The following is a 245,468-nucleotide window of genomic DNA, read 5'->3' on the forward strand; positions in this document are numbered from 1 at the left end:
CGCGAAGTGACGTAATGTTCAAACGTAGCATTAATGCCCCCGCGAGAATCTTGCATGGTTCGAGGAAGAAGGCAGCGAACACGCTGACATTGCGTTAATGCTCCTCTCGAGTCAGTAGAAATAACGAAGAAACTATCAATTACAACGTGATATTAAATCAAAAGACGGTAGTACATGAAATATTCAAATTAAATTGAAAACAGTAGTTAGAAGTTGTGCTACTATTTGATTTTAATTTTCAGCACATAAAATATCATAATTAGGTATCCTTTTTAATGTGATTTGCAAAATAGTATTAGTTCCAATAATATTAAAGGCATTGTGCAATCTTTATTTTTGAACCTCCTCTAAATTTTATATTAACGCGCGTCTTAGAAATGGTAACACTACTGTCATCTAGTGGTTGGCGGGAAAATCAATGAAACATCTTGCTCTTTTTCTTTCAGTATCTCACTTTTACAATCCTTTAAGGCTTCGTAAAGCATATTATTAATACATTATATAAAACATATTATCAATATAGAACGTCTTTTTAAATATAACAGGTCGTCAAATTCGAAAATCTTAAAATTCAATCAGATTTAGTTCGGGGCTTTGACCAGTAGATGACTATAGCATTTCATAATTTGTTCGAAGCAATTTTATCAATTTTCGAATATAACTCTTGAAATATCAATTAATTTCAATTAAGCTTTGGTCATAGAATTATATAAATGCATCAGTAATGTTCAGAAATTGCTTATGTTGAAAAGAAACGTGATTTTCGATTTGACTAATTTTTTCGCGCACCTCCAGATGGTGCTGCTAATATTATTTAAAAAATACGCGCGGATATTGAATCGAAAAACAAGATTTAAACAATATTTTCAGCCTGTTGCATTAAATAATTTAGAGTAGTATGGTGTTTTCTAATATTATTATTGATATAAGCTCTTTTGCTTTATACAAGATTAAAAGCTATTCGAGATAAATATATTTATTAAAAATTGTGCAAAATTAATAGTAGTTTCTCCAATATTGAGTATCACCATATACTTTACGTTTAATAATATAAATACAATCTGTAAAATCCTACATTAGATTCAAATATACATTTAATACAAGCGATATTATTTCATGCAAACATTAAAAATATAGAACGCTATAATATTATACTTAGTGATAAGAAATTAATTAGATTCGTATACATAGAAATATACATTCCTTTCACACTTTTCTATACAGCCCAATCTTGAAAATCTGATTTATTATCTAACTCTAGACACCAGTTCCAAACCCACAGAACTCACTAATAGAATAAATAATATATTATTTAAACCCTATTTCTCTACATGTAATAATACTTTATGGGACTAAAGGAAAGAGTATTGTGCCATTTAAATAATGGATCCTACTATTAGAACAACTTTACCTTACAACTATAACTTTTCCTAGAACTAAAGTCATGTTTTTCTAATTTATTCAAATTTTCAAGATTACACCGTATCATTAATTATAATAGATCGAAGGTCTTCAGGAAATAAAATCCTACTGAGGTATTGCTGATATCGTTGTGCGATAAAATTTAATCAATTGCACTCTTTCCCGGCTGACCTTCTCGAGGCGTCTAAAATTCCGGATAATTCAAGAACGTCCTCGACTTCCGGTTCTTTTCTGGCCACATCAATCGTTTCGATTCGTGGACCAGAAATAACGGACGGGTCATTTGTACATGTCTCTTATTATTACCATAAAATTGCATCAAGCTTATATCTGAATAATATCAATCACGGTAAACATTGTGCAAGGTCGTTGTAATTTTTTCTCACAATTTTTCTTCTTCAACACTGCTCAAAATAATCGATCAACCATAAAAGATGGTCGTTAATTGAATGTTGGAAAAATTGTTTTTTCATTAATGAGAGATTCGAAGGTGTTAAACGTATTTCATGGTCAACATCATCTTAAGTTCAGCAACCTGTTATGGTGAAACGATTTCAAAATACCTGTATATAAATTGGAAAGTTGAATTAATTCATCTTAGAATTGATTAGATCTGCGTTAGATGTTGCATCATCGCGTGTTACGTTTACCTACGATGATCTTGAATAATTTTGCATAATAGGTCTTTGAACTCGTTTCAGAAGCAGACGTTGCATTATTAGGTACATGTAAGTTGAACTTGAAATTTCTTGATACATTATACACCTTATCCTGTGTTATAATACTTTGAGCAATGTTTTTCCAATAAAATTACAACGTCTGTGAGTTAATCTAATTTGCATTGAAATCTACGAACGACATTAGAATGCAAATATTTAAATATCTGAGCTATCGAGGAAAATAGAAAGTCGTAAACCTTTGTAATTCGTTGGTACTTTGTAAAGCTATTAAACCATTGCAAAAGTGGCATTAATTTCAGTTTAAATACGAGATTGGTGGAATTTTCAAACGAAAACTAGAGATGTTTTATAATTAGGAAATTCATTGTTCCATTAGTGCTACTTTTGCAATAATTGAATAGGAAGAATGTCATTATCAATGATATGCAAGAAACGCGAACCTCCTTTTAGTAATATCAGTAAAACCTTCTTTCGTCGCAGTTTGTATAATTGCAATCTTTAAGCATCGTTCTCTTTTCCTTCCTAATCTTTGGTTCATCTTTGCTCACCGGAAGAGAAAAAGATTGCCTTATTTTAAAATCTATAATCAATGCGAACGATATAATATCATTAGAAGATTAAATACCTACACCACTATTATTTAAAGTCGCCTATATGTTAAAGAGTAATATTGAGCAGCAATGGTAACTTTATTTAATTGCACGCATTTTTTTGGAGATTTCCAACAAATCAGCGGTCCAGATAAGATTGTCTTAAGAATGATATAAAGATATAATTCAATTTTTATAAAAGCTCAAAAGAGTACTTTCATAGAGTACTTGAACCATCGTTATTTTTTCTACTATGATTAAAGAATATTAAAATGAGCAATTATAGATGGTTCCATTGCGTTCATTAAGCTTTATAAATAACCTGCTGACGCTGTAAGTAACGTTTAAAAAACTCTTTGTGTTTCGAACGAACCATAATCTTAAACGAAGACAGTCCACGAAGAACATGGCCTTCGCGTGCAATTATCTCGCTCATTGGAACTCTGTTAACTGGCAACTTTTTCAAAGACTGTCTGGTCCGCTCTTCTTGCGTTTTCGCAATAGCTAGTTGATGTTCAACGGCATCAACGGGACGTACTTGTCACTGGGCCGGAATTTGTACTGGGAGCAGAGTCGATTCGACTCAGATTCCGCATAGCCATTTCTGAAATCAAATGGGAAGACCACCATAGAGATATCATGGTTAGATTTTGCAACCCTAATCATCCGATTATGGGGTAAAAATGTTAGTACATGTTATTTGAAAATATTAGTAAACATTAGTTTCAAGCGTATCTAATTAATTTTTCATTTGCACGAATTGAGGATGAGTTGGATCCCATAAGCACCATCACCACCATCGTCACCAACACCCTATGGACCCTAGTTTCAAACAAAATTACATTGGAAAAGTGTTTCTTCTCACGCGTAGCCACGAAGAAATTGTTCTTTCTTCCTGAGAATCTCACGCATCGCCTGCAGAAACATCTTGAAGAAGAGAATCTTGTGGGCATAATAGTCCCGAGGCGATTTGTTGATCTCATACCGCGAAGAATGTTCCCAGTACATGGGACAGCTATGGAGATTCGATAACGCAATCGTTAAAAGCGTCTTTAAGTATTATCATCATTAGTGTAATTGATCATTCCTCTATAACGTTAATCACCCTTTTAAGACTTGTTCGTTTTCCGATGGTTGAACGAACCCTATATCCAAACTAACGTAGAATCTTTTTCAGGTAAAATCCTACCTTTGCCATTGGGAGCAAGGACGTCGTTCTTTGAAGCAAGTCACTTGTATGACGTTGAAGAAGAGGGCACCCAGGGTGTTCGCCACTTCCGTATTAAGATTCTGCAGACATCGACGGAACTTCGCGTCGCAGTCGCAATGGGATCGCGTGAACGGTGAGTTGTTGCATATACCATGGATGCATTCTTGCGGTGATATCACATATGGACAATGGTCGTGTTCTCTGCAACAGGCGTCCTCTGCTGCGTGTTGACCCAGCTCGTCGTACGATTTGGCCAAGGTACCTGGTCCACACCATTTGGTTCCTGGATATATCAGACCACCTCCTGGTGGTTGATTCTAACAAGAAAATTTATCTCTTTTTTTTATTTTTAAACTCGGTAGGCAAAATTATTGAAATGAATTCGTACTTTTCCTTTATCGTAAGAGGCCTTGCAGGTCTTCTCGAGGTCAGTGACGAGTTTGCTGGACACCTGCATCACCTTCCTGGGATCAGCACCTAGGACCATCTTCTGTATGACCCCACGATCGGTGTACAAGGCACAGAATGGAGGCACTGCGTTCAGTTCCACCATTCTGGACATGGTGTTGTCCGCCACGAGAACGCTGGCCTCGGTTTCATCCCCCCACAAGATTGGTATTAATAGCAGAACCACGGCGAGCATCTGTAAGGGAAGGTATAAGACAGAATGAAATTTTCTGGAATTTAGAATAAGAATTTTTGGAAATGAAACTTGATGGCATCTTATGGCTATTTAAAATTCCATTATTCTTGATTTTTTTTGAGAACTCGTTCAGTAGATTAGTGCTTATTGAATGCGTTCGTTGCCACGAAGGTCGCAGATGACATCACTCGTTGAAAGTAAAATCTCATTTCTAATTCTTTATTACTTTACGATACAGCACCCCTGTTTGTCCTTCCTTGTCAAGTTATAAGGTTATCGAACAATTTTATCTAACAAACTAACGTTGACTTTGCGTTAGAAACTCGTTAGCCAAAATCTTGAAAGCTTGGCAAACACTTCGGACAAGCCGACCTCGTGTACGAGGGTCATTGTGATCCTCTATTATGACGACACGAATTTAATGAAAAGTGACTGCGTTACATGACATTTTCTTTCTTAATCGAACATTAATCGTTGCTCGTTAAACGGTCAAACAGATTGGAAGCTAACAGGAATTCCGGTCGGTTTAACGAGCAAGTTGGGGAGTTAGATCGATTAAATGTCGGCGGGTTCGTGAACAGATCGAATCACAGTGATCGGGGATTTACCTTGGCTTTTTCTTCGCCAGACGTTCATGATCAACGGTCACTTTTTTTTTTAATATCCTTGACATAATAAACGACTTGTTTCTTTAGGTCCGAATCGTTTTAGTTGATTTTTCAATGGTACTCGATTTCTTAGGCGCATTGGAACTCTATTCAAATTGGATAAATTTTGATCTAGTATTTGAATAATTTGAAATTTTATAAAATACAGATTTGTATTGATATGAATTGACACGATTACAATAATAACGAGGAAGTTGTTTTGCATTCGTTTAATCTACAAGGCTGCATCGCGATTAATTATTAATCAGAAAAGCAACATTGAGGCGTTTTTCTATTTTCTCGAGGCAGAAATCAAGGTTCCTAGGTTTGTGCAATATTTTGCCATTTAAATAGCATTGCCAAGAAGTTGCAATCAGTTTGCTTCGAGTAATATTTATCTTGCAAACAATGAAATTCAATATTGATCGAGCGGGAAATTGCAAAAGCACTTACTGTTAATTTGTAGAAATTAGCACGTTGCAAGGACTATGTTGCGGCACGGATGAAAGAAGATAAATTAACATTTCACCTTTCTGTACATTCTTCTTCACTTCGATGCACGCATTATACTTCGATTTTATTAAAAAATGAATTTCTGAAAATTCTGCAAAAAATATACAAACGTCGTTCAATCCCTGGAACTTCACAGCACTAAAAAGAAAAGAAATGTTATATCAGAAAGCTATCGATATGAACATCGATACTCGATCCAGGAGCAAAGAAATTCGAAGCTGTGACTTCGAGGAACGTTACACGACTGATGGTGCTTCACCTTTCTCAGCCATCGTTACCAAAGATTCCTCCAAGGACGGTATTACGGTAAGGTCGCAAAGAAGATAAGGAACAAAGACCAAAACGTCGAAGGCTCCTTACCGGTTGTCCTTCCCACTGACGCATCGAAATCGCGAAAGAAATCGGACTCAGTTTCATCGGTTTCACCGACTAGGCGCAACGATACGAGAGCGTTGAACGTCCTTGCTAATCCCTGGCTCTCGTTATCCGCTACCAAATGATTTTCAATGAATCGAAAAGTAACCTTCGTGAATTAATGAAGAATTCGATGGAGGATCGTTTTCGACAATTACCTTGTGCGAATCGTGGAATGCAAAAATACAAGAAATAATTTTTGCAGTTTCGAGAAATAATGAATTCATTCGGAAGTCATTGAAATAATTCGAAATTCAACGTCTAAGAGTAATTAATAGCTGCAAGATGATTGATCGGAACGAACAGGGATGAAGAATCGCAGGTAATAACGCTGCTAGATAATCCAATCAATGAGATCGATGATTATTCAACGGGAAAACTCGTCCAATCGATAGAGATTTAATTCGATTAGCCCGATTAGATCGTCCCAGTTTGGGGAGGCGAGTGATCCATCGAACGTCACACGAATCACCCCACGCTCGGTGAAATTGAGCCAGATATCCGTGAATCTGGGTCAGCAGGCCTCGTTGACGAACTTGTCACTTGAACCTGTGTGCTCTCTATAACCGTGGCGGATCAACAACTTTGACCCACCTTCGTGGATCTGTGAGGGTCAATCCATCGCGTTTAATCAACCCCTTCTCGAGGAACTCTACTATCGAAAGTGAGAAATGATTTACACGATGATTCTACAAATTCTGACAGTGTTGAAACGTTGATTAGCAAGTGACTAATTAATACACGAGAGTGCAAGTCATTGTTAAATGAACTTTTAACGATCGATTGTGAAAAGGAAGAAAAGTAATTTGTCTGAAAGGCTAATTAGTTTTATCCTTCCTACAAATAAACGACTTATTTATTAATTATCAATGGTAAAAACAACACTGAATGATAACACCTGTTCAAAAATCTTCATGCACACCCGTAACAACGATCACAGTCCATTCATAACAAGTTATTAGAATAAGAATAAAAACTCAAGTGTTGAAACGACGAGAAAATCGGTGAATTACTTGCACTGACGTCAAAAGGACAATTCCCGAAGAATCGTCGCTCGTTGCGATAGCAAGCGGTTGCACGCGTCGCTAAATCGATCAATTACCCTGTGGAAAGCTCGTACACGTGTGATGGCGAGCATGTGAATCACAACGTATCACCGACGGTGATCGCAGAAGATCGTCGAATAAATCGTGCCGAAGTATACACCGTTTTCGACGAGGACCCGAAGAGCCGAGGGTTGATCTCGAACAAAGGGTTGAAAGCTCGATTGGACGGAGAAGACGTACGAGCCGGTGGAATAACACGGAACTCACTGAAAGAAGAGAAAAGGTGTGCGAGAACGAGGGGTTGCACGACCGACACTCCCACCCCCAGCTGCGCACCCCCGAAACCGCAACGCGACTCGAGCTGCTGCAGTGCGCAACAACCCCTTGATCAGGTGACTACAACCACTCCGATCCTCTGATATTTCCGAAGGAAATTAGCCAGAAAATAGCTCGATTAGAATGATTTGCCAAAGGGGTGGTTTCTGAGCTGCTGCAGTGTGCAATCCTTGCATACAGATATTAGTTTTCTAATCTTGTGAAAGTTTTGAAGGAAACTACCAAGGAAATTTTTTTTTTATCTGAGTTCAAAGGGGGTGGTTTTTGAGTTAGTGCATTGTGCAACCCTTCTTCATGATTCTGTGAAATTTTTGAAGGATTCTTGTAAGCCCAGTGGAATGTTCTATTGAAGTTGAGTACAAAAGTAGGGTGAAAAAGATAGAATAGGATAGCAGAAACACAATTAGTATCGTCGCGTGATTATCTAATTACTTTAAAAGGTACAGACTATCGTAAAAATAAAATGCACTCCGTTGTTGAAATACGAAAAATATTTTGAAAATATCGTCTATCGATTCGTCGCACGTTCACGTTAAAGGAAATATATTTTGAATAATGTATACGTATGAGACTACGTGTCCAGCATGTTGCTCGATCGTTTTAGGATAAAACAATTGAAACGAAAATTGTTGTAACGATAGGTTTATAGCTTTGACTTTCGCGTAAATTAACGATACGTGTTCCGGGGATTCAATCGTTTCCTGGTCACGTTTGTATGCGATACTCTTGGTTTCAGAATCTTCTCACAGGATCGATCGACGTGAACACATTGAAATTTTAATAATATGGAGACAAAAAAGAATTAGAAATAAGTGATTTAGGAAATTCATTTTTTTAAAAGACTTTTTAACGGAGACTGAAAGTGTCAGAAGGGTTGATTGGTACATACGTCTATTCTATATCAAATCAATATACGTACAATGAAAAATTCTGATCTCGTTTAATTTCCAATGAGAGGGATCGATTGAATCCTTATAACTCCGCAGGATCGAGTTCTTCTAACGAAGGCTCCTTATCGGGATTCTATGGAATTCGTAAGATGTCCTCCGGTTGGTACAAAGATTTACTTTACTCCTCAACGGTTGCCATCAGACTGATCGTTGAAATGGTTCGTCAGGATTACTAATATTCCGTGAGGTATATAGATACACGAATCCACTTGGTCCAGATTACACGGGGGAGATTCCGAATCACGTGATACGCCGTATGTTTATAACGTATATAAGTTGACAATTGTAAATAGATCGGATTAATTTGTTGCGACTGGTCGCAGGACACGTGCAGATGACGTTCTTCCTTCCGCTAGACGGTTATCCTTGGTGCATTCTGATTCAAGGTGAAATGACCATTGTTCTTGAAATATTAATAAAAATCTCGAAACGTATAAATTTTTTAGAAAACAAGGAACTGTTTGTAAATTGATGAAAAGATTAAGTGTAATTAATTAATTAATCGAGAAGGTTAATGCAATCATTTTCATAAAAAATTTTATTACCAAAGCATTTAGCGCTTATTTATTTTAATATGCTGCTGACTGCAGATTACTTATTTACATATTATTAACAGGTATCAAGGAAAAAAAACAAGTCCAATTAGTTTTGAAAATTTTTATTTCATTTGCAATGGCATTTTGCAAAACTTAGTATACAATTTATTCATCGAGTAGTCTTTGGTTTTTCTACTACTGTCTAACCCGTTCACCCTTGATTACAAATCTCAACCCTTTCATAAAATTGAAAAAGAAATTCTCGGTACTAAAATATTTTTGGCAGGAGAAAATTCATCGAGATCGAATCATTCTGAATGACTAACTCCTCTAAGGGATCCATCCAACCTCGTTCGTTTCGAAATCCTTATTCATGTTTGCTCTGGTGTTCCCTTCCGGTTTACTTGTACTCTCCTCGCTTCCTGCCAGTTTATGGTACACCTTGCTTCCTGCATTAGCCACCCATTGAACACCATCGCCTAGTTTCTCACCGGCTTTGCGAACCGCATTACCCAAGTTTTCGCTGGTGAATGTATTAGGATCGACGTTGATGTCTAACGTGTTGTTGCCTTTCGGACATCCGGATTGAGGAATGATGCTCAAATCGAAAGCATCCACGCCAAAGGAGTTTAATTGTTTGCGTATCTGGTCCACGTAGATCTTGTCCAGATCTCGATGTCTGGAGAGGATCGTCGCGCTTTGACGATGGGCGAATGCTAATTTTTGGCAGGAGAAAATAGCTGCGAAATTGTCGTAGTCTGTGTTGAACACCACGTGGGACGCACTTCCGGCTATACCTTGGAACAAAATGGCGCGAGTTAACCCCTTTAGAACGTTAGGTGGATATGGTACATTAAATACTACATTTAAATACATCTTATTATTAAAATTAATAAGTTACGTCATTGCGAAGCAAGGGATTAATGATTATCCTCGATCGTAATTGGGCAATTTGTATCATGGATAGGGGCTGTTTAAATGTTTAATAAGGAGGGGAGGGAATTTGAGGAAAGTCTGATGAACTTGATTTTGATTCGTTAAGTGGTAATGATAGCTGTTCGGATAAATCGATATAGAACATCGATGTTTCTAATAATTTGAAAATTAGTTGAATCCATTAAGGTCAGATTGCTAAAATATACGACTGACGTGAACCAGATCCAAAGGTTACGAGATTATAAGTTTGTCTTCAGATAAGAATTAGTATCGTGATACTTACTTAGAGGAAAGCGAACTTGCATTCGACCTGGTGTACTCGGTTCCGGAACGCTCAATTCACCGGTGTAATGATACTCGTGCTTCAATGGCGTAAGACCTGCGCATAGAGACGTCTCTTCATTACGGATAATTCATCCCACTTGCCAGACAGTTATCCTATTGACATGCTTTTATGAGTCCCGATGGGATCCAACGTTCTCCTTCTTTATTAATTCAAAAGCTTCCAGCAATGTATATAGCGCCACTAGAAGGTGGATATAAAAGGAAATCTCCCCCCCTTTTCCAGTAACCTGCTTGGCTATTGTTCGAATCTCTTCTAATAATACTCTTTCTATCAACATATTTCTTGGAAAAAAATTTCTTTGCGCAAATTTTACCTAACACTGGATGATCAGAATCCTGGGTTACAACGTATTCTCCTGCTTCCTCGCCACGAGTGTAATTGTAAGTGATGCATTTGCTAGCAGTTGCTGTTTTCTGTATCACGTACCACACTCCTAGGAACTACAATGTTGCACATTAGATTTTGTAGAAAATGATAGAAGTGTGTTTCATGTGCTTACTCGGTTCATTTGGAATCCTTGCATCGGTTCCACGATGGGACAAGCGCCCATATGGTACGTGTGTGCTTTAGCGAGAACAAAGCATCCAGCTAGGAATAACAAAGAGTTCAGTGTCTTCATCTGAAATAGAAATATTAGAATGGTTTATTAATAATTCGACTATCAGATTGGAAATTCCAATCTTTTCATTCACATTTTCCTTATACGACTGAAAAATCCACTGGGATAATTGCAACTTTGTTATATCTTCGAATGTTGCATTTAAAAAAAAAAAATGATATTTTTAACTATGTTTTATCCAAGATGGGGATTGGCCTTGATAACTTCTTGAATAACAAGATTTATCGACTCAGATTTTCCGTGTTTACTATAAACAACGAGAAGACGATGCGCTTTGTGCTTCCGAGCCGCTAATTAACAAAGCAGAACACAAAGAGCCACTTAAGCGAGATTGTACGAGCAAGTTACATTTACGTAAGGAAATAACGCGCGGAGTGGTTCAAGATTTCTTTCGAGATCTCTTTTGTCCGGGTGATAATGTTTCTTTCATAAAGTGGTAAAAAATTAATTATGAATACGACTATCTTAATTTCTGAGCAAACGTATTCCCTTGAAAATTTTAATATTAAAAATATTCATTTTGAAAACGTGAATCGACTAATAGTATCCAAAAAAGAGTTGATTATTTATTATATTCTATGAGAATGTTATGAATAATAATTCTATGTGACCTTTTTTGAAAAAAAAAAAATAGTGGAGGAGAATCATTATGGAAACGTGTAAATATTTATCAGTTACTGACCCCTCAGGCGATATTCAAAGTGTAAATGCAAAAATGGATGGCAATACGATTGTGTAAAACATGAAAATTGTCAAAGAGGCATATACTCACTTTGAAGCGATGTTGTCAGTCCCTGAGCTGGTACTGTAAACACTAGATTCATTGGAGAAGGACTTTATGAGGCGTGCCCCACTCTGAATCCAATTATGGGTCACGCACACTTCCAATGGACTATGTGATGGTCAATACGATATACGTAACTTCTTCAGAATTATGTTGCAAATGTATTATCAGAAGAACAGAATATCTTACTAGATGTGCAACATTAACACATTAGCAAGGCAAAAGAGAACCAAATGAAAAAAAATGGCAAATTTTGAAATAAAAATTTAGAAGACGTACTAAGTCTTCTAGAAATTGTTGACGTTAGCAGTTCATTGATGCGACACAATTTTATCAATCTTATTACATTCGAATTAAATTGACTGTCCAGCCAGCTTCATTGTCTTCTATTGGACCACACAAATTCATTTAAGCTCAATGAACACATTTTTCTCACAGTAAAATTTAAGCGAAGGAGCAATAAGGAACGGATTCAATGTCTAATTAAAAAAATACCAACGGCATAATTAAGTCACATGTGTTTATTCATCGTGATACACGTTTTGAAAGTGAACGCGAACGATGTGCTACACCGACCACGTTGCTTCGCTCACTGCCATCGCGTAGACACTTATTCGTACAGATAATAGGATAAATCGAACCTTTGCGGATAAATATATGCGTGTAATGAATTTCACGAACGACGCGACATAATTTCGTATTTAACGAGCTGATGTGTAACACACACACACATGCACACATACATACACGCACAAACATGATAGCACACCGAATGTGTATGGTACTTAATTCGCGTAGTGTATACATATATTATCTGTTTATATAGAAATATCTTATTTTGTATATATATATATATATATCATCTATACGTATGTATACATAGAATTATTTATATAAAGCTTCGTTTATAGAATATATTAAATTTTAATGTTTCCGTGTGTTCGCGATGGAACGACATTGAATTGGCATTTTGTACATACACGAATTTGTGATCCTCTTCTTGAATGAAAAAGATTTTCGAACACGATTTTTCATGGTACACAGTACAACACGAACTGGTCCCTATGATTTTTTTCATTTTTTATTTCTGTTAAACAAACTATCAACAGCACCTTAACTTTTAACGATTTCGTGGAACAAAGGATCTGGTTTGATCAGTTTCGTGCCATGCAAGGTAAATGTAGAATCGAAAATTTGATTTGAATTTTATGGATGAAGATGAAGAGTGAGCTTCATAACACGAACATTTAACGAATTTCGTGTAAAAGCGCTTTTACGTCGCAGAGATTCAGCTTCGAGCTTTAAATAGCAAAGGAAAATATACGGAAAACGCTGGTTCGTTTCCAAAAATACTTGGAGTGATCCTTTATCCGTTGCGTAGTTGTTTCTTTCCCAAAGAATATGTTAGAAAATTTCTGTCTTCCTTGCATGGCATTCGATGCATCGAAATGATTCTCCCAATTAGACCACGGATATTTATGCAAATATATAAATTAGTTAACTTTACTTAAACAATCAGTTTACTTCCGGTATTCTCAATGTTTTATTTTATTCTAGACAGTATATGTTTAGTAAATTCCAATATAATTGCATAAAGATTCGTAATCATCTCGTTGTATAACTTAAATTAAATTAGACGATTTTTCGCAATAATTAAGCCGTTGATCGAATCGATACTCTTTATAGAATAAAATATGAAAAGTTTCATTTCATTTATTATTCGAAGAAGATCAATTGCATTATCCTTAAAATTCTAATGGAACGAGCTTATACAGTAACGAAAGGTGGCTCGACAAACGATATTCGTTTCACAAATACAATGTACAAATCTATTTTCGTCACGAATTAATTATATTCTAATCATTTTCTAAACGTAGTAATATTTCTCTATCGATCACGATCAATCGTGTAATACTCCTAGAATTCACGATCGATCTTGGACGAAAATCGAAGGATTAAACATCAACAATGCAGACCTTTAACGTTCAGTTCAATCTTGTTAAATACTTTAGCGATCGATGATGATTAATTTACCTCGTTTATCGAACTTCGTGGCGAATAATCGTAAGCATATAAAAGAGGGAACAAGAATTCGATCTTCGTTTAATTAATAATAATGTATGCTAATACAGTTTGTTGATTGGTAGGTCATCAATAGTTCTACTCAATGGCGATATCTGCTATTTTATATTGAAATAAAAACGCTAAGAATCTGATTTCTTATTAAATATTTCAAAATTAATGCATTGTATGTTACGGTAGAAAAAGATTTCATTTTTCAATTTGCTACTTTACAAAATTAATATTTAGGATTTTCTTGATTTGTTTCATCGATGACCCCAATTTTTCATATTAAAAAATTCTTCTAAATTGCGTTACAGACTTCCTAAATGACGTCTGTCACGATCTTCCTTAAGCATTCAAAAATAGAAAGTAAAAAATATTAAAAGAGGGAAAGAAAAAAATATTCTAATGGTTATTCACAAGGAAAGAAGCATCGAATCAAGGCACTCCCGGTACTAAAAAACCTTCATCGATTCCTCTGGGAAGACGACGTCGATTCATAGGCAAAGATCGAGCCTTTAAAATACTTACACGATCCATTTTCTCTACGCGAGGAAGACTTTACAGGAATGTAAAGGAATTGCACTGTTCCCTGGAAAATAAGTAACTCGCCTGTAATTAGACGAGCTACAGGACGTCGAATCTGTTCGATAAAACAGTATCGAGGGAAAAGAACAGTTCTAATTTCGACGATCAGGAACACCGTATTACGAACGAGGAGGTCAGAGACTCTTTTAGCCTCCAGTCTTGATCAAACTATCCTCAATTATATTTATCTCTTTCTCTAAGAAACCTTTGGACCACATCGATGTCTCGACATCGAATTTCGATTGATATCGTTGGCATTTTATCGTTTGGCTCGAAGTTTACGAGGGAAAAATAGGAGATCTAAGAGTTCTGCATTTGAAGCAAAGCTTGTAGACGTTGTAGTTCCTTCAGCAACTCGCGATTCGTGTCCTCGAGGGCGGTTAGTCGGTCCCTGTACGAGGAATTCTCGTTGGTCAACATGGTAACCCTTCTTTCTAGGCCGTCCATGTATTCCTTCTTCTTCCGTCGCGATTCCTGCGCTGATATCTGTAACAAGAATCGAACGATCGTGCGTCGAATTTCGTGCTGTCCTCGAGTATATTATCGATCGACCCGATACCCTTATCGAGTCCCTCGGGGTTGATAATTAAAATATCTCAATTAGGGATTCGAAAACAAAAATATCCACCTTGTTCTTGATTTTCCTGCGAACCTTCTTCAGAGACTTCTCTTCCTGTTTGGTTAACGGCAATTTCGTAGGTACTGGATAACCTTCCGCGATCAACGTCCTCTTTTCTTCCTCGGTCAACGTTAGGACTCCGGTAGATCCTTTCTATAAAATCAATTGCATCCGATGTTACGTGCATAATTCAATGATCCCGCGAAACTAGCGTCATCTTCTTTCGTTTATGCTCACCGGCTGACAGGAAATCAAGGGTGTGTGTATGGGCTGTCTGGTTGTGTGTGTACCGTTCGTCACGTACAGCCTGGGCGTGAGCAAACCCCTGAGATTCTGTGCGTGCGCGGAGCTCTGAGAGTCGCGTCGTTCCGGCGAGCAGGAAGCGGAAGCGGTGCCCTCGCTGTCGGAGCTTGCACTGCTGGGCGGTGTTGGCGGTAGACCTTGTCTGGAAGCGTGCAAATTCCCTGGCTTTTCGTCGCAGCTCGCTTCGTTGTACTCTTCCACTTCCATGCTCTTTAAAAATAGAAATTTTCATGTTTGGTAATAAAATTATCAGATATCCTCAATAAGACCACCTAAGTGTGCTAATGGATTAATTACTTTTCTACCGTGCAATCGAGATAAGTCGAAGTACCATAAACAGAAATCTACCTGATAATATTCCTCGTCATCTTCTTCGCTGTCGCTGGTCTGTGCCAGCTGGTTTTTGGAAAAATGTAGACTTTGAGGGAACATCATTGTTATCGTGCCTTTGTCCTCGACTATCGTCGTTTGACAAGATTCCGATGGACTATTGGGTGCGCTGATCGGTTCTCCTTTGATCTCGGTGCACTCCATCTCTTCAGGTACTAGACTGTTGCTTCTCTTTAGAATAATTGTTGAGGTAGACGAGGACGACGTCGAGGACGAGAGTTCACCGCGTCCCGATGCGGTGTTCATCGATATTGCCGGGAAACACTCCTCCTCCATGTCTAAGAAAGAAAGATTCTTTTCGATTCATTTCTAAAAATAAATGCTGTTGATGGATTGCGTCGATGGAAAGAATCCTTGAGAGGCACGGTACTTGTAACACTAAGGACAGTAATCAGATCCAATCATTATACGCTTCTGATATATCACGGCGATCGAAACGGTGTCGTCTTAAGCAGTTAATGGATCCATATCTATAAATCAAACCAGCGACATATTCCGTCTGCATTTCTCTCAGATCATCGCTATTATCGACCGTCCGCCTATCTTGTAATATCATACTTTCCTTATTAGAGATTCTGCGAAGCTGTAACCTTTCAAGGATCCGACTTCATCGTGCATCACCATCATTCTATCATAGTCAGAGTAGTCGTATTTCAAAGTTCACCTAAGGTACATCGAGAACAAGAATCCTTATTGAAAATTATTTCGCTTACCGTCGATTCTGCTACGAATGTCCAACGATTTATGGTGATCCAAATTGCTCGAATCGATAGAGGAAGTGGTACTCGAGAGGGACGCGCCAACCCTATCGGCTGACGATCCGGAGTTAGGGGTGTGAGGGTTGGCACCGGGTGTCGCGGGGCTTGGCGGAGGGCTGGAAGCCAACAGGCTGTAATTGTGTTCCGATTTAATCGGTCGTGGACCTCCGAGGGCGGCGTCCGTCATCAAACGGTCCCTCAACACCACTCCTAGAGAGGACTTGTCTCTTACGCTCAATCCATTACCCCATTCTTCTTCCTTGGCCACCAGTAAAATGTCCTGACCGAGGCCCTATAAAAAAAAAGGAAAACCAATATTCACTGTTCATTTTATAAAATATTCTTTCATTTTTTTCAGATTGGTATCCACATTTTTAGGGTACCATATTTTACTGCCAAGAATAAGCAACCACCCCATAGAAACCACGACACCGTGCTCTCCCGTTTGCCGTTAGAAAGGTTTCTTCTCGTTCACGCTCTCTTGGTTGCTAGGCATAGGTAATAGGCATAGGTATATTCACAAATAGAGGCACATGGGCATAAATAGGCATAAACAGACGAACAGCGCTAATCAATGGACAGGGGAATAACGTTCGAGGTTGTCAATGGCTACCAGTTGTCTCGAGCGAAGGTGTCAAGGACCCTGAGCGTCTAAAACTGTACGCGTACGTATCCCGAAGCGGTCACGGCTCTGACTCGAGGAGAAGGGCGCTCGTCGAGCGGTCAAGTTGAAGGTCGTGCTGGCAGCGCGCGACTCGCGACGACAGCTCGCCCTTCTTCCAGCAGAGCCAATGATCCTTCTCGCCCTTCCCGCACGACACCCTTTAAGCCCGAGCAATGCGGAACTCGAGGACTCAAGGTCGAGGTACCAGATTCTTCCTTCCTTATGATCCCTGATTTTCGTCCAGCTCGATCTTTATCACTTTCGTTAAATTTTCTTCAATTTTATTTTGAAAATGACATTTAGGCTTATTTAGAGAGATACAAGGTTCTTTTAATGGTATCTCCATTTTTATTGTTATTAGTCTATAATAAATCATCTTTGGAACTTTGAACCGTTCAAAGTCCATTTCAAGTATTTTCTTTTTAAAGGATTATGTAGATGATTAAGTAATGTGGAATTTGCAACAAAGGTCAAGGAAAAAGTCTTCTTTTTCTTCTTCTTTGATGAAAGAGCAAACCATCTTTCATCTTTGAAATCTAAGAACGCCTTTAATCATCTGTCCTATTTAAGTTAATGTTACTGAAACGTGTTGAGAACCTCTGCTACGTATTACATCAACGAGGTCGATAAATCCCAACTAACGATATGCCTCCGGACTAGAAAGTATTCTTTTTTTTTTTCTTTTTCAAATACAATCCTGACTTTGCTACCAGAACTCTATACAATCATCCAGTCCGTATCTTCATCAGCTATTTCAGTCGCGTCGCGTCGCATTTCGTTCTTTCCCCTCCTCGTTATGGCTCGTCTCTCTAACGGAGAGAACAAAGCCAGTGATTTTCCAGAGGCAACACGATTATTCTGCCCTAGACAATTAGCAACCAACAACCTGAGACTACTGTTTCAAGCGTCGCGACAATTTTTCCCTCCCTTTGTTCCTCGAGTACGAACGGTTTTATTCAAAAAGACAAAAGGACGGTAAGGAAGAAAGAGAATCGTTTGTTTGAACAATTCAACGAACCGAGTCATACATTTTAACAGATTCCTGTTGCAAGGATCTAAGCTCCAGATCCTAGAGTTAAGTTATATAGAAATCTTGCTGTATGATGGATGTGAAATCATATAAATAACAAGGCAAACGAAGAAAATATGTTTGTCAGTTTTGAAAAATAAGAAAATGACTAGGGTACAACCGGTTGCAAAGCGTTCAACGACTGGATCCGCAGGATCTGTTGCGCTTCAGCAATGCGGAACTCGAATCCAAGGTCGCGACATGGCTCTTCCTTTTTCTCCCTATCTTCTTATTCGCCTTTCCATCCCTCTGCCTTTCCGTTATGCTTCAGTCGCAGCATCGCCACTTATCTAACGCCTTCCACGTCTCGTTTCCGGCGGAAGCCAGCCGGTAACGGGTCATTTTCCTCTTCGTCCTGCGATATAAGGGCGCTTCCACTCGCTAAGGAATTTCCATATTCTCTTTCGATAGGATATCGATATAATTCCAACGCTACATTTTCTGAATAGCTGTTGTGTAAGTTGATGGAAATGCGATGGCGCACGTCTCGAGAAAGTAATTGTTGGTTCGATTGCGATTTCACCATCGATATTAATTTGCCGAGGAGTCATAGGGGAAGGATCGACAGTATCGTGGCTCAGCAATTTTCTCCGACAGTTATTTCGCTTGTTCAGCCGGTTCATGTCAGTGCCTTCGCGAAATCCTAGCAATCTATGGTTACTAACCGACAATTTCCGGTTCGACGTTGCGACAAACCATTTTTCTTTCGCGGTTTAATCCTTTCTTCAATCGTTCTCGCCTAGGTTGCACAAACTTCTTTACTATTACGAGAGAATCGAATAAAAATGTTAGCTTCATCGTCGATTAGACGATTTTTCATTCGATCAAACACGTAAACGGTACTCGAGTTCATTGAGAGAACATTAATTATCGGAAAGAAAAGGTTGAGATCTAAGATAGCTTTTCTCTGTTAATTACGTAAGGGAATCACAGTTACGAAGATTCTTTCTTCCTCTTCGAAGCGTGGAATCCTTCGACGCCGTTGAAAATAAAAATAAAACGCGTCCAAAGTTTCCGTAACCTGTGAATTCTGTAGAAATCACCGAATATTGGAAAACAGGAAAACATTTCAGCTGTTATGCCGAGAATTTAGCCTGACTGACCTTACAGCCAGTTCGCCATTAAACTTGAATGCGTCGAGCGTGTAGAGAAATCGAGTCACGGCCATTGAACAAAATTAACCCTTCTGGCATAGAAGAAATCGAGCTGAAATATAAGTAAAACAATATTTTCTAATGCTGGGAATTTTCTGATTCATCGCTATGTTGAACTTCCTTTTTAGACTCGTGAAATTTATGATCGTAAATCCATTCGCAGGCGAGAGATTATGCAGTCTGATACGATAAAGCGATTTGTTATTAAACGATTACGAGACTGATTGTTGAACCTGACTAATGTTCGTTCATTACCGGGAGAAAAACACTGGTCGTTCGAAGGAAAACACATTGCGCGAGGCTACACGATCAAGCGTTCCTTCGTTACATAAATTCTTCATCTTCTTTCGCCTCTCGACAAACGGGAATTCCAATGTCTAAGATTTATAAGTTCATTAATTCAATTTTCAAATTCAAAATTACCAAATTCTTAGAATTTACTCCAGAGCATCGAAAACCTTGAAATTTCCAAAATTTTTTCAATTCAAAATTACCAAATTCCCAGAATTTACCTTCGAGCATCGAGAATCCTAAAATAACCAAAATTTTTGGATTTAAGAAGTGAAAACGTTCTCCAGTTCTCAGAACGTAAAATCATAACTATTCCCAAAACAGGATTCAGTTGAAAAATTTTCCACTGGACTGCCATAAGATTCCTACGGGCAATAATACAGATAGCCAGCAAGCCATGTCTATGGGATTCTAGCTGGCAGAAGTCACTTTTACCAGCGTGTACCAGCCTCGATGAAGTCACGAAAAAAGGTGAACGTCCTCGAGTCCCATCGAAACCGTCCCGTCACTAATCCCCTCTACATTAAACGGGCTCTTCTACGATCTACGAAGACGAAGAGGAGGACAGATCTTTACCGACACGGTTATACGACTCGTTTCAAAACCTGATCCCTTCCTAAACAGGTACTCCTCCGGCTGACAAGTGTCTCAGGAAAGTCGAGAAACTCTTGGAAATCTTGTAACGACCAGAAATAAGGGAAAATAGATAGAGAGAATATCCGGCCTGGTTGTGCTTGAAATACCGGAAGTACGCTTCATCATGGTGCCTCGATGCTTGTTTACGCTAACGTCTCGCGTTTTTAGTTCAAAGAACTCGACGGACTTGGAATCCTACGACTTTTTACTGCTATTTTCTAGCGTTTGTTTATGTTACTTGGAATTTTTGCCGAGGATTAATGGGGGTGTTGCTTTGGTTTATAGACTTGGCAAGTATCATGAATTTGATAGCTTCAATTTGTGTTTATTAACACAAATTTTCATTTATAATCATTAATTCCTGCTTCGAGAAACTACTCCCATTGAGGAAGAAAATATTTATACCTAAGGGTCCTGTTCCCAGGGCAAGTTAACGTTTTTCTACGAAAAGATTCTAAAGGGCAGGTAGCTAGATGTCCAAAAAGAATCCTAGTCGACTTAAGGAACAGGTCGATCGCTCCAGCTCGTTTCACTTGCTCGCCCTCTGGAATTCTTCGTCGAGTTCTCACGTATATACAGGGTGTCTCAACAAGGTTCTATACATGCCCTGAAAATCGTAGATTCTTGAAATCGAAAGAAATTAAAATTGTCCTTCATCATTTTACAATCAACGAACCTGTTAGAGACTAGTTAGAGATTTGTTATTTGAAATTTTAGAAATTATTCGGGTCTAAAGGTTTGTTTAACAAAGACAAATGGTGTCGAAAGATTTTGAAATATTCTCTGTTTATCTTTTTATTCGGTAATAATAGATTTCGTTCTCATTTTCTCGTTTCCAGCTGTCGAGCACGGTAACGATCGTTTTCGTCTACTATCGCGTTCTATTTTCACGTTTTCAGCCGACTGAATTTATTCCATAGAACGAAACATTGTTTCGTGCCGGTTATATCGGAGGAAACACGACACGGTTTTATAAATGTGCTTCTCTGTGAACGGATTATTAGAATACCATCAACTTCCGTTCACGTGAACATTGTTGATCCAACTGATAGTAACAGACAGTTCTCGAACAGTTCCTTTCATTAATTATTCGGTAACAATAAAATATGTATTTATAAAAATATTCCTCGAAGCTAAAATTGTAAATAACTAACTGGTTGTGTGATCGATAACGGATATTTTCAAGATACTCTTCGGCTAAAATTCAATTGAGCATGATAAACACGACGCAGGTGGTTTTCGATTAATTGAAACATTTCGCATCTAATGATAATGACTATTATCCAAACACACGTGTCTCACAAAACGGACCACGTGCACGATAAAACGAGGCAATACCTCGAATGTATTATTCTTGGTATTGAAAAACACGAAACGGAGTTAATATTAGAAAGCAAAGTAATTTAAAAATGTTTTTATCGAAGAGTATACAATTAGGCAGGCACAGTATCAATGATTAAAAAGTGTATCTTGAAATTCTGCTTATCTACACTACGATATCGTTCGTTTTTTCAATAATACAGAACACCTTGAAACACACTATTAAATCGATCTAGGAACAATACTACGTGTTTCGGTACGAATTCAGGTATTATTATAAAGCACTCGTAACACATCGCGATAACGTACACGTTCGCGCAATTGCTTATCATCGTTGAATTGATAAAAATCATAATTCTCGGAATAATGATATCAAGCAACAAGGTTCGACCCTTAAGCGTTAATCGAGCGGATCTTACGTAATACACCAAGAATCTATGCATTTCGTTGCAAATACATTGCTGGCTGTCAACGCGATAATAATGTCATAAAAAGGAAAAAAGAATCAAGGGTAGTTATTTATGTTCGAACACGACACAGGTGATAAGTATAAACTACACATTGTAAAAATTATCTGGAAACGCATTCCGTGTCTGCCGTTCCGTAGATAACGGGTAATGAATTTTAAAAAGTTATTTCGCACAACGCGCGCGAACTGAATAATGATTGTACCTAGAGTAATAAGCGTTTCTATCATCGCGATGCAATTATAATTTAGTCTATGAAAACTTTCCGACGCCATCGGCTGAAAAGTTATCTCGCGACCGCTTAAACTTCACCTCGTGATTTCTAATCCGTCGATCCGAAACGATCGATCAAAAAATGCTCGAAATTGCAAACGTCCCCATGTGTCAACGACGACGGAAAGGCCAACAGGCTTGAGTAAGAATTAATCGAAAGGAAAATGGAAAAGCGAGCTGGCTCGATGTAAAGCCACGGCCGATAAGTCTGTTATCAACGAGCATGTGAATACGTATACAATACACCGACGTGTAATTTTACAGTGGACCTACATACTTTATCTTGGTTGTATACCTGCACCATTCATTGCTCGTTTCTTCTTCTTTTTTGCACGATAAACACGCCCCTGTTTGGAACAAACACACGGTCGAAACTGTTCTATTTTATCAACACGATAGTAATTAGAGATGATGTTAAAAAGTTGTTGAAAAAATATCCATCTTCTTTGATTACATCACTCGTGTATCTTTAATTACAGATTGGAGAAATAGTTGAGTCATCCTCTGTGTATTTGGTGTTAAAGTATCGAGTTATAAAAATTTTCAGCTGTACAATTTCGGTGGCTGGCTATATTTGATTATATCACTTGTGTCTCTTTGATTAGGGAAATCAAAGGTTGTGGATATTTCATAGAATCGTGTGTACGTCCGGCTTGAAACTAGTCTAAAAATATCAGCGGTGAGATTCCATGACACTGTAGTTATTCTTAAATTCGTAGTATGATGTAATTTATTTCCTTTTTTCCTCGTCAGATTAGCCGGTGTTCTCGCAAAAACAGCAAGACGTTTATGCAAATTATCATACTGGACGTGATTTCACCGCGATTAATGCCTATCGACGTGATTTTCGATCAAGCTTTTCAACATTCAAACACTTTGATCATTGACTGCAAGAATGTATTTAATGAAAGTACGGTAGATGATAATTAATGATATCGTTTTCATGTGTTTATGAACTTCTTTTTAATTATGATTAGATAACTTATTTTCAATGAATTTTTTTTTTATGAAAGAAGTGATTGATAACGAAAGTAAGGAAGATTTGTGAAATTCTGGCAAGAAGAGGATTCATCCTCTGAAAAGAATCGTAATAATTCAGAGAAGCAAGAAATCTCACGGTCCCTTGTACCATCCGTTAAAGGGAAATTAACACCGACCAGCTAGTAATTTACCATGGTAATTTCGCGTCAAAGTGAAAAGCGAGAAAGTAGAGTTTATCATTCAGCTCTTTCAACGAAACTTTCGATTCGCTCCGTAAACGTTTAAAAGGATCGCGTAATTGGATGCAACAATTAATTGCAGACGATGTTTACGTAGAAAGGAAAAAAAAAGAATTGTATATTTTTAAAAGTTGTAAAATTTGAAACCACCCTTGTAAGTAATTCAGTGAAAGTTGGTCTACGACCGTAGATTGCTTTATCTACTTCCTCTGATAATGCTCGCACAATGGGTGATAAAAATAAAAAAAGAATATAACAGAGAGAAATGTTATGGACGTCGGAAACGAAGGGACGTTATTCAATCAAACGCCACCCACGCGTTTCAGAAAAAGCCTGGACAGATTGGACAATGGAATCTATCGTCATGCTTGAATATCTAGTTGAATAGAAATTGAACGAATTAAGTTTAAAATTTGGGGAATGATAAGACAGAAAATTACCGATTTTTGTAAATTTTGCAAACACCAAATGAAGAAAACTTTATAGTTGAGAATTTGAAATCATTTTTTAAAATTCAAAGTTATTGAATTTCCAATTTGCTGGATTCCTAAGAATTGCAATGTAATACATAATTTTACTAATTATTATATTTGCTGATTATTAGAGGAATGATACAGCTGCTTCGCTTACAAACTGGGAAGAATTGCGAACGTTTTGGCACGACAGTTTATCTGCATTGGCAGGCACAGTTATCTTGGCGTCCTTGCAAAAGCGTTCGCGACCAATTATCGCGTCGATAATAGCACCATTTTGCGAAGGAAGCATTTTTATCGATGTACAATAATAACAATGTGTTTGCAATGTGAAAAAACAAAGGATACCTAACAATACTTCGAGTCATCGAATTCGAAACGACTTGAAATTCTAAAATTTCAATTTTATCAAACCTCCTAATGGTACAAGTTTAAAATGGGTAAAGGTTGGAGTTGTTCCTTCAAGTTTTCCCGCTTTCCATGTTCACACGATTGAACGTGTCGCGAGTACACGTGAGTTCGACTTTCTTGATAGAGGAAAAGTGGATTTCGCGACATCCGTAGATCCTAGAAGAAGGTATTCGACATTAAAGGCCACGGTACGGTGAACTCCTCGCGAACAACCTTCATCCTTTCCAATTTGTTCGTACGTGTTGTACTGATGCGTGACAGAGACCACGGAAGCGAGACCAACGTAAGAAACATACCCGTGTGTGCGAAATAACAACCGGTGAATGAATGCTGGTAGCGAGATCTTCTATTGCCATAGCGTATCGTTCAGGATGAGATTGTATTGGAAACTTTGAATGTGTTCGAAAGGATTTCAGCTGGAGAAATTGAAGGGAATTTAAGTGAGCCGTTATGTCTTAGAACATAGAAGGATAATTTAATGCTTCTAAGACGTGAGAAATGAATTTTACAGAGCTGAAGGAATTTGAAATTTTATAATTCAATGGATGGACGATGAAAAAATGTTGCAAATAAAAATTTTCAAATTCGTAGGGTTTCAATATTCAAATACTGAATTACTAAAATTTTTGGTAACTTAAAATTATGAAATTCAGAAACTTTTTATTTCTAGAACTCTGCAACTCAAAATTACCGAGTTCTTAAAGCATGCAAATGAATTATAGGAAATAAATTAGAAGCGAATTGATGAAGGAAGAACTATTTCAGAAAATAAGCTAAAGATCAAGGCTGTTCTAAAAAGTGTATAATTGGTTTATGAATATGAATATTTAGATAAAACAAAACATGTTTGAAAACAAAACATGAATTATGTACGACTTGAATACTATACACGATACAAAAATAGAGGTTCGTTATAATTTCATTGATACGTCATCAGGAAGTATACAAATGATTGGTAATTTTATTACTTCGTAACTTTATTACTTTGCTGATTCGAAAATCAATTCCACTCCCACTGTCTGTTATCGCCTTATCTCACAATTTTTCCGTTTAGAAATAGCCATCCATTAATATCGATTGGAACAACGTTATCAATCAAGTCAGCCATTGAAGATCAACTATAAAAAAAAAAAAAAGGAAACTCGGTGTTACGGATTAGTAGCAAGATCATTCAGCAATTTCTCTCTCCGCGAAATTCATCTCGTTCATTTTCTCGAACATGGCGAACGAACAATTTTGTTGTCAGCATTGGTTCAATTCGCGTGGTACGAGTCCTTGGCGAGTCGTACCCTACTTTTGCTGCAATTTGGTACACACGATACACGTCCCACATCGTTTCAAATCGTTACAGACGTCGAGTGCACAACGATTTAAGCGTTAAAAATAGCGATGCCAGGAAACGAGACTGGTATGGAGAAAATGAAAGAAACGATACTTTGACCCCGTGCAAAACCGACAATTAACAAAACTGACAAATAATTCCGAGTAGAGATTGTTTAAATTTGTTGGTGATGAGTCACGTTTATGGCGAAACATTAGAAACCTATTGTAATTACCTTCGGAAAGGATAATTAACCCTGAACAGTCGAGAGGCTTCGCATTCTGACTATTAATGTTTATTTACACACTTTATTTTTTAATACCAATCAAGATTTCCAATCATGTACATCTTAAACTAAATACGGTTGTGTACGATTGATCATTTTAACATGATAAGCTATTGGATCGGGTATCAATTAATTTGAACAGTTTCATTAATGAAGTCTTATCGATTCTATTGCAGATTCGAGTTCGATGAGCTTACACTTTAAGGTCGCCTTAGTTTCTTCAAAGGGAGCCGTACGTTTTCATTAAACTGCGCTTGTTACTCGTTCCAGGAAGAATTCAACTAGCTAAATAGCACGAGTTTCTAAAAGAAACCTTTGCGGGACATAACCATGAACGATGGCGATAAATTAGCCACAGCTTTCAGCTTGGTTTCATCGTGTCTTTCATAGAGCAGTATGACGTGGACTTGCGAAGTATAAAAAGGAAGGCGACAATGACGAACAAAGCAGCATATGAAAACCGTTGACCTATGATAAAAAAAAAAAAAAAACGATAGAAAATTTAATCAAACGGAAAGGAACATGCGAGTTGAAAAATAAAAAGGAGGTTGAAACTATTCTCTATCTCCTTCTTTCTTCCAAAAGTAAACGATTTTCTCCGAGAAGCTTAAAAACAACCGTGCACGTTCAACCCAGACGTACTTTGTTAAAAATACCGTGAAAATATTTAGTTTGAAAACCCTGGAAATTCAAGGTAAAATAAGGAGCAAGATGGAGACCGTAAGACGGAAGGTAACATTTGATACTCATAAGAATGACCTTACTTGCTTAATCATAAATAATCTTATTAACTACTTCTTGGGATAAGTAAGTCTATACAGAGTATTGTTTTAATCTTTCTTCTTATACGTGTAGAATTTTTCGATCCAACATGGATTTTCGCAAGGGGGTAACGAACCCCCTCATAGACTTTTCCTACCAGCATCACCGTTAAGTTTAACGACTTTGCTGGCTGGAAAGTGCTTGCCTCTATAATACGCTCTAAGAGATGACGTAATTGAGTAAAAGGGGACTAACTCCCTCCCCCAAATATGACGTGCCATCGTTAGTCAGCAAGAGGCACAGATTGCCTTTCAGTTTCTATCACGAACAAACCGAGATTCGCGATGTTAGGCTTCGAAAAACTTGAGGCAAAGTTCAAAACGAAATTATTTATCTTTATTCTATCCACTCTGAAACTTACAAACTGACAATGTTTCGACTTGAAGACTACGATCGTAGAAAATAATATAACAGACGTAGAACGACTTTTATTTTAATTTTAAAAGATACATTTTGTTGAGCACACTTTAACCTTTCCAGATGAAAATATAGCGTTAATGACAATTTAACGATGGCACAGAATGATATGCCGGGTCGAAGATTTTGCACTTGGAAGGAACGAGATCGTGAAGGGAGGTTCGTTAAAGGGGACGACAGGTCAATTGATAAGGAAATTACGCGATGAATATTCGATAAAATAGAATTCCGTCGTGGCTCGCTAAATAGCAATTAGTAAACAATTATGCAACGATTGTGTTAAGAAAAGGGAAATATCAGTGGAAAAACGTAATCGCTGACTAATATAGATGTGGCGAAACTTTTATGAATCATACACGTTTGGTAGGTCTGGGTCGAGGGTTAATCTTCAAAAATACAGTGTTATAGACGATGCCTTCGATAGTGCACTTGTTCTATTTATTTAAAGAATACTCTCATGCCACGTGAGAGAAACGAGGTACATATATGACCGGTGTGTCTGGTGCAACTGTAAAAATGAACAGAGATTATACTCACCGGTTCACAGAGGTAAGACTCCCACAATTCCCTAAGGTCGCTGCTTCCCACGTCGTAGAATTCCATGATCCTAGGCTAGCTCGTTCGTTTTTAATGTTTTCGTTGCCAGTCGATGAATCGTGCTGTTTGCCCATGGGGGATGAAGAATACCAGAAGAGTATAGACACGATCACTCCTCCATTGTTTTTCAAGGATACCGGCAGACCAACCACCACCTTTTAAAAATAACGTGCTATTATTAGGAACGATGTTTAGTTTCTTGTTCTTGCTAAATATTAATCCCACTTAAAATCTTTTCTTTTAATTTGTGGTGCTGGTCACCGATGGTATCCGTACGAACAGCTATGTACTTAAAATACAAATTTGCTGTGTTATCTCAAAGTGGAAACTATTGAAGGTCTTTGACCGTACCTAATTACGAACAATTATGTATTGAAAATTTCCAAAGATAAGTTCCTTTTGTCGTGACAGAAAGAAACGCGATACGGGGAAATGGAAATGGACAATGCGAGCTGGTAGAATGCAAATCTTGCTCCGTTATGGGCGCGCACAGTTTGGCATTTAATACCGTCCTGTTGTTTCACGTTGCAACACGATGTACGACTGCATCGTGGCCGGTTGCATGCTGTAACGAGATCAATGGACCTGTCTCTATGGATTAAGCGAGCTGTTCTCGCGAGCGGAAGGAGAATCGAACGAGTTGCAAAGCGAATTAAAGTAGTATAAGCGTACGTTTGAAAAGAGGACGAGATTCGAAAAAAATTCATTTCCAATTAACGAAATGATAAAGTTAACGCGTTTTATTTTGAAAGAAAAATATATGGAACATTTTCAAATCAAAGCCTCAGGGTAAAAATATAAAGTCGTTTGAAAATATCATTATCGTTAATAAATTCATATTTCATTTCAATCTTAAATCAACACGCCGCGCATAAATCACTGACGCAAACGAAGTATTGTTCATCTTCCGAAAGGAGACGAATTTTTAGGTCGATAAAATGAAATTTTCGACAAGCTACGAAAAGGTCTCGTTACAGCTTAGCGGCTAATGTTTGCGCCCGCTGTTTGCACAGTTCCGATAATTATCAACAGCTGTGAGTATTAGCGAAATCTGTTATTCTTCCTGAAAACACGTCGACGAGTATACGTCTAGACGGGCTCAGACAGCAGGTTGTCACTTCGACTCTAATTTCTCCTTTTCATCCATTAAGTCCACCTCTTTCGTGGAAAATAATCGAACGCGACTTTCGCACAGAGCGACCTTTCGCTGAAGATTCCACGTGATCCTCGGTATCAATCAGAACCGGTATTACAAGGGAAATTCGAGTCAGAAAAATATACTTATCGAATACCAATTGTTCGTGCATGAAGTGTTTTATAAAACGAGCGAATTTTTAAATCAAGTCTTGACTTTTTGTCAAATTTTCAAATTTTTCAAATAAAATTGTAAGCCGAATAAGCTCTTCGTATCTTGCCTGCAAGATTAGGTTCGTAAAAATCTGGCCCTCCGAGTTAACTTCCGTCCTTGAGTCAGTGTTTACATTCAAACGAGTAAGCGATACTAAATCCACGACTGATCAAACATCAATAGAATACTTAGTTATTCGTCATCGATGATTGAGGATATACTGAGGAAAGCATACGAATCAAAAAGTAATGAAGTTAAATTAAAGAATTATATTCTGTTCAATATTTTAATGTACGTATTGTAGAAATTCAGGTGGTGCTAGTAGAGATAACATTTCAAAACCGTGTAACGTTTATCTATGTTAATTCAGTTCCGATCGTGTGAACCGGCCTTAAAACACGAAACAACGCTTTCGAACCGAATGTAACGCGTCTATCCGCCCGCATTTGGTTTCCACATAACGCAGCCGGTATTCTCATTAAAACTATCTTGGTATTAAAAGTCTACGTACACCATGATGACTCTGATATGGAAAAATATTTTCACGAAACTTCTGTTAAATTCGCGCGCTACGTTCAAATTTAAAATAATTTCAAAAAGAAACGCTAACGCGTTAATCTCCGGTCGGCAGCCCGCGGAGAGAGCGATAATTTAAATTTAAGTCTGTATTTTATACTATTTCCATTTTCTAAATTTTATATTACAGCATTGAATATGTTTTTTACAGGTAACTTCGATCGAAATACCGTTGGATCGCCTCGTAAGTCTGCATTACGATTGATCCAGCCTCTACCGCTCGAGGGTTAATCGAAAACATGATTACAAATGGACTGACGCGACACGCGACAAGTGGTTGCCCACCCTTATGTCATCATAGATAAATGAATTTCACAGAAGTACTATGGACGCGCATTGACGCGGTTCTTTTCTGCATTAATCATGAACAGGGACACCTCCCCGCCTGATAACACATCTATTCGATGCGATCGAAATGCACCAGATGGAACGGAGCACCGGCTCAATGTGACCGACTTGTTAAATGCACGCGCGTACACGTGCACTCGATTGCAGTACGCTATATACCGCGATAACGTTATATTCGAGAAAGAAGACAGCCCACGGCCTGTGCTCACCAATAAAAAATCCGTCAGACACGCGTTCTTGTCCGTACGAAAAAGAATCACCCAGTGGTAACGGGAAAAATTGCACAAATATCTTGAGCGTAACAGTAAGGCCACAGCACTGATCGAACGGAGCCCGCACTGTACCATACGACGCACTGTTAGCAACCGAGGCGCCAATGAACATGCAGGAAATCGGGACAGAGGGATCGATAGCCAACACCCGTGCACCTACGAACCGTATAGGGTAGGGCCACCAATAGGGAAGTTTTCGCGCTCACAGAAACAAGCTCTCCTCGAAAGCTCGTCAGCTTTGTCGGCTGACGATCTAACCTTCGATCGGTAAAGTGGGCTTCTCCGAGTAAATGCACGAAACGATACACGCACGTTCACGGCCTCCGCGTAAATGCAGAATGCACGGATCCGTTGCACGTGCTGCCCGCCGGAGCTTTCCTATTCCCGTTTGTTGACCAATCAGCGTAGACCACCTGTTACCAGCGCACTAACTTGCTGCGCATGGCGACGATGGACGGCTGCGCGCGCATCTTGCGCGGTAACTCAGTTCCATGATGGCTGCCGGTAGTTTGAAATCGCGTTCGCGCGTCTAGTCTTTTCGCGTCCGTCTCCGGGTAATGTCTGCTGTTACGAATATATTTCAATCGTAGATAAGCGTACTCGAACGCGGTGTCTATGAATAGTGAACGCTTATGTGCAGCAACTTGAGGAATACAGTGGATGATGGACTTGCATGGGATCTTTCCTGTGGATCGACAATGGACTTGTCCTGCGTTCTTCTACTTCAGCAATTACTGTAAGTAGACTCATTTTATTGATCTATCTTCATTATTTGTGCGTTGTAAGTACTTGGGTATGTGAATTGAACCTATTTAATATCAAACAACGACTAATGGAACATTGACCATGTGTCGAGATCTTGCCATAACATGTGTAAACTTAACTTGAGACTATTGGAATTCTACATTTTGAATTACTTTGGGACATTGCGTTAGCTTGATGCTGTTATAATTCTGTTTAATACGTAATTAATGCTTAAAATATTAGTTGAAAAAAGTTAGTTGTATCCTCGCTGGTATTAAATTCAACATGGCTGCCATACGTAGATCTTTTCAATGGCGGTATTATTCAAAACACTTAAATTTTCAGTTCTTGAAAATAGAACAAATAATTGCTGAAATATTTAAATCTATTTTTATATTTAACTTAGAATAGTAAAGAAAAAGATACTTTTTCCCCAGATACTGTTGTTTTTATTAATAAATCAATTACATACTTTGGGATTTATAATGCATGTTTAATAATACTAATAATAAATTTTTAACGCATGTGTATACAGTATTTCTATAGTTCAAAGTGAAATGAGCAATCAGAAAATAACAATGAATTACGTATAAAGCATAACTTCTAAAAAAATATATTTCATTTTAATATATTATATATTCTACATTTTAATTAATATACTATGCACATTAGTAATCTTATACGTAATAAAAAAAGAATAAGTATCGTTTTTATAAATCTTACTTAAATATTTTTAACTAATTTTAAAAGCTTATTTATTACTTGATAAATTAATAATTTATACGAGGGTTATATTTCATGAGCCTATTAAGTACAAAAATCATTCTTGATAAGTGCATTTGTTTTCATTGTTTAAACAGAGAAAATATATTTGAGATTTACTAGAATGACTAACACTAACTAAAATCAACATAGTTGTGTTCTATTGTTGGTAGAATATTTGATAAGTGTATACGAAGAAACTACGTTAAATTTATGATTCGTTTGTAAACACAGGAATCATTGAATTTAGATAAATGCATTTATTGGTTGTGGTACGATTTTATTCATTTTTTAAAACTTTTCTCTTTTCTATAACAAGGAAAACAAGATTTTTTTCCATAAATTTTGAAGGAATAGCATATCGAATAATCAAGCTAAAAGGTTTACATTCATACAATCAGTTTCTACAAAAATAATTTTCTCTACTAGATGGTAAAAGTTAAAAAGCGTTTTCTTTATTCGAAGATTAATTGTACATCATGCCGCTATTGTGCCCACGCCAGTAAAAAAATTATATTCTTTTCCATTCATAATTTATCTCGTTCCGACCTCTATATTTATCCTTTTCTTATCAGGTACAATACAAGGCTGAACAAAATATGATTATGTAATCTTATTCTCGTTAAACTCTTAAAAGGATACAATTTTTCAAATTTTCCCCAGTCTCCTCCATTCTTTAAAAATACTTCATTTTTCTTTTTTTTTTGCTCATTTCATAACATGAACGATAACATAAAACATTCTATCATATAGACTTTATAAAACATTCGTAAATAAAAATGATCTTTGAAAAACTTAAACACAAACATTGTGCAACAAACATTTACATAAAATAGTTTAACGAATACATATTCTCTCTGAATGATACAATGCTACATATTTATATTAAAAAAAATCCAATAACATTTTTTTTCTGTTTTTGTTTTTCAAACTATACATTGAAAGAAATTATTAATTACACAAGATGTTAAAGATTTGAAATCATTGTTGATATTAATTAATCGTAACGATATGAAACATATAGAAAGTAATGCATGGTGTTTTACGTATATGACGAAACGTAGAACACTCGAAAGAAATAAGGAGAAAAAGAAACGATGAAGAAAAACAAAAAGTTCAATAAGTCATTTGCTTATGTTTGACGCGTAATGAAACGTTTCTTAAAAACCGTAAAAAGGAAACGGTGTTTAGAACTCCTTTTTCAAAGCAGATCTTAACAACGCACTGCGCATGGATGTTACGAGTTTCTCGAGTTCTTCCACTTTCATCTTCAATATCCTGTTGTCTCGTTCCAATTCGATAGCTTTCATCGCCATCTCAGACTCTTTGGCTTTCTTGTTCATACGTGACTTTCTCGAAGCTTCGTTGTTCTTTTCTCTTGATTCACGATAATGCACCACGTACGGTCGTTCATCCGAATCACTTTCAACGTAACGTTTTCGTCCTGTTTTCTCGCGTCTCACCCTGGTGTACGGTTTCTCCACTACCCTACTGGTAACCTGTGTCCTTAATTTTTCTGTCCTTCGGGATGTTATTGGTGTCTCTATAGAAGACGAGGTGATCGTTGATGCTGATGCTGTTGCTCGACCATTTATGCTTTCCGGAACGGTTGTCGTGCCGTTCCTTTCGGTTTTCACTTTCACGTTACCGTATGGAATCGTTACCATAGATTTCGCGGTCGACCATGGTGGTTTCGATATTACCGAAGACGAGTCTGTTGAAACGCTTCCTTCCGACGAACGAACTTCATCCTGTAACAAATAAACATTGTAATTAAATGATCGTTCTGGTACGAGAATTGACTTTAATTTGTTTGTCTCGCATATAAACTCACATCACAAAGATATGATAACAAATCAAATGAATCCGACCCGGTGGTTTCAACTGTACGCAGCGCGTCCCATGTTTCACGTTGATTATCGGTGGAATCGAACGAGGTCGGACAAGCATCATTTACATCAACGTCTCCTATGTGATACCTCGGTTGAATTGGTGTACTAACTTCAGTGTTATTCTGTTTATTCAATGAACTTGTGTTTAGAGTAGCTGTTGATCCTTTCGATAGTTTTAACCACACGTTAGATGGATTTGATACCGCGGTACTATCTTCTTTCTCGTATTTAACACTAGTTATGTCTGATGGAGATTGTATACTTTGAGAATTATTGTTTATGTGCTCGGTTGTCTCAGCAGCATTCATTTTCATGCTCCACTTATCTTCGTCTGCTACACTTATCAAATCTTTCAATACCCCCTCTTCAGAAGACAAGACACTGTTACCCTCGTATTTCGTACCTGAAACAATTCAATTCGATTCTGATGAATAGCAAGAATCTCTTCTTTGAACGTTCCTCTTGGAGGATAACTTAAAATTGAAATACCCACCTGATAGTTTAAACGTAGGTGATTCACCTGTATGAAAATCGCATTGGCCCGGGAACGTCTCCATGCACCAACCGCTTAAATCCTGAAAGTTTTCCTCCCACGTGGAGGATGCTGCTTTCTCCTCTTCTTTTGTTGCATTCGATTTTTGCTGCGGGAATATCCACGGTTCTTTCATCAACTCCGACTCCATCGTCGGTGTCAGCAAAGGAATCGTCGTATCCATTTTTGATGAATCTTCCCCGAGTGGCCTCGATCTCACGCCACGAGAAGCAAATGACAGACGCAGCTGACGGTTGCATGGCTTTGATACCTAGAATTTCATCTCTTTACATTTTTTTTTTTCGCCACGATTTGGTTGATCAACGATTTCCCTCTTGGCTAATTGGGAACTTACGTTAAACACGCCTCCTTTCTCAAATGAAATGTTGCTGGCCGTGGGGCGTTCGTACACAGGAGGGATTTTGGATACCTACAAAGAGAATAATCGATTTATACATAAATTATAACGTTCATAAGGACTATTTTTTATGTACTCTATTTATTTAGTAACAATTCGTATGTTATAACAATTATTTGGTCTGAACCATTCAAAGACATTAAAAATATCTTAATATAACAATTACAGACATACAGATAAAAATTATCAGTAATCCCATCTATCAAAGTTGATTACTGTGTAACAAGACCAATGCTAATTTATCATGATAACAGTATTAGTGTTTCGCAGAAAAGATAATGTTTTACATGCCCCAAGAAAGTGCTATCTATACTATCATGAATGATATCAAAACTTTATTAGCAAAACATAAAGTACAATCGAAAATATAAAATTTACATAGTCTGGAGTAATTTAGTTATCATAACGAGATAAACAATTGATTAAAAAATGAAAAATCTTATCACCTTTGAAACACAGAATAAAACGTTTAAACAAAGTAGTATAATTAAATGTACATGTACGAATATCTATTTTTAATGGAATTGTAAACAAAGATTTTTTTTTTAACATTGTTAACGTGTACATGCAAAATGAACATTTACGTACACAAGGAGCATGCATTTACAATTGGTGGGTTCTTTTTTTTAATACAAAAAGTATCCGTGATCGAAAGAGAACGTCACGGGACAACGTGTACAGTGCTGCGAACAGTGCTCGACTCATTGTCAGACCTGGTACACGCTTGTACCATATCGTCTGGCGACCGTCCAAAACGATCATGTTCGCAGCAGCTACGTTTTATCGAGCCGTCTCGTCTTTCGATATGTTTCTTATCGACCAGCGGAAGAAGTCTGTACATACCGTCGGGAAACGTTAATTTTACGTTGCTATCTAACTAACCTCTTGTTACGTAATGGAGAGCATCAACTGGGCATGTGACTATGAAATTTTCGCAAACCGGCTCACGTTACCGGAGTATTCGTTCGGGTAACGTTGCCGAATTTGCGTAGAAAACGAAGGGGGGAAAAAATGTAACTCGGAAGTTTCTGGAATGATATGTTTGAAATATATAGCCTAAAAGAGTAGCTACGACAGACAGACTCGCACACGTTTCATCGATCCGTAGTACAGTGCGCAGTGTAATATCAAAACGTTCGCAACCACGTCGATTAAACGACAGAATTAACTCGAAGAACGATGGTTATATAATCTAGTACCTACGAACAGAGTCCAACAGACAAGCACCAAGTATACATGAATACACGAAATTTAACGTATCGTCGATTCAAAAAATTCACTCACCCTCCTTGACACGTTCGATCTTGTCGTACTTTCCACCTGCAACGTAAAGAATTCGATTTATTCGGTGATTTGTAACCAGTTCACAGAAATATTCGTTCTACGATCCGGCAATGTCGTGCGCAACTAAATCACTGACTCTTGAAACTACCGAACCCAACCGAATCCTCGCCGCGGAATGCGAGCTGGAACGTCGGTAGTGCGGGATTAAACGCGTCACCGCGCAGTACTTGTCAACACTGTACACGGATTGGACGGTAGTGTACTCTGAGTACGTCACTTTCGACGAATAAGAGCGTGTATAACGTCAGCGTCGACCAATCGGTGCAAAGCACAGCTGCAGTGCTAAAAATTGGACACGTCACGACGGGGAATTTGGGTACTCGTTCAGTCGATAAACGTTTTCTTTTTCGTTTCTCAACGTTTTTAATTTATTTCAAAGATACATTCCTTAAGGAAAATTATTTTATTGTGATGCTACGATAGATATTGATTATTGAATAAAAGCTTTCATGCCGTCGAACGATAAACGCATTGGAGGCGGAAGAAACAAAAAGTCACTAAACGTTCAAATTGGTTTGGTGACACGATGCCGCATGATGCAAAAATCTCGGCTCGTTACAAGGACGTCGGAACAATTAGATATTACGTGACGATGGGTTAATTACAAAAAGATATAATGTATCGTGTTTCTCACGATTACGTCTATTTTCGAGTACCGTCGCCTTACAAATGTAATGTTATCGTTAGAGTACATCAATAGTGTTCGTACTGAATACAACGCGGTTACTAGATGGAGTTAACAGTACCCTGTTGCGTGTATCGCACGTGACATATACGTATTTAGAGATAGAAATCGATCGTAAATGTGGATAGTACATATTTGAAACTGCGCGTCATTTTATTTCGTATCCGAACGTCTTTCGTTTGCTATTTTCTATTCCTTTTTTCAAAAGTGGAAACGAGAAATCGAGTGGACCAACATGAGAGTGACGCATCCGGAAGTCTTGTTTGAATCGGGGGGAAAATGTGTGTTGAAATAACAAGTTTTTTATTTTCATTTGTTATGTTTTAATATTTCCATAAAATTTATGGACACACGTTGAATTCATAAACATTAGAAGGCATAATTTTAATTTATATCTATATCGAAACAATGAGTTGTTTCGACCAAACTTTTCCATCCACCATCATCCATTAACCATATTTCATTTTAATTAATTAACCAAAGAAAAAAGGAACATGTTATCCAACAGATAACCATGTAATTAATTCAAGTCCGTCTGAGGAATCCATAGATTACGAAACAGGATAATCTTAAATACAGAAACTCGTGATGAACAAAACAGATTCCACCGATCTTACGAATCGCATTAAGGTGATAACAATGGTGAATTACAATTACAAAACCGCAACGAAATTAACGAATAGTTGAAATCTTTCAGTCGTTGTTGGAGATAATGACGAATAATTGTTCAGAAGGTAAAATATATTAATAAATGCAGGTCGAATTTAACAGTGTTTTCATCAGTTTTTAAATGATAGATAAAAATTCTGAAGATGAAGAGTATTCTATCAGTTCGGATGAAATGAGCTCGGAAAATGATGATAACGACGATATTCAATCTGATTTAAGCGAAACTGGAGATTTTTCCAACGAAGACTACCATTCCACCGTATTTCGTTTGAATAAATTTTTTCGAGACCACGTAGAGAATACAGAGAAACACCTACCTTCAACCTTGAATAATAATGAACCTAATAATATACAGTTCGAGGAAAAAATGTACAGGGTTATCCCGTTAAAATTGGACGAGAAAGTCTTGAAATCAAAGATCCCGTTCGTTCTAAATAAAAATAAAAATCAAAGGAAATAATGCTAAGGAAAACCACGGTATATTATCGAAATACATTTTATTAATAAAAAAAACAACCGTTTGTTAAAGTTTTTACAATACAAATGGAAAACAGCGTCGTAGGCAATGGTTCAATTGAATTGTGAACTGTTCAAAAAGTCCTAAGAATTCCATATTTATATTTATACATCAAGGGAGATGAGAAAATTCATTATCGAAGATAAATAAAATATACATTAGGGGCAGTATACGGTTTCCTGTCTTTGTTTCTGAGTATTTTCATTTGCAATTAGTCAATTAAGATTAATCGCACATTACAGAGAGCTATATTTCTCTGTAAAAAGTATAAAAAATAAAATTCCTAGAACTTTTTGAGCAGCAGACACTAAGGCGTTCGTGTTGCCTCTTCGATCGATCTGATCGATTTTGATTTTTCCTCAAACTGGGTTCACCATATATTTGGCAACGCTCACAAACGATCCTCGATTTACGGTATTCGAGGTTGAACCGTTTGCCACACGGCATTATATTACAGCGAGTGTGATACATCACCTATAGTAACAAACAAAATATAAATCCGCTTATGTATACGGTGTACTGACATACATGCACACGCTTCCTTCTCTCGTTCGCACCACGTTAAATCCTGCGGGAATTCTCGGGGGTTGAGGGGCTTTTAGTTAATCGATAGAAGATAAAGAGTCCTTAACGCCTAAGTTGGTATTAAATTACAAAAAATTACAATCTCGTACACGTAAGTCTTGTCGACGCTCGATACGCGTCCTATTCATCGATTACCGTGCAATCGACCGGTTGGGTGCCGAAACAACGATCTCGTGGAATCGATAGATCGTCGTTCCAGGACTCGATCGTCTGGTGGTCGATTAACACGCACCGCTTCGTCTCGTACACGTCCGAGGGAGTTGAAACACGACGAAATTTCGCGAACGTCCGCGAACCGTCGGATGGGTACAATTCGTCGTTTCAGAATAATAAATAAAATTGTTCGATGCGGCGTGATGGTTATTTTCTTTGAAATTTCTACATTGGTAGAACGCGGACCGCTCTTCGTGGTCACTGGCCCTCGCTATCACTGTCGCTCTTGTCTGAAAAAAATAATTGTTCGTTTATTATTCTTCTTATCGACGTTTCCACCCATTCGTTCTGCGTAAATAAACGTTGGCCAGGCGTGAACAGAACATGAGTCACTGTGCATCGCAAATAAAAATGTGCGATTAATGTTCGAAAGAAATACCAACCTTTTTTGCCAGGATACGCGTGACGCTTCAGTCTGTCGTAAAGGTCGTCCTTCGTTCCATAAATGCTGGCGTTGGAACGAGCAAGACTGTTCATTTTACCATTGTGCAGGCTCTCTAAAAGTAGCGATAAAAGGACACTCGTGAAACATCATTTTTCTGCAATCGGATGCACTTCCTTCATGTTGGTTATCTATTTTCTTCTTTATACCAACTCTTACCTTTCATGTAGGTCTCGTTGTAGAAGTTGGGCATTTCCCAGCCATCCTCTTCATCGTCGTAGTAATGAGCGTAGGTGCTGTGATGCGAGGGTGCTATGGATTCCGCGTATGGCGTGGGTGCACCATAATAGAAGTTCACCTGTGAACCGTTCTGATCGGTCGCCGGAGTAAGCATCTTCTTGGGTTCCTTCTTTCGCGAAGCTCTATAGATACAAAAATTCGTTACTCCACTATTCGTAACTTTATCTAATTAAAAAGATTAAGGTTAACGAACCTAACGCAAATCATCCATACTAGTAGAACGACAAAGATAATTAGAATGACTCCACCAGCGATGCCACCAGTGATATAAAAGAATTCAGACTTTTCTGTGCATCGTTTGCCAGTAAAGCTTCCGCTGCATCTGCAGGACGGTTGTCCTCGCGAATCCTTCAGACATACGCCTTCGTTGTCACAGTAACCCATGCACACGTCCGTGCACTCTGTACCGGTTCCGTTGTATCCTGGCTTGCACTCGCACTTGAAGTCGCTCGTTTCTGGTATCAACAAGCAGTATGCATTCGCGTCGCAGTGCATCTCTGCGTCACTCGTCTCGCATGGATTCGTGCAGTCCGTTTTGCTTGTCTGATAAGATGAAAAGATGGATATTTAGTAAAATAGAGATACAGCAATGTTAAAATGCCTACTTACAGCTTTTGTTCCTTTGGTGCTGGTATTAGGCGGGCATGGTATACAGAAGGTCTGTTGAGGCTCCGACTGATAGGTTCCCTTCTTGCACTCTATGCACTCGTTCAGCGTTCCATTGAGATAAGTGCCTGGTTCGCATACTGGTAGAGAACACTCTTCGATAGCTGCAGAGCCCATGTTTGGCGTCGTCCTGCCTACAGGACACGCCTGGCATGCAGCCTGAACACCCTGAGTCCTGTAAGTTCCTCTAGGACAAGGCTCGCACTTTCCTTCCACGGCTAACTGCTGTCCAGAACCACACTCGTCTCTGCACTCCTCGCGAGACACCGCCTCGGCTGTCCTGGTAGTTTTACCCAAGCCGCATAACAAGCATGAAAAGCTACCCTCGTTAGGTTGGTAGAAACCATGACCGCAACTTCGGCAGAGACCAGCCATGTCATCGTAGTACTTTCCAGCCGGGCAACGTTCCTTGCAGTCTGCTGCACTTCGGGCACCCGGTCCCACCGTCACGCTAGGACGACCCGCTATCACGGGACAGGAACTGCATTTCAACTGACCCGATTCGCTTTGGTACTTTCCGACGGGACACGACAGGCACTGCTTCGTTTCTTCGTCGTAGTACGTTCCCACGGCACAGGGCACTGTAGTATGAATTTAAGTATCATTTGGAAGTTGATATCACTCAGAAATTACTAATTCGAATTTTTACTCACCGCAATCAGGCGCCATAACGACTTGTCCCACGGGGCAATCGTAATCAGATTCCAGAGTCAAGGATGCTGGATCAGGTACAGTGTTCGGTAATATATCGTGAACGTCGAATTGGTCCTCTTCCAAGATCAATCTCTCCAATAATTGCTGAACAGTTGCTCTCTCGTTCGAGTTAGCGTTCAGAATCGGATCGCTATAAAACACAGAATCTTTGTTAAATCTTCGAATTGACCATCCATTACTTTAGCGATAGGCGAAGGAGAGTATGCGCAAATATGTACAGCCGTTATCTGAAGGTAAACAGGCAGCCTTTCCATTGGTTCCTCGCCAACAGTGTTGTCTATCGACACCTATTAATCGTGTACCTACGTTTAATGCTAAACGTATCCTGGAACTCCGATGCATTACATGTCCGAGTGTCGTTGTAATGTTTAATGTTTTATTACTGTGAACCGAAGCTGTTTGGTACTCGAAATGATCGAAAATTTTTATTTAAAATTATATTCATAGTTCGTTTATCGACATGGGTACATGTACCCAACAACTTGATTCAATGTCCAGTGTTACAAAACCGTTCGAGTTACGTTGTTATTCTACTATCATATCGTTGGTCCCTAGTTAAGTATCCGTATGAGGGAGTCCCATTGATGCTAGTCGTCGTGGGTGAACAGTTAGTAACAACGTGCATGGTCGGTTAGGGTCGACTTGACAAAGTTGTCAGTTTCATTCGTACAGCTACGACAACTTGACAACCCTTTTGGTACAACATGCTAATAGAATCTTTAATTACATTCTAAATATTTTAATTATATTTTGGATACCATCTATGCTTGTTAGATGGTTATAATCATCTCGTCGTACCGAAAGGGTTAAAATCGACCTTGTTCATCATTCTCCTTATACACATTGACACGGAGAATATGGCATTTCAGGTTACTTGTCGAATTAGTTTGAATTTTGTGAGTAACGTTATGCATAGCGTTTCGTTTTCTCCGTGTATGTATCGTTCATGCATCGCGTCGCTTAGAGATGGTACAGTTTTGAATGTCGCTAGTATGAATTTTACACATGATATACAATGATACGTTTTGCGCATGGCGTAAATCGAGCTGTTCTTACTTTATCGCTGGGAACGAGATCTCCACCTCGTAGGTATCGCTGCCTTGCCGCGCCTGTCTCGTTCTACGATGCAACACAAGTAACAAATGCTCAGTACTAAATCTTTTCACTAATTATCAAGCTGAACAAAACTTCATTCTATCTAATTAAACCTCGTCGAAATGAAAATCTTATCAGACGCAAACTCTTTGAAAGGAGATAGTTAATGCAATTTACGAAGAAAGTATAGAAGGATAATTAATACTTACGGTTCTGCTGGTACTACTGCTGAAATGATATAAGTGCCACCATCCTCTTCGCTCGTCTCTCTTGTGGTCCGTGCTCGATGGTCGCATTGGACATCGATGTTTAAGTCCTTGCACTCGCGAGTGCCTGTAAAATACACGTGAGATTCGATGAAGTTGAGGCAAAAAATTTAAATAGTAAAGATGACTTGCCTTCGAAAGAATATGAACAGAAGTTCCAGTCTCTGTTCAGAGAGTTTACAGCATCTCGAACCTTTTTCTTCAGCACTCCTTGTCCAGCTTCGTTACAGAGCACCGAGGTTGGGAAGTTCATTTTAATTCTGAATACTCGTTGAGCGGATGTAGCACCTGGATAATGCAGGAAATGTTATTAACCCTTTCGTTATCTAGGGTGCCAACGTTTTGTGAAACTAAAGCTTACTGGTGCAAGCAGGATAAATCAAAGGTAGAGATGGATCGTTCGTTGGTCTCCAAAAACCTTCCGCTCCACAGGTGTAGAATTTCGGTACTTCTTGAGAGAATCTAAGTCCAGAATTGCAGAAGATTTCGCAAACCTTAAATTGCCCACCTGATCCCCAATCTTTACATTGTTGGGTTCCTCCAATCGGATCAGCCAGTTCCGGACAAAAGTCGGCTAATGAATAAAATAAATGAATTATCAAAGAATAACGAAGTAAAATAACCATGAAAGGTTTACTTACACAAGACGTAGACCTTGAAGTTGCAACTGGCAGAATTACCAGCCTGGTCATAAGCCACGTAACTAATGTCGTAAATGCCCCACATCAAAGTCTGTCCAGATCTGTGTCCGTTCTTCTCTTGAACTCTCACTATGCCCACATTATCGATGAATCGTGGTTCATCCCAAGTGACAATAGACGAACCGTTCTTGGCAATTACCCAAAGATCACCAGGGCAGTGTTCTACTTTCGGTGGAATCTTGTCAGACTCCAATTGTTGGCATTTGCTGCCACCGTATCCGGGTGGGCACACCCTCTGTCCACAGTGGGATGGTACCACTCGTTCTACCCCACCGATAGTCTCGTCGTAACCTGCCCAAGTCAGCACCAAACCTTGATAGAGAACAGGTTCGGTACGACAATCGCGTACTTGTTTCTGGATCTCGTTGGTCACGTGCAAAGCTCGACTCCAGATCTGAACTTTGGTCAAATGGCCCTGGAAACCCGATTCGGTGTAGCCCTTCGCATTTTCACTCTGTGGTTTTCCTAATACTGCCCAAGCACTGGAAAAGTTCAAATTTTAATTTTCTTGATTTTCTTGAGAACATCCCTGCGATCGAGTGTACCTGATGTACGGTATACTTACTAAGCAGGCAGGGATCTACCGCTTCCATATCCTTCAGTCTTGCTAGCAATTAAGCCCTCCGTAATCAAGATCAATTCACCGCCATTCTCCCCGTTCCAAACTACTGCTACGTGATGCCATTGACCGTCGTTAATGGTCGCATACTCTCTGAATGGTAGGTAGACATCTTGAAGATCATGGAACAGAGAAACCTGAACACCGTTGCTGTGTGCTTGGATCATAAGTCTGCGATTCGTTGGGACATGAGGCGAGCTGTGAAAAATTTAACACACAGACATTAGAATATTACTGCTGAACGATTTTCTGGAGCTCTTTTTATGAGAATCTACCTCACGGCATAGAGGGTGAAGAATATTCCAGCTTCGTCCTTCTGGGTATATTGCACCCACATGGCTACCGTTAAGCTTTTCCTTGTTCCGGTGAAGAATGGAATCACTTGAGCCGCGCTGCTGCGGGCTGGATCGCTGAAGTACAAGTCGTAATCCACTTGGATGGCTGTACAAGAATGATTAATTTTACATTGTTTAAAGTTGAATCCTTTGAAGAAAGTCTTCAAGTATACTTACACTTCCTACAATCGTCGCCAGTTAGATTGAAAGGGCACTGGCAGAAGAATTTACCAGTGAGGTCGATGCAAGTCGCCGATGGAGGACAAGAATTCTCTTTGCAATCTACTATATCATCTTCACACGTTTTACCTAAACAACAAATTATATACATGGTTAAATTCCATTGTTATTACAACTGTGAGATAAATTATGTGAATTACCTGTGTATCCTGGTGGACAAATGCAAGTGAACCCAGGACCTTCATCGATGCAAGTAGCTCCATTCTTACATGCGCCAGCTTGGCAAGCATCGTATTCGTACTGGCATCCAATTCCAGTGAAATCATCAGGACAAGTGCAGTTAAGTCCTGATCCAAAGTCCTGGCAACGTCCACTGTGCATGCAAGGGTTTCCGATGCAACGTTCTGGGGCAGTTTCGCACTGTTTCCCATCCGTACCCGATGGACATCTGATTCATAAAAAGATCATAATCAAAGATACATTCAGTTATGTGAACTAATTCAGTCTCCTGATGTTAATGCTACTTACACGCAGAAGTAATCCAAGAATAAATCCACACACGCTGCGTCATTTTGACAAGGATGATTTTGACACATGCCAACATCGACCTCGCAATGGACTCCAGTCCAGCCTTCTGGACACATGCACTTGAAACCACCAACTTCGTCCCTGCATGTGGCGCCATTTAAACAAGGACCAGATACACAGTCGTCGATGTTGATCTCGCAGGCAGCACCAGTGTAACCCTCCCGACAGTGGCACACAAACGTATTATCCAGGTCCACGCAACGGTCAGTTCCGACTGGACTGCAAGGATCACTGAGACACTCGTCCAGTTCTGCCTCGCATTGAAGTCCAACGAATCCTGGTCTGCATTTGCACACGAATCCTTCTAATTGATCCAGGCAAGTGCCTCCATTCTGACACGGTTCAGAAGCACAGTCGTCAATCGTGTGCTGACACTGTTTGCCGGTGTAGCCTGGTTCACAGGTACAGGTGTATCCATCAACCTGATCGATACACTGGCCGTTGTTTCGGCACGGTTTATTGGAACATTCGTTGATGTTGGTCTCGCAAGCTGCCCCAGTCCATCCAGGATAGCAGATGCACTCGTGGCTAAACAAGTTGTCCACGCATATTCCGTTCAGACAAGGATTACCTGAGCACAGGTCTATCTTCTCGTGACACCGTTTACCGGTGAATCCTGGAGGACAGTCGCAAGTAAAGTCAGCCACGAGATCGGTACAGTTGGCTCCCAATAGGCAAGGTTTCTCAGCACAGTCGTCAGTGTTGATCTCGCAGCTCTGACCCTCCCATCCTGGTAGACAGTCGCACTTGTAGCGACCCTGTTGAAGAGCCACGCAAGTTGCACCGTTGTTGCAGGGATTCCCACTCGCGGTGCAGGGATTTATCTGAAATCAAACATTGTAATGAAGAAAATGTAACAATTCGAACATTTCAAAGCATTCAACGATGGAAGTAACTCACAGTGATATCGCAATCCACCCCGGTGTATCCAGATCTGCACAGACACGTGTAGTTGCTGAATCCAGGCTCGTCCTTACACATCGCCCTTTCAGGACAAGTGTCGTTCGAACAATCCGATTTCTCCTCCTGGCAATTGATGCCAGAGTACCCGTTGGCACATTGACACCTGTATCCCTGCGGTAAGTCTATGCAAGTCGCTCCGTTGTAACAAGGTTGAGAAGCGCATTCGTCGATGTCAATTTCGCAGCGCCTTCCAGAGAACCCAGCAGGGCACACGCACTGTACACCGTGCCCCATGGGCACGCACAAGCCCCCATGTTGACAGACACTGTCGGTACACTGTACTGGCTTGCATTCTTCTCGACCAACTGCACCTGGACCATCCGTGTACATGTTCGTCGGACATTCCATGCAGGTGGTAGCTCCGTGTTGCGGTTGGAAGAAGTCTTTTGGACACTGAGCACACGGGGCCAGTCCAGTGTCCGAGTACATGCCCGGAGCACACTTTGCCCTACATCGATCCCGACCTGGAGCAGCTGGTTGATAAGTGAAGGTTCCAGCTGGACAAGTCTGACAGTCTTTGTACCCGCCAACAGGTGGTTCCCCGGTATAGCTGTTCCTGGGGCACTCCAGACATGGTACCAACCCAGTGGGCGAATAAGTGCCGTACCCACAAACTGGAATGCAGTCGTCTATGCTCTTCGAACCTTCTTCTCGAGTGTATGTGCCGAATGGACAACGTAAACAGCTACCCTGACGATCGCTGTTCTGATAGAAGCCCTTGGGACAGGATGTGCACTGCTTTTGTTTTTCTCCTGCGAAGGTTCCAGCTGGACAGTGGACTGCAATGGAAAATATTTAATTAAATGAAAGATATTAAGTGAACTTTGAATATGAGAATTATCTACGTACGACATCGTGGAACATCATTGGTGTCCATGTTCAGAACTTCACCAATGCTGCAGGTAAAACCTCTTGTGATGGAAGATTTCAATGCTCGAAGAGGTGGACATTGATTTCCAATGGCTGACACGTTCAACAAAGGCTCAATAACCGCGCTGGTGGATGGAACAGATAAGTCGAAGATCAAATTCAGTGTCGAACCACAAAGATCGTACAACTGAGGCTGGCGTATAGCTGGGACGATGACGAGTATGAAGTCCATCTGAAAATTAGGGATGCATCATTATTTCATCATAAAGAGGTTCATCTTTCATCTTCTAAGCACAATACTGACCTTCAAGACATTTTCTTCGAGCAAGTAGGGCACAGATCTCACGAACGATACATTCATATTCACGTTAACCGCAGAACAACGTTGGGTTAAAATATTATTTAGATTCATGTAGTACTGAGACATAAGATCTTGATATTGTGGCAGACATGATCTTGAAACTGCACCATTGGCACGATAGGTCACTGCTGCAACTACGTGATAGTTTGCCTGTTGCGTATCTGTAAAATATGATGGCTTAACATATCTGAAATTATAATTGAACAATTAGAAAGACAGAAAGAAGGACTAACTTTCTGAAACACAGTCAGGGACAACAGAAGTAGGAGACCAGTGTTTAGCGACGTCACAGGTGAACGTCTTCACCGGTGCACCATCGGTGAATCGGTAACCATTCTTGCAAGTGGCTATGCATTGCATTCCTTTGTCACCAGGGACGCACTTTAGTCCTCCATTAGCCGGTGTCTTGAGCTCCCAATCAACACAGGGGGTTGCTTGTACAGACACTTGGAAATGGCAAGATGCCCTATTTCCACTCGAGTCTGTTGCATAAACTGTTACATTCTCGAAACCTCCAATTTGTATTAATGCTCTTTCCGGGACAAAGGTGATCTTCACAGGACCTGATGCATCCGTGGCGTTGATTCGTCTTCGAGTCTCATTGAAATTAACTGAATAGCTTTCCTGTTTCTCGACCAGTTCGATCACGTAGCTCTGAGGACAACTTAGTTTCGGTGGTGTCACATCTGAAAAGAGTGCATAAGACATAGACCCAATTATCAAAATATTTATTAAACTGAAAAATAATTGGTATACTGACCAGGCACAGTGATGTTGATCTCGCAGATAGCCACGTTTCCGTCATAATCAAATGCCACGTATTTAACAACCGTGTCCTCGAACACCCGCAACGGGGTTCTAAAACTATGGGGTTTGACTTCGAGCCGGGCTATACTGCCACTGTTGTCGATAGCCGTGGGTTCCGTGAAGTTGACAGGCAACAGACCACCATCAGCTCCCTTCTGTACCACTATCGGTTGTTGAGGGCAGTTCTGGAACACTGGAGGTTCGTTGTCCACGCAAGGAGAGAATCCATAATCGTAACCTAACAGAGGCTCCGCCACAGGCTCCTCGCATCCCATCAACTCGAACTTCAAGCAAGCGTTGTCCATGTAACTAACGATTCCCAGGATCACGAAACGTGCTTGGACGTATTTGGGCAGGGTGATCATCGCTAATTCTCCATAGTTTCCTGGATCCCTCATCGTGAGATTGAAATTCGGGAAATAGACAACGTAGTTCTCGTTTTCAGCTTGTTTGTAGAAGAATCTGATCTCTGTTGGTCTTCCGACCACATCGTTGGTCACTACACCTTTCACCAGGATCGCTTTCACCCTGAACACTTGACCCAAATCGACGCTGACGTAAGTGAACGCCTCCTGCTTGCCACACCAGCCAGTCACAGAGTTCAGACGAACGTTCTTGGCTTCGTAGTTGGGCCTTTCAGAGGTTGCGTTGATCGCAGAGTCTGGAATTCGACCGGAAGCCAATCCTAAAGGTTTAACGACCTTGCATTCTGGCTCTCGGACGCAGACTATGGGTCTAGGGTTGATGAGAATGTATCCTGGCCTGCTGCATCCGAACTGAACTTCTGATCCTTGCTCGTAGCTTCTGGCTACTTGGTAGCCATCGCTTGGTCGACCAGGGTCTTCGCAAACTGGACCTTCGCATCGCAGGTTCCCAAAGTCCCAAATTCCATTAGCCTGACACCTGACCACGTTGTCGTGGCGGTTCGTTTGTCCAGCAAGTTTGAACGTGTCCTGACATCCAAAGAAAAAGGACGACTGATACTTCGTGTCCAGGTACTGTCCGTATTCAGCGCCAGGTGTAGGAAGAGGTTTCCCACAATCGGCTCTGGGACATGCGGGCTGCGATCCTGAGAGCCAATAGTCTGGGAGACCTGATTTTGGATCGTAAACGCATTGACGAAAGCCTGAGGTAGCTGTGTTTCGCAAGTATCGGCCATTACTGCCACATTTGAGGGTGACGTTTTGTTTGAACGGTACCAGGACACTAGCCTCGTCACTGCGGATCACTGACAGACCCTCGTTCTTGTCGTCTGGTAGGGACACACACTTGGCATCTGAAAAATTAGTAATTCCATGTTAATATCAATTATCGATGTTTAATAATTCGTTACTTACATTGACATTCCGGTGTCGTCCCGTTCCAAGCACCACTAGAGGTACAGATCACTGCTGAAGAGCCGGATAAAACGTAGCCAAAGTTGCATTGGAATTTCACGAGGTCACCGAAATGATGCTGTAACTGTAGATGGAGTAAAGACGTTAACATCGTTTCTTTCATTGATTATATATCGATTTCGTACCTTGGTGGATAGAATCTTTCCATTTTCTGGCGCCGATAGAGAGGGGCACATGACAGGCACGCAAGTTTTATTCTTCTGGAACAAATCACCATCCCTGTCGCCAGTTTCGTACTTCTCGATGTGGAAGCCAGCGGTACCGTTGCCCTTGTACAATTCGTATCCAGTATTGCACATGCACGCGTAGCTACCAGGATTGTTGATGCACTTCTGGTAGCAGCCACCGTTGTTCGTGGCACACTCGTTGATGTCGGTGCACTCTAGTCGAGTGCAGCCCATGATTTCGAGCTTCATGCATGGTGCACCAACGTAGTCCTGTATCCTGAACCTCACGTAACGTGCTTCGATGGGGACTGGCAGGTTCAGGACAGACAGAGTGGGTTCTAGTATTCTAAACTCCACTGGTGTTCCATCGGGATTAGTGTAGTCTTTGAAGATGTCCGTTAAATTGTCTGTGTACTGAATTCGAACTGCCGAAGTGTAGGCTATATTGCCATCCACTCTGGAAACGATCTGAGTACGGAAACCACGGATGATAGTTGGGGCTTTCATATCGATCATCACCCAATTTGCACCTGGTTCGATATTGTTTCCACACCATCCATCGCCACTGTTCAATCGAACGCCCTTGAAATCAAATGTTGGAAATAGTTAGGCCAAGTTCGTCCGAAAAGTACATCAGAGAAGAAGGTGTAATTTCTACTCACAGTTTTAGTGTATCCGTTTTCAGAACTCGATACGGTGATGGACTCGTCTGGGATACCACCATTTATTAACCCAAGATCGCCTATGGGTCTGCATTCCATAGTTGGCGCGAAGCCAGGCTTGCACTTGCAGGTGAATGCACCAGGATTGTTAATGCATTCAGTGGAAGCCAAGTCGCATTGGCTCGATGCACACTCGTTTATATCTGATATATGAAACTCATAAGTGAAAACCGGTTCAATTTAAGACTATAAACAATCAGTCGTACCTTCGCAAGTTGGAACGTTGTCGAAATACTGATTAGGCCCACACTGTATGATATTGGACCCAGATAACTTGTAGCCTCTGTTGCATTGGACCCTGGCTTCATCTCCATAAAAGTAGTCCTTGGTCGTGTCGACTATGAAGCCATTCTTGATCGTGGGTAGCAATGGGCATTTCGCACCTACGCAAAGTTATTGTCAATTGAAGACATTTTGCAAGCTGTTGCTAAAGAGACCGAAGCTCGAACTCGGATATCCTGTTTCTAATCTCCTTAACCCAAATTGCTGTCATTATACAAGAAAATAGTGACTCACGTGAACAGGTTGGCACTTGGTCGGACCAGGTACCATTACTCATGCAAAGAATCACGGGATGTCCGCTTCTGACGTAACCTGGCTCACACTCGAATCGAACTATCGTTCCATAACTACGACCACCTCCATTCAGAATGGTTATGTTCGAGTGAGGAGCTTCCGGAAGAGGAGAACACTGAGAGGCTACAGAAAGGACACATTAGTACCATTTAACAGTTATATCCATGTCCTGGATGAAAGTAGGACGACTTGACCTGACTCACCTAAGCAAGATGGCTTCTTTTCCCATCTTCCATCAGCCATACAAGAAATTTTCTCGGTAGGACGACCGGAAGGAAATGCGAATCCTGCGTAACACTGATAAGTAGCCAGTCCACGATAAGTGACATTAGAGGAACCAATGGAGAAACCGTTGTCAATTTGTGGTACAGGACCACAATAGACCTCCTGACAATTGGGGATGTACGTGACGGACCAATTTCCACCTGGCAGACACTCTGTAGTAATCTTAGACTTGCCAGTGGCAAACTCTTGGCCCAGAGGACAGGAGAACGTCACTGCTGTACCAAAAGCAGTGTCCCTGCTAGATGCCAGTGCACCTTCGCCAGATTGAAGATACGGGCAGTCTGTGAAATGGAATGTTGAATGTTGAGAAGAGCTTCTGCATAGGTATTGTTACTTCGGTGCAATCAAGTTACCTGCTGAGAACTCTGCTTGCCATCCAGAACTGCTATGCAGGGCATCAGAGGTGAACCTAACTAGCATTTCTCCACTTTCGGCTGTTAGGGTAATCTTTGGCGTCGTGTTTAACGTGAATCCATTTCCGGGATGCAGACGTAGCCCGTTCGTATTGGGACCATCGTATATCTACGTAACAAAGTTCAGTTCGTTTTAGTATCAGGGTTACTCTGAAAGTTTTAAGAATCGTTCTCAGTTACCTGCACAAAATCAGTCTTGTGCACGTTGAAATTCACAAACTTCAGGGACAATGGTCCTCCCTGAGGATTCTTCACTCTGTAGAGACACTCTTGATTGTTGGGGTAATCGTTCAGACCAAACGAGGGCGACTGAACCGTCCCGTTTCTTGCAATGATGGTGGCTTTGCAGCCTTGCGTGTAACGAATACTGAAACCTCGTCTCGAATCTCCGAGGCTGGTCTTGAAGTACAAATACAAATTACTTCCTGTGGACATGATCACTGTCGGATTATCCTCTGCTTTGCCAGTCAGTCTAGCGATCGGTCTGCTCATCGGCGAGTCTCCGTCTCTGATGAGGATGTAATCTCGATTCATCTCGAGATCCAAGTCTTCGATCTGAAACCACGATGGTATAAAATGATTCGTTTCTTTTATTAATTCAATACCATCGGTTCCTTGAATTACACACCTCCAACGACATGATACGACCAGGCTGAGCCTGCAAGATGTACAGGCATTCTAGACCTCCAGGATAATTCTGTGGATACCCTGGAGAAGTTAACACCTGTCCCTGAGGTGTCGCTCGAAGTATTCCACCACAGGTTTGCGGTTCGGTTTTCCACGAGGCGCGGAATCCTTTCCTCTCTACCGACGAATCTGTGCTAAATTTGATGATCATAAAGTTCGAGGCTGAAACGAACAGCCTGTTGCTCAACTCCTGTTTGCCAGAAAGGGTCGCAAGATTCACTGATTTTTCTTCTGTTCTGCCTCCTACCAGTATCTGTACTATGTCGAAGCTCTTTTCTGTTTCGAATTCTTGAAACTGGAAAAGAATTGGATGATTTTTAAAATTTTTCAAACACACCAGACTAGTTATCTTTTAAGTAAAGTTTTAACTTTCCGCATTCGTGTGCGTTGAGAAACTCTCGGAAATTCTCACGGTTTATCTCGAAAATAGAATATAAAGAACGTGTCGCGACCACATCCTGCGTACCTGTAAAAGGATGTTATGCCCTTGAGGGCCCTCAAGGGTCCACTTGCAGTTACTGAGGGGTGCATATTTGTGCGGATAATTGGGACTCTCCACGACGTCACCGCTGCTCGCCATATAAAACTGGCAATTCGTAGGGCAATCGATCTCGTCCGAGAAATCACCGCAATCATCCTGTTTGTCACACTTGAATGCCGCGTTTACGCACTTGCCATTCGAGCAGTGAAACGAGCCTAAGGAATAAATTAATTTGATAACGTGGCCGATAAACGATGCGTTTGAATGATGATAGTCATCGGGTGTGAAATGATTTACCAGCTGGGCAAGCGTTGGCACGGCACATGAAAGGAAGCAAGGATTCACATGTGGTTAGCTCCCACGTTTGTCGGTCGTCCGTCAACGCGACGTCCACGCATTCACCTGATTGCGGATTCGGTTGCCTCGACGCCCAGAAACCTGAATACCAAAACCTTTTAGCATCTTTTTGTTTGAGGAAATTTTCATGAATACCAATGAAGGTGAAGAGTTATCAGGTTCGAAGCTAATCTTGGCATTTTTAGAAATCGAGTAAACCTGTTTCCAGAACTCGAAATAATAAATTGATGATCCTGAAAAATTGAAAATTGAGGCTACTTCCATAGAAATGGAAATTTTGTCGCTAGATTTGTCGGCCGTACAGGTAGCTAAAGTGAAAGAAATGTTATGCAAATGTACGCGAAACGTAGCAGACTGGTAAATTGCTGCTTGCACCGGTGCAGACGTAAAAGCGACGGTATGCGGGCATTGTTGTGGGAAAAGTGTGTCTTCGTGTCGTATACACGGTGCAGTTCCGCGTTTCCGTGACCCCGATGAAAACCGGCCGGTGTACACAGGTGTACACGAATACGTTCGATCGTTAGGAAAAAGGAACAATTCTTCGAACGATTTCAGAACGAGCTGTTTGAATCGTAATAAAATTCTTCGTAGTCGACGCCGCGAATAGTTCGTTCACCTTAACTACCTGAAAACTTCCCGCCAGACGATCCGTAGCGCCAGTTGAATTTCAAATTCAAAGGAAAAGTGGGCTCGACGAGAATGGTCGGGCTAGTAACCGAAGCGAAACATTGTTGTACAAACCGGCGTATTGAGAGACGAGCATTCCTGCCGCTGATTCGAGCGTGTTGGTTCGTAAATCGTCGAGGGAAGCCAGACCCAGCCAGTAACGATCCAAATGCCGGCCGATCATACTCGCGGACATGTTGTTCTCGCTGTACGACTCCACCACCATCAATTCGCTGCCGTACCTGTAATCGCAAGTCGATCCGTTCGTTCTTTCAATCATTCTAACGTGTACTTAGTATTACACGAAGACGCCCCGCGAACTCTTCTTCGTTCCGCTTCGAGTAAACCCTCGACTTTCCGTAGAATTTTCCAATCGTCTTCGCGACATCGACTTACCGTCGTGTCAAACGTTAAGAATATAGGTTGATCATAAAAAGTATTAAACGAGTGATTCGCATCGATCAGATTTTCTAATTAACAGATAGTAGAGCAGTAAGCTTGATAGAAAGGCTATTGACGATTGATCCACTTACCTCCTGCATAGTTCCGCCGCCTTTTCCCAAGAGTGCCTGATGTTGAAGAATTTGTAACAGTGTATGCCTCTCAGTTCCCATCCTGAACAAAAAAGAACCGTGTTACGTGTTATCTTCATTACGTGTCGATTGAGAGTCATCAGTCTAATTTCTGCAAAATTCTTCTGGAATTATAATCCCCTGTCTTATCGTTAGGGTGTCACTTGCAATCATAATGGAATTATTTAAAATGAACAATTTTTACAGACAATTCATTTGATAATTGTCTAATTGTCATATTATCGATTGTTCATCTCAATGTCGTTTACAGGAAACGCGGTTAACCGGTGACCTGTACAGACAGTGACGGACACATCGACCTCGATCGTTTTCAGTGCGACGCACCATGTGCGCGCAGAGTCAAAGGTAGGTCGCTGGGTAAACGGGTAATGCATTGTAACTGAGAATCGGCGACGAGTGAAACGTCTGCTAATGTTGACCATCCGAACTGAGAAGAATTGTAAGAAGCTAGGTAGCTCTTACGATGGCAAAGAGCAATGTATTTCAATTTTGTTCCTGATGTACGTCTTCATCCGTAATTTCTATCTTACTATATTATTATAGTAAAAATATCGACGAGGATTTTATCACCTGTATGCATCAATGATTTCTTGATGCAGTTTACGACAGCCTTCCTTTCTTTTAAAAGGTCAGATGGTCAGACTGGTACCACGTATGCTTCTTTCTTCACGCCTATTAACATTTCTCGTCCCATAATAACGCGTTATTTTCCACTTCGGAGTTTAGAAAAAGAACTGGTCAGCTACTTACAAATAGCTCCTAGAGATTCCTTACAATCATAAAAAAGGAATTCCAGATTACCTTAGTCGTTGACTTAAAAGTTGAAGAAAACAGTTACATACCACCCAAAGTGTACCCAAGTTATCCCAACCCTTATCAAAAAAAATTCTGAAACTCTGAAAGGTTTAAGGATCGAACCCCTTTGAATTGGATCATCGATGACCACCATAGCCGTCATACTTTGAAGGATCCTGTTCGTTCCGGTTCCCTGATTTCTGTCCCGTCCGATAAGGATCGCTCGTAGATCCTGCGCGGATGATCGACGATGGTCGCGGCGTCGTTACCGGATGCTCCACTTTTTGGAATCCCGTTCGGACATCGGTCGAGTTTCCTGCTCGCGGAAGGTGGATAACCGTGACGCGAATCCACGTGGTGTATTTTTAGGATCGCTTGGGTATATACGACGATGAGTCCACGGCAATGGACGGCCAACAGAAATGGGATGGAAGAGGAAAGGGAGGAGAAGGATTCACGGTTTAGGAATGTTGTCTCGTTTCTTGGCCTGCCTCTCGCCATTCCGCTTTCTTAGCCTACCTGCTCGATCCTCTCTGGCATCGGTATGCCATTATGGTGTAGCAGGTCGAGAATTTTGGGCCAGCTGCCCCGATCAAATTTGCTCGAGATGGAAAAGATTTTGCATCCTCCAGATTCGACCATCCCTTAAGGATAACTGTTTCAAGGGTTTCATTTGTTACAATAATTAGTCACTAATTGGTGGTATTTTCTATTTGATCTTCCACAAGAAATTGAAACATTATTCCAGATTTAATTGCAAGTGATACATAACGAATGAAGGATACGCAGTTTTCTACTACACAATTGAATCTGATTGATTAGGTAGAGATTGCGGATTATTTCATTAGAAAATTCACTGGCAAATTGTGTATCTTCAACAAATCCAATTCAATTTTCGAATTTAATATTAAAACTGAATTGATCAGATTTAACAAGAGGTAATTTATGCAATTTGAGGAGAGAAGACAACCTTGTATCGCGTTACACGCGTTATTTCCTGACCTTCGACAAATTTTTCTACCATCAGATACGCTTACGAGGCAACAAAATATGATTCAGACCTTTGTAGATAAAGTATACGTGAAAGAAAATACTTGGGCTGGAAGTCCTTCGAGGCAAGGGGAATAACAGATTAAAATAAAGCTGTTTTCGATGACTCGTTCGCGAATTCTTCAACTCTTCCGTCTCGAATCGAAATGCACGCGACAGAACACGGTTAACGATCAAGTAGCTTCGTACTGGTACATACGTGCAACCTACTTAATTGCACCGCCAGTAACGAGGAAAAGTGGAGCAACGTTACGAATGGCCGAACTCTTATCCTCATTGTCCCTCGCGTGATTTATTCGTTGCACGCGTCTCGCCTCGATATTTTTCAACGTATTTGGAAATTCGAACGCGTACGGTATTCAGCGTTAATCTCGTTAAACCGAAATTCTCGAATAAACTGTTAAACATTCATGAAATTGCTGAATCTGTCGCGAACTGACCTGGACCAAAGGTCCGCAATATGGATCGACCTTAAGGCTCTTTAAAGCATGACCTCGGTCCACGCGTTTAACAGTCTACCTGGACCAGGTAGATGGACCACCAGGTGCGACCTTTTCAAGGTAATCGATGGCCCATCCTCCAGAAGAGTTACCTGCATCGGTGACTACAAAAAAAAGGTAGAGAAACTTTCCAAGGTACTCACCGTTCGGACAGGTGAAGACATTTGTGGTAGGAACCTGCAACAAAGAGACAGGAAGGTGTTTTAGAAATGGTTTATGGTGTAGTAACTCAAACCAGCTGACCATCTGTGCCATTCTTCTATACTTCTATACCATTTTTTCAAACGAATCTTTCGAGCGTAATGCTATTTGAATAAATTCAGAGAGTTCTGTAGATTCAGGAATAATTTCTTTCAAAAAAGATTCCTAGAATTTTAAATTGAATTTTTCTGTACGTTAATACCAACTGATGGTAATGTTTAATCTTCGGTACCATTCACCCGAGAGTTTTCTCTCATGAACAGGATAATTCCTACGCGTTCGAAAGGCCATGCATGCTCGATCTTGCAATCGTTCTAACTAAATGACGAAACACAAGAGTCTCAAGGAACGTGGGACATAGCTGTGAATTGAAGCCGGAAGAATCGCAGGAAATCTCTAACGCGAGTTACGATGACGATTACATAAAAATAAAAGATGACGACCACGAGGTTACATGGTTCAGACGTTAAGCAAAGCATGAAAAAGAAAGTGACCCGCGTTGTTGTTGCGTTGCTGCTATTTATTTCCAAGTCAGCGTCAAATGGCGCGGATCTATGATGCTCGAAGTGAAACAACCGCACATTGTTATGTTTCCAAGAGAGAAAGTGAAGAAGCGAACTAACAGGATGGATCATGGTCTTGTCGTTCATCTTTCCGGTGAAATGGAAACAGTGTTTCGTACGTGGAAGTTGGCTTCTTGTTGAGAGAACGAAGTATCAGTGACATAACGGTGTATGGATTCCTGAAGGAGAGACGCGAGAAGAAAACGGTCTCTCGAATTCCATACGATCATTCCGAAGAGCCTTGGGTCAAGTTAGATTGTATATTAATTATACATGATGTTCAATCTAACGTTCTGTTGAGTATTAAGAGTATTAGAATATTCGCTAGATTGACGAAACAGGAATTGCAAGCCTTAAGTGGTGGAGTCGCCGATTCTCCGGACGAGTCGAGGAAGGAAAAAATTTCCAAGTCCCTTATCTCTGTATGTAATGTCCAAGAAAAATACAGATATACTATTAAATCTCTCCCATCGAATCAATTTGCATGGATAAAATCTTGCGAAGCCTTTCGCGAACGTTGACACGTTCTATAGCGAAAATGTTGCAACTGTAACCAGCAGGGGTAAGATTGTTTGCGCGTGTACGCGGTCTCGAGTTGAAATTCACTTTCACCTGAAACACGCCATAATCCGAGTCCTCGTGGTAAACGGGCATGCTAACCAATGGTGGCTCCTGTGGAGCCAACATGCCAATTACTTCGTAATCCTCGGTTCAATTTCTCAAGAACGCTAGGCGAACGCTTATCGTCGTACACGTGAACCAGGATTCCCGATGCCCTCCTGGCACACCGATGCTGTTATCCACCTGAGAACCTAAATTACCATCGCGTGACGCATACTCGTTCGCGTGTGAACGGATAATTTGATTAAATTATGACGTGAAAATATTTTTCGCGAGCTCAATACTCGATCTAGCCGTTGATAACCCACGGAAGATCTTGATGTTCTATTTCACATGCTCTGTAATACATGGGTCATCGACGATCTTCTGAAAACAAAACTCTCTCTCTCTCTCTCTGAATATGAAGAAAAAAGAAAATTAAAATGGGAATTGTTTCGAGTAGTGACTTTTCGACCTGGTTCGAAGCATTAAATTGCACAATGTCGTTCGCGATGTCATCGGCGAGCCATAGTGGAATAATAATCGAGTACTCACCTGAGACTCCGTTAGCTGAAGATGGCACAAGAGGACGGCGACCCAAACGGCCGCCAATTCTCTTATCAGCATATTCCTGTAACATAAGGAAACGTTCCGTTTAAAGAAACCGTGTTCATTAGCATGGACCGTTCGATCGGTAGTGGGTCAGAGATGCAGAGAAAACGCGAGGGAGGTGTTTGAACAGCAGTGTTGTCCGAGGAACACCTAAGACCTTGACATTGTTGAAACAACTTGCTAAGTTAATGGCATTCAAAAAATATCCTCAAACAGAAAGTGTTTCTGTTAAACGCAGAGTACGTTTTGCATAAGTAAATATCCTGGCTCGAAATTCGAAGTTTTTAGAAATTTCTCTTCTTTCTTAAAGAGGAAATTAATTTTACTCCTTAGATTAAAATTTCACTCGAATTTTACAAAGCAAGTTTTCTTCAGCCTCGGGATAACTTGTTCTCGGTTAAACGGATCATTTGGCAGGAATCGTTAAAGGCTAAGAAACGAGAGGGTAATTAGAGAAAGTGAAACGATCCCTAGGGTAAGCGAAGATTACCGTGATATCTTCACTAAATTCTCGGAAAAGAAGGATCGACTTTTTTGAACGAAGAAACGTCGAGATTGAAGCTCGTTAACGATTTAGTCGGTAAACGTTGTAAGAATTCAGTCAGCCTTATCGTAGGTAGGTTACAAAACATGCGGAAGATAAGATGGTTTCTACCGCGTATAAGATGTACACCGGTTCCCATAAAATTCCTTACGGTTTCTGCGGCTGAATTGTGGCACACCGGTTGCATACCTTGCCGCGTAACCGAGAACCGTGATAAATCTCCGTGGATGCCGAGTTATTATTTAATCACCTTGCATTCAGCTTGGACATCTTAGTTGATGTTAACAGTTATTAACTTATAGCTTTTCAACCCGATGTCGTAGAAACTTTCTTAGCTGGAAATATCATATCTATCATCGATCATTTTTTGCAATATCTCCACTGCAGTTTCATTCTTTTTCTATCGATATTTTTGATAATGATGTCGTGGAAGTAATAACGAAGTAAACGAGAAGATTGAAAGTCATTGAGAGAGCAAAGGGCTTCAATTTCACCGTTCGATTTAACTTGAAGAGGGGCGTGCATTCACCGAGAAGGAGACACTGTATGGTGGATCCCCATGGGAACCGTTATACCTACAACGGACAAGATTGGGTTAAGATGACCCTTTCGATCAGTGATGCATTTCAGTTTTAGAAACTTACAATCGAGATCACCCTTTCAATTATAAAATTCAATATTTTCAACATAGACGTCTTTATAGAATCTACGAATGTATTATTAGAAAGGGTTATCTAGTTTAGTCGGATTTCCCTCGAGCATAGTTGTAATCTCGACATGGTCAGCTTACACGATGCAGACTTCCTGTCGATTGCGACTAACGGGTCTTCCGGCCTGCTCGACCGATCACAGCCCGTTCGTCGAACGAGTCTATGCACTTTGCAATGCACTTTACGAATGAAAATAGATGAATTAATAAACGGAGTAGAAGCGACCTGATTACAGTTTACAAAAGAGTCGATTAAGGTTGAATTGCTTCTTCTGGACACCGTTATCCTTATTTAGTTGGACTCGTTGTATTGTTCGTTCTTCTTTAATTAACGCTCTAGCAGCGTTACTTTGGAAAATATATAAACTCGATTCGTCTTGCAAAACACTTAATCACGAGCGACCATATAAAAACGAAGCCGTAAAGGCAATCAGTGTGGCACATTTGAAACAATCATCCCGGGGACAAGTATGGTCGGCCGATTATGCTCGCGCCCTGTTGCGTCGCGACGAGAACAATGCCGCGTTGCATAAAAGACGCAGCGACGATGAACTCGTCGTCGTGAAATAATAAACTTTCGCGATCCAACGTGGTTTCCACGAGGCGTGGGTGCACCAGACGTTTCCCACGAGCTCGCTCCTCGGTTCTTCGCGAGCGGAACGCTTGCGTCACCTGGGCTAGCAATTAGCTGCCGCGAGTCGTCGCGTGAACGCACGTGCAATCGGCCCCCCCCCGGTACTTCTTACTTGGCAGAATTGCCGTTGAATTCTCATTGAGATCTGACGTAACCGTTCGTTTTCAATCAACAGACGCTCCAAATATTCAACTACGACGGAAAGGAACGTTGCCCGTGTAAATTGAGGACTACACGCTGCAGGGAGCGTAAATGTTTCATAGCAACAGCGCCGGAGAAGACCGGTGTGCTTAATTTGATATACTCTAATTGCCACGTTCGGATAACGTGTAACACTCGTTTTAAGATCTTTTTTTTCTACTCTACATACAGTCATGTTCTTTTTATAGAAAATTTCAATTGTTCTTGTATTTCGTGACAATTTTAATTTAAAAAGAAGATACGAAAAGAATTATCTGATTTGTAGCTGTTAAAGGGTTAAACGCGTGGAGGTTCGTTAATGGAGAAGACTAATGATAATAATTAGCCAAGGGAAACGACGATTGTCGGATCCTCCGGCTGTAGGTCAGTACTAGAAAGTATTCGGATTTCCTGGTTGCCAGCACGAAACGGTGCGTTGCAAAAAAACCGAGCAACGACTCTCGGCAGCAATCGGACACGTTTCCAGCGTGAAAAGAACGTGAAACGCGAGTTTCCAGGGATCCTCGTTGCATTCGACGTGTTCGCGAAACCAGTTTAACCGAACGTTCGATGCGAAACGGCGTTGTTCACGGACAATTTGACCAGCGAGCAGCTGGAAAATCGGGTAAGAAATTCAGATTAGAGGAATCTTAGTGCCGGGAGACTGGATTCCCTGGTAATTTCCGTGATAATCGGGTAATAAACGCGGAATCGTGGGAGTAACGATATCGACGACCTGAATTTAATTACCGCTGTTACATTTTCCATAAATTCTTAAATAATTGGGCAATAAATAAGGCAAAATTATAGACCAGTTGGAAAGATATTTGACATTTACAGCTTTGAAAAAGTAGGTTTACGAGGCATTGCTTTGATAGGAATCGTGTTAGTTAACCCTCGAACGGCGGACCAGGGAGAGAGCCACAATATTTAATTTTGTTTTTCACCCAGGCTTCGTTGTTCAAGTTATAATAATTAATCTCTCTTAAATTCGATCCACGTATAAAATATTTGAATATAGGTTGAATCTAAAAATCGATTCACCGTAAAGTCCTGTACCGATCGAAACGTTTGTGGTTCTCTGTTAAAGCAGCAATTTGTTGAAGCAACACGTTGCTCTACGGCACTTATCGATTCAACGTGACTGGCGGCGTATCGTATCCACATCCTCTGGGGAAATTTATCTCCCCAGACACTATGCCAAATAACGGTTTCCACGTAACCAGGAAGTGGTGGTAAAACGGTAATTACGATGATACTGGAAACATACTTTCTAACTGGATTCTCAACGATATAGTTTAAACAGCTGTTACATCAGCATGAATTAACATGCCGCGTTAATGAAGCGCACTTCTTGCCTACCCATCAATCCGACAAGATCGTTAGAGATTCTTGTCATTTCTTTTTATCCAATAAAGTTTTTCTCCACTTCCGTTCCAACAATTCTCTCTATTAAATTTTTCAATTTTTTATTCTTATATATCCAACCCATAATGAGGTTAATTTAATTAATCACAATGTCTGTTTTATTCTTCTTTTCTTTTGAAATGTCATCGAACTCGTGATTGTCAGGGGTCAAGTACCGGTTAGTATTGTTCAACGGCCACTTCCGCCGCCTTAGATGGACTCTCTCGGCGACTTCCGGCGCTAAACGAAATTGGTAATCGATACAATATCGTTTTACCATTCGAGACACGAACAAGTCGACCTTCGCAGCAGGCTTTACGTAACCCTTTACGGATAATGACGCTAGGTGCTTTGAAATTTTAATTGCCTCGTTAATAGAGCAATCAATTAAATAATCATTACAGACAAAATTAAGTTTTCTCAGTTGAATCGCGTCCGAAGGAAGACGCTTCGTGCGAATTCTTTACTCAGAATACCAGCGAAATGAAATCCACGGACGTAAAGAAAAATGGCTGCATTGTCGCGTGGAAAGGTCTTTATAGCGTTGAGGGACGCGTTGCACCGGGGGGGATCTTTAACACAAAGCCTTCGTAAACTTCCTTCGCCGTGACATTTCCACGAGAAAACCTTAGCTACACGCCCACCACCATAAAACCACGATTCTCGACTTTGTTCGTTACCTTGCAACTCTTGTTTCTTGAACTTCGAACTTTCCTGGTGAAAGATGAACAGATTTCAGGTGAAAAAAGCGACGTATCATTTTTCTTAAACACCTTACGAAACAATTTCCGAGTAATAGTACTCGAAAGTTTGAAAGTTTCTTCGTCAAAACTTAAGTCACAGAAAAAGAGCAGAAAGGTATTCTAATTGCGCAAACATTAACTCGGAGATGGTACGACTGAGCATGAACGCGGTTTTTATTAAACGCAACCGCAATGTTTTTCCCGTTAGACTGCTTGCAGCAAGAAGTCGAACGAAACGATCGAGAACGCGTCGATGATAACCGGAAATTAGATCACATCCGGAGAGGATCACGAAAGGACACGCGCCTGGGACTTATTACGCTGGTTACGGTAACCACGTGAGGTAATTAGGCCAACTTGTTCCATTCATCGAAAGAAGCTCGTATCACTCACAATGAGCCATTCAAATGCTCCTCCTGTCTTTGAGATTTCCGTTTGCATATTATTAAGTAATATCGAGGTTGCTAGTTGCTCTGAAACGCACGGTAGTCTCACGATTATGCGTTCGCTACGTTTATCTAGATCGAAGGGTGTTCTTTGTGATTCAGCATGATTTCTATGGATTTTTGTGATCTTTCGTTTTTGTACCATCACGCACCTTATGCGTCTTGTAATAAATTTATTAAAAATTCGTGAGATAGGTACAATAATTTGAAACATTTCTTTTTTATTGGAAGGAGGAAGCAAAGTGATTTAGATATGTAATTATTGATATTACGTCGCGTTTAACTGTGATATATAATTTCAAATAAGGCTTTTCTGCGGTTAACTACGACATCGATACGTCCCCGGATGTGTGCATCGATCAGGCTCCGCCAATATCCGCAACGAAAGTGAAGAAACGTCTTCCTTTTGTCGGTTGTTCGTTCAACCGTGAGAGAATGAAATTAAGATCCATTCACCGTTGTACAAACGGTTCTCTAAACACCTCTATTTAACGACTTTAAAGCTCCCGCAGCAATCGTTAAACCTAAGCTATTCAACGTCAACCTCGCCATAGTTATTGATTTCACTAGGCGTTTGAGAAATGATCCGTGCTTTAAATAAACGAAGGAAATAAAAATGAAATTAGATGAAAAATATGCAAAAATATCGTTGGTCATTAATTACAATTATGGATCAATTAATTAATGTCTGCAGTAATTTGAAAGACTATCTCACTAAACTTTCCAATGAACAAATCATACAAATTGCTGTTGAATTGAACCTACGAGTATAAAATTGAATTTCAAATCTCCTTAAAATGGCTGCTTTCATTAAGCCGTAGCCTAAACGACTCCATAGATAGGGAATGAAGAAATGGTACGAGCCAGAATTGAATTCGAACAGTTTTCCCAAGAATCGAACGAGCAACTGTAAAGCATTCGAGTTTGTTTCGTCACGCAGAGACGAGAATTGTGCAAGCGCATTCCTGGTTAGCCGCGAACCAGAGGTTGACCATCGGCTGAGAAACGGTACCAACCGAAGTTTCCATCTTTCGATTGGCTATAACCTCTGCCCGCTTCGGATCATGTTAATTAGATAATCAGAATCGGATGCGACAGATAAATTCACGTTGAATTCCACTCGGCAATTATCCTCGCTCTGACCACGCGTTTCGCGTGCTCGTTGAACGTTGCTTTTGCAACGAACACGAAGCCTTCTTCTCTACCGTTAAGACATTAACATTCAACTCATTAGCCCGACAAGCTGGACGTGATTATTGTCGTGACGTTTTAAGGATGGAGGGTACGATGAACTCCGTTGTTGAACAGCGTTACGATGTTAGAAGAGAAGCGATTCGATGCGCGAAACGTTTTTTTAATTAGATCAGATTAGAATATTCGAATGATTCGAGTATCGTTGAGGGAAATATGGAATTGAAAGGATACAGAAATGGCTACCTGATTGCCCGCGCAACTACTCTACTGTCGCGTTTCCTTCGAGTTCTTTGACGCCGTTATTTCATCAAGCACTAAAAAATGCCCAAATGACATTTATAGTGATAAATAGGTTAATGTAGTGGAATTGCCGGCCAGTTTGAAATTTACCGTTCGCTGGTGAATGTCGAACGCACATGGCGAGATAGATAAATACCCGTTGGGTAATTCAGGGTCGAGGTTTGAAGCGTGTCGCTTTTTATCGCGTAACGACCCGTTTGTTCTCGTTTCACGATCGTCCGCGTTTCCCACGTTCGCTGATCGAACGCGATCGTTCGGTTTTGCATGTTTAGGTAATTTGCATCTGCCTTACGTTGCTCTTTTTTTCTCTCCTGGAATTGTGACAAAGTTCGTTTGGGTCATAGAGGAGCACTCTTCACGGTCCGTCCTTGGTCGTTTAAATATCAAACAAACTTTTTCTATTCAAAGCAGCGATCTGTTCTATTCGAGAAGAACTCTAACGCGTTTAGCAAGCTGAAAAGCTGGTATTTTCTTGAAATTGTAACAACCACTATTCCATCCACGGTTCATCGAGTTTCTCGTGGTTCGTCGACCGATAAAGTCACGACTGGTCCAGCAATGGCCACGTGGGTTGCTGGAAAGAAAGCTGAGTATCGCTGGTTTGCAAGAAACCAGGGAAAGAGGAACGGCTAAGCGAATGCCAGACATATTATACAGGGTGTGTCTGTGTTGTGTCGCGATGCGGTCTGACCGCATTGCAATATTATCTCCATATGATATTTCGTAACTCGAATTTTTGTGTATTACTTTCTGTTACCATTCGATCGAATTCTTTTTGTATCAAGTTATACCCGCGTTTATAGTTAATCGCGTGAAAATCTGTTAACGAGGCTGGAACGAGTCTTGATACCTTTCGAACAGGTGTTACTACTTCGGTTGCAATGTATGTTTCTTGGTTTTTAGAGTTGTTATGGTGTCCTACTTTACTTTAATTCTTGATACTACATAATATGTCACTCAGTTGGTATTTTCATTGCAAAGTGTTAAAATATTGATATCCTGGAATAGTAGTTTCTGTTCAGCCTTTGAACAAGGATTTCAACTACCAGAAGGAAAGAATAATTCCATTCACCGTTTGGCTAATTTTCTCGATTTCTTGCCAATCGCTCGGTGTTTCCTGTTTCCATGAGCAGCAACACCAGCCCGTGAATTTACGATACTGCAACTCGACCGGTGCAGTTAGGTCTGATAGATAGTCTGAATAGCACAGCAGTAGCACGCAGGGCGTGGCCATAGTTGCACGGTTCCTTGGAACAACTTGTATCGCGTTCCGAACCACAGACAATGTTCAACGATCACCTGTAATTTGTTACTATTGCAACGAGAAAATTACACCGATTCTTAAGAAACAAAAAGACAGAGGACAGGTAGAAATTTTCGATTCTTCTAACGTTAACGTTATCTACACAGTGTTGATGTAAGTCTAATTCTAGAAAATATCTCTTAGGAACAGTCTCTTTGCATGCACTGAATACTCCTCCTTTGAGTAAAATTATATATCATTAGTGTTTCTTTTATGTCAAGAGTAGAAGATGTTTGTCGAACTTATTGTGATAGCGTGAAAAGTTTCTTAGGATCTTAAGCTTTGCAAATAATTGGTTCAAAATAATCCTGTGTACAAGGCTAAATGGCAGAAAGGAAATATAATAACGGAACACCTGTTAAGTATTATTAAAATATTTTCAATAAGCAAGTAACAGCTGTGGCCATTGAAGCACCTCGAGGCAGCTTCACCTTGAAACACGATTCCTCGCGTTGAAATTTGTTACGTCTTAGGAGGAGGGTAATTGTCAAATGGTAACGGTACCTTAACCAAGTTACGCTTCATTATCGTTCAGTCACGAAGCCATGAAGTGAAATTTTGTCACGTTCTGCACGTGGGCAAGAATCACATCGAATGAGTTCGATGATCGTGAAGGTTTCCATCGGGTAGACGAGAAATTTTCCTTGATTTTCTTGCCAATTACCGGTTCACGTGGCTATGGAACGCAGAATGCCGGCAGGCGCAAGGATTTCGACGCTCAACGAACGAGCTTTCTCTTCCATAAATCCAACAGCGTAATTCTTGAACGCTCTAACTTGCGAATTTTACGCCACTCGTTTCTATTTTAACGCTGGTTCCTGTGAAAAACGAAAGTCGAACAATCTTGCGTTGTTTCACAGATAATGAACTTTTGCTCAGAAGACTTCAAGAATTTTTTTTCTTTTTCTTATTTTTCGGTGGGAAAATAGAGAGAAGACTGAGATATCTGTAATAAACCTTTGTTAACATTTCCTATATCTATCTTTTTCTCATAGAGCATGAGAATTTGTGGAAATATCATTTCTGGAAATCTATAATCCTTCGATTAACATAAGTAAGATCAGGATGAATTCAATGTACCATCAGGGATTCAATTCACAATGTTTTCTTCTTTTATTTATAAGAATGTATTATAAAGTTGGCACACCATTCGAGGTAATATTTAATTTAATCTACCTACGAAAAGCGGTGAAGCGAAAACTAGGAGTAAAAAATTAAAATTCATCCCACGTGTCACCTTTTTCCCTGGGTTTACAAGAATCCTGGGAAGAAGACCTTGGGCGTCTGGTTCGTGTAAAAAAGATGCAGGCTTAAAGGTTAAAATATAAGAAATGAAGGTACCAAAAGTTAAGAATGGATTGTGAATGTGAAAATAATTGTACAACCTCATCGCGAAGGTTAAAAGATCTAAGGACATGAGAATTTTTTTCCTGTTCTTTAACCAGCAACTATGAAGATCGAAGTAACCGACACGAAGACGAAGAACGTAACGTCAGATGAGATTTAATCTGCGAATCCGAGGCTTCCGTTTCCACGTTTACCATAGCACGCGTCGATGTATGCGACAGCTCACTGAGCAGAACGAAAATCGCGCGAGTTCTGCCGCTGGAAGAAGCCAAAGGGAAGAGAGTACCGTTCGGCATCGTGTGCTTGAACGCTCGAAATAGAACAAAATGAAACGACAGAAAATATATTGTATATATCGCGTTGCTTCTTCCTCTTGCGTTCAACGAAACAACGCAACAATTAACAATTCTTATTTCATCGCATTATTATATAAACAGCATAATCCTTTCCTCGTTTTGCCACGTAATTCTTTTCTTTTTATAGACTGTAGAGAGAGTATCCCATTAATTTTGTGCTTGAATCGACCGGACGCCATTTTTTAAATTAAAATTTACAGCGAATAAAAAGGAAATGGGGTTCTTAGTTTTACGAGGAAAGAATTATTTCAATCTCCTGAGGAAATTGCAATTCCTCCACGAAACGAATTAAAAACATCCTTTGTTCCCTGAAAACGAACCATATTGGAACTAATCTAGCCTCGTTAGAACCTGCTTCTCATTATCGCCTCGATTAAATTTTACTGGAACCAGGCCATCGATTCTTCTCTATCCATTCCCATCGTCGGATCAACGAGAGAAAGATTCTCACAGAAAGTTTCACCGAAAATACCGATTCTCGAGTCTGGTACAAAGCCTGTCTTCAACAACGTCCATACAGCTGTGCCCTATTCTCTTTATACCCAAAAAACCTGCATACTTTCAAAATAATGAGATTACCGTGGGACATATTATAATCTCAATAATTACTAAATTTTAGTCTTTCAATATTATCACTTCATATCATTAGTAATGTTATTCCAAACATTTTTCCCTTTTTCTTTCATCAATTATTAAATTATTTTACACTTGAAGCGTCCGTGTCACCGATTACCTCCACGCCGATCAACGTGTTAAAAATTATTCTTTCCAACTCACGTCTGACTCCTTTTATATTATAAAGAAACTTACGTTTGTTTCTCCTACGATCCACGTCGCGATCCTTGTCCAGGGTACATGTACTCCACAGAAAGTGTCCGCGCGCGAGTCGACAATCTTTCACTGCACAACCGCGTGTTTGGAGATGAGCACAATTAATAAATAACAAGATACGAGTGACGGGTATACGTGGCCACCAAAAGATCAACGAAAATCGGCGGAAAAAGATGAACTGAAACGGAAAATAATAGCAACAGAAAATTTGATTCAGGGTCACGGAGCTCCTTCCCTCCGGCCCACCGTTTCGAGACTGAGGAACCCGGTTCTCTCTCTCTCCAGGTGAACGGAGCTGGTTACCTGAGTAAGAGCCTTCTCCTCGAGGCCTTTGTTAGTGAAAAAGAGAGGCGAGATAGAAGGAAAAGGAAGGAAACGCGAGGAACGTAGGCGCAGCGTGGCGGAGAAGAAAACGATGGAGGTGGAGGGCATTCGGGTTGACTCGTGGCGTGAACGAAAACTGCCGAGCTTGGTTCATTCCTTGTTTGTTTATCGGCGTTGAAAATGCGCCGCCTTTTAACTTCTCGATGCGTTTCGATGTGCTGGCATTTTTAGCGGTGATCGTCGTGTCACTCGGAAATTTAAACTTTAACTTAAACGCCATGCGACTGTGTTGCATAGAAATGGGATCCAGGTATTTTACAGTCAGTCGCTCTAAATAATTCTAAATATTTATAAATACTTAGGGAATTATAAATCGTCTTAAAAATTAGAGGTATTATAATTGTCCTCTCAAGAATTCAAAATTTTATATATATATAGAATGTCATTACTCTGACACTATCAGTTGCATATAATTGAATTAGTTTCAATAAAATATCAATGACGGAGGAATTCAAACAATCGAAGATAGCTCGACTCGCAATCAGTTCGATCGGATCGAGCGAGCGGAGACACCGATGCTTGCATAAGAAAGGTCGCCCGGTGAGTTGAACGCATAGTCACTCGACTATCACCAGATGTCTTCTCCCCGTGTGTAGCAACGAAATAACTAACTAAATTTATATAGTGAGTGACTGCATGTTTTAATTATTAATCAATTCAATCTGTTTTTTCCATTTCCTCCTTCATAAAGTTATGTGTTCAGGTTTCTCCAACTTCAAGCTTCTGTTTTTGAGATATATTCAGATTACAGAGAAATGATATTTCCAGAAATGGAAATTCAATGTAATAAATCGTGAACGTACTTGGTAAATTCTTATAAGAAAGGCTTAACTCTAATTTCGATCTACGAAGTGGGAAAATGATGATTCTTGAATACACATTGAACATTCCTTATTATTCAGTCTTACACGAGAAAACAGAATGAAAGTAGCGATAGGAAAGAAGATTTCGCGATAGAATTTCATAGAAATTCATGTTGGACGATGCAGAATAGGGTGCATCGTTGCACGTATCTGGAAACCACGTCATAAATAGCCCGAGGCGAATGGCTCGTGCACAACTTTAACCTGGCCGATTAATTTCTGGCCTAACAGGATACCTAACAGCCGGTTGCTTGAAATACTGAGATCACTAGATACGTAGTCCACGACTAATTGCATAACGGGCAGAGCGAAATTTTTCAACAACAGGTAATCTATGTGTACCAACGTCTGTAGGACGTCGAGCCGAGTAATCGTGTCCACCTTTTTAACCCTTTCGTCGAGAAGGTCGCGAGTTGTCCCAGTTCAATTCTCGCCGTCTCACTGGAATATGTGAAAGGGAATACTTTGGAACAATCTTAAATTATTTCATTATTCAATCTCAAATATAGGATTTTCCCAGTCTGGAAACACTGTTCGTTTTGCATCGTCGGTTAAGTACTTTCTCAACTTTCTTCTGTTGTATTGATAGGAACGAGACGTATAAATCATTCTCTTGTAATTTCTTCGGAAGATTCGTACAAAATGTTTTAATTCTTCATCGTCCCATTGCGTCACCTGTAAACGTAGGTTTAAATAAAAATTTATGACTAACATTCATTTTTTTTTCAGGTGCGGGCATCACCATGAAGATATCCGGTATGGAATGAACGAGTGGATGACGGTTTGAGTGATTATCCAAGGTATTTGATTCATCTTTGTTACGTTACAATTTTATTTCTGAAATTAAATGTTAATCTCAGCAACCCTTTATTCGAGGGTTAATTATTCGACCATTGACAAAATATCATTTCATTAAAAAATTTCTTCGATCAGAGTGTTCGATCGGGCCCGATTTAGGTCTCCGACATTCTTTGACTGAACGAGGAGGCGCACATTCTCGAGCATGTACTCGAGGATAAAGAGGTCGTCGTAAATGCCCCGACGTTAATTTGCCAGCAGTTTTGTAGGACACGAATGCAAGGTGGGACGAGGGAAAAGAGTAAAAGAGAAAGAAAGAAAGAGACTGAGGAGCGGCTCTCTTGTACAGCCTTGTTCATCAAGGTAGCACACGTTATAGCACGGACGCACGTACACATGTACACCTGTACGCGGGCCGGACAACGCGTTTCGAACGGTTTCTCGCGCGGGTCGACGTCCTGCCAAAACTGCCTAATCGTGTCGCCACGCTTGCACATGCCGTCCAGTTGGGGGACAAATTCAAATCAGCTACTTTTGTCCCATTCGACGAATGGAATCTCGAAAGGCAATCGTCAGCAATTTCAAAAGACACTACTAATCTGTGTAATTTGAAAGCTAACTCACGCTGGAACGCAAGGTTCTTTGTTTATTCTTCACGATAAGTGTGCCCGTCACAGTGACTCAGAACGAACCTGTTGGAATTGGGAACGGAATCACGGAAATTTCAAGGGAAAAGCTTCCGTCTAGGTGTACGCGCCAAGAATGAAGCACGCTCGTTTAATAACTGTATACGTTGAACAGCGATGCATTCGAATAGTGCAGACGGATTTCTACGATTCACGCAGTGCAAACACCTTCGGGCGATTATCATATTTTCTCCTAATCAGTCGAGTGTTTCCTTTTTCCTAACGAACTTCGGTTCTCCGTTTTTCCTTGGTATTGTAACAGTCGAATGCAATTGTAGATGAAATCGTGAAGGAATCAGAGAAGCTCCGGATGCGGAAAAGCTGGCTTACCTATATTCATCGAGCAGGCGAAATCGTTCGCGACGCGTGAACGCTTCACGCATCGGCAGCGAGCGAGCGAGCAGTCAGGCTCCGATACCGTTACACTTGGCAGCTTCCTGCCGCTCGGACTACGGCCTCCATCAGCCTCTGCTCGCCTCGCCTTCTTGCATACTTATAGTGCCTTTTCGGTATCGTCATTGTCACCTACCAATGGCACACGCTCACCTATACCGTAATCCGGACGAACGTTAGCCGTTTCATGCCCGACCGAGGAATTCTTTCATCCATACCTAGCTTCGTAAAGATGGAGAAAGCGTGTATCATAAGATGACGATCAAACGCTTGGGAATGGAACGCTGAAGGCCGATAGCGTTCGATGATAATTAATCGAATGATTTCCTCTTTGACTCTATTCAGAGGAACATTCAATTAAGGTGGAGCTAATTGATTAAATCTAAGTCAGGTTCAGGTACTCAAAGATCCATTTACGTTGCTGATTTCTTTTCGACATTTTTGCCCTCTGCAGTTTCATTTTCTACAGGTAGCCTTTTCTCTTCCCACCCTTTTGCAACGATTAACCACGTTCCGATGTTTCGTGTTTCAAATTACACCCCCCGATAGTTTCTCCTTTAACCCGTCGGAACGTTCAAAAGTCTTCTTGAGATTACTCGAGGAAAAGGTACTGTCCAAACGATTTCGACCTCTATCGATCTTTCTCTCGGAGAGACGTCGATGCAGAAGGAAACGAAACACCTCGGGCGGTGAAGCAAGCAGTCGAACGGTACTTCTTGGAACGAAATTACACGTACTCATAGTAAGCCGCGTTGATTACATAATCGGCGCGTTGCACGAGCCATCCGAAGAAATGTTGCTCGTTGTTGGTTAGCCTGGCGGCCATCTTTGCGGTCTTCTCGAACCTACGCGATCATAGATGCGTCAAGGTTTCTTTGTTCCTCGCCTTTATTCTTGTTTCCTTCTTTTCTCGCGTAATCGACGTTCAGGAAGCATGTAATGCGATTCGAGATCACTGTACTTTGCGTTGTTCCTTGAAAAACGATCACCATCGATGCCTCTTTACATCCTCGGTAAGAAAATTGATCGTAAACTTGCCGGTTTGTCAAATTTTTATCAACTGGAATTTGACCGAGGAATGTTATAACTTTGAAACTATGGGTAACGGTTAATACCGCAACTTGGAATTTCTTTGGAATTTTTTAATTCATGAATTCTAACGAATCCTTTACTCTGTGTTATCAAATCGTAAGAAATCGTGGGCCATCGATTGGCAAATACATCGTGGATCACGTTCGCGACAACCGTACGAATTAGTCAGTCAGAGAATGTGAATGGACGAGTGTTTTCCATCGATTCTCGAGGCGTGAAGGCAGCTCGCCAAGAGGAGCAGGGCGCAGTCGTTTACCTTCAACGGCTGCGACCCCATTTGTAACATTCTTTACTCCCCTTCTCTCCGTAATCAACAGTTGCTTTCCTTTTCTTTCTTCTTTCCTTCTTTTCCTCGTCGAAGACAACGCGAACATTGCGTAATTCAGCTTTTAATTTCGATGGGATTGGTCGAATGAATCAATATGCTGATTCGTTTGATATTATTATGATTTGCAATGTAACTTGACACGATCTTACAAATTTAACCTAATTAGATGATCAAAAAGATCAAAACAGTTTGTAGGGTTTTATTAAAATCACGTAAGAATTATACTTTTTAATGCAAATATTTTTATTGAAAAATATTACAATGTTGTTCTATAATAAATACAAAATAAATTACAAATTATTTGATTCGATGATGATAGAGTTTTAAACGCAATCGACGAACGCACGATGGCAAGTATCATTGGATTCGACTAAAGTGATCATTGATTTGTCGTCTTTTAATGTCATCCACAACCAATTGTTTAGTCTGACCAAGTAAAATTCGTTTCGTCTTGGTAGCATCGGTTCTTCAGTGATCACTGTATCGTTGTTAACATCTCCTGATGTGTATCCCATTGTTTTGCATAAATTTGTTGCCTCTTCCTGTGACGAGATAGGGTTTGGGAAACATTCTGTGTGCCATACACCATAACTTCGACTAATTATTTCTCCAGATCCATCACTGTAATCAATTTACACAAGATTTGGTATTATCACTCCAGTTTCATAATTATTATATCCATTTCTCGAAGTAATATTCTAATTTACCTGTCATTTGAAAATCGTTTTAACATTCTGCATGTTGCTTCGTCTTCACCCTCTATGCAATCTCGATCTCCATCGCAAATAAATTCCTGAGGGATGCAAGTATCGTTGCCAGTGCTCCTGTTAAATATTTTTGTACATTTTATTCGAATTTAAATGACTCTTCAAATTTTTAATGAAATATTGCAATGTAAGCTCTTTCTTACGTTCTACATTTGAGACTGTCGTCTCTGCAAGGACACAATTCTGGAGATTCATCAGTTTTATCGTAACAGTGACGTACACCGTCACATAATCTCCCTGGGTTTGTTAACTTCAGGTACTCTGCACAGGTGCATATCATTGGTTCGTCCGATGCATCGGTGCAATCTGGTATTCCGTCACAGAATGCACTTTTGTCCACGCATGCTCCATTTCTGCATCGTAATTCCGATTTCAAGCAATCTGTCAATTAAAAAATATACAGTTAATCAATTTTTCTATTTCCATATTTAATAATGAAACTTTTCATACTTACTGCAACCTTCTACAGTGTTCTCGCAATTTTTCCGAAATTCTTCGCAGTATTTTGGATTCTCATCTGAGTGATCCCGACAGTCTAGAACTCCGTCACAAATTCGATCTTTCGGAATGCATTCTCCAATGCTGCACCGGAAACCATCGCAAGTTGCCTCGATCGATTGCCTCTTCCCATCTAATTCAACATTTCACGTTAATTAGAATTTCATTTTTCAAATTTTTTTGTGTAATATGAACGTACCCATAGCCTCTACTAAGTAAGGATTTATGTGATCGATGGCTGTTAAAGTTTGAGGATCCCGGAAACTGCAAGGACCCTTGTGATCCTGGAACGTGGCCGCAGGGTACCAACCTTTTCTACCTTGACAAAATACCACTCCACTCCAATCTGACGTTTGATCCTCCTGAAAAACGAGTAGAAATTCTATATTCGAATAATCTTATAAAACTCACAATTAATTGCACATCAATTGAAGGAAATTTACCGAGCATTCGGAGATCTTATTATTAATAAAGCATCGATGACAACTTTTGCAATTTCGCAAAACAGTTTTCAAGAAAATCGACTGAGTTTCGTATTTCTCGTTAGTTCCAACAGCCACACAGGTGTCGTTCATTCCTGGCAAATATATCCTAAAACATGTTCAATAATTAAAATAATTGAAAGGTTAATGAAATTAATCAAAAAGTGTACTCACGTTTTATCGAGGAACAGAGGTTGTACATGACGACTGACATTCACGCGACGTTTTAAGTGCAGTAGGATAGACTGTGAATTATTCACTGGTTGTAGTTCATCGATAATCGACACCTGTTGGTGAGGACCATCCACATGGCGAAATAATGGGCCATAGCCAAACACAGCTGTAACGTAATTTTGATCCAGTCTGCAAATGAACGATTTAATATTTTAATCAAGATTTCATTTACGAAACGAATTTCCAATTTTCTTCTGATTTTTGTCATTCTTTAATAATGACTGATTTGAAAATAAATTAACTTACTTGATGTTCTCGAGGCATTTCGAAGCAGACAGCAGCCAGCTGTGATCCAACAGCAACGCCGGGCAACGATAGTCTCCGTCGACAAAGATGGCGGCAAGCCACGGCCACAGGTGAATGTGGTTTCCGGTGCTGGTATCTATAGTCAAGTATGTGCTTATACTACCACTCAGAACCGGTGTGCAGCGAATGTAAAGTCCTGGACAGGTTTCGTTCTGCTCGTTTACAGAGACGGTTGATGGAATATTTTGTTGCGTTTCGTTTTCCTCCTTCCACCGTATCGTTTCTAATTCTGAGTTTTTCACGGTGATCGAATGGGAAAATTTTAAGCCCCTTTAAGTAAAAAAATTTTCATTAAGAAAAATAAGGTAATTAAGACTATAGGCAAGAATTGCTTTAACAGAGACTCACGCAAATCCGAAATATTCGCACATATTTTGTCCAATAAGTATGGCAGTCGATTGATTTCTATGCATTCTAGGACGATGGCACGTCGGTCGCCATTTACCATCAATGTTTCTTGTAAGAGTGCCCTTTATGTTCAAGAATGGTCGCTCATCAGCGTCCAGGTACACGTGCTTGCCATCGGTCAACGTAACTATCAATAGAAACAATCATTCGGTAAAATAAAATGCTTCCATTTTAGAATCTTACTTCTGAAAATAACTCACAGCAGTCCAGTTCGTCTTCTTTATATTTGCAATCGAATTGTGTATCACATTTTTGGGACATCGAAATGCAAATGCCGCTCTTCTTACAGAAAAATTGATCCGCAGAACAGATCTCTGTAAAATAGGAATCTATGACATTTAAGGAGATTCGGAAAATATTATTAATATTACTTACCACAATCTTGCTCGTCAGTTTTGTCTTCGCAATCCAAATATCCGTCGCAAATCGCGTTTGGTTGAAAGTTTCGCAAATAATCTTTGCAAGTGCAATTCATTTCGTCCGTGCTGTCCTCGCAATCCACCTCTCTGTTGCATCTTTTGTTAATGAAAATACTCTGAAGCAACCTGTCAGATTTATTAGAATTTTCGTCAATTTTCAAAATCCATTAATCATTAATTAGTGTTTCGTTATTCTTCACCTTTCACACGTGAAAGTTATCGGAGCCTCCGTTGTCGTATCGATTTCTACAGAACTAGTTTCTGCATCATTAGAACTATGCGTTGTCAATTCATCAACGTTATCAAATTCCACTTCATTATTTTCCGTTACCGTCGTCAAAGTTCGATCGGTCGTATCAACTTCCTCGGTATCTAAAAAATTTTTCAATTAACTTCATTTATATTAAAAAGAAGAAATCTTATATTTAATAATCTACCATTTTTCAAAATTTGTTGAGATGCAGAATTATCTATGTTATTCTCTAATGGTAAAATAGTTTCGAAATCAGAATCAGAATCGTCGAATTTCCTGTAGAGTGGATGATTCCAATAAACGTTGCAATTAAGTTCATCTTCGCCGTCCAGACAATCGATTATTCGATTGCAACGAGCTTTGATAGGCAAACATTTGCCTAGACCGCCGTTGCAACTGAATCCTGGACACTTTGCCAATGGGGTTCGTTTCAGTGGAGGTATTCCACGACCATCTGAAGATTATAAACACAGTATTATCAGAAATCAAAATTTTATATACTCAGAAACTCACTAGAAATTTCTTGAATCCAACTGAGAAAGTAGCTGACTTTCGTATAAGCACCGGGTTCGGCTGGTCGACCACAGCCTTCTCCGTGGCTAACTATCCCAGCCACGTACCATTGTGATTCTGAATACGGATTTCTGGAAATAAAATCACAATGACCGAAATTAACGGAAGTTACTAATTAAAAAATTTCAAGATCAATATCTACACCATCCATACGAATAATATTTGAAATTAATTAATTTTCACCTGCACATCAAAGGACCGCCACTGTCCCCTTGGCACGCATCGCGACCTCCTTGAGGATATCCGGCGCAGACGACAGCCTCAGTTTGATCAGTCTCATACTTACATTTTTTTAATATCGGCACTTCGACTTCCCTCAAATGATCAGCTATAAAATCACCAAAGAAACATGAATTTCAATCTAATTCTTCTTCCGAATTAATATTCAAATCACTCACGATCTGGTCCATGTTCACTGGTAGCACCCCATCCAATAGCCAAGCAGGAGGTGTATGGTTCCGGTTGCCGCCGCCACATAGGGCCTAGAATATCTTCTTCCGGTAAACATACCGGTCGTACCCATCGATTGAAACGCAGAGGATCGTCCAACATGATCATCCCTATATCATTCGTCATGTCTTTGCTGTTGTAGCGTGGATACTCAATGGCGTACCGTGCTTTTCTGTATTGAGACATCGGGGAGAAAGAGAATCTTCGAAGCATCCCTGCTTGAATCTCGTAATAATGATTCATGTATCCGTCGACGCAATGAGCAGCCGTAAGAATCCACAATTCGTTTAAGATGATACCGCCGCAATGAAAGTTGCCATCCTTGTAAATGGCCACCAGGAATGGCCAAGCTTTCGGTTCACTAGCGCGTCCACCGACGACCCGCAATTGAGAGCCAACCAAATCATCTTCTTTGCTAACATTCCTACCTATTTCATTGGTTTGCAAATCAATATTTTGGTCGTCGTTCTTCGGGGTGGACGATGGTAAAGGATCTTGCGAAAGCATTGTAGTGCCGCAAAGAAAACGAGGACATTGCACGTAGACTGCTGTGTTCATGCAGGAGGGAATTAGTTTAGTTTCACCTTCGACTTCCGCCAGGTAAGAACCCTGATAAGCGTTATCCGGCACCGAGTGAATTTTCACTGTAGGCATTTCTCTGTAATGATTAATTAATTCTGTTGAGATTGTTTGTTCGTGGATTTGGAGTTTAATTTGACGTACTTTAGTGAGGGACCAATCTCAGAGACACATGCATCCTTGGCCCAAGAATCAATTGCTGTGCAGACGGGGTACCATTGACCCTTGTAATTCTTGTGCAGGTACCCTTCGGTGTAACCGATCGTGAATACCTGATTAATTTCAATTTTGATTAATGAGAGATTAGGGACAGTGTTGATAGATTAAATTAAATTGTTACATTTTTGCCCTCGATGTAAGAGGGTGTTAGTATATTGCAGTCTTCTTCATCCTTCCCATTGGCGCATTGTTTTATACCATCGCAGCGTTGGGATAATGGGACACAATTGTCCGCTGTGTATCGCTTGTACCAGTCGTTGCAGCTGAAGGAAGTCTTTGGGCAACCTGAAATTAAAAATTAAGAAAATTTTAATTCAACAATGCGCGCTTTTGAAACAGTAATACTAATGCCATCTGATGGCGAACCTGGAAACTAACAAAATAAAAAATTATATTTTGTTTGCATAAAATAAATTACTATCGTTAGTTGATTCAATTTTTGTGTCCATAATGATTCACTTGTGCCGGTACGAGTTGATTATTATGTTAGGAAAGATAATTTTCTGCTCACCACTAGATGGCAGTAGCAGTACCTTCCTCAAAGCGCTCTTTATTACAAATTAAAAAACATATAAAAATAAGACTTGCGCAATGATTATGAAATTAATTGCTTCTCTCTTATTTCTATGTAAATTATTACGTTTCAATTATGAACATGAGGAGTAAAAGGAAAGTCGCGTAATCAAAGAAGCAGTGTACTTATGAAAGAACTGTAATTTACATTAATTAATCTTCAAAAACGCGCATGGTAAAAGAAAATGACATGAGACTTTAAACATGAGAATCTTTTCACAAACTTTAAGGATCAAAGTAAATGTATTTATATTATTTATTTAACTCATTAATTTTTACATAAATATCTAGTCAGTGTTATAGTGTTAGAGCTAGAAATCTTAGTAGTATTAAAACAGATGTGCATCAACTTACCCAGACAACCCAATTCGTCTTCTCCATGAGGACAATCAAAGTAACCGTCGCAAAGTCGCTCCTGGGATATCCTGTCCCTACAGGAACATGTGATTTCATCACTAGAGTCCATGCAATCCACCTGACCATCGCACCATTGCGACCTCGGTATGCACTTCTGTCCATCTCCGCATCGAATCATGTTGAACGGACATGGCTTTGAATATCCTATTGTTCCAGAAAACACTTAGCATATTAAGTGGTAAATAGGTTTAAATAATAATTATCGCAGTATTCTTACCAGACAGCGAAGACTCCTGACCATCGGTACCCTCTTTCCCATCATCTTCTTTCTCCGATGAAATCGAGGATCTCTGATACTCTGATACTCCAGGAATGGCTGGAAATTGGAAGGTCGGGGCAGGAATATAAGTGCAATAATAGGGAGGCTTTGGATTCGCACCACCACTGGGTGACTGATGTCCAGGGAATATCGGATAACTCTGTGGTCCAGGACCAGTAGGTCCAATCCTCTGACCACCAGGGGTACCGAAATTTCCTGGGAACGATGGCACAGGTAAAACTTGAACATTCTGTGCCTGTACTTGAAAATAGTTAGGAGCTTGATTCATGGGATTTTGAACGTTAGGCCTCTGCTGAGACATGGGGATCGGGTAGGGTGCTCCTGGTGAGGACGCCGGGTACATGGTTTGACCTGGAGCAGACTGTTTCACGGGACCATTCGCTGGTGGTCCGTAGAAGCAGACCTGATAAGGCATCCAAGACATGGTTGGGGTCAGCTGCAGTTGTTGGGTCGATTTCATGGTCTCCGCAGTTGGGATCATGCCTGGACCCGAGTCCATGGTTCCTTTGTTTTGCAGCTGGTCGCTAAAGATGATTCTTTCTTTGATGTTCAGATAGTTCGACTTTCGGGAGCTCTTCGGGGCTAAAAATAAATCACTAGTTACATGGTATAATATCTATTGAACGGTGGTAATAATTCATGATGCCTTTAGAATTCAAACTAGGGGACAACGTAATAAATAATGCATCTACCGTTTTCACCGTCCCTTTCCGAAGCGTTCCAATCACCGCGACCTTGGTCCGAAGGATGCATCGAAGGATGCACTGTGTTATTCGCAATTTCCGTCGCGTTGTCTCTGTCTAGCTCGATCGTCACGTTCATGGTAATCGTAGTCTGCTCCGTGTCATCGATTTGGTTCGTCAGGGCCGTCGCTTCTTCCGTTTTCGACGTCACTGATGCACTTGTTGTTGCATTAATCGGTTCCTTTTCTGGCGATGTCGATTTATGTTCCTTCGAAGGTTCATAAAAAATCGACACTGTTGAATGTTGAACCTCAGGTTCAGTAGATGTCATTGAATTACTACTCAAATCATTATCCAACAAATTATTGACAACGTCAACGTTCTTCTTAATCTGAGCCTGATCAAAGTGCTCTTTCATCGTTTGATTATCATTTTCTTTGGCTGTTTCATTGTTGAACAATGTGGAATCATTTTTACATTGAAGACATTTGACCAATTCTACGAATTTCGACTTGGTCCCGTTCGTTTCTAAGGAAGAGTTCCCTAGGAGAACATGCAAATGAGGCAAGCTGATGTTCACGATGCTGACGATACTCAGCATCGAATTCATGATGGTCTTGCAGTGTTTCATATTCTGGTTACACGGGCTCGTATTAGTGTTACGTTTCAGACGGCTTTGATCTATTTGTAACAAGATCGCGCGCAATTCAGGAGTCATATCCGGTATCTGCTGGCTATAGAAATACTCTTGTAAATCCTGATTATCCGATTTTGTGGTTTGTTCCTCTGGTATCGATTTATTCAAAACAAATTCTTCTCGTGGCTCGTATTGATCATTAGTTGATTCCATTTGAATTTGTTGGATTCGAAAGAAATAACCTGAGGAAAATTAAATTTTATTATTTAACATCCATGAGATCCTTTTCTCTCGTTTCGCAAAATTAACGTACCCGACGTGACAGTTAAATACCCCATGAATACGGCAAAGCAGATAATTAATATCGCGAACAGAAGCTCCTTTAAATGCGAAAATTTACAACGTTTCACGCGTTTGTTGCTGCCGTGTTCCGAGTCGAGCCTCGAATTACCTGAAATTGAAATTGAAATTGAACGAACGTCAACGAAATGCCGTATACATATTTCATGATTGGATCAAAGCGCATAGAAAGGTAGCGAAGATACATGGTCGAACGAATGCGAGCAAGAAATATTAATGAATTTCCGCACCATCGGCTTGAAGAACCTCTCCAGAAATCGGCGCGGTCAGATTCACGTAGCATTGGCCGTCTATTATCGGCAGATGTTCCTGTTTCTTCTGTTTCGAATCCATGACGAATGATTTCCAAAAAAACCTGAATGAAAATGCGATATTTGAATATCTATTTTTATACTCTTCGAGATAGCTTCGGTCGAATATGCTAATATTTCACACGGTAGACGAACGCTTTGGACAGCAAGAAAGTTTCTCTATCATTAACTGCGTCCATCGGATCGTCTGAAGCTTCAGATTTCAGCGCAAAGTTGCATCGTATCGCGATTCCGTTTCCGGTACACTAGCTTCGGTATAGCACGCGTAAGAGATGGTACTCACGTTCGCAAGCTTTTAGAGCACCTTTCCTCGGCGAATCGTTTCCATTCGATGGACCGTGGACAACCCAGATATGTCGTTCGAAAAGTTGTCGCTGCCAATGGTCCGTGCTCTGGATGTCGCGGGCGTGAAATGACCCGTGGGACTCGATCGACTCGCTAAACTTTGTATCGAATGTGTCAGCAATACCTGTGTCGAATATCGTGTCCGTGAAATTTCATCATCGCGAACCGAGTGAACGACCCCTGAGCATTGAACTCCGCCTCCATTTTCAATTCAATTTTTATTTAGCAAAGTTACGAATGTTGCTGTTGTTAGTCAATTTTCTAGGTGTACTTTACAAGCTTTTCTTAAAGAATTGTTATGGGTAGTTTGAAAGTTTTAAATAGAAAAATAATATCTGAAGGAATTGCATAAAATTTGGAACATAAAAATGAAGATTAGTTTAATATTTTCTCCTCGTTAGAACCCTATTTTTCGACGGTTTATATTAATTATTAAAAATGTTCTTCAAAAAGCGATGAAATAGAAGAGTTCGAAATTTCCTCTTTTATTGCGAAATTCATCGATTTGCAAAATAAATGTTGGAACAAAAGAAACGGAACAAATAAACTTGTATTTCTGCTCATTATTTCCGCCATCGCATTTAGAGCGTAATAGGATCCATCCAGTGTCATCAATTTCTGCCAATTATTGCGTACATACACGCGTTTTTACGGGAATGCGCGAAATCAACGAATATTTCACGACAGAACGATTCAGCCATTCTATCGCATCTGTCTTCATGCGTTCCAAGTGAAACACGCGAAAATTTTAATTCCTGCCACGATATATGAAATTTCATTCTCGCCTCGCGTATATGAAATTCCATAAATTTCGGCTGACTGCGGAAAGATTTCTAGGTTGAATATTCAAAACGATATTTAATGGAATATTAAATTTAAGAGATTATCATTTGAAGTTTTTAAATTTTAATTTAGAAAAAATTCGTGAATTTGCACTGACGCAAAGATTAAATTAAATTTATACTCAAAAATTTGAAGAAAAGCATGTCTAGCGATAAGATTTCACACACGGTATGATACGTTCGTGAAATTCAGAGATAATTAAATTGAAAAAATTACGTGTAGACTTTAACTAACTGCACGCTGATTAGACACGTTTAATTTTACACGAAAAATTCTCTTATCCGCATAATTGGATAGTCTTTAAGTGTAAGCAGAATCATTATGGAACGAAAAGAACGGTGCTTCGGAGAAATGTTAATTGGATGAATTAAAACTGACAGCTGCGTTCTCAGTAAAACTATTCGAGCTTCCTGAAATACTTAATCGCAGTAAATAGTTCTTCTTAATGATGTAATAATTATTAAATAAGTATTTTTATAGAAATATCAAAATACAAATTTATGGCATTTGTACTGATATTAATTAAAATCCTTAAGAATGGCCTATCGACAGCAATCAAAGTACCAAAATGGCGATCAATGTCAGTGGTACCAAGGTTGCAGCTAACAATCACCATACAACAGGTTCGATTACGTGGAAATTATTTCAAGTATCGTAACACGAACATGCGTTACGCAATACACGGATGTTATTTTCATACTTTCTCCAAGTAGCGGTCAATAGTGACCGGCTAGATCGTCAAAAGTGACAACAGTCTCCTTTCGAACGTCAGTTCGACTAGCTTCCTACGTGTTTTTTCCTCTACGTCTCTCAATTCCCATAAATCAATGTGGCCTCTGGAAACCAGAGAACGTTCTATGATCTCGTTGTTCCGAGTAATTGTGCCATGCTAATCAAGTGTGACCCAGAAAGGAGACTTTCAAGGCTGTCGATCTAGTATCATAACAGCATTCAGATCAACACTAAAATGATAGCCATAAGCAGATAATTCGATGAAGGTTTCTAATAAAAATTTATTCTGATCATTTTTTAGTGTCTTCTCCATTGATCATTTTGTGTTGTAATTCTGTGTTTAGTGTGACGCAGAAATGGTACGAATTTTGTGAAAGTGAAAAGGAAAATGAAATGAACTGTTTTATTTTCTAATGCAATATGATAAATATAATTGATCTGTAACGATTGGTCATCAAGAATTTGCAATTTTCATTCATGAATTGTTATAAGGTTGACGTAGGTGCAGATATTGAAGTCAAGGTGAACAAGAAGTAGTGAAAAATTTTTTTATTTTTTTGTCTGAAGCCTTTTACTGAATAGCCTCGATTCAAAAGGCTTTCTCGTTTTCATTTACATGATCGAGATAGCGATGTTTTTGTAAAGACGAGAATAATGTTCTGTTACGAAATCTTTCCTACTGGACTTCGGTCAAAGGTGTCATCCGTTGATTAGTTCCATCAAACTCATGAGTTTCTGATGTACATAATTAATCTACAATGATGGATGAATGATGGACGAGGAATTTCCTTATTTTTTATTTTTTATTATTGCAAAACGTCCATCTCAAAAGTGAAGAAAGAAAAGTTTTTGTGATTTCATCACAACGAGCCTTTACAGAATTTCCCGCGATATCGAACGATTTCTGATAAAGTCCACCCGCACAAAGACGGTGTTACGGAATCTTTGAAAAGTTGGAGTCAAAGCGGTGAGACGCTTTGATGACTCTTCGGATAAGAAGAGACGAGGCGCGTAACCGTCTATGAATCCCTGGGCTGAACGAACAGAGTCGTGACGACACGACGAGACATCAGTGTGCACCATGAGAATAGCCGTAGGATCGTTTCCGTTTTCCCCTTCTCGAACGGCTAGCCACGCTAGCCCGAGCGTATTTGATGCTCGAACAACGGAGTCTTCGTGGTGACGGACTGTGCTACTGACCAGCTATTATCGTGCTCTTACTCTTACATTAGTCTTGATCCATCGATCACGATCTCGCGATCCCGCACGCGAATTTCACTAGTATACGGGTGGAACTAGTTGGCATGAGTTGGCTGTTCTAAACAGCGTGAGTACAATTTTCTAATTCATGGATTTCAAATTTTCACTGTGATTTCTTGAGTGACTAGGTCATTAGCACCGGAGAAATGGGTATTGTAATTAATGATTTAAGAAATAAGTATGCTTTCTTGTCAAACAAAGGTGTTAATAAATTAATATCGAATTAATGATCGAATTTAATCAAAACATTATTTCAATTCCAAAATGTACCAATACTTATTACTTCATTCGATAATCGTCGATTGCGTTACCTTATCATTTATCAAATTGATAAGAACATAGGTGTATACCTTATTAAAAGTTGACTCATTTGTATGTTGCGAAACAGTTTGATCGTATTTCTATTTATACTTAAGTGTTCGAGCACCAAGGTGTTTTTACTGCGTATCTGTGTTATTGTTAGTTGATCTGTCGGCTAGATAAGTTCTTTGTTCACGGCGAATATAATGAGTGTACACATTCTTCTTGGCCATTAGAACGTCGTTAGGTGACTCAGTACACGTTTGACAGAGGGAGAAGAATAGTTTCGTTTCAAGAATTGTTAACGTGAGTACCTTGAATTAATTAAGGTACGAGGAATTCGTTAAGGGACTTCTGGTTTCTTCGATAAATCCCTCTGGAATGATCGATATAGTGTTGGAAAGTGAAAGCCACATTCGCCACGCAATCGTTGAGGATCGTCGAAATCTTGCAGCATCCAGCTGCTTGTGCTCGATCTCCTGACTCAGTTCTGAGTCGATCGATCTCGGTGCTGGTTCGATCGGTATCGATCGAAATTTACCGCGATCAATTGGAATTCGTGTGCTATATTAAACGAGGTGAACAAATAAATTCGTGTGTTGTTCAGAAAATTTATTTTGAAAAAAGTAATTGAAATAAAAATATATAAATCTACGCAAAATTCACATGTAAAGTTTGAAACAGCTTATGTAAAAAGGGGTGATTTTATTAAAATATCGAACAGATGTAATTCTCTCTTCGTCATCGACGATGGTGCAGTAGGTCAGTGACAAAGAAAAGTTCATCGATTGGAATTGATTCGAACAGACGAAAGAAAGATCCAGAGAAAGCTGACCAGCAGATGTTTCGCGTCTATAGATGGTACAGAAACGTCAGCCCCTCGGTAATTAATTCGTTTTTAATGATACAAACTGGTCGTGGGAGCCGGATGCAGTTGAAAACCGTTCGAACTAAATGGTAACGATGAATCAGAAGGAAGGAATCGTAACGGAGTTTCTGGATAATCGTGCCAACGAGATTAACATTAATCGTAGTTGATAACAGGAGTCTGTAGAAAGCGATCAGCTGAAACAAACCCGCGTCGAACACTCCTCCAAGATTCCCTCTGCCGAGTGGTCTGTTATCTCGAGCAGTGTTTTTCATTTCTTATAGTCAGCTAAAAATTTCCAGTTGCACGAGGAAGATCTTTCACGGTACGTTTCAGTGGATTTATTTAGTTGTTGTGTGTATCATACATGACGAATTTCGAAACATAGACAGTCTGACGTAATTTCATGACATAAAAGTATCGCAAAATATCAATTATGGCACATTAGTTTGAAGTTTGAAATTCAAGGAAAATTATTATGTTAGCATTTTATTAGTATTCTTAATATAAAATAATTGATTCTTCGAAAACTGAAATTTACAATTAGTATCCTCCATTAGCAAATTTTTAATCTTTCGCTGGCATCGAATAGAATCGTGCAGGATAAAAGAAACGAGTGAAAATCGCGTGACGTTTGCTTGAAATATTTTTACGTAAGCAGACCGTAACGTGATCGAATCACGTGGGGGATTCGTAATACTTGTGTGACCATAATCGTCTACACCTGTAGCTCGGTTTATAGCGTTATCTGTCGTCCAATGGAATGTTCATTGTCTCGGATAGCTGTTTGTGTTAAAAACACCTAAGCTATTGATTTTATAGAGGGGAACAAATTTTGAAGACTATGAGGGTCAGGAACACAGGGGTTGGCGTGGTTAGGGGATGTACGTCGCTAGGGGAGGAATGTTTTTGAGCGTGAACAAGACTAGGGTGAAAGAGATTTTAAAGAGCATGTAATTATACAATAATTTTTGCCAGATCACTCTAAAATTCTAAATCATTTTCTATACATAAATTCATGGAATTCAATGGTGATAAAGGGATTTAATAAAAAAAAAACAACTATGGTTTTATTGTATAATACTTTCTCAATTCTCTCGTCCTCTCGAACATGGAAAAGCAAAGAAAGCGTTTCCAGACGTTTAATAGGCATTCTTACTCTGACACATTCCAAGCGATCGTAACACATGTCGAAAGTGATTTTATAACGTTTTGTGGTAGAATTTCCAAAGGCTTAAAGAAGTTTCTTTCGATACAAAAACTTGCTTCTTCTTTAACTTTCACCTATGCCAAAACTTACCTGATTATGTAAGAAGAAACTCGTCTTTAGTATCTTTTTCGTTTCGGGGCAAATGTGTTAAAGATATAAATCATTTCTATTTGTTATCTTACGCACGTTCGGAAGATAATATCATAGGTAACAACGCGTCGACGTACTTGACATTAACCGTCGCAGTAGTATTTCAATTGGTCTTATCAAACGTGATAGAAGTTTGCTTCTTAGTGGCAAACTTTCCGTTGATCGAAACCGGTGAAAAAAGGAAGTCGAGATACAATATTTTTTCATTTCAGCGCGATCAGATCGGCGGATCGAAGGCTGAATGGATACACCAAAGCTCGGACGGTTCAGGATCATCGCGTTCCTATCGTTATGGCTGCTTCAAGTTGCATTGCCCGGTGCAGTTGCATCGTACAGCATCGGGGTAGGCAGAGCAGACGCCACTGGACCCAGTGCTGAAATCATCTTCGTTAGTATCTTTTCCATCACTTTTCCAGCGCAATAATAAATTATCGAAACTTTTGGAGTGCTTGTGATTTTTAACTCTGAACTTTGATTATTAAATTAATTTACTAAAATTGAAAGAAATTTATTTTTGTGTCGGATTTTATTTCTCTCCAAGCAATAGTGCAATGTAACAGTGTCTTTCATTCGTATGCGAGCCAGTCTAACGGATTGTTTGTTTGTTTTCCAGATGGGCTATGCAAAGATCGATCAGAAGGGATCAGGAATTCATCTTCGAATGTTCTCACGCGCGTTCATCATCGACGATGGGGAGCAGAGGTTCGTCTTCGTCAGTGTGGACAGCGCAATGATAGGAAACGGAGTTCGCCAAGCGGTAATCCTTTCGTTTCAACCCTCTTTCTGCGATCACGATCCTTGATTCCTCAATTTACCGAGGAATTTCACGCGTCGATGGCAAATCTTTCCCGATACTTCTCGATATATACAGGATGTCCCAAAAAGATTGTTCTAAATATAGATTGAAAATAGTCAAAAATTCTTAAGGCACCCAGTAAATAATTAAAATTTTTCTACTTGAATCTCCGCAGGTATTGCAAAAGCTTGAACCACAATTTGGTAAAATGTATACAGAAGAAAATGTGATGATCAGTGGAACGCACTCGCATTCTACACCAGGTGGATTCATGCTGGACATGCTATTCGATCTCACCACTTTCGGTTTCGTTAAAGAATCCTTCAATGCTTTAGTAGAAGGAATAACAAAGGTAATCCATTATTGAACCCTTCGATAAAAAAGAGGTCAGGGTGATTATTTTTCTAGAGTATCGAACGTGCTCATAACGCGATGGTACCGGGTCGGATTTTCATTACTCACGGTGAAGTGCACCAGGCGAACATCAACAGAAACCCTTCGGCATATCTCAACAACCCCAAAGCAGAAAGAGACAGGCGAGTGATTATTATTTCATTTTCTTAACATGTATTACATTAAATTTTTAATTTTCAGGTACAAGTACAACGTTGACAAGATTTTAACTCAGATGCAATTCATCGGTGCCGATGAAAAACCATTGGGTGTCATTAACTGGTTCGCTGTGCATCCAACCAGCATGAACAACACTAATCATCTGGTGTCCAGCGATAACATGGGCTACGCGTCCATTATCTTCGAGAAAGCTATGAACCAGGATTCTTTAGTCGGAAAGGTGAGACGTCCTTTCTCGGTTGGTGACTTTGACAATAGTGTAAGTCGTACGATTTTTGAACCATCTGTCGAAAGTGTCTGTTGTCTGTCTTCCAACGATAGGGAATAATTCATTATTCATTTGGAAAATTTGTAAATGAAAATTGTATGATACTTTGGTTGGTATCAGGGTTCCTTCGTGGCTGCGTTCTCATCCACAAATCTGGGCGACGTTTCGCCGAACATACGAGGCCCAAAATGTAACTTTTCCGGGAAAGATTGTTCCGAACAGTACACCTGTCCTGGGAAAAATGAGGCTTGTTTCGCCTCTGGTCCAGGAAAGGACATGTTCGAGAGTACCAGTATCATCGCCAACAAAATCTTCAGGGAATCGTGGGTGAGTTACTTTTTCTGCATGCTTTTCTTATTTTTTGTTATTTAAAACATTCGTGTATTGTGTCTGATAAGAATGGTATCTAAGAAGTTTATACCTGATACTTGAAACTGATTAAGTCGATCATGATTATTAGTAATCGATTCTATTGCCTCTCTTCTGAATTCCAAGTTAAATTTTAATTCATGAATTACAGAGATAAGAGTATCAAAATGTTTAATTTGTTTCCAATTCCCTGATTTGATATTAACAGATTATTTATCAAATTCATTAATCTATTCCCTAATATCTGTCACTTCAAATCCGATAACTGGTGTGACATATTTGCGAAACTCTATTAGATTAATCTCTAATACCAGCAAATTTGATTTCGACAAGTAGTCAATACTCGCAAAATTGATTATCAAGATAGTTCATTAAGCCAGGAAATAAATTTCAAATAAAACCATAATATCTTAAGATTCTTTTCCTGTCTTCCATTTCACACAATTTTATGGAATTCATAAATAATCGCACAATAGTATAATGATAATTGCATTTAAAACGCCGCTAGTTTTGTACACTTCCAGTCTAAGGAAACGGTAATTAGAATACACTTGTCTGTGAATAATATCGTGGCCGGAGGTGTAGAAAAAAGAAACCCGCTCGTAAACGCATAGAGGAAAAATCATAAGTAGGAGATAATAATCAGAATAGCAAAGAAAATTATGCACAACTTAGAGCAGAGTCTTAAGTATTAATTAAAAGTGGAATAATTCGTTGGGTGGAAGTGGCATCCCGGTCATTTATCTTTTTAGACAGTTTTTCTGCAATTTCCCCTTTTTCTTGCTTCTGCAAATGAGATTTGCTGATTTAATCCAGCAGAAAAATATTGGTATACTTTAATTTTTTTATAATCGTTTTATTTTAAAAAGGTAGTTCAAGTAAAATAATAAATAAATTTAGTAAAATAGTTTTGTTGTTTTCCGGAACTTCCGTAAGTTTATGAAAAGTTGTGTAAGGTCATGGACAAAGGGAACCACTTGTTTTGTATTGAGTTTACGAAAATTGTGTAAGTTAAAGTTGAAGCTTCTGCAATTTCCTGTCCTGCAAAGTTTCTATCTGTTTGAACACCCTTGTATCTGAGAGTAAATGAAAATCGTTTCCAAGTCCAAATGAAGGGAAAACAAGGTTAAACTCCCGCCAATGTGATTATGGAGGGTGTCAATGTGTACAATTTACTTAATTAACAAAAAAAAAAGAAAAGAAAAGGTTTTCATTAAAATCTAGTACCAGGTTATTAATTTACCTATAATTTTCTTATATTTTAACAGTTAAAAATTCTTAATTACCCTTGAAAATTTTACTTCCTTATTAATTACTAAAATAATTAGAATACCTTCAAGTTTGAACTTTCTCAATTTTAGCTATTTAAAATTCTTAATTATTCCCAGGTAATTCGCTTCCCTAATTACGTGGGTGGGTAATTATCACAACTTCGAATTGAAAGGAACACTGTATGCTTTATAAAATCATTTTTTTTTTATTTCTTATTTACATATACAGCATGGTGTTGAGTAATGATACTTTACAAAGGAGAAAGTTATGAAACTAGTTGAATCGTTCTAATTCACGAAAGATTGACTGGTAACAATTTCCTCCGTTATCTTCCGTATCTAAATAGCTCAATTAACTAACAGCTCTATTAAATTATATTTCTATTGTACCGTGTGCGATCTGTAATTCGAGAATAAGCGATAAACGCAACATTTTACTTCCTTTAATTTTCTTACACTTTTAAGCACCAAAATTTTAATAATAATCATCGAATGGAAGGAAATGGAAAGTAGGATCGGTAATACGCAGTTTTTCTCCTCCCCGCCACTTTCTACCGGTTAATGAAGTAGATACTCATTTCCATAATCCCGTTGTTAATCAAAGAATCGCGAATTTGCACATGCATATCGTTTCTTTCGAATCCAAGTTTCTCCGGAGATCAGGTATTTCACACTAGCAGCTGAGTATATCGTACATAACTTCGCAAATAGAACGATCGTATTCTTCAAAGTATCTATATATTCTATAAATATTCAATTAAAAATCGCAGTGGAACGTTGCAAGTCAATTGCAACTCCAAATTCCAACACGCAAATGTTCGACGAATGATCCAATTCCTTGAAATTGAATATCATTTTACAATCATAATTGATATATCGTCATCGATCATCAACGTGTTCGTTTAAATAGACCCTCGATCCTTCACCTTCTACCTCGATCTGACCCTGTATCATTTTCACCCTCTCTCAAAATTAACCCCTTGCCTTAACCATCTTCTCAGTGATCAAACACTATTTACAAGAAATTATAAATTTCTAAATTATATAAAAGAAAAAGTATAGGAACTATTTGTTATCTATTGAAAATTGAAATAAATTGCAAAATATTTGAACGCAGGTAATAATAATTGAAAATTTTCCATCTGATTTGGAGGAATCGTATTTGCACATTCGAACACAAGACAAAGGGTTAATTTTCTCTGTTAATTAGGCATATGTTTAATAGTGTTTCTCGTAGTCCTCGTAACTGTTGTAATACGCTGGCGACACGTACTTCGCGACGGGTACAGGTTTCGGATGAACAGCTGGTCCAACTTTCTTCACCACAGCATTGAACCCATTGTGGTCATCGGCTGTGTATTCGACGATCCTGACAGTTCCGTCAGGTTCGTTGACGCTGTACGAACCGTGGACGACGTCTCCGTCGCGTACCTCGTGTTGGGTCTTCACATCCCCGGTATGGGGATCGTGGACACCATAATTGAACGTGTACTTTGGATGAGCCTATAGAAAAAAAAAGAAAATTATATTTCATCTTTAAAAATTTTGGATAGAAAAATCTTTCCTCCCCCTTTTAAGTGAAAGCTTTGAAATTTTCCATTCAAAAACTGCGTCAGCGGCAATATAACGAGAGTCTACTATAGGCAAAATCAGTGAACCTTAGAAAACACATTTTCAATAATAGAAATTTCTTTAAAGTCACTCGGCATACATTTGGAGCCAGTGGAAATTTCGCAAGCGATTTTCCGCAGTGGAAGCACGTACGCGCCATAATTTAAAGACCAGAGACGTTCAGACGATCTTAGAAAGCGTCGCGGAAACAGTAGCGACAATGAGACACATCGCGAAAGGTGTTCTTATGCCAAGCACCACATTTCACAGCCAGGAATTTCAATTAACATACGGCTGACAGGACTCGAAACGGAGTCACGCTCGTTATTCTATCGCTATAAATGTTTTAGTATCGATCGCGAATGCAAATCGACGACAATTTATATTTAAATTTATTTTCAATCAATTATTATTTGTCGCTAGTAAAATCAATTAAATATCGTGGTGTTTGACACTTTGTTCATTCCCTCTGATAAAAGTCAATTAAAATATCAATGTGATCAATTTTTTATTACTCGTGATAATGACTTGCATCATAAGCTAATTTCCTTTCTTTTTCTCTCTCTTTGAAATTTCATAAAAATAAACTCGGAACGAAGCAAAAACTTAATCTGGTCTCGTCGAATTAATGATAAATAAATTCTTCCTTTTAACCGTTAACCTCTTTCATTAAAATCATTTACTTGGATAAATTTTTTCTTTAAGATTATTTCTTGCCTCTGATGTCAAATTGTTTCACAAGCCAATAAGTTGATTAGTTTTTTTTTAATTTGTAACATTTTAAAGATCCGCATTTACAATTTAATAGAGAGCAATAGAATCGATCACTCACATAATAGTCATGATCATGATCACCATGGTGATCGTAACCCTGAGATCCATGATCAAGAGCTGCGCTCAGGTGTACAGGGGAAGCGGACACCGCGTGAACCGGAACTGCTACCGTTGGTAGCACCGCGTGTCCGTCGTATTCAGCTGATTGCGGGTATCCTTCGTAAGCCTCGTAATCGCTGTACGAAAGTCCATGGCCTCCGTTGTATCCACTTAGGACCACCGCCTTGCAGAATGCAATCGTTGCACAGAAAATGCATAATACCTGAAACTGCAATTAACTATCAATTATTAAAGAATTATTTGTTCCGATGCTATCAGATAATTTGATAATTTGATAATTTGATAATAATTCAATATCTCAATTGGTAGTCAATTGCAAAATTAATATGAATTATTCAGAATTAAAACGAAGGTCATCGGTGATCCCCATAGTAATCAACTTGTTAATTAACAGAAGATAATTCTGATTACGTAGACATACTTATCCATACGTAATAAAACTACATAAGCCTCCGCAGTTATAATATACATCTAATTTAGTGATCGATATTACAAGGCACGAATAAACGATTCCAGCGTAACGAGAAGTTATTAGGCTTCTTTAACAAACTCGATCCGCGGATTTTTCTTTGGTTATTCATCGAGGAGCGATTTAAACGCGTCATCGACTGCTCGTCAAACGTAAGAGAGGAAGGATCGTTATTACAAAAGTTGCCCTTCCATCAATCCGCTGAAATGTTAGCCGTGATCCTGTTCACTTTACGACTATCTGCTATGGTGTTGATATATTGAGCCTGCGTGAGTAGCATGTCGAAAAACTGAATTGGAGTATGGACCGAAGGATACGAGTGAAAATCGTGGTTAATAGGATATCGATTTCGTGTCGATACTTTCGAAAATTCAGGCAAAAGATACGAGAAGTGTCTTGAAAAATATCCTTTCGATGATTGATGGTTTATTGTTCCTAGGAAAACTCGACGCTTCTCCTTTCTTCCCGTTTTTCTCTTCTATGTTTTATCTTCGTATAATTTAAACTGCCTGTGACGCCCGAAGATAGTCAAATTGTTAATAAGATTTATAGAAAAACCCTTCGAAGGGTCGACGAACGGAAATCTTGGAAAGTCATCGAACGCGTCGAGAAAGTTACCCGCGTTTCATCTTTCGCGTCGCTTCGCGGCCTTCGAGACTTCGACGTGTCTCTTCTCCTCGAAGAAAAGTATCCTTTTTCACTTTCTCGTCGACCTTGCTCCGTAAACTAATACCGAGCCGCGGAAGTGGTCGACGATTTCGTCCGTTTCCGTGTCGCGTGGATCCCGGCGATAAACCGCGAAGAAAAGGAAACGTTTTGTTCGTCGGTCACTAGCGGTTGAAATTAATCTCTTAACTCGAAGAATCTTATAATCATTTTTCCTTTAAAATTGTAAAAATTGCGATTGGCCGAATTTTCAACAACCTCTTCCTATCTAACTCACTTTTGAAGTCAGCTAAACTTAGCAGACACAGGAAAGCCCCCAAGAATCATTATATCAAAAGACAATAAGATTAATAAAAGAAGTTCTCGGACGCCTCACGTATTAAACCCCTGGACACGTGTTACGTTCCTGATTATTTATCAAAGAGGAGTTTATTCCATAAGAAGTCGGCATCTATTTGTCGATCCATCCGAAGGATATTCCAATTAAGAAAGAAAAATTCCGTGTTTGGGAACACGGCGAGAAAGGAGACCAAATAACAAAAGTTTATTGATTATAAGATAATCAATATATCAAATAAAAAGTCAACCTTTCCGTATTTGAAATATGCAAAGAAATAATGAAATTATGACAAGATAGGGTGGACCATCAACCCTTAATCGACCCACTCACCTACCATTTAATTCCTGATACTATATCAATGATACCCTATGAATAAAATAAAAAATAAACCAAATTTTGATAAATCTTTATCAAAATACACGTGTTTGGTATAGAAGAAAATGTGCATTATGCAAGTATACCGATGCACTTATGAAGAAAACGATACAATTGCCTATGAATAAAATGAAAAATAAACCGAATTTTGATAATTCTTTATCAAAATGCACGTGTTTGGTATAGAAGAAAATGTGCATTATGCAAGTGTACCGATGCACTTATGAAGAAAACGATACATTTAAATAAAGCTGGTTATACGGTAGAAAATTTGTCAATATCACTTGAAACAGGATTGGAGGTCGAGACCGGAATCAGTCTGTATACACAAGAGGTCAGAGCCTCGCGCACGCACACAGCGATTCAGTGTATCTTTAACCGTCGTACCTTCAGCATGCTGATCGAGTTGTACGGTGTCCCGTGTATTTTAAACTGTGTATGGGAAAACAACGCGATACTCACTGATAGACGTTATTCCGAGACGATGCTCTTTATATCTATCTCCCACCCGAGACGTGTTTCGTTCCCGGGCAAAAGCTCTCTTGTCCTCCTACCATCGCCCATCACCACCATCCACCCCCCCACCTGCATTCGTCTTTCTTCCTGTGAGAAGACAGCCAACAGACCGCACGTTTGTCCACGTGCCGGCTACCAAAGTCGGCGAAAGGATGCTCGTTTTCTTGCCGCCACTTCCGGTCACCATCAAAATGCCAGGTAAACCGTAGACCGGTTGAAAGATGAGGATCTCGATTCGAGATATCCATCTTATACAGTGTATCATAATTTTAATTTTTTGTTTTGTTTAGTAGAAGTTGATTATTGGTGTCTGGTTAGATTAATTATTTTAATAATGAAATAGGTATTAATTGAAATTTCTTTTAATTTTGATTCTTTATTTATTTATCACTCGTGTAATATTTTATAATGAATGTACATATTGCCAAAATTCGTGAAATTGAAAGACAGGAGAAACATTAATTTAGCAAGAAGAGGAGTGTGCTGAAAGGGAGGCGTGGTAGCTGCCACTGTTACGTTAAGTGTCGTAATATTTAGGAGAGTCGGAACAAAGCTTGCTCGGCTGGTCGTGTGCATAAATAATGGAGCGAACCTTCGTCTGTTGCACTAATCTTCGGGTTGATGCAATCTTAGACTAAATAATTATCTCGTCGTTAGTGATACCAGACTCCTTAATCTTGCTTAAGTAGGTGTGAAGTCGAGATACGGTATTACAATTCCCGTGTTCCTTTCCGGTTTCAAAGACGAAAATGGGTCGATCCTGACCCACTTAGGAAATACATTAGACACTTAAAATCTATGTTATAATTATTCTATTTTTCATCCTCGGTTTAATATACTTCTGTGTCCATACTGACTCGCGAAAAATACTGATTACGATTCAAACAACGACCACGTTCAAACGTCTTAGTATTCAGTATCTCGCTCGTGTACTGAAACGATTCGCGAATCGAGATAAAATGAAATAATAATAATAATAATAATATAAAAAAAATTCGCATGAAAACGTAGCGAACAGAAGAACGCGGACGAGATTAGGATCAACCTTTTGCATCCTTCCCGCGATCTGACATAAAGATACCGATCCTTTCCTCCCCGCGTATAATTCACGTGTGTTCGTTTGAAATTCAGATGTTTCGAGATGACCGAACGGCCGGTGACTCGCGACCGGTTTAAAATGATGATATAAAAATATACGAAAAGGAACTTTAGATTTGGAAGTTGTGCTTTTTCTGCTTACAAATCTATCCTGATGAGTCTGATGGAAACTGCTGGTAATGTTAAGCTGGTTTCGCATGATAAAATGTTTATGAACTTTATGAAGCGTGAATTTCAATTTCATACGATGATCTCTTTCTAAGAAGATGATTCAAACGATATTACCTTATTCGGTAAATTTTGGAGATTTTGAATATTCTAACCTGGGCACACGTTTTGCATATTTCAGTATGTTGTGAATACATAAATATTCGTCGTTTAATAATAAAGTATAACTTGAAGAATTACTTCATAGATCAAATGAATTAGCTTGAAGAGAAGAAGCTCTGTTATTTCAGTCGAAAACAGAATTTTAATACGATATTATTAAAATATGAAATATTATTCTAAGAACCGATCTCTCCCATTTTTTTATTCTAAAGCGGAAATCTTAGAAATTGCTCCTGAGCGTGGAGGACCTTGCGCAGCCGAGGACGCGCTTTACGGCCAGTTAAAGTAGATAATGCCCATGGTCAGACGGCGTGAAAGGATCATTAAGGAAGAGTACCTGTTACTCGCGCTATTTTGTCAGCTAAGAATCCGAACAAGCATTCTTTCAACACTTTAAACCAGCATTTTGCAATTTCGTATCCGAAACAAAGCCGCGATTCTTCGTCGTATGATTTGAACTGAAAAAAGATTTGCACTAATCCCTTTCATCTTCGCTGGGTTACGAAATATTACAAGTAAAAAACCGATTAGAATTTGTTTTGACGGTTCAATTTCTAACTCGTCGAGGTAAGAAATTGAAAGTCCTCTCGTACGATCAATCATAAATGGAAAAGTTTTTGTTAGGAGACGCGCGTCTGACACGCGACGACGTTTAAGAGAAGTGAGAGCACGTTCCTCTATTATTTTACTTCCGATTCTAAAGCGGACTCTGACGACCGCTCTGGAACCTGGAAGAGGGCCCAGAACTCGTCGCTGTTACGATTCTAACAGCCGTGAAAGGTTGCCTCGTGACCGTAATGCCAAAACGATCAGATACTTTGCTAATGCCTGTTTTATGCTCGACCGTTCGCTGTGTGCCATCGCGACGATACTCGTTAGTATGACTGGCACACTTTCAAATGCCAGAATGAACGATCACGGAAAAAGATTACACTCCCACCGTGAAACTGAGCCGGTTTTTCGTCGCCAATTTCCGGTCTGCATCGAAGCACAAAGCCTTCCTGCATCGTCCGTGTTTCTTTATCGCTAGATCGATGCTCGAATCGAAGGATTATCTTGTTTTCTGAAAATGCGACTATTCGGAGCAATAAAGTGTCTTCTTAATCCAATGTTCCCCCATGGAAGGTTTTCCCTTCTTTTCTTGTCCCGTTGCTCTCCTCCTGTCACGCCTCTGTCAATCGGATATTCTGTGACGCAACTCATTGTTTACGAGCGGCATTTCAATACAATCGTGTGAGAACTCCGTGAAACGTGGGGAAGAAAATATTCCGGCGTATCCTTGGCACACCCTGATACACGTACCGTTTGCCAGAAACCTCAAAGCAATTTCGACTTTCGACGAACAACGTTCGATCTCGGCTTTCTCTGTCAAGATAAAAATATATTTTTATATAAATTCGACGCTTCAGAACGATAGAATTATTTCGATACGTATACGGTGCGATATGGTGAAAAGGACGAAGGAGTTTAGCTTCCTGATGATAGAAATCAGCAAACAGGGAAGCTCTTGTCATTCCAGAGCAGTAAGGCGACGCGACGGGTCAAAACTTTGAATAGTCTGCTCTCAGTTGCATTTGGATTTCACGCACACGCGTGGCTTTCCGGGCGAACGAGAGTGAAACTCGTTCGATTGAATAACCGTGTCGTAACTCGGGAGGAAGCTGTCTTTTCCAACCATTTTTACCCTCCTTCCTTTTTCCTTGCACCTTCCACGAAATTCCAATTTTTAATCATGTATCACGAACGCTGTTGTAATCAATTAACAGAACTCGTTGGGTTTTTAATTATATCGAAAAGAGTTTTCGGAATTTTGAAAGTGGACATTGTTACGCACATCTCTTCGGCGTATAATTAAAAAAGATAATTGAACGGTTACGCAAAGAGACGGCGAAAGGGGGCCAACGGATACCGGGCGAATTAACGAGCAAAACTAGGAAACAGGATCGCGTACTGGCCTGATAATCTGATTCTGCAACGCCGAATTTACGAGCAATTTTCTGCCCGGCAAGGACTTCGCGCAACATCCGGATGATTCATGAATAAACCACCTTCAATTTCATTATCGTGAACAGGGTAATTTCAGGAAGTCCGAAGGAAATCGACGAATTATTTTCTTCTCCGATGCACCGTTGCATAAAAATTGCATATGATCCAATGCAATTTATATACTTCTTATTTTCTGTAATACTTTCATCTACACCCTCGCGTCAGATATTTTAATAAAAGGAAAGAAACACTCGTATCCACATCCTCGTAACACCGTTACGAGCTGTTGAATAAAAAATTCTTGCACCTAAGCCATCAACAAGCTCGTTCAGCCAACTCGTAAAACACCGTTCGATGTTCTAGCGAGGATAAACCTCCCCTTATCAGTGCTTAACGATGGCTCCTCGGTCTCGACGCACATGACTCTTTCGCGGGCAAAGAATTTTCATGCACGGAAGCAGAATCGTGTCTCGAAAGATTTCAGATAAGCCATATAATGAGAAGAGATAGTAGACGATTGCAAAGTCCTGCCTCAACGGACGTGGGAACAGGAACGTGTAAACACGTGGATTACCGTGCTGCCTTTGCTCGTTCCATTTTTTTCTTCCTCTCCCCTGTTCTCCTCTGCCTTTCCTACGGTACGTCACCCCTTTCGTGATTTCGTATACGTGGGTTTCTGTGGCTCGACAACGCCCGGCTGGGTAATCGAGCTGAACTTGCACAACGAGTTGGTCGTGGGATACGAATTGGTCGGAACGATTACAAGGAACCATGGTGTTCGGATAGAAAAGGACGATGGAAATGATCTTTAACGCTGCTGGGTTTTGCAGGGTACACTGATCGTTTGAATCTAAGTCTACGATCTAGAATCGAAGCGTCGAATAGGTAGGATCGTGTAAAATTGTTCAATTTTATTCGGTATCAGTGTACAAGTATTTAGTGGTAGAAATGTATTCGTGGCCACCGACGTAATCTCTTCGCAAACACATAGACAGGAAATAACAGGAAACGTACTAGTTCCATTTCCTATCAGCGCTATTATTCTTTCCCGCCATTAATTTGACGGTGAAGGCGTAATAGGAGACTGGAGGTGTTGAAATTGAAAACTGGAACGACTGATGCACAGCCCTCGATTAGAATACGCTATCAATTAACAAATTTTCAATGTACAAGTATAAAATAAGTGTATAAATATTAAGATTCATTTTATAAGAATTTACAAATAATTTCAATGCATATGTACATAAATTCACTTATCTTCGAACAAATAGAAATGAAACAGTCGTGTTCGAGTATCAGAAGAGTTACGAGGTACATGAATCGACTCGATGACACGAGGTACACGCTCGACGAAAAGCCATTCGAGACAAGACAGTAGTCTAGTGGGAAAAAGCATTCGAACGAGGTCAGATCGCATGGTTCCTTCGCGATCCTTCCCAGACCACGCCACACCCTGCAAGGACGACGTCGTTTCTTCCTCGAGTTACTCTGTGACTACCTTCTTTTTTTTTCCACCGACAGCTCATGAATCATGCTACTGTGCAACATTTTCACACGTTTCACAGTGAAAGGTGTTAAAAGCCCCTAACTCGCAAAATCTAAAAACTAAAACTCAGAATCCCTCGATTTTCTGACGAAAAATATCCTCCATTATTTATCAATCAGGTAGTTTGAAAATATTTCACTCGATTTCAATCTCTCAGAAACATTGATTACTGCGTTTCCTCGGGATTCACCCTTTCGACCCCTTCGCGAAAGACTCGGCAGTAATTGGAAACGAAATTAACAGAATCCTCGAGAATTAATCGTGATCGAATGAAAAACGAGCGACGTCTTTCCAAGAAACGTGACTGTTCGCGATGGTAAATAGGAAATCGGTAAATGGTTCAATGTCGATCGATCGAAGGCTTGAATCATCGATAATTGCTTGCAAATACGTTGTAATGGAAGTGTAACGCGTGTGAACGTTAGAACCCGTCAGATCCCACCTCGTTACAGATGCGCCGGTATAAAATGTGTAAATAATTAACTAGTCCGCGACAAAGACTGTGCAATCTTATATAGGATTTTATTATAGATAAGGAAAAATTTTATTGAAACGAAACATTTGTTTTACGACAGGCAATCATGGCCGATAGAGGGTATTTGAACATCGACCCTTTCAAACTCAGCGATAAAAGAACATCCCTTATTTTCCTTCTTCCTGGTTCGCTGGACTTCCACGCTATCGCAACATTTACTACCCTTTTCCGGTCCATCTATTATCCTTACCTTTTCAACCCTTTCTCCATCAACCCCTAAAATCACTGCTCCTTTCGATAGCCTGAGGACCCTCGCGGCAATTCTATCTCTCGGTTTCATGCACGTCGTGTCGTTCGATATCTAAGATCTCATCTTCGCGTGTACACGCAACCTTGCCTTCCGCCACTTTCCCTCGGTCAGGGAACGTAGAACGTAGTAATACGTGCGTGCGCGAGGCCGACAAACACGAGCTGCAATCGTGCGCGGTCAAGAACACCGGACCAAGGAAGCTTGGTGTTAATAATGCCGACGATTAACTACACCGCTGATGGAACGTCGAGGAAATGAACGACGATTAACGTCGAGCAACGTGTTCGATCGTCGATCGGCAACGAGAGATTTATCCGTAATTAAATCGCGATTACCTGCTTCGTTACGTGATTGGCCTCGTTTACGACACGTCGAACGAAACGGAGTATGTTTCGTAGAAACCGTCCTAAATAAATTTAGGGTATAATTCGTTCGACGATTTTTCGTCCCCGTCGAATAAGACGGAATAGAGAGAGGCATCCGTGGAGGCTAGAAGACGATAATTAACATACATTCGCATGCTCTTTAGCCGTGACGCGATCGGTTCCGACGGTTTCGAGAGCCCCGTATTTAGCATGATAAAGCGGGAACGGTTTGGAGAACAGATTCTAGCCAGCCAGCCGGATGCGTTTCCATGCGTGCCTGGCTGGCTGCGTTGTTACCCCAGACATCTCGATTCTATATTCATGTTCCGTTGCACCGCGATTGCAGAGGCTATGGCAGTACGGGAACCCGAAGGAAGTGATCGGACCCCTTCGCGTGGTGCATCGATACGTGAACATGGCGGAACAGACGGCCGAATTCTACAACCAGACCACAGGGAAAACCGAGATGGTAACGTGGAATTATTTTCTTTTTCTTTTTTATTGTTAATTTGATACATAGAAAGTCTTACATATACAATTTATACAGATTAATATATCTATTTTGCTGTTGTTTTCATTGTAGTTTGTTGATACGTTAGGTGCACGGCTGTGAACCAGCGATGGGTTACAGTTTCGCGGCAGGTACGATCGATGGACCTGGTTCGTTCGCGTTCGAACAAGGTACAACTACTGGCAATCCCTTGTGGAACACGGTTAGGAACTTGTTAGCAGCCCCTACAGCAGAGGATATTAAGTGCCATGAACCGAAACCAATCCTCCTTGCTACCGGTCGTGTAAGTTGCTTAGGCTGAACCAATATAATCGATGATGTTCGCAACCGGCAAGATTCAAGTTAATTGTAATTGGAATGTAATAGTAATCCATTTCGAATTGACTTGTTAGATGAGGGTACCGTACGAATGGCAACCGAAAATCGTGGCAACGCAAGTGGCACTGGTCGGGAACGTTGTCATTGCCGGCGTACCAGGTGAATTCACAACAATGTCCGGAAGAAGATTGCGAGAGGCTATCAAAACGGTCATGAACGATGCGTCCGACGACGAAACCTCCGTTATAGTCGCCGGTCTCTGTAATACTTACACCGATTACGTCACTACGCCAGAGGAATATCAAGTAAATCATAGATCATCTTTTCGTTCGCCTGTTACTAACTATTTTGAATAATTTATTATCCTTCGCTATAATTCGGCGAAATTAAAATTATCGATCCACCTATTTTTATTCAATTTATTATTTTTTCTTTCTATATGTTAGATTCAAAGGTACGAAGGTGCATCCACGATATTCGGTCCGCATACGTTAACTATTTATTTGAAACAGTATCAAGAACTTGTGACAGCTGCCATTCTTGTGAGTACCCTTATGTGCTCTCAGCTTCAATTTTTCATTGAACTTATTAAATTTGATGCTGTTTCAGAAAAAGAACGTCGAGCACGGACCGACTCCTCCTGATCTAAGGAAGAAAAATCTTCTCAGCTTCGTCACACCGGTTCTGTACGACACCCCGAAATGGGGTCAACATTTTGGCGATTGCATCAAGCAACCGCAGAAAATGGTTTTACCTGGAGACGTCGTTACTGCAGTGTTCGTGAGTAATAAAGAAATGAATTTATAAGGTATCTGGTCGAAGATCTATGACAGTCGTTTATATTAGACACTGAAGGTGTTAGAGAATAAATAATTTAGCGTGCTTCTTGTAATATCGAATAAGGTAATGATGACCGTGACCCAGTTAGATATTGTGGTCGATAGAGAAACGTTATGCAAAATGTTCTATAATGCAATTGGAATAAAGTGATGGCAACATTTTTAAAACGACACCGCAATGAGTTCACGGTCTATTGAGCGCTGCACTTCGCGAAATAAATGATTTCTATTCGCGATACTTGGTAAATTATTCGAATCAATATATTTTTGATCATTTTTTGATAGAATTGAATATGTGGACAGTTCCTGAATTTATTTTGATCAACAAAATTCATTGTTCAATTTATTACAGAAATATTTTTCTATTGTTCTTTGAAGGTTTCTGGCCACCCACGAAACAATCTGATGACGGAAAGCTCGTTTTTGACGATCGAGAGATTAGGGGAGGACGAGATATGGATTCCTGTCGCCACAGACGCCAGTTGGGAGACCAGGTACATAAAATTTCTGCTATTTTTATTTAAAAAATTTAATTCTTTATCTAGGATAACAATAAAGAATTAAGGAGATTATCAGGAATGCAGTGGAAGAAATTCAAACAGAATATGGAGAATATTGATTTGTAATGTTAGAATCGGAATATAGACAGATAATAATGGTGTTCCCTATCCATTGGTTTACTGTTATCGATACAGATTTGAGTGGAAGAGGACGTCCGTGGTTCTCGGCTCGAGTCAGGTGACCATTACGTGGCACGTCCCGGAGGATATCAAGGATGGTGAATATCGCATCAGGCACAACGGTTACTATCGTTATATCCTTGGTGGAGTTTTCCCTTACTACGGAGTATCGAATCACTTCCAGGTAAATTGAAAATCTCTAGAAAAAGGGAAAGAACAAAGTCAGTCTCGCAACTTCATCATCGATTTGTTCTCCACTCGTCTGAGGTATATGGCCATTCATTCGTACCGGGTACTCGAAATATCCGGGTAACTGGGTTTCTCATAACCTAATCAGGCATTAAATATTCTTTTTGATAATTTCGACAGATCGAGGAGGGAATTAAAACTTAATTAATCATCGAATCAACAGTTTCAGATCAGTTTAAATAACTTGAGCTGAGGATGTGTTAGATTTCAGTTTCATGTGATTTACAATTGAATTAGAAATGCCAAAACTAATAACACAAATTTACATCGTTTCAACATACCTCGTTATCACCGCTAAATTTCGTCAATATTCCTGTGAGTCACGTTACCTTTTTTTATATCGATCGTTCCAGGTTGTAACCAGAGGGTGAAGAAATCGTGGGCCACACATCTATTAATAGAACCATCGTTGGTGTTTTTTAATTCCCCGAACGAGAAATATTTACGCTTAAATTCACGACTGAATCACGGATAATTTGATGGTAGATGCCATACGGTAGCACGAGGGGAATAGAAGAGACGTATCAAACGATCTATTTCTCTTCTCCTTCGATCTTTGTACATACGCTTTATTGTTAGGTACGTTTATGTGTGTGCGTGATCTTTTTCGGACGAACAGAATGATATCGAATGAGTCAGTTGTCCACAGTGATATAGAAATAAACGAGGAATTTATACAAATCACTTTTGCTGCCCTTTCCCATAAAGAGGAACTTTCTGTGGAATAGGTACCTAGTCGATCAATGAACTAAGTTTATGTGGTTCCTAATCGGAATTTTTTTTTCTTTGTAACTGTGATAGAGGAAGAATGGGACTTCCGGTGAGATTTGTTTCTAGAATTTATGGAAGCTTAAAATTGAACACTGATGTGATTAAACGGTGTCGTTCCTCGAAAATATTAAGATTGGTAGAATTAATATGGTTAACTTCGATTCGATAAGAGGGAATTGGAAATGACAAAAATTCTTAATTTTATAAATAATAATCCATACTTTCTGGAAGGAAATAGCAATCGGTATGGAGATCGAATGAAAGGAAGAAGAAAAATCCGATTTTCTTTCGATGAATTAATTCAGTTCGTTCGATTGAATCTCAAGTAACGATTCGAGCATTTACTTCGAGCAAAATCAATTCCAGGAAAGGTGGATGTTAATCCCAGGATTGTAAGACTGTTCCTTCGATATTTTTTGTTATGCATACGAAACCGGGGATTGCCTGTTTTTCAAATAAATTGATTCTTTTTACAACAGGCAACTCCTCGAAAGTTATACACTTTTAATAAGATGTGGACATAATTCTATGTTCGTTTTAAAAATTAATTTTCCAGAATTGAATCGAAAGTAGAGGGTTAATATTCTACCGTCTCCTTTTTTTTCTTATGGAAAATCATCCCTTTTTTACGGAATACTTTGTATAATTTTATTCAAAGAAAACGGAACTGAGATGTCCTCTAACCCTTCAGAACTCTGACCCTAAAGCAAATTTTCTCCTTTCCTTTCACGGTCAGCCAATTTCCTTAGTCGTTGTTAAAAATAAGAGTATATTTGGGAATATTTTATTGACGCGGTTCAGAAATATCGAGGAGGAAAATCGAATAATCGTACCGGGAATCCCTGTACAGAAATCTCTAAAATGAATTCTTAAAACAACGATTTAATTTTATCTCCATCTTATTAAAACTGCTGAAAAATTATTCCCTCTCAAATGAATCAATTAAGTCACTGGATATAAGGCAATGATCTTAATAAAAAGTTCATTCATAAAAGAGAAAAAAGAAATGAATCACGAGATATCTCGTGTTTCGCTCTGGCGTCTCGTAAGAAACACAGATAAACCGGCAGGTGATAATGAACGATAAGTTGCGTATAAAAACGACCTTTTCAACTTAAGCCGCCGATTAAAATCTATATTTAAAATGTAAATGTTTTGTAAATGCGTGCAAAACAGTTGGTCCGATCGAAACTTGGTCACGTACGCTGTGATTCCAGGAAAAACCGCTTGTTCGTCAATATATTAAGATGAACTTTCTTGAACTTTCCTTTTTTCCTTACTTTTTCTCAATTTCCTCTGCGACAAAGACGAAAAAAAAAAACGAAGTCTACTGTATACTTTGAAACGTAGTTAGAATCTAAAATATCGTAATATTAGTTGGACGAAGGTTGTACAAGTTTGAAAACTCGGTTTTTTAGAAGTCCCAGAACGACGAAGCTGGACAGAAAATTAGAAAGTTTCGTTCCTTGAAAGAAATTTCTAGTTTGCTACACCCTCCAAGCCTTGGATCGTGGAATTACAAAATTATTAATATAAAGACTGCCTTCACACGTTAAGAGGGTGGAAAGGAATTTAAAAGAGAAATTACAGAATGAAGAATTAAATTGAAAAAAGGATTACTACTTCGAGTTTGCAAGTATAAATTCAACGTTAAAAAAATGTTTTCGATTAAAAAAAATCAAGCTGTGTTTTTGCAATTTTGTTTACAAACGTACTTCTAACTGATCTCTTTGAATACTTTATCAAGAATATCACCCCTATGTAGATATACAGAAAAATAAGAGTGCGTGCGTCATCTGTAAACAAATTCTGTTTTTCAACTTACAAAACAGAAACATCGATATCTGATGTAGTTTCGGAGAAAACAGCTCGTGACACTTTAATCGAGCCATCCGTCGCATACCTTAACAAATAAAGGAGAACCTTAAAACGGTAAGACCTTGTTCGAGCATCGTCAGAGATAATTAGAAATGAACCAACCGACCGAAGAAGCCAGGGTAAAATAGCGAGCACAATTTCGTATCGAGAAACGACCCCAAAGCTCGGTCGGATGTTAGGGTAGAAAAGAACTTGAAAGAAGTAAGCTTTTGAAAGCTGGAAGCCTCGTAAAAATCGACTACGTCATCGACGGGTTAAACGGCACGAACCGAATTCGACACTTCTAAACAGGAGCTCCTCTTCAAGAAATACTTGTTCCTTTCCAGAACGAAAGATAAAGACGGAGAATAGGGGGAGGTTTATTTCTGACGTGAAACGAAGCGACGAGAAGGGGTTGCATCGTTCGCGAATGTCTTGGAGGGTGTCGTTTTCGAGTCCAAGGTCGGGAGGATTGTAGTCGAAGGATCCGTGAACTCGACGAAGGAAATCTCAAGATTTCTCGTGAACCTTGCGCGAACGTTAGGCAATTGGAAGTGGGCGACGTAACAACTCGGAGGGAAAAAGCTGGGAAGTTTCAAACCGGCGGAAAAACGAAATTTAAAAGGTACAGGATGTTGAGAATGGCTCTGTAAATGGGTCTGTGTGGTAAGGTGTTCTGTTTTAGTAAGGATAAGCTAGGTTCGTTTCAGCGATGAAGATGGAGCGGTTTAGAGATATTAAGTGTTTGATCGCGTGACAGTGAAAGATTTGATAAAAATTGTCGTAGGAATGAAAATGGAAGATAGGGTAAAAGGAATTTTATTAATCACGACTGTTTTAGTGAATCTGGAATTTCTACACTTCTGAAAATTTTATCAATCATTCTTCTATTTCAAATAGAATCTGAGATCATTATTTATAGGATGCAATATGAGAGTTTAACTCAGTCGGCCCATTCATAAAGTTATCTACGGAAATTCCACATTACCATACAATAATTCGTCTTGAAATATAATATCAAGCGAATAAAATTCACAGACTCCTCTAGTTATCTTCACCGCACTTGACGATTACGATTATCTATGTTTAATTTATAAGCAACACATTAGTAATTGAATGTAAATTAAATTCGTACGTGCATGTATTAAGGAAAGAAAAATCCTGAATTATAAACAGACAAGACCCATTCATTCATTGATCTTGGTTTATTGATCGAACCAAGGAAGTCGTGATTCCACCAATCTTCGGAATTTTTCTTAATCGCGTACAAACGATACCAGCTGACCTAGAGATTCACTTCAAACCTTCTGAATCGTTTACATCACGCGTTATCGTCGTTAATCGTGAGACGATCACGTGATTATTTGAAGGTAACACGTACACCATTTTTACGCAATTATTTGACTTCGACAAATATACGTTAATCGTCATTAATACTTAATTCCTGTCAAAATTTCACTTTCCATCTCTAAGGTAATCGACTCGATTAGTGTCAAGGTGTGGCTCAGGGACGGGGGCGGACTTTGAGGATTTAGGATAATTCCTGGTAGGAATTTAGGATCTAATTATTTTAAATTTGGGCCCGTCGTGTCATTAATCTCCCGGGAAAAATTTAAATCAGGACCCTGGTCAAAGAAGATCCTCCGTGTCCCACGATCATCAATGGCCCACGTGAGTCAAGAAGCTGAAAGCAAACATAGAAAATTCCGCACAATTAAGTTCGGTAAAAAATGTATTCAATGGAATATAATTCACTAAATTATCCAGAAATTTCATATAACGTACGACTGTATTTTTCGACTAACAAACGAGCCTATCATTGATACGAAGAAAGACGTTCAAAGTTGATCGGTATTCTCATTAAAATTTCAAACGAGATTCATTCAGTTCCTTTCGTAATTCTTTAGCGATTTGTTTCTTCGGATTCTTCAAATTCATTGCATCATAACAACTGGCTAAACGTTTCAAGCGCAGCCTTTGATATGAAAATTTCTTTTCATGTATATTGTGATGTTTGACGACGTTTCGGTAGTAAACAACATATTTGATGAATGAAACCTTCTATTATTCGCGATGCTTAAGCAACTGGAACAAGGAGACCCGTCAGAATGACGAATTTCGCGTTTTAAATTATTGAAATTATCGGTCATTGGACAAATGGACCGATGGAAATATTTTCGTCCACGAATCGAACGTTGGATAATTAAATAACGAACATTATGATTAAATCTAATTTAGTAATTGCATCGACGTACCTCGGTGCTTGAGCTATTTCAATTTACCATTCGTAGCTATATTATTCTCTGTCGTACTAAACACGGTTATTTCTACTGTGGCGGTGAACGCGTTAACACATTGATTATCGCGGTGCAAACGCTCCTGTGCGATAATTAATAATTAATAGTACTCTGATTTTCCAATTTAATATTCTCGCTCGATTACGTGATTGATAAAATATTAATGATATTTAAAATTTTTCTATGGTAATTTATTATTAATTCGTGGTACCCAACACCAGTGACCCTGATTGACCTATTTCTTTAATTAATCTTCAATTTGAAACCTAATGTATGTTCAAGGCTGAATTGTTCCACTGTTAAGCAATTACGAGGCTCCAATAGCAAAACAGGAAACACGAGAGCTATAATTTTGGCTCGGGATATCTAATTGGAACGTTCCGTTTTGTGGTTCTATTTCACGATTTCGCGAATCATTGCACTCCCAAGGGGATTATTCTGAAAATAGAGGCGTCATATAAGCAACGCTTGATCCGTTGGATTAGTTGACTCGTACGGGGAGTCGAACGTGAGACGTCAGTCGATGTTTACAGTGGAAACACAGTGGACAGAAAATGATAAGAAATGGTCAATCTTTCTTCCTATTCTTCTATTTTGAATTTCTAATCGGATGATCACATTACAATGGTTAATTGAATTTCTTGCGACGTATGCAAGCGTTTACAGCAAAACATGTTGACCTTCCATAAAAAAGGAAGAAGAAAAGAAGATGAATAGAAACAACAGAGATTCATAAAGAATTCATATTTGATCTCCCTCTGTGGATCGAATAAATGAAGAATTTCAAATGATGAAGAATTTGAATCAATTTTAATTATCTCCTCTGCTAATTTTGTCTGTGTTCTATTTTTCGTTCACGGTTCAAAAGTGTGTTCGCGTGTTCCGTGTGATAACGAGCAGGAAAAGTCGGACGGGCACGTGCGTTCCGGGTGCAAATGGGTTAAAAAAGAGCGCGCAGCGGGTGATACCCGGTCGGTCGAAAAGAAAAATAGCGGTTCGTTTTTTAGGGGAGGGCTAATAATCGAACGAAATGACCGTGAAACCGGGCCAGGAGGCGAAAAATAAGGAACGAGGGAAGCCACGAGGACGATTCCGGTGATTGAAGGTGCGCAGAAGCGCCGGTGGCCGGCGTCGGACGTCGCGACGAGGGCATCCGCAGTCGTGACTCGCGCGGCGTCCGTGTCGGTTCGTCGATTCCCAAGTTCCTCGCGAGCTTTGTGACATATCCCCAGCTCGGCCGTCTCTTCGATTATTTTTCCATTTCCATTGGGAAAAAGGTCGAATTTGTCAGAGAAGATCAGAACACTTCAGGGTTGATAGAACATAACAGAGCTCAGTTATAAAAAAAAAAAAGAAAGAATAACTGAGAATCTGGTTCTGCTCCTGAATAGCAGATCTTCTTTTTTTAATTTAAAAATTGAGCCTTGTGTAAAAATAAAAGAGAAGATTAAATTTTCTGAGAAATTGAAAATTCGTGTGGGATTAAAAAGGGGGTCGTTTGGTAGAAAATCCAATTGACAATCCAGCTGCAATTCTTCTGCTCCTTCATTTTTATCATTTTTGTGCAAAGTTACTTGGAGGAGACGAGAATCTAGAGGCTTAGAGCGAGAGGAGATCTGGGGTTGATAAGAGAAGAAAGTAGAACTTAGAATCCAGTTTGGTTCCTAGTTACCAGTTTCTCGGAATCTTGAATAAAATTAGCTGGAAAAATTGGAGACCGAATCTGAGATTATTCAGGCAGTCTACTTCGAAAAATCCCATATCGTCTGAAGATTCAAAAGAAGATCCAGTTTCTTTATCGCCAGAAGAATTTAATAAAAACCTGAAAGAGTTTTCTAATCTTCCACAACTGTTCCGAAAAGATATCTCAAATAAACGAAACAAACTCGATCGATCAATTAAGAAAAGTTCAACTGGAAAGAGACCCAAGTGTTTCTTTGCTTTTCAAACTCCACGAAACTTCGTCAAGTGGTATCAGAACCCCCCCCAAAAAAACTGAAACTCAAGCTTCCAATACAAACCAATAACCCATAATCAGTACTCTAAATGCACCAATTAAACTCGCTTCAAAGATTTATCAACCGATCAGAGTGATAAGATAAACGATTCATCAGTGTATCAAATCGAAGCTTATAATGTGCCCTATGCAACCACCAGCAGAGAACCAATCAAAGTGATCAATTGAAAATGGAGGAGCCAATAATATCCAGTCTATCGAACAGTACTTACGCGACCATCCAGGAGTACATCCAAGATATCACGAAATTCTATAACGAAACCGACGATGATTACATCGAGTACCCAGTCAGTTACCCTCGAAGAGACTCGCTCTACATCGTGGTGCCGGTGACGATCATTTACGCGTCGATTTTCGTGACCGGCACCATAGGAAACATCAGCACGTGCATCGTGATCGCACGCAACAAGTCGATGCATACGGCTACCAACTATTATCTCTTCAGTCTAGCCGTGTCAGACCTGTTGCTGCTGGTTTCCGGACTTCCGGCGGAGATATTCTTGGTATGGTGCAAATATCCGTACATATTCGGCGAGGGTTTCTGCGTTCTACGAGGTCTCGCAGCGGAGACATCGACGAACGCCACGGTCCTCACCATCACCGCCTTCACAGTCGAGAGATACGTGGCCATTTGCCATCCGTTTCTTTCTCAGACAATGTCGAAATTGTCGAGGGCAGTGAAATTGATCCTGGTTATCTGGCTGGTAGCATTATCGTCCGCGTTACCTCAAGCACTTCAGTTCGGAGTGATCCAACATCAACTGGATCCTAATTTAGTAATGTGCACCGTGAAGAGGATACTTCTTCAGCATTCTTTCGAACTGTCCACCTTCCTGTTTTTCGTCGTACCAATGAGCCTCATCACTGTGCTTTATGTGCTGATTGGGCTGAAGCTGAGGAAATCGAACATGATGAAGAGGAGTCATGGTAGAGATGGGAGCTGCAGACATCACCCTAGGAGGTCGTCCAGGAGGGTGTTGAAGATGTTGGGTGAGTTGAGAAATATTTCTATTTGTTTTTCTTTTAACAAGTTGCAGTTGATGTTAAACCTTGATAACCGGGTCGTGGCTTTCCAGTAGAATTAGACATTGAAAGAAGGCCAATGTTAATAAAAAAAAGAGATAATTAATCGTAAGTAGATTAAGTTCAATGTTCAGACAAGTTCTCGTTTCCTGAATTCTTCAGATTTATATCATTTCTTTCCACCGAACAAAGGGGCGAGATCTCGTGTTTCTTTTTAATTACGTTACTCTTAATTAACACGGGCTGTGACTTAAGAGTGACAAACACGGGTTTAATTATGAACGAAAGTATATTATTCGAAATATTAAAATGTTTGTATAAAATTATCGAGTGAAAAGTTTCTTAACGAGCTTCTGAATAATAAACTCAGTTGAATAATTGAAACAGTTCTTCGACCTGCGGTAATTAAATTAACAATTGATCGAGTTATCTTTCCGACATCTGAAACACGCTTTTCTCTGCTCTACGTTCAACGCTTTTTCCCTCGCTGCCAAAAACAACATTTCAAACGTTTAATCATGATTATCTATTCTTGCCTGGTCTCTACTCGTCCTCTTCTACTATTACACAGTGTTTTGTGTACACAGCGCATGTGTTTGATATTAATGGACGATTAACTTTAGTGATTTACATGTTCTTCGTACCGTGCCATCATAGTAGGAATTTTGATAAAATTTTCAAGAAGACCAGTTTATTATATTTTTAAATATAATAAATATTCTTGAAATTTGATCCTGTTAGTCCTGGTGAAACATCACCAAATATGAAGAAATTGCACGATTACGTTTGTTATTCATAGGAAGCATTTTTTGCCAGAGACAGTGGAAGAATATTAAATTTATAAATGTAAATTATCACCGGCTGTCTGATTTTCTAGTTTACTGAGTTTGTTGTTTTCTTTTCTCGTCAAAAGTCAACCCGCATTGAAATCACCGATATTAGTTTTACAGTTTACCCTTTACGGACACGACTCAGCTATTATTCCAAATATTAACCCTTTCGCTGCTACGGTGGTCCCATGGGACCGGCGCTTGTCTTTTCATTTGGGGGCCATGGTGGTCAAGAAAATTGTGCTATTGGCAAGATTGTTTTAATATACTTCGCAGTTCTTTGTCTTTATAAAATTTTTAATATGAAATTTGTGGCCCACTGGTGCAAATTCAAAATTTCGTATGGCATCGAAAGGGTTGAAAAAGTATTTTCTCCAGCTCGAAAACACCAACGACAAAATTATTATTCTGCCATCGCAATTATGCTGATCATCGTCGACGATCATTATTGTATGACATATTGAATTGTATAATGATCCAACAAAAATCGCGACGTAATTATGCATAACGTAAGAACATGTCACCTACCATGGCTTTTTTGTAACACCCTGAAAAAAGTCAACTCGATTCTCGCGTTTTTAAGCATTCGTTAATTGAAATTCTCCTTGCAATTTTTATACCAACTTGGACAGATTAATAGGAAATGATCAACTTGCTTTATTAAAAACATCACGTGTCATAAAGCAATCCGTCCTGAAGCGTGTACATAAAATTACATTGCACGTGTTGTTAAATACGCTGAAAATTTGCGTAAATTATTCACAATGAAATGAAAGTAACACGCGATGCTGGGCGATAAAATGATGTTCTGCATTTGACGGATACAATTCTCTGTGAATAATCAAGCTCGATATTAATGTGATCGTGAAACGGAAAATTTATCATTCTACGTTAAATCGATCGGTGAGAAATTGAAATCAAAATTGTGTGTTTACAATCGTGCCACGTGGTCGTCACATGCAACATCGAAAGGTAAATTTTACATTATTTCCATCGACTTCCGGTACGACTTTATAATTCACCAGCTGCAACTGCGATGAATCGTAATCGCTCGATCGACGAATATTTTATTGATATCTTCGGGATGTTAATGTTTGTTTTTGTATAAAAGCTTGAAATTGTTATCTAAGCAAATTTTAGAAAACCTTGGACGATTATAATTGTGAATGATAAATTTATGGAGGTTCGATAAATTGCTTATTTATAGTTGCTGATTCGAATCAGTAATTAATCAGACAGAAAAAGAAACAAATGTATCAGATAAGCCAAACGTTACAGCGCAACGTTAAATCAATTTTCCTGTCATCTATATTTAGTCACAGAGAAATATAATCTTTCTGCATGTCAGATTAGGTGACAGTTGTCATCGAAAATGGTTGGCAGTGACCACGCGTCGCGACGATTAAACATAAACGAGTACACGCGTCGCGTTTTATTATCCCGTTTGTCGCATAATACCACGATCGTGTTTCATGAACACGCCTCGTTAACTTGCTAATTACACGTGTTCGCACATATGTATTTTAGTCGAGTTTCATGACACGGAAACGACGCCACTGCTTGTCCCATCGATCCACGATAATCATCATTTTGACTATTGAATCGAAGCTATTGTTTACAAAATTTAATAAAAATGAACGAATGACCGACTAAGATTCCTTTCTGAGAACAAGTTCAAAAATAAACTTCCTTAAAATTCTTTTGAAATGATTCAGAGAATTTCATGCGTTCGCAAGAATCTCGCTTCGAGGAATCGAATGCTTAATTAAGGAGGATGATCGGTCGATGAGAAAATTCAGAAACCGTTTCTTGCCCGAAATTGCGAGCAACGGGAATTTTGATGATCCTTGTTATAGGCTCTGATATTACGTTGCATCGACTGCCATTGCAATATCTTCGTGATTAAACCTTGCATCTGCCCGATGATCGAAACTGTGCATTCATTAGCAACGACAGTTTATCACTGACGTTCGATGATAAACATCGAGTGGAACTGATAAATGATCATCTTCTACATGATTTGATTAATCTCATGTAGGATGTTTGTAAATATCCTGCGTAATGTTTATTTCAATGATCATAATTAATTAGTTTTCTGATGAATTTTTTGTAAGAATATTTTTGGATAATTAATTAGTTTTCCGATGAATTTTTTGAAAGGATATTTTTGAAATATAAAGAATATTTTCAGATCTTAATCCGGATAATAATTTCGCTAATTAGCCTGGATAACGATTTCGAAAAGCAGACTATAAGTTCGAACAAAGTATCCGGCGCATTTTATCCTGTACCATTCGAAGCAATTACAGAAAAACATCCGGAAATTCAGTTGAAAACCCAGACACTCCATTTAGGGGCACAGGTGCGGCGCCTTTAATATCAAATGCAAGGTAGACCAGCGGTAAACAAAGAAAGCGAAAAATTGTTCGAAGAAGGTGATTTGTGCAAAAGAAACCCAATATCCTTTGTCTCCTCCATTTTTCTTTCGACCTAATGAAAATTCAATCACGTATTCTCTGAACCTCAATAAAAAAAAAGAAACTTTAATTTCGTCTCAGATAATAAAAAACTTGATGAATATTTTTAACTTCGATAATTACTTTTTTACGAGATAAAGTACTAATTAATGAGACGTGTGTCAATCGCGAAAACCGTAATCTTTTTGATTTCTGGGGAATTTATTTCTAGATATAACTTATGCTTCGAGTTTTCCTGGTGACAATGGTCAATAATAAGGGGGATGCAAACTAATTGAGAAAGGTGACAGCTAATTACAACTTTTCTCAACAAGTTGCTACTATGATCTCGGTAGACCTCTAATAACGGCTTATCACCCTTTTTTATCCTCATTTTTTATCACGAGACCGTGGAATAATTAATTTCCTTTATCTCTTCAATGATCCGTTGGAAAAGTGTTTTTTCACATCTGTTTTTATACACACTCGTTGGCCACGACTTTTCCTGTTTCCATGTTTTCTTACATTCTCTCTCTTTATTCTCTCAAAGTATCTGTCTCCATCCCAAAGACGAGAAATCGAGTTGATATGCATATACTTGAATCTAATAACTCTAGGAGTCCCTCGCACGGTTTTTTTCATTTTACCCACCTGTTTACTTAATAAGAATGCGCTGCATTGAGCGCGTGAATCATTTGTCTGGTTGTCATTAAACAATTATTAGAAAGAAAAAAAAGAAGCAGTCTTACACAGCCTTGCCAGTTGTAAGAACTAATTTTATTGGTTTAACAAGAAAGAACTTACTTAGCTATCAAAATACTAAAGCTGTCAATCTTTTAACTTTAAACACCATTTAGTCAACCAGTCTAGCGTGAAAAATATCTTGAAAATAGATGCTAGGAAACACGGCTCGTTATTATAGAAAAAACGCGTTCATTGCGAACACAATTTATATATTTTCCAGCAGAGCGGAAACTTCCTTTCGGAAGAATGAACTTTAAAAGATTCAAAGCGCAACTCTCGCATGGCGCATCTCGCAAACAAGATACCGTCATCTTTTTGAACCCGTCGCCTCGGGACCAATAGTGTTTGCCGTCCAGACTTCGCTTGATTTCTCGTTCTGCTTCGATCATCCAAGTTTGCGAGCCGAGAAAACTTTCTCGCCCCGAAACGAGCAAACGCGAATCCCTTCGATCGAAGTTTCTGTTTGTAAATCCTGTTGCTTCGAGTCGAAACATAAAATAACTCGACGGGGTTGGAAAGATACATAAACGATGGGAGGAATTTGAAATTCTCATTCACGAGTTTGGCGTAGAAAAGGAACGATTCAGCGGGACGAAAGGAGGCGAGGAAGATGAAAGAAAGTAAAATAAAGGGATCCTGTAACCAGTTTCGAAAATGAATTATTCAAGAAAAAAACGCGAGATGGTACGAATTGCGTAGAAATGCCATAACTCGACTGAACTTGACCCTAGCCGCATATCAATTCCAGTCTTTGCATATCTTTCAAAAGCGTTCCGCGTAATACCGTCGCGTAATGGCACAGACTTGTCGGGAATAATGCACCTGCGAAACAATTTCGAGTCCAATTGGAACAAAGGTTTTCGTTCCTGTTGGTCATCTTTATCGTCCTTCTTTTTCCCCTCTTTGGGTTCGTCGGTTAGAATTCTCCAGAACGTGGTATCGAACTTTCGACGGTGTCGCGTGCTCGATTCCTAACGATATTTAAATATTAACATCCATGGAACACCTTAGAATGTTTCCAAACGATAATTAAGAACTTCAAATTTGCAAACGTCTAAATGATTTTTATTCAAAAACTACAGGAAATAATAGAATCGATGTCTGGTGTTTAGCTTCGAGTAACATCGAAGAGAATTATTAAACGTTTGAATTTATAAAAAGAAACATAGCATTAATATTGTATCGATGATGAATCGTCGCTGGTTCGAGCAGACCGGTTTCCCTTGGAATTGCGAAACAAGCAGAACTTCCATACGTTTGCTCGATACAAATCGCCAGGAAAGGGAGAAGTTTCACGGTTCAGACGTAAAAATAGGGGCGATACCTCCCTTGAGACCGAGCTCACCCCATCGGTAGCCCCTTCGAAATGAAAAAGGCACGTTTCAGATGTTAAAGTGTTCCCCGAACTTAGTTTTACGACGCTGAAACCGCGTTATCGTTGAACATTTCAAAGGACCCACTTGTCTTCTCACTTTATTTTGAATTAACAATGATTTTCAGTTTCTTTAATGTCCTATCACTGGACTTCCGCAATGTTCATTTTCACTTTTATTTAATGGATCAATGTAAAAGTAAATACTTAGATCGAGAAGGGGAAAGGTTAGTAATGTATTACATAAGATGTAGGAACTTGAACGAACCAGGAACACGAATACCACTCAAATACAAGTGTGTCCTTAGACCCTCGTTGAAATTATCTCTAACGATGAAAGAACATCTTCGTGGGAGAGTGATTCTTTGAAATTCTAGGAAAATTGCTTCCGAGGAAGCAATTTTGTTGCTATAATATAGGTTGATCGAAAGCATTCGTTCATTAAAAATTTAGACAGTTATGTTTGATGGATCGTGTCTGCAATTTTACAGAAGCTTTAAAAACACCCTTCGATTAAAATAAATAACGATGTATTAAAAATAAATAGCGGCGTGAACCTTGATTAAATACATCATTAGAGATGGTAGACATTTGCAAATAAATCGTCAATTGATTAAAAAGTGTGATTAATGATGGTCGGTGTCAATGGCGTCAACAGATTATTACAAAAAGTACATCAGGAAGTTGGTCATTAAAAGTATATTAATTAAAGATTCTTCAGTAATTCTAAAAAAGTTACTCCGAAAAAAGTATTTCTTCTTTGGAATATTTGCAATATAAAACACTATGTATATATTTTTAGTAAGATTTAGGAAAATGATTACAGAATCGTCGATGTTCTTCATCTTTTACTTCACAGTTTACTTCTGTCAACCCTCGATTATGTTTACCGAAAATTGAATACGTAATTTAAACATCATTTGGGACATCACCGTCCACTTTTCTCCTTGCTTATTTTTTTGTCTCATTTATGATAGATTAGATAGGTAATTAATCAAAAAAAGGCGATTAATGAGCAAGTATCTTTGACACGACGAAAATAACTGGCACGTAGCCGGCTATTATAAGACACCGGGAAGATTATATTTTTAAACATCTGACGAAATTAATATCGATCATACACGCGCAGTAATTAAACGATTGCAATTTTATAGATTTATTTCTTTTTCTGTTTTTATTTCTGACCGGGCGCCAGAATGACTTATCAGTGAACTCGTTGATAACGAAGTATTCCTTGAATTCCTTGCACGAGCCACCATTAATATCATCCAGTTGACGTAGCTTTGACGCATACTTGAAAAATACTCGTTAGATGGCCGATTGTCCCCGTGTTCCGGCCGCTACCGTTCCATTCCGCTCGCGGATCGTTTTAAATTTAGACACGGCTAATAATTCTTCGTTGCCTGTTTACGTCCTTATTCCTCGCGATCATCGAAGCGGTTGATTTACTGCTTTATTTTTCCCTTTTTAGCTTTATAAAGATTCCAGAATTCACTTCCTAGCTTTTGTACAGAATATTAATTTCCCAACGAAAGATCCTTGATACGTTCAAAGAGTATTCATTATGAAAATCATTTTTTATTTTTATATATCGTGTAATAATTAACGCGTTGATTACCAATTTCGAAGGTATTTAATTTAATTAAATTACCATCGCTATGATTCTTATTAATTGAAAATTATAATTATGTTTCCAGTGGCGGTGGTGATCGCGTTCTTCATCTGCTGGGCGCCATTTCACGTGCAACGACTGATCGCCATTTATGGGACAAATTCTGAGGACCACATCACGTCCAACAGCAAGTGGATAGAGTTCCTTTATCTCCTGATGACCTACATATCTGGGGTGCTCTATTACGTGTCCACGACGATTAATCCGATTCTATACAACATCATGTCGAACAAATTTCGCGTTGCGTTCATGGTGAGTAACGACGTCTCATCTCGTTCATATAAACAGACTGTAGCGAATAATTAGAGGATCAGCTGCTTCAATTACGGAAACCTCTCAATTGACATCCAATTACTCCGCCCATCCCTCTTCCCTATCTGCCTACTTCTCTTTCGGGTAAAATCGTTCGAGGAACATGGAATGGGTTAATGGGGAAACATGGTCGAGTTAGAAACGGCTTTCATTGTTTCCGGGTTACTGAATTTCTCCACGTGTTAACGATCTCATTCATTTCCATCCATTAGAAACTATTTCATTTACAGTTCTCTGAAAGGGTTAATAATAATAATTCATTATTGACCATTAAAAAATAAACGAAAACTTGTTTCAATGATTTTAGACTTCAACCCTTATAAAATGGCGATAACTTCGGCACGTGTCACGGTTCATCCCCTTGGTAGAAATCAATTACCAGGAGAACCAGTCCAACCTCCTCGAACAACTTTGATCCATCAACTCAATTCGCGTCTCCGCTCTTCACCCTTCGATCACAAATGTACGTTTGACTTTGTCAGCCACAAGACGTTATTCTGTTTTCACAGGAAACACTGTCGAGGAGTTGCAGGATACCCTTATTGCCGGTTCGCAACGAGCAACGTTCCTACTCGAGTTTGTCCCGATCCCAGCAAAGAGCGATGGGCGCTTACGGGTCGAGGACGGCGGGCACCGGAGGTACCGGGGTTGCCCATGAGAGCACCGATTGTTCCGGAAATTCCGGCCGCGAGGAGAGCCCGAAACAGACGACCTCGTTGGTAGAGCAGGTGGAAACGGGGCCGCGAAACGCGGACAGGAAAAAGGATAATGGTAAGGAGATCAGGAAGCTCGCGAAAGAGGTGAGGTCGATCGGTGGGCAAAGATCGAAAGCCACAGCTAGGTACGCGACCGTCAAGGTCTCCAACGTCGACGAGGCGAGGAAGAAGTGGTGGAGGTTGCTCAAGTGGTTTCCTGGCTTGAAATCCTTCAAGCTGGCCGGAAGGAACACGTACACCGTGCCGGAGAACCATATCCTGAAACAACCAGAACTGAATAGGGAAGAGTTCTCGATGACCATGTGGAATGTACACGAGCCGAATGATCAGCTGCCTGTTTGAACGGGATCGTTTCTTTCCTCTCGATGACCATTGGAGTGATCTCTGTTAAATAATATTAGGGTCACTCTGAAAGTTTTGAGAATCAAAGGAGAATTGATGGACTCGTCTGATGCTGAGTAACTCTAGGCTCACTCTGAAAGTTTTGAGCCGATAAATTGATTTGGTATCGACTGGTATTTATTGCATAGTATTGGGTCAGTCTGAAAGTTTTGAGAATCAAAAGGCTACATTCGCAAACTGATGAACTGATTTGTTGCTGATCGTGAGTGATGTTATTTGAGTAACACGATGGGTTACTCTGAAAGTTTTGATAATCAAAAGAAAACGTTTCGATAGATTTTTTTTCTTTTCGTATAAATCAAAGGGGAACTTGGAAACATCGAGCAGTACGTTGTGCATGAATGTCGTAAGTGGATTGAAGGGGTGTATAAATAAAAGGAGGCGAAGTATAAGGCGAAGCTCGTGGGTTATAAATCGCTTGGAAATGTATATTCCTGTCAGGTTTTTCGATGATCGAGATTCTTCCCGTGTGCTTTGAAAAGCGCGTCGATAATAGACGTTCATCCCCTTTTTCCTGAATCGTACAAACTCGAAATAAGAAAGTTCTCCACGTGTTTTGACGAGGGCATCGAATTTATCAAGGGAGGAGAAACTCGGGTGCTGTGAGAGAGATGAAATGATAAAACTCTCTGTTTTCACGAGACGATAACGAAATGAAAATGAAGGAAATAATTATTAAAATTACTTTGCTTAAGTTTCACTCAAATTTGACTGAAACTTGATTTAAAATAAATCCAAATTACCTCGTATCATCAGATAGATAATTAAATAAAATCTAACGGATAGTTTTATCATTTTCTCCTTGAATGCAAACTATAAATATGGAAAAGTAAGTTGAAGTTGAATTGTTGATATGTTCAAACACAGGATGCGTTGTTATCTATCATAACATTTGAAATGCATTGAATTTTAACGGGAAAATAAATGGAAGAATCTATTATAGGGAACATTGTGCATCTCTGTAAGTTATTAACATAAACACAACTGATGGCAATGAAGGATTATCAACTTTGTTGAAGTCATAGGCGTCATCGCCGTATTAGAATATAGGATTTTACCGTACGAATCGATTGAACACTACACTTGAATCTTGACAATGTGATATTATTTATTGTGTAATTATTATAAAGTGTATATTGAATCGTACGTTATTGACTCGAAATTAATTGAATCGCTTAGGACATACTGTATGTCCTACGTTTATGTTTGTAAGTCGCTGTACTTTACAGTAATAATATTTTTGATAATTATAGAACACCATTGTGATGTTCTTTTCAGTTAATTTTTCTCTCCCTTCTTTTATATAGCTTTAGAACGATACAAGATAGCAAAAAGATGTCATAATAAAAGAGTCTTTTTTAATAGATTCACAAACTTAGGACCGACAATTTTGGTCTTTAATGGGTAATTAAATTTCCTATGTATTGCAGTTTATTCTGAGCCCACCTTGAAATTTCCAGATGAGCAGTATAATGGTAAAAATAAATTAATCTCAATATTTTGACAGATGACCAACGCGTCAGCGTCATTTGGAAGTAATTAATAGTATAAACTTATACATATATTTAGGAGGAAGTATTCCTTTATAACTTCCATCATCAACATTTACATTTACTTTCTAAATAAACTATATGAAAAACCGTTTGTGAAATTGTAAAATTTATCAAAATTTTGAGCTCATGTTGCTGCATAAACGGTTTTCGAAAGAGGATCAGTTAACTTTCCGGAGGGAAGTTATGACCATTGGAAATTTACGTAATTTTTAAGAAAGAAAGAGTTCCTCTAATTTTGCGATGGAATGTATTTTATTACAAAATAGAATTTTAAATTACACGCTATTTATATACATCAGATTATACCTCGTTAGTAAATGGTATATAAAACTTGTATAAAAATGTCGTAGATTCAATGTAAAATATCACGAGGTACTTCATTTATATTACATTTAATAACGATTCACGATATAAATTAACATTTACAAAGAAATACAATGACAATATAAGAAATAGTAAATCTTATTTCATTGAGATTTCTATTTATTTATATAATGATTTGAATACGGTTAAAACTTTGTAGAGGTTCTCGTTTTTCTTGGAGCTCGTGGTTATTGGTTGTACGGTTATTTCTTCGAAATTTGATAATATATCCAGTTGTTTTGTAATACAATTTTTCTTAGCCGGCTCCATTTCAGATTGTGACGCTTTGTCAAAAATGAACGTTTGTTTTATTCGACTCATAGCTTCCTCTGTAAAAAGAAAGATATTACACGTTAATAAAACTACGTATGGGATTTGTGTTTTCTTCTGTTAAAAGTAATTAAAATATTCAATTATTCTCATCGGACTGGAAGTAAATGATGACGAAAATGTCATCGTAAAGTGTGAGTACTTTAACGAAAAGAAATAGTAATAAGAAACAATAGAATGCATTCACACTTACGCTCGTTTTCGTGAAGAACGAAATCATCGAAGGAACTTATGTTCCTTATGAATAAATGAAATGCATCCTCTATATCGGATAATCGAATAACAAAATCGGGATCGCATATCGCCAAGTGAGATAGGAATCTTATCCCGTCTCTTAGCACCTTCGCTTGTTTTTTCTTCAATGTTGCCCAGACATTTTCATCCGAAAATTTATCACGATAGATCTCGCGTATGCACTTCTTATTTCTGTCTGATAGAAACGGAGAATGTTTGCTGCAGATATTTTTCAAATTGCAAGATTCTTCTTGTTGTAAAGGAAAATGATTTAAATTGAAATCCCCAAGAGCGCTCAAATTCGCTTCAGAACATCTGCCCAGGGTTTCAATTGTAAACCTCAATAATTTCATGCAACAATTACAAGAACCTAAGGTATCAGATCTCAGAGGGATAATATTCGTTTGTAATACATATTGTACCAATTGTATCAGTGTATCTGTAATGTCTATTGCTGCTATCAGATCGAAATGATGATCTTCCACTTGTGCTAGGAAAATCTGTAATGGACAAGCATCTGAAACGAAAATATGCAATAAGAAACAGTAATACAGTTAAACTCTCATTTGAAAAATAGAACAGACATCCTTTTGTACCTGGAATAAAATGTAGAGAGCCTTTCCAATTATTCACTGCCATTGATTCTACAGAAGTAATAGTACATTATAAATAAATACACATAAAAATAAGGTAGAAGAAAGAGTAGATCAACATACGTGAATTGATACAAAGTTTTGGCAAGTACGTCACAGATTTAATAAAGATCATTATTAAATTGCTAAGCTGTGTGTAACAATAAGGTAAAGGCCTAGCGAACACTATTTCTTTAAATATCCGGTAAATATAGTCCATTCTGAAACAAGAAACTAGATAAAGGATGAACGATTAATTGAAAAATTATTTTTCACGTACCCCTGCGAACAATATTCAACCTTTTTATGAACATTATATATAAGCATCATAATGGCACACAGAAGGCCACTAAATTGGTGAGCTCGCCTCTGAAAACATTTAAATATAAACTTAAAGTATTCGAAACATTGATGATTACTGAAAAATGAATATTACCGTGAACCCAACTAAGGTAACAAATTGTAATAACATCCTGAGCATCTCAAAGTCTTGATCCTTCTCCGACCACCTGCTGTAGCGAACCATATGAGGCGAGTAACTTTTATAAGATTCGTCTTTTTCTGTGAGTAATTCTGCTTTTCCTGCAATATACTTGCTAAGATAAGTCGATTCCACAGTTATATATGATAACACGCCAAACACTCGTCTGGTTTCAACACCACGCTCGCATTCGTGCCATGCACTCGCGGCGCACACAGATTTTCCATTAAAGTTAGAAGTCGAATACAAGTCAGAAAAGTAAATGTCGTTCATGTCTCGAATATCATCGTTGTTCATAGCTTGAAAAATTGTCTGAAGAATGGTTATTACATTCAAAAGCAATTCTCTTGCAGTAGAAATTAACTGAAACGAAATAATCTATTAATGATTATACTATTTAATCTAGATATTTAGTTTGTATAAAATAAAAGGATTTACTTTATTTATAATAGGGATAGTATTTTCTGACTCAAGCTCCAGGGTCGTTTTTCGTTGAAGAATAGATATTTCTGGTAAAATAAATTCTACAGTAAGCTTTTTATCATCTATCATAGTTGTTACAGGTTTCACTAGTTCTGGATTTTCTACAACAAAAAATATTAAAATATAGCGGAGTTATAGAATGTAAAAAATGTTACAGGAGTAAATTTTACCGAATATTCGGCATGTATTTTCCTCTTGTAAGATAGGCAAATTTCGTCGTCCAGTTTTTTCTATGATTTGAATATCAATTACAGATTTCTCTGAGTGTGATGCATCATATATTAATTTAGGAATTTCTGACAGAGGATAGTCTGCAAGAAAAATATACCCTTATTTAGGTTCACTATTAACAAATTAATGTTTTCTTCTATAATCGACTTACAGGAACTCCAAACCTTAAGGAAGTATAAGTTTTTATTATGCACATTTGTTTGAATACAAGTTTCCTTTACTTTCACTGATTTCATGCTGGAAGAATGTGACCTGAAAATAATAGTATAAAAATATGTTCGATTCTAATAATAATTTATAGGAATATTTCATAAATTTACCGACTGCTTGGTAAACTAAATCTACTTTTACTAGCAGAGACATTTAAATTTATACTGTGTGGCTCTGTCAACTTCACATTTCCACTCTCTAATAATTTAAAACGTTCCATTAAATTTCTGACTTCAAATGTCTACAGAAGAAAACGAAAAATTATTAGAATTTAATATATGAAGCTTCTTTGAAATCAATTATTGTACTAATCAGAACACAAACTTGCAATTCAAGTTGAGTTTTTAAATGTTCTTTTTCTTTACAAATAGCATTAATCTCTGTTCTATGTCTATTTTCTTGCTCTTCAATGAAACGCGTTTTTTCTAATTTATCATTCTCTGCACGTAATTGTGTCTGCTGCAATTGATTTCTTAAAAAGACAGCTTCTCCTTCTTTAGTTATAAAGTCATCTAACAATTTTTTATTCTCAACTTTCAGTTTTTCCAATTCCTTTACATATTCTGATCCTGAAACTATAACTTGTACATTAATTGATATGTATAGAATATAAAGAATCATTTTAATTTTACCTAAGACACCATTATTATCCAACTTAAATGTTGAATTATGTACTCTTCTATTTATTAACTTATTTTCAAAATCTTTGTAATCACCAGACACAATAGTGCTTGTATCCTTTAAAAGTAACGTATCTTTTCTTTGAGTATTATTTTGTGTCATACATATGGAAGATTTTAATATTTTATTTTCATTGCTATTTAAATTGCAATCAAATTTACTAGTAGATGGCATGCTATTGAATCTTTGCACACATGATGTATTTTGTTCTCTGTTTGGTTGACTAAAAACAGTGTGCTCCTGAAACAAATATTAATAATATAATATATAATTCATACGATTTTTTAATGTAATTAATCAATATGAATCATACCTCCAAACAAGCTTGAGATGCCACATAATCCATCTCTTCTATATCTTCTTCTGCAAAATCATCACCCCACACATCATCGGATCTTACAGATTTTTCATTTATTGACTCTCTATTACTTTTAGAAACACCTACCAATGTTTCTTTTTTTATATCATATTTTGCTCGCTTAGCAGGTAGAGAATACTTATTCTCTCTATTACCATTTGTTCGCTTAAACATTTTAAGTGATTGATATTACATGAACAATTACAAAATTACTTCAACATCAGTGTAAATCTTTCTTCAATGTGTTCAACAAACATAATTTACACAATCTGTCAGTATTCATTTATGATATATTTGTTACTGAAAATAACAATGTTTATGAACGTATCATTTTATTGAAGCGGTTGCATCATTTATACATTCGTTTAACAGTGACATTTTATAAAGTTTTATGAGAATAACGTAGATCATCACGTTACATACACATTAAATAACAAAATTTGTTACAATAAAAGGGATGTTAAAAATTTATTACAATTCAATTGAGCGGCAAATCAAACACGTGAAAAAACATAGGCTCATGTCAGACTCATCGACCATCTTCCAGCGGCCGGTCAACTAATGTCATCTATTAAAATATAATAAAAACTACTTGTCCGTAAGTTTCGGCTGTAGAAAGTTTGACTGATAAGTCATCAAAGTAGCAACTCGACAGATAACATTCAACATTTTTATCATTTTTGTAACATCGTTGGAAGTTTTGAAAAATCGGCGGCACCGACGAGGAACAGTATCTCGTCGGTGGCGGCGGTCAAGTTGTCGAGTAGGTTTCGCCGCTTTTGAACAGATGGTGCAGAGGTCGTATTTTTGATCAGTGTACCAACCATTAGTACCATTTATCTTTGTTTGGTGTATGTACATACACTACTATTTATACCGCAGTTCACCAGAGTCCATAATTGCGAAAAGACCAGTTTTTGTTCTTTGCGCTTCTCCAGTACGCATCTTCGCCCTGATTGGCGAACTCCCAAACGAAGTGGAAAGCGATTAGCAGAGAGCTCGCTGCGTTCCCCCACCATCTTCCAACCTGCGCGTCGCAGTTATGGACTCTGGTGAACTGCGGGATACATACGAGAACAAAATGGACATTTCATGAAGTCCCTTTTTATGTCCCTGAATATCGCAATGTTAGGCTGAGGTCACACGGACGTTTAAAATCCTCCAAATTTATACACCCACATTCTCAATAATTCCAATTAGTTCCGTTTATTTCTAACGTATCTTTCTATACTTCTATAATTTAATAATTATTTTTGTTATTTTGAACTTTAAGATAAAAAATCAATCCAAAGATAAAACTTATTCGTATGCAAATGAATAGTTAACGTCAATTATATAGACAAAGTCAAAGTTATTCAATGCACTGAACAAGTATATATATAAATAATTATTTTAATATATTTAATGATAAATATAATATAGCGATAGATACGAAGGTTAATTATAAAATTTACAGAAAAACTTGGAATATTTTGTTAATATTGGAATAAAAATTGCTTGGAAAAAACAAAGTGAAAACTAGAGAAACGGAGAATTTAGCACAGTAGTCCATTTGTACTAACTGCTTGAGTCAAAAGTTGTGGGTAATCGTGGCATTATGAACGAATCGTGGTTCACTGCAAATGTGTAGTGTCAAATTAACCATGTTAAAATATATATTCGGGATTGTAGAAACTAACTGAAAGTAATAGAAAATGGTGTCGATAATAAAAAAGCAACTGTTGAAACATTTGTCCAGGTATTTGTGTGATTCAGTTATTGAATAAGCCTTATCTTTTGTTCGATATGCAATTAAAAATTGCACCACCCTTGGTAAAATTAAAAGCATATTATAAACATTTATATTTAGTTATGATTGATCTTGTTTATCTCGCTAATAAGGATTATTCTTAAGTTACTAATTTCCTTTTGTTCTAATTTGTAACTATTATTTGTATAACAATCCACATATGATCATTTAAGTAAAAACTCCTCCATGTTATTATGTTTGTATTATGTACATTTTGACATGTTATCTAATTTAACATTAAGAAAATAGTTGTGATACTGTATCTTAATTGCAACCTAACTCAATGTTTAACAATGAATTCTTATACATTTATAGGTTTACCAAGAATTTATCAGCTGATAAAATAAATCTGAGTACATTTAAAGGGGAAGGTGAACTAACGAATTTAGAACTTGATGAAATAGTTTTAACAGACTTATTAGAGCTGCCATCGTGGCTTAGGTTAACAAATGCTTGGTGCAATAAAGTTTCTTTTCGTATACAATGGACCAAGCTGAGAAGTGTTCCTATTTTTTTGGTAAATAATATGCACATTTGTATTTATATTTATGTATTCAGATATGTAAATTTGATATTTGGTATCTAACATTTTCAATAGAGTTTGGATGAAGTCCACATAGAAGTGGAAACATGTGAAGATTTAAGAGACTTAACTTCTCCGCAAGGACTATCTTCATACACAGGTCCTGCAAAATATTCTTTTATACATAAAGTAATTGATGGCATAACAGTGACTGTTAATACTGTATCTGTTACATTTAAAAGTCCTGCATTTATTGCTTCAGTTCAGGTATGTAATGTTACTTCATTTGTGTGAAAGATAATAATTATTACAAAATTATAATTTTTGTTATAGATGAATCGTATTGTTGTTGAATCAAAATCTGCAACATGGCAGCGTTGTGATTTAAGAACAACTAGAGTAAAAGATCCTGATCGTGGACAGTTACTTATTTTTAAAGAGCTAGAATGGCAAACAGTTAGAATAGAAGCACAAAGTACTAAGGATAAGAATCTTACACCATTACGTTTACTTACAAATCAAGCAAGATGTCGGATTACTATTAAAAAGAGAATATCAGGTTAAAAATATTTGAATTATGAATGTACGATATAAACTCTCGCTATATTGCCGGTTACCGAGCTGTTTGAGCGGAAAATTCTTGAAATTGGCAATATAGAAAGAGTTCCTTCTACTGTATTGTCTTTTCTTTTAGATTGTTTTGTTATGGGATCAAGACTGATTCTTATATTAGATGACCTTCTATGGGTTTTAACTGATTCACAACTAAAAGCAGCTCTTCATTTTATTGATTCTTTGGGGGGCTTGATAGAAAAAGCTACAATTTTAGAACGTAAAACTAAGGCAGCTAGAAAATTAGAGGTTTGTAAATATTAATATTATTTATGTTTCGTATGTGTTTAATTATACTAAATTATGATATTTGGATTTAAGGTATTGCCAGAATACCAAGCACAAATATCTCAGCAGTCAAGAACAAAAACTCAATGCAATACTGCTATTTCAAAGATATTTACTAGATATGATGTGGTAGAAACATCATATCATTTTCTTTGTCAGAGAATTGATTTACACTTGTGTGATGATGCTGGTAGTAAGTAAATAGAAAACTTCTTATTATTTATTATACAGAATATTTCAATTGTTACCAATACTATTATAATATTATTTATTTTCTATTTAGATGGTAGATCTTCCCACCCTGATTTAAAAGATGGTGGTGCACTGCAAATTTCATTAATTAGATTTCAAATTGATTATTATCCATATCATTTGGCAATGGCTGATAGAAAACATTGGGCCAAATACAAAGAGAATGCTACACCCCACAGCCAATGGTTACAACAATCACTAACGTCATTTAGAAGTCAGTTTATGGATCTCATTGATTCTGGTAGAACACAGCATTCTCCTTTATCTCGAAGTCAAGGAAATGTAACAGGTTTGTAGTTGAAAGAATGACTAAATAAAAGAACGATCGTAAGGAGATAGAACGGAGCACGCTAGCATTAAATAAAATTTCTTTATATTCAGTTAGTAACACAAAGGGTTCAGGAGAAAATTTAGAAAAAGGCAATCAAGCTCAAAACACAAATGCAACCACTAATGAACAAAAAAAGTCGCAACATCCTAGTGGTAATCCCGTGAAAAATTATATCTTGGAACAGCTTGCCAAATTAATGACAACATGTATTATAATTAGAATTGATGACTTTACCTTGTACAAAGTAACTACCACGTCTCGCAATCCTGTACCGAAAGAATTTGTTACAGGTATGTATAATAATATAATTAAATAAATTTATTTATTTACCAGGTTTGTTTCTTAAATTAAGAGATTTGTATGAAATCCTTGCATAAAACCAATAATTATTTCGTTCAATAATTGCACAGCTCAAACAAGGAAGAAACACGCATCAGGTACAAACTGCTACTAGTTGTAGTGTACTTATATTAATATTGCATTAAAATAACTACTTAAACATTGCTTTGTGTTTGAGAAATTCTGTTGCTTTGCGTGTAATGTTATTACTATTATATATCTACTACACAAGCTAGTATTAATTTAAAACTTGATCTAGAAAATTTTTAATGATAGTTATAAATACATAATGAGTTACTATGTATATAACTAGAGGTGTGCGAAAACTCGATGACTAATTGTGCTATATACAACCATGGTTTTGGATTTTAGATCCCAAAATGTGATTCGGGTTCTCAAAATTCCTGAGAATCTCGATATTTTTCGAGTCTCGAAATATATTTATATCGTTTAAATTAAAGAAAGTAATAACAGCATATTTTAGCTTGTTCTATAAGTTTGGAATATTTAATACAAGTGTGTTTACAAATCATTACATTTCATGTAATTTTTATAAATATATGAAACTTCATTGTCATATAGAACATATTCCTAATGCATGTATGTTATTTAAAAAAGTGTATTCGTGTTATTGTTATGTTTTTTGCTGAAATAATTCTATTTTTCTTAGGTGACAAGGACAGATTATGTCTTCCAGAGGATGTAACAATTCTTCATGCTGAATTTACATATTATTATTATCCCGGAGATATCACGTTTCCATGTAGGTAAACATATAACCATTATTACAGTTTGTTAATTATAATTATATTATAGATCTAAATCAATGAGTTAACATATATTTTGTAATTCTTTAGTGCCACCGCCGAAATTTTATGTTCAATTAAATCCTATTCAAGTGAACTTTGATGTTTGTTCCTGTTTGTGGTTTAATTCTTTTGCATTAAATTTATATCATTCTTTAATAAGTAAGGATAATGAAGCAGCGCATACTTCCAATAATTTAATGTACTTTGATGTGAAAATTGAAGCTATACTTCCAAGAGTAAGCAGTGACCTTGTACCATGTTCATATATTTGTAATATTTCATTTTATTGTACTATTCAAAATGTATTTATTATCATTATTAGATAGTTTTTGAAAGTCATCAGGATTATCCTAATCAGAAGGATCGGCCAAAGTCACTGCACATTCAAACTTCAAGAGCATCGATAACAAATGTTCGATCAACAGAAAGGTCTTCGAGAGCGGATTTAGCACAGTGTTTAAATTCTTTCCAAATGGGTCAGATGTTTTTTGGTACAGAATTTCCAAACAAATCGAATGATTTTCAGGTCGTGACAGATAAATTTTTAGCACATTGTGCAGGTAAAAATTGCACACACAAGGTGCTTCTTAATGTGTAGGAAGTGCTACACAAATGGATTCAGAATACAAAAATAATATCTTTGTTTTTTTCAGGTACTGATAATATTCGTTATCCACCACCTAATTTTAGTAGCAATTCTGTAACTGAATTAATTCGGCAATTACACCGAGAACTTTTATGGACAGAAGCTAAAGATGTATGGTGTTGCAACTTAGAGCCCGTTTGGGGAGATTTTCTTGGTGCCCGTGCGGTTGGACAAAATCGCCCGGTACCATTTCTCGATGCATTTCCTTTAACTTTATGGTGCTATATGTCAATGGATTCATCAGATTCGTCAAAAAACAAATTTGCAACTGCTGATATTCATGGTCTTGTGTACATAAGCAATTTAGTTAGCGTTCAGATAAATCATTATCAGTATCTGTTTTTACTAAGATTATCGGAAGTTCTATCAGAGATGGCAACGTATTTGACCATAGATTCAAATAAAATATTAAAAATTGATGCCGGTGGTTCACTTGTTATCGGCGCACTGATACCACAAGTAGAGGTAACTTTTGTGATGCCATCACATACTCCTGGGAAAGAAAATTCTGGAGGAGATTTAGAATCAGTTATGCCAGATTCGTCTAGTATAGCCGATGATATCGCAACTTCATCCACTCCTTGGCAGAATAATACAGATCGAGTTGATTTTAGTAGAAAAAAAACTAACATAAGTACTGATGTATTGACACCACAGAGTGAAGTATCATCAATGTTGTCTATGGATTTGATGCATTCTATTAACCCAACTCAAACTGTTGTAACATTCAAACAGAACGGAACGAATAAACATGATCAACAAATATTAACATATGCAACACATGATAAACAGTATATTGGAATAGAAGAAGAAAGAGTATTACCTACTGTGCGATATGCTGATACTACACATAAACATAGTAAAGGGGATTCTTCTGCAAACACACCGTTTATTCCTAATAATTTCAATGTTGGATTGTCTTCTATGAAAAAAGGATTAAGTAATTTAATGACATCTATTGATTCAGCTTTAAAGGCTTCTCCAGAAGATGGTAGTAGTGATACTGTATCCATAAGAAGCGATGTTAGTTCTGATAGTGAGAATTATGTCTTAATTAGTCTTCAAGATCAAGAGAAAATGGATGCAATGTTTTCTGTTGATAATACACTTAGGGTAACAGCAGTAGAAGAGGCTAGTGAAGTAGTCGAGGAAACTCCCGATACTCAAAGTGAAAAATCCATGGATAGTGTGTGTAAACGAAAAGATATTGTAAGTCTATCATTTATAATGTATAATATAATATAGTTGACAATTTTTACTTCTTTTAATAAAATCACCGTTTTTTCTTCTTAGGTATCTATGGCAACATTCAAATTATCTAAAGTTGAATTCGTTCAACAATCTTGTGGATATGCATCTTCAATTAAAGTTCAAGTTTTAAACATTGGTAACGATGAATGTTCGTCTATTCCATGGGATGAGTTTCAGGTAAAATAAACTTGTATTACTTCCAGTAACAAACATTTGCTAATTACATACAATTATGCTGTTTTTAATCCATTAGATAGATATAAATATTGAGGTTTTAAATATTATTCAAGTCAAAATTGTATTGTTTTTTAGTATTTTTTTTCCTATAATAATTTCATTAGAAAATTTTAAATTTATTTATACACTGTACAGACTGCTTTCTTATTATGCTAAGAATCGACATTTTTAATTGACATAAATTTAATAATTTATAGGAAGCATTGTCTATAAATTTTTATTATAGTTTGTTAAGATATTTCAAATATGAAAACTTCGAAAATATAAAAAAAGTGATGCAGTATATTATTCAATTAACATTTAATTTTCATATACAGTTCTACTTGGAATGTATCAGTGACTGATATTTATTCTTAGTTACATATTTTTGTGTGCCACAGAATTAAAAAATTTTTAAGTTCTAGCTTTATATTACATACATTACAAACATCTTATACTATATATGTATATTTATACAATGTTTGTCTTTTAACTTTTTGCATGCTTCTCCTGCGTCTCTCCTTCTCTTGTGAATGTTTTTATGTGGCACTTGTGGCAGGTCAAAAGGAAGGTATAGGCAAAATCTTTATATATTTATTTGTATATATTCGTACATTTATTTATGCTTTGTACTATGTACATTTTATTGCATGTTTATTTATTTATTAGATTATCTTACTATCAAAAATTTTAATATTAATTCTTAGAATTAAATTGCATAAAATGAAGTAATATATATTCCTTCAGTTTATTTCGATGTGATAAGTAGTAGCTTTCTGATTATTTGATTACTAAGTTGCATAGGTAATAAATAGAATTATATTATTCCTATTTCTTTTTTTATAAACAAACTTCTTTGAAGTATACTTTCAGTTTTATAGTTTCTGAAGCTTTTTAATTTTTAATTTTTGAATACATGTTCTAAAATTGTGATAAGTTCATGTGGCATGGTATAAATATAATGCTTAGCAGGAATGAATTTAGAAAGCTTTCGATTTGCTTAAAATTTTTGCAATTAAAAATATGTATATTAATATATATTTTTGTTAAGATCAAAGCTACTACAACTTTTGTATAAAGTATTGAAAAACCTAAGCAGTTTTTTATGTCTTTGAATAATCTTTTCTTTTGTTAAACTATTAGATATAAATGATATGCAATAAATTTAATTAAATATATAGTGAAAGCAAAATAAAATTTTTAATACCTTTATTAATAGGAGATATTCCATGTAATAACTTTGCATCTAAAATTAGTCTTTTAAATGATATATAATTTTTTTTTTTTGTGTTAATTCTAAATTCATAGATGCATTGAGATTTTATAATTTAAAGAAACAAATCGATTTGTTTTTATAGTATAGCAGTTTAAATATATCAGTAATAGATTTTAAGGAACACCATATGTATTTTCATGTAAATTTATTCTTGAATATTTTTTCTTTGGTAGACAAAATTCAGTGCACGATCTAGAGGGTGGATTGAATTATCTTCAGATTCTAACTGTAGATCACGTATTAAACTACGTTTGGATCATGATTTAAAAAGAAAATCGGATGCTTGGAAGCTGTTTCAAGCTAGTCAAAATATAAGTAACAAGAATACACACTTGCCTCAAAATCAGAATAATATTACTGAACAAGAAGTAGAAACTTGCAATATTGATGTGCATAACAAACAAGGTGTTTTGGATCTTTTTGAAGACAAAGTAGAAGTTAATGTTACCGATGTAACATTAGTCTTGTCAATGAGTTCAATAACTGGGCTTACAGACCTAATTGAAGATGAAATTATACCTAAACCAATACCATTACAGGTGCATAAAATATTATTGTAATAAGCTTGCTATTTGTAATTGAAATTTAAATTTCATGATATTTATTATAGATATACTTAGAGGGTATATCACTGCGCTTAAACGAAGATCGTCCTCCCAATAATATAACTTCTCCAGGACCAATACCCATCGATTTGAATATATCAAAACTAAAGATAATACGAGATGAAAATGGCGTTTTTCATATTGAACCAGTTGGTAAGTAACAGTGTAAAATAATAATTTTATTATTATCTGCCACTTGTAGTTTATATTAATCCTACGTATATATATTACCTGAACAAAGTAAATATAAATTATAGCGAATAACGTAGTATAGTATAAAAGATTATTAAAATATACTTAAGTGGCAAATTTATTTACGACTTTATTAATTTTTTTTTGTAATTAATACTATACTTTATGTAATTGTTTCTGCATTCAGATGGCCTTTCTAATGTGAGCATTAATGACACAATTAGATAATTAGTAGTAGCTTTACTGCTTCAACTATATTGTCTAATGAAACTACATATGATTAGAATCTTAGATGCGCACTTAATTAGGCATGTTTTATTTTTTCAAATTAAAAAGTTTTTGCTTATTATACATGCTTATTGAAATTTTTATAGAGTATGTATAAATTAGCATGAATGAATAATCTACAGAACATAAAATATTCTTATGTTCATATACAAGACTGCTTATTATATTATACATAGTTTAAATAATTAAAAATATTATTAATCCAGAATTAATATTAAATTAAATACAAAATTAGAAGCATATAATTTTTATGCCTTTTATCTATTTTTATTTTATTATATTCCTTTATCATTAATTTAATTAAAATATTCTATTTTTAGTAAACATACTGAACAGAAGTAATTCTCTCATGACAGTATCAGTCAGTGATAATCAAACAGTCCAAAATGTAGATCATGAAGTGGAACTTAACATTCTGAGGCAATCTAGTAAACAGTTAAAAATAGACAATGAAGGACTTCGACGTCGTCTTGATACTTTGGAAAAATTATCTGAAGAAAACGCAAAATTAATGCGTGTAAAAGAAGAATCTGACACAGTAAAATTACATTTAAGTGCAGCACAGGAAGATATACAAATGCTTTTAAGAGAGAAGAAAGCCTTGCAGGAAACAATTACAGAACTTCAAAATCAAATGGTCGGAAGTGGTACCCGTGCATCTTGGTCATCAAAAAGATAGCATACCGGTTGTTTTGATTGTTCTAAATGTTGTAGTTCGTATAAGTCATAATAATAATTTTAATAATTTCATCATAAATGAAAATATATATTGAAATAATTCAGTTGATATACATCAGCGTTTATATTATTTGATTTTTAATTAAATTCTCTGACGCGCTAGAATGCTGAAAGGTTCGTTGATATTCATTTTATGTATTATGTTTATTTTTAACTTATTCATCATTTGATCTACTATAATCATGTGAATTTCTATTCAGATCTGGTTTTATAAAGTACATTCATGCGAAACATACTACATCTTACTATAAACAAGTACAAGGCGATAAATAGCGGCAATAGTAGACAAAGTTTAGTATCTCCATTGATAAAACAAGATAAAATTGACAAAATGAATATTCTGAGTATGTATATGTGTATTTGCGTATGTTTAAAAATGATGTATATACAAATACGTTACAAATGCATAATATATGCATATTTGTTGCATATATAAAAATCAATACGTACATAATATAATTATAGTATGCTAGTCAAAATATTGCAATATATGTTTGGTTTTATAGCAGTGGTTGTTATCTAGTATATGTGGACAAAGAATTGAATATAAATTTTTTACCAATACTTTCGTTTTACATGTCGTAAATGTTTTAACGATTTTCATAAGCAACTTCTGATCTAATGGAAAATTGCAGTATATAATGTAATAAATGTGAGATATTAATGGATATTGAATGATGGTTTGCTGGAGCCTACATGTAGATTGTCTAGCTTGAAACTAATTAAAGTAGGAATGTTCGTATTTATATATAATATTTCGATGTTTCATTTCATGATTTTATAAACCATAAACATAGTAAATATTACTTTAATGTGATATACGGTGATAATATAGAATGTCTCGATAAGACTGTTAAATCAACATTATATTATTTCCTGTATTGCCATTAAATATACCGATGGTCATTTACAATTTTATCTTACAAAAAAAATGGATACTACTGAATTATATTAAAGCAAAATTATAATATATTGATCTACTACATATAATGAACGAATCATTTCATTGTAATGCAACATTGTGATATCTTGATGTTTCATCATTTAGTTTCAACTATGGGTTGCTGGTCAATCTTCTTGTTACAAAACAATAAGGTATTTTTATAGCAGGTATTGAAAGTAATGGCAATTAGATTTTTTTGACAATTGAAAATTCGGTTTGTAGATCAGTCTTTTCTACTAAACATTAACATAATTTGCTTAGAAAACAATTAATACACGATATTAGAAAAAAATCCATTTTTATTTGTTATACAAGGTACACAAATTATCTTGATCATTTTCTGTGATATTTTTTAAAATTTAAGGAATTTATTTACTGTAAGATTACATTTATTTCTCGTCATTTTTTAAATTAAAAGTAATTTTTCTTAATTTTGTGAAGTTTGTACTGAACATTTTATATGGATTTTTTATATTAATCATATATAATTTTTTTTTAATTTTTATCGAATGATAAAATAATAAATTCAGATCTTGTAGAAAATGGCCAAGATAAATGTATTATTATACGTAATTTATTATGTTACAGAAGTATATAAAATGTATATTATAGTGGAATTGACTGTGTACTTATAAGGATATATAGATGAGTTGCATATTTGAGTATGTGATGGAACAAAATTATGTATTGAAGTTTTAGAGATTTTCTCAAATTTGAACAGTGGTAGATTCTTATAGTGTATCTATTACATGGAATATCCAAACTTTGCTTACAGTGCATTTCAATTGTTTCTTCCTTATTCTTTAAGAGAAGACAATATTTCATTTTATTAAATATTATTGACTATTATGTAGTATTATTATATCTTACAATATAACCAAATGATTTTGTTGATAAGAAAAATTTCAGACGTTTTGTTTTTCTTGATTAATATTATATTATCAAGTTAATATTTATATCACATGTAAGGTGTATGTTTATTCTACATATATGTTATTTGAAAATGCTAAGAAGTTAAAGTTTTGTGACTGACTATAAGTTTATAAGGAAATAAAATTGAAAATATAATCTTAATGATCTTTAAAGTATTTATTTAAAATACTAAGTATGTAACCTTTATTGTGCCTTTCTGTATGAAAAGTATACAATGTAATTATGTTTGAATAATATGTGTTAATTATATGAAAAATGTATATCATTTTATTATAGTTATTGTGATACTTCATTCTGTTGAATATAAAGATGATTGAAACTGTATTTTCCAAATTTCATTATAAGGAAAAAATTACTTTGAAGTTTATTATTTTCAATTTACAATTTTGGATGTTTTTGTTATATTATTTACATATGTAGGTACTTAGAGTATAATTATATCATCCTATGCCCCTATATCTAATAGAAGCATCGTAAATGATATTTGAATAGTTGTGTAAATTTGATACAGCTTAAAGGAATTATGTTTGTTAAGTTCCTTTAACTGTTTTTTATATTTATTTTTTTTTTAATGTATATTATAACCAATGTATTGTGATTTATACAAATTTATTATAAAAATGAAAGTGTAAATAACTTAATAAAGTTCAATTTAAATAATCATCTCTATTTAATATAATAATTAAACTTAATGTACAGTAAAGTAGAATTAGAATTGATATATTCTTATTTTTGCAATAAAATCAGAATTTATTTACAAATTTATATTTATTTTTATTAATGTAAATACATATTAGAAATTTTTATTAATAATAAATAAGTGACTACAACTGATTGTAAATTGAAGCACCCGCATACATGATCATATACCCTTTTTTTTAAATTATAATTGTTATAATTTTTATTACAATTATAAAGTATTATAATTGTTTGACAAACTTGTATTTACTTTATGCACTTTGGTAATAAATCATTTGAAAAAAGTAACTGCTATTATTTAATGCACGCAATTTTATTTCTGAGTTATTTATTTAATGCTCGTAATTTCTTTTCTCAGCTATTTATTTAATTGACTTAATTTCTTCTATTATTGTGGTTATTTCAATGTACTTAATTTCGTTTCGGGGCCCCCGACACCCCGGATCCCATAATGTCGGTATGCAGAGTGTCATCGATGTTCAGGGGTCCCAGACACCCCAGAGCCATATCGGTATGAAGAATGTCGCCGGTGCTTCGGGGTCCCAGGTACCCCGAATGCCATGTCGGTATGCAGTATTTCCGATACTTCGGGGTCTCTGACACCCCAAGATGATAGCAGGTCAGTATACAGACAACACCACCGAAGTGTAGGGGTCCCTGACACCCCGGATGCCATAATGTCGGTAAGCAAAGAGCGTAAGTAGTTCTTGGGGTTCCTGACACACCAAGATGTTGTCATGCTGGTATGCAGAGACAGTCACTGGTGCTTCGGGGTCCCAGACACCCCTGGATCGAACCAGGTCATACCCATCACTCTCCTGAACAAGTGAGTTTCACGATTTGTTCGTTTTGCGTTCTTATATTTCGCTAGATCCAGTCAAACCCATCACTACCCCGAACAAGTAAGTTTCACGATTTGTTCGTTTTTAGGTCTTATATTTCGCTAGATTCGGTCAAATCCATCACTATTCCGAACAAGTGAGTTTCGCTATTTGTTCGTTTTTCGTTCTTATATTTCGCTACTTCTTTGGGGTCCTTGACACCCCAGATGCCATAATGTCAGTATGCAGAATCATCGGAGATTTGGGGTTCTTAGAACCCCAAGACAGTATAATTTAGGTATACAGAATCGTCGGTGCTCGGGGTTCTTAGAACCCCTAAGACAATCTACTTTAGGTATACAGAATCGTCGGTGCGCGGGGTTCTTAGAACCCCAAGACAGTATAATTTAGGTATGCAGAATCGTCGGTGCTTGGGGTCTTTCGAACCCCGAGATAATATAATTTAGGTACTCAGGATCGACGGTACACGGGGTTCTCAGAACCCCAAGACAGTATAATTTAGATATGCAGAATCGTCGGTGCTAGGGGTCTTTAGAACCCCGAGATAATATAATTTAGGCACACAGGATCGTCGGTACACGGGGTTCTTAGAACCCCAAGACAGAATAATTTAGATATGCACAATCGTAGGTGCTAGGGGTCTTTAGAACCCCGAGAAATTACAATTTAGGTATACAAGATCGTCGGTACTCGGGGTTCTTAGAACCCCAAGACAGTATAATTTTAGTATTCAGGATCCATGGTTCTTCGGGGTCCTTAGAACCCCGCGGCGATAAGGAATGAAGCTAGCCGGAAGGAATAATAAAATATGATTATTTTTAGTTTTTTTTAGTGTATTTCGTTTGTAAATCATTTGTGATTGATTGTGGGTCTATTTTTAACATTTGTGACAAATTAATTCTTTTGTAATTAGCAATTTTATTTAAATCATGATGTGAGCCGAAACATTTTAATAATTTTTTATAATAAACAGATTTTGTGACAACTAATAACTGTAATTGATTGGAAATCGTTCGTGATTTACAGATTTATCATTTTCATTGTCTGTGAGTGAATAACTTCTTAATTATTTACAAATTTGTTTTATAATAAATAATTGTAGTTCCTTAATACCCCGATATGATATCAGGTCCGTATGAAGAGGGCACAATAAGTATAATTTGTTTCCAGGGTTTATTTAATTTACTTCATTTATCTTTTTTTGCTTATTAAATAACCTCATCGAAGGGGAATAACATTTATGGTTATATCCCTCTTCTGGGTCTCAGTCGAGGACCGCATTTATTTTATTTTCAGTTGTTTATATAATTTTATCCCTCATTATAGGCCAAGGCCATCTCAGTATCACTTACATCACAGCATTCCTTACATCCCTGCATTTGTTACATTCCTGCAACCCTTAAATACGCTTTTGTTTTTTTTTTTTTTTTTTTTTTTAACGTGGTGGAAATCTTCAGAAAGACACCTTCAGCCCCCCTGGGGAGGGGCCGGAGGTAGTGTGGGATTTTTACCCACTAAAACCACCACGGTGGCCTGCACTAGGGCGGTAGGGAGGGTACTTAGACCCTTCGCCATGTGCCAAACTCCGCCGACATCGGGGGCCACACCCCCATGCCGGCATTCCTCGGGTCGCGTGCAGTGGAGACCGGGGCCCCAGCCCCGGACCCCTGCGTAATTCCTTTACATCCCTCGTTTCGTTACATCTCTGCATCCCTTACATCCCTGCATTCTTTTCATCCAAACATTCTTTTCATCCGTACACCCCTTTTATTCCTACATTGTTTTCATCTCTACATTCCTTACATCTCTGCATCCCTTACATCCCTGCATTCATTTTATCCCTACATTCTTTTCATCCCTACACCCTTTTCATCCCTACATTCTTTTCATCCTTACACCCTTTTCATCCCTACATTCCTTACATCTCTGCATCCCTTACATCCCTGCATTCTTTTTATCCAAACATTAGTTTCATCCCTACACCCTTTTCATCCCTACATTGTTTTCATCCCTACATTCCTTACATCCCTACATTCTTTTCATCCCTACACCCTTTTCATCCCTACACCCTTTTCATCCCTACATTGTTTTCATCCCTACATTCCTTACATCTCTGCATCCCTTATAATAAATATATTATTAACACTTCTTCGAGTAAAGGTAAGTAAAGGTAAGTTCGAATTTCGCGAAAATTTCGAAAAAACAGCGCCCCCTAGCGGCAAAAATGTGAACTAAAATTCGATGTTGAATCAGCGCCATCTGGTTTCGGAAAAAGGAACTAAACCATGCACCATTTTTGGCCCTCTGGCGGCAAAAATGTGAACTAAAATTTCGATGTCGAATCAGCGCCATCTGGTTTCGGAAAAAGGAACTAAACCACGCACCATTTTTGGCCCTCTGGCGGCAAAAATGTGAACTAAAATTTCGATGTCGAATCAGCGCCATCTGGTTTCGGAAAAAGGAACTAAACCATGCACCAATTTTGGCCCTCTAGCGGCAAAAATGTGAACTAAAATTTCGATATCGCATCAGCGCCCTCTGGTGGCGAAAAAAGGAACTAAATTTGAATAAAATCGCGGGCCTTATAGCTGCAAAAATTTCAACTCAATGCAGGAATATAAGTGATACAAGGATGTAAAGGAGACAGGCATGTAAGGGATGCAGGGATGTAAGGGATGTTACGATATGAAGAAGGCAGGAATGTGAGGGATGCGGAGATGCAAGGGATGAAGATATGTAAGGAATGTAGGGATGAAAAGAATGCAGGGATGTAAGGGATGAAGAGATGTAAGGAATGTCGGGATGTAAGGGATAAAGACATGTAAGGAATGTAGGGATATAAGGGATGAAGCGATGTAAGGAATGTAGGGATGAAAAGAATGCAGAGATGTAAGGAATGCGGAGATGTAAGGGATGAAGGGATGTAAGGAATGTAGGGATGAAAAGAATGCAGGGATGTAAGGGATGAAGAGATGTAAGGAATGTCGGGATGTAAGGGATAAAGATATGTAAGGAATGTAGGGATATAAGGGATGAAGCGATGTAAGGAATGTAGCGATGAAAAGAATGCAGAAGTGTAAGGGATGCAGAAATGTAAAGGATGCACACGGGAGTAATAAACTGAACACGTTTGCCCTGCTAAGAGTTGATTCAATAAGCTAAGAAGATAAATACAGCAAATTAAATGAACGCAGAAAATAAAATATAGATATATATATGTATGTTTAGCAGGTAGATCTGCACCCCTTGGCGGTCGCTATGCTGGTGCTATGGGCAGGAATGGCGCGGTAAGAGAGGAGCTGTTAAAATAGGCACATCTGCCATACCGACTGTACTCTCTACATGCAGACCTAACTTCACCTAGGGGTGTTTGAAAGCCCCAAAATCATGATCCCTCGGGAATAAAAGCATGTCCTGTCTTTCTGCATCTTTAGTCATTGGGGGCGACAAGTGCCACGGTCGAACTATTTACTTGAATCTGTGTGCGAATCGATTTAGTGTGTGGATCAAAGCGAAGGGGCAAAAAAATAAGTCACCTAAGGAATCGTTATCGTAAGTAATAAATATACAACTAATACAGTTGGGAAAAGGTCATTTAGATCGATATAAATACATGTAGTCATGAAACATTTGTATTTAAATTAATTTCTAATAACATTGAAACTGGCGGTTGGGTACGATACTCGCAAGTTATAATCATGTTTCGTACGAAGTGGTAACACGTTTTATATTTTCTCATTTTCATATTTTTCATTTAACATGTTATGTTTAATCGCGATGAATTAAAATGTTTTCTCTTTTTAGTAAGGAACACGATCACTCTTCTTTCTACCAGTTCTTGCAAATGGAGCACAGTCATAAGAATACTGACTGTTATTTTTTCTACTATTCTACATGCAAAAAGGTAAGTTTGTTTTATGGACAATGTGTGCGGATCGTTAATAATATTTAACTGTTTTGATAGAACTTAAAGTGATTGTATATTTGTTCCATATTGTTTCTGATTCAATGAATTCAGGAGGTTAGATCAGCCATGTTGGAGCGTAGGTTCTACGATATTCGTCTTTTTAAAATAATTGGCAAATTAATCACCTATATATGATAATATTACTTTTCCTTTAATTATTTGAACATTATTTTACTGTTTTAAAGTTACTTTCAAGATTTATTTTATGTGGTGCTGAAAATAATGCATTATATCGTTAATAACTTTAACGTTATTATATTACGATATTTGTCATGAAATATCATTTATTTCCATTTTATAAGATGCTTTTAAAAACATATGAAAAATTATGAAATTTGTAATAAGTTATAGTTTGCAGTATGGAAATTTTCAAATAAGCACTGCAGCTATCTATAATTATAATATATTCTTGTTGTTTTATTCCTTTTGTATTAGGACATTTTTCATTCTTATTAATTTACAACAATTATGTTTCAAGGGTGATAATTGTCCATTCAGACATGAACCGTCTGCTTTGGGTTGTGAAACAATGTGCATATATTGGCAGCAGGGTAAATGTCTAGAGGAGCATTGTAATTTTAGACATATGGAATTAAAAGTAAGTATATTAAGTAATGTTGTAATTACACATTAATTGGATAAGCGAATAAATATTTATTCAATTTTTATCTGTGTCAATTGAACAGAAAAATCGCAAGACAATTCCATGTTATTGGGAAACACAGCCTGGAGGTTGTAGGAAACCTCATTGTTCATTTATGCATAAGAATGCTCGTACAATTTCTAGTGACCCTATTAATCCGGTCAAAAATACTGATTTAACATCAAAGACGTTAAATCAAGAATGGTTAAATCGTCAAGGTAAAAAAACATTTCGATTTATATAAACGTTTTCATGGCTATCGTGTTGTATATGAAAAAGAATGTTCATTTTTTGTTATCGATAGATGACACAAAGTATGATGGTAGTAGCACCGAATCGGATCAAGGTAGAGGAAGCAGCGAAGCAGGCAGTTTTATTGGCAGTCCAGCTGTTGATCCTCTTATCGTCAAATTTGAAGAAGGTATGAGGCTTTACTAGCCCCCCCGTCCATCTTACAGCGTACCTTACCTAGCATCGACTACTCTTTCCCTTCCGCCCAATCTACAGATAGTCATAAATATTCCGAATGCACTCAGTATTCCAAGCAATTTGACGATTCCTAATAACGTTTCTAACAATCTCAACGTATTAAATAATATCAATGTGACAAACAATTTGAACATACCAAAGGCTAATGTACAAAATTCACAAACTTCTCCTTGTCACCATGCATTATCATTTTCTCATCCACAAAATTTACATTCACATTCTCCTGGTCAGTCGTTATCACCACTGCAAAATCAACAAAACTCTCCACTAGTTCAACAACCGTCGTATTCATCGATACATAATAGACAAACGTCTCAGCCTCAAACATCAAGATTTCCCTTCTCGTATCTTGAAATGTCATCATACAGACGATTTTAAAATCACGGGAATTAAAATACAAAAACTTCTGTTGACTAACGATCAGTATGGAAAAGTACATTGATGAAATATTGGGACGAAGGAGAAAGAGTTAACAATGTTACTTGGAACGATTAGATATTATTCTTTGAAAGGTATAAAGTATTGTATAAACGTATATACAACACTTTGTATGAAAGAGTAAGCACATTGTAATCCTCTATTTTACAGTACTGTGCAGATTTTTTTTTTTTCTATTTTAATTAAGTATGTAGGCGTTGGCCGGATCAAGGTCACTGCGAGGCCGGTGTCGGCGCCTGTAAAGGGGGGCGACGTAGGGTCGCCGTCGCGAAAGTCGTTCGTTTAACGGACGAGTTTTGATCGGCGTCCGACGAGAACTACGGCAGTCCGATCGAGATCATTTCATATAAAGATCATTTTCATTGTGAAAACGCCCTACCCCCTATAAGTATCAGAGATTTTAGTACATTTCCGATACTTAATCGATTTTCATTTGACCTATCCAATTATGAAATGAATTGATAGATATATACATATATACATATATATATATATAAAAAAAGAAAGTCAAGCTTCTTACGAAAGAACAGTTTTAGATGGTGCATTGATTTGATAGAAAACTTGTTTCATTTTTTGCTGATAGTAATGGTTTTGTATAGTGGCAGATGCACATCAATGTATTGCAAACTTGTACAGAATATTTCAAGTTTCCTCTTCAATAATAAAGACTGCAATATTTCTAGTTTTGTGAACTTACAAAAAAAATATCTAATTGCCGTTTGATTTACGTAAAAGAAAAATAACATAGAAAATCTATCCAAATATGAGTGTACACCAGAAGATATAGATTTCACTGATTAAGAAAATGGTGATAAGCCAGTAGGTGATCTATATCGTCGTCTTTATTATTGGATAGAATATATGCGAAGGATTTCTTTAAACGTTTCCGTATACATATTGTTTCTTCAAAGTAACAAAGGTGTGCATTGTTGTTTCGATACAATAATCTATTACACATATAATTCTATATACACATGTGGTGTATATTTATGGGGAAGAGGGATAACATGCAACATTTAGATCAATTTGGTAAAACTGTGAAATCAATAACACCTATTAGAAAACACAGTTACACTCGTTCAAAAAAAAAAAAAAAAGAAAAAAACAATAATTGTGTCTTTGAAAAATTATTATAAGCAAAAAAAAAAAAAAAATAAAAAATACCTATAATAAAAAAAAGAAACAAAAAAAAAAACGTAGATTTGAATATCAATTTTTCCAGGGGCTGCTATATCTAAACTTTGCCTGTAGCCCTCTAACTGCCTATGGCTATCTTTCTCCAGCGGCAGACGCGATGAGCCTCGAATTTTCCCGAATGCCGCAATAGAAAAGCAAGATTGATGAAGTATACTATAACGATATCGAAATGAAACTGTACTGGATGAAATAAGAAGATAGCTATGGGTCGCCGCTTTGCTACACCATAATACGTACACCCTCTCAACACACACACACACACACACACACACGATCCGAAAGAACTCGCACAGATTTCTCGACACTAAATTTCACATCCGAGAATGATTAGGGTGAAAAACAGTATGTTTATTTTTATGAAGATTAAATTTTTTATGTAACGTGATGTTTAAAATCTGTTCTTCGTCGAGTATCAAGTGTAATCGGTTTGGAAACAATGAATTTGTTTATAATTTATGATCCGATTACGCTTGAAATTCGATCAACTACGAATTGAAAAAAGAAAATGAGAAAAAGTATAAATTGCTTGAGTCGAATACTGCCTGCTTTTCTTCTCCGTGCAATAATTGCATATATATCGTTTAATGCGATTCAGTCTACCACAATTTTTTCTTCGAAAGATAGAATAAAAGCGAAGGCAAACTCGAGTTTGCATTGAAACGGATATACAAAAGCAGTATCCGATTTAACCGTATCCCAGCCTTGATTTAGTGCATACGCATATAAAACGAACATAATGCCTTCATATGTTTTGGCTTCCCGTAAATATTAGCGACTTTCAAAATGGCATGGGATAAGATATAACAAACACAACGGTGATAGCTGTTCGTACACGGACGAAAATTTGTTACATCAGCGTGATAGAATTGTGCTGGTATTGTGTCAAGTTAAAAAAAAAACAAAAAAAAAAACAACTCTTGTAACTTCTTAATCATATTGTAAATTGTTCAGCGTGAAACGTGAATTATGTCGTTTCGCTTCACTTCAAGCCAGAATCATGTTATATATCAAATTCTCATAGCTTGTTCATTTTTCAATTAATTAAAGGGAAGAGAGAGTGAGAGTGAGAGACAGAGAGAGAGAGAGAGAGAGAGAGCGCGAGAGAGTAAAAAAAGGGAAAGGATATAGAAATTGCACGCATTAAGCAATAAATCATAGAATAAAAACTACAGTACCGATACAAAAATGCTGTGTCTATAAATACACAAATAAACGAATAATTATTTATTTGTGTATTTACAGAGGGTATCAAATAATAAATGCGACTTAATATCACGTATTATATGTATACACACAGGAACATATTTAAGCAAAGAATATAAAAAAGAATAAAAAAAAAAAAAGAAAGAGAGCGGAATTCGGTGGAGTAGTACGTATAAAAAAAAATTGTTTCAGTCGCGCGATATGATATAATATATTGCTTCGTTTTACGTTAGATACAATGGAAAAAAAAAATAGTAGTGTTTTTGAATGTATAACTAATACTAGATTCCAGTGCAAAATAAGAATATATATACATATATATTATTTATTATTTTTATTACGGAATACTATTTGCGTCTATAGGCACCGTGTGAACAAGAGACACGATGGGAAAAAGAAACCGAATATAATCCTCAATTGCGAGAAAGCCGTAAACAGCATGTTCAAGAAAGAAAAAAAAAAAAGAAAAAAAAACTAATCATGTATTTAAAACTATTAACGGTATTTACGATTCAGATAATTGTCGTGTAATTTAAATGTCGAAGTTTGTACGGATAGAATTCTACGTTCTAGTCCTTGCATATTAGATTCTCTTTAACCATTTGTTCCGATGAAAGAAATGGAAACGATAACGTGTCTTATGTAGTTTATCCGCAGCGGAGGATTTCTTTGTAATCATGTACTTATATACATAGCCAGGGGAAGGAAATATTTCAAAGCCGAGTAAAGAATGAAAGAAATTGATAAAAAGAAGAATGATCGTTTGTGTACTTGACGGCCACAAGTATCGGCAGCTATCTGATCGATTAATTCCGTGAATTTATGAAAATATGATAAATAGAATGTAAAATAATGAAGCCGTGGGAGGCGGGACACAGTTTTAGACTCCGTTGTACGGGTTGCGCGGTTGATGGTAGCGAACGATTTACAAAGGAAAATCCGAATTTTCGACTTAAGAAATACCGACGATTAATTGGCTTTCGGCGAATAAGGCTTGTTCGTGCGACGGATCGGTGGCTGTTTACCGACGGCGTTTCACAGCCCCCGACGGTGGACGGCGCGACGGGTGGCCTGCTCCGACGGCGGACGAAAGGGTTGCGCGATATCTCGCTAGCCCTGCGTCCAAGGGACAGAACTCCGGTGACCAGAGTTCTCCAGAGGACGAAATTCTAAAGAATCGACTAGTCTCGCTCGTCGTGGCAGATGTACCGGTCTCGCCTAACCACCGAATTTTCTACGACACCTCGCGACAACCCTTCCGGTTAAGGCGACGGGGTTCACCGACCCATCGTCCGTTACAAGAACGCGGAAGAATAATTAACGCAGAATCAATAATTGCAGGCGTTTGTACGTGGAGGGTATACGATGATTTTGCAAACTCTAAAGTAAAACTGAATATTTGCGATTGTTGCTTTTTACTCTCTTCGGAACAGATGGGCTGTAACGCGAGTCATTTCTTCGCGAGTGCGTGTGTGCGTGATTATAAGATACGAAATAGTGGAAAATTAATGCCGATTTATGAAAGAAAGATCAGCAGCTGGACTCGTGTCGCCGGCGACGACCTGAAACTTTGCTTTTATTCAGCATTCAATCTTTTAGTCGTAAGATCGACGATATTAATTATAAACATCACATTAGTTGTAACGAATCTTTATATCGCTTTTTTTCCCCCGCGTTGTTAGTTCATTCTATTTTTTTTTTTTCTTTTTGTAAGGGCTCCTTTTGTTTGTTTTTTTGTCCTTTTAAAGGGGACCCACGAATGTTGTGTCTCTGATAATATTTTTGTAATTGTTAATTATCGAGTGTGGTCCAGCTGCAATCATTGTTCTTAATTATTGTCCTCCATCCGGGAGATGGTTTTCTATTCGAATTATTATTTTCTTTCGTCGTGTTTTACTTTTTCTTTATTTTTTTTTCCTTTTTCTAATTTATTGTTATTCACTGCCTCGAGGCGGTCGCAAGGATCGTTACTTACTTTATCCGAATTGTAACATCGTGATATTAAGTCATGGAAATCGAATAGAGACCTTTTGTTTAACGACAATTCTCATCGAATCATGTTCATTATTACCTTGTCGAAGCATTTTTTAAAAACGAATCACGAGGAATTGTCGTTGTGTCTTGGTTTAACCATCCGTGTAAATTAATTTTCATGATTAATGGCGAAACAAAAAAAAAAAAAAAAAATAAGAGAGAGTGAGAGAGTGAGGGAAAAGCGAATCCTTTTCTGGATTTCGATAACAAAAGGGACTCGATTTGAAAGAGATTATATGCTGGATATTTGCGATACGTAATTCCGCACTATGTGAATCGATGTAAATGAATGGAAATAATTATTATTATTTATTGAGATGGTACTTGGATTTCAATAAACTTGATGCTATGAAAGGAAAGGAGAAAGCAACGCTAGCGTGACAGAGACGATTTCAAACATTCTTGATCATGTAGTTAAAAAAAAAAAAACTACAAAATATTAATCGTCTCTGTACACTGTTTCTTTGTACTTATTATCAACGTTCTGTCAAATTCATTCACTGGGAGCTAAGCGAAACTATTGCAAATAGTAAAGATCGTCTTTAAAAAGAAAAGTGCATTTTGTTAACGAGCTTAAGAATCGCTTCGATCGATCATTTACTATTTAAATAAGTTCCTTAGCTCGTCAAATTACGTTTCCTCGTGTTCCACTAATTTCTCTTCGACGTTTTTGTAAATCAGCGCTGTCCGAAAGATTGTAAAATATCACCCGTGATTCCATTTCCTCGATTTGAAACTTACTCGACCCATGTAACAATTCAGCGAGGCGGTTTTAATTTTTTGTAACGCATTGTTTATAAACATTGTATCCCAATTAAAAACGTTTTACGACATCTAACGAAACGGACGATAATTTCATTTAAAAATTCGGCTCTCACCGAAGAAACTTGTTTTCTGTTCTTCTTTTTGTTCGCTCGAATATCTGGAGATAAAAACAGCAATGTATTTCAGTAGGGAGGGATTGAAAGAAAAATGCAAGCGACGACGACGATAATGATTCACCTATCGGAAAGATATCTGGAAAAATTTGGGAAATGAAAGTGAAAAGAGGAGAGAAGAAGTGGAGATTGGCTGTCCATAAAACTCTGTCCAAGGTGTATCGATCAAAGTATTGGAACTGTACTTGTACTAAACATCCTCCTTTTGCTGAGTTTCCTAGTTCGATATTATTCTAATCAAAAGAACCAAAAGTAAAAAAAATAAAAAATAAAAAAGAAATAGACGCTGGCAAGAATGACGAAAAACGTGCAGGATTCAAGCTAGTTGCTAACGACTCGAATAAAATCCATTAGACTAAAAAAAAAAAAAACACCACAAAGTAGAATATCATGTTCAAATAAAAAAGAGGCATATAGAAAGACACAGACACAAAAATGATAATGGATTTAGCAACGAGCCTCGACCCAGCGTCAAAAAAGGAGTACTGGCGTTGAAAATCAACACTAACCATAAATTCTTGCAATTTTGCACTGTGTTTCTTACAGAGTCAGACAATGAAAGTGTACCGTCCCCGGTTAAGCCGCAGCCGAGGGTTCCTTACTGTAAAACCTACGAAGAGATACGATTGGAGGAGATCCAAGCTGAGAGCGCAGCCTATTATTCCTACCAGATGGAAGACTGTCAGACCGACGTGGCTGGTGACAAGAGCAAGGCACGTAAGACCCGAAGGACATGCCTGCAACCAAATAACGAGGTGAACGATGAGAACACGAAAAAGGGTTTGGACTTTGAGGTACTGACTTTGGAGGAGATCCGTCGTCGAAAGAGGCGTAAAGCTATGGAGGAAAACGAAACGAAAGAGTCTGACGAGAAGGAAGAATCGAGCAGCGACTTCCTGAAGGATGCTATCAACACGTTGGCTCAACTGAGGGATATCACTTCCGTGAGGGGAGTGAAGAGACCGTTGGAGGAGTCTGAGGAAGACACGGACAGATGTAAAGTCAGGTGCGATACTAATCGTGCTAACTTTGGTAACGTTCCACCGGTTAAACTTCGAAGATCACCGAAGAGGTTCACTTCGGTAGCGAAGAATGATTCGGAGGAGATTAACGAAGGGAGAAAGAGTCCTGTAGATAGATTAGGTAATTCGGAGTCTAGTGTCGCTAGGAGGAAAGAGGTGGAGATCAGACTTTGTGACAGTAGTACGGATGAAACGTTAATGAAAAGCGAGGAGAGAGATTCAGGTGACATTGAGGAAGCAAAGGAAAGTATGATTTCTTGCGACAGTTTGTTGAACGTGAACGAGGACGAGTATCTAACGTTAGATATGGCGTCTGATGATATCCTAAAGGACATCGACGCTTTGCTGAAGGAGAAAAGCTCGGTTTGAAGAGATCAGACAGAGATTCAAAGGGACATGTTACTTATGAAATGATATTTTATTCTCCTTTTTCGTTTCATCGTTTAGCTTGCTTTTTCACGGTGTTTTTAGACGAAGAATTCACTGCTGTGTTCATTCATAGCCGATTGATAGATAAATTGTGTATAGTTTTTCTTCTTTTTTTTTTTAAAATGACAAATTATTGCGAAAGACGAGAACTAAGGGTGTTAATAAATAATGGTCTCGATATTGGTCATAATTTTTGATATTGCAGTGTTTTAAATTAATTGTATCTTTATCATTGCGTTTGACGAAAATTCAGTGCATTTCTTTTAATTTATATGCTTCATTTGCATAGTAATTATATTTCTGTATGTACATAGATTATCGAACGACTCGAACGAATTAGTGACAGAAAATTTCAACTTCATATAATGATTCTTTCGATTACATGAAGGCACTTTATTGGGAAGATCATTTGTTTTCTTGGTGCAATTTGCTTGGTTCTCAATTTTCTTTAGAAATAGTGCACCTTTAGTAAAGTATAAATTGTAATCGAAAGAAATATTGACGCGTTTGAAATTTGAAGATAGAAAATGATATCGAGAAAAAGAAATATTTTCACGTACTCAAAAAACAAGAGAAATGTGTTCTTTAATGATTATTTCATTCCGTACGTTGATAACTAACTAATAAGTATAAAAAAATATTATTGCAATCTAATGGAGAAGAAAATGGTAACCCTTCACGGTCCAATTTTTCCTTACTTTCGAATGGATTATTCAAATTGATGGTGAACAAATTGCCTATACCATAATATGTATTATAGCATTGTAACTTTTAATTCATAATGGTGTTGGGCTTTTAAAATGAAACGTAAGAACAGAACATATCAAAGTATATGTTAGTTAGAGAAAATGGTAAGGAACCTGAAGGGACTCTTTAGTTTTAGTAATAATGTCTTTGAAATAATATTAATATTCATTGAAATATTTATTTGTCAAATATTAGATTTGATTCTCTATTTGATAATGAATCCTTAGAACAAATTAGCACTTTTGCTATTATAATTAAAATTTATAAATTTATCTCAAATACCAGTTTCTAAATACACAGTTTGACTTCTATATTTGACTTCTAACAACACAAGCAATCATGTGTAAAATAAATTAAGAAGATTATTAGTTTCCTTGATACTGGACCGTCAAGGGAAATTTATGTCAAAAAATACAATTTTTCCATTGTTATTTATCGATCAATTTCCACGTTCAAATCTTTGTAAATTAAACAAATTACTTACCGTAACATTATCTATATTAGAACACTAGTTTATAATTTAATTTTACGTGTTTTTTGTATGAAGGGAAAACTAGCAAATTTTAACAATGAACCTATGCAGCGTAGTTAAATTTTTGTTTATATAAATCGAGTAATGGACGTTCGAAATTTTAGTGAAATTGTATTCTTGAATTTGAAAAGCAGTTTGAAAAAAAGTCATTAGTAAAAGGAATTGGTGTAAACTATATAAAACTCTATTTTGTAAATGACTCGGAACTTTTCAAATTTCAGTATTACATTAGTTTTATTTAATTGAATTTCTATCGCGAATATTGATATTTTCCGCGAGGTGTTAATTGTGCTGCCATTTCCGGTAATTATTCTTTCGGAACGAAGATGTTGGATAAATTGAAGTACCTTCTAATTGTATAATAAAACAAAAAATATTCAATTGGAACAAATACACAATTGTTACATTTGCAAACTATTGGACGTTTGTTTTTTTTCTCTCTCTCACTCACATTGAATCATAATAAAAAAAAAGATGCGAAACCTGTCTTAGCTATAATTTTCTGATCTGATTTTAATTGGATCACGAATTGACCCGACTCCACCGATATTTAATAAATGTCTTTATTTCGAATACAACACTGCAGATCTCGATAAGTGCAACTTACAATTGCACGTTTTCTTACAAAAGTGTCTCTTTGTTCTATCAACGATTCAAAGGTGAACATTTGTTCGTCCTACCTGGTCATCAAGGTAAGTTAATTAAAATGGGGTAGGTAGTATGAGATTGTTTAAATGCACACACTATTTATTTCGAATGCATAATCGTACGGCTAAACATACCTGGTTTCGCTTCATTCGGATTTGAATCATTCTTGCACCGGATATACAAATGATGATGAATCGAGCTCTCTTTTTTTTAAATCGGATATTTGGGGGATTAGAATCAACTATATATAAATGTCGATACCTTTACGATGTACACACAACAAACGTTCAATTACTCTTGCTTCGTTTCTCTTCCTTATTACGAATATAAATAATACCGACCTTAAAAACTATTTTACGCTCTTTTTTTTTCTTCTTATTTATTTATTTGCCTATAGAGATTACGTCTAAGAAACTGTGGTTAAAAATCTCTGCGAGACTTTCCTTATTCATTTCTCACTGATGCACATCTTCTTCGCTTCTTTTCGTAAACTGTTTCTCGATTGATCACGCGTGATTCGAATAAATTAAAAGAAATAAAAGATCGTCGCCTGAAAACAAATTCCTTTGCAAGAAGGATTTTTAATCTCTATTCGTTATTCTTAATAAAATAATCGGCAGATACTTTTGCTATCTATATTGCTCGACTACCATCGAGACGAAAATATTGCTAAAATGTTTCTCATGGTGTCGTCATGGATCACCGTAAGAAACGCTAACGTATCTGCAAGTTGAACGCTGTTTCATTGCTAATTTCCTTCGAAACAGAGGAGAGATTTCCTTCGGTGTACCGATAACTATTTGAACAGCTAGTCGATGAAACGATAACAACTAGAAACGTAAAAGAGATCTTTAAGCGATTAAACACTACTGGCGCAGCTGTTACGAAGATTCTTTGTTGCTTGTTTTTCGTTCGACAACGATAACACGGATAAAGAGATTATTAAAAGACGAGTTGTGAACCTATTCATCTCTTTTTCGCTCTTCTTTTAGGCGTGTACGAGTATAAAGAGTACGGTTTGCAATTCACTCAACGTAACTTCGATGAGTACTGAAACAATGATTAAAAAGCATTAACAATGTATGCTGTAACGCGTACACGCCTGTTAATTTACAAAAAAAGAAACGTCCCTTGCGAGCAGAGCTTTCTGTCTCGATGAAAAACGTACGCCATGAAAACAATAGATTCTCTGTGAAAAAAGAAATCGAAAAGTCCTTTACGCTTTTCCAATTCGATGCTAAATGATCGTAGATCGAGCGTCGTGGAGCGCCACCTTTGAAGCTGGCGCGCCTGCGCGGACAGCCAATCACGTGACCCCCACCCCGGAAGTCGAGGATTCAATTTTAATCTTGAAAACTAAACGTCGGATTGGAAAATGGTAAAGGACTTTTCGATTTCTTTCGACTCAAAGAATTCATATTTTTCACGATGTATATTTTCATTTTTTGAGACACCCTGTACATGCGATATCTTGTGTCAAGCTTGACACCCTATCATACGAATGTCTCCTAATATCATCATCATTATCGCCTTCCTTCTTCTTTAAAAGGTTTCGAACTTTATCAAAAACTAACTATCTTTCATCGATTTCGAACGTCTTCTCCTTGCGTTTTCCTGTATCTAACGTTTGTCAACTAACGTAAGTGAAAGAAGCTCAAGTTTATGGAGAGGATGTCGATACCGATGACCACCACGGTCACTGGAGCCTGGGGGACCAATATTGGGCTGCCATGTCTGGTGCTGGTTGTCCTGGTACAGCGATTGGAACGCTGACACCCGGTGATATCAAACCTAGAATCGATATCAAGATTATTTCATAAATTTCCTTATCTGCGAATTGAATTCTCGAGTTAGTCTTAGATTCGGGCTCGACCACCTCTCGTTTGCAAGGATATCCCAATTAAGAAAGTTTCTTAAATAATAACGATTGAAAGTGAAAAATCACCAAAGCGGAGTCGAAGATAGGGTGACAGAAAATTGGAACCATGAAAAGGGGTGTTCTTAACGCAGAAGCGAATATGATCCATTACCAGCAGGCTGGATAGCGTGTTATCCATGGTAGTCCATTGGCTAAAGTGCAAGCAGCGAGTGCAGTGAGTGCGGTAGACACTCACCGGTCGAGCTGGTGTTCTGATTGTACTGATTCAGGCCCGCGGCGTGGTATGGTTGAGTGGGGCTGCAGGTGGGTCGTGCCCCGTACCCAAGATGCAGAGGTTCGTAACTCGGAGGACGAGCAACACCGCAGGAATAACCGTTGTCCCGTTGTTGAAGACAGGCACCGGGACTGGGACCCACTGTCATGCCTACGGTCATACCCATAGGACCCATTCCACCTCCGGTCGACAGAGAGGACATGCTGCTGGTTGTGTGCTGGTTCTGTTGGCTGCTACCGGACATTGTGAAGCTCGGCATGGATGTCATGGGGCTGAAATATTCGAAGTAGAGACTTCTAATTATTTTCTCTTCGTCTATTTCTGGTATCTTCAACTGGACACGAGGGTTCTAAATAATAATTAGCTGTCGAATCAACGAGGATCATGGTAATTCTTACCTGTACGAGTCAGGCATGCTGGGTATCCCAGGATAAACGGCGGTGGGTGCGAAACCATGATGTATCCTAGGGGGAGAGGGCGGTGCTTGTGGTGGTGGTTGACCAGCCAAAATACCCGAGGCTGGTGGTGGAGTCGGATGACCAGCACCGACCAAGCTTACCCCACCGGTGTGTTGTTGCTGCTGCTGCGACTGTTGCTGCTGTTGTTGTTGTTGTTGCTGTTGTTGCTGCTGGTGTTGCGGGTTGTCCCTCCGTTGCGTGCGCAATTTCTCTTCGCGCCGCCACTTCGCTCGCCGATTCGAAAACCAGACCTGAGTTAGTAAACGAGAGGACAGACGAAGATACAGGTCAATCGCTAGGCTACAGTTTTCCGCGGACGAAATAAATTTTCCACTTCGCGAAAACGTCGGCAAAATGCTTCCTATGGATTTGTTTTGAAATTTTAGGACACCAACCTAAAAATCGGATTTCTATCGGTTTCAAACGACAGATTTACGCGGAAAATATAGTCACCTGTATTCGTGCTTCCGGTAGACCGATCTTCCCGGCCAGTCTCTCCCTGGCGAAAACGTCCGGGTAATGGGTTCTCTCGAATTCCTTCTCGAGCGCGTCGATCTGTTCGTTACTGAAACTTGTACGATTCCTTTGAAGCTTCCTTTTTAAACGGAGACGCGCCTGATCGTCGTCCGTACCTCCAGACACACTTCCGGCGTTGCTGTTGTCGCCGCCGCTGTTCGTCTCGTCCGAGTGTGCTCCACCTTCGAGCTCTGCCACTGCAAAACACAAAGAAACATGTTAGAAAAGAATAAAAATAAAAAGCAAATAAATTTCAAAGGATAATCGTGGATTAGAAAAATCCTCTTCTTGATCGAAACAATCCAATTTTTTACTGACTCTATCTTTTTAGTTTTCCTTGATTTTTTTTTTTCAAGGGTTGTCGACAGAACCCTTCGTCAGTTTTCTTATATAAATATCCATGTGCGTAGAGAGGGACGCGCGTGTGTGAGAACAGGCATAGAGAGGGGTGGTAGGCAGGCGTTGCTGGGTGAACCTTATCGTCGGTTTCTGGGTGAACGCGTCGAGGCGTCACTGGGTTTTGGCTCGACGACGAGAACTACGAGAGAGGGATGGGGTTGGAGGGTGGAGAAGCTGGTGGAATGGCTAGAGGAGGGAGAGAGCGAAGGGGGATGTACGATAAGACGCGAAGCGTCCCAACGCCAACGTCCCTGATCTCCCTAGCACGATACGCCTCTGTCATCCACCCCAAACTGCCACCCTTTCTCTCTCTTTTCCTTCCGTTTTCATCCTTTCTATTTCTATTTCTCCTTTTTTTTTTTTCTTTCATTTGCTGCTTCTATCTTCCACCTTCTCCTTTTAATTTCCACCCCCTTCACCGATCTCTCTCTCCTTCCCATGCCGGTAATCTTTGTTCTCTTACCTCTTCGACGCGCTAATGGAAACCTGATAACAACTTCGATAGAGTCTCTTACCCTTGCACCCTTTGCTTCGCGCCTCTACCCTGTCATTTCTCTTGGCTCGCTACTTTTCTACCTTCGCTTACCTCACGAGAGAGTTTCTTGGTTCGTGTCGAAAGAAGACAGGTGTCGAGTACGGTTCTTGACACATTGATCATTGATTATTTTATAATCGTTATCAATATTTTCTGACGAGCCCCATTCTTAGTCTTCGTTGGGTTAGAAGGGTTTCCCTACTATTATAATAATTCTCAGCAAAAGCGTATTAAAAATATGAAAGATTCAGTGATGTCGATAATACCTCCCAAAGTAATCGTATTCATAATTTTTCTGATTTCTCAAAATTTATTTTCCCACTTCCCGTGTTCCGCGCTATTATTACGAGTTATTAAAGCGATAGAAGTAACGCGATTAACGTTACAAAAGTGTTGGTGCGTTAATAGGAAGATGAAAATGAAGTCGGCCATCGCGGTCGAGTTAGCTCGAATCCGGGTTGGTGGATAACACGTTGGAGAAGGATACGAGAGAGATTCGGTTGGGGCGAGAGCAAAGGACGTAGGGCAAAAGCAAAGAGAAACTCCGATTCCCCTCCGCCCGAGTTACATCTTCTTGCTTCCAACATCTGTCGTCGTTCTTTGCTTTTTCCAGACAGCCTGAATCTCTGGCTGCAATTACAATAGCCTTATCCCCGTAATCTCATCAAATATTCAGGATACCGTGTTAAAATATCTTTGTTACAAGATATTATCTTACCGCTATGGAAAAATGTGTTCGGGTTACATTAGGATTTTTCTGCGAAATTTTACACTGGTATCATTAATGAGAATATAGGTAATTATATGAAAAGATTTTTGGATAAATAAAATTTCGAAAACTATCATAGACACTTCTGCACGAATGCACCGTCGCCAAAGTGTCGCTGAAAATCTCTGATTCTGGGTCAACGGACGCCGAGAAGGTAGAAGAATAATGAGGGATCGTAAAAGCGTGAGCTGGCTACGCTCGCGAAACCGTTAAAAACACGGTGGAAAAAAAGAGTGGGAACGCAGGAAAGATGGCGAACTCGTTATGGGGGTTAATGGTTTTGAACACACGAGTGGCGAGCGGTGCATTATTAACGCCGATAATGGCCGCGGCTAAATGCTAAACGTCACCCCTGCGATCCGAATTCGAATATTTCTATCGCACTCCTGTTACAATGAAGATCCCGGATTCAAGCTTACGTCCGATCGTGGTGCTCGAAGAAATCGTCAAGACCAACCCGCGCGGACCACAAAGAAACTCTTAAACTGTTGTACGCGTGCCTTTCTGCCTCCTCGAGAGACCCTCGAGGAAGAGTAGTTTTGTCGCGTAATCGCTCGTTCCTATGCGAACCACTCGACTTTCGATACGAAACAATGGCTACACTTAAACAATAACGCTATTAAAGCGGGGCCACGATGGTGAGTTTAAAACGGTGCGTGGCTCACTCGTGGCCGACTGTTACCATTCAGAAAAGAATCTTTTCGAACGTGAAATGGCGAACGTGCGGTGGCCAAGTACCGTTTTTAATACGCTCGAGTTCACTTTTTCATCTCCGGAAAACTATATCGAATTTCTACCAGTGGTTTTAGAGGGTTTATACGTTGCAAGTTTTAGAAAATTTATCCTACTTACCGGTAATCGACGCTTGGTATATAATTAAAAAGGTCGAAGAAAGAAAATTTGAGATGGTGTGACCGTGTTAAAGGGGGTTGTCAGAGACGGAAAGGGGGGGACCAGATGTACTATTCTCCGCATCGAATGCTAGAATAGCCGTCGATGATACAGATGTTAGCCGGATTATTCGCGGTGTTCAACGAAGCGAAGAGGAAGTCAGGGCCGAAAATTCGGCAAAAACCGGCGCAGCATTAAGGGTCGCCTAATAACGCGTAATACCTCCTCCTATATCCCACCCTGTGTCGCACGTTTTTATTATCCTTCTGGCGTCGGCTGGATGCTTTCCTCGCGAACGAACCCTGCAACGCCATAGGTGAATCGTCGAAGGAGGGGTTCGACCGGGACTGGTTAGGGGGGAAAATGAAAAAGATCACGCACATTGGGCGAACGCGACACCTCGTACCACCCCTGGACGCGACGATTATCATTTTGAAATCGAGTAGAAAAGCCAGTCGGTGACAACAGCCGGGGTCATGGTGCGTTAGTAACGGCCATTCATCGAATGCACCGGGAAAAAAAGAATGGTCGACGCGTATGGGGTGGGGTTGCTGAGGTGTGGGGGTTGAGGGTGAGAGGAACCATTACTCGACCTGTTAACTGGCTAATTTTTACCAATTCCTATCTTTTTGCTAGAAACGTACAATTTAAGAATTAATGTTTAGGGGTTGAATTAGATGAGACAGGGATTACTAGTAACCTATACCCTCAAATATAATGAAATTTTTTCATTACGAGACCCTTCGATAAAATTAGAAATTGTATTCGAACGTAAATGAAATACCCTTTGGAAAATTAAAAATTTTTTAGGATTTTTATATGGACCACCCCCTGCGTAATTTATCAATGGGAAAATGATTAGGATGATAACCAGCAATGGGTGTTGGATATCGAGTGGCTCATAAGCGACTAGTACAAGTTGAGAAGGATCATCCTGGCTACGATACGTTATAGCGTGGCAAGGGGTTGCTCTACTCGATCGGTATCATCCCGCGAGTATAATCCTCTTCGGTCTAATGCCTAATCCTACCGGCAAATTTATTGGATTCTCTTGTCCTTAATGCCGAATATGTGCACCGAGAACTTTCCAGTTTAGTCTCAGGCGAAAATGTATTCTTGGATTAGAGGGGTGACTTTCGTTCAGGCTTAGAGAATTGATAGATCTAACTTGATCTGATAACGATCGTGTTAATTAACGCGGCATGTTGCCGTTAGGAAAGAAGTAGACAAAGTGTAAGGAGTTTGGTAATCGATCAACGGAAGGGGTAGAAGAGACAAGTAAGCGGAAAATGGGCAAAGAGAGGGTGAGAAGAAGGGTGAGCGAACGGAAAGGAAAATATTGGAAACTCCATTAGGAGTGGTGCAAGCAGCGGTGCATCGGAATACATAAGCAGCTTTTCCATAGGGAGTAAACGAAGGGAGAAATCAATTCGGAAAAAAGAAAAGCGAGAGGATACAGAGGTTATTACGCGACTCATTTGAAACCTTTCATTCAACCTCTTCTTCTTTTTCTTTAACGATCGTCTTTTATTCTTATTATTGAACCTGGACGTGATTTTAGATTCTTTCGATGTTGGAACACTTGGAAGTACCTTATTCTTATTTAAAAATAAACGAAGAACACTATTCTGAAGAAATAAAAAGAAGAATAGGACAATAGCTAATATAAAAATATATCCCCATTAGAAAAATTGATAGAAATCCAACGTTTCAGGTGTATCAAAGTTTGAACTAAGTAGAGGTAATTAACGAGGGCAAAGGTTATAAGTTGTAAGTGTTGGTAGGTTGGGTGTAAGCTGGGTAATTCGGTCACAATGTAATTAGAAAGTAACGGTCTCGTGTGTTCCTTCGAAATTCGATAGGTGTGCCAGGGCGAAATCTTCGGCAGCCACTAAATGCAGTGAAATCAGCCGATGATAACGCGGATCCGTGCGGCGCAGAACTCGCGCGATTACTTCCGCCCTCTTGAGTCGCGATGTACTTTTGCAAGTTTCGCCTTGAGACTCCTCTCTCCTTCCGTCCTTCTACCCTCTTCACCACCGCCACCCCCTTACTCTTCCTTCTTCTCCTCTCATTCCATAATTTACGCCACGTCGAGCTGCGGTTAAGCTCCGTTTACGCAGCCGAGTTTCTCCTATCCTCGATTTCCTCGGGGCTTTTGTCGCAATCTAGGGAACCCTAGCCCGTTGCTTTTCGCTAGTTCGCAGACTGGTTCGGTTATAGTTTGCCTGGCTCGTGCAACAGCCGGGACAATCGTCGGTTAAGGAGAAATTAACTGTCGGAATTGTTCGCTGGGAAATAGGAAGAATCGTGCTTTAATACATTGCTTGTTAAATTCCTATTACCACCTTTCCGATTACCCTCTTCGAACGTTCGATAAATTTATTCAAAATTCTAACGCAACTTTAGAAATACAGAGAAGAAAGAAAAGTGAATGTCTAAAGGTGTAACAGTTAATTAGCTAACGAAAACTGTCATTACCACAAATTTGATTGATCAAAGCGAGAAAGTAATTGAGCAAGAACATGAAGCAATTTGTAGCGAGTCCACCAAACAAGGCCACCCCCTATTAAACCGCGATGTAAATCAATGACCAAGGGTGATGGTTCGAGGCTGTTTCCCGTGCTCGGTACATACCCGTTGAAAAGCCCTAATTCGTTTACGACTTGCAAAACGAGCCTTTTGGGAGCGTGCAACTGGTAGCCAAACAATTTCTCTATCGTTATACACTCCCGTCGTTCGTCTCCCAGGGGTAACATTGTCGAAATAAAATCGGCTATCGACCGGTGGTTTCGCTTCGGTTACTTGGAAACGAGGGATCTACCTAGAGTTTGCTTCAATTCGAATTGAAAGAATATATTGTTATGGGGTGTGTACTTCCACTTTGGAGAACGTAAGATGTTTTATTTCTCGAATTTTCTGTGAGTTTCCTGTATATTAAATGAATGAAGTTTTTGGAAAATGCAAAATATATCATTCTAAGGATAAGAAATTAATGTTAGAATTTTTCGAATTATTCGTTCTAGAAAGTTGTACTTTAAAAAAGATCGATGATTATATGAAACGATTGATTTTATAATGAATTTCAGAGGAACGAAGGAGGGAGTAACTCGTGTCATCGATCAAAAGCTAGAATAGTCATTAGAAGTCGCATCAGGTGCGACCAAGTAGCGAATTGTGTTTCAACACGATGTCTCCTCGCTTTGATGGGTCACTTTTATCGATGCTCGTCTCGATAACATTTAACAATTCAAAGTCAGATTTCCCATGGATTAACTAATTCGTCTGCCTCAATTAAATTGCTTATTTCTGTATAAGCGACTAATGAATTTTGATAAAAATTTAAGCATCACCCTCCTATGGATGATATACATAATTAGAGTAGACATTAAAGCTAACTCAAAACTATGAGTATTGCCAATAGGTATGTACTTACATCGATCATTTGAAGACTTTAAGGATATCAGAAGACGATACAAGTATCCGTATCCGAAATCCCATGAGGAAGGATCTCTATAACGCAACAATGAAAAGAAGAAAGGCAGGCAACATAGGCTCGTTGTTTCGAATTCCCCATGGGGGATCTGATTGTAAACGAATGCGGCGTGCTCACAGTCTCTCCCTTCATAGACGATTAATCCAGTTTACTCGCAGACGTAGTCTTGGTATGGGGGTCCCTGTAAGCTGAGAATCCGCACAAACGTCCCTCCCGCGCTTAAATATATTCAATTACGAGTCTCGGCCCTGCTGAAAAAAGAACTCTTCTCTGGCTTTCTTTCCGATTCCCGTTTCTTCTTTTACACCCCGCGACCGTTGCTTTGGTTTTCCATTTCTCGTTTCAACCCCTTCTCGACCGAGAAGGATTCACCGCTAAAATCCTACACGTGTATCCCACCGAGGACAGTGTCGATTCGTTCGTTTCGCCTTTTCTTTTAATTGAAATAGAAGCCATTTCCTCAAACCGGTATCACGCGCGATCAATTACTAATTAATAGACAAAGTGTATCCCAAGATGATCCAAAGACTCGTTAAATGTCACAGCTAAGAATAAACGAAATGATATTTTAAAAGAACCATCCGGTGTCTAGGATAGATTAGAAAAGGTCAAGGGTGCCGTACGACGAAACAGGAAGAATCTTTCTCGTCGACGGTGGTTGCATGTTGGATGTGTTCGTTCGAGTCGGATAGAGCAAGGAATAACGCAAAATCGAGGATAGAGACGAAAGGATGGAAAAATAGAGACGGTGAACGAAGAGGAGGGAGGTTGGAAAGGGGAGGGTTAGATAGAGAGAGAGGGAGGGTAAAAAAAAAAAAAAGGAGAGCTAAGCCTGCAGGCTGCAGGCAAAGGTATCGGAGTGGCGGGTACTGGCAAAGCGAAAGCAGAAGGGAGACAGGCATCTCGCCCTTCTTTTGTCCCTGGGCCTCGGTCCGATATTGAAATGGAGTCGTTTGAGTGTGAATAATTTGCTTTACCCGGACCATCCCTCCTAACCCCTACCACCCAAACGATTCTACGCTATCCTTTCCTTCTCTTCTCTTCTAGCCGCTCTCTCTTACGATCGACATTACCACATTCCGCGAGTCACGGCTACCGATTTCGAACTTTCCGCTGATTTTAACGTTCAATCTTTGAAATCCACGCTCCTCGCGATCGCGCGATGCACGGATTTGTTACAGGGAAAACGTGGATAGGTGTTTCTATTTGCCCTTTCATTCGTTTCTTCTTCCAGAGTTGAGTTTGATTGGAAAATACCTGATTCGTTTCTATCACGGAGATTGAGAATTTTATTATTTACCGGATAAGAAATATTGTGAACGTAGTCCTAAAATAGTTGTTGCACGCACGTGTTTGTACCTTTCGCACAGAAATGTCACAGCGAAAGGGCAAAGTTTGAGATTGTATTTTACGAGTAATTATAAAACTTGAAGGTAAACGAAGAAATTCAACCTTTTACTTTTTCTTTCTTTAAAATTACCTTCCGTTAGGGAACACGTTAAGAATCAACTCATGTTCGAATTTCGTGACTGATTCTTTGACGAGGCGTCAGACGAGGGAAAAATTCGCGAGCGAAAATGTATCGACGATTATAGATTCCATAGGAGTCGATTCGATCCTTTTTCTTTTCATTCCCTGATGCTGCTTCGGATCGAGTCCACCGGTGAATTTATTAGTCGCGAAAATCATAGTCACGCGTGCTGCGTGCGAGGAATCAATTAGCAATTCGTCGGAGTTAAAATTACATCGAGAAACGTCCGATGTAACGTCTGACGATGAAGGGGAATCGGCCATGGACAGTGGATGACAAATTCCCGCTGATTCAGATCACCAGTCGTGGAATGCTAATGCGATACTTAGATATTTAGATTCCCTCCAAATCTTCATTGTTATATCAACGAATCATTACACGATTTTTTATATAGGATTCGATGATTCAATTGTATTCTAATTTTAGTCAAAAGATTCCTTGAATTCTACCTTGAAGAGATTCCAAAATTATCAAAATGATCCTTCATTCGAATGTTGCTGATTTTAATATAAAATCTTTTTCTTGAAAAATTAACGAAAATTAACGAAATTAAAGATCCTGTAATCACAGGTAAGGATGTTGAAGAATAGATAGAACTGAACAATGTCGAAGAGGGAGGATCAACTGATTAAGTACGTGTCTGTCGAATCGACGAAAAAAGCGAAGGTAAGACGCGACCGGATGATGTGCCAACAATGATCGAGAATTCATCAGTGTTTTAGGAGGTCAATGTCACTCGACAGCCGACGAACCGGCATGGATATCTTCTTAATCATGCAGACCGCATACGAGACTCAGTGTATATAATCCAGCTGGTGAACATCGGAAATCAGTCAACTCGAAAACTTGACCGAGTAACTTAGCCTACAGCACAATGAAGGTACCATGGCAGTCTTAAAAAATCATACAATTAATCTTTCGAACAAAATAAATCTAATAAATAATATCAATTCAGTGGTCAAAGTGATTAACTTCGTTCTCTGAATTTTGAAAAGCACTCTTCTTCAATTTCTCTGCTTTTTGCAAAGTGAATTTTCAAGTGAAGAAACACCACTGATTAATTAATTAAACTAATCGATCTATTCCTATACAGGTATTCGCAGCTATCGTTCTTCTGGTTGTCGCGGTATCCGCGGAACCACCAAGATACCGTCAACAACAAAGACAATACTACTTCGCAAGACAACAAGAGGAGGCCACCACAGCTGCGAGTGCTCCTTACCCACCTTCCGGATGGAGACCAGCCGGGCCAGCTTTCAATCTCCCTCAGAGAGAACCTCAGAAGCAATACGGAGCACCTAGCGCACCTCAACAGAATTATGGAGCACCCAGTGCGCCACAACAAAATTACGGAGCACCTAGCGCACCACAACAGCAATACGGAGCTCCGAACGCACCTCAACAGGGCTACGGTGCCCCAGCTGCTCCTCAACAGCAATACGGTGCCCCGAGCGAACCTCAGTCTCAATACGGACCACCAGCGGTTCCTCAGCAACAGTACGGACCACCGGAAGCTACTACCACCGAAGTCTCTACCAACACGGAAGCGGAAGATGTCACTACTGTCTCCAGTGTCACTGAATCTGAGGTGAGATTACACTGAATTCTTTTAGAGTAGTAAAGGGTTAAAAAGAAATAATTTTTCGAAAATTCGAGTTTCATTGAAGATAAATCTCCTTTCGTAAGATCCAAGTCGAAAGAAGCTTAAAAAATTGGAAATTAATCAAGCATCGCTTCAAAGCGATAAAAATTCTTCGAGGAGTATTGGAATGTTCTTTTTAACGAAACGTAGTATCACGTATTATTGGGCTTGTTATCGTGAACGAGAGTGCAGCCTGTTGGCACGAGCTTGCAGGAATCAAAGGTTCCACGGAATTTTAAATCACACCGTTCGCCCACCCTTCTCGCTACCTCTCTCTCTCTGTTTCTCTTTGCTCTCCTTTGACCGTCTTAACGACATTAGTATTCGAGTCGTCGTTTACTTTCGATCGGTGTACAGGCACGCGTGTGCCTCAACCGAATTCAGAGCCGTCGCGTCGGTGACACAATCTGTGATGCAGTCAGCCGTGATTCCACTCCTCAGGATCGTTTACCTTTCCTCTTTCCTCTTGGCACAATTTCGACGAAACTTGGAAACTTTCACACCCGAGTTAAACACGAAATTGGGAACGGTCCAGTTAAACGTTGAATTCTTTATTTTTTCCAGTCCGAGCCCGTCAACTCTGTGAACGAGCTCGAGGACGAAGAAGTGGACGAACAACAGCCCCAACAGACCGGCGAGTACTACGTCGCTCTTCCCGATGGACGTCTTCAACGCGTCCGTTATGTGAGCCGTCAGAATGTCGAAGCTATGAAATATTTCGCCAAGATCCGTGCTGAAAACGTGGAACCTCTTCGCGGACCCATCTACTCGTACGCTCCTCTGCAGAAACTGCAGATACTCCCAGCTGGACTTCAAGTGTCCGTTGCACCGGTTGCACCCATTGCACCTGGATCGACCGAATCGAAACCGCAAAAATTGGAGATCCAACCGGTCGCCACCCAAGTGCAATATCAGTACGATAATCCTGCTGGTGTACTTCCGTTGTCCCCTGCTTACACCAACTATCAGATACCCGCCACCGATTCTAGATACCTTTTAACTTTGCAGTAAATTATGTAATTAGACGTATCTTGACGAGGACCGTGATGGCTCCTAATTTAACCATTGTAAAGTAACTTGTATAATATACATTGTATAGATATTTATGGTGTTGAGGATGTAACTGTAGGCTAAGGTCGAAACGAGAATAAAGATGATTGGAATCTAATACTTGTCTCCTTATCTTTTTAACATTATAATATCCTAAGATTCCATTCGATTCTAACATCCTGGCCCACCTCCAAACTTTTCTTGCCTTAGAAAAAATCTTTAAACTTCTAATTTGAAATAATATTTAAGGGAAATTAAAATTGCCATCGACTCTAAGTGATTATAATCCCATTATTACAGGAAGGTAATGAGAGAAATCCTGTGAAAGAATATTCTTAGCCACGGCACGTGGACCCAGGTATGTGTTTCTGATGTGTACGTGTAGGGTGGGTGTGTTGGTGGCAGACCCGTCGGCATGTAGACGCGCCTAACCGCAAAATTCCAGAAATTTAATATCTCGCTCGACTCTAGCGGGGTTGGTCGTTTCATAAGTTCACTCCGACACAGCCAATCCCTCGTCAGGATCCTCCTGAAATTCTACGGCCACGTTCCAACCCACCAAAATGTTCTCCCTTTCTCCTCGTAGCTTGCTTTTCATCCTGTTCCGCAACTCTGCCGACCACTTTTCCACCTCTTTGTCCCAATCGAATCGCAAACATTCGTATTTTTTCATTGGAATTCTTTAACAGTAACAATATCTTCCTCTGAATTTCAATTCTTCGTTATTTTAAAGACCACGGAGTCGTAAAGTATTCGAGCTCTAGAGGGTTGATTTATTTAATAAATGTAATGGACGCAACATTCTCAAGATCTTCTTCTTTGGTTTTTAACAATCGATGTTGAAAGGAATCGAGCGAAACTGGCCAACTTGCCGGGCAAACTTTCCAAACAGTAAGTAAGTAGGGCCGATTTGCGGAGAACAAAGGAATTTCAACGACGTTAAGTACCTTCGAGATGCAAGAGCGAATTTCGAAATCGAATTTCGGACCAATTACTCCGGTCAAGTGGTCAGGAGCAATTAAACTCTGTCGATCTTAAAATTAGAGAAGGTAGCTTGTAAGTTTGCAAGCGGTTGCTTTGAAAGCTCGACTTTCTTTGGATACTAAGCCTCGCCTCTTCGGATATCTATCTTCTAGATTAACGTTTCGCCAAATTGCTCTTCTCTGATGTGGAATAAAGGGTTCGGTTAAAATCAGAATTGGCTAGCAAGTTTTAACACTTTCAGACCCAAGTGTGTAGTATTACCCATTCGAAACGAATCACTATAATTAATAAATTAAATTTCTAATAAATTATCCTCGAAATTTTTCTTCATACCTAATCTCCTTTATTATCAAATTTCTAATTTTCAAAATATTATATCATGTACTTGAGAAATTGAAAGGCGTGATACACAGCCAAATTAAATGGATTATTCTCAAGAAGAAAGAGGATCGATGGAAGTCAAAGATAGAAAATAATTTACTTTGGAAAACAAAGTTTCCAGCCTGATGTTTCATTGCTCCCAGTTTCGCGAAGTCTGCGCCTAAGCAGCTAACCAGCCGGTGCACTTTGTTTCGCCACGAGATATTAATTTTTCCGGAAGTAACCTCCGCCACTTTTTTTTCTCTCCCCTGCCTCGACCGCCGCGTTTTTCTCTTTCCCTCGTTTTTTCTAAAGAGTTCCTTGTTTTCATCCGGCAGTGTTATTTTTAAAAGAGTAAAGGAGAAAATATTACGCGTTTAGGGGTGCTATTGCGGACGGACTTTAAATAACCCCATACTTTGCTCCGTGCTGCTATTTTTTATGGTTGTCAAGTTTTGACTTTAATAACTTTAATAAATAATCGGTAAACATTTTTCACGCTTGCGAAGGGAAATATATTTTCGAAATTCTCACTCGTATCAAGTTTATTATGTAATTAAGGAAGCATTAATTATTCATATTGTAATAATATATTGTTTCAAGTACGTTGTTCATAGATTAATCGTTAGTTATGCAATATGGGATAAGATAATATTGCAGCTGCATTGTATTCATCGAATGAATTCAATCAGATAAATATACCTTTATTTCATGAACAATGTTTTGCTGTGAAATTTAACACCCGAACATCCGGTCTGTGCAGATGTCTTATCTAAATGCACGTACCATCATAATCTTCCCTATATTTTAACTATAGAAGAATAATTAAAGAAGTGACAAAATTTCTATTAAAATATTAATTTTTATAAATTTGACAACCAATAGTATTTTCAAAATTCCAATTAACCCTCGATAAAATCAATTGAACTCTACAAATAGCCAACGAACGATCCGAAATAAGGTCATCGACACTCGATCTGCTAATCAACCCTCCTCATTGTACCGTCGAAAAAGCAAACATCACGTCAACCTGACGCCATTCGGAAATAAAGGGCTGCTCGTCAGGTAGACGAGCGTGAGACGACGAGGAGCCCTGAGAACCAGACTACGACCACCCGCAAACACGGAAAAGACTAAACTGTGCGTGCAACAAACGAGATGTTGATCGAAGAAAGGGAATAGAAGCGGAGGGGTTTTAAGAACAGAGGTGGTACGAAGTCAGGGGGGTGAGGTTTGCTCGCTGACAGAGTCGATTCGAGCCGAGTCATCGACGGGGGTTACCAGCCACGAGTTCCGGATTCTATAGCGACGGAAAGGAGGAGGGTAGGTCGCGTTCTTCGCGTTGTCGAGCACCCGCGGGGTACTCTCTGTTCTCCATCGTTTGTCTCGTTTCAGATTAAGAAAATAGCGGGAGGCCCCCCTCGGTGTCTGTGGGAACACGGCCAAACTTCTGCATATTCTCACAGCAAAAATCATGATAAATTTGGAGAAACAAATTTCAATCGAATCTATTTAACAAATTTTTCTCGATAATTCTCGATGAACAATCATGGAGCCTTTTTTTATTTACCGTTTTGTTCCTGAATTAGGGTCTCGCGTAAAATACATACAAGTGTAGAGAAACAGGTCTCGTCTGGCAATCCCACGCGGTAGCAGGCGACAGATGAAAAACAATGAAGGTAGAAGGTAGAAGAGCTCCCACGTATGGCAAGCGGACGTGCCGTAGGAACGACGGTGATTGGAGATCCCCCGTCGACATGCACGTCGAACTCTTTTTGACTCTTTCGAAGTCGGCACCTGCTTTTGCTTGCTTGCTTGCTTGCTTGCCTTTGTGATCCTTACCGTCTGCATATCCCTGTCGTATTTTTCAGAATCTGTGCGCGAGCGAACCACCTTTCTGCCGGTGGTGGTGTTTCAAACGAGTATACGCATTGCGTCACAGGCCACGTCGATATTGAACTGGAGGGTACCAAAACAATAAGGTTCCTACTGCGCTTACATCGGTACGCCTTTGTACAAGAGAACTCTCGCTGCTTGATTAATATCGCCGAATTAATATGGATGGAGAGGAAGCGAGACCAACCGGAGTCTTTGGTTTATTACCCCGTCACGAAATTTCCATGTTTCTGTCGAAATTCAACTTCTATCTATGCTATTACTTCAGATTAATATTTTTATATAGATTTTAATTCTATAAATTTGATATATAGGGCGTCCCGGGGACTTTACTTTATCAGAGAGCTGGTTTTATTAGGGACACTCGGACGGCGGACCATGGAGAGAGCCACAGTTTTAACTTACAATAGAAGAAAACCTCCGTGTATCAGAAGATCCTTTTTCAACAAAAAGCGAAGAATATTGCAATCTTTAAAACGATATTCATTTTCTGATAATGATATGGCATACTTGACAATGCAATACTTGCTTTCGAAAGATAGAATGAAATATTTGCCACTGTACGTGGACGAAGAAACTTTTTAATCGGTGAAGAATATATGCAAGTATTGTGTCCGCGTGTTTCTAAAGCGAATCGAGAATATTGGGTCGAACATCGGAGTCATATGAAATTCTGCGCGCATAGAGATCATAATTCAATCGTTTGTAGCGCGATGAACATGCTCATCCGATTGTGTAACATTACGTAACTCTTTTAGTGATTGACCTGGGTATAGCAACACGTTTACTTATGCAACAGATGACACATTATATGTAGATTTAACTATTGAATATTGTATTCCTTTTTTGTCACGCTTCTTTTTCAATGATTATACTAACATATCGAGTGAGAACAACGAGTTAACTTTGAAATTTTTTTTCTTCACTGTTGTTCAAAATTAAGGGTGAAAAAAATCATTTTTAGAGGGTGAATAACACGCAATCCTCCTTGTCATGGTTGGAGGTTTATTTTCAAGGTAAACTATTTGGTTCAGATCTTATGGATAGACTTGTCTATCTATGGATCATCTCGAAACATGATATTCTTATGGTACACCGTTTTCAAAAGCGACGGTAGAAGAGTCAGTCGACGACCCTTGGAAAAAAATACCAAGGGGTTGTTGACGGCAGCCCTTGGTGCCCGCCCACGCTTCGAAACGCGGAAGTCGTAGTGCCTTTTACCGAGCGGATTTCACGCGGCTCCTCTTTATACACGTAACACGTACTTGGTATTATTCATACGCGAGTCACGTTATATTCAGCCCTTCTTTACTTGTGTGTAAAGGGTAGGCCTTAGTTCTGTCTAAAAGAGTGTCTAAGAAAGAGAGAGTGAGAGCCATTTTCGAACGGTGTATATCGATTGGCATTACGAGGCAGATCAGTCAACCCAGTCGGTATATACCCTCGTCGAGGCACAAAGAAAACGGTGGCTAAGGAAAGAGATCTCTGTCACTAACGTTGCCACCCCTCTTCTTATCCCGTTCGTGGCTGAGACACTTTGTCACCCTCTCACGCGCTTCCCTCGATTGAGCCTGGCCGACGCTAAAGCTCGAAGACGCGTCAAAAAGAGTTGCCGAATGGAGAAGGAAGACGGATAGATCTTTATTGTTGTCTTCCATCGTGAAATCGGTTTCTGCGGGAAGATTGATTATTGGAGCTAACAATCTAACGAGCCCTCCTTCTGTTTACCAGGACAAATCTTTTAAAATTAGGAAATTTTCTAATTCCAAAATTTCAATTGATAGAAAATCAAATTAGGATCCCTCTTCGGTCTATATTGCACCAGGTAAAAATTGAAATTCTAACCGGAAGGGCAAGTTTAATTTGCTGGCAATTGACGAAATATCGATAGAAATACAAATTGGAGGAAAATATAGGTAGAGCAAATTGGTTGGCGAACGAAAGGTTTGGCCGCAAGCCGGTCGAAGCATCGATGCATCGGATCACGTATTTGTACCGGCCGCGGAATTTCATCTCCGAATACCTAGCTGTATTTTCCAACTAGTTCGAACGAAAGAATTTTTCCTCGACCACCGATTTCTAGCTGCGGTCGGGAATTCGTAATAGCCCAGACCGCGGCTCTGGAATGATTCTCTCTCGCCCACCCATCAACAGGAATTATATACTTCTCTCGTTTAGCACCAGGCGAACGGTGTCCAACAGCCGCGATACAGATTAACTTTTCTCTTTGCGGAAGACCGCGAAACTTCCACGCAAAAGCATGGCTCACCGCAAAAGCTCAACGATCCTCTTTGCTCGATCGTTCGCCATTTCATTCTATTTATTTCTAGTAATTCTAACGCGCAACTATCATTCTTCTAACAGGGTATTCAAACAACATTTTTTAATTTTTTTTTCTTTTTTCAATAACTGAATGTTCTAAGGATTTCCGAAAGAATTTGATAAACGTATGTAAGACGAAGTTAAGAAGGAAACGTAGTGAGTCATTTAATATCGTCGGTAATGAACAGCCGCGCCTTGAAGAGGCGGTGCGTGTACGAGTTTGCGGTGCCATGCAGTCCGAGACTTTTTATCGTTCACTCGACGGCGTAGATATTCATCGACGTGGCTCGTTCATCGCCGCGCACCGGAATAAAACGGAAGACAAAGGAGTGTTGCACCGCGTGGTTGCGGGGGTGGCTAGGCAAGACGTCGTCGCGGTGGATGGTAACCCGAGCCGCGACGGGGAGGTCAGTCTTCCAAGATTGACGAACACGATAAATCGACCGGCGGTGACACCAGTTTGAACGACTCGACGCGACAACCCACTGACCTGCGAATCCAATGCATAGAGTTTCTCTGTCGGCCCTGTTCCGCGCCGCGAACGATCCGGAACGCGACGCGTTTCACGAAACACCACCGCATATTCCCATACATATATATATATATTAATAAAATAAAGAAAATAAAATAAAATTATAATTTTTGATGCGAGTATTTTCAGTACTTTCAACTGGTGAAGAGAAGACTTTCAAGCAATTTAAATTTTGAAAAAACTAGGAGGCCCTATTACAACCCTTTTCTTTGTTATTAAAAAAACGAGGATTTTTCAAAAGCAATCCTCTAGAATTTCTCTATAAAAAAAAGGAGCAGAGGTTTCACAGAGAGAAGATTGTACAAAAGCTATCGGGAAGCCATTAATACTCGAATCGCGTATTTCCACGAGGATCTCCGTCGACGAGAGTCGCGTCGAGCAACAAGAACAACAAGGCTGATGACGTAGTCGAGGAAAACAACGACGACGACCACCACAGAGGACTGTATTGTCCTGGTCAACGATAAAAGGTTTCGCATCGTTGCAGTGGCAACGTATACCTACCTACTGGGACAGACAGAGAGTACCCCAGAAGAAGACGTGGAAACAGAGTGAAATAGATAGCTGGACGAACAAAACGTAGGAAAAGAAAGAAAGATGAAAAAAAAAAAAAATGGAAGAAAAGAAGCGAGAGCGAGAGAGAGAGAGAGAGATCGGGTGCAGCAGATAAAGAGGTCGACGATAATGCTCTCAGTACACCCTGGGTTTCGTAGCTGAGAGCGTACCAGGCGGCCATTATATTGTTTTACCTCTGTATCTCAGCCAGAGATCAACGAGAACGCCGCAGAGTGTTCTGTATACACCTTCGATGTTGGCAAGCAGAGGACGAGGGCAAAGCAGAGTGTACCGAAAGAACGAAATCACAGGGGACCCAGGGCGGTGGTACTTTAGAGCCCCGTTGAAATGGAGCGGCAAATGCTGTTCGTTTCGCGGGCAAACTAGGTGTCTTCGTATGAGTCTACTTTGAAGAACCTTGGAAAATTTTCTTATGTTTTCCTTTACTTTGAATAATTAACACTTTGACCGGCACAGTGAAGACTGATATTTATAAAATTAATTAATTTTCAAATTAAAGAAAATTAGAAAATTCAAGTGATCTGAATCTACACTGTTGAAAATTCCTTGAATCTTAATAAAATATTTCTATACAAAGGATTACCTATCCAAGTAAGATATTTCCATCGAACCCGCGAGATCGGTATCTATTTTTTTCTTTCGACCGAAATGAAAACACGAACGGGTGACATGTCAGAGATATTGAAATTCTGGGATGGTATTCAGGACTCGTGTCCTCTTTTTTACTCAGTCGTTTCGCTTCATACCACGGGACCCGAGAGGTGAAAAAACAATGCCCCATACGACCCGAACCCCTTTCGCGTTTCGATCACTACGGAGTCTCTTTGCGCCCTTGTCTCCTTTCTTTCTTGGCCTCTCTTGTTCGTTTCTATCGTCGCTCTCTCCTCTCTCTTCTTGCCACCCTCTCTCATAGAATTCTTCTGCATGCCACTGCGTCTCGTCTCGTCTCGTCTCGTCTCGTCTCGTGCAATGGTACAATGCAACTCGGGGATGCATTGTGGATCAGCCTCAGCAGACACCCCACTGATATCCGAACGACGATGGCGACGATGGAGACGACGAGAACCAACCATATTGAGAATGTTAAGTTAGCTGATTTTTATAAATATATCCTAGTAAAAATTTCACAAACATTTATCAATATATATCGGAAGAATTTGAAGTAAAGGAAAAATTTCTCTTTCGTATTAATATCGTATCATAGTTTTCTTCGATGCCTTTCAATGACGAAGAAGATCCAAGGTTAGAATTGGCGCGATGATTGCGCGGTAATCTGCTTTTCGTTCAGCTCGACGGAAGGGTGTAGCAGTTGTCGTATCTGGTTCGCCCGAGGCATCCTCGGCGGAGGCGTGCAAAGGACAGAGAAAATATCTCCAAAGACGGAGACGAATCTCGGACAGAGAGATGCAAATGGGGAGAAAGAGAGAAAGTAGAGAAACAACCCTCCTGACACGGGTTATCCTATAAACGGCACCGTGCCTCCAGCTACGCGGAGATAATCCAGCCCCCGGGGTCCGTGTGCGGTTGAGCGGTCGCAACAGTTACCATATTTGATTGTATCCCTTCTACCCTAGTGGAATACAAAATAATAATACCTACGTCGCGGGCTTACGAATCGAGAGATCCGATTAACGACGCTTGCCAACTTGCGATCTTCCATGGTGTTATCAACCGAGTGAAAATAAAAGCTATTTAAAAAAAGAAAAATCCCACAAGATTTCAACGCGTCTCGGTTTAGCAACGTAAAAACGTCCAAATTGCAGGCACACGCGTGGCTTGTTTTTCGCTGCTCGTGACACCGTCCGCCACCCTGGCAGGAAAACGCTGGGGCCAAAAGAAATCGCGCGTTTGATGTGCCGCCAAAGGGAACGCGTGTACGAGAGGCTCGAACGGGGGTTGGGGGTTCTCGGGGGGTGCAGAGAGGTCGAGAGAATATTCCGTCGGTCGAGTTACAATTTCGTGTGGGTTGGTCGGTCGACTGCAACCACGTTCCAACCCCAACCCCTCCTTCTCTTTCTCGTTTCGCTTAAACCGTTACAATTATTACCGGAAAAGCGCTGCACACGCATGCGGCAAACCGCGGGACCCGTCGACGAAATTACATTGATATTAGTATCGTTTCAGCCGGCAGATTAATTAATTAAAACGCGTGCCTCCGCGCGCCTCTTCCCCTATTTCCCGGATAAACCACCCCGCGTACACGCGTTTCTCGCCGCTGGCCACTTTTACCGTCGCACCGCGTACATAGATTCTACGTACGTGTTGTACCGGCGGAAAATGTGCGAGCGGGTTCTTTGCACGTTCGAGCGGGAAATCGAGCGTGCGTGGCGCGTAACTTTGTCGCGTCCGGTCCTTTCGAAAATACTGTTTCACGGTTGATTGCTTTTTATCGACCTTGTTTTTTTCATTTAAAACGGTTAAACAGTTTGGGATGCAGAAGATAAGTACGAGTTTCATTATTCAATCGTGTAAAATGATTCGTTTTACCTTTTTTCGCGTGCAGAATGTCCGCAGGATCCGGTGGCAGGGCTGTACAGTGACTCGGGCTTAAACTAGGTTGCAAGGATGGAAACGGACTGCCAGCTCCCGATGGATACCTAACGGAAATTCAACTCCCATTGAAGTTAAGAAAAATAATATTCTATAACGATGGAAGAGGGATATGGATACCATGGATTCGGCCTGGGCCAACCAGTTGTCTGGCCATTCAGTAGCCTCAGTTTGTCGTAAACGCTTTCTGCTGGACTGCCAGCACCAACCCCTACGCCAACGCCGGCCACCCCTTGCTGTTGTTGTTGCTGTTGCTGCCGTTGCTCCTTCTGTGCCGCTAAATTTCTCAGTACCCTATTGATGGACGACACCTGAAACATAAAATAGAAAAATGTTAGTAGAATAATAAGGTGTCCTTAGAAATTTCTCTCCAACTTCCATACTCTTGGTCTTCTTTGCATGAACGTGGCAATCTAATTATCATCAAAGAAATTACAATTATTGCCCAGAGTATTCCTCTTCGACGCTTTGTAAATGCTCTTCAAACAGATTCTCGAGCAAACACGATGCCTTGAGAGGAGTTGATAACGTTTATTAGACGTTACATTTGCTTTACCATCATCCTACATTTCCTCAAGAGGAATCTCGCGAACAGAGAGTGGTACAAAAGAAACAGACACTGGCTTGTTTCCAATCGCATTTAGCACAGGAAGGACGCCTTTAGGAGATTGCTGGTTGCCTCGAGAGGCGTCCTCCACTGATTCGGATTTATTATAAATACGAAATGTAGGAGGGGTGGAAGGTAAGTCGGAGAGAGGCGTAGGAGAACGCTTCTGCCCGATGAAATGCGATGAGAGCGGTAATTAAAACGATGCGGTGAGCGGCGTGTGTTCCACGAGGGAGTTAATTACCTCTGCCTTCAATTATATCCGTCTCGCGTCACTCCAAGGGGACTTTGGCTTCTGGCAAGCCAAGTACGCACTCGCGCGTCTGCGGTACTTACAATTCACTGAGAAACATGTGTACGCAAGTAGCTATCTTCCGCCGATCGGCAATCGCAATTATTAGAGATATAAATAAGTTCTCGAATGAATTTTTCAAAGATATATTCAAACGGAGGGAGTAATCACTACCTGGCTCCTCCCTAGGAATTTCCTTTTTAGAAACGTTCAAACTATTTTTATATATTCTGGATTCTAATTATATATTAATTGAATTCATTAGCAGTTTTAATAGCTGAGTATCAGCCCCCTATTAAAAGACTGAATTTTTCAATAAATACCAAAATATTTTCAATAATTTCAACTATAAAATTGTGGTGTACATTAGCTACACCTCAGCATCGTATCTTTTATTTATCCCCTGCAGTCATAAGCTACTCCCGTCGGTTCTGTCACTTACAGTTCCTGTATAAATCCCAGCCAAGTCGTAAAAGAATTCCTACGAACTAAAGCAGTACGTTCCCCTGCTGCCGATAGTTCTGCAATTTATTCTCTACTCTTCCATATATTTCCCTGCTATTCGCGAGGCATGCTTGGCCGAAGTTTTCGCCAGGGAGCATTAAAAATTCCTCACTTTTGACTTTTAATAGGCGGGAGTAATTGTATATTCATTGGAAGGGAGGAAGAGATTATGGTTTGAAATTTCGTAGCTACTCTAAGGAACGTTCTGAATATTGAAAAATAAAAATATTAGATCGTCTATCTATTTTATCGGATAGGAAAAGGAAAAGAGGGAGAGAGAACGTAGTGGAAGGCAGAGACGAGAAATTGCGTGTCCAGGATTAGCGAGGAGTTCTCGGATCGGCCATGGGAGATTTTCGTTCCCCATGGTTTGTTAGACCCGATGTCACAGTCCCACAGCGTTGAAAAGAGCTGACATCTCGGACCCACGAGCGGAGCAGTGTCATCTCCCTCGGTGCACCAGCGAGTCCAACACATTCGAAACACGAAACAGACGTCGTTCTGATACATATATACTCTTCTTCGATATCTCTTCTATGTCCTTCGACGTCACGATGGTCTACGACTTTGTAATTTAAAAAAGAAATATACTCATCTTCGTGAAGTTAATAAAAAAAAATACTACAATATATAGGGCACTCTATTTGATTCTAATTTATAGAACAAGCAACCGCGTTTAGTCAGGAAAAATTCGGGACACCTTGTATAGAAATGGTAAAGTGACTCGATGTCGGAAGCTGGTCACAATGAAAAGTCGTTGCGGCAAGAAGGTACTCGTTGACAAAGCCGTAGGTTCCAAAGAACCGGTGCCAGTCAAACAACAATTCCAAACTCTGCTGTGACATCGAGTGTCCTGGCTGTTTGACCGTTTTTTGATTGACGTCGACCGCAAATATCGGCGACATTTGCGCCCTGTCTCACCCTCCTCGTTACCGTGACAATCGCGTCGCCTACTAGAAATCGATCCCACAATAGCGCGCTTTCGTCGAGTGTCGCGTACATTCCGAAGAAAAGAGTTTTGCATTTGTCAATCAGCCTGTGATTGATCTGTTTTCAACCACTACCCTACTCCCTAATATGTTTTTACAATCCTTGTGATTGATAAATTAAAATTACTCGAGAAATAAATAATTTACCATTCCAAGTGGTAAAACGCGATTAGGTATCCAAATTCGAAAGAAATAACAAACACGTGCGTTTCATCGGCGTATCATTGACAATAGGAATCTCGACACGTTTTTAACCGTATCGCGACATAATACGCGATTGACATAAAGAGGGTGCTAGATATTATCCTTATAGCCCGTGCGATTCGTATAAAGGACGACACGCGGCGCGGGGGTTGTTCGAAACACGCCTAGGACCAAGAAGAATCCAACGGATCGATGAAATTAGCATGGACCGTGAAGAGACCGAGGGTGGTCGATCTTCGAAAAGGGTGCCTATCCGTCGAACGGATAGAGACGTCATAATATTATCCTCGTGTGATGCCTTTTAAGCGATTTGATAACGCCACGATGATCATTCGATGATAATATGGATCATCCAGATTATCAGTGTACTTCAATGGTCGTATTGTTGTAGGTATTAGATTTCTAATCTGATAGAAGACACATTCTTTTTCGATTTTTTAAATCGAATGTAAAAATAGAGCGAGAAATATTTTTGCAAAACTATAACTATTAAAATATTTATTTCAATCAGGGAAATTTCTTGCTACGTGGGGGAGTATCCATGAATGTTGAAAACAGGAAACTACCAAAGTGTCGAACTGGCGACACTTTCATGACTTTTAAATAACCCTCGTAAAGTGTCGTTGACCACGTGGGCTGAACTACTATTTCAGGATGTTTTCGTGATAATAAACCGCCACGTTGTACGGGGCTCGTTCAGACCCCATAATAACGGAAGTGGACTGAATAGAGAAGGAAGAAGGAGAGAATCGCACCCTTCGCTTCTTCCGCTCTTCTCGCTTAATACACTCAGCAGAGAGGGTGGCAGGGACGAAGGGGAGAACGAGCACAGGAAATACGCGACTACCGCGGATAAGCACTCGTAAAAATTGCACTACCATAAACAGACATGCTAAACAGTATCCTCGATAAAAGATAATAATAGTTCTGGCTAGGGTGGACCTGCCCCCCTAGTTATTCTATGATTCTATGATTCTAAGATTCAAAATTTATAAATTTAAAAAATTTCAAAATTCTAACACTTGACGCTTTCAACAAATCTAAAGCTAAATAAAAATTTATAGAAATTAGCAAACATTTTATTTTATCATGATTCGAATGGTGAAAAAGAATGAACGCGATCGAATAAAATCATCCTTCTCGCTATATTTTCTCCGTTTCCCGCTTATTTGCCATACGAGATGAGACACGTGCTAACCGCATCTCGAGTGCACGCAGACACGAGAACATTGCAAGGCAAAATGTCATACAAGCTGTCATTAAGTCACCCCTCTGCGGGATAAGCACGAGCGAGTGTCGTGCAAGCACCTAAATCACAGGTTACGCGATTTCTGGATCCATACATCGTCACGTAACAAGAGTATATCGTGTCATGCGGTTTCCGTTCTTCGACACTCGATGACATAATGATTTAACCATTGCCTCAAACACGTCCCTTATCGTGCCGTAATATGTACATGTGTTTCGCATTCAAGAGGTGATCTATACAAGTGTCCTTACATGGCGGTTAATTTTCTGTCGAGAGATTCTGCTCTTGCAGAATTTTTTGTATTTTTATTCTACGGTAAATTGGCGATGTTACGCATAAAAGGGAGCGAGCAACGCTCCCACGAAAACTAAAACATGAAAAACCTGGTAATTTTTCGGTGATTATTCCCAATTGCAATTGCAACGAATTCGAACGCTTAGGGTGAATCGGCACCGCCACGCGTCGATACGCCGATTTGCAATATAAATCTTGCACCCTCTATGGTGCTCTAGCTACCCCATACCGCGTGGGAAATCCTGTCTGGATCAAGTCGAAGGAGAGAAAAAAAGATGCAATTGTATTCGTGACAGCTCTATTAGTAGCTACTCGCCTTTGCTTGATCTTAGATTATCAAATTTCTAAAACTATGGAGCTTGAAATTGATTGAAATTCCGAAAATAATTTCGACAATTTTTAGGTAAGATATTGAGAATGATCATGAATTTAATCGTCAATTTAAATAGTTATGTTAGAGAATCCTTAATGGAGGATTCGATAATGAGCCGACAGTTGAATTGCCACGATATAAATGAATCGGCTGGTCGAAAACGAGCCACGAAAGGAGGTGGGAAGCAATTCTAGGCAACGAAGACGATCCTTTCTCGTGTATCGTTATCTAGTAAGCCATTATTCCACGAGTTATCGTCGCTAGTTTGATTTATCGTTCGAGCCACCCAAGAAACTTGGCTGAGCCTTTGCTTCGGTCGTACATGCCACCAATTGTGCCTCCAAGAAAATCATGGCAGAGGTAAGATAATGCAAAATGATTGGCGAATAAACTTCTAAAATATTTTAAGTAATTCTGTTTTTTTTTAACTGAACAACGAGACGTATAACCATAGGGATCTAAAAGAACGAGGGATGAGATACGAATAGCATTTAAATAGAAGTCGAGAAATGCATGGCATTCGCAATTTAAAACGCACCTTAAAACAACAACGAAATGAAAGGCCATCTCTCTCTCTGTACTCGACGAAAGATCGTCGAGCGTTGGATGCCTGATGCCACGTATAATCACAGCTTTTAATCTGGAACGACGTAGGGGTAGTTTTTGGCGGCGGTATAGGGGCTGGTTCGAAGACGTCTAACGGGGTGCTGGTGTGGAGGTAGAAGAAGGGATGCTGTATTCTAGAACGCGGCAGGGGGTTCCATAGAGTAATACAGGGGCGGCTAGGACGCCACGCGTCGCACGTTATTGCCTCCTGCACGCACCGTGGAGAACGCATCACCAGCTACCCCTCGCCACCTCCTACTTGGATTCCAACGATCAGACCTCCAGTAATTCAGAGATTTTCCATCGAGGGTACCGTATGTTGCGTGCAACATATTCTGGATTACGTACATATCTTCTAATAACAGGTGGTATTTCTGTTGCTTTCTTCAAAAAGAATTGTTGAAGATATTACGAAAGGGTTAAAAAATTTTGTTACATTGAATTTCATGATATGAACTTTGCGAAATTTCTTAACGAAGCAGAACAGACGGGGGAAGGATGCAGAGGACCAGTTTCGTAAAAACTGGCCAGAGAAGATCAAAGTGCCTGATAGCCTCCTTAAGAGGAAAACGTTGAAGACAATCGGTCAATCGGTTACCCGATATCCTTTGGCTGTACGCTCGTCTTCGAGATGACACACGCTCGTTTATGCATGGAGGTGGATCCGATCCTCTCTGATTGAACGGGACAGCCGCCACACGGTGGTTGAACTTGAACGGCGACGAACAGTTCGGTATAAGGTTGCCGGCCCACTCGGCGGTTAAAGTGACGTTAACTGCTTCGACAGAGGTATCCTTCGACGAACGAAGGCTTCGAGATGTATCGTCAACTCGTTCGAAGCCTCGTTCGATCTCTCCTCGAAAGGACACCTCAATTCGAAAATGTTTAACGAGATTTCACTGACGAAATATTGCAAAAACATATTTCTTAATACGTCTCCTGTATTTTAATTTTGAACAGGCTAAATTACAAATGTTATTTCATCATATTTTTGTAAAATATGAAATATCTTAAATAAAGTTCATCGAAAACATATTGCAAGTGTTCGGTTGGAGTAAGTTCCAGGGCAAGAAATTAATTCCATAAGAGCAACGTCCAGCGGGTACGACGGCGACGGTTCGGTGATTAAAAGGGACGCCTCGCGTCGCGTCGCGTCGAGTCTCGTCGGCTCGCGTGGAAGAAAAAGAGCGGAGCGACGTGGCGATAAAGGATAGCCCATGGAAATAAGGGAAAGCGTAACGAAGAGAGGATAGAAGGAAGAAATGCTGGACCAAGGGGATGAAAAAGGAGGAGGGGTGGTTCGCTGAGAAATACATAATGCAGTAGCCGGACGTCTCCGACACCCTCGCCAACCCTCGACCACCGAGTCCGGGTCGGTCTAGAGCTCAAGACGATGGCTGCAGCCGTTCCTCCGTGAGAGGAACACGGATAGGAGGGGTTGCTCGTGGCACCAGCCAGCAAGGAGGGGTTGGTAACACGAGAGGACGAAGGGGTGCATTGATTTACGCGGACAGGGCAAGCCGAGGGTGTCTCCAAGGCGGACGTACAGGGGCCAACAATTCACTCGCCTCGGGTTCCACCAGCCATCCATTACTTTGCCTCTTCTACCGGTAAGATCCCACCCCTTTCCACCACCCACCCATCCCATCCCTAACACTTCTTTCTCTCTTGGCATTGCTGCGGTTACGTACATCTGGGGGACGCGGTTGTCACATGTTCCAACAGACATTCCTGTCCTCGTGGTATTTTTCTTTTTTTTTTTTTTCTTGCCTTAATATTCATTTAGAAATCAAGGATTTGCGATGAGCTGGATCATTAAGAAAATTGCTAATGTTAAACTCATTAATAACAAAAATAATACTAAATTTGTATAGTATTCGATATCAGATATCTTCCTGCTATGATAGGTAGATTACCGAATAGCAGACATGACTAGGGTGCTAATAGAGACGATTGGTCGTTCAAACGGTCATCAGGTTTGCTGTACCATGTGAAAACAACGTGCAAACGCGACCCTGAGAGGATCCATTCACAGTGGTGGACTATTAATTACAGGGACACGCTTGGTCACCACAGGAAATCGTGCTACCCCTGATTCAACTCCCTTGTGACACTCGTGATTTTCCACCCCTAAGTCAGCGAACGAGAGTATACAAGGTTAGCGTGAATGGCATGTGGTCAGTATCTGGGGAAATGTCAGTAATCCTGTCATTTGGACACTCGAATCAACCCCTTGAACTTTCCAAAGTTAATGAAAGACAATTTAGAAGGAAATTCTTTGATCGACTTTCTTCTTCGACTTTGGTGGAATTGATACTGTAACGAAGTTAATGATTCATTTTTTTTTTTTTTAACTTTAATACAAAATGTCAAGTTTTGACAGTGGATAGAGATCGAAGTATACAGCAACCACTCGTAATTTCGAAGTGTTCATTGGGGGTGAGACATCAATGTCAACTCCCGGAAAGAACGATCGCGGTCAGGCTGGCCAGCTCAACGAATGTGATCTCGTTTGACAGTGGTTCTCTCTCAATTTACAGCATCATTTTCCAGTATATATCGTCTGATCGTTAATCATTTTATTTTAAAGAGAATATATTGAATTGTTTATTAGGATGTTAAATGTCACAGCACAGTAGACACGTTATAATTGCATCACTGCACAATAATACTGCACAATAATTGCAAATTGATAGAAATAAAGCTTGGACAAAAACGTCTCTGTTTTTCAAAAAAATACTATATGAATATAACCAGATAAAATTGAAATGAATCAAAAGATTTTTTCTTTGTGTCGTTGAAAATTGGCTGAGAACCACTGCCAGTATTCCGGAATCAGTGGTGCGAGTAAACCAATAACGCGTCCGCCACGCCGGGTGCCAGATTCAAATCCGACCGGGGACTGAAACGGCATTCGACGACGAAACGGATAGCTAGAGCTTCACAGGACATTTCGAAAGCGACGCCACGTCCTGCACCCGTTTCGGGTTTGTCAAATCATTGTCCATTCGATCGTTCACGCGGCTCTTCTCAAAGCTCGGAAAATACTGTTTTCCTTCTTTCGATACAACCCGGATTAATTGCACATTCTTTCGCCATCGAAACATACTATGACTATCTTTATTACAAAAAGAAGAAAAAGGATTTTTCTTATTAATTTGACAAAATTTCTAATTTGCCATTGAACCAATCATCCCTTATTTGGCTTTCGAAAATTTGTTCAAAATTAATAACTGAATTTTACAAAGATGAACAGAATAATGATAATGAAGAAACAATGTAATTTTTTACAATAGCTAAAACAACAATTTCAACGATTTCGATTATTCGCAAGATATTGAAAAATTCCTGGAAACAAAGGAGGAAAAGGTTGGACCCCGATAGGGAATCAAAACTGATCAGAGGAAAAATTCGCGATCGCTCGAGTGGTAGAGGAGGAAAGATTCGCGATGCATCAAGCATCGTTCCCGCATTCTTTCGAGCGAGAGCAAGCTTCAGCTTCGGATATTCAAGAATATTCCGGCCGTTTTACGGGGGTGTACGAAGCGTGTCCAATTTGATGGCATTACAATAACGGGGGTAATGTCTGAGAATAATGAAATTTCCCTCAATCACCGCGACCCGCTTCGAATACGTCCGCCCTCGCCGTCCCCCTTTCTTTTTCTCGCCCGTTCTTCTTCACGTTGAACTACGAGTTTTCGACGTGCCGAGGAAAGGATACAACGTGGAAGAAAGGAAATGTACGGACGTTCGTACGATAGCGACCTTTCGAAATCGATTTCAATTCTTATCCAGCCAGAAAACTAAGAGCATTCGTTGCGTTTCTTAAAACAATTTTTCCTAAAATTATTGTCAACAAAGTATAAGAAAATTTTCTAAATTTCCCTCTCTTCTGAAGAGCAACAAAGTATGAAACCGAAAGTTTCGAAGAACAATATTCTTCGGAGGTACATCCAAGGTATCGTTATTGCAGGGAATCCAGCAAAAGAGAAATTGCTTTCCTCGTGATTTTCCTTTTATTTCGCCATTCGGTCGATCCGGTTTGTTCGCGAACCCTTTCCCCGAGACTCCGTGCCCCCGACGTCGACGCAATAATTCTCGGCCGAACTGTACATAATGGAATATTACACGGGCCATTAAAGAAACGTTAATCTTCGCCACAACAAGTTCAGAAGCTCTTGCAGGATGTTCAAACGCGGCCCTGGGATTATACTTACTTTGTGCGGCAAGCTTTGATCCTCCTTTCGGCCTCCAGGCTCCCACCGACCCTTGGCCCACCCCGTGTAATTTGTTAAAGCGTTAAATCGTTACGTTCACCGTTTTCGTTAATTGACTAATCACCGATTCGGAATTATTATTCATTATGTGTAAGCGGAACAAGATTATCTGAAATTTTAATTCTTTTTCTAAAATTACTATTTATATCGAAGACAGTTGACATTCGGTATTTCCCCATGACGATAAAAACGCTCGTGATCCCCGAGTTATCCCTTTCTCTCGGAATTTTCTGTCGAAGCATCTGGGCGTAGGAGGATGGTGTAGGTACGATGGTGTCGAGGCCATTACGGAGGCGCGATGGAAAGAAAGAGGAAGGAAAAAAGGAAGAGGGTGGAGTAAGAAGAAGGTCGGCAAGAGGAAAAGAGAATTTAGCGACCCTCTTTTACTTTTTACCCTGAGCAAGAGTCGAGAGCCCCTTAGCCACCGTTTATTGGACGCATGCAAATATCCATGGCAACGAGGGACCACCATGAGAAGCAACCCCGTCGCGAACTCTGAACGTATTAGTGGGTGGAGTGTAAGTCTTCGAGATCGAGCAGAAAAAAGGGAAATTTCCTTTTGATCCGTGCGTTATATTCCCCTTTCCATCCTTTGCAATTTCTTAATTGATTCCTTTATCTGTTGAACCTTCTTCGTTTATCCATACCCCACCCTACTTTGTATTCCTATAGATCCTTTGCGAGATGAATATTTTTTACCGAATGCTACATTTTATACATTATAAATTCATTTAATGGCAAATGTTATATTGTATTTTTATTTTTACTTGAAATATTAAGCTTGCACTCGAATGCATCCTGGTGTTCGAGTTATGAGATAAATAAACAATTACACATCGCGTAGAATAACATTTACCCTTCGTTCCCATTGTAATATTTCATTATGCAATAAATAAGCGATTACACGGTTGTATTTGCACAAATGATACACGGTTGCACGCGTTTCGCATTAAACGGAACATTGAATGAAAGTGCAGAAAAACGGGTGGGTTGAATCACGATGATGTTTCTCAGGGTAACAAGGACAACGGGGTTTATAAAGCATGTCGCAAAACACGCGTAATGGAGCTCGACTTTCCTGGGATGGAGGTCGTAAGCGACAGAGCGTATTGTCGACACCGGGGCTTTCTGTACGCGTGCAAAATACAATCACATTTGCATAGATAGCAGAGACGGGGGAGGAATGAAGATCAGTTTTCTGCTAGGTGACTATGGGGAGTGTTTATGGGAGTCGATGAAATCTCTGTATAAACGGAACGACACGAATAACGTTCCCTACATCATTAACCATTCTGTTACGTGTTTTATCTGGACTATGATTTTTCGTCAAACTGATTTTGATAAATATTCTACCATTTCATTTATATTTCGAAAGCGAAAATTTATTTATACGCTTCTGTTCTTTTAGTAAACGAGTAACCCTCGGACGGCGGACCATGGAGAGAGCTCCGATTTTAATTTAATCGCGTATCTCATCATTTTTATTTTCTAAATCTTCAATATATCAAACTTTTTCGTTTAAAAATTATACATTTAATTTTCGGCCATGATTGACCCAGGTCTCACTGTTCAAGGGTTAAAATATAAACTGATAAACGAAATCATTGATGGATTAATGAAACTGATCGGTACTTACACTAGGAATGTTATCGTTCGTACAGACACCTTCTTGAAGCAAACGGTCCCTGATCTCCCACGCAAAAATGGAAGGACACTCGCTTTTGTAGAGTGAGATCTTGTTCACAACTTCCGCTGTGGCTACGCGCGGTTTACTGCCACCGATTGCTCTGGGTCTTATAGAACCGGTCTCATAGTACCTGCAATAGTAAGAATTTGCGGTACAATGCGGTACACCTAAGGTTTATCTCCTCTTGCGTCTAATTAGTTAAAGAATCATTTGCGATAATGGAAACTTGAAATTTTTTTAATTCCTCGATCTTTAACCACTGAACGGAGAATGTTTCGAAAAAAGATACTGAAAGAAGGAGAATACTTGGACCGAGCAATATTTCAACCAACCTTCCGAGAATCTTTGAGACGCAACCATTGCTGACCTGCAGGATCCTGGAAATGTCGCATGGTCGAGCGCCAGAATGCGCTAGCTCGACGATCTTTTGCCTCGTTGAATCTGGAAGCGGTCTACCGCCGACGAACACACCCCCGAGCTGATTCACTCCGCTGTGGCCTGAAATGAAAACACGATGATCCATTAAAAATTACCATTGTCCGTCGAATTATTTTCACCCGATTTTCTAGTTAATTTATGTTAACCTCCCCTTAACACTGGGTTTACGGACCTTCTTGCAAGAAAGAAAGAACATTTTGAACGGAAAAATAATAATCTATATTAACGATTTTGTCTAATATCCAAATATTTTACAAAATCTTTGATAATTCTAATTATTCCAAATTTAGATAGATTTGAAAAGTTAAATCTGTCCTCGAAATTAAATTTGTCACATTTTCGCGTGTCTCCGCCTTCGAAAACCTTCTAAACGTTCTCGTGTCTCTACGAATAATAAACTTCTCTCCCTATAGATTATAGATCATGCGCTTTTTTTTTCTGTGTCCCTCTTCAGAGCCGTCGGGAGAGGCAGAAAAAAGAAGAAGAGGTCTCTTTTCTCCTTGGATCTCGTCGTTCTCCAAGAGGGTGAACGAGCTCGGGCAGGGGGTTGGCTGCAGGCGTTATAACGTTAGCGAATCCCATCGTAGATAATCTTCGACTCATTGTGTCGATGACAAGGCTCGCACACACATACACACAGACACACAGGTACATGTGGTATTCGAGCCGTTCGAAAGTCAGGATTCTTCGCAGATCTTTTATACTCCAGCAGCCGCCGTGTCACAGGGCTGCCACGCCCTTATTTTTCGGGGGTGAAAACCGCTAGATAGCGACTTATGGTTCGAAGGAAAGAAAAAGTCACGACACTACGAGTGGAAGGTGAATTCTAAGAATGAAACATTTTTCTTGACACCTCCAATCATTCTACTCCAAATCACTTGGATTATCAACTTTTTTGTCATTTTAATTGCAAATGAAGCGTTTACCAGAGGTGCAAGAATTACAATTAAAAAAGAATGGCTACACTGGACAAATTCAAATTCGACTTATTTGCTTCTCGACTCATGAAAAAATGCCTGCACAATGTATTCAGTCAACTGCGAAGCATAAAGGAGGATCGATAATGGTATGGGGATGTTTTATCTATCATGGTGTAGGAGACGGTATAAATTGATAGGTGTTTGGATAAAGAAGAATATACAAATATTTTAGAGGTGAACGGCCTTTCGTCTAGAATTCAAATAGAAGTTATTGTTGATTTTCAATCAAATTTTTAGGCTACTACTCCCTGCAAGGATGCTTATTCCTAGCCAAACACTTTGTATAATATTATGAATTTTTAATAATTCCTTTCGCGCATTAAGAATTGATGGAATATGAAAATACCTTCGGTTTGGAGAAATCTCCGATCGTGTACCGATTCGTCGAAGCCTCAAGAACGAATACACACACGGTCACGCTTCGGCACGGCTGCCGGCCGTGTTTACCTCAGAGGATTATCTGTTTCTCGATCGCGGTACCAACTCTACTGGTTTCGACGAACGAAAATAAAATTATATCCTGAATCCAATGAACAAATTGCAGCAGAACAGTTAACTATAGATCTTCGATCACATAAAATTACAATTCAATTAAATATAATTATTACTGGTTCTACATAATTAATTCAACAAGAACAAAAATTAAGTAATAAAATAACTATAAAATTTCAAAAATAAACAAATATTTTTGTTTTTTATTATCGAGAAAATAGAAGACCGTATTTGTCCTGAGTTTATTCCTGAGCTCCGATCCGTTCTTAATTTATGACAGTGTTTAGACGTTTATACGCTTTCGAAAAGCAGTGAGTTATAGGCAGCCACGGAGAAAAGGTTTTTTTCTGAATGAAAGGAACACTCGTATCGGGTGTAGCTGCACGCGAAAAATCATTTTCGAAAGTCAATCGACCGTGAGCCAACTCCCTACCCTTACCCCTCTTTTCGTCAATCGCATACGCTCGTAACTCTCCCTTGTAACTCCGCGACACGTCGAATTAGCCCTGTCTGGAAATTTTTGTAAACCGATCTGTCTATAAACCACCTTTTCTCAGATGAAAAAAAGAGACATTGTTTGGATGAAATTTTGTAAATTGATAAAAGTTAAGAAATTTTTATTTTTTATTGAGAGACATGGTAGGGTTGATTGAAATATTACCTTGAAAAGGATAGAAAATAGAGAAGGGTAACAAAGGGGGACAAGCTAATGAAGTTCTAATAAACGAGAGGCTTAGTGTTCTCCAGCACCCTTCCTACTGATATTTAATACAAACGTTACAATATCAAAACACGTTCTCTCTGTCAGAATGGCCACTTGAAAGCGCACCCCATGGCTAATACTCGCGGGGTTACACTTTGCATTGCCTGCCATCAAGGTGTACCCCCTTCTATTCGTAGATAAACAGTAACACGTACACACGTGCGCAACTACTCTCACAATGAAACTATAATTCTCTCTCTGCCTACGTTTCGCAGTGCGCTATTTGCTCGAGTTATTATTGCTCGTTAAGGAGCGGCATTCGAAGCTCGACAATTCCCCGCTTTCACCCCCCTTTCAAGCTTACCGACACCCATGCTGTTTTTTGTTTGTTCCTTTCTTACAGGGTGTCACTGCTCATTCCTCCTTGATTTATCGAGCTCCATGTATTAATGATTAAAAAGTTCATTTAAAACTCACGAATTTTTCTTGATTTTAAATCAACCCCTTCGAGTCGGTAATTTTGCTACTAATTTAAATTTTCAGGTCAAATGAATTGAAAAATAAAGGAAATCCCTCGGGGTTAATCGGTAATCTACATTTTCCTATCAAGAAGATTTTAATCAAGTTTCCTGAGAATTTTCTTTCAACACAGCGAAAAGAAAATCGCGGCGATTAAAATTCTCTTTAGCAACATTTTCCTAGAAAAAGATTCATCGCATGCAAGACTCAGCACCGACAACATGATGAATCACGTACCCCGCTCGAATCTCGTTTAATCGATAATTGATCACCGTTCTTTTGTTTTTCGAGCTCGGTTTCGCTCAAGGAATTTCCATCGACGAATTTAATCGATGATAATAGCCGCTTTTCACGCTGCTGTCTCGCTAATTTCTCGACTACCCCGGCAAGATAAATGGTTAGATAAATAAAGTATGCTCGAACGTCGTTCTTTCCGTCGATAGGGCACCGGTAACGGAAGTAAAAGTGGTGGCTTCGAGGGAAAAAAGAGAAGCTCGTTTACAAACGAGAAACAGAGCCTCGCTGACGCGACGGCTGAGACCGCACATTCATCATTCGACCAACTTCTTGTTCCTCTTCTTCTTCATTTCTTTTTTCTTCACTTTTATTCTTCTTCTTCTAGAATCTAAATGGTCTGTCCGTTAGTGTCGTAATTAGCGATGAGCTAGTAATTGCTTTGAATATACAGACTGTTCTTCAATTAATCTGACATCGTCCGACCAATTAGTTAATCCTCTACTTTTTTACTTTTATTCTTTCTCTAAGTAATATTACTACTTCTGTTTCGTTTTAAAAATTCCGATTCTTCAAGTATGTAACGGTTGGAAACGTTCGAAGCGTCGTCCATTATCCGTGGATAATTTAGCGCGATTGTGGCCGAAAGTTGGGTAGAGTTTCGCGACAAGCGTGGAAACAGCTCGTAAAGTCGGTAGAATGCATTCCGTGGCGGGACACGGTGAACCGATTAAGGTGGTCGGTTGGTGTCTCGGTGGCGGTCTTGTTGGTGTCTCAATCGGCTCTGCGCAGAAGTGTTTCCGGAGAATGAATGAACAAGACACCCCTGGAAGCATTTCGAGCTGCTCAACTTCCAAGAGGGAGGAGTCAAGGGATGCCCACTTGGCCTCGAGTGCTTGAGTACCACGCGGCGAGGATAATCGCTCGAGAGGATAAAGAGGACACCACCGATCTATCTACCCTATCGGTCAAAAATCTTCGGTCACTATCCTCTAACAGATTTTAAATCATTTTTTTATTATCCTAAGGGTTCATATATTGGAAGAATAATTTTTGAAGAAACAGTGTTAAATTTAGAAAATAAAAATGATATGAAATTGGGACTCTCTCCATGGTCCGCCGTCCATAAAATCTTTACAAAAATTTCTCAGTCACTTTCAAAATAATACTGCAACCTACCCTTATTTCTCCATCGATCTACCATGAAAGAAATAACAGGTACCTACTTGTTGCTAAAATCCGACCTCGAAATGGAGAAGACAAATTTCTACGCCGGTAACAAGATAATTTCGAAACGTCTCCCTAAAGAATCTACGAACGACAAATCAATGCGAATAGATGGTCCGTTCTCGTGCAAAACTTCAATGTCGAATAGTATATAGGTCGTTTATTTTGTCGGCAAAATCGTTGAATAGAACAAGAATCTCTGTCTCTTTCTTCGCTAGTTTATTGAGACAGCTAAGAGAGGATATGACGAGGGTCAACGGTGTACAAAACTGACCGACACGGCAGGTAAAAGAAGGAAAAGCTAAAACGTGGAAAAACGTTGGAAAGAGAAACGACAACAGCAGCTATCGTCATAATAGCTTCATTGTTGCGGACATGTTTTCAAAATGAGGATCCTGTCGAACATCGACTGTCCTCGTGACCCGTGGCACAATGAAACCTCTCGAGTATTTGTTGTGTTTGCTCTTCAACCATCGTACGATACGTGTCCCTTCCTTCCTCCACGACTTTTCCCGAAAACGATACGTGCTACCGACAGTTATTAGCGTTATTAATGGCCCTCCATTGACAACTCGATTCATCTCCGATCGTCTATTTGTAACGAGGGGAGAAGGATCGACTGTTCGGCAGATGTACAAACCTTTTGCCTCGAGGCTCAAAGGAGATTGAACAACGATCCTGAAAGGTGTCGACCGTGAATATTAGTTGTATATGTACTAGGTTGTGACCTAGGTTTCTCTTGGTTAAGGGGAAATCGAGCCTCCCACCATCTTGGATAACACATAGAATACCTTTTCCTTACACTTCCCCTTAACTAAGAGAAAGGTGACTGTGCTTTCCTTCTTCAGGTATCGCAAGGTGACTACTCGATGACACTTCAGATAGGGCAATTTGAACCTTTCTTATAGTCGTCTAACTTTGAGTTATTATATTCTTCGATACTTCTAAATCCAGATGAAATATCTACTTGAAACACTTATAAATGTTTTAGTCTTTCCCCCTCTTGATCTATCTGTTAATCATAAGTGTCTCTATGTTAATAGGGTTCTCTTTGACCATGTTTTGTCAGCTACGGTGGGCCATAAAGTCTTCCGGCACGAATTATCCAATTACTTGGAGGCGAACCTGTACCTTCCAGCTGGAAGGTCGAATGGATCAGGATCGACGACAGGAACGGTAGCACGAGGCGGTCGTGGCCGAAAACGGGCCAGACAAAGAGAGCTGGTAAACGCGTTATTCCACGCCAACGGATCTGTCAGAGCCGCTTCCCCGGCTGCACTACACGAAGAAGGTTCGTCCACGGTCTTCCTGGCCTATCCGTACATATCTCTGCTCTCGGCCTGCCGCTGCCTTCGCTTACCTTCGTTATCTTAACATCAACTGGGATCCAGTGAACGCTGATAACTTGCCGAAGGAAAACGAGCGGGAATCTGTTCGAGCGTGGCTTTATCTTGAATTTAGGGTTTTACAGTCTGTTACACAAGAACAAAGTCACCGTTTCTTTTTTTATTTTATAATAAAGATAGTTCGCTAATTCACCGTCATATAATTTTCTATTTTTTTGCTTAGATAGCAAGATAATTCGACAATTTTTCGTTTCTTAGAAAGATCCACCTCTGGAGCTTCGAAAGCAAGGAATTATCGAGGGGGTTGTAGAGAAATGATGAAATTCAACTGAGTTCACCTTTTAACCTCGGTTGTAGATTAATCCCAAAGAGGAAAACATAGTTGGTATATAATAAGAAACGACATGTGTTCGTAGCATGCGTAATCCGCGTGGTTCGACGAAGAATAAGGAAAAGCTTAAATCAGGAGCGGGGCCCCTTTTTTCCTGGTTTATCGCGAAAAATGTTCGAAGGGCCCGGCAGAAATGCAGAAACTAGGAGGGTTCGTAAACTGCACCAGCGGGAAATAAAAACCGTAGGGCCCCCTTTAACAGCGGCCGTGTACAAGCACAATCGGCACAAGGTGCACAATGACATCGACTGGCTGGTATTGTGGTCGACGGTCCCGCTTGTTCCCATGGGACTCGTGTCCGTCAGGCTTTTGACATAATTAGTCCACCTATCGGAATGATCAGCTGTGGGAATAGCGCGGTGAAACTGTCGATCTACATCTACTTTCAGAATAAGACGGCTCTATCGGTGGAGACCATGTGAACCCAGGTACGTACGTTATCGTGTATAAGTATTTCAACATTTCTACCTTGATATTTTTCAGAAAATATTCCATGTTACAGTAGTGTAACTAAATGGGAGCTAAGGTGGACCTGGAATCTCCCAAAAATATGGACTGATCCTCCCACCATTCTAAAATTCTAAATTTCTAAAATTACAAAACTCCAAAATTCGACGATTTCATGATCCTAAAATTCTGAAATCCTCAAGTTTTCAAATTTTAAGTCCTAAGATTCTTGACAGTAAATCCTAGTTAAAAAATTTGCCTTTTTTGGCAAAGATGGCTGAAAGAGAGCAGAGGGCACAAGTTCCAAAAACAGTTTATTAGACTGCAAGTTAGGAGAATATGGGTCAGGCGTAGTATTCGACGAGATTAGTCGACTTGTCAGAAGGTGAAGGCTCTCCTGCGAGCAGGTGTGCGGGTGGAATCGTTATTATTGTGCGAGGAGAACGGTCCAGAACTTTCAGAACGTCGAGTGAAGGACCTCTCGAGAGTCCTTTTCAGAAAAAATGTTTTCACCGGTGTGTACAGCGACGTTTAAGTGCGCAAACGGAAAGGGAAAGGAACGGAAAACGGTTGAAAAAGGAGATGAGAGTAGAACTACGTTGAACGGAGCTAAACTTGTTTTATATGTATGTAAAATAAAAGATGTGATTGCAAATAATAAATTGTGTCAAATTCATTTCAATTAAAATACTAGATAATTTAGATCCTTTATTTTCAAAAGTTCTTCACTTTTTCTGTTACCATCTCTGTTAATTTATTAATTTTCCTTCAATTAGCATAGAAATGTCCTTGTTTCGTCTTCATATTCCGTACTGCAAAATTTTTAAATTATTAAAGCAATCACTTGGTCTGTGCAGTATATAAGCAGAGGTAAATAATCAAATGGAAATCTCGTAGATGTTCGCCGAACGACGGCATCATTATCGTGCTGTTAAGTCGCATTTGCTAACGATCTGTACGCAATTTTCCTTCTGTTTTACACGCAGTCAGACCATTTCCTTTTTTCCTCCGGGAAAAACAAGCGACGAATAGAAATTGCACTTCAACAGTTTTCTTCTTTCCTTCCTTGTTCTTCCTTCGAGCAACGCTTCAAGCACGAATGAATGAACAAATATAAATGTTCTTTTAAAAGAACGGGGGGGAGAAATAATTTACCAAATTCCAGTAAACCGTTTAACGAGGATTTCTTTCTAGCGACGATCTCCTCGGAACGTTTTCCTTTCTATTATTTTTTTATTACCTTGAATAATTTATTTGATAATCTGATATTCGGTATTTTACACGCGGAGATTAAACACGAAAATAGCCCAATAATAGAATATTCGAACATAGAGAAAAAAAAGGTAAGTCCATTGAAAAGATTCAAGAACTACACGGTTCTTAGCCGAAGGAACAAATCCGACATCCACGGGGTAAGTATAAATACAACGAGAATCCGATGTAATCTCCGGAAATGTTTAGGGGAAAATTAGGCCGACAGTTGTCGACGTACCCATGGCTAGCAAAACTATCGCCCCCTCTGAAGCGGTTTGTCAAAATATTTATTCACCACTGTATTAGTCGTTTTTTTTTCTCCTTTTTTTCCATCCCCTTCTCTGAATTCTATTAAAGATGTCCTTTTTTATTTAATGCTTCCTTAAAATTACATCCCCAAGAATGTACATAAATTTCGAAAAAATGAACCTGATAAATTGACTAATGATTCAAGGGGACGTTGAAAACGTTCAATTCCGGTGTAGTTTGCAAAACCGTCGTTTCGTTGATACGAACGGCAGGCGTCGTTCTAGCCGCTATTCTAACCGTGCAGCAGGGACAAAAACGTGTGACGTAAACCGCGCCCTTACGGAAGGAGGATGGGCGTCGAGAAAATAGCGACGGTGTGAAAAGCTACCGTCACGACGACACCATCCTCGACGTGGTGTTTTCCTCTTCCTTTTGTTCATAGTGGATGCTGGTTCGCGACAGAGCGAGCTTTAATCGACGAGACGAGACGAGACAGCAGCTTTCGAACTATCCTACCCCTTTTAACATCCCTTACTTTTAAAGGGAAATAACGCTTTGATAAAAAATACAAATTCAGCCGAAGTTTATGTAAAAGGAAATGGATCTAATAATATTTTAATATTTGGCAAAATAATTAGATGGATGCCATTTAGAAATGTTGAACGTCTTCTGGTCCCCCCTCTGATTCATTTTTTCAACGCGAAATCAGTGAAACGATCGGGACATTATTCGTGGGGAGAATCCATGAAATTCTCATCGCAATAGCTTCGAATCCTGACAATGGCGAGGATCGTCGGGCCACTCGTTCTTTTCTTTCATCGCGTTAATGAGCTTCCACGTTAATGCTCTCTTCATTTCCATTTTCACTTTTCCTTCTCTTTCTCTAACAATCGCAAAATAAAAATATCGCTGTGGGACAGATTTCAGGATATGTCTTGCTCTTTAAGTTTCGAGCTACCGAAGCACTTTATCGAAAGTACCATTTCTTGAAGAATTCAACAATTTAAGGGTTGTTCCAAATACTTGATGTTTTCTTGTTGTAAGAATTTTTGTAAAGTCAGATTTTCTTAATTCTTGAAATGAATAGGTGACTCATGAAAGTTTTTTATTGTAAGAAAAAGTGAACATTTGAAAATGGTACTCATGGGAAGAGCGTGTAGTTCTCGTTTCGACAGAACGAAAGCAGACTCGTAGATTTTACGAGTACCTATCTGTCGAGCGATTTCGTACGTGTGCTGGGTACACGTTGAATTTTCTCCGTGTTGTGCCTCTGTATCGGACCAAGAATTTCTTCCAACTACCCTTCGTCGAGCTTCCATCTTTTTCGAGCTGGACCACGCCGAAATGTGCCAGCCACCCGTTTCTGTTTGAACAGGGAATTTTACAGTCGAATACACTTGATGCAAGACGAACAATTCTCTTCGATTATTCCTTCTACAGCCCTTCAATAGTCACTTTTCGAAATTCTTACTAATATTGATTAATCTTTTAAAATCTTTGTAATCAATCATGAGTTAAACTTTTAAGAAATAACAAAAATAAAAGCAAAATTTAAGTTTTCCAAACAAGTAAAATAGAATAAAAATTTACTACTATTTATCCATCATAATTTTGAAATTAATTATGCTGTCTAATCTAACAATCAACCCTGAACTCTGATTATTTAACTGAAAGAAGAAAAAGAATTTCATAAAATCGCAACAGAGAGTACAAAGAAACACGAGGAAGTTAAAAAAGAACAACCTCTTGGAGTAAGAAACGAGAGTGCAGCAACTTTGTTCAGGGGGCAAATGCGCTTGCATCTTTGCGAGCCGGGCCTCTCTCTTGACTGTTCAACGGAAAAGGAAGAAGAGAAAACAGCGAAGAAGTGGCAGAAGTAATAGAAAGAAGGGAAAAGGGAGCCACCTTTGTAATGGTCTCCGTAGAATTTCACCTTCGCCACCCCTTTCGTTCTCTCGGTGTAAAAGACAAGCAAAGGGTGTTGGCATTTTTATGGACGACAGTGGGGGGAGGCAGTTACGAATTAATTGAATGACAAGACGAGAAGAAAAAAAGGGAGGAGGAAAGAAGGGTAAAGTCTCGTATCTCTTGAAAACGTCCAAGGAGATATGGCTGACGGATCAAAGAAGCGTTCTCAGGCATTTTAAACAGCCATCCACCATCTTTCTTGTATTTCCTTTTCTATCCAACAAACACGTACATACAAAACGTTCATGTATATCCAGCAACTACTGAACAGTTACCATCTATTCGGAATTCAGAAACGATCAATGCTTCGAGCAACCCCCAGCTATCGCTCTTCTTCTTCTTCCTCTTCTTTTTTTCACCTTCATCGCTCGTTTCCCATTCCTGGTTACAGCTCTTCTTATTCTTATTTCGTCTCTCATCCTCCCTCTTTAACTGCCACCATCGTCATCCCTTACCAGCTTTGTCTAGAGGGGTTGCCAGGGGGTCGATTCGTCGACGAAACGCCACGTTGACGGTCGACTGTTCGCGGCAACGTTTCTGGCTTCAACGATTCCCCAAACTTCCGGCAGTTTTGCATCGCGTGAAAAGAGACATTTGCGATTTTACAGATGTCACTTTGATATCATAGTAGAAACAATCTTTTATAATTTTTCTAATCGATGGCAAAGGTTGATTTTATTTTTCATTTAACTATCATACGACGGACCATGGAGAGAGCCCCTTTGTATTTAACCGTTCCTCTAAAAATTCTTCCTCTTTTAAAAATTGCTGACAGTTTGCTGGCAGAAACGCTATCCTTACGATCCGTTAGCAAATTAATGACAGAATTTATGGAGTCTCGGTTTCGTGAACTACGCGAGGACTTGTCAAAGTTTCGAAACTCTCGGGAGAAATTACAACCAAGTGCTCGTCGTTAGTCTGGAAGTTCGTTAATGTGGCTAGGTGGTCGCGGATCATTCGAAAAACTTTATTAAATGTAATCAGATAGATGCTTCCTTAGACGATTCACTGTCTAAACTTCGAAATTCTGAATGAAAATTTCTAACGCGTAGGTAAAGAAAAGTTGGTTTGTTCCTGCGACGAGGAGGAAAGCGGAAATACGATTTGTACGTACGATCGATCCCATCCAAGCGATTCGATCAGCTAACGCCAACTTAACGCTACACACCCCACTGAACCCCACTCGGTCAGATAACTGGTGGATTTTCGAGCATCGTGCAGATTCTTGATCGCTCACTTGTAGATTCTTCAATGATTTAATCTCTATCGGCCATTTAACCCGCCGATTTTACATTCGAACTTTCATTCTTTCTGTTCCTTGGAAGAAACTTATGGAAAAGGTCGATCTTATAGGGGATACTCCATTCGAAAAATGTTCCAATTAAAATTGGCCACCTAATTATCTAAAGATAATTATCTAACGCTAGATTTCGAAATTGGACACTTTCCAAAAGTATTCGGTTCAGCCAGGACATCGATGACAGATTCGTCGTCAGTTTCGTCTTATCAAGCAAGGAAGATGATTGTCGGTAGGAGGGTGATAGAAGCCGCGGAAAAGGGGTGAGAGTGTTGGAAGGCGTAAGAGAATGGAAATCAATACGTGAAGTGAGCAGCCAGTTTCAGGCAGGAGTTGCCGGCTTTAGAAAGCCTTGAGACGTCGTCTGTTCATCCTCTTTGGACCCTCGTGTTAAGAGAGCTGCAGAGAGAGCGAGAACGGACGACAAGAGAACACGGAGAGAAACTTGGAAAGACAAGGAGAAAGAGGGACGAGTGAAGTTCCATTCAGGACTAATGGGGTTAAACGCTTTAGCCATCAACTGAACGCGTCCCCATCTCGATTCTCGGACGTTTCGATTCGACTTCACGGATCTGAACACCAACTTTGCGATCAATTTCAATCGCGTACGTGTTTTCATTTGTACGATTGTTATTAAATAAATATGCAAGCTGAAGAAATAGCTTTGTCCATCTGGAATACACCATAAGCGGGGGTGTACCTTTCATATTTCTTATTGTACTTATAAAGTATTCGCATCTACCCCTTCTATGTTCAAGTATCATTTTTTTCCAAATTCTTTAAAATTCGACTTGAAATATACTTGATTGGCATTGATAATAAACATACCTTTGTGTGCCATATCGTCAGCGGTGACAGATGCTAGGAGGCCGGTGGCGCCCGGCCATGGAGCGACCGCAGCGCCCAGTTGCTGCGACGGCAGAATCTTCGGGCTTTTAGGCACTTCCGGTCACTGTAACACCAAAATTCACAGCTACAATATATATTCCACCTATCACCTTCCGCAGTTTTTAATACAATCTGAGGAATATTCTCTGCGCCGATAGGAAGGCATTTCTTAATTATTCTTTGATCGTGTATCAGTTTGGGTACGTATCATCTTCACCTGTGTAAATACCTGTTCATTTGCATATCAGATCACGCAAGTGTGATCTAATTTATGGTAAAATACCAAAGTTGTTCAGTACAACGTGTTACGTGTGGTAATAAACAATGTTACAAAAAGGAACCACAAGTTTGCTTCCTTTTCCACAACGTAACCGCCACGGTATAAAAGTCTGAAATAAAAAAAACAGGGGGGGGAGGAAGAAAGAAATCAATCTCATTACTTTTGCGAAGAGAGCACGGTAGCACGTTTCAACTCGAGACAATATTACAGTCACGCCTAATTAATAGACGTTCATTGAGTTGAATGAGAAGAAGCATCATAATTATCGCGGCACAATGCACCCCAGCAACATTGAAAAGGTGTCCCTGCGTTCTAATTGGCGCCATCGTGACGAGTCCCGGCTGTAGAAAAGGCACGATCTGTCGAGCAAAAGAATCGACATTGCTTCAGCCTACGAGCGAGAAAGAAATAGAGCTTAAGGACGCGAAATCCCTTTTTAAAAGGCTTAGATACACCACAGAGAGGTGGTCTCTCGTTCTCAGCGTCGCGACGCTCACAAGCGGCTCGAGTGTCGTAATTACCCTTTCGCGGCTGTTGCACCGTGTCACCATGTAAACTACTTACACGCTTGTAACACGCCCTGTAAACCTGTCAGCGTGGCGGAATTCAAGCGAGAAAGAGAAATGCCAAGGGTTGGAAGTGGTGTGTGTGTGTGTGGCTGTGCAGCGATAATTAGCGTTACAAACGAATCGATACCGATATACACTCTGTATCTCGTTCTATCTCGACGAATCACCGAACGAAATTGCCATACCAACTTCCTGTTCGCACCCCTTTGCAAACGTCTACGATTTACAACCTATTGCATCGAGCATTTAATTATCACCTCTACAAAGTACAAAGGTACGACATCACATCGCAGGGTTTTCATGTTTTCTCTGATGTTTTGATTAAACATTTTGGAAACAACATTCAAAAGTAGTAGGTTTTATAATTTCATACCAATTTGAAGCCTAAAGCTTGATGAAAATTACTATACAAAGTTTTTGTTAATATCTTTAATAAGGAATGGGTGGTTGCTAATTATAGCAAACAATGAATCAAAGTAAAATTAGTCTGAATAAACACAGTGTATCATTTTTCCAAACCATTTTTCCCTAAAAGAATGTTGCATTCTATAGATACAGAGTCGTTTTACGAAGGACCTTTGATTCTCTGACAATAAGGATGCATTAAATGTTATTTTTCAACCCCCATAAAGATACTTCCCTATAAGCGTGATGTTTGCAGTTGTTTTCATATTAACGACTCTTTGATACTTCCCTTATTCACGATAACCGGTGTTAAATCATCAATTCACCTTGTACGCTTTTTACAATTGTTCTGAATAAGCAAGCTTCCGGTATACTGATGATCCGTTTCATTCTCACGTCCCATTGAGACACCACCCTCTGTCCTCCACGCTTCGACACGCGTATAAAAAACAACAAAAAGAGATCACGATTTTAGGATTAATTAAGTCCTAATTAGATCGTTACTCTCGCGTTTCTTTATCTTTTGTCTCGGCTCATGATACTCGTACAGGCGAGTTCGAAAAATAAAGGAATGACGTTCACGGTTTCGCGTTCCTCCTCACCTTTCTACCATTTATATTTGTCACGAATTTATTTTTTAATAAAATAAAATAATTATTTTATTCCAAGTGCTAAGCAGTTTTGTGGTCTTCCGAGGATTAACCCTTGGACGGAGAACCATGAAGAGGACCTCAGTTTTAATATCCTTATATTTTGTAAGTTTGGGTCTCGATTGACCCAGACTCTGCTATTCGAGAGTTAAAGCACACGATGGTACCGAAGGTGATTTTAAAGAGAACAAATTTCTGGGATAAGAGAGACGAAAATACGAGGAGAAAGGAAAGAAAATGACACGAAAAGGGAGAAAAGTACATCACGCTCGCACATTGTGCAAGAGGATTACCTCGGATTATGCGCGACTGAGCGCAAACAAGATCTCGCTGGCTTGTGTTTACAAGACGCCAACAAGCTGTCAATTTACTCAACTCCGACTCGCTCTATTTATCTTCGTCGATTTGCATTACGTCACAGCGCTATTAAGCGCAAAAAGCGAAACTAGGATTTACAAAGATCCAACGATAATCCTCCCTTAATGCAACATTTTTAATCCGACACTTTATGGAGACAAACCCCTCTAGCTATCGTAAATTTAATATAATTTAAAATTAGAAATAGTAGAAACTCTAATTATATTTCTTTTTTGGCTTCTATGAAAAATTTTAACAGGTATTCTATGATTTTTGAGTGGGGTGTAAATTGAATTTCCTAATTAAGAAACGAAGAAACGAAGTTTGAAAGACAATGTTCTCGGCAAGTTTCTCAAACCGAGAACAATAATTTGAAACACATAGCATGTTTTGGCGAGTTCTTTAACGCGCGGTAACAACGCGAAACAACGGGACAGGTTGGTATTATACAGACGGATGGTAATAGGTTCCATATCCACGAGCTACCGGCGCATTATGCTTTACATTTCCGGCGAAACACTGTTAATGGCACCAGCACCTACCACCACCATCACCAGCGACACTCTAATACACGAACAAACCCGCAGGAATTAACTGCGAGCGAGCAGTGACTTCCGCTACCATTCTATTTCGCTTACACGCATTAATTAATAATCTCGTTGCGTCTGAACGTAAACGCAGATTCATTTCGTTTCATCGTAAATGTATTTCTTTTATCAGCGAGAGCTCAAAGTAATTAAAAAATTTGTTTCGTAGCCAAATTAGGAAATTATATCTATCTTTAATATCATGGAAAAAAATTTGTTCCACAATTTATTTAAATTAAATTTAAATTAATTTTCGTACATATCTGTACAATTGAAGTTTCCACAGTGATGAACATGAAAATGGGTAGAATTTTATTAAATTTCATCTATGTTTCTTAATTTACCTACATGAAATCTTTTTCTACCCTTTCCTTTTATGAAATTTCAATTATACGTTTATCTAGATTTTTCTACTAATTAAACAAAGATAATGAGACATATTTTATCTTAATAATATGCTTTGTTCACTGTGTTTGAAATAAAGAGAGGACGAAAGCATACTGTAAATCGAGAATCATTTATTTTCATAATGATAGTTTTTAGATATGCAAATAAATGGAGAGTCGGTTCATTGATCAACGCTAATGCACATATGTATATCGTTTGCACGATATCTACGGGTGCTTAACGACACGTTAATAATATGTATAGTTAACTGGCTGTTAAACGATTATAGATCTTATGGAAGCCTTTCCAAGCGTATAAAACGATTTGCGTTAACGTAATTCCAGCGTTCTACCGTGAAAATCACTGCTTATGTTCTTCGAACATTTTCCTGAGCAACCATATTTATTTGAAATCGTATTTCAATTTCCTTTCTGAAGGTTATTAAACAAATCCAAATTTCTCTGATTCAGATATTTCTATGAAGAAATTTATACTGAATAACCATTAATGTTTTATGAAATTTAATTACCACAATAATTTTTGGTAATCAGAGGAAATAATTAACGAACGAATGAAGAAAAGCTAGGATCCATTTATCTACTACCCTCTCAAACAATCTTTATAACCAATAATATTTTATTTCAAGCATTCTCTGGAAGAAGCAAAAAAGAGGATCTCTTTCAGAGAGCATCGAAAATAAAAAGTGAGATCGAACGAGTGGCACACTAGAGAATCAATATAGAGGAACGTAGACGGGAGCACAAAACAATTTTTAAGCGTCGAAACCGAAAACTACTAGAAAAGCCCCGGTGAACAACGAACCCTCTCGAGTCGAGGCAAGGCACGTTCACAATGTGCCCGTCGAATGTCACCGCGGGGTGTCCAACACTTGTACGTCGGCCATTCAACCAGGCTTCGTTCTCGCTTCACGGATTTTACACGGCGAGAGTCATGTAGTCTATTGCCTAATTACACCATAATACTGTACACCGGGAATGACGAAAGAGAGAACGAAGAGAGAACGCGGGATGGCGAGGGTGCATCGTCGCGTGCAAACGGGAAAACAGCGAAACAGAGAGACAGTGAAGCTCAACGTACCGTTCAATCATATTCATCTCTGATAGAGGGTGTATTGTGCCTTAAGCTGTATTATACGGTACGCGTATGCAATCTGCATCCTCGCACACACCGTGTACTCGCGCGTTCAACGCCCACCCTGATACTGACTATTAAGCGGCAAGACAAGCCGGAAGGGTTGTTCCTTTCCGTGCACCGTCGCTTTACTATCTTCCAAACTCGTCACGCTATCCGACGAATTTCAAATTTTCTTTCACGATCAGTCGATGAAATAAAGGTCAGTGATGACCGTCGCGACGCCTCGAATTTTATTATTAGGAAAGAAGAAGAATAATATTGTAGCATGTCTGACTAGATACGTCCATTTCCACTGTGATTGATCAAAATCTCAACTCTTTATTTCCATTAAATTGTTGTTTAATGGACCTTAACTTCTGAAGGATTTTACAGAAAAATTTGCAGAAATTAATTATAATGTAAGCAAACTTTTAAAGGACTCTCATCATAGTATTTCTGCCAATACCACCTTGGTAATTAACATTTTCTAGGCACATTTTCAGCTTTTATATCACTGTTTGAATAATTTAGAATACTATATTATTATTTCAAGCTATCAGAAGTTGAAATTTCATATTTTCTTCATTTTTACCCCTTGCATATTCAATGGAGTTGAAGTGAGAACTTTGCGAAGATGTCATTAAATGACAAAGGTACATCGTTTTCAACCAAAAAAGTATTAATTAATCTCCAAAAATGTATCTCCTTCCACGAATTTCGTGGTCCAAGTTGTACCGAGTGGAAGAACCAGAATAACATAGGAAGCACGTGACTACTCACCAAAAGCTGCCGTCGGCCGCCGCCGTTTCCTCGGTCGGTTTCCTGGACCGAGCACCACCGGCGATCACTGGCGCAGATACTTCTTCACAATTTTCACGGAACGAAGGCAACAGCGTCTGTCGCTACAGTCACTCTCCTTTGGACACTGTTAAACAATCGCGTAGTCACGTGGTAGAACACCCCGGCAGAGTCCGAGAAATTGAAAAGATAACTTAACGAACAATCGTCAACGAGTCTCTGTAAAAAAAGAAAAGGGGAAAAAATACGTGTCCCATACACTGGCCACGGATCGAACCGAGTCGTCGATTGCGAATAAAATCCCGTCGAACAAGTTTAGCGCGAATACGCAGGTAAACGCACCATGGGGGTGGCTCCGGCGCACGATCCGCACGAGCGCAGCACACGTGCTGCTCTGCAGCGTGATTCTTCTGCTTGCCTTGGCTCTCTCTCTCGACGGAGAGAGCCGGTGCGCGGAGAGAAATAGAAGAAGAAAGAGAGAGAGAGATAGGAGAGCGTGGAAGAAAGAAGGGAGGCTAGACGATAGAAGCGGGCACTAGCGGGCACCGCTGGCCGTGGAAATATTATTAGGTAAAAGCACACGCACGGACTGGCACGCAACGACTTGCGGACTCTCGTTGGGTCGTGTGCTGGCGACCCTGCGATTCGTGTTGGTACCTCGAGTACGCCGGACCAATGGGCGAGGGTAACGTTGCCACCACCAGCCTACCTCGACACGGCCAGTGGGGATGCTGGCTCCGCTTCGTGACATCATCGATTCTGAATGGTGGAAATGCTCAACCGTGCGGAAGGCTCATCGGAGGGCGCGTGTTTGCGCAGGCGCGATTGCCAGGCCGCGCAACCTACGGGGAAGAACCGTACGTGAGATAAGTTCGCGCCAGATGGAGACCGACTGCTTGCGCGGTCGGTCTCTATCTTTTGAATTACAACACTTAGTTTCTCCTGTTTTCTATTTTCTTTTCTTTATAACGAATATCAATTTTCTGTGCACCGATTAAGAAACTGTCAAATGTTCTTCTATATCGGTTTTAGTTTTGGAGAGAAGAGAATCGATAGCAAACTTTGTGTTGTAACTGTAAGGGTTGTATGTTGAGTACCACTGACATATCTTGTGAAAATATCTTTTGTAAGGGTTTAATATTTTTCGTGACATAAGAAATTTTGGGTATTCCAGGAACTGGCGAGAAATTGGTGTCCTTCCAATTTTAATGATTCTTCAAATTGAAATGTATAAGAAAAATCTTCTTCCTGTCAACCGAATGTGATACCCCTTTCCATTTGTTATCTATATGTAAAAAGAAATAAAAATTCGTTTATGGTTAAAGAAGAAAGTTTGTTTAAAAATTTCCACCGAGGCCTTTAGAAAAACCTTGAAGAGATATTAAAATATAATTTCCAGTAACCCCCTTTGTGCGAAACAGTATCTAGTCACGCGTGGATCACTCGTGGGTGCTATGCACTCGAAAGTACGGAACACAGGGGGTGAGTCACCCTCTTTTCTTCCGTCACGGGCCCCAACAGCCTCCCCCGCGAGCTGCTTCGCGACCAGAGACAGGGGACGGGAAAGGAATAACTGCATCAACCCCTGTCAGTGGCGCGAACGTTTAGGTCATCTCATTCCCTCTCTAAGAAACAAGCTCGTTTCACACGAGACCAAAAGCAATTTTCCCTTCTAAACGACTGTTTCAAAGTCGAACTATGAATGACTCTTGAAAGTATTCCACAAATCTCTTTATACGATTCTTAACTTCGATAACTGACCACAGAAGTCACGAACCTCGTGGAGTTCAACTCGAAGATCTACCATTCGTCCCGTCATTTTTAAAGGATCGAAATGTTTGTTTTCATCGGGTGCACATCAAATTGAGTAAGATTGTTTGGATAGCTCTGTTGGCTAGGTGAGAGAATGCAAAGTCACGATGTGAACCCAGCTTTAGGAGATCCACGCCGTGGAAGTAACGCGTTTCGATTTTGCGTTAGCTCAGCTACGCGTGAATCCAGCCAAGGTCAAGTCGTTCCCCGTTTCCGAGCATCCCTCTACCACTCGGTTAAGATCGATTCTAACAAATTTCATAGCCAGCCTGGATCTGCATGAAAGCGGGATAATATTTCGACTTGCTGTGATTAGTCACGCGTACACACTCTCACCCTAGAGACAGTCGTGTCTAGTATGACACACGACTTTTTCATCTGATCTGATAATGATGATGAATTTTTTTCTTTTATGGAACACACGCCAACCCTTTCTATGAAGTTTTCTTAATTAGGATTCCTTCTTTAGCATGTGTTGGGATATGTGAAGCGATACATAGTCGTGAATTTGATTAGCAACATAATCCTCGGATGGCGGACCATGGAGAGAGCCTCATTAACCCAGAGTCAGAGTTCAAGGGTTAAAGAAACTCTATGAACTCTTTCATGTACTTATACAAATTAATATATGAAAATGATTAAGTGTCTTCGTAGAAGAGCAGCGTTTGCTGATTATAGTAAGATCGTGTTATTCTTAGCGTACTGCGGAAACTTTGCGACAGCTCTCTGTAACTGTTCGCTAATCGCGAGGATATGTAACTAACAATTGCTTGATGGAGCGTGATGATAATTCTGTGATATGAAGCGTGTGTAGAAGTGAAGGAAGACAGATATCCGTTGTTTTCATATCGCCTGAGAGCGTCAGAAGCGAGCGAATCATTTGCTTTCGGTGAAACAAAGAATCACGAGGATATTCAGTTTTATTATTAGGACTACTTTTCAAGTTCTGAAATATATTTTCATTGTTCAATTGTTTTCTGTATTATTAATAAAAAGAAGTCAAACTTCTGACTTGCAACCTACGTAAGTAGAATTTGAAGTAACGCGTAAAAAAGTGTCTAAAAAAAAAATATTGTATGACAAAATATTTGTTAATCGATATCTTGCTATTTTTATCGAGAAATGAAGGTCACTGTGTGCTTTTTTTTCAACGAAAATTGAAACTGCGTCGATGTATTAATTGTACCTCATATTAAGATATTACTAACTCAGGTGCACCAAGTTTGATTAAAAATATAATCAACTGTTATTATTGTTAATAATCAAAATAATGAAAACTTGGTACTTTGTCTAAAAGATCAAGTAAAAAAAAAAAAACTAACACGTGTTATAATTTTTAATAATTTTGTTCAACTATTTTTGATTCATGATATATGAAATTAGAAATGTTGATCATTTGTTATAACAATCAAAGAGATCATTTTTCATCAAGATCAATAAGCGCAGAAGCTGATTACTTATCGCAAGTATCTGTTCATCGATTGTTTTCAGCCACTTGGCCAAACACGAAATTCATGATATACGACGAATCCACGTCGAAGTCAATAAACTGGTGACAAAAAGTTCAAGGGAAAAATTATTTACCCATATCGATACGCATTCATTAATCTTTCTGATAACCACCATACCACTCGTCGAATACAACTTTGTTCAGCTGTTACTCTACCAATACATACGATTCGTTTTACTTGGAAAGAAACTTGATCTCAATTCAACAACCAAACTTGGAAAATCGAGTCAATTAATTTAAACTCTAAATATTGCTAAATGTGTTCATCTGTCGTAGAAAGCAAAATGATTTTTAATCATTGATTTCCCCTGAAACAGGGGAAACCTGATCCTAGTAAGAAACTCTTATATGACAAGTGACATAAAAATATGAATTTATGTAAATCCATGATTTATTTATAAAGGGGTAGTTACTTGGCAGTCAATTTGAACCGTAGAATGCGTTCCATTAGGGGAGGTCAGTATCACCTAAGGGTCCAAGGATTGCAATCACCTTGAAAAAGCTTTCATTTTTTTTTCTCGGTTCAATGATGAATCGTAAGGGTTGTAGATTTGATCCAGGTACTTCTATCCGAAAATCTAATAAAAAGTACCCCGATATAGGGAGGTGACAAAGTTGCACATCCCTTAGATTCTCTGTTTACCTTGATACCTGACCGATTTTCAGATCAGACTTGGACCACATTTTCTCAGCATTAAGGCATCGTTCAAACGGTTCAGACGATACCTTAAGGCTTCATCCTTACCGAAAGTGTTAAGGTGGATGTTGGAAAACGAGCTCCATGGGCCGCGCAGGTAAAGAGCGAGACAGGTGAAAGGTAGGGCCTATTCGCAATGGAGGGAGAAACACGAGGTAGGTTGAAAAGAACGAAAGAGCACGTAGAAGGGTAAAACAAACAAATTAACGTCAGAGTTGGTTGTTTATTGTTGGGTGGGGACACGGTAACCACGCCTTTGTCAAGCACGCCCTCCGACCGTTGTATTCCCCTTTTAACCCCACTCCACCGACAACGCCCTCCCCTCACAGTCACTTTCAACCCCACTCTTCGAAACGAAGCCGGTGGTGGAAATGACGTCAGTCCATACCCCGACATGCAACAGGCTGCTCCAGAGCCCGTACTCGTGGACGTTCAACGAAACTTCGGCTAGTCGGATAGAAAAACTTTCTTTTCTTACATGTTGCAACTCTAGCCGAGAGTTTTCGAGCAGTTCAAGATTTTCAGGATATTTCATCAGGATTCGAAGGACGCATCGATACCGACATCATTTATAGGCAATAAGTTCAAAGTTGTAAAATAGAATAAAAATTTGAGAAATCTATGATCTATGTATTTCTTTTCATCCATGATTGAATAATTAAAAAATAGAAGATAATTTTAAAATTTGCAAAATTTCTGTTTCATCTGGAGTAATTAAAAAAATAAGTACTCCATTCTAATTAGAAAATATAAATAGATCATGAATAAAGGGGTGAAGCTTTTAATTCTCCGCGGTTAAAATTGATCGAACTCGACGTCCATCATCAGGAAGAGAGGAGAGACGCTTCCGAAAGACAAACGAGGCGGGTGGCGCGTTATCGGATAATTTTCGTGGATTCCTGGGTAAACTGGCGAAATGATGGATCGACTTGCAGAGCAGTGGCTGAGTCGGAAGATCGGTAACGTGTGAAATTTTTGAAAGCCACGCTAAGCGCGATCTCCCGCTCGACCGTGCGTGCACGTTAGGTACACACATTGCTCTAACAATTTATGACCTTCCTACCTTCTCCTACCTATCTCTATCGGATACATTTACCCTTGAAATTGAAAGGTATTATCTCAAAAAAAAAAGAAAGAAATGATAGAACTAAAAAAGAAACCTTTGTCAACGATGAATGGAAAAATAGGAAATAAAAATTTGTGAGGGAGAAAATATTATACCTATAGACAATTTCCTTAAAAAAGATAACACTTGCGTCTGGTATTAAGAAGGAAGATTCAATTGAAAAAAGAAGAAGATATTTAAAATAATTGACAAAGAATTTAGTTATCGTTTATAATAGTTCTCTGTATCTTCATCACACACGTCTTCTCCCTCGACCGTTTCGCATGCTCATCTTCTGCAGTAGCTCTCGAAATCGCGTCAGCATTTAGCCAGCAGTATATTAGGCGAAATACAAGCGGATATCCTCTCACGGACCATTACTGTTACCTTTGATCATCGCATGACCGGAGACTGGTTAACGCTGCGTCATCAGAGCATGAATTTCTCTCTATCTGCCCTCAGTATAATTTACAATCCGTTGCCGGCTTTCTCGCTGAACATACGAACACGCTTTCTCCTTCTCTTAACCAAACCCCCTTCGGTTCAGTATTATCACCGCCATTTCATTCTTTTTTTTCTTCCATTTCGTTCTCTATGTCTCTTTCCAGCGACAAGAATTTCGCTAACAGTGTGGAATCGAAGATATTTGAAATATTTCAACCCTCCACGTGTATCTTCTGTGCGTTATTTTTGGACTATAAATTTTATTTCTTAATTACTTTCATAAATATAACAAATTTTAATCCTCTCTTATAAATTTGTCAAATTGAATTTTTGAAAAATTATCATTTAGCATCCCTTTTGATTTATAAGACAATAATTTTCCTCTTTTGTTTGCATATTATTTCCTCGAAATTTCTAATAGAAATAGCCTTTGCTTAGAAGAATTTTAATAAAGCGTCAAGAGAGAACGGTACGCGGTGTGTACCCCAGGGTGTCGAATAATGGGGTGTCCGTGTTCGGTATCGTTATAATGGTGTTTCCCTCTCCTCCCTGACAATAGGTCGGCCAGGTCAAGTGTGCGTATACTAATCATGTTTCTGATCAGGACAGAGGTCCGAAAATGTAGCGAGGAAATGCGAACTATGCAGGAAGCACAATGGCCTTCTCACACTGTCCGCCAGATGCCACGGATATTCTGCACGCTGACCCTACCTATACCATTGGCACATGAAAATACTCCAACGACAGTATATTTACTGCTAAAACGGATACGCGGTGCGTTAGAAAAGTAATAAAATTAAAATATACTTCCCTTTAAACGTTTCTCCCAAAATGAATATTTGAAATTTTTGAAATTTTTCTATAAATTAGGGTAGCGATAAATAAATTCACAGTAACACAAGTCAACGATACGTGACACGGTTCCGTTCAGAATGATATTCTTTGAGAATAAAGCTATCTGTGAAAAAAGAAACTTATTTTCACGCGGAGTCACCTGCTTTTATGTTGTACCGGAACAGCCCGCGTGAAGCTGTCATTCTTTGAACGAAATCCGAGAAACGTTGGCCAGGCTTTCCCACATGAACCAATGGAGAGGTTACGAGAGGGTGGATCAGGCGTAAGAGAAATTGCAATAAAGACTTTCAACCACTGTTGGGGGATCAGTGTCGAGAGAGGTAAAAGTGTCGTGAACGTGACGAAGAGGGAGATTACCACCGGCTTCCTAAGGAGCGAAGAGGAGGCATAATGTCGCGTGGGATTGCGTGGGATTAAAATCGAGTATCAGCAGCAAGGGGTGTAAGTCCATCCTTTCGTATAGACACACACGCCTACCTTTCTTTTCAACGCACGTGTATTCAGAATAACTCAAGTGAATAACGTAACGCAACATCTTATTCGCATAGGCGCATATTTCAAGTGAAATTTAAAAAAAGAACCTGACCTTTAAAAATGAAAATTACCTAAAGTACGAATTTACAGAAGTGATCGAAAAAATAGAATTTTTTAATCTTCAGAAGACTGGAGATTATAAAAATGATCGAAGAATAAATTAGATGTTTTATTTAATGAATTTCTGTCTAGACGCCAATGCAGGATTCACCTTGCCGCGATCGAAGATGTCCCACAACAGGCACGGGGGTGCACAAAGACGCAAAGAAGGGTTCCGGGATGATTGAATGGCCTAGTGGTGGATTTAAAATCCGGCCTCCACTCGAAATCGTGTCGTCGACGAACGAATAGGTCGCGCAGCGTGCGAAGGGATTAAATGGTAACGCAAAGTTCTCCACCCATTTCCACGATATTCATCGCGGCCCTGTTCCTCGGGGTAGACACGAGACTTCAAAGCGATCTCGCGACTTGGGGCGAGTAAACACCACGATAAATAGCATCAAGAAAATATTATAATTACAATTGTAATATTGACATAATAAAATTATTTTTCTACTAATCACTCTAATACGAAACTCTTATTTTTACCTATCCTATCAATTATTAATTATAATTTTGCAACGTATATGAATTGAAAGTTCTCGTATATAGATTCTTAAAAAATTGCAAAAAATATGCGTGCATGTTATCGAGACCGGTGGAATATTTGACAAATTCCCACGGCATCGTTCATGCAGATGGTGGATCAATCGCACAGGTGTAATTTCCTCATCGTGGACATCATCGAGGTGGTCCATTTCCCATCGTCGGTCATCTGCCAGATTCTTTGAAAATGTTGCCGCTGGTATAAGGTGTCGTTAGCTGTACGACAGGTGACCGGTCGTCGGGTCACCTTATACCCTCCGCCGTGCCATTCTTCGTCGTCTCTAGGATTTGCTTGTTCGGGATGTTTACGACATTCTGCAGCGTAAGGTGCTGGATGCTTCTCTCTAATGGAGTAGTGTTACACTTCTGGGTGGTTCATGGTTTCACCGGCAAACTCGCCTTCTTTCCTTCGTTTTTCACTACGGCCAAGATCGTTTACACGCAGCCTGTCTTTTCCGTGAAAGTCTAGAAGACGGCGGTGTAATTACTTTGAAACTTTTTACCATCGATGGACAGGTTTTTCCAACTTCCTTTCGCCATTTACGCATTGATCAATGTATACGTTTTTTAAAGTTGTTGTTATTAATTCTTAAACGGTGGTCCTCAAAGATAATTGTTTTTTTTCTTTTTTGTATTTTAGTCTTTTGGTAATAATTAGATCATCTAAATTTGGCCAATAAATTTCAAACTCTTTAGTGTCAAGTGTGTGTATATCAAATTCTTTTCTGGCCCATGTCGATTTAGTCAGCAATTGTTGGGTAACTGAAAGCATCGATCTATCAGAATGGTAACTTTTCACGAAAATGACAGAATTGTGTCGGCGAAAAGGGTGTCGAAGCAAATAAGTGCAGTCGCGATACGACGCCTGTTTGCTCGCTAACAATAAGTGATCGATGGTCGGGTTCCTGACTCAGCAGACATTCGCGAAACCGAACACCGCAGCCATTTTTTCCTGCAAATATGCACGCGACAGATGCGAACAAGCATATGCCCTAATGTATCACGGCGTATATTGCTCAACTACGATATCCATGGGCTGCCTTATCAAATAATCCTGAAGATGACTTATTTTAAGGAATAATTCATTTTTAATTTTGGAAGGAAAAATAGAAAAACCACCCCTGTTTAATTGAAAATTTTTCAAGCTACAAATAAACACTCTAACACTTGCTATCACTTCAAGAACAAAGCACGGCGTAAAATAATAAGAAAATCACAAAATACGAGCAGAATGGAAAATAGTCTTCGACGAATCGAAACTTATCCGAGATATACACACTCTGATTTCTCTGGAAACAAGCTTTTCAGCTGCTTCGGTTAATTCGTCGCGGCTCGAATGTGTTCCATCGCGAACAATGAGAGGAATTATTGACATGGTCGAGCAGCACGCGCCGGAAATCAATGGCGACGAATGTGGCGGCGTCGTCGTTGAAGCGCGTGAAGCTAATGTTCGTTGCATGCCACTTCGAGCAACTCGACAGCGGTCCGAGACGAATTCTACAAAAGTTGACGTCTCCATCTCTCACGATCGAAACGAATAATATGAACGAGTCACGCCCATCCCGGACCCTTTTGTCGTTTGGTAATGTTGTTGCCTACAGATTTATTATTCCAACAAGGGTGTCTTGTCGTTATCCACGCTCGATTTCTATCCTTCATCCCTTCGCCAATCTCCTCCCTTTCAAGTTATTGCTGTTTCTTATTTTCAATTGATCCGAGAAAAATAAAGAAAATTTGTTTGGCCCTTTGGATAGTGGCCCCAAGAACTATAAGTTATTAAAATTCCTACCGAATATTATACAACTTAAAAAGTGACATTCAATCCTCCTGAAAGTCATTTATCCAAGGACGTTTCACGGATAGCCAAGTATATACCCGGGGTGAAAGTGAAGCACGGTGAGGAAGGTTCGAAGGGTGTACTGGAGGGACAGTAGCGCGTCATCTAAACAGAAGCAGTCGAACGAAAATGAGAAGGTCAGAACCGCGCGAGTAAAAGAGCGAATAAAAGAAGAAGATGTATAAAAACAGGCTGTATGAATAAGCAGAAGAGAGATGTAGCGAAGGGTAGGAAGGTAAGACGAGTGGTTACGGGGAAGTGGGCCATGTAGGGGGATGGGGTGGCGGGGTCGGTGGTGGTGGCAAGGTAGTCATGACGACCGCAGCGACCAATCATCCGGAAGTAACGCAGCGCGAGATAACTCTGCATCCAATCAGGTTTAAAGCGGGGACGGGGCTGGCCATCCCCCGCAGAAAATCACCCCCGTAACGAAATTTCCACCGTACGAGGGTAGATATACAAAACGACAGACGGCCCTCTCCCTCCTCTATCTTTCTCTGTCTTTTGTACTTACCCCTTGGTGACACGTCTCGCACAGTAGTGTCGTGTCGAGGATAAGCGGCAGCATCGCCTCCGCTTATCCACCCTCTAGATCCTCCTTTTCTTTTAATTCATAATGCTGCCTCGTCACTGATAACCTGTTGGTCGCTGATAAATCGACGGACTTCTCAGGACCTGAAGAAAGGAAGCGCATAGCTGGTGGTATCCTTGCGTAAAACCTCCATACTATCAGCACACGAAATAAAAATTAGTAATATGCAAATTACATCCTCCAAGTGCGAAATATTCCTTTACGATTCCTGTAGAATTTTTCTTGAAATAAAAGTATATCAGTTCGTTTAAAGTACCGACACCTTCTGTTCGAGATTCAAACGTTAACCAAGTAGCTGAAAGTGTTGATCGTTTTCCAGGATGCTTCTATCGCGAAATATTTTTCAGCGTTGATAACCAAACCGACGCTCGCCGAAGCACTCGATAAATACACAGGGGTTGACATCCGCCGCGTAAATGCGTCAGGATGGCTTGTATGTGGCGAAGTTGCGTTTATGGGCTGGCAGCGGCCAGATAAGAAGTCTCGTAAAACGAATGGCGTCCCATAAGTGTTCGAGGCAACTTCGACGCGATCGCTCGTCGAACGTGTACCTCGCATTTATCACGTCTATCGACTTCTCCACATTCTTCTGTACACCATCGTCTGCTGATGTTTTTCATAAATCGCCAAAACCAGATCTCGATAAATCTCGACAATAGCATCGGCTATATTTCATCTCTCTTATCATAGTTCCTCTTTATAATTTTATAAATATTCCCCCTGGTCTCAGCAATTTCGAGTCTAAAGTCGAGGCAAGTGATTTGTATCAGTCGCTAATTAATAAAATGAGCGACCCGTCTACAAACAATTTGACAGAGAGTGTCGATAATGGATCGAGATTAATTCCAACCGAATTATATAAACCCGTTTGCGTTTTTCTCAAATCAACCGAGAGGATATTGTTTGGCCTGGTGGAAAATTTTCTTCGGCCAGCTTAGTCTGCCAAAAAAAAAAAAAAATTCTTCCACGATATCGAATCGCTAATCTACTTCGCGCCTTCTTGATTACGATACACGCCCAGGCGGCTGGAAGGAATAAAGGAAAGGTAAAATGAAAAAAAAAAGGAGAAAATTTGTTCTCATCATCCCGTCGTTCGCAACTTGCTCTCCTTCTCTCTCTTTCTCTCTCCGCCCTTCCCTCCCGCTCCTCTTCTACTTTCGTCGAGAGCGTGGGTGGATGAATTCCATCGTTATCGAGTCGCACCCCCATTTTACAAACGGGAAAGCTTCTCTCCCGTCCGCAAAATCCCTCGACCGAACGTGCATATTTCCATTTGACACGCCTCAACGATCGCCTGATTTTATTAAAAACCCCCGTAACCTGGTTCCGCTCGTCGTTCTCCAGTCTCCAAGGGTGAAAATCTTTCCTCCAGATGCCTTTATTGCGTACCCACCTCTCTGCACCGTAAAGGTGCGCGATGGAAAGCGAAACAAAAGCGCCCGATCGAAGATAGCGATTGAAGATTGCTCGTACATAGAACATTATTCGTTCCAATGTAAATCATGTAATATGGAATCGATGGAAATTTAAAAAAACCCTCCATAGCGTTAAATATAAAAATTCTAAGTAATTCGTCACATTAGCAAAGGAAATTTTAAAAAAGAATTCCCCAAGTTATTCGAATACATAAAAGGAAATGAAGAAGAAAGGTATCTAAGAAACAGCAAAGAATAAAGAAACGTGTAAAAAAAAAAGGTCTGATAAAAGAATCGGTGAAAATTCTGGAGGACATTAATTCAGATTGGCTGAGCAGAACGCGATTCGAGACGCGGATTCAGAGTTAATCGCGTTACATTTCGAGGCCTCTCGTGTCGCTGGAAACGCAAGCCCCCTTCTCGATAACAGAAACGACAACAGCTCGTTACGCGACGCCATATTTGACCCTCTTCCTCCTCTCTTGGTCCTAATTTTGAAACTCATCCGCTGTCTTGTCGTAGGAATCCAGCAGAGAGAAAGAAGAGGGAGAGGCGTAAAGCAAAGCAAAGCAAGGAAGAGAGACGTGGTAAACGAGGTCGAGTGTCGGCAGCGTATAATTTCGATGACAAGCAAAGGGGTGGTTGTACCAAGCCCGTTTCTATCCTCACGGACTGCGAGCGGTGAGCCACCCCAGTGATTGTATTAATTCAAGCTTTCCCATTTACTTCTCAGTTTACCCTCTTTCTCCTCCCTTTATCACCCTACGCCGTCTCGGTCGCACACGGTAGTCGCGATGGCCCTCGCCTCCTCCCCGGCGCGACCCTCCTAAAGCACGACTTCCGGGGCCAAACGAAGCGTGCGAGCCTCGTGTATAATGAAGCGCGTTCGTTCGTTTCCTCGCCGTTGTTCCAGCCGTTCTCACCGTCCTTCGTGTTCTTGGACTCCATGGAAGACCTCCGAACACGATGGGCAAATTTAAAGTTGCCATCCCGATCTTCCAATTACTACGGAAGCTTATGACGCGTTTAAACTTATTAATCTTCAGTTTATTACCTGGAATTATTGGCGTGATAAAAATTTCGATGAATCGAGAGACGAAAATATTGAGATTTCTAACGACGAAGAGCGTGGCAATAATATTTTTGACGGTGGATCGATGTACGGGAAGAGGGGTGGCAAGCCGTTTAGCGATATTTCATGGGGCTCTCGTTCGAAGGGTTTCCAGGAGCGCACGGTATTACCGGAGGCAGTCTTGCAAACCGGAGATAAGAGCTGGCTGCTTCTCCGTTTCCGACAGTGTGAACGTGAGCTAAAGCTTTCTTCACCTTAACTTCAACTTCTCGTACGCAACAGAAGAGAATATCCCGTGAAGAAAGGCACGAGTAAACCCCTTTTCCTTACCACGCAATGCCCTCTATATCCTTCTAAACTCGGTTAATATCCTTCGCTTATCCTCGCTCGCCATTCATTTTCCGTATACGGTTCACTAGTCGCGTCTTGTGTGGAAAAATAATAAAAAATTGCTCGCAGTTATAATGAACGTTGTCGTTGAAAATGAATAAGCTGACAAGCTTGTCACACGTTTACAGAATATTTTATTCTTTCTTTTTGAAATAATCGTGTCGGAGGAGGGCTTCTAATTGAAAAGACCAAGCCAGTGTAATTAGGGAAGATTTGAGTGCACGTGCATTCGAAGGTACGGCTAATCCCTGCAATTTTGCCGAAGGGATGTCCAACGTTCGTACCAATTAAAAAGGAAAAAACCTTCGGGACACCCTGTTGCTAACTCGTTATTTACACCGCAAAAGAGACGCACGTGCTCGTCCAATTCTCCGTCTCTAATCCTCTCTTAATCACTTCACTCGACGCAAACAGGTGCAAAGAAATTGCTCTCGTTTTCACCCTTACACGCGTGATTTAATCCATCACACTTTAAATGTAAATTGAATACAAATTATTCTTTAAAATAGAAATTAATCGTCTAGGCAAAGAAGAAGTACCAAAATGAATTTTCTATTCGACGAGAGCTATAGGGAGGCCTATTTTACCATTAAAATTGAAAGAAAGTTCAGTCGACCTCTTCGGTTTTGCAAAAGCTAAATTCAACGAGTTATTCAAGGATCCTTTATTAAAGGGATGAATGGTGGCGCCAAGGGTTTTGTTAAAGCGAGTTACGCAAGAGAAACTGGGCTATCTGTACTAAATTTTCTGAAAGTAGATTCCGGAACTTTGGTAATATCTGAGTTGGTGATGGACTGCAATCGAATCGACTGATCGATCTCTCAAAGTTCGCTGGTCAAGGGAGAGAGAAGAGGATTCAATCCGTTGCAACCGATCAAATTTTCATTTTACTTTACGTTTATGTTGAAAATATCACAGAAAAAGGAACTTCTTTTTCAAACTAAAATTAACGAAAATGAAAAATATAAATTACTATGAATTTTTATAAATTTTTCAGCAGTTCGCCCTATGAACGTAACAAGACTGATGATCAAATGAATAATTAACGTGTCAATGACTGACGTTCCCTTTTATCATTACCGTCGTACAGATATAACGTATTCATTAATTAAAATTATGATTGACACGTTACAGTGCAGTTTGCGTCTATGGAATTTGCATCATTAACAGGTTAACGTTGCTTGAAATAAATGAAACAAGAAAAACAATTTTATGAAATCGAGACTCTTCGATTTTGTGAAATAAGAATTTCCAACGTAAACTGCGACCAACTACGATACATAATTCTAAACAATTTGCGACAGCTGTTATTTTTTTTATTGTCGAATAAATCATCCCCTCGTCAGCAGCAACGTGATATTTTCAGCGAAAGAAAATAATCTTCGAAGGGAAGACAATGTGATCGGTAGGTTAAATGGAAGCATGACAGAACCTTTTTCCAAACGATGGATCGCGTCAGCCATTTTCTTACGGCCGACCGCAGCCGATTACTCGAGATTAACATGAATTTCTCGCGCAACTAATTTTCCAGCTAACCTCTAGGATACACCTAGATCGAAGAGAGAAAGAGAGAATAAGGTTGGTATTCCCTGTTCGGTAGCGGTATTGTGATCCTCTCGGTCGGCTGGACCGAGCTGACCGACTTAGCAGGAACGCGAGTTCAGTTCAGGAGATTTTCCCGAGGGATTTAACGCCTCGCGGCTCCTCACGGATTGGATAAAAGGGATCATCGGCGTGAGCTTTAACCGTGAATCGTGGTTAAGACCGACGACAAACCGCTTTCTTTTTACTGCCTGGCTGCTTGGATCTTCTTTTTCGAAAATACCTTATCCTATCCTGCTGCTGGCGTGTCTTCCAGTCAAACAAATATTGACTTTTCAGACATACCGCATTCAATGCATTAATTTTTCCATGATTAAACACGTTGAACAGTAGGACGGACCATGGAGAGAGTCCAAAATTTAATTGAATTTTGTACTGTATTATTTTCATTTTCAAAAATTTTCTCTTTTCTCTTGAAAAAATTTGTTGAATAATTTTGATTTACTCTTTTTCTGTCACGTATAATCATCCCCGTTGCGGCGGTACCGGTTCCCGGTACACCCTGTGACGTCCCGCGGTGCTAGACTGTGACTAAATCCGCGGTGCCCATGCAGTGTTTACACTCGAGATGATGCCTCCTAATGCTAATACGCGGTCCTTTCGGTGGCAAACGTGGCCCTCTGGTTTCTTAATGCTCAATCGCAATCCAATGAAAAGTATATGAATGGCGCGCGATTATCAAGTCGAGCGGGCGCCCTCAATGTGTCCGCCGAGGCGTCCGCGGTAACCCTGCTGCGTTAACCGACCTCGAATCCGGACCAAATGGTACGAATTCACCTTCCCCTTGGTCCCTCCTTTCGTTCGCTTTTCACCTTGTCCGTCGCGTTTCTTTCTTTCTTTCTTTCTTTCTTTTTTTCTGGACAGATCGACGATAAACGAGCCCCGTAAAATGGATTCGCTAGAAGCACGTGGTCGGATTTCCAGTTCACTCGCCGCTTAGAATCGCACCACAGACCAATAAATACCGTAATTACCACTGTTGGTAAACGTCAGCCCGATGGAGGACGAGCGGGGAATCCGAAAATGGTACCAGAAACGTTTAACAGATCGAACGAAGTCGGATTATTCGAATTTCTACTAGCTTGTTGCGGGTCAACCGACCATTTTGTCCGGTACCGTTTCATGACATAAATGAATCGTACCAAAATTATAATTACTTGACAAAGAGCTTTTCGTAAACGAGAGAAAATTACTTTATGCATTTACCGCCCCAAAAGGGATAATTATTCGTTAACGTAAACGAATAATTAAAGTGTTGAACATCGTTCAAAGGAATCGAGGTAAAAAATAGGAAACGTTTGGTCAAAAGTCATGTTACTGATCGGATGCCCCCGTTTCGGGACGGGTGAAAGAGGAGGGAAAAAATGCATTTATCGGGGATCGCGATTTGCTGGGACGGAAAGTAAAACGGAAGCGGTGAGCAGAGAGGAACGGGCCAGTTTCGGGAACACGTTCGAAAAAAATCGCGGCAAGTTCTTGCTACTGACGTTTTTGCCGTGCAACAAGCCTCCAGGGACGACGTGTTCATCGGCCACGAACAGAGAGGCAACGAACCAACCCTGGGGCTCGATGCCGTTCCACCGAGCGATTCTGTTTGCCGACACGTTCGTCCGCCACTGAAGGATCGTTTTTCGGAGTCACTGACTCGAATCGCGTGCTTCTGGTCAATTTCGATGTCCTGGAGGGTACTTGAACATTTTGCACGTGCCACGTGCGTGAAAACCGGGTCGATTTTAGCCCGGAGAGCCGATCGCTCAGAAAAAATGATCTTGTAACATCTACCTGATATATCTGGACTGTTTTTCCAATAAACGAATCGATATCTATTTTACATATATTTTTTCTATTTCAGAATTGTGTCATGAAACAATGAAGAAATTATTAATAACTATGCTTTCAAATATAGATGTGCAATTCAAAGATAGAAATGGTAGAAAAATGTTTATCAAAATTTGTCAAAGGATCATCGGTTAGAATGTGAATTGAACAGCAAGGAGTGGAAGGAAGAATCGACAGGCAAGTCAGATGTTCCAAGTTATTCTTCTGTCGAATTACACGGAGAAACTGATCGAGGACACCCGTTGGGCTCACGTTCCGGAATAATTTAATGACACGACCCTCGAATGCTTCGCTTCTCATCGCCGCCGGCCGAATTTGGTTAAACGCTTCGCAATTAAACAGCAAATCGGCGTACTGATGGTTATCGATACCACCGTCACGGAATTTAACTTTAACCCCCTTTCCTAATCATCCTGGAAACTTTGAATTCTCATAAACCTCTGATTACAATGATTAATATCTATTGAAAAGTTTAAAATTCTTGAAATTTCGAAATTTCAAGAATCACAGAAAATGAAGAAAAATTCCCATGTATATTTTCAGTAAACCAGGTATAACGGATAAAATAATTCCTGCGTCAAAAACTTGTATTTTCAATGTATCTTTCTGATGTCTATCGCTCTGCGTGTATCGTTTGCTGGTTACAGTATTTTCAGACCAAAGTAAAATCAGATTAAACCGCGACTTTTCTCCGTTACTCCTTTCTCGTTTTGTCTGCCGGAGGCTTTGACAGAGAAAACGTCAAAACGCGCGGGAATTACGAGGGAAACAAGACGAAACGAAATGGAAAAAAAAAGAGGTGGACGAGGAGGCGGTGGTGGAGAGGGAGGGGAACAGAGAGGCAGAGAAACAAAGGGATCGCGATGGCGTTGAAACCATAAGAGTGTGAAAATGTTTAGCAATTTCGAAATCAGCCGTGGCCCGCAGTTTGCGCCAAAGCGCGTTACCGGAAACTCGTGACCAGTGGGCTACGGGCGACAGCGGCGCCCACCGCAAAAGCGGATTGCGGTTCCGCCGGGTAACACGCGTTAAAAACGCCTCACGCACACGCAAACCTACCGTATACCCGCTGCTTTTTCTCTCTTTTCCTCATTTTCAACCAGGGGGGGGAAAGGAAAAAATCAAACGGCCAGCTTTCGCCTCCCTTCCTCCGTTTCTATGGAATTAATTTCTACGCGCCGCGAACGCCACTCACTCGCGCGCCATCTGCTGGCGAAAAAACAATTGCAAATAGGATTAACGCTCCTCTGTAATCCTATAAATGCTCTATTCTCTGTTAAAATTTACTCGCGCAATCTTCTCGGAGTGTTTTCCATTCGCGCGGATAGATTTATCCTCGTCGAATTTGTTGTTCCTTCGAAAATCCTCATTTGATTCAGTTAAAAAATGATTTCATAACAATTTGGGATTATAAACTCACGAGACTTAACAAGATTATTTAAAAAATTGAAAGTTAAAATTAAAATCGCCTATGTTAAAAATGAATTATAATTAATTAAAGTAATCGTTTCTAGAGGAGACTGACCAGCATATCCAAAGTAGAAACATACCTTTTTCTTTTCGGCTGATGGAAGTATACAGACACGAGAATATCCGCGACGCGGGCCATCAGGACAGACCTGAAGATGTTGTCGGCGAAGATGAAAGGATCATCCCTCTGAACGAGATGGTCGTCAAAGGGACACGCGTGTCTGGTCCCCTGCTGTGATTTTCACTCGACTGCTCGTCGCAGTCGTCTCCTCTTGGTCCCCGAGCCGATGTGTCGCGTGTTATTGCAGCTCCTTGCCCGGTTAATAATACTTCTCCTCGTCTTTCTGCATTACTACCAACTCGCCTGTCTGCATAGTTTACGCATAAAGAACATTCCTTCTCTTTAAACACCCTCTTTAACGATTCTACCCCCACGATTCGACTCTAGCCATCCTTCCTCTGCAACCCTTTCGATTGCCACTTTTCTTTCACGCGTTCTTTCCGTCAGATTTAAAAAATAACAACCTTGCAACTTGACGATCTTCTCTTTTTTTTATTAAGAGGGAGGATGGTATTTATATTCTTTCTTAAAATCTGATTTCTAATTTAAAATATTGTGAATTATGATCATGATACCACCCTTGACTTTTGTAAAAATAAATTTCCTCGGAGTTAATAACGAATCTTCCCAAAGAGTCTGCTCGGAAGGGCTTTTAACAAAAGAGAAGATTGCAGTCGCATCGAACCAGCTCGTTACCGGACTGAATCGTTCTTAAGAAACGTATGCAGAGCGCATACCCACGATCGGGTGGTCATGTCGATAATATCGGCAAGTGGAGTGGAAGATATGGCGAGAGAAAAGCGTGGTACAAAAAAAAGAAAAAAAGAAAGAAAGAAAGAAATCGGTACACCATGAGGAGGTCGAGGCAGGGTGTCTTGCACAAGTTTTCGTGATGCCCCCCATGGGGGTCGAACCTCAACGGGGGCGCCGTTTCTGGAGCCTGTAATTTGAAATCTTCACAGGAAGGACCGGCTAGAGGGGAGGAAAAATAACTGGCACCCCTCGCAGCCGCAGCGCCTCCCTCCTTATTCTTCCGCGACAATGCAGCAAACTCCCGAGATATTCACCCTGCAATCAGTCGCAAAGTCAAACGTTTCTCAGGAACGTGCTATGAAAAAGGAGGCAGACAGCCAGGCAATCGACTCATTATTAACGATCGCTTCCAAACGAATCTTTCACAAATCAACCCCTTTCTCGATCAAGTGCGTTTAAGTTCAGATAAACAGTAATTACTGTTACATAATTAACCAAGTTTACTTTACAAAGAATAATGTTTAAACGAACAATGTAAAATTTAGAAAATGGAGATAATATGAAGTACTTACAAAATTAAATTAAAATGGGGCTCTCTTCAGGGTCCGCCTCCTAGGGTTAAGAAAGATTTATTTTTTACGCAGTCTAGCAGAAAAAGAAAAATATCACGGTCTACGACACATATTTCTTACATTATTGGAAGCAAAACAGATGTGCCCATCCTGGATCAGACTGGCACCCGAACGATCTATGACAAATATTTTTGTTTTCAACGTGGCGAGTCGAACTGATCTGTTTTGACGATCTTCCATAATAAACCCTGAAATATGTAGAATAATATTAGAAAAATATTTTGAAGACGTCTTCTATAGGGATATTCCGGCAGAGAGAAATTTTTTAATAATTTCAAAATGAATGAACGATAATGTTCCATTGAAATACCATATTATAGAATGGAACTGTTCCCTCTCGTGTGATTGGATCGAAAATTTTTGCCAGTCTGACGATTTATTTCCAGACCGGGCAGCAGCGGCATCGATCGACCACGCACGGTGGCGGTAGTAAACCTGGTTATCGCATTATCTCGGACACCGGAGACCTGCACGAGGGAAATCTATTCTATGGGGAACTTGCATTTCACGTAGGGGCCCTGCCCGATCGACTCCATTGTACGCGTACTAGCCCACGGTATCGCTTCGTGTATCTACGTACTCCGTTCTGCAGGCCCAGCACCGATAACATTCACGTGCCGATAATTTTGTAATATCGTCGCTTCCATATACATGTGTATTAGTAGATGGGTTATGGGTATAGTTGTCGCGTTTGCACGTAAACTTTACGAAATTTCTGCCGTCTCACCATTAACGACTGTTCGGCTTCGGTAGTAGAACACGGTATCCTATTAATTGACCTGAAAATGGAATTATGAATTAGATTTAATATTGTTGAATCAATGAAATAAAATTAAAATCAAATTAAAATTGTCTTAACTTTGAAAATTCTTCTGCACAAAATATAAGCATCGCTGATGGGATCGTGTGACGATTGATGGTCGAATGTGGAGGATCCGATAAGGCAGCTTTTAAAGTCCTTTAAAAAGCAATACATCGTCGAGGCGACGGAAAGGGAGCTCTCAATAAATATCCCATAGATCCTGCCGGCACGTGACCCGCTTATCCCGCCATCTTAAATACTTGGCTGCGCGTGTCGGTCATTCCGATCATCGCGTTAACTCTCACAAATGACCCTACGTTATAATCGCACTACAACCTACTGATTTTAGATTGTATCAGAAATGAGATCCTTTGGAATAAATAAGCGTTTCATTTTTAACAAAATTTCCAAATTTCTACTAATCAGAAGTCAAAGGGATTCAAGAGAAATATCCATCTGCTTCTAAGTTTGTAATACGCCTATTGTAATGCACCTTCCAAGTTCAATTTGGTTGAAAAGACATCGAAGTCGCAGAATAATTCAAGAGACTAATTATACGATGAAAATCTGTACGTCTGGTTAAGAGGAAAGAGTGAAAGGGAGTGGCGCGAAAGTGTGGCACGCAGCGACAGTTTTCGAGGATCCCCGGGGAACACGGTGCTACGTTTCAGACGAGCTGCGTGAACGTCCGTGTTATGGGGTTGTCAAAGCGGAGACAGAATGACATCTCTATTATCACGAGAGCGGACCATAAAGGAAGAGAGACAGAACGATGGGAAGAGGCAAGAGGTTCCATGTAGGAACGCGCGTGCCACCGAGATAACGGATCTCCCTGATGATAATCCTCCTTGGTGCCATCCTAGGGTACATATGGTCGAACCCCATGACTGTTAAACAGATCTGTGATGGCAGAAGCTGTTGTACAGTTTCATATCTCAATATGATGTAGATAATTTTGATTCTTTCCATTATTGGACCAATCATTTGATCAGAGAACTGACTACCGAGGGTGTTTCTGGTAAATGACTATAGCTTTTAAATTATTTACCTTTTTTATATAAGAATTTAATGTAATCTACTGTATTAGCGACAAATTAAATTAAATGTAATTGTATGAAATATAAATATTTAAACAACTATTCATCACTGAATTGAATTATCTCTAAATATATCACTATCGCAAACAAATATACAAACTACAGAATGAAAGGGGAAAAGAAAAAGACGGAATGGAGAGGAGAGTGTTAACTCGATTACCTGACGTGAATGGGAGACACTCGAAGCAAACGAGAGGAGGAAGTATATCCCGTGAGCGGGCCACAACTTCCGGTTCGCTGCCACATAATTTCGTTACTTTGCACGAAATTGGATTAAGGGATTCGTTAAGGGCGCATTAGCGCACGTTAGCACGTTATACGATGACCCTGGACCGAATTACATTGTGGCGTTTGGTCAGCTTTCAATGGTCTGTGTCGAGTGGCCCCGCTGCGTTCCGGAAGTACCGCAGATTTTCACGTTTCCCTAGCCTTCCGATGCCCTTATTTCGCGTCGTTCTACCGACACCCGTTGTCCACCATACCCAACTAACTTTACTGAAAATCAATCCTCGAAAAATTCACCCCTCTTCGCACCCTTGTCACCTTTGTAGTTCTTAATAAAGGTACACTCCACAAAGCTGTTTTTTCAAAGATATTCTATAAGATTAACGATTTTGTCCTACGATGGTGTTTCATCTATGAGAGACAGGTGACGTTTTCAGACACTTCAAAGTTAGATTTTTCGTCAAAATTTGAACTGATTCTATGTATATTAAATTTACAACTCGATCCAGTAGAGGATTTTTGAAATTCCCATACAACAGTTCTGAAAAAACCACGCGTGACAATACGAGGGCACCGTGACAATGTCGCAGCACGACATAAAGGAAACAAGCTAGTTACAGTAACCAGACATCTCTCGGAAGTTTCACGATTGAAAAAGAAACAAAGTCAACTTCGGTCTGCTCGTCGATCGTTAATCGAAGACCGGATCTTCTCTGTGGGACACCATAAAGATGCTAGATACGCGAGTGAATGGGGGGCGAGAAAGGGGTCGCTGGGACTCCGGAGTCCTTTTAATTATAAAGCCCACCGGCGATAATTGTCGTGTAGTTGGACCAACATTGTGACTGCATGTTTTCCCGCCACGCCCATCTCGGTGTTCGTCTCAGCAGGCGAGTCTTTTCTTCGTGTTTGCCTCCGTCCTGCCGTGGGACCGTCACTCCTTCGACTCTTATTAATCTCGATTCCAAGATCGATCCTTCGTTGATCTTCGTTTCGTCGATGCCGTGAGAACCTTCCTTCTTAATGCGAAAATTTTGATAGATTGCAATACAAAATTTTCCAATATAAAACCAACTAAAATAATTATTTTCACTTATTTCTCGATATTCCTCCAAAAGGCACGCGAAGAGCTTTCATAAGTCATTGCGAACAATTTAAAAACCACCCCGACGATTTCGTTTAAAAAGAAAGAAAATTGAGGAGGGTAGAAAATGGGAGGGAAGAGATTCTTCTTCCCTTTTGCTCGAAACTCGATAGCCAAAATATTGAATTTCCGCAGAAAAGGGAGGATGGACGTCGTTGGAAATCGGGGATGCAAGAAGTCCTGGTAACAAAGAGGGTGACTTTGTTCACCTCTCCTGTTCGCCCTTTATTCTTCACACGCGTCTCTCTCCTTATTTCTCTTTTTTTTTCTATCCAGGAACGAGGGTGAGCGACAAGAACCACCAGTTCCTTTCGAATTACGCAAGAAATCCCGCGGCGAGGCTCGATTCTAATCGATCCTTTGATTCCACGACGTTTTAACTCTGCCCTACGGGCATCCCTTAACGAAGACGTCGCCCTTCCTGTTCCTCTCCGTCGATACATCAACTTCTTTTTTTTCTTTTCAACGAGGCGAGTTATCGTACACGAAACTGTGGGAATTCCGACAATTTTCGAGCGAAAGAAAATGATTTCTTTATCAGAAATGTAACGAGAATTATGGAAGAAATTTATCGACGATGCAATTATTATAAAAAATGAAATTAGAGAAATATTAAATTGCGACTTTAACGACGAATTAACTCATCATTCTTACTTTATGAGTTAACCCTCAGCTACCTTGGGTACTGATAAAAACTGATCGAAAATTTAAGAAATTAAAATAACATAAGTAAAAAGTATATCGTGTTCCTATTTAATGGTTGATCGATCATGTAGAAGTGGTTGCAACAAAACGGATTGTTTCGAGCGTCGAGAGTAATATTCGATTCCGCGAGCAGGAGGGTATCAACCTTCTCTCGATAGTCCTCGAGACTGCAAGTAATTTCGAGCGATTTCAATTTCAATTTAACCCCTCAAGCCGATTTCGTGAGTTCTCCATTACCCTATTTCGAGGATCGACAGTGGGGACGCAATTATCCGATATCGTTGACGGAATAGAAAGTCTCATTATGAACTCGCGTTGTTCGCCTCGACGAAGCCATTGCCGAGGATGCTGTTCGATTCAATTCAACGTCTTACGTGTCTGTTGTTCAGAAAACATTGTTAACCCTTTCACAACGACACCGAATAGGTGGTCAGAAATTTACGAAAACGACGTTCGTAGTCGTCTCCTACGGAAGGGTTAATTATAGGAGGATGAAAGTTCTAAAAATGTAGAGTTTGAATTATACAGGAAATTGAAAAAGAAGAAAAACCGATGGTACCCATAAGGATGTCGAGGAGGAAGAAATAGAAAACGGAATGGGGGCAGGAGAAGAAGGAAACTCCAAGAAGCAGAAGATCCTTGGCGGAATTTTCGGCGACGAAAACTGAGCGGAGGATGAGAAACGACAATAACTTCTCGGCTCGGCGTACAATTTGATTTTATGCAACGCTTGGCACGCCTCTTAGCGCCAGATATCCTTATAACGTTTAACTAGATTGTTATGATTGTTGTCCCCAGCACCGTTTCTCTCCTGTCCCTTTCCCTCCTTCGTTATATACACGTACACATACAGATTCCACCCCTTTCACTGTATATATGTATATCTCTCTACAGGGTGTCTCTCTGTAACGTTTTGTCGGTTGCATATTTTATGGAATCAATGGCTCTTGTAATTTTCTATCTTTTCTTTTTTACTTTGGAAATATTTCACTGAAAACCACTGATTTTTTCGACTGGATTTTCATGTGTACAATAAATGTAAAAATTTTCAAGATATTCCTGGCAGAAGTTTCAAGAATATGTCCCGAGGGAACCTTTCTTACTGTATGCGTGTCATCTTCGATTTTTGTCAAATCAACTTGAAAATTTCAACAGACGTTTTTGGAATATCGTACTTGAAAGAATATGTAAAAATTTCAAAATCTGGATGTGCCCTTTCAAACTTTAAGTCTAACAAAAATGTTTTAACTATGTCGTAAAAATGTTCACCGAATTGGTGACAATTCCATTAACACCCTATATGTATGTCCTTACAACTGTTGTACACAAAGATATACCTCGTTTCTCTCGCGAAATACTGCCGCATTGCAGCTGCTAATGCAACAACCTATTAAACGATTTAGGCAAAATTAACTATCCATAACATAGTAAAAATCAAGGAGTTAAATAAAATAAAATAAAATTGCTAAATAGCACCTAACCAATTAGTGTCTACTACCAGGCTTAAAAGCAAATACATCCCCACCATCCACAACCACCCTAATCCATTCGAAGGATCAGAAATAACTTGAAGAATTATCCTAACTGCGTTCTCCAAGATCGTCACCTTTCATTGTACTCGTTTGAGAGGCGAAAGTCGCGGTAAATCCTAGTGTCCGTAGATGAACCGCGGGATATTCATATTCTTGGCAGAGTCTATGAGAAGAAGGTTAGGTTAGCGTGAGAAAAGAGAAAGAGAGAAAGATGGAGAGGGAGAGGGAGAGGAAGAGGATGACAGAGGCTGGTAGTGGTTGGCAGAGCGTCGAAGCCAGTGGTGCAGACCAGTTGCCCGATGGAGGCAACTCTGGTATTCTAACCCTACAGCCAAGGGGGCTGCTGCTTCTGCCGTTGCTGCTGATGCTGCTAGCTAGCTGCTCCAGGTACTGTCTGCGGCGCTGGTGCACACACAAGCGACAAAGAATGTCGGTAACACGAACATAGCGAATGTAAGCGGGGTAACAGAGGAAGAGGGAGGCCGATGTAGGCCCTGCTGGAGCTGAATACCACTCTGGATATTTCTTATCCCAGCGCACGTAACCCTCTAACAAGCTAGCAAAGTTTACCAATAAATTGTATGACGACGATGGTGTAGAGAGTCACCGGAAATATCGGCATTTCCGTTTTCTTTTCGCGCTCCTCTTCCACCAGTATCCTGAAAAACATTTTCAAAATGAATATGCGATAAAAAGAAAGAAAATCTTCATCAACTTGCATCTACTTCCCTTCCACAGCATCCTGGAAAGTTTTGATTACTTTCCTGTGTGAACTCTTCTATCGTAAATTCGAAGAATTTTCGTTTCCGGCTGTTTGCGGAGGTTTTACAGGATTTCGAAGGAAATTCTGCTGGATTCAGCTTCTTTTCTTTTTCATCACTGATGTATGATCGTTGATTCAATGTCAATGAACGCCAAATGTCGGGAACGAAAGAGAGGGAAAGGGAGCCGACGATCATATTGAATAGTATTTCGTTGACATAATGCGACACGCGCGAGTACACTTTATAATGGAGTCACATCGCGTCGGTTACACAATCACAATACTAATTCGACATAATGGCTACCTACTTTCTTGCCGATTGCTCGAAAAAAAAAACCCGTGACATAACGATTTCGGGACACAACGGGGTTACGTTGCAATTATATTTCGTTTAATCTGTGATACGGCCTAAGAATTCGAAATTTTTCTTTGTATCTCTAGACTAAAAAGTTGTGGACTTAGAAATTTTTACGCACGGTACTTGGAAATTATTCCCTCTGCGCGCCCATATTCTTTTCCTCTGTTTTTATTGACAAGTTTCACTTGCAACACGCGTGGCGACAACGCACCCATTTTTTTCCCTAACCAATTGCTACTACAAAGTTCACGCGTGCCTTCTTGCCCCTTGAAGTGGTCCGTGCGATATGGCGGAAGAATCGATTGCACACGAAGAGACCAAGGAAGAAACGTTTAAACCTCGAGGAGGGCTTTCTGTCGATCCTTCATCCAGAAATGAACCTGCCTCCGGTAATTCTGCAATCCTTTCGTTGGACACAACGAACGGTCAAGAACAAAGGACCTCGTGTTAACTGCTTCGTTATAATTCTGTTTCTTTCGAACACACGGGGGACTTTGTTTCCCTCGAAATCGTTAAACCGGAGAATCTAATTTATTTCCTCTTTTTCTGTCGTTCGGACTTCGTTTCAAATTCAAGAATAAATATTTCTACTTTCCCAATTTTACAGCCACTAAACTCAAAAACATAAGAAATACCGTGGCAGGTAAATTTCATTCCTCTAAGTCCAATTCCCTTGGAACCTTTTATCGGACAGAGTGCTACGAATTTTCTCGGCAGAACTTGCGTCGAAACACAGAAAGGGGACAATGGAATTGAAATATCACAGAGGGAAAGAAGTTAGCGGTCACTAGGATTCCGGTAAATCTGAACTTTCGCAGGTGGTCAGAAGGCGAACACATAGGGGTATGGGGAAACGGAACCGGCAACATTCAGAATATACTCGCCAACAACATTTCAACGTGAAATATCTTGAAAAGAATGAACCACCATATATTTTAATGTCACGCGAAATCCCGAGGAAAAGTAATATGCTTCGATCTTAAGATAATTAGGATAATAATGAAAAAAAAAAAGAAATGTAAACGGGAACATAGAAAGTTCCTGTGTTGAGTACCGTTTAAAAAACTTCCTAATTCATTGATTAAATATTTAATTTGCTTGTCGACAAGAAAGCACAACGGCACTCGTTCAAAGTGAAACTGTTCGAAAGTTTCGAACAAGCAAGGTTGTTGCGCGTGAAAAAAGAAGGTGTCAAAGCGGCGTACAAAGGTTTCGTTTAATTCGTTTTGCACACCCTCAGGCCGAATAATTCGCGCAGTTTTCAGACGCGAAAAAAGCCCTTGGAGCTTGAGAAGCAGCAGGAGAGCCGGTACATATTAGCGCCAACGAGTCAGAAAACCCTCCCGCGGCTCGCGTCGCTACAATATTTATGGGGTTGCTAGTGCGAGCGAGCGAGCGATTCTCGTTCGCGCGAGTTCGCCCGGTTGCCCGCTCAAGGTCCGAACAAGTCCTAACGCGTGTACGCTACGAGACTGGGACGAGCGTGAAAAATTAATGAGCAAGGACACCGACATAGAAAACCTTAAAACGTCTCTTGATACTCTTTTCCAGAGAAGAAAAAATAACAACCCTTACTTTGAGCAAACTACAAGGAGATACATTACTTTTCATCAGATCTGTAACTAGCCCGCCATCCGACAAACTGATCAACACAAAAATCCCGATCAGTCGTTTAACAGCGGAGCTTTGCTCCAATTACAACCCTTACTTATTGTTAATAACAGCTATCCAACGACTATTATTTTTTTTAAAGCTACAGATCTTCTGTGGTCTTCGAATAAAGGTTTAAAATAGGAATACATGTACACATTTGTTAGAATAAGAAAAAGAAACAATGAAGGAACCGATGAAAAGAGGAGAAAAGAGTGAAATCGTTCAACGTAGGGTAAATAAAGTTTTAAATTTCCGCAGTTCCTTTCGCGTTTCTCCCCGGTTGGCGCCTCCACTATCTGCATAATATATCTCTAATGTGACGGAGGGAAAAGGGGGTGGCAAAAGTTGCCTTCGCTCGGTATAATGTAAGGCGTAAGAAGAAGCCAGCGAGAGGGTGAACGTGGGTGGTATAGTGGTGTGGTCGGTGGTTGGTGACGGTGGAAGCCCTTGCAGGAGGCACGGTGCTTAAATAACACGAGTTTGGATTTATAGTAATACTTTTATGAAATAATGTTAGTGGCGGATATTAAGGCAGACACTGGGAGCGTAGCTGGCTGAACGCCACCCTGCTCCTTCCTCTTCCTTCGCCCTCTTTTGGCCCCGATTCACTCCTTATTTTCCTTCTCGCGTTCTCGCGAAAAACTTCCGGCGATCTTTCTACTTCTGTCGGTAACCTTTGCGCGAATTTGTTGCTCGCGAATCGCTTGTTGAGAAATATGTACGATATCGGTGAAACATCTACGGACACTTATTAAACTTGCCACGAACTTGAATAATCGTAAAAGAAATTTAGCTCCCTTAATTCTCAATTTCTTTGATTTCTTATCATTTTACCTAGTACCACCGATGCAATTCAATTACCTCGACTTATCGTTCTACCCTACATCCAGCTAATTCGTCGCCGAACGAGTCTCGCGAAACGAATGTTTCTCTTCGCTGGTTAATCGAACCCGAAACGCGAACGAGTTGGTTAATTTTTCAATTAAAAGAATAATCGCGGTTCGGTTCGCGATTGATCGCGACAGAAGCGATCGCGAGTACATAAAATGTAGCACAAGGTCTCCGGGGTATTCCTGCGGGGTTACAGGCTGTGGAAAAGGGTGCCGGTGGTAACGGGGCGTGCATAATGAAGCGAGAGCCGCGTAAAATTCGTAGGCGAATGCTCTTTAATTAGCACGCCGCACTGGGCACGCTGGAGAAGCCGCTCGAGCTGGAGGAACTTCCCGAGAGGATGAGGAACGGAAGAGGAAGAAGGCAGAAGCGTGGGTGGAGTAAGCGAGGGATGGCAAGAAGGGAGGCGAGGAGAGACTTAAATAATTATCGTTTCGAAGCCGCCTCGCTCGAAACCAAGCGGGCCGAGGCCGCATCTGTTTCTGATTATTAATTAATATCAACCAACCCGAAGCCGTGTTCGCATGAGCGAGCTCGTTGCTCTCTCGTACGTAGCCCCACACCCACCTTCTATATGTGTATTCCTATGTTTTTCTCTGTATGCGTGCCAGTGTATATGCGTGCCCCACCGCGAATTTCGCGCGTGTACGCTCTGCTATTCGCTCGTGCACAGCAAAAGGGAGGAGAGAGGGACACAGGCGAATCCCATATTCATATGTTGCGCAGAAATGAACAGAATGCGCAGCGGGCATTAAAATTAATGAAACGAATGGAACACGCGTTTTAACGAAAATGTATGTGACCGATCAGGCGGAAACATGCTCTTTCGGACATGGAACCAGGGACGTACGAACGCCCCTCGGCTTCGAATGCACTTCTATTCTATATTATCCTTACAACGTGTGTTTTCTATTTGATTCTTGTATTCTGCAAATCTATGAGCTCAAAAATCTGACCATTCTGTTTGCTTCTGGTGCTAATATCGAAAGGGTACCAAGGAAGTTAGAGTTGGTTAGTTAAATTCGGTAATGGGTATAGCTATCTTCTATTCTCTTTGAATTAGGACCTAAAGTTGTTAACAACTATTATTTTCTTTTTTCTTTAAAATGGAAACAGGTTTGAAAACGGGAGAGTGTAAAGAATCGGTGGGTTCTTTAATTAAGAAACTTGATTTGACCCTAGATGGGACCAGGGAGGATCGAACTATATAGCTATATGTACTGGGTGACATTTTACCAGTGGTAGGGGATCGAAACACGAATATAAATTTGTCCATTATCCAGTGATTAGTTTTGCTGGGGGTCGCTTCTGCTGGCGTCAAACCCCTTCTAAATATTCTACTGTATGTAAAAATCATTTGATTATACGAATACATTGGTTGATACACTAATGTGCTGATACAGTAATTCTCGATCTTTAAGTTTATATTCTGAATCAAACTAACATAACTATTTGATTTAAAGCAGTAAGATAAAAATATCATATTCATAATTGAAAATATTCTTCAAATCTTATATCTACCTGCTTTTCCATTTTATATCATTGCATATTTTGGGAACAGCAGTGATTACATATCCAATAAGACTAAATATATGCCTTTGTTCTAAAGGAGTCTTGAATTTGTGACTCGAATGCGAGTGCCATCTCCTTCACCCTAATGGTAAAACTGAGAAACATTTCGAAATGCAGCAGTTGAACCCACCTTGACGGTAACTGCAGATTGCTTCCATACCCCATCACTCAATGACTCGAGTTCAACGTTACCATCAAGGCACAAGTAAGACATATCAACCGATGGGAGTTGGAGTCCAATATTCTGAATTACCGACGAAACATAAAACATTTTTGCCAATTGCTTTGTAGCGCACTCTACGATTTTAAAGAATAAGTTTAAATGGAATTATACTGGCAATGAGCGAGACAACCGGGAATAATTGAATACTACATAAATACCGCAACTGCGAACGACAAAATTGTATTTACGTATATAAAACTCGCAGCCATTTGCTCATATTGTTCATAATAAAATAATTAATAAATTATATGATAATACCTTGCTTATATAAACCACGAATAACTAAAAGTCTATAAATGATTAGAAAATTACATTATGATCAATATGATTGCCCAGGTCTCACCACGTGGAGGTTGCCGCGACTGGAGACCCGCCCGATCCGCACCCATCCACCCTTCCTTTTGCAAATAAAAAAATGTACTATAATACAACCAAATGTACTATCATACATTTTTTCAATATTACTCCATTTGTTGTACAGTTACACAAGGTACGACCCATGTACGTTCTGTAAATGTTACACAAATGGATATGTTAGCTAGCCTACCCGGAAACGGTACTAATTTTGAATGGACCTCAGAACGAATCTTGAAAACACACAAAACTATTATGGTATTGACAAAAGGATCCCATAATAGAAACAATACGCAAAACCATTATGGTACTGATAGAAAGTACCCACAATGGAAACAATAAGCAAAACCATTATGATACTGATAGAAAGTATCCATAATGGAAACGACACACACATCCCATCGGTGAGGAAATCAGAATATAACCATCGATGATTAACATTTTACCTTCAAATTCATAGGAAATGAACCATATATTCCAGTCACGTGACCGAACCTACCTAACTAAAAAGCTAAAGATACAAATCAATAATTCCAAACCTTCATTCAATGTACATTGAATCCTCCCTAACTAGAAGCTAAACCATTTTAAACAATCGTTTCCACACTGTAACCTGCCTACATAAAAAGCTAAGATACAACCTCAGTGTAACATCAATGCCGGTTTACCCATTTCAAAATTTCGTACAAACCATTGTTTTTTACAGATTAAATCCTCCCTAACTAGAAGCTAAAAAGTGATTCCAACGTTGTTGTTCAGCAACATTTCTTCGGCACTGCCAATAAGGAACCCAACATCATTAAACGAAATGACAAAGACGATATAAGAGACAACAAAAACAAGTGCAAAACGAGAACCAATAAACTCTTCGTGTTCATGATCATCCGCGTCCAAAATTTTTCTAATCTGAAACAAACACAGGCACACACATACGTTGATAATATGCTAAAATACCGTCGATCTCAACTCCTGAAACACACAAAAATAAGTATTAGAAAAGGAGAAAATAAAAAAAACCGAAATAAATAATAAGAAATAAGAAATAAATAAATAACTAAGATCAAATAAAATTGAAATAGATACTTATCTTCTTTTTTCTGCTACTGCCACTGTCTTATGTGCTGCCATCGAAATTTGTGTTCACTTGCAATCTCCACTTGTGTTCTGCTACGTTCTCTTCTATTCTGCTGCGTCCCCTTCTCTTCAGCTGCATTGGCTTCTGTTCTGCCGCATCCACTTCTGTTCTATAAATTCCTCTTCTCTTCTGCGGCCTCCTCTTCTGTTCTGCAGCGTCCTCTTCTGTTCCGCAGCTTCCTCTTCTGTTCTGTAGCTTCCACTTCTCTTCTGTAATATCCCCGCTTCCCTCGCTGGCTCTAAAACAGATCTCAGAAATAAATCTCCACCAAAGACTACACCCTGGCATCTGCAATCTTCGCTGCTGTGTCCTATGCCTCCTGTACTGCTTGCCCACTGCTACATCCGGTGACTCCACTACTGCTTCCGGTGCTTCCACTGCTGCCTCCTCTTCTGTTTTGCAGCCTCCTCTCTTCTGTTCCGCGGCTTCTTTTTCCGTTCTGTAGCTTCCACTTCTCTTCTCCAATATCCCCGCTTCCGTCGCTGACCCTAAAACAGATCTCAGAAATAAATCTCCATCAAAAACAACAACCTGGCATCTACGATCTTCGATGCTATGGAGCTTCTTCTCTTCTTTCCTCTTCTGCCGTGTTCCCTTCCATATTGTAGCATTTATCTTCTTTTCTGTCTCCTGCTTCAGTCTTTCAGAGCGTACTCTTCTTCGTCCTAACTGCAGGGTCCTAACCACTTCTTCCTTCTCCGTTTGTCTTCTTTCTTCTCCGTTTGTATTCTTCCTTCTCCGTTTGTCTTCTTCCTTCTCCGTTTGTCTTCTTCCTTCTCCGTTTGTCTTCTTTCTTCTCCGTTTGTCTTCTTCCTTCTCCGTTTGTCTTCTTTCTTCTCCGTTTGTCTTCTTTCTTCTCCGTTTGTCTTCTTTCTTCTCCGATTGTCTTCTTTCTTCTCCGATTGTCTTCAGTCTTCTCCGTTTGTCTTCAGTCTTCTCGGTTTGTCGACTTTCTTCCCAGCTTGTCTTCTTCCTTCCCAGTTTGCCTTCTTCCTTCTCCGTATGTCTTCTTCCTTCTCCGTTTGTCTTCTTCCTTCTCCGTTTGTCTTCTTCCTTCTCCGTTTGTCTTCTTCCTTCTCCCTTTGTCTTCTTCCTTCTCCCTTTGTCTTCTTCCTTCTCCGTTTGTCTTCTTTCTTCACCGTTTGTCTTCTTCCTTCTCCATTTGTCTTCTTCCTTCTCCGTTTCTCTTCTTCCTTCTCCGTTTGTCTTCTTCCTTCTCCGTTTGTCTTCTTCCTTCTCCGTTTGTCTTCTTCCTTCTCCGTTTGTCTTCTTCCTTCTCCGTTTGTCTTCTTCCTTCTCCGTTTGTCTTCCTTCTTCTCCGTTTGTCTTCTTCCTTCTCCGTTTGTCTTCTTCCTTCTCCGTTTGTCTTCTTCCTTCTCCGCTTGTCTTCTTCCTTCTCTGTTTGTCTTCAGAAGCAGCTGGTCTTTGCAGCAGTGCCGCATTGTCTTCTCCATTGGAAATCCTACTCTTTCCTCTTCTGGGACAATCCCTATTCTTCTTCCGTCACGTTGACAATTCCGTTGAGTTTTTCTTTTCTTCCGCGCTTTCTTCGCTGTTCTACAGCATTCTCTTCTCATTGGCATCGTTCTCGTCTTCATTGCAAACTCTTCTTTTCTTCTGCACCATGCAACCTAACCTAATGGTTGCGAATGTGCCACCGTCTCCAATAACACATATTGAGAAAATGCGAATATCAGTATAGTCGAACGCATTCCTACCCACGAATTGAATTCGTTCGACGCAGAATACCGCGAATATATCACGTGAGCCTTTTCAGTTTCCCGACGCGACGCGTTGGCTCCCTAATCACCGTCATCACGCTCGGTTAGCGTGGAATAATATCAGTATAGTCGATCGCATTCCTACCCGCGAATTGAATTTTTTCGACGCAGAATATCGCGAATATATCACGTGAGCCTTTTCAGTTTCCCGACGCGACGCGTTGGCTCCCTAATCACCGTCATCACGCTCGGTTAGCGTGGAATAATATCAGTATAGTCGATCGCATTCCTACCCGCGAATTAAATTTTTTCGACGCAGAATATCGCGAATATATCACGTGAGCCTTTTCAGTTTCCCGACGCGACGCGTTGGCTCCCTAATCACCGTCATCACGCTCGGTTAGCGTGGAATAATATCAGTATAGTCGATCGCATTCCTACCCGCGAATTGAATTCGTTCGACGCAGAATACCGCGAATATATCACGTGAGCCTTTTCAGTTTCACGACGCGACGCGTTGGCTCCCTAATCACCGTCATCACGCTCGGTTAGCGTGGAATAATATCAGTATAGTCGATCGCATTCCTACCCGCGAATTGAATTTTTTCGACGCAGAATATCGCGAATATATCACGTGAGCCTTTTCAGTTTCCCGACGCGACGCGTTGGCTCCCTAATCACCGTCATCACGCTCGGTTAGCGTGGAATAATATCAGTATAGTCGATCGCATTCCTACCCGCGAATTAAATTTTTTCGACGCAGAATATCGCGAATATATCACGTGAGCCTTTTCAGTTTCCCGACGCGACGCGTTGGCTCCCTAATCACCGTCATCACGCTCGGTTAGCGTGGAATAATATCAGTATAGTCGATCGCATTCCTACCCGCGAATTGAATTCGTTCGACGCAGAATACCGCGAATATATCACGTGAGCCTTTTCAGTTTCCCGACGCGACGCGTTGGCTCCCTATTCACCGTCATCACGCTCGGTTAGCGTGGAATAATATCAGTATAGTCGATCGCATTCCTACCCGCGAATTAAATTTTTTCGACGCAGAATATCGCGAATATATCACGTGAGCCTTTTCAGTTTCCCGACGCGACGCGTTGGCTCCCTAATCACCGTCATCACGCTCGGTTAGCGTGGAATAATATCAGTATAGTCGATCGCATTCCTACCCGCGAATTGAATTCGTTCGACGCAGAATACCGCGAATATATCACGTGAGCCTTTTCAGTTTCCCGACGCGACGCGTTGGCTCCCTAATCACCGTCATCACGCTCGGTTAGCGTGGAATAATATCAGTATAGTCGATCGCATTCCTACCCGCGAATTGAATTTTTTCGACGCAGAATATCGCGAATATATCACGTGAGCCTTTTCAGTTTCCCGACGCGACGCGTTGGCTCCCTAATCACCGCCATCACGCTCGGTTAGCGTGGAATAATATTAGTATAGTCGATCGCATTCCTACCCGCGAATTGAATTCGTTCGACGCAGAATACCGCGAAAATGTCACGTGAGCCTTTTCAGTTTCCCGACGCGACGCGTTGGCTCCCTAATCACCGTCATCACGCTCGGTTAGCGTGGAATAATATCAGTATAGTCGATCGCATTCCTACCCGCGAATTGAATTTCTTCGACGCAGAATATCGCGAATATATCACGTGAGCCTTTTCAGTTTCCCGACGCGACGCGTTGGCTCCCTAATCACCGCCATCACGCTCGGTTAGCGTGGAATAATATTAGTATAGTCGATCGCATTCCTACCCGCGAATTGAATTCGTTCGACGCAGAATACCGCGAAAATGTCACGTGAGCCTTTTCAGTTTCCCGACGCGACGCGTTGGCTCCCTAATCACCGTCATCACGCTCGGTTAGCGTGGAATAATATGAGTATAGTCGATCGCATTCCTACCCGCGAATTGAATTCGTTCGACGCAGAATACCGCGAATATATCACGTGAGCCTTTTCAGTTTCCCGACGCGACGCGTTGGCTCCCTAATCACCGACATCACGCTCGGTTAGCGTGGAATAATATCAGTATAGTCGATCGCATTCCTACCCGCGAGTTGAATTCGTTCGACGCAGAATACCGCGAATATATCACGTGAGCCTTTTCAGTTTCCCGACGCGACGCGTTGGCTCCCTAATCACCGCCATCACGCTCGGTTAGCGTGGAATAATATTAGTATAGTCGATCGCATTCCTACCCGCGAATTGAATTCGTTCGACGCAGAATACCGCGAAAATGTCACGTGAGCCTTTTCAGTTTCCCGACGCGACGCGTTGGCTCCCTAATCACCGTCATCACGCTCGGTAAGCGTGGAATAATATCAGTATAGTCGATCGCATTCCTATCCGCGAATTAAATTCGTTCCACGCCGAAATTTGCGAATATACCACGTTCTACACCTCAGCCTCAGCTTTAGCGTTCGCCTTAGTTTTCGCCTTAGCCTTAGCTTTAGCTTCCACCTTAGCCTTAGCTTTAGCTATCACCTTCGCCTTAGCTTTAGCTATCACTTTCACCTTAGCTTTAGTTTTACACCTAGGCTTTGGATTCAGCTTTCACCTAGGCCTTAGCTTAGGTTTTCACCTTAGCCTTAGCTTTAGCTTTCACCTTAGCCTTAGCTTCAGCTTTCACTTTAGCTTTCACCTTAGCATCGGCTCTATTTCAAGGTTTCCGTATCTCTCTAATGTAATCACGACGCGACGCGGTGAACATTGTCTCGTCATAAAGTAAATAAAAAATTGGAAATTCTCAAAACGACTGGTGTTGCAAATTATGTACGCACATAGTTCTGATACGTATTTTAAGCGAGCGATCTGAGTGTGCCATTTTCCTAATCCCCTATCCGTCCGCGTACGACTGGCACACTTAATTCACGTTCCCGATTAGCATATCGGATAAAATACGTTTCGGTGTTGGTACCCCCCGGCCCTAACCCCACCCACATATGTACTATCTTTCCCCATAAGCTATCCTACGGTGCCTTTCAAACACGAATTTTCGCGAAATAAAAAAAAAATTAAGAACGACGAGGCACATAAAAATGTTCACGTTCACGAGCATGCAACGCGAAGAACTTTGTTCGTACATATTTCACTCGCCAGTCACGAAGAGATCTTGTAAACTTGTGAGACTAAGTATTAAGTGACAAGACAATACTTGATTGAAAATGATAACATAATGGTACAGATACATCGGAACCATTAGTTCGCAGTTCCCGACTCATCGTCAACACGCTCGGTTAACGTGGAATAATATCAGTATAATCGATCGCATTCCTACCCGCGAATTCAACTCGTTCGTCGCCGAATTTCGAGAATAAACCGCGTGAGCCTTGTCAGTTTCTGCCGCGACGCGTTGGCTCCCTAATCACCGTCATCACGCTCGGTTAGCGTGGAATAATATCAGTATAGTCGATCGCATTCCTACCCGCGAATTCAATTCGTTCGTCGCTGAATCTCGTGAATAAACCGCGTGAGCCTTGTCAGTTTCTGCCGCGACGCATTGGCTCCCTAATCACCGTCATCACGCTCGGTTAGCGTGGAATAATATCAGTATAGTCGATCGTATTCCTACCCGCGAATTCAATTCGTTCGTCGCTGAATTTCGCGAATAAACCGCGTGAGCCTTGTCAGTTTCTGCCGCGACGCGTTGGCTCCCTAATCACCGTCATCACGCTCGGTTAACGTGGAATAATATCAGTATAGTCGATCGCATTCCTACCCGCGAATTCAATTCGTTCGTCGCTGAATCTCGCGAATAAACCGCGTGAGCCTTGTCAGTTTCTGCCGCGACGCGTTAGCTCCCTAATCACCGTCATCACGCTCGGTTAGCGTGGAATAATATCAGGATAGTCGATCGCATTCCTACCCGCGAATTCAATTCGTTCGTCGCTGCATTTCGCGAATAAACCGCGTGAGCCTTGTCAGTTTCTGCCGCGACGCGTTGGCTCCCTAATCACCGTCATCACGCTCGGTTAGCGTGGAATAATATCAGTATAGTCGATCGTATTCCTACCCGCGAATTCAATTCGTTCGTCGCTGCATTTCGCGAATAAACCGCGTGAGCCTTGTCAGTTTCTGCTGCGACGCGTTGGCTCCCTAATCACCGTCATCACGCTCGGTTAGCGTGGAATAATATCAGTATAGTCGATCGCATTCCTACCCGCGAATTCAATTCGTTCGTCGCTGAATCTCGCGAATAAACCGTGTGAGCCTTGTCAGTTTCTGCCGCGACGCGTTGGCTCCCTAATCACCGTCATCACGCTCGGTTAGCGTGGAATAATATCAGTATAGTCGATCGTATTCCTACCCGCGAATTCAATTCGTTCGTCGCTGCATTTCGCGAATAAACCGCGTGAGCCTTGTCAGTTTCTGCCGCGACGCGTTGGCTCCCTAATCACCGTCATCACGCTCGGTTAGCGTGGAATAATATCAGTATGGTCGATCGCATTCCTACCCGCGAATTCAATTCGTTCGTCGCTGAATCTCGCGAATAAACCGTGTGAGCCTTGTCAGTTTCTGCCGCGACGCGTTGGCTCCCTAATCACCGTCATCACGCTCGGTTAGCGTGGAATAATATCAGTATAGTCGATCGTATTCCTACCCGCGAATTCAATTCGTTCGTCGCTGAATTTCGCGAATAAACCGCGTGAGCCTTGTCAGTTTCTGCCGCGACGCGTTGGCTCCCTAATCACCGTCATCACGCTCGGTTAGCGTGGAATAATATCAGTATAGTCGATCGCATTCCTACCCGCGAATTCAATTCGTTCGTCGCTGAATCTCGCGAATAAACCGTGTGAGCCTTGTCAGTTTCTGCCGCGACGCGTTGGCTCCCTAATCACCGTCATCACGCTCGGTTAGCGTGGAATAATATCAGTATAGTCGATCGCATTCCTACCCGCGAATTCAATTCGTTCGTCGCTGAATCTCGCGAATAAACCGTGTGAGCCTTGTCAGTTTCTGCCGCGACGCGTTGGCTCCCTAATCACCGTCATCACGCTCGGTTAGCGTGGAATAATATCAGTATAGTCGATCGCATTCCTACCCGCGAATTCAATTCGTTCGTCGCTGCATTTCGCGAATAAACCGCGTGAGCCTTGGCAGTTTCTGCCGCGACGCGTTGGCTCCCTAATCACCGTCATCACGCTCGGTTAGCGTGGAATAATATCAGTATAGTCGATCGCATTCCTACCCGCGAATTCAATTCGTTCGTCGCTGAATCTCGCGAATAAACCGTGTGAGCCTTGTCAGTTTCTGCCGCGACGCGTTGGCTCCCTAATCACCGTCATCACGCTCGGTTAGCGTGGAATAATATCAGTATAGTCGATCGCATTCCTACCCGCGAATTCAATTCGTTCGTCGCTGCATTTCGCGAATAAACCGCGTGAGCCTTGGCAGTTTCTGCCGCGACGCGTTGGCTCCCTAATCACCGTCATCACGCTCGGTTAGCGTGGAATAATATCAGTATAGTCGATCGCATTCCTACCCGCGAATTCAATTCGTTCGTCGCTGAATTTCGCGTATAAACCGCGTGAGCCTTGTCAGTTTCTGCCGCGACGCGTTGGCTCCCTAATCACCGTCATCACGCTCGGTTAGCGTGGAATAATATCAGTATAGTCGATCGCATTCCTACCCGCGAATTCAATTCGTTCGTCGCTGAATCTCGCGAATAAACCGTGTGAGCCTTGTCAGTTTCTGCCGCGACGCGTTGGCTCCCTAATCACCGTCATCACGCTCGGTTAGCGTGGAATAATATCAGTATAGTCGATCGCATTCCTACCCGCGAATTCAATTCGTTCGTCGCTGAATCTCGCGAATAAACCGTGTGAGCCTTGTCAGTTTCTGCCGCGACGCGTTGGCTCCCTAATCACCGTCATCACGCTCGGTTAGCGTGGAATAATATCAGTATAGTCGATCGCATTCCTACCCGCGAATTCAATTCGTTCGTCGCTGCATTTCGCGAATAAACCGCGTGAGCCTTGGCAGTTTCTGCCGCGACGCGTTGGCTCCCTAATCACCGTCATCACGCTCGGTTAGCGTGGAATAATATCAGTATAGTCGATCGCATTCCTACCCGCGAATTCAATTCGTTCGTCGCTGAATTTCGCGTATAAACCGCGTGAGCCTTGTCAGTTTCTGCCGCGACGCGTTGGCTCCCTAATCACCGTCATCACGCTCGGTTAGCGTGGAATAATATCAGTATAGTCGATCGCATTCCTACCCGCGAATTCAATTCGTTCGTCGCTGAATCTCGCGAATAAACCGTGTGAGCTTTGTCAGTTTCTGCCGCGACGCGTTGGCTCCCTAATCACCGTCATCACGCTCGGTTAGCGTGGAATAATATCAGTATAGTCGATCGCATTCCTACCCGCGAATTCAATTCGTTCGTCGCTGAATCTCGCGAATAAACCGTGTGAGCCTTGTCAGTTTCTGCCGCGACGCGTTGGCTCCCTAATCACCGTCATCACGCTCGGTTAGCGTGGAATAATATCAGTATAGTCGATCGTATTCCTACCCGCGAATTCAATTCGTTCGTCGCTGAATTTCGCGAATAAACCGCGTGAGCCTTGTCAGTTTCTGCCGCGACGCGTTGGCTCCCTAATCACCGTCATCACGCTCGGTTAGCGTGGAATAATATCAGTATAGTCGATCGCATTCCTACCCGCGAATTCAATTCGTTCGTCGCTGAATCTCGCGAATAAACCGTGTGAGCCTTGTCAGTTTCTGCCGCGACGCGTTGGCTCCCTAATCACCGTCATCACGCTCGGTTAGCGTGGAATAATATCAGTATAGTCGATCGCATTCCTACCCGCGAATTCAATTCGTTCGTCGCTGAATCTCGCGAATAAACCGTGTGAGCCTTGTCAGTTTCTGCCGCGACGCGTTGGCTCCCTAATCACCGTCATCACGCTCGGTTAGCGTGGAATAATATCAGGATAGCCGATCGCATTCCTACCCGCGAATTCAATTCCTTCGCACCGCTACTGCAAATTTTCGTAAAACAG

The 245,468-nt window shown here is 39.6% G+C and overlaps 15 protein-coding genes across 44 annotated transcripts; 6 read left to right on the forward strand and 9 right to left on the reverse strand.

Annotated features, from left to right (window-relative positions):
- Positions 1-308: 308 nt before the first annotated feature.
- On the reverse strand, positions 309-8,605 carry LOC117604797 (acidic phospholipase A2 PA4). 6 transcript variants are annotated; one of them, XM_034325273.2, is made up of 7 exons: positions 8,421-8,605; positions 7,222-7,431; positions 5,646-5,843; positions 4,291-4,545; positions 3,882-4,219; positions 3,558-3,707; positions 311-3,296 (listed from the first exon to the last, which is right to left on the reverse strand). In XM_034325273.2, the coding sequence occupies exons 4-7, from the start codon at positions 4,543-4,545 to the stop codon at positions 3,197-3,199; spliced, it is 843 nt and encodes a 280-aa protein (XP_034181164.1). In that variant the 5' UTR covers positions 5,646-5,843; positions 7,222-7,431; positions 8,421-8,605; the 3' UTR covers positions 311-3,196. The 6 variants fall into 6 exon arrangements, with proteins under 6 accessions (XP_034181167.1, XP_034181164.1, XP_034181163.1 ...); XM_034325272.2 differs by having other exon boundaries at positions 5,965-7,431; XM_034325276.2 differs by having other exon boundaries at positions 309-3,296; positions 3,535-3,707; positions 5,646-7,431.
- Positions 8,606-9,093: 488 nt separating this feature from the next.
- Positions 9,094-11,803, reverse strand: LOC117604798 (apolipoprotein D-like). Its single transcript, XM_034325278.2, has 5 exons — positions 11,661-11,803; positions 10,769-10,888; positions 10,583-10,709; positions 10,207-10,302; positions 9,094-9,784 (listed from the first exon to the last, which is right to left on the reverse strand). The coding sequence occupies exons 2-5, from the start codon at positions 10,886-10,888 to the stop codon at positions 9,318-9,320; spliced, it is 810 nt and encodes a 269-aa protein (XP_034181169.1). The 5' UTR covers positions 11,661-11,803; the 3' UTR covers positions 9,094-9,317.
- A 2,821-nt stretch (positions 11,804-14,624) lies between these two features.
- CrebA (Cyclic-AMP response element binding protein A) lies at positions 14,625-30,701 on the reverse strand. 4 transcript variants are annotated; one of them, XM_034325267.2, is made up of 7 exons: positions 30,297-30,701; positions 27,756-27,970; positions 16,350-16,686; positions 15,595-15,914; positions 15,181-15,456; positions 14,953-15,096; positions 14,625-14,810 (listed from the first exon to the last, which is right to left on the reverse strand). In XM_034325267.2, the coding sequence occupies exons 2-7, from the start codon at positions 27,819-27,821 to the stop codon at positions 14,625-14,627; spliced, it is 1,329 nt and encodes a 442-aa protein (XP_034181158.1). In that variant the 5' UTR covers positions 27,822-27,970; positions 30,297-30,701. The 4 variants fall into 4 exon arrangements, with proteins under 4 accessions (XP_034181158.1, XP_034181159.1, XP_076544413.1 ...); XM_034325268.2 differs by having other exon boundaries at positions 30,618-30,700; XM_076688298.1 differs by lacking the exon at positions 30,297-30,701 and adding an exon at positions 28,041-28,080.
- A 377-nt stretch (positions 30,702-31,078) lies between these two features.
- On the forward strand, positions 31,079-105,815 carry CDase (neutral ceramidase). Of its 5 annotated transcripts, XM_076688297.1 has the most exons (16): positions 31,079-31,095; positions 70,203-70,273; positions 87,140-87,315; positions 87,541-87,684; positions 87,899-88,075; positions 88,132-88,259; positions 88,318-88,555; positions 88,685-88,891; positions 101,532-101,654; positions 101,785-101,979; positions 102,089-102,319; positions 102,461-102,556; positions 102,624-102,794; positions 103,232-103,347; positions 103,549-103,717; positions 104,136-105,815. In XM_076688297.1, the coding sequence occupies exons 3-16, from the start codon at positions 87,169-87,171 to the stop codon at positions 104,151-104,153; spliced, it is 2,160 nt and encodes a 719-aa protein (XP_076544412.1). In that variant the 5' UTR covers positions 31,079-31,095; positions 70,203-70,273; positions 87,140-87,168; the 3' UTR covers positions 104,154-105,815. The 5 variants fall into 5 exon arrangements, with proteins under 5 accessions (XP_076544412.1, XP_076544409.1, XP_034181151.2 ...); XM_076688294.1 differs by lacking the exons at positions 31,079-31,095; positions 70,203-70,273 and adding an exon at positions 84,290-84,466; XM_034325260.2 differs by lacking the exons at positions 31,079-31,095; positions 70,203-70,273 and adding an exon at positions 84,292-84,466 and having other exon boundaries at positions 88,318-88,516.
- On the reverse strand, positions 32,299-36,183 carry LOC117604796 (uncharacterized). Its single transcript, XM_034325271.2, has 5 exons — positions 35,992-36,183; positions 34,645-34,719; positions 34,251-34,560; positions 33,700-34,160; positions 32,299-33,616 (listed from the first exon to the last, which is right to left on the reverse strand). The coding sequence occupies exons 3-5, from the start codon at positions 34,471-34,473 to the stop codon at positions 33,053-33,055; spliced, it is 1,248 nt and encodes a 415-aa protein (XP_034181162.1). The 5' UTR covers positions 34,474-34,560; positions 34,645-34,719; positions 35,992-36,183; the 3' UTR covers positions 32,299-33,052.
- Positions 36,446-37,894, forward strand: LOC117604801 (uncharacterized). The gene is made up of 3 exons (XM_034325280.2): positions 36,446-37,366; positions 37,434-37,470; positions 37,534-37,894. Exons 1-3 carry the CDS (start codon positions 37,325-37,327, stop codon positions 37,863-37,865), a joined length of 411 nt encoding a protein of 136 aa, XP_034181171.1. The 5' UTR covers positions 36,446-37,324; the 3' UTR covers positions 37,866-37,894.
- uif (sushi, von Willebrand factor type A, EGF and pentraxin domain-containing protein uif) lies at positions 37,923-68,495 on the reverse strand. 2 transcript variants are annotated; one of them, XM_034325250.2, is made up of 37 exons: positions 68,206-68,495; positions 58,176-58,251; positions 56,400-56,433; positions 53,852-53,933; positions 53,394-53,560; positions 52,593-52,733; positions 52,281-52,510; positions 51,756-52,109; positions 51,308-51,682; positions 51,068-51,236; positions 50,633-50,995; positions 50,370-50,552; positions 50,060-50,236; positions 49,794-49,996; positions 49,090-49,713; positions 48,905-49,028; positions 47,521-48,843; positions 46,994-47,446; positions 46,704-46,921; positions 46,379-46,631; positions 45,467-46,308; positions 44,507-45,390; positions 44,179-44,426; positions 43,976-44,107; positions 43,739-43,904; positions 43,410-43,661; positions 42,785-43,326; positions 42,505-42,717; positions 42,276-42,431; positions 42,087-42,210; positions 41,839-41,901; positions 40,722-40,912; positions 40,012-40,649; positions 39,596-39,945; positions 39,322-39,524; positions 39,104-39,217; positions 37,923-38,950 (listed from the first exon to the last, which is right to left on the reverse strand). In XM_034325250.2, the coding sequence occupies exons 2-37, from the start codon at positions 58,245-58,247 to the stop codon at positions 38,919-38,921; spliced, it is 10,695 nt and encodes a 3,564-aa protein (XP_034181141.2). In that variant the 5' UTR covers positions 58,248-58,251; positions 68,206-68,495; the 3' UTR covers positions 37,923-38,918. The 2 variants fall into 2 exon arrangements, with proteins under 2 accessions (XP_034181141.2, XP_034181142.2); XM_034325251.2 differs by lacking the exon at positions 41,839-41,901 and having other exon boundaries at positions 37,924-38,950.
- Positions 73,001-81,632, reverse strand: ndl (serine protease nudel). Its single transcript, XM_034325252.2, has 24 exons — positions 81,503-81,632; positions 81,139-81,263; positions 80,862-80,999; positions 79,921-80,790; positions 79,166-79,810; positions 78,886-79,092; positions 78,080-78,243; positions 77,884-78,011; positions 77,109-77,818; positions 76,894-77,038; positions 76,651-76,781; positions 76,322-76,591; positions 76,085-76,256; positions 75,841-76,010; positions 75,666-75,779; positions 75,406-75,592; positions 74,998-75,327; positions 74,692-74,880; positions 74,479-74,626; positions 74,235-74,397; positions 73,992-74,168; positions 73,681-73,918; positions 73,478-73,594; positions 73,001-73,391 (listed from the first exon to the last, which is right to left on the reverse strand). The coding sequence occupies exons 2-24, from the start codon at positions 81,239-81,241 to the stop codon at positions 73,094-73,096; spliced, it is 5,814 nt and encodes a 1,937-aa protein (XP_034181143.2). The 5' UTR covers positions 81,242-81,263; positions 81,503-81,632; the 3' UTR covers positions 73,001-73,093.
- On the reverse strand, positions 90,399-95,030 carry CPR6 (cuticular protein 6). Its single transcript, XM_034325279.2, has 3 exons — positions 94,947-95,030; positions 92,648-92,917; positions 90,399-91,707 (listed from the first exon to the last, which is right to left on the reverse strand). The coding sequence occupies exons 1-3, from the start codon at positions 94,953-94,955 to the stop codon at positions 91,423-91,425; spliced, it is 564 nt and encodes a 187-aa protein (XP_034181170.2). The 5' UTR covers positions 94,956-95,030; the 3' UTR covers positions 90,399-91,422.
- Positions 105,816-105,963: 148 nt separating the features above from the next.
- On the forward strand, positions 105,964-121,528 carry LOC117604794 (pyrokinin-1 receptor). The gene is made up of 3 exons (XM_034325266.2): positions 105,964-111,714; positions 118,847-119,073; positions 119,643-121,528. The coding sequence occupies exons 1-3, from the start codon at positions 110,895-110,897 to the stop codon at positions 120,189-120,191; spliced, it is 1,596 nt and encodes a 531-aa protein (XP_034181157.1). The 5' UTR covers positions 105,964-110,894; the 3' UTR covers positions 120,192-121,528.
- A 759-nt stretch (positions 121,529-122,287) lies between these two features.
- mus304 (mutagen-sensitive 304) lies at positions 122,288-126,577 on the reverse strand. 3 transcript variants are annotated; one of them, XM_034325258.2, is made up of 14 exons: positions 126,283-126,575; positions 125,763-126,107; positions 125,401-125,689; positions 125,093-125,343; positions 124,879-125,009; positions 124,710-124,810; positions 124,498-124,638; positions 124,283-124,428; positions 123,800-124,207; positions 123,644-123,732; positions 123,448-123,584; positions 123,328-123,375; positions 122,691-123,248; positions 122,288-122,496 (listed from the first exon to the last, which is right to left on the reverse strand). In XM_034325258.2, the coding sequence occupies exons 2-14, from the start codon at positions 125,979-125,981 to the stop codon at positions 122,288-122,290; spliced, it is 2,727 nt and encodes a 908-aa protein (XP_034181149.1). In that variant the 5' UTR covers positions 125,982-126,107; positions 126,283-126,575. The 3 variants fall into 3 exon arrangements, with proteins under 3 accessions (XP_034181149.1, XP_034181150.1, XP_034181148.1); XM_034325259.2 differs by having other exon boundaries at positions 125,093-125,337; positions 125,763-126,577; XM_034325257.2 differs by having other exon boundaries at positions 125,763-126,575.
- A 462-nt stretch (positions 126,578-127,039) lies between these two features.
- On the forward strand, positions 127,040-137,930 carry LOC117604789 (bridge-like lipid transfer protein family member 3B). Of its 5 annotated transcripts, XR_004581508.2 has the most exons (20): positions 127,040-127,178; positions 127,264-127,545; positions 127,912-128,113; positions 128,195-128,386; positions 128,453-128,678; positions 128,814-128,980; positions 129,053-129,212; positions 129,303-129,560; positions 129,653-129,892; positions 130,013-130,039; positions 130,612-130,704; positions 130,799-130,986; positions 131,073-131,310; positions 131,404-132,605; positions 132,690-132,824; positions 133,423-133,434; positions 134,313-134,678; positions 134,750-134,897; positions 135,545-136,076; positions 136,163-137,930. XR_004581508.2 is itself a non-coding variant. In XM_034325253.2 (19 exons), exons 2-19 carry the CDS (start codon positions 127,502-127,504, stop codon positions 135,901-135,903), a joined length of 4,257 nt encoding a protein of 1,418 aa, XP_034181144.2. In that variant the 5' UTR covers positions 127,040-127,178; positions 127,264-127,501; the 3' UTR covers positions 135,904-137,929. The 5 variants fall into 5 exon arrangements, 4 of the variants coding, with proteins under 4 accessions (XP_034181144.2, XP_034181145.2, XP_034181146.2 ...); XM_034325253.2 differs by having other exon boundaries at positions 135,545-137,929; XM_034325254.2 differs by lacking the exon at positions 133,423-133,434 and having other exon boundaries at positions 135,545-137,929.
- Positions 137,931-142,773: 4,843 nt separating this feature from the next.
- Positions 142,774-157,148, forward strand: LOC117605005 (uncharacterized). 2 transcript variants are annotated; one of them, XM_034325725.2, is made up of 6 exons: positions 142,774-142,931; positions 143,184-143,283; positions 143,825-143,944; positions 144,033-144,207; positions 144,294-144,410; positions 150,835-157,148. In XM_034325725.2, the coding sequence occupies exons 1-6, from the start codon at positions 142,789-142,791 to the stop codon at positions 151,677-151,679; spliced, it is 1,500 nt and encodes a 499-aa protein (XP_034181616.2). In that variant the 5' UTR covers positions 142,774-142,788; the 3' UTR covers positions 151,680-157,148. The 2 variants fall into 2 exon arrangements, with proteins under 2 accessions (XP_034181616.2, XP_034181617.2); XM_034325726.2 differs by lacking the exon at positions 142,774-142,931 and adding an exon at positions 142,941-143,094.
- Positions 151,839-226,150, reverse strand: LOC117605004 (paired box protein Pax-6). Of its 10 annotated transcripts, none has more exons than XM_076688415.1 (14): positions 225,133-226,138; positions 224,214-225,052; positions 222,908-223,956; positions 214,962-215,173; positions 204,991-205,850; positions 199,782-199,905; positions 187,741-187,906; positions 187,358-187,538; positions 176,447-176,637; positions 176,264-176,373; positions 156,731-156,990; positions 156,218-156,528; positions 155,781-156,091; positions 151,839-155,457 (listed from the first exon to the last, which is right to left on the reverse strand). In XM_076688415.1, the coding sequence occupies exons 6-14, from the start codon at positions 199,792-199,794 to the stop codon at positions 155,363-155,365; spliced, it is 1,638 nt and encodes a 545-aa protein (XP_076544530.1). In that variant the 5' UTR covers positions 199,795-199,905; positions 204,991-205,850; positions 214,962-215,173; positions 222,908-223,956; positions 224,214-225,052; positions 225,133-226,138; the 3' UTR covers positions 151,839-155,362. The 10 variants fall into 10 exon arrangements, with proteins under 10 accessions (XP_076544530.1, XP_076544531.1, XP_076544532.1 ...); XM_076688416.1 differs by having other exon boundaries at positions 224,214-224,253; positions 224,334-226,138; XM_076688417.1 differs by having other exon boundaries at positions 222,908-223,195; positions 223,737-223,956; positions 224,214-226,138.
- LOC117605006 (uncharacterized) lies at positions 165,140-167,213 on the forward strand. The gene is made up of 3 exons (XM_034325727.2): positions 165,140-165,294; positions 165,508-166,002; positions 166,621-167,213. The coding sequence occupies exons 1-3, from the start codon at positions 165,289-165,291 to the stop codon at positions 167,065-167,067; spliced, it is 948 nt and encodes a 315-aa protein (XP_034181618.2). The 5' UTR covers positions 165,140-165,288; the 3' UTR covers positions 167,068-167,213.
- Positions 226,151-245,468: the final 19,318 nt, after the last annotated feature.

The sequence above is a fragment of the Osmia lignaria genome, chromosome 5 (assembly GCF_051020975.1).
Source record: "Osmia lignaria lignaria isolate PbOS001 chromosome 5, iyOsmLign1, whole genome shotgun sequence".
NCBI lineage: Eukaryota > Metazoa > Arthropoda > Insecta > Hymenoptera > Megachilidae > Osmia > Osmia lignaria.

Excerpts from the sequence above, each read along its gene's own strand:
- mus304 (XM_034325258.2), bottom strand. The coding sequence starts at position 125,981 with ATGTTTAAGCGAACAAATGGTAATAGAGAGAATAAGTATTCTCTACCT. Across the intron at positions 124,208-124,282 it reads CTATCCCTATTATAAATAAA|TTAATTTCTACTGCAAGAGA; the intron begins GTAAATCCTTTT and ends ATTTCGTTTCAG. Across the intron at positions 123,249-123,327 it reads CTCTCTACATTTTATTCCAG|ATGCTTGTCCATTACAGATT; the intron begins GTACAAAAGGAT and ends TTTTCGTTTCAG.
- LOC117604794 (XM_034325266.2), top strand. The coding sequence starts at position 110,895 with ATGGAGGAGCCAATAATATCCAGTCTATCGAACAGTACTTACGCGACC. Across the intron at positions 111,715-118,846 it reads GAGGGTGTTGAAGATGTTGG|TGGCGGTGGTGATCGCGTTC; the intron begins GTGAGTTGAGAA and ends TTATGTTTCCAG. Across the intron at positions 119,074-119,642 it reads AATTTCGCGTTGCGTTCATG|GAAACACTGTCGAGGAGTTG; the intron begins GTGAGTAACGAC and ends CTGTTTTCACAG.
- LOC117604789 (XM_034325253.2), top strand. The coding sequence starts at position 127,502 with ATGGTGTCGATAATAAAAAAGCAACTGTTGAAACATTTGTCCAG. Across the intron at positions 130,705-130,798 it reads CGGAGATATCACGTTTCCAT|TGCCACCGCCGAAATTTTAT; the intron begins GTAGGTAAACAT and ends GTAATTCTTTAG. Across the intron at positions 131,311-131,403 it reads ATTTTTAGCACATTGTGCAG|GTACTGATAATATTCGTTAT; the intron begins GTAAAAATTGCA and ends TGTTTTTTTCAG.
- ndl (XM_034325252.2), bottom strand. The coding sequence starts at position 81,241 with ATGGATTCGAAACAGAAGAAACAGGAACATCTGCCGATAATAGACGGC. Across the intron at positions 78,244-78,885 it reads AGACGAATTGGGTTGTCTGG|GTTGCCCAAAGACTTCCTTC; the intron begins GTAAGTTGATGC and ends TTTTAATTTCAG. Across the intron at positions 74,169-74,234 it reads TTACTTAGTAGAGGCTATGG|ATGGGAAGAGGCAATCGATC; the intron begins GTACGTTCATAT and ends ATGTTGAATTAG.
- CDase (XM_076688297.1), top strand. The coding sequence starts at position 87,169 with ATGGATACACCAAAGCTCGGACGGTTCAGGATCATCGCGTTCCTATCG. Across the intron at positions 87,685-87,898 it reads GAAACGGAGTTCGCCAAGCG|GTATTGCAAAAGCTTGAACC; the intron begins GTAATCCTTTCG and ends GAATCTCCGCAG. Across the intron at positions 88,892-101,531 it reads AAATCTTCAGGGAATCGTGG|AGGCTATGGCAGTACGGGAA; the intron begins GTGAGTTACTTT and ends CCGCGATTGCAG.
- LOC117604798 (XM_034325278.2), bottom strand. The coding sequence starts at position 10,888 with ATGAAGACACTGAACTCTTTGTTATTCCTAGCTGGATGCTTTGTTCTC. Across the intron at positions 10,710-10,768 it reads AAGGATTCCAAATGAACCGA|TTCCTAGGAGTGTGGTACGT; the intron begins GTAAGCACATGA and ends GCAACATTGTAG. Across the intron at positions 10,303-10,582 it reads TTCTGATCATCCAGTGTTAG|GTCTTACGCCATTGAAGCAC; the intron begins GTAAAATTTGCG and ends CTCTATGCGCAG.
- CrebA (XM_034325267.2), bottom strand. The coding sequence starts at position 27,821 with ATGGAATTCTACGACGTGGGAAGCAGCGACCTTAGGGAATTGTGGGAG. Across the intron at positions 15,915-16,349 it reads CATTCGTAGCAGAATCGACG|ACATGGAGGAGGAGTGTTTC; the intron begins GTAAGCGAAATA and ends TTTCTTTCTTAG. Across the intron at positions 15,457-15,594 it reads ATGACGAGGAATATTATCAG|AGCATGGAAGTGGAAGAGTA; the intron begins GTAGATTTCTGT and ends CTATTTTTAAAG.
- LOC117604796 (XM_034325271.2), bottom strand. The coding sequence starts at position 34,473 with ATGGATACGACGATTCCTTTGCTGACACCGACGATGGAGTCGGAGTTG. Across the intron at positions 34,161-34,250 it reads ACCTACGTTTAAACTATCAG|GTACGAAATACGAGGGTAAC; the intron begins GTGGGTATTTCA and ends GAATTGTTTCAG. Across the intron at positions 33,617-33,699 it reads TGTTATCATATCTTTGTGAT|GATGAAGTTCGTTCGTCGGA; the intron begins GTGAGTTTATAT and ends TATTTGTTACAG.
- LOC117605004 (XM_076688413.1), bottom strand. The coding sequence starts at position 187,931 with ATGGATCATCGTGTTTTCATTTCAGGCCACAGCGGAGTGAATCAGCTC. Across the intron at positions 176,374-176,446 it reads TGGCCCAGGCCGAATCCATG|GTATCCATCGGGAGCTGGCA; the intron begins GTATCCATATCC and ends AATTTCCGTTAG. Across the intron at positions 155,458-155,780 it reads TCAGAACACCAGCTCGACCG|GTTTGATATCACCGGGTGTC; the intron begins GTGAGTGTCTAC and ends TATCGATTCTAG.
- LOC117604801 (XM_034325280.2), top strand. The coding sequence starts at position 37,325 with ATGAACAAAACAGATTCCACCGATCTTACGAATCGCATTAAG. Across the intron at positions 37,367-37,433 it reads ATCTTACGAATCGCATTAAG|TCGTTGTTGGAGATAATGAC; the intron begins GTGATAACAATG and ends GAAATCTTTCAG. Across the intron at positions 37,471-37,533 it reads GACGAATAATTGTTCAGAAG|ATAAAAATTCTGAAGATGAA; the intron begins GTAAAATATATT and ends TTTAAATGATAG.
- LOC117604797 (XM_034325274.2), bottom strand. The coding sequence starts at position 4,545 with ATGCTCGCCGTGGTTCTGCTATTAATACCAATCTTGTGGGGGGATGAA. Across the intron at positions 4,220-4,290 it reads CCTCTTACGATAAAGGAAAA|AATCAACCACCAGGAGGTGG; the intron begins GTACGAATTCAT and ends TTTTCTTGTTAG. Across the intron at positions 3,297-3,557 it reads CAATTTCTTCGTGGCTACGC|AAATGGCTATGCGGAATCTG; the intron begins GTGAGAAGAAAC and ends ATTTGATTTCAG.
- CPR6 (XM_034325279.2), bottom strand. Across the intron at positions 91,708-92,647 it reads ATCATGATCATGACTATTAT|GCTCATCCAAAGTACACGTT; the intron begins GTGAGTGATCGA and ends TTTTTTCTATAG.
- LOC117605005 (XM_034325725.2), top strand. The coding sequence starts at position 142,789 with ATGTCCTGTCTTTCTGCATCTTTAGTCATTGGGGGCGACAAGTGCCAC. Across the intron at positions 142,932-143,183 it reads TCACCTAAGGAATCGTTATC|TAAGGAACACGATCACTCTT; the intron begins GTAAGTAATAAA and ends TTCTCTTTTTAG. Across the intron at positions 143,284-143,824 it reads ACTATTCTACATGCAAAAAG|GGTGATAATTGTCCATTCAG; the intron begins GTAAGTTTGTTT and ends TTATGTTTCAAG.
- uif (XM_034325250.2), bottom strand. The coding sequence starts at position 58,247 with ATGCTGATAAGAGAATTGGCGGCCGTTTGGGTCGCCGTCCTCTTGTGC. Across the intron at positions 49,997-50,059 it reads CAACGTTCCAACTTGCGAAG|ATATAAACGAGTGTGCATCG; the intron begins GTACGACTGATT and ends TTCATATATCAG. Across the intron at positions 44,108-44,178 it reads TTGTCCACCAGGATACACAG|GTAAAACGTGTGAAGATGAT; the intron begins GTAATTCACATA and ends TTTGTTGTTTAG.
- LOC117605006 (XM_034325727.2), top strand. Across the intron at positions 166,003-166,620 it reads CCAGTGTCACTGAATCTGAG|TCCGAGCCCGTCAACTCTGT; the intron begins GTGAGATTACAC and ends TATTTTTTCCAG.